This window comes from Anastrepha ludens, chromosome 4 (assembly GCF_028408465.1).
Source record: "Anastrepha ludens isolate Willacy chromosome 4, idAnaLude1.1, whole genome shotgun sequence".
NCBI lineage: Eukaryota > Metazoa > Arthropoda > Insecta > Diptera > Tephritidae > Anastrepha > Anastrepha ludens.
In genome coordinates this window covers 803938-1092295 of record NC_071500.1, presented here as the reverse complement: position 1 = coordinate 1092295, position 288358 = coordinate 803938, and the positions used below count along the sequence as shown (strand labels likewise).

Genomic DNA, 288358 nt, shown 5'->3' with positions numbered 1-288358 from the left:
CCATAACCGTAACCACAACAATCAGCATATTGTCATCACTGTAAATGATTACAGGTGCGGTACCTTAGCGCTGTAACCATAACCGTAGCCGTACGTATCTATTGAATTCTGTTTTTTCCCCGTGACCGTAAGCAGCTGTGATATACTTTACATTTGTTTTGATATTTCCGATACAAATTTTAATATTAGAAATGAACAACGAAAATTAATTGACTTGGTGGAAAATTGTCCGTGTTTTTGTGGCAAAATGCAAATGTTGTCATTAATTCCATTTCAATATTAGCTGCTTACGGTGACGGCATGACTAATCCACAAATGCTCCAATGTTTCGGCTATGGTTATGGCTATGGCGTTATGGCTATGGCACCACTAATTGCAGCTTAATTCTCTTTAATTCCAGGATAAATTCCGATCACTAGTTTTAATTTTCAAAATTCAAAGCTGTGTTATAGGGTACAAATAAATGTGTAATACGACAACACTTCAAGGTGTAAAAGCGAATTTGCAATGAAGAAGCCATAACGATATTTCTGCAGTGGAATATTTATGATCAAAATTTCTTGCTTTCCCCTCTCCTCATCCACGAAATATCTTTAAACTTTTTCAAGTACAGATTTGCGACCTTGACATCAAAGACAAACCCATGGCTTACAAGTTTTGAGTTTGAGAGAATTGTCAACTGTTTCCATTGCGAGTTTGATGGAAATCTTGTTTAACTATAATTCGTTTGTTTTCTTTTCTTCACTCTTGTCTATCAAATTGTCTCGTCTGTAACAAAAGAGAAAAAATCATGTAAATTAACGCTATTGCCACCATTCAATATTAAAATGCATGCAAACTTAATGCAAGTACGTTGCGAAAGAAGGGTTTTAAATGGGTTAGGATATTTGTATGGCATTTGACAAGTGTTTTAGCTGGTCTAACAGATCTAACAGCAGAATACACGATTTGACGTTTGAAACAATTACTTTCCTACATTCGTGTCTTCTTAGCTCAAGTTGCGAATTTTCCATTTCAATTGAGTCGAGGCGGTCCATCATTGTACTAAATCAATCATATATAGTTACATATATACATTCCAGCCGAGCTGAACGTTCATTCAGTTCATTCAAGTCAAGCTGTTAATAATGCAGAGAGAATCCCTCGATAGAAAAACTGTCGGCAAGTAGCAAAGGGCTCGCGATCGGGATTAAGATTTCGCTTCAATGATCAAAGCAGAAACAGCAACCGCCATTTCCAACACCAGTAGTGACGAAAAAACCATCCGATACAGCAAAATGCCGTTTGGGGAGAAAGTACACGCCTGTGGTTGCATGTGCGCATCGGCTGGTGAAGCTTATGTGAGTTCGTTATGATCTATTTCACTTTCTGCCAGGCTGTTTTGACGGATAAAAGAAAGGCTCGTCGACAAAGATGATAGAGATAAGCCTGTCATTGATCTCACCTCATATTGCGCTACGTACGCTCTGATCCATTTTCACCAACAATGCAACACACTCGACCCTTAATGCTTGTGAATATATCTACACATGTATGTTTGTACGCTATGTTAAACTCATCACTTGTATGTATTTGTATATGTGCAGGTATGTTGTAAGGATGATACACTTCACTTCGGCTTTGCTGGCCGGTGTGTCAATTGGGCGGACAACGACATTGTTATGGCTATTACATTTAGTCAGCTACCGACTTTACTGGTAGCAAAGATCACTTAGAATTGAAGAGAACAGAGGAAGTACCGCCGGCGAAATTGGTGCGCATCAGTACTTCTCTTTAATGTCGAAAAATACCGACGGAGGATTATCTTTTTATCGGGCCTAATCTCAAGTAGTTAATAAAGTGCCCTACTTTGTTCTTCAGCCGCAGCTCTTGATTGCTGTCACTGAATAATTGGCCACGGCCAGCGAACTGATGAATCATCTGATCACTCAGACCAAAATTAATTTGGTTGACAATGCAAATATGTACATATGTATTATGTATGGACATTCACACAACATATTTAATATGTACTTTCTAGTGAAATATACACACATACACGAATATTTACATATTTTAGAGATTGTCGAAAACGATTAATACTCTTCTTGTGTTCGCATAGCTACAAAGCTTTTCCGCCGTTTCTTCTCCTCGTGCTATCTAACACCTATTAGAAAACCAAATATGGACCATATTTCGTCACACTACGTTTTTGCCGCTATGTCACATTCAAAAGTCTATGAAATTTTTTCCGGAATACCCTAAATTCTGATGGAGTGTGATTACGATCAGTGATTAAGCGAGAATGGTTATGCCTCATAAAACTGGTATAACTCACTATTTGCAATGCTGCCCTCTCTATGTAGAGAGTTTCATTAGACCGCGTTCATACAGGGTTGTTGCTCCAACTTTGCGAATGCTCTTTTGGTATTGCTGTCGTGTTCGTACAACAAAACTCCGTTGCATGCAATGATTTAATTGTTGGTCCACCGTCAACAACAACATTGAGAGGAATGCGAATACAAAGCTTTTGGCAGAGCACGAGGGGCCAACTATTTGTGCAACTTGTGCACATGTTTGGAATCAAACTGTTCGGGAATGTTCTTTCCAATTCTGACGTAAACCGAGTTTAGCTAAAGCGGTTTCAATATTTGACATTTAATTGAGGGGTCTGAAGGCACCAAATAAGTTCACCGTGCGTAATTGACTACTGAACAGTTCAAATCTTCTACTGCAGTGGTCGCCAACCTTTTCAATGTGTTGAGCTACTTTCAAGATGTTGAAATAAACAGCGAGCTACTTGCATAAGCCAACATAAATTAAATAATACATAGTTATATTCGACATACAATACATTTATTTATTTTACTAATATCTATATATAATAAACTTATGACTTATAGTGCTTATACTTATGCATAACTACATCCATGTTCACACCTATCAATCGTAACAAAATTTTTTGCAGTCATAAATAAAATATGGGCAGGTAAAAAGAGCATATTTAATGAGAAGGTTGACATTCTAACTCATCGATAATTTTTTTAATATTTGCAGTATAATTTGATACAGTCATTCGAATACAGTTATCCAAATGTATATCTGTAAGCCGATTGCGGTATTTATTTTTAATAAATTTCATATTGGAAAAAGAAGATTCACACAAATAAGTTGAACTGAATAACGCTTTCACTTTCAACGCAACACGACATAAAACTGAAAACTTATCTTTACTTACTAAAGTCCATATACATTTTGTATTTGAACCTAAAGATTTTAAAGTCAAGTCTCTTTGAAAAGCAATCAGTTCCATTTCTGTCACAGCAAAGTCTTCGCCAAAGTTGTTCATAACACAAGTTGCAAACTGTTGTATATCAATGTCCATGAAGGGTGAAACAACAAATTGCGTCACTAAAGCAATTTTGCTGAAATCCTTAAAACGATTTTTCAAGTTTTCCTTCAAGTTAGAAACTATTTCCATATGATATTTACTGTCATAGGGCTCTAATAGATTTTTGGATATCTTTTCGGAAAGAATAGGAAAATGCGGTTTTTTAGGTTTTGTTCCCAAAATTCAAGTTTTGTAATAAATGCATTTATATCAGAAATCATTTCCGCTAATTCTTTATCCCTGCCTTGAAGCTGCAAGTTAAGCTCATTTAATTTCTCTGTAATGTCTACAAGAAAACCAAAATCTCTGAGCCAAGTCGAATCTTCCAGTTCAGGAATCGGTTCATCACGTTCTTTGAAAAATTGGAGTATAGCAGCATAGCACTCGTCCTCTGCTTAACCATCGCACTTCAGAGTGAAGAAGTAGCTCTCCGTATTGACAGTCAATTTCATCAGCCAAGGTTATGACATAGCGCCACGAGCCCCTTATCACAACCCACCATAGATGGAGCACCGTCAGTTGTCAGGCCTACCATTTTTGATATTGGAATTTTCTCAGAAGAGATGAGATTTTTTAAATGAGAAAACAGCTCTAGCCCAGTAGTATGCCTTTTGAGTGGAATAAACTTCAAAAGATCTTCTTTAATTGTAAAATCACTAAAAGCCATCCTGACAAATATGGCCATCTGTGAGGTGTCAACTACATCTGTTGATTCATCCAGTTGCAGTGAAAAATAAACACAGTTATCTAAGTCACTTCTTAACTGTAAAAAAATATCATTGCTCATTACTTCTACTCGCCTCATCACTGTATATTATAAAGCCAAAAAATTCTCGAACACGCTAATCGGTTCCAGCCGATCCTAGAACGGAGACGCGACTTCGCGTCGTGTTTGTCGGCGCGAAATCGCTTACCGCAGTGTTGCCGCTGTTTATCTATTTATTATGAAAATTTCTGAAATTTGCTAATACAGGTATGATTTTCAGACTTTTGGATTTTTTGCAACGTGAGCAGCGCGAGCTACCAGAATTGCCTTTGCGAGCTACCGGTAGCTCGCGATCGACGGGTTGGCGACCACTGTTCTACTGCGTATATTTATCTCAATAATGAGTGGGAACCTAGTGCTCTGGCGAATGCCATTTGGATAAGATTAAGTAGCTGTTTTACTGGATAAATTGCAGAGAATCAGTCACCGAATGGATTAGAAACTGCGCGCAGTATGTGACATCGAAAAGTCCAAAAGAGAGAAGTAATGGAAGATTGCAGCAATACAACCTTTTCATTGAGTGACCATGGACGTTTCGAATTCATTTTCAACTAGTTACTCCGGCAACAAATATGCACCCATTGTTATGGACTACTTCAGTAATTGGCTAGAAGTGCGCGTTCTACATTACTTGGCTTGGAGTACCTGTACCTGTACATGTACAACGCCATTGGATCCACAATGAGATGGAATCATGAATACTCACGAAACGTCTGGCAACAATGCCCAATTAATGAAAAACTAGAACAAAACATGGTGGCAAAAAAGAAGTTGGCAAAAAATACGGTTGTGTTCTAGGTGTGGCACCTAGAATTTGCGATAGTTTTAAGCATAGATACTCGTATATAAGAAGAGGTGCATACGCACTAGATAATCAAAGTGATATAAATTGTTTAATTTTAGCAGTAAATAAAGGACTTTTTAAATCGTTTGTCCGAATATCTTTTTAAGAAGAATTTATGGGTAGTGTTTTCACATCTCTTAGGAAAAGGAAAAATAGTAGTAACAGGTTTCCGCAACCTTACTGAGCAAATAATTGGGGACGTTTGCACGATTTTCGCTTTGGATAATACCACCCGGTAAGCAGTGCTTCAGGAGCTGATATCAGCTTCTTCACAAGGTTTCTTGAACATGTCTTGCTTGCTAGTTTTAATAGCTGTTTTTAACGACATTTTCAGTCAAATCGGGTTTCGCTGTACTGCGCTTCGTCCTACGTCTAGCGCGGAAGCATTTTGATCTCAGTAGCTTGATGTTTAAGTTATCCCGTCCTATGGAGTAGAGAGCTTTTCTTTTATTTCTACGCTGACTGCCTTATTCCATAACCCAGGCCTAGAAGTCAGCCGCTGTGTGTAAGGACGATTTCCCACTAACCTCTACAATGTTTTGAAGAAGCTGCTCGTTCTACACTAGTGTTAGACTGGGGCTTACATAGCAACCGACGAAGTTGGTTCCATTTATTTTGGATCGCACGAACCTTGGGCCGGCACTATGTTCCTCTTAGAAAGGGAGTCCTGCACAAAGCCAAATTCCATTTTTAACGCAACATTTCATACAAACTCCATTTTTCAAATTCCGATTTTGTAGTAGGTCTTAGATATGGCAAAACAAGAAGACGTCTTCATCACTATGGCCCTGGTCGCTTATTCTTTTACAATAGTAATAATAATAATGATACCATTTAATCAGTTCACTGATGATGGGTTTAGTCTTTTAGAATTTTAGCTGCTCTATTGCTATTTTTACTCGCCAACGGTCGGTGATAAGACTTCGACTCAGATGATAACTTCCACTACAATGTCAGTACGCTCTAGACGTCAGCCACCTGACCGCTATTCTTATTCTTGCAGGAAATCTGTTGAACTTCGTTTTGGAAGAGTCTTCGATGGTTTTCTTTTCGAATACGCCATATCCCCTCCTTCTAGAACTTCCAGTAGTGCTCGTCTTGTGCTCAACCGCGGCTTGAAACTTTTTCTGTTTTTATATTGTTTGTACGTGTGGCGTGTTTTTATAAAAACATAAATCTTGTGCACACTCTCTTAAAAGTTGCATCCCTTAAAAGTTGGCATAAAATCGATATTTACGGCAAAAGCGCACCACTTGCTGACCTACGAAAGCAGACGGTTGAACAGCGATGAATTTTGACGCCATACACGCCTCTGACTCTGAAACCATGTATGTACATATTATATATGAAACCTATTAATCGCCTGACTCAGGTTTGCATTGTTCTATCATATGTACGTATGTATGTACATACATAGTTTTAAGCTGTGAAAACGTTGCGCCTGTTTTATAAAAATTATTTTTATTTTTTATTTTTAATAGCTTACATGATAATAAAATTATAAGTAGACTCAAGCAAACTCAGCGCTAGCAGCAGAGGCTTTTGGCAGGTTATAAAAATTAATATCTTTGCTTCACACCAGTACACGTGTATACGCGACTGCATTTTACTCGAGTGTGAACAGAAACGACTTTCCATGAAAATAAACAACGACCACTTGGAGCGCTGCTCTTGACGCGTTAGGGTCGCGAGGTCGCGATGGGGCCTCCACTAACTGACAGAAGTTAATCCTCTTCACAGGGGCCCGATAAAAGGTAGTCTGTAGCAGCAGGTTCCAGCTCAAGAAGCTTGAGGATTTCGTGGATTTCTTCTGATCGAAAAACTCGAAACCAGATATATCGTTTTGTGATGGAGGAAGCCAAACAAAAATGTTTTAATAATAAAGATGATCTGAAAGCCTAACTTGAAAAAGGATTGGGGCGATCCCAAATAACAATGCTTCGACCAGGAGTACCATACTGCCGCAGAAAGAGAAGCGCCAAGCTGTGACTCCACGCAACGAGTGCTATGTGTGCTGGGACGTTACCAGGAGTTGAGAATTCACTGTATTATTCGAATGAAGAAAGGACAGATCAAAATCAAAAGTGCGCAGAGCTTGGGATGCTGGTCGATAGACCAGAAAGACCTGTGCGATGTTTTGTAAGAATAAACCCGCAGGCCGATGGTATGCTTAAATTCAGGAGGGAATATTCGCCTTACTGAAAGGTGGCAGCAACGTTAACCCCAGAACAGATTAAAACGTCGGCCTTAACACCTACACATAGTAAGTTCGCTGTGTTCTGTTTAATCCACATAAATGTAAAGCCTGCAAAAATTGCCCGTTATTGCTGAATCGGTCTTCTTAATATTGCATATAAGGGCCAACCGAGCGTACTCCGAAGAAGGCAAACAAAATCAGAACATTTTTACTCGTCCAATACCAATTGGTTAAGCTAAATTGTATGTGTGGACACACCAAATCCAATGACGCTTAATTGCTTAAGCTAATTGACCTGTTTAAACTTATACAGTTGTTAAAACTTTGGTGACTTTAATTATCTCCTTCATACAATATTAGTTGCGAATAATATATTCGTTTGTCATTCCAACTTCAAAATATCGGAAATGGTTAGAAATAAAAACCCTTTTGTGTCTAGCAGAAATATCGGAATGAGTCTACGGTTCGATATAGAAATAGAAACTTTTAGATGAATAGGAGGAACCGACTTATAAGTGCTCGAGCTGAAAATTTCATAAATAAGGCGTGCATGGCCAGAAAGGAACAACGCCGACATAATGTGATTGCGAGATATTGGAATATTGAATCAATAATATTTTTCTTAACATTTTTCCTACCTTACCTACCGCCGTAGCCGAATGGGTTGGTGCGCGACTACCATTCGGAATTCACAGAGAGAACGTTGGTTCAAATCTCGCTGAAACACCAAAATTAAGAAAAACATTTTTCTAATAGCGGTCTCCCCTTTGTATTTCTGCCGCGAAAAAGCTCCTCATAAAAATATCAGCCGTTCGGAGTCGGCTTGAAACTGTAGGTCCCTTCATTTGTGGAATAACATCAAGACGCACACCACAAATAGGAGGAGCTCGGCCAAACACACAAATTATATATAAATATATAATGGGTGTCATGGGTCTAGTAGTGTCGGTCTACTAGTGAAGTAAACTTGCATCTGTATATGTATAAGTATGTTTAAATATCTTTACATTGCTAAAACAGCCCGATTTCTGTGAAAATTCAATCTAGGTTTTCCGAATTCACTTCAATAGTTCTAAATTAATTACAAATGCTTTCTAAAAGCAGGATTCTTTCCTGCATTCAGTGCGTGCAGGAGAGGTCTTAATCTACATATGTACATACATATACTACATGCAACTCGTCTCCTGCAAAACTTACAAACATATGCACATACATATGTATGTATGTGAATTATTCTGGGTTCGTATGGAAAATTTTGAATTGTTTATTCTCTTTATTTCCCAAGTTTGGAGTTATGCCTTTCTTAAAGCGACCGCGTACAGTGTACATATGTATGTACAAGCATGCATATACATAGATAATTATAAATAACCATTCATATGTATGTATGTATATGCACGAGGGCATGCGCATTGATTTGTAGACTGCGCTGGTGGCGCCTGTGTGTGGCATGCTTGCCAAACAGCGCTTGCGCTCCGACGAAAGTACGCTTTTTACATACATACGTGTATACATTTGTCGGACATACCTACCACCAGCGAGAAATAACAATAAAAAGGTGAAGAATCAACTTGGCTGGATGATTTGGCGCCAGGTCAACTTTATCGCACTCTTAATGAAATTTCTTTTCCTCTTCGACATTTGTTTTAGTGTTCGAGAACATGTTTCTGTTCCTGCAATTGTTGTGTTGTAGTTGCCTTTTAGACAGTAGCCCTTTGGCGATGCGGGTAAATTGTTGCTGTTCGACTTTCGTAAACCACATACGTTTTGGAGCAATCGTTTTCGATTTGAGGCTGCAACCGTAAAAATGCTGTTGGCACTAACGAGCCTTTTGACAGGTTGATTCATAGGTTTTGAGGCTGTGAGGGCCAAAGCCTTATATCATGTCCGAGCGGTATTCAGCGGAGATGGCGAGACAGCGCGCTGGAAGCTGCAACATCGTCACCACCGCCCATTTATCCAGACAATATTTTTCTTTCTTGCTTGCTTGTGTTTTTGTTGTTGTTTAAGTGATGCAACATTATTAATAATGATATGTTATTGTGTTGAAAGTGGGAATATGTTTACGATGGCCGGCCAGTAGGCACTAGAAATTACCAATTCAATTGCCCGTGAAATTCAATGCTAATTTGTCGCGATCCATGCGTGGACTGCTTCGTTCTTCCTTTATGGCTGCGAATGCAACTACTGGAACTTACGACGAGTACTTGCAATTCGCTCTATATTATATGTATCAACGAAAACGATATAAAAGCTGAACTATTTGAGCTGATAAGGATTAGCGACGTGCAATGAAAAGGCAAAACCGGAAAATATCGCTTTGTTTGGCTCTATGGGCAAAAGACCGGAGCAGGGCGATAAGTCATGCGCATTTAACGCTCAGCATTTCATGGCATTTCACAGCTTAACGCGATCGCATAATAGGCGCATAGACGGTGACCATTTGTTGTGTCAACAATTTTCTTAATGTTTTCATGGAATTCCATCTCAATTCAATTGAATTAATTCACGCCTCACGAATTGCTGTCTCGGAGTTGCCGGCGATCGCCTAACAGTCAAATGTTATGTAGTTTCAGTAAACCAGCAGTTCCATAGTTGTTTTTTCTTTTTATTAGTGTGTACTACGGAAAAAGCTCGAATATAAAAGCAACAACATGAAGCAGTTGGTTAAACATTTAGGTATGGGTATACTATACATTGTATGTCAAGCAAGGTGTTAAAATGAATTTACATAATAATTTATGTTTTCATTTTATTTTAGTTCACTTTCGTATTCTTAATAGTATTTTCAGTTTGAGCAGTTATGGAAAGTTTGATGGCTGGGTGAAAAATTTTACACCATCTCGTCGTCACCGTTCTGGTCGAGGTCAGCTGCTAGAATGGATAGGTAAACAATTCAGAATAAATACACACAATCTGGCGCAAAATTAATCATCCTATCGAAATATTTATAATTTGCAAATTGCGTCATAGGTCAATAATATTTGGCAATTTGTAAATTTTTAAATAAAATACGTTCTTCCTTTTGATTGGCCCGACAATCGCTTACGTGATTTTGTCCAAGTTGAGCAAAGCGGGCGTGCTAACCGGCGACAGTTCGAAACACTAAGGGAAGCCAAGTCCTTCTCCACCTAATCTTTCTAACGTGGAGGGGACCTTCCTCTTCCTCTATTACTAAACCCCTAGAACCTTTCTCTCAATCACTCCAAAGGACGCCTCATCGGATGTTGTCATCGTCCAAGCTTCTGCGCCATACAATAGGAAGGGTGTGATAAGAGCCTTATAAAAGGTTAGTTTTGTTCGTCGAGAGAGGACTTTATTACTCAATCGCCTACCTAGTCCAAAGTAGCACTTGTTGGCAAGAGAGATTCTCCGTTGGATTTCAAGCTTGACATTTTTGCCGGTTTTAATGCTGGTACCTAAATAAACGAAGTTTCTTACCACCTCGAAATCATAACGGTCAACAGTGACGTAGGTGCCGATACGTGAGTGCGCCGACTTTTGGTTTGATGACAGTTTTGTCCTCGTCCACCACCAGACCTGAAACCTCGTTTGGTATCAAACGGGTCGGAGAGGTTGTTCCTATTCCGACGGCGGTGTTGGGATTTAGCAACGTTACATTGCACAGCCGTTTCAATTTTACGGGTATAGCAAATTCATACGTCGCGGCATACAGGTAACTCCTTTCCGTACTGTCGAATGCAGCTTTAATATCGATAAAAAGATGGTGTGTGTCGATTCTCCCTTCATGGGTATTTTCCACGACTTGGCGTGTTGTGAATATTTGGCCGATTGTAGATTTGCCAGTTCTAAAGCCACATTGATAAGGTCCAATCAGTTGGTTGGTGGTGGGCTTCAGCCATTCATACAATATGCTCTCAAGAACCTTATAGGCGATATTTAGAAGACTAATCCCGTGGTAACTGACACAGATTGCAGGATTCTCCTTCTTATGAATTGGACAAAGCACCCTTAAATTCCAATCGGCACGTATGTCTTCATCCGACCATATTTTGCATTCGACATGGTCGGGTAGCGGAACGACATTTCCGTCGCCAACGGTTGGGGTATCGGGATTTGCATATTCTCTGTGCCATGCGCAGCTGTCACTGTTTAAAAAGTTCGAGAAGTGTTCCTTCCATAATTTAAGCACGCCATGATGTCATTCACCAGAGGGCCGTCTGTGTTCTTACTGGTTAGCGCCCCGGTCTTGAAACCTTCTGCAAACCGTCGAACTTTCTGACAGAGTTTTCGAGGGTTTTTTCTATTGGCCAGCATCTCAATTACCTCGCAATCACGTATTTAGGCCTCTCGTTTCTTTCTTGTGATAATACGTTTATCCTCCTTTTTCAGCTGCCGATAGCGATCCCTCATAGCTCTCGCTGCGCCCGGTCTCAGCGTGGTCCTATAGGCATCATCCTTTCTTTCCTCTGCAGCATGACATTCTTCGCCATACCAATTGGTTTTTCTGGCTCCCCGAAATCAGAATTTTTCTTTGGCGAGAAATCTTGTTCCATTGTTCGTACCTGCCCGATTGTGGGCAGTACTCTCTGAGAGTCGAGTGGTGAATCTTCTCGCTGTATATTGCGATTGCAGGTTTCTAATGTCGAACATTCTTTGTGTAGTTAGAAGTAGGTACGTTATTTGCTGCACAGAGGCGTGTGCGAATTCTGGCTGCAATAAGGTCGACATTGGCTCCTCGGATCGTACCCACATCTAAAACACTAAAAGCGTGTCTTTCATTTATCGCAACATGATCGATCTAGTTTCGTGTTTTCCAATTAAGAGACAACCACTAAGCTTTGTGAATTTTTTTATGCTGGAATCTGGTGCTACAGACTAGCATGTTTCGAGCCCCGGCGCAGTCGATCAGCCTCTGTTCGTTACCGGATGAGTCATTGTGCCTGCTGCATTTGCCGACTGTGGGACCAAAAATTCCCTCCTTGCCCACCCTGGCATTGAAGTCGCCAAGAATGATTTTTATGGTGTGGTGGGGGTAGCACTTATATGAATGTTCCAGGCACTCATAGAAGCAATCTTCGGTTGCATCGTCCTTCTCTTCCATCGGGCGTGGGCGCAAATGAGTGAAATGCTGAAAAATTTCGCTTTGATGCGTATTATTGCGAGACGCTCGTCCACCGAAGTGAACGAAAATACTTGGCGACGAAGTCTCTCTCCCATTATAAATGCAACACCGAATTTGCACTCCTTTACCTAGCAGCTGTAATAGACCTCGCAGGTCCAAAGCAGAAAATGCTTTGGTGCCACTAATTATGGGCATTCATTAAAATATCAGCAAACTACTTGCTCTAACCACTATTAATTGCACGCCTACCATTTTTTCTTGTATTCATATTTCAAACCCTTCTTTATAAATACTAAAGCATAAAGTACATCCGTATTTTGATAGAAAATTTGTACTCGGAGTGAGTGGAAATAAGTAATAAAAAACATATTTAAAAAATCTTTAAAGGTTGGATTGTGTAAAAAGTTATTAGCTACAAGCTTTCGGCATCTCCATTAACCGCTCATTTAATTCGGTGCAAATTTAATTCAAATTCAATTCATCTTACAAATTTATTAAGCTGAACAAGAAATACAAAACAAAATGTACATAGCAACATAGAATATACTTTTTTTGCATGTCTGAAGGAGGAGTACAATTGAAGTATTTCAGTCACATCTCGTCTGGTTAATGAGAACAGGGGCATCTGGAAGAATGCACTTCTCTAAATGCGCTTACTTTTAGGGGCTGCCAAAAATGCGAATTTCATAACAACATACTGAGAAAAAATGCGTCCAAGTGCGTCAGCTGGGACAACAGACCACCGACCGCACATTACCAATAATAAGAAAATCCCAGTGCAGTTAAAATTAAATCCATATTCAGTTAGTGCTCATCGAGCCCATATTCATTCGTACGCTCTTCTGTCAAACAGTCGGTGTTCAGTAGCCAGACGGAGAAGTGGCCAGCTTGTAGTGCTGCGATTAAAAATGCACATTATTAATTAGCTGTTATAATTGCATTTAAAGATCCATTAATATTTATAGAATTCATAATAAATAATGAGCTGACCAATTCGTTCACGTCTTTTCGCGTTCTTCCACAGCCAAGGCAAAAAGCGCGTTGAGGCGGCACAATGTTCAAGTTCGAAAATGTTTCGTGCGCATGATCGCATGTGCGTATGTATGTGTTTTCGGCCGTTTATCAATGTGCTTATATGTGGCATACTTAAAATGCTCACCGAAAAACTCTGCTTTGACAAATTTCTTAAAAATGCGTATTTGCTAATGTTTTTTTACGTGTTTCTTTATATACTTGGCAAACTTAATTCTCTGACGCTCGGTTGTGGCCAATAATTGTATTATTGAATTAATATGGCAATGCTGTCGCCACCGCATAGCAAAGAAATATAATTACACTTAATTACCGATGAGTATAAGGCGCATTCGAGCTAATTAATACATATTAAATGCCACGAAAAATTCCAAAATACAAAAATGCACTTTTGCAACTCACCACAGTGGTGAGGCAAGTATTCTTCTGATTTGGTACTGGGTTTTATTTGCCCTTCTCGACCTTTGATGCATGTTTATATACATACATACTCGTACATACATATATTGTAGTATATGTGTTTACCAAACGTACAGGGGTGCATTCATATATATTTACTTATTATTTTAAGATGTAGGTATTCATGGGAAGATGAACGTAGTAAATAATAATAAGCATTAAAAGGGTGAATATTGTCGGCGCCATTGCGCCCCCTGCTGCTGTTATCCGCTTTTAGTATCTTTTCAGTTACTCTCCTCGTATTCATCATCTAAGATGTGTATTCTATCCAAGCAATAGAATGCGATTGCATGAAATGAATTGAATAGAACAACACTAAAATATATGAAATGGGGAGAAATGGCAGCTTTGCTTGAAGCGCTTGGAATACTGCGAAGCTTCAAATAGTTCAATGTTCCATTTGACAGCGCTTTTAGCAATACGGCTTGAACACCCGGCTCGTTCATTTTTTTTATTTGGTGAATTTTAAACAGATCTGAGCGATTGTTTATTTACATTTACTTTTCAAGAAAGAAAATTTAATAAACGCCACTGAAAAGCAAAGAGGTATGTATACTCGTACAAGTATATCATTCTTGAATTGTTCTCGTATCTTGCAGGCTTGCGCAAAGCGGAAAGTGCCCATGCTTTTGTCAATCTAAATATAATTCGCGGACCCAAAACTTTCGTCGTTGGAGTGATTGGCGTCTTATCTTGCAGATTTTTACTATTAAATGAAAAAATCGCAGTATGTTTTCACAACTTCTAGTTAACATCTTCATTAAATATGCATTATGTGTTATTGGATATGGCTAACATTTCTGTTTGCTTTTTCCTTTTACGAATCATCTGATTGTTATGACAGCGCGCGGTCATGCAAGCCAAGCAAAGCCAGCCTGCATTGCGCGCCCGCCAAACAAAGTCAGCCTGCATGTGAAACTTCAAAAAAAGTATTACCGTTTTGTACCTCAAGTTGGAAATGCACAACATGAAAGCTTAAAAAAAAAAATAAAAATAAAAAAAATTTTACCTCTTCCATAACATCCAAAAATTTAAGCAAAATGAGGTGAAATAACTTACCCTAATCTCTCTAATCAAGCCTCAAAACTATATGAAAAATTCCTGATTCCTTGGATTCTGTTTTCTAACGTATCTGTTAGAACTCATTTGCATCCAATCGAAAAAAGGGCTTGCAGGAGTTGTAGGGGTATGGTGAATGAATCAGCAGCTATAGAGCAAAGAGATAGTTTAACAACAAACTCAGCAATTAAGCTTTGGGAACTTAGTTAGCTATAACAAAAGTTTGAAAAGAAGGTCTGCTCTTGTAAATCCCGTCGAAGTTTGAAGCCATTAGCACGTGTGGCTTGTGCTTTTGAAAAATAATTTATTTAGTAACTTAAAGCACCGATATAGGTCTGGAATTTTTTTATTTCCTAAGATGTCTCAAGTGAACGAGACATGCAGGCAGTCAAGGAGGCAGTAACCGTTGATCTGATCAGGTTATCACCGGAGGATTACTTCCAATTATTGAGTAGGTGACAAATTCTGGAAACAAACTTATAAGTGGTTCATAAGAATATATTTTTCGGCTGAATAGAAAAATAATCATATGGACGCACTAAATTTATGGAATACATCATACGATTTCTTCTTTATAATCTATGATAATCTTAATTGATTATTTTCAAATGACATAAAACTGGCGACCATTTCTGCTTACTTAACGCAAATGGGCGATATGATATCAGCAATATTTCTACTATATGTAAATAGTCGTTAGTGTTGCGTTTTTCTTTCAGAGCTGATCATTTGCAATAAGAAAAGGAGCAATGGCGAAATGTGCAGATTTAACAAACGTTGTTGCTCTCACATAGGAAATGCTCTTACAAAGGAGGTCCATTGCCTGCCGTGAGGCGACAGCTATTAGAAAAAACTTCTTCTGGGGTTTCCAGCCCAGGCACTACCGAATGGTAGTCATGCAAAAAACTTCTTCGGTTATGGCTACGGCGCCCTTTCAACGGTTGCCTACCTTGCCGCGGTGAAAGAGCTTAAGTAGGGTCAATGAGCCAAGTAGCTACGTCATCTCAGGTTCAACCATGTTGGATAGGACTTTGGAGGGACCCCGAAAACTAAAATGCAACCAATTCGCAAGTCAAGGTGTGCTTGGAGTAACTGTGGCGGTACTGCGGTATGGGAAGGACCCCATTATTTCCCCTTTATAATCGTAGGCTATGGAGCTTGACGGAGGTCAGGCAAAACAACCGTAAGAACCAGATGATGTCGACTAATAATAAAAAAATAAGTAAATTCGTGACGCACTGCGACATAATACCCTCTTCTGAAGAGGATAGCCTGCTGGCTTCTAGCCACGATACGGCTGAGACGGTAAAGAGTAAAGGCAGTGCCAGCCATAGCACTCCTTTACCAAACGAAGAACAACAACAAACTCAAACAAGAACATTACATAAGCCATTAGACGACACTCAGAAGGAGAGCCAGACCGCGAAAAAACCCAAGTCAGAGGGTCTTATATGAAGGCTCGGTTCATTCTAGCTGAAGCAGCTGATGAGTGCGACGCGGCCGGCAAAGCTAAATATCAACAGGTGGTAAAGGAATGTGAAGAATTCATATCAAAAACGCTGGAAAAAGACAACAACAAAAAAAGTGATGCGACGTAAAGAAACAAATCACAGAACGGGATTGATCAGGCACCGAAGAGACCTAAGGTGTCCCATAACATCGATGAATCAACGAAGCAACGACCATTTAGCGAGGTTGTTAAGGATAATCTTCTGTTTGCACTGATCGATGACATCACCAACAGCGGAAGAGTAGTCCTGCAGAAGTGAGGGCAGGTGGAGGCCAAACTGTCCATGATCGTGCTAGACAAGCACATAGTTTTAGCACAGGGCGGTGCTCTCTCTTCCTTTGACTTTGCAGAAATACTTAGAGGTTGTAGGGTGATCGAATGCGATGACGATTGGTCTAGGGTTGTCCTCGAAAAATGCGTAGCTGAGATCAGCAACACACTGGAAGGCTTAAAGCTTAAGCTTATTCCGGCAAAATACGTACCTTGCCCTTCTCGTACTCGCATTTGTGTACCGTCTCCAAAGTTCCCTGTCTAGCCAGCTCATCAGCCCAGCAGTTTCCCTCTATGCCGCTGTGAGCGGGAACCCAAATGAGCCTCATGACGAAGTATTCGGATGCAATCGAGAGAGAAGCCAGATATTCCCCGACCAATCTCGAAAGCACAAACAGCAAGCCCAAGGCCCTAATTGCCGATTGGCTATCGGAGTCAATATTTACTTCCTTAATGGTAATTACCGAAGTAAGCAACCACTCCACCGCTTCCTTAATTGCGGATACCTCCGCTTGGAAAACACTACAGTGGTCCGGGAGCCTAAATTTAAGTTTGATGGGAGGCTCCTTACAGAATACTCCCCCACCAACCCTTCCGTCCAATTACGAGCCATCCGTGGACATATTTGCCATGCCGTGCCGCCAAATGTTGCACCCCGCCAACTCATCCCTTGAGGGAATGCGAATAGAAAAAGGTCCGCTCGGACCGAGCGTGGGTGTAAAGTGATCCAGCACCATGGGGATGAACTCAAAGTTTTTAAGAATGTAGAGTGTCCGTAACTTAAGTCTAGCCTATGGCCCGAACACCTTAGTCTGATTGCGACGCGTGCAGCGGTAGTTTTTCCTACAATGCCCACGGGTGCCACATTCAGCATAGCGTTAAGCGCTAGAGTAGGAGTGGTACGGAGCGCCCCACTGATTCCAATGGGGCAGACCTTTGTACCCTCTCCAGCTTCTTAACTGATACCATCCTTTCTAGCGAGTTCCACCAAACAAGGACTCCGTATAGCAATATTGGTTTTATAATCGTATTATAAAGCCAAAAAGTGACTTAAGCGAGAGGTTCCATATTTTGCCGATAGCGCCCCTGCAACCATACAAGGCGACTGTTGCCTTCCTAGGTTAGGTTAGGTTAGGTGAAGTGGCTGTCCTACGACGCACCTAGGCCAGTTAGAGGCCCCTTGTGATACCACCAGAACTGTCCTATCCTACTCAACTTGGTCCTCTCTAAACCATTGTGTGGCCTTTAAAAAGCTAGCTATACTAGATAGTTTGAGATTTGCAACATCTGCAATGCTGTCCAGAAAAGCGAAACCGAGCAATCTCCACCGCCTTCTACACAGAGCCATGCACCCGCATAGAAGGTGTTCGATTGTCTCTACCTCCTCTATATCTTGACAGCTTCTACAGTAGTCATTAGATGGTGCCCCTAATCTACTGGCATGTCTTCCTATTAGACAGTGCCCAGATAGGACACCTACTACAATCCTTAGATCCCTCCTGCCTAACTTAAGTAGACTCTTAGTGCGACCCATGTTCCATTCGGGCCACGCTAGCCTACTTATAGCGCAGGTGTTTAACTGCCTCCAGTTGGAGTTAGCAGCACTAATGGTGTATCTGTCTATCAAAAGTTTACATGTTGCCAAGGGCATAGGTATGTCAAGCCTGTCCTGACTAATTTGGAGCGAGGAGCCTAATCTAGCTAACTCATCTGCCTTACAGTTACCTATAATGTTACTGTGTCCTGGCACCCAGAGCAGATTAATAGAAAAGTACTGTGCAAGTGTTGTTAATAATTTGTAACACTCCTTTACTGTCTTAGACGAGTGTTTGCTTGATAGAAGCGATTTCAGAGCTGCCTGACTATCGGAATAAATGAAGATATCTCTAACAGTGACTACGCTTTTATTTAGCATTAAAAGGCTTTCTGAGATTGCCAGGATTTCGGACTGGAATACGCTACAATGATCAGGTAAGCGAAAGGATAAATTGGCGAAAATAGTTTCCGAATATACACCACCTCCCACTTGATCATTGAGTTTTGAGCCGTCCGTATATATACTAACCCCGTTTTCGTTGTTTGTTAACCCATTCACCCATTCCTCTCTGGATGGAAAATGGACTGTATAAGGCCTGTCTAGGTATGTATTCACCGAGTCACAAAAGTCGGTGGTATTAGGAATACCTGGAAACATCCCAAGTATGCGCGAGTGTCCCCATTTGTTTGTCTTGAGCATCGATGATTCCCTCAATCTTAGAGCCGCTTTGGCGGCCAGTTGTCTACAATATAGGTCAATTGGTAATAGATGCAACATAACGCTTAGAGCCGAAGTTGGCGTTGTTTTGAGCGCCCCAGTAATACTGAGGCTTGCCGCCCTCTGAATACTATCTAGTTTCTTAATGGAAGTTTTCTTATCAAGGGATGGCCACCAGACCAGGACTCCGTAGGTCATAATTGGTCTGACAATGGCCGTATATAGCCAGTGCACTATTTTGGGGGCTAATCCCCATTTTAAGCCTACAGTTCTCTTACAGGAATAAAGCGCCGTAGCAGCCTTCTTTATTCTTTCCTGAACATTCAGCTTCCATGAAAGTTTCCTGTCAAGGGTTAAACCTAAGTACCTGGCCTTTTCACCGACCAGCAAAAGAGTTCCGTTGAGTGTCAGAGGCCGACAGTCGGGAATTTTATATTTCCTTGTAAACAACACTAGTTCCGTTTTGGCCGCATTCAGGCTCAAACCACATGTTTTGGCCCAAGTATCCACATATTTTAAGGTTCTATGCATTAGACTGCAGAGGGTGTCTGGAAACTTCCCCCTTATTAATATAGCTACATCGTCCGCGTAGGCCACAACCTTAATTCTCCTCTCCTCCAGATCCAACAACAACTTGTTCATTGCTAGATTCCACAGAAGAGGAGAAAGTACCCCGCCTTGAGGAGTACCTCTACAGACAGATCTGCGCATCACCGAAGAGCCCAACGTCGAGTTCACGAACCTGCTCGTAAGCAACTGCTCAATGAAATTCACAAAGGTTCCGGAAATGCGCAGGTCTGACAGCGTGTTCGTTATGACCTTAGGCAGGATATTGTTAAAAGCTCCTTCGATATCTAAAAAGGCTGCCAGTGTATAATCTTTAACTTCAAATGAGTTTTCAATTGATGTGACCAGTGAGTTTAGGGCCGTCTCTGTAGATTTTCCTTTACAGTAGGCATGTTGCGATTTGGACAGACGTGAGTGGGGTATGCTGTTCCTGATAACCGAGTCAATCAGCTTTTCTAATGTTTTCAGTAGAAAAGATGATAGACTAATCGGTCTGAAGTCCTTAGGTTTGGTATGCGAGCTTCTACCTGCCTTCGGGATAAAAATGACCTTAACCTCCCTCCATGCTGAGGGAGTGTGATTTAACTGAATAGTACTTTTGAAAATGGTTACTAACCACCTTGTGATATGAGCCAGAGGCTGCTGAAGTTGTGCCGGTATTATCCCATCAGGGCCTGGCGATTTATACGGCTTAAAATTTCCTATAGCCCAAGTAATATTAGTTCCATTGATTATGTCTGAGATATCTGAGCTAATCACAAATTCTGATACTCTGGGGTTGCAAGTTCGGGTAGGACCCGAGTTATAGACTTCAGAGCTCCCCGGAAAGTGGGTATCTAATAGTAAACTTAGCGACTCCTTGGTAGAAGTCGTCCAGCCGTTGTCTGGCTTCTGTAAAAAGCCAATAGATGTCGTTGATCTAGCCAAGACCTTTCTTAAGCGAGAAGCTTCCGCTGTAGTTTCTATATCCTCACAGAACGACCTCCATGAAGATCTTTTTGCTTTCCTCAACTCTTTTTTATAGACTTTGAGTTGCTCATAATAGAAGTCCCAATCGTCTTCCAAATTAGAGTATTTCGCCTTATTAAATAGTGTTCTACATACACTCTTATGAAGGCTAAGTTCTGAGGACCACCATGGGGGTTTTGTCTTCCCCTTGTGCCTGACAAGAGGGCAAGACTTATTTAGCGCTTTACAACATGTTCCGGTAAACAAATTGACTAGCTTATCTAATTCTTCCTCGTTTTCTGGATAATAAGGGGGAATTTCGGGAAGATTTCTCTCCAACTCGTAATTATACACCTGCCAGTTGGTCCTCCTGTAATTCCTAAAACTAGTTGGTTGAGGGATTTCTTCTTCTAATATTAATTCAATATAGCGATGGTCTGAGAAGGAGTGCTTCTCTAATACTCTCCATTGAACCACCTTATCTATTAAACAATCTGAGACTAGGGTGATGTCAAGAACTTCCTGACGATTCCTGATTATAAAAGTAGGATCGTTCCCACGATTACATAACAGCAATTTAGTACATAAAATGTAATTGAAAAGTAACTCACCACGTTCGTTGATATCCGAACTTCCCCATACAGAGTGGTGTGCATTCACGTCACCACCCAGTATTAATCTGCATTTGGAGGCTTCGCTGTCCGATATTAAATCCACCAACAGTTGTGGTGGAACGGGTTCTTCGTGGGCCAAGTACATCGATGCCATACGAAATTCGATGTCAACTGCTTCCCAGCTTACCGTCGTGAAGTCTTCATTGCTATATTTTGGGATTAAGAAAACGTTAAGTTTAGATTTAGCTAATACGCATGTCCTACTTTTACCTGCACTGCTGGCAGCGTAAAGCTTATAGTGCGGAGCCCTCAATCCGCATATGCGTCCTTGTCTCACCCATGGCTCCTGAATGAGGACAATATCAGGATTTTCTGCCGCCATTAGTTCAACAAGGGCTGCTGTAGCTGCTTTACTGTGGTGCAGATTTATTTGAAGGAGCCTCATTGGTTACAACTGCGTCTACCTCACCCAGGAGCTCTTTCTCCGATAATAGGTTGGCAAAGTCTTCTGTCAAATCCGCCCCAGAAGAAGCGTGTTCAATACTGTCGACATCGCCTATAGACTCTTTTTCGTGCACGTCCATCTCGCTAGACAAATCTTCATCATCAGCAAGCTGGCCTAACGTGTCGCTTCTGTATGTCCTGATTTTAATCTTACAGAAGCCATAATTGACTTCGCCATCGCTCTTCGCCAATGGCTCTAGTGAGTCCTCAGTCAGCAGTAACATGACTTGCATAGTGGCTCTTTTCGACTCCACCTCGGTGGTTGACTTCTCCTCAAAAGACTTGACAAATTTCCATTTGTCAGCTGGAAGATTAGGATTGCATGCTCTTAACAGCTGCATGATATCCTCAGGCTCTGATGGAGTAGTTGGTAACCAAACTCTTGCTCTTGGACGAGACGGAATTTCCTTCTTCTCGACCACCGCCAGCTTGGCACCGGGATATACTTCGCCAACTTTAGAGATGGCAATCTTGTAAAGCTGCACCGACCTTTCGTCGTCGCAAGCAACTATCTTTATTTGACCCTGATACCACCCTGCATCTGTACAGGAAGGAGGGGGCCCAGGGTTGCTGGTCATAACCTCCATCGCTACTTTCGTCAGCGCAGCATTCACCCATTTCCACTGGTTCTTGGGGATTTTTCCTTCAGGGTCGTTTTCGTCTACAACGCCTATTATGATGCGGTTTTTTGCAACCTCCGCAAAAGACTTGTGTGGCGTGACATTGTGCAACCTTATTTTCTTTGCCTGCGAGCTGTCCCCCTCGGCTGACCTCTGACGCTTAGATATGTCCGGATGCACCGGACGCTCAATTTGGAAATTGGGTAGTACCGCCTTCGCCCACTCGATCGCCTCTTGCAACTCCTTAGTGAGTTCTTCCCCAGCTGGTGGCGTTGAGTGTATCCTAGTGAGTAACCTGGCCGCATTGCGCCTTTCCTGGTACCCAGCTTTTGACGGGTCGGAAATTTTTATTGTAGGCCATTTCTGGACCTGAGAACTGCTTTTAGCGCTGACTGAGGTCGCAGTCACCTCAGCTTGACGACCAACTTTCGGTTGTCGCAACAGTTGCTTGTTTGGCTGGACCAAATTACCAGCCGTAGATTTATTAGCCACCAAATTTTGACTAGGCTTGGCCTCAGTCGCAACTGGGGCTGAAGAGAGGCTCGTCAAGGACGCTGCCCTTTTTGCAGAGCTGGAAGCTCCTTCCGGTCCTTTAGCGGAGGAACCGGTCTCCATAGAGTTTTTATTTTTAATTTTGCCAATATTCATTTTGGACCCACGAGTGTTGGAGAAGGAGAAGTCCGCCTACGCATAGCTCCAGGTACGTAGGTAAGGCTAGCTATTACGGAGGGCGCCAGGTATCCGTAAGCTCCGTTTACGACTGAGTTATTTTTGAAAAGGGCCCCCAGCCTGACAGATCCTCGGCACGGGTCGCATTACACCTTGATCCAGCCCTTTACCCCTCGACCATGCTAAAGATACTCCGAATGATGTTGTACTATTGAGGAGTAGCGAACACCAAACTTTGTATATTTAGCTTAGCTAGGTACCTCCTATTTCAGGACTACTGTGGTACCTATTACCAGCCGGCACCCTCTGGGCGGGTTCAGTGGAGGATTTTTGCCAGCCGTTGCCTTCCTAATTCTCTCCTCAATGTTTGGCCACCACGTAAGACCTCTGTCAAGGCTAGGTTGCTATCATCATTCAACAACACAGACAGACTGTTGATGAGTAGCGACGCAAATGCCAGAAATGAGCTTTGAGGCATTTCGGAGACGAATGATAGAAGTGTCACTGTTCGATTTTATTTTAAACACCAACCTTAACATATGTAGCGTAGGCACCACTCCAACCTTAAATGTTCCGAGTTCGGAAAACTTTCCAGGTTGGGAAGAGGTCTTAAATATTACTCTGTGCGCAAACAATAGCTCCCATATATTTAAAAATTGGAGGGTATCCGACCTTTTCGGACCACAATTGGATTCTCTTTGATATCAAATGCTTATAGAAATCCAAGAAGAAAAAACTGTTACATATTCAAGAAAGTAGCCAGGTCTAAGCATCAACACATCAATAAAACCATTACTTCAAGTAGAGACTTAGATGAGAAAGTAATAGCTTTCGAAGTTTCGTTGGCGAAAGGATTTGAAGCTTCATGACCTGTTACGTACGGCAAAAGCACTTATCCCGCCTGATGGAATGAAGATTTAAGTCAGCTTAGAAAAATTACAAGAGAAATCTTCAACATCTGCTATAAATATAAGTACTCTAAACCTTGCAAAAACTGTCTTAGGGAATAGAAAAAAGCAATCAGAGAAGCTCAGACAGAAGCTTCGAAAGATTTCTGTAGTTTCATAAAATCAACCAAAGATACGGCCAGACTTAGTAAGCTTTTATCCAAAGAACACTCCTGTCTTGGAAAGATAACGGAGAATGGACAAAATCCGCGGCCGATACATTAGACTATCTCATAAACACACATTTCCCAGGCAACACAGAATATATTAAGAACAATATTAATAGTGTTCAAACGTCCAACTTGTCATCCAATACAATCAACCACATCGTATCCTAAGATAGAGTTCTATGGGTGATGAAAAACTTTGAACCATACAAAGCAGCCAGCCCAGAATACTGCCATGCTGTGGAATAATCGAGAAACGACGATTTCGTGGCTGGAGGTCTTATTCTAGGGCATTTTCCAAAAAGCTGGAGGAGGGTTTCGGTGATTTTTATCCCCAAAGCTGGTAAGCGAGATTACAAACACAACAATTTCATCATTCATTTCATCTATTACCATTAGACTTACATATAAAAACAATCGCTACTTGCAGCGCTGGGCAACAAGATCGTACGGTCACAGCAAAATCCTCCTACAGGGACCCTCAAAAACAAATAAGACTACACAGTCCGACCTTAACTTGAAGAAAGACTTTATGGTACGTTTTCCACCGAGAACCGTATATGGGAAAAGAAAAGTTATTGGTACATTGAAACCTACACTAATGGTTCTAAGATGAACTGTGTTGTTGGGGCTGGCCTCTGTTTGGAGCCACTCAACATATCCAAATCAATCACTTCTTAACTATGCCACCGTGTTCCCGGCCGAACTACTAGCAATCAGAGAAGCATGCGAATCACTGAAATACTACAAAAAATTGGTGCAAGATTAGCTATCTTTTCAGACTGTTAAGCAGCTATTAAGGCATTAGATTCCAATTCCATTCCATCCAAGTTAGTTTTACAGTGCAGAAAGGAACTATAGCTGCTTCGACATTGACTTCAAATTCCTCTGATATGGGTTCCCGGTCATACCAACATAGAGGGTAATGAGATTTCAGATGAGCTTGTAAGAAAAGGTTCGGCACTAGACAATACAGAGGCGGTGGTGGTCGCTACCCCTTTTAACACAATAAAAGCACCCATTGCTTCGCACTACTATGCCTTAGCCGAAAGAAGATGAAGGAAAATACATAAATACGTGTAGTACTACAAGAGAAACATGGCCGTCGTACAACATCCAGAGGACGAATTACCTGTTAGGATGCTCTCGGCCAAACATTTCACGTATAACTGCAACCCTTCAGGCCACTGGAAAGTAGGGGATCACGCAGCCAGACTTAACCTCCCTTTCAATTCCATCTGCAGAAGCTGTGAAGCACAAGGGGTGAAAGAAAGTCTCTCCCACTATTTATGCGAATGTCCAGATCTAGCTAGAGCAAGACTTCGCTCCTTCGGCAAACCCTTCTTACAGCAAATTAATGAAGTCTCAGACATAGAGATAAAAAGTTTGCTGTTAAATCTAACGAAATGGATCTGACTTAAAAAAAAGAAAAAAAGACATCATCACACGAGAACAGTGGTAGTAAAATGGCGCTAGTCGCTAATTACGAATATTTCAGCAAGAATACTCAACCATACAGCAACAACAACAACAACGGCTATGACTAATATCAATGCACATATTACAACTTCTAGGCTTATAATTATATGTACCTACATACCTATAGTATATCCAACATATGTATTTCGGCGTGCATATTAATAAATGACCTTCATTCAATGAGTAGATTGGTACGCCGACGTAGAGCTAATGGAATATTTGCTAGATTTGAGAACAAAATATATACATATAAACATTTTCGTTCAGCTATGCCGCAACCCAACGCATATATCCCATTTATAAATATCCGCTAGTATCGATTGCAAAACACGTAAGCTGATCTGAAGATCTGAAGAGACAATGAAATTAAGTAATCGATATTTAAGTGAGCGTAAACCTTGCAAATGTGAATAAGTGAAAGGTCATCAGAGATAATGCTTGGAGAACGTAAGGTTTCAAATTGCTTACATTGTTTCTAAATAGGTACATTGCGAATCGGACTTGATTGCAATTCAAATTTAAAGTAAAAATATTTAATCGGCCCATCTCAAAAGAGCAATAAAAACCATCTGCTGCTCTGCAGAGCCACAAATGGCAACAAACACCTAGCTAAGGATGTATGCATATAAAGGGTCTTTCGAAATAGAGACGCTTAGATGTCAGTAGTGAATAATTCCTAGACGGAAACCATTGTCATTTCTCTTTATTATAATAATATTGGTATGGCTCAATTACGTATAGAACAAAATATCGGCCAACTGGCCGCCGCGGCCTCGGCGGCACACCTCCATCCGATGGTCCAAATTTTCGATGACGCTGAGGCATAATTGAGGTTCTATGCCGTTAATGTGCCGAATTATCTCATCCTTTAGCTCTTGAATTGTTGCTGGCTTATCGACGTACACCTTTTCTTTCAAATAACCCCAAAGAAAGAAGTCCAACGGTGTCAAATCACATGATCTTGGCGGCCAATTGACACCGCCGCGACGTTAGATTATTCGGCTATAAAATTTTTCGCGCAAAAGAGCCATTGTTTCGTTAGCTGTGTGACAAGTGGCACCATCCTGTTGAAACCACATATCGTCCACATCCATATCTTCCAATTCGGGCCATAAAAAGTTCGTTATCATCTCTGCCTGACCGGACTCATGTTGGAAAAAATACGGCCCAATGACGCCGCCGGCCCATAAACCTGTTTGCTGCGGTCCCTCTTTGTGGGTGCATTGGTTTTGCGGCAATCACTCTTGGCCCAAATGCGGCAATTCTGCTTATTGACGAATCCACTGAGGTGAAAATGTGCCTCATCACTGAAGATGATTTTCTTTTGATTTCAACGCCCTTTTTCATAATAAGCCTGAATAACTTTAATGCGTTGCTCGATTGTGTATTTTTCCATGGTTCAAATTGAGCTAGTCTGAAATTGAAAAATGTCAAATGAAATGCAGAAAAACACTTGAGGTTTAGGTGTGGTTCACATTTACATCGACCCTTTATATGCACACATAATCTTTTATCTTGGCTCTGTAGCGAGCACGCGCAAACAAGGGAGGAGTTTTGGGGTTCAATCCCACCCGAAATTTCGATACCAATAAATTACAATAGCACCACAAAAAACTTAAATATGCTCTTAAAGATATAAAATTGTACTAGCGAAAACATGCAAATTATGTAGTTTGCCTTTGGATTTTACACCAACGACACGGGGCAAACTGAAATTAATGGTTTTATTTAAAAAACTCAGGCTTACGATTTCTGAGACACTAAGAGTTGAAGCTCATTATCTTATATCACTGTATGAGATCATTATACTAATTTATTCGCAATCTAAAAGACAAATATTTAAAACACAAAGACATATCTACCCCTTCAAAAACTTTTTCCTGATAATACCTCCAGCCTTGACAACAATGCTATTCCAATTTGAAAAAAATTCAATTTTTTATAGTGATGAAGAATAAGATTTCGAGGAAGTTTAGATAAAATTCAATCTTTGATATAAATAAAATAAATTGCAGTATGAAGTCCGATTAATAATTGATTACTTTTTACAGCAGTTCTTCACACAACAATCTGTGAGAATGAAAGAAAAAGTATTTGGGAAAAAATAATTTAAGACAAAATTTCTTTAAACTAGTTTGATAGCTCTGGTGCAGGGCGAAATGAATGCGACATTATTGGGAGAAAAGCCCTCGAAATAGCTTATAGAATTAACATCAATAATGGATCTCACAGATCTCTCATACAACTCTAAGATATACATATGTACTTATATGTATACAGACATAAGTATTCAAAGATGATAGACTTACTTAATAGCTATGGTGAAAAAAAATGTGAGGGGGCTTTGGCTGTCACTTGGGAGAGGCGAAAATGAACACAAAATACATAACAAAAAGTGCAAAGTTTGGTTAGTTGAATACAAAACAAAAAGCAAACATGGTTAGCAAATTGTGAACCCTTCTGCGGTTCGTTTCAATGACAAATCTGTGTAGCGGAAAATATCAACTATATCACCCTTATTTTCAAAAATGGCAAAAATAATGATATGGTATGTGCAAGTATAGGCCGATCTCGAAGTTTTCTATTAAATATATCTAAACTTTTTGAAGGAATTGTAAAAGAAAAGATATACTAAGAGCTTAATCTCGCCCAATCAGCATGGATTTATCTCGGGAAGGTCTGCAGTTTCCAACCTAGCTGCTTTTGGTGATTGTCGAGTCGTGTTTACACGGACTTTTCTAAAGCATTTGATAGAGTTTATCACACAATTCTATTACGTAAATTAGCCTCGCTTGGTTTCCATTCTGTTTTTTTTTTCGATGGTTGAAGTCTTATTTATCCGATAGGCAATGTGTTGTACCGATTGAGGGTGAATGTTCAGAACCTTTCATCGCATCTTCAAGGGTGCCACAAGGCAGTATTTTAGGAAGTCTTCTCTTCGTTCCATTTATTAATGATATTAGTACCTTTTTTTGTTTGCCAGCTTCCCTCTGTATGCTGATGATTTGAAAATACTTTCTGCAATTAGAAAAAATGGGGATGTTTTCCTATGTTGCAAACGGAAATTAATGCGCTCGTTCGCTGGTGCAGTAACTCTGGCATCTCTCTAAGTACTATGAAATGTTTTCATGCCACTTTCGCCAAAACTCAAAATGTTTTCTAGCCATTTAATAGCATTGATAATCAGTCTGTTCATGAATTCACAGATCAAGGTGTGATCTTTGTCTCCCATTTTTCTTTCAATAGCAACATTAACTTTATTGTATCCATTTCTTACTCAATCTTAGGTTATATATCACGTAATAGCTCGATGTTCTCGGAATCTTACACTTTCAAATTACTTTTTACTTCCTTCCAAAATCTCCCTCTGATTAAATAGTTGCTGTTATTGCAATCTATTCAATTTATTATTTTTATTTTATTATTTTTGAGATTTTGGAGTCAAAGTTTTCGTATTTGTGCTTTATTCGAGTAGACTATTTTTCATTTCGGAGTCTGGTTTTATTGGGTGTAGTTACACTTGCAAGTTAGCAAACTTAGTTAGTGAACTTTATTAAGTAAATAAAATAAAATGCTCCGTAAGTCAGAAAATCAGAAAAGAGTTTCGAGAAATAAAATAAGAAATGTATCGTGATGATAAGAAATGTATATGATTCATTTCAGCCTGCTATTAACTTATACTCGTAGTAGTTCCGCCACTATTTGAATTAGTCAGTTGTGGTTCGTTGACATTGCGTTCTCGTATTGTGGTGCTAAACAATTCACGGCAGAAATTACATCCCGTGGACCACAAAAAATTATTTTAAAAAACTGTTTGATGGTATTTCCTCTTCGAATACCTCAATCAAAAACAGTTCGAAAATGTAATTCTTCTCTAGCAAAGGTGAGTTTAGAAACTAACCAGGACGAGACAGTTTTACGTGGAGTGTACCAGAATTTCTTAAATCACTTGGTAACGGAAATATGCCAATTTTTCGTCAATTTGGAAAAGACATTATGGATTACTTTTTGAATTCCCTAACCGCTTGCTTATTACCTCCACATAAATTGACACAAAATCAAAACTGCTTGTGTTTCTCATACGCAATCTAAATGCAGACTCCGTTTTGGTGCATGGGGTCGCAGGCGTGTGAGACAAATGCATAGAAACACCTTATGTAGTGAAGTTCTGAGTGGAATTTCATGTGTCCCGCGAGTTGTAATATGCTTGGGCTCTTGAACCTTCACCGAACTGAATGGTCTTAAAATCGTAGTTCGGTCCTTCTCTACTATTAACTGTAAATCAAAGTTGAAATCATGAAGCAGCAGCACTTTAACCTCTCGAAGAAGTTATAAGTCGTTCTTAGTGGACACTCAACCTATTATGGATTGACAATAAAACAACAAGCAAAAAAAGGTTATTTTTCCTTAGCACAGCTAGAAACTTAATTAGTAGGTATGTTCTTACGCTTGTATATGTAACCATATTATGTGCATATATTAATAGATGTGCTTGATGAAATGATGCTTGGGAGAATTCTGATAATGGTCATGACAGGTAACGACTTAGTATCCGATTTTTGTGTTCCTATTAAATTATTCAATTCTTAAAATTACACGTTTTTTATGCACCTAATCAAGAAATCAACACTCTCCAACCCACGAAACGTCTGATTCGTAACAACATTTACTCACAAAAGCAGACAGCCACTAGCAGGCAATAACAATATGAAAAACGATGCAACACACTTCAAATACTAATAAGAATCTTTAAGCTTCCGAAAACCTTCACTCGTATCGTCAAAATCTGTCTATGTGTACAGACGTACACACATTCACACATACATTCTTGCATTCTTCATACCGCCTTTACCTTCTTTACGAAAGAAATAGTAGCTGCAATAATAGTAGTCACTTCCAAGACCGAAAATCATCGATCATTTTGACCAAGAGAAAAATGCATAAGAGCATCAGGCGAAAGCATTCAAGAAAATTAAATCATCGTCCAAAACGTAAGCGACACGACGCCACATTTAAGAGTTGTTGTTACTGCAGTCATATTTGATGCTTACTCCATTCCTCCACCAGCAACTAAAATGATAATAGGCTCTCCAGTATCAAGGTGAACAAACAGCAGCAACAACAACAACAGCGTCACAATCAACAGCCGTAATGCCAGTGTTAAGCGCATCAGTGGTCCCGTCATCTGCTCATTTTGGTTTATGACGGTTTTTTGGGTATTTAATGATCTTAAGCGCACTTTACTTCCAACCAAACCAACACTCGCTCACGCATCTTATGTTGCATCCCTCTGTCCGCCTCCAGATCTTTATCGATAAATTTAACTCGTTTAGCATTTAGTCGGAGGCGCCTGTATCCCAAGCCAAGTTATCGAAAGAAATCTTTATGCCCAAACACATGTACATATGTATATGCAATACGTTGTGCGAAAGAAACTTACTTGCGAATGCACCCTGTAGGAAAATCTTAACAAGTTCGAAAGCAACAAGATTTGTATTACTTTAACCCTCTTGCGGATAAGAACTCGGTTTATTCTAACTGAAATAGCGGTGGACTTGAAGTGCTATATTGTACGATAGAAAATTTCAAAGCACAAAAACATGTACTACTTATTTTAACTAAATATTATATGTATTTCTATGCGTGCGAAGCAAAACAGATGATATGCGAGTACGTGAACTGAAGAACCTGCGTGGAAGTTTCTTCCAGTAGCAGAATTTAAGAAAGGTTGACAACTATTGACAATTAATGAAAACACTATAAAATCTAGCGTATAAGTGATGCCAGATTTTTTTCAAAAACCGATGATTAAAAAAAAATTTGGTTTTCGACCAAGAACCTGTAACCTCTAAAACGAAAAGAATATTTAGAAAATTAAAGCTTTAATATGAAAAATTAACAGCTCTTCAGTCATGTTGAACAGTCTTGACAGAAACAGTCTTTATAAACTGGAATATTTATTTATTCATTTAATAATCTAAAAAATGTAAATCATATTAAATTCAGTTGTATTATTTTTCGTAAGTTGCGTTGTTAATTTTTTATTTTGTACATTTGATTCCACACCTCAAACTTAATACAATCTGACGCATTTTTTAAGAAATCTGCTGAATCGAAGATAATTCGAGGCTAACAAAACTGACGTGGCATAACCCACGCCACTTGGCATGAACTGCCTGCAATACTTCATTGCTTAATAGCTTTGCTAAACGACAAGGAATGAAAGATATTTTAATTTATTCGTGGACATATGCAATTTTCGAAAGACTGTAATTTAAAGAAACTGTAATTTATAGTTAAAACTGCGAATCTGGCAGTATTGAACGCAAAATTCCTTTTTTTAATGATATGAGAAAAATCGTTTCGTTCTGTTAAATTTCGTTGTGCATCGCACTTCTATGTAAATAAAATCCTTGTTACCTACTCATTTCAGCAGTTTTGGTAAATAATATAATAGTTGGTGCTGATGAAATGCATATGAAATTCTGATCCCGAATATCTGAACCTAAATTTTTTGTTTCCGCAGTTCGTCTTTTAACATCTTATCTCTGAGGATCAGAAGTATCAACAACACATTGCAAATCAAAAAAGAACTACTGTGTTACTTTGATAAATGAATTTCGGTATGTGTCATTTGTCTATATTTTATTTAAATAGTTTCGTTTTATCAACCTTATTATCCCTTCCTTACTAGCGTCAAAACTTATTTCCTACGACAATATCTTTTAACTTTTAAAACTATAAATAAAACTCATAGCTGTTGTGCTTGACGCCTCAAATAAATAAATAAATGAAATAATTTTGAACGTTCTTTTTAGCTTGCATATATTCGTTACTCAGCTGACACTGAAATATGTACATACAACTAACTCAAATGCGATATGCTTTTGACAGCGAAAAAAATTAAAAATTTAATGCTGATCGGGCAGATATAAATTGTATATGCAATAATAAGAAAGTATCGCAAGATCAAAATACTCGGCTAAAAACTACTGCGTAACGAGTAACTAATACCAAGCCATTCACTGAAAAGAACTTTTACACACAAAGGTAGGTCGGAAGTATTCTTCGTAGCTGGACTTATATTTCTACTTTATGCGCTATAAGGAATTGAGAAAGCAAGAACAAGAAATGTTTGTTTGCTCTTTTTCTCTTCCTCTACATAAATTAATTGTCAACCGACGACAACCAGCGCGAAAGTCCCATTTGTCTTAGAGTATTTTAAAAGTTCTCGAAGAGGGAGAGATGAGTGGTTGATCAGTACCCCTACTAATTTGGGATAGGACGCGACACGCCCCGTCCTTTACGCCTCTGTAATTAACAATCCTGTAACCTATTTTAAAAAGAGAAAGAACTTGAACTACTCCTGGTGAGTTCTATCTCACTTGAATGAGTGGTATTTCCTACAAGGTGTATATTGGTATTTGTCCTTCTATCCCCGTTTTCGTCTATCCTGACATAATAAAAAACATGGCGCGATAGGTGGCTGGATTTGATAAGTTGCCTGTGAGGCCGAGCATTTTATTATGATTTCTTAGTACTTCCATCGTGTTAGAGATCGTGCAGAGAATCGTACGTACGGACATACGAACGCCTAAATAGTATTTGCTGTGGCAGGTGACAACTGTTGGATGTTTACTTTTGCAGAGTTCAGGAAAATAAAACAATAATTGTCCATAATTTTGATGACAACATATTTTGAAGTTACAAGAGTTATTTTGCATCGTAAATGTTCAAAATTACAAGACATTTTTATTCATAAATTTGTCGAAATTACTTGCAAGCCGTAAAAATAGCTTAAACGATCCCAAATATTGGCATAAGGCACGTATGTAAGTTTATAAGTGGCGTTGCGATAGTAGTTTGAATGATAAAAAGAAAGAAAATATGAAGGGCTGCTCTTCGCTAGACAATGGCAAGTCTTGGGATCCATTCCGGCTATGAAAAAGCATCTGCTTCAGCATAAATACCTCTGTTATAGAAATATTTCAAAACGCTTAGCGCGTCTAAGTTCATTCCCTCATTTATTTTGGATATGATCTTGTTGAAATCGATGAAAGCGTTTTAATGACCCTTATTATGAGCAACATTCGATCTTCGACTATAGTCGAAAGTGCTGATCGAACGAATTTTCATTTGGTATTATGGTGCTCATTCGTTGAAGAATAGGACTATTGTGAATTTCGATCGCTCGATGCATTTACAATAGATAATTTTTCTCAGCTGATACAGCAAATCAAAATAAAAGAAAAACCGATTGTGTTGAAATTCTTTGCTAACAACAATTTTAAAAGTTAAAAAAAAGTATTTTTTGTGAAAATGGAGTACAACGGAGTTGTGGTTCGACGATTCAACGCTCGATGAAAGATTAGTGGAACTAGCTAGATGTAGAAAACAGCTGAGGGGCGCATCCAACCCCCTTGAAATGGCTTCCACTGAGTAAGTTTAGTATTTTCAAAATGTGTTGACGTACATAATATTACAGAAATTTCCTTACAGTTTTTTAAAGAACTTTAGATTATCTAAAGAGCCGTTTATGAACCTACTGTCCAGTACAAAAAACCAGTTGCAGCAGTGCACCCGAGCCAAGAGCTCTTCACTATTCTCCAAAAAAAGCAAAACAAATTATTAATGTGTGTGCAGCTTTGCACAACATTTGCTTGTTTTATAATGTTCAACTTCCGGATGAAGAGTTATCCGATGAGACCCTCAACGATGATGCTGAAGATATTGAAGTGGAGCCAAATAACGGAGAAGCAGAAAACATAAGAAATGAAATTCTTAGAATATTATAGAAAAATCTATATTAAAAAGTATTAAATAGAAACCTTTACGCCACAGTTTCTGTTTTATTTTTGTTATAAATTTTCTTTATTCAATTATTCGTCATTCGAAAAAAATATGTATTTCAGTTCCTCTACGTATTTCAGCCCATACCTGCCAAGGGAAAATAATAAAAAAATAAAAATGTATTTCTATAAACATCACAAAAAAAACATTATTAACCTTAATCCATTTTGCTGCCGTTCTAACTGGTGGTCCCAAGCAATTCAGCTCCGTTGTAAATTCCTCGCAAAATATTAACATATTCCTGCATAATATTAACAAAATTAGTATATATTTATTATTTGGTTACTATAAAACAATAAATAATCGCAAACAACTTACATTTTAACAAGTTTTCCCACTATACGCTACACGATCGAAAGCAAAATTGCATTCGACTCTAAATTCGGTATACAACGAAAATTTCGACAGCGTTGCACCGCTCATAATACCAAATTGACATTCGATTTTCGATCTTCGACAACCAACGAATATCGAAGATCGAATGCAACTCATAATAGGGGCCAATATCTGTATTCATCAATTACGATCGGTTTTATATTGCAAACCCGGAAGAGACATATAAAGACCAAGGAATCTTAAATTAAAAGCATTTTCCTGATGTAAGACTTAAATCAGGTCGATATCCCCAGCTGCCTATTGCCTTACTCTTGTAATATAATTATTTATACTTATATTTCATATACATAAATAAATGAAATAAACTATTATTATTATTAGTTGTCATCGCGTCGTCTTTGGGCGCATAGTGCCGAAACAAATGCCTTCCAATGTTGTCTACTTCTCGCTTTCGTCTAAATTTGATCTCATTCGTCTCTCATGGACCGAAATAAAAATAATTTCCAATTTTGCAAGATAGAACAACGCGTTAAAATTATTGAAACTTATAATGAAAATAGCCGATCTTTAAGAACAACATATCGCAAAATTCGAAATATTTTTGGTGGAAATTATCGTTTGAATGAGTTGACAATTCAAAGGTTGGTGAAAAAATTTTAAGAAACTGGAAAACTGGTTCCATATAAAAGGGTTAATTATCATTTCCGCCATTTCTCCACAATTGCTAGACTGTTGTTCAATCTGTGACATATAGGCGTCACCAACACTGGAAATTCTGTGATAATATTGCTGCAGTGGCGCAAAGTCTTGCTGAACAACCTTCAAAGCCGACATCTCGACGTTCTCAGCAACTAGGCATTCATGAATCGACTGTTGAGCGGATTTTATTTGATTTTTTAAATGATGTAATTTTTCGCATAAAATTGTTAAGAGCCATATTTTGAATAAACATCGTGAAACCGAACGGAAGACTGCTTGGCTAATACCAGTGATAATAACCAGTGTTACTCATTGCAGACACTTTCCTCCTTTAAAATCAATTGAATGGATTAAATTAAATTCTCGGACAACATGCGAACGGTAATACTTACGATCGGCAAAGGATACAAAGAGTACAAGTTTAGTATACTGATGAATCTATACTCTAAGAGAGAGAAAAATTCCAGGATAGTCTGGCAATAGGTACATATCCAACAGTAATCCATGCAGGAGTTACATTAACGAATGTTCTCGCATAATAAGGGAGCATTGTGGGCATGATATATTATTTAATCATGACGGAAACGCATTTGACTCGAGAAAACAACATGGACATGCCGTCAACGACTGAAAAACTCGTTTGCACCAATTTAAAGCCCGAAAGAAGGTAACGTTGTAACGGCCTCAGAAGCAAGTAGGGTTGAAGGCATTAAAGGGACTGACTGATTCCGAAATCGGGAGCAAATCGGCAACTGCATGGTAAGGAGATTTTATTCAGAACCATGTGAATGTCCACGTCACTTGGTAAGACGCGATATCCCCACCACCTCGCCTAAAGAGATCGAAGTTATGAACTCAATTAAAGCCCTAAAGGCCAATAAAGCGCCAGGACCAGACAACATCAATCCTGAACTACTTAAGGCTGACCCTCAGGTGAGCGCTCGAAGGCTACTCCCTCTATTGCAAAACATTTGGATGTCCGGGAAGATCCCGAATGACATTAAGGAGGGTGTCATCACGCTCATACCGAAAAAGGGCAACTTATCCGATTGCAAGAATTGGAGAGGCATAACACTATTAAGCATGGTCAATAAAGTAATAGCGCATATAATTAATAAAAGGCTTTCCGACGCACTGCAAAGTGGCCTACGGAATGAACAAGCGGGATTCCGACCACGCTTGCGTCGATCAAATCAACACCCTGAGAGTGATTGTCGAGCAATCGGTCGAGTGGCGTTCGCCACTTTATCTCTGCTTCATCGACTTTGAAAAAGCTTTTGATACTCTTAACCACGAGGCAATCTGGAGAGCACTTTACTGCAAAGGAGTACCTGAAAAAATCATTTCACTTGTCAAAGAACTGTACAGTGAAGCAAGCTGCCGTGTGAGACATGAGGGCATCCTGAGCAACGCTATTCGAGTTCGAACAGGAGTAAGACAGGGATGCGAGCTATCTCCGCTCTTATTTAATCTGGTACTGGACTTAGTGATGCGACAAGCCTCAGCGGCGAACAGAGGCATATCCTGGGGCCTGAGCGGCAACCTTGAGGACTTAGACTACGCTGACGATATTTGCCTGCTATCACACAAACACTCACATATGCAAGCAAAAATAGAGGCGGTGAGCGAATTCGCAGCGAGGGCTGGACTGAAAATAAACATTGCGAAGACAAAGATAATGCGCATCAACACCACCGATTCACATATCTTTCAGATACGCGGCACTAACATCGAAGCTGTAGATGAATTCTGCTACCTAGGCAGTGTAATAAATAAAAACGGCGGTTCAGCGGCTGACATACGTAACCGGATATCGAAAGCTCGCGTAGTGTTTGGCATGCTTGATAAAGTTTGGAGAGCAACGCATATAACGAGGCGCACGAAACTGAGAATCTTCGAGTCCAATGTGAAATCTGTCCTCTTGTATGCATGCGAAACGTGGAACGCGTCAACACGCGACATACAAGCAATGCAAGTATTCATCAACCGCAGCCTTCGCAAGATCACGCACATTTTTTGGCCTAACGTCATATCAAACTCCGATCTGTGGACTATAACGAAACAGATACCAGTCTATCTCGAAATTCGACGCCGCAAATGGAAATGGATCGGTCACACACTTCGAAAGCCATATGGTGATATCACTAGAGCAGCCCTGGATTGGAACCCCCAAGGCAGCCGCAGACCTGGCAGACCATCTAACACGTGGAGGCGACTAGTAGAAACAGAAGTGCAACAAGCAGGCCGCTCCTGGCGGCAAATAAAATTCCTAGCTTCTAATAGATTTAACTTTAACTTGTTTATTGAGGCCCTTTGTTCCACCTAGGAACCACGGGAAAATATATATATCTCAAGAATACACTGCAGAACTATTAACAAAATATTTTTAAGTGTCCAAGGGCTCTTACCAGTCAGCCGGCAGGTAATTACAAGTTAAGATACCATTCTGATAAAATAGGGCTTTCTGAAGAAGCAGAGTGTATATTTTGTGGGCTGATGTAGGACACCTCTGAATACATCCAATGTGATTTCCCACGCATTATATGTATCAGACTCCTACAAGTTGAAGAGCGACTAACGACTGCATCTAAAACTTGCAAAATGGCACCCTCTTAATATTTTAAGGCGAAGTGTTTTTTATTAAGAGTTAGCTCAACTTCTCCTATTAGGTCACAGCGCGAGTATGCATTATATAAAATAGATAATAATAAAAAGGTCTAGGTTTGATCAGTATGACACAAACAAAGGTGCGGTTCGAACACCCCAAAAGCTTAGAGTTACGGGGGAGTCTATTTAGCCAAAAAGCTGTAACCTGAGAATATTTAAATTCGAAGAGCCATTCAATACAAATTTTACATATAAGGCCTGTGTCAAACATTAGAAAAGTTCCATGGTGGATACTCTTTCATTGTAGTGAGAAAATGTTACATATCTGTTGTTCTGTTTTACATAAGAGTTGCTGTGATGCAGAAGAAGAGGAGCGAGTTAGGCAATTGAAAAGTTTTGCAATTATTCGGATGGAGAATAAGTTCGTAGCGTTTTTTTCGAGATGCGGAAGGACCTCCCATTCGAGCTCTTGGAGTGCGGCTTTGACTAATTGTGCAACATGGGAAGAAGTATGGTTTGTCCATGCCGATCAGGTCATTTCAGTCGAATAGCCTCATTCACGCGGTGGAGCTGGTCATAGTACATATCCTTGTTGACCGTGACATTTTTTCGAGCATTTTCCAGTGCTCAATGCCCTCCCAGTCCCATCAAACACATACCATGACCTTCTTTGGATGAAGATCCGGCTTGTCTTTCCCCTTTGGTGTACCTCCTGCAGCCAACCACTTCTTTCTTTGCTTCATATTGATGTATAGGCACCACCCATGACGATTAGGTACAAAAAGTTCTGTTTATGACCGCGTGTTGCTCGAAGGCGACTTTCTTTGTTTTTTTCGTTGAGCTCGTGAGGCACTCAGGCTCCCAATTTTTCTGTAAATCCCATTGAATGAAGGATATTGAGAATCGTTTTATGATCCCAGTTAATTTTTTCCGTCGATTCACAATTGGTTGGGGACCGTTCTCCTTCAAAAGTAATTTGAGACGTTCGTCATCAATTTATAATGCCTTCTGCTGCAGGACGTGCCATCGACGTCAAAGTCGCCATCTTTGAACTTTGAAAACCATTTCCGTGCTATAGACTCGCCTATGACACCTTCTCCATATACGCCGCAAAAGTCCCGTGCTGCTTCGGTAGCTTTTTGACCTCGATGAAAAGCAAAGAAAAGCAGGTGTCGAAAATTTTGAGTTTTGCCTTGTGGGTATTCCATTCCTAAGCCTCGAAACTAATAAAAAATTAAATAACTCAAAAATACAAATAACATAGCTTTGTAGAGCAGAAGGAGTTCTATGGAATGAATACCTACCCTTGGCCAAAAAGCAAGCAAATCGTTGTAAAATAAAAGAAAATATAAAAACGCTATGAACTTATTCCCCAACCCGATATATAGAATGAGAAGTCCAAAATAAACAAGACTGGCGTCATAAAAATGTTTTTGATGGCGCCATCTTTTTAATGAGTTAGTTCGTTGGAAGTTACATCCCTAGCTGACTTCCAGTGAAAGCTTGGTGACATTCGGTTCAGTGGAAGCGACTAAGTGAGTGATTGTGTCTAAAGTGTCAGTATATTTGTGTCATCGGTACAAAAATGAGTTTCGAACAAAGAGCTAATATCAAATTTTGTTTTAAAATCGATAAAACGTTTACCGAAATATTTGAATTGATGAAAAAAGTTTATGGCGATGATTGTCTATCTCGCGCCAGAGTTCATGAGTGCGAAGACATAAATGACAATTAACAAACGGGCCGCCCAAAATCAGTAGTCACCGAAAACTCCATCGAAATTGTTCGTAAATTTATCAAAAATGAACCGAAATCACCGTTCGAATTCATGGAATCGGAGTTGAATATCTCCAAAACATCGATTTATCGCATTTTAACTGATGATTTGGGCTTACGAAAGGTCTGTGCACGTTTCATTCCGCACAAGTTAACTGAGGACCAAAATTTGTTCAGAATTCAACATTCGAAAGACTTCATTAAAGAGGCGAGAAAAGGCGACAACTTCCTTTACAACATTGTAACTGGTAATTAAACGAGGTGTTTCCAACATTAACCTCAAACTAAGCGTCAAAGAGCCCTCAGACGAGCCACCACCCAAAAAATCGTGTTTGAAGAAGTTAAAAATCAAGTCGATGCTTTTTACATCGCGCAAAACAGTGTATCAGGGCCAAAGGGTATATTTTGAATAAATAAACTCGAAGTTATCAGAACAATACTCCTGTCGTTTGTTTGTCGTTATGTGTATATAAGACATGCACATTTTATCGACTTTAGCGATCACGAGATTTTTGGGATCTAGTGCCAAGATTTAGAAATTCTTTATTTTGCCCCAATTTAGCTCGAAAAAAAGTGCATCAGTTTTGTTTGATAAGCTCTCCCACCATATAATAATATAATATTTCAGCGTGAACTTATCTGATAGAGTAGCTTAAGGTTTAACGAAAACGTTCTATGCACCAAAAAAACAAAGAAAATTAAAAAGTAAATGAATATTTTGTGGTTATTCATTGTAGTTCATATGTTTTTTAAATTCTGCTTAAATAAGCAATAGACTTTATACACATTCGTTTATTTTAAAATAAGAAATTAATTAAATCAATTTAATAGAGACATACATAAATATATGTACATATGTTTTTATATTAAAAAGTAAGCAAAAACAAAAACGTTCAAACATATCCATTTGCTAATTAAGCACAAGTTGCTTTTAGTAACTCAATTAACAAAAAAAATATTAGTCACAATTTTTGTTTATAACTTTATTTTGTATTCTGTCTATATTTATAATCCATAGAAGACCTTTTACAAGTATTTGAATTCATTTAAAAAGTAACATTGATTTAAGTATTAAAGGAATATTTCCTGTAAAACATCTTTTCTAGTAAACAAATTTAACATTTTATAAGTAGCTCTTAGATAAGCGGGATCGGTGTTTTCCTTATCAATCTTAAAAAGACACGCCACTAGGGGCCAGTTCATTTGGTTGTGACTGAAGACGATCACGGTGTTTGCTGGTTTCACAAGTAAATCACAAATATTTAGTCTTACTTAGTCTTAGTGTACAGCCCTTCGTGATCGAATTGAAAGATTAATACATAGTAAATTATTGACAATTAAAAACCCCGACCTCATTACCTTTATTTATTTTTAAGAAATTTATAGATACGTACCAGCGTCCAATTTCGCATAGATGTAATCTGTATCGCTTTGAAGTTAACCCGAAAGCCGACTTAACATTTTGTCGCTTCGACTGTAAAAGCAGCTTTAAGTTGTTAACTCCATTTAAGGATTGATTTTTGTTCACCTCATAGCTTTCAAAAATTTACAATCCAGAGTACTCTTCCATCAATTGGCACATGTATGTATATGTATATAAGTATGCAACAAATATTATAAAGGGTTTTCAGGTGTTAGGTATTAAACAAGAGAGATGATTAACGATTTTTTATGGCTGGAATTGGATGGTATTGATCTGGACAACGTTTATTTTCAACAAGACGGCGCTACGTTCCACACAAGCAACGCAACCCATTGATCTTTTACGGGAAAAGTTTCCGGACCGTGTTATCTCTCGAAGAGGTGATCAAAATTGTCCACCGATATCTTGTGATTTAACATCTTGTGACTTTTTTCTTTGGGGCCACGTGAAAGAAAAGGTCTACGCCAACAGCCCAGGGTCGATTCAAGACCTCAAAGATGGAATCCGTGAGCCTATCGGGGTTATAGGTTAGCCACTTTACAATTCGGTTATGGAAAATTTCATGAAAAGGATATTGTCCTCTAAGCGTGGGCGTGGGGGTCATTTGCCTGATGTTATTTTCCACTATTAACGGCATACCTTCCTCTTTATAATGAAATAGACAACCGAACGTTTATATTAAAAAATAGCATTTTCTTCGAATATCAAAATAACACCTCTTATTGCAAAACCCTTTATTATAAATAAATGATGAAGATACTTAAGCTTAACATTAGAATGTTACTCGAAAAGCTATCGCAGATAATGAAATCCAAGTTTGATCACTCTTAACCTGTAGAAGTGATTCCCTCAGTCCGCAATTGGTATGTATTCTAGTGTGGTTCAGTAATCCACATTTGTGTACATATTTTAATTTCAGGCTTGAGATAGATATCAATGGTCTGTAAAGACTCAATTCTCGATGGTTTCACTAAAATATCAATTTGCTCTGAAAGCGGAATGACATGCGTCTGCTGGCGCCACTGCTGCAAATGTGGCGTTCAAATTTCCGCCCAGAAATACTCAAAGCAACAAACTTCTCGCGTACTTGCTTTCTCAAACAGTTAAATCCATGGCCATGCAGAGCTAAGACGATGCTCACTCGAGCGTCAAGCGAGTGTACTTCTGTAACTCTGCGAACAAATTGTAACGCTTCGTGCTTTACCTTTCGGAAATGGACCGAGACAGGGGCGGACATAATCTATGAAAACTGAAAAATTTATGGCATCGTGTCGTCGTTTGGTCAGTAGTGACCTTCATATGATTGGACTACTTGCTGCTGGGTAACACTTTCGCATACAATTACACATTCATGTGCAAGAATTCAAATGTATGTACGAACATATGCACTTACCACATTCACTATACTCGAATATGTCATAGATGAACAATACGAACTGTATACATACGTACTTACATATACATATGTGTGATATTCGCAGGTTGCTGCCCAAGCATAAAATATTACGTCACTCGTTGCTGCAAAGGACAAAGAACACACGACAAGCAACAAGATGTGATCCCTCGACCCTTTAGTAGTGTTTGAGATTCTACTTGTATATGTACATATGTATGTATGTGTGTGCATAGATACGCTGCTATGTAAGTGTTTAGTGCATTGTAGTGCTTATTGCGGTAATGTCACAGAGTGTGAATTTTGAAAAGGCGGTGTTTTTAATATCTGCTTAGAGAATCGCATTAGTTGGGTCTTACCTGTAATGACTGAACACACATGCGAACATAGCTACTTGCCTACATCCAGATATTTTCATCTGGTTTGTATTTGACCAAATGTGCGTCGCCAAGTGAGGTAATAATTTAAAAGACTGGCAATAAAATTGGAGACGAAGATCAAGCGGCGCACAAGCAGCAGCCGTTACAAGTGCGCAATGTACGAGTATAGAATGCGCGCAGCAAGTTGTTCGCATGCAACGTATCCTCAAGTGGCATGAATGCTTGCGATGGATCTGCCCACATTTGGTTTGCTATTGTTGTCGTCGTCTAACCAGCCGATACTTTGTCCATCGGTGGCGCCACACTTGTGCGCAGGCGAGGCAGCCCACAAACTCGTAAAATACTGCTACATATGTATGTATGCATGTGGCGAATCTACAAACACGCTCCGTGAAATTTTAGTCGAACCATAGCTCGTCTGCCTCTTATCTCTGGCTGCGGATCTCTCTTTCATGTGGCAGCCACCATTGCCTTCTGAGGACCTTCGCACAGTAGCTGTGACATGTGTTCCATTGCGATAAGAATAAATTTAAGTTTAATGCAAAGTAATTTGTTAAGCAGCTTCCGTTTTTTGTCAGATTCATTCATACATATGCACATACAAATGCTTTTTCTGAGCGTACAAGTAAATGTAGACGTGTGCTTTATGTGAATCAGTATGAACTACGTTTACAGGTGCACTGAGGTGAAAATGACAGAGCTCAGATTTGGGCAAAGAACATTTTTTATTGAAAATGCGACGAAAGCAGGGTTATTTTCTTTTTTGCAAATATTGGGGTTCGCACCGGCGATCGCGCACGCTTTCAGGGTTTTAGAAGTGCGTGCGATCTGAGAACTCAAAGCTCCACACACGCCTCTGTGCATCAAAATGCGTGCGCCTAATAAAAACAGGTTTTTATCGAAATATTTAAATTAAATAATATTTAATAAAAAATTTAAAATTTAAAAGTAGTTTGAATAATATGAAATGAAAAATCCTGACCCTCCGTTGAACACCTTTTTTAAAACCTTCGGGTGGGCACCTGGGTCTGGTCGTTTTCTCGTTCTGCTCCAGTTTCGAGGATCCGTTTTAAAAGGATCGATAGAAAATTAAATTTTAGGAAGCCACTTGGAAGCGCAAGTCGTTAGCTTTAATAGAAACATATGAAATTCACGTCCAAAGTCGAAAGAAAAATACTTAAGAACTACGACAAACCATGATTCAATTATAGAAGGTTAGGTAAGTAGTGACAAGGGCGCTTTGACACTCCCTTATTTTAGGGCTGCATTTACGAAGGATGGGAAAAAGGGAAAAATGTTTTCCCCTTCTTGCCTAAAGGTAGTAAAAAAGTACGTAAAGAAACTAATTAGTCCTGTACTAAGAGAAAAACAAGTATATTGGTTATTTAATCTACATTAAAACAAAACGACAGAAAAATTATAGTTTTTTCTTTAAACTAATGTAATATTTTTTTAGAATATTTTCGATGTTTATCTAACACAAGAGCACGCAGAACTATGTGATGTTACTTATGTATGTGTTTTTTTTCTGCCGTTCGGAGTCGGCTTGAAACAGTAGGCCCCTCCATTTGTGGAATAACATCAAGACGCACACCACAAATAGGAGGAAGAGCTCGGCCAAACACCTAAAAAGGGTGTACGCGCCAATTACATATATATATATATGTTTATATATATAATCTTGCAAATAGATTTGAGTATATTTTGTGAAAGAGAACAAAAAATAGTCATAATAAAGGAATTTGATGTGTTTAATTTACTACAATAGTGCAAGTCTTTTAATACACCAAAGGTCAAAATATACTTAATCGACAGGAATGAGATGAAACAGAAAGTTTAATTTTTTTTTTCTTATTTCGTGCATAACAATACATGTAGACACATGTAGTATGTTACCGTAAAGACATTGCGAAAGCAGAAGTTCAGTCGATCATTTCTAAATATAAGAAAAAAATTGAAATTAGAAGAGTTAAAATAGTTTGCAATAAAAATTACAAATTTACTAGTTTATAGTTTAAAATTTGTCTACCTTAATATACTTTGAGTCCCTAATATTAATAGGAAAATGTATTAATATAGACTAAAACTAATACATCGAAAAATTTTAGATATTGGTAATATAATCCACTTTTAGATTTTCAACGAATAATAACAAAGCAAAGCGTCAAAGTGGAAACGGTGTTGCCGACCAAATAATTTGCACCAAAAGTTTAGTTTTTACTACAATTCAAAAATTTTTTTGTGAAATAGGTACTTTTTTTTGTAAAGAAGCAACACGTTTTCAAATAAGGGAGCCGATATGTCAAGAGGGAGCGAGAAAGCTGCTTACTTACCTAACCTTCTATAATTGAATCATGCGACAAACAACAAGTATTTAAAGTATTAAAATATATTTTTCAAAAGAAAACCCACAATGAGCACAGCAGTACCACCTTTTTTTTTTAAATGAAGAAGCCTATTGCTGTGGATGAAAATGATGCAGTACTTACAAAGGCAGTACCAAAGTTTGATTTATTTCTAGAAGAGCAGCATCTTATTTCAAAATGTTGGAAACAAAAAAACAATGACAATTTCTGAAACTTGTGGTGGCCTAATTATAATTTATCAAATGGACTTTCTCAAGTCTATTAATGTTATCAATATAGAACTACTAAAACATTGTAAATTAGCTTGTAAACGGGGAGTAGATGGATCTGGCAGCCATGACCAATTTAAAATGGTTGCAGTAGATCTGATGTTTGGATTATTTAAAGGGCACATCTTCCAATTAACCCTCCGATGTTCGGTGCCTTATGATGCGGTAAGTGCATCATAAGGGTCTGCCCAGACCCATACAAATAATGTAAGAAATACGGTTTTAAAAATAATTTTATTTATTTATTTGAACGGATTAGTATTAATTACGAAGAGCAATTGGGTTTACAACTATATAGTTGAATGGAATGTTCATTAAGACATATGGGACGATTACATTTGCTGCAGTTATAATGAGTTTTACGTCGCTTTTTCGAAGAAGAAGCAGCACAATGGTAGCACGATGACCGTGTTGAAGCAACTTGAGCATATGATTGTTGCTGTGCTGCATCTGATGTCGGTGGACAAGATTCCGGTACCTAAAAGTAGCGAAATAATTTATTTTAAATTAGTAAATATGAATACATGCATACACATATCTTTATACGCGGAGATATATGTAGGTGTGTACATAATTCATACTCACCTTGATATTGAAAAGATTTATTGCTTGTCTTATATGAGCAAACCTCCATTCTAATGGGTTAGTCGCCCGTTTCGTCATATGTGGGATAACTAGCTGCCGTGCCAATTCAATGATAAATGAGCGCCTCTTATCACTCTGCTTTGCCGGATTCAGCTCGTCATAGATGATGAATTGGGCCAAACCGGCAATATCAAGCATATTATAAAACATTGCCAGTGACCAACGGTTTGTCGAGCGTTTGCACGAATAGCCAGTCAACATTTGATCCATTGTATCTACCCCCGCTTTAAATGTATTGTAGTCCAAAATTTGATCTGGCTTGAATCCTTTCAACGGATCGGTGCTTTGACGTTAATGAGCAGCGGATAACATAATTAATGGCTTTTTCGGCTTTGCCATATACGAGCACAGAGCGATATTATTTTTGTGATAACAAAATAAAGTGATTTTAACATCACGCTTCGGGTTAAGCAATTCATGCGGAATGAAGGTCTTATTTTTTCTTACGGTACCGACGAAAGCCACTCTACGATCCATCAACATTTCTGCCAAGTTGTATCTGGAAAAAAAATTGTCAGCATAAACAGTCCTACCGCTGTCCATATAATTTTCCATCAATTTCATGACGACCCGTTCACTTTGATTCGTTTCTCGCTGGCCACCGGTATAAATTATACCTTTCAAAGGGTAGTTTGAAACAGAGTCACAAATCCACCACACTTTCATGCCATATTTTGCCGGCTTACTCGGAATATATTGGCATGAGCTATACATCGTCCAGGGCAGTAGATTTGCTTTGCTTCAACCTCTCAGCACGAGTACCACTGTTATCGAAACGGATGAAAGTAGTTAAGCTCTTGAACCGATTCAATGACATAGTGGCCTTATAAATTGGCATATTGTAACTGGCCCACAATTCTTTCGCTGGCTGAGAATTCGAGTGGAATACACCAGCAATAAGTAGCATCCCAAAAAAAACATCATTTCGTCTTCGTTAGTCATTGCCCAAGAACGCTGTTTATTACTTGGATGCTTTTCATTCCATAGACGAAACGCTTCAACGGCTTTTCTGTTGGTTTCCCGCACAATGATACTTACGATTTCAGGAGACAGCAATAGCTTGAAAAGAGCTTTATGACTCGGTGACGCTCCTCGTAGTGGCCCTTTACAAGTAAAAGTTGTAACATTGTGACAACGAGGCCTTCCAGGTGGTGGAGGATTTGAATTCCACATCTTACCATCTTTCGACCTGTATATAAGGCCCTGGGTAATAGATGTGCTGCATGATTCCATTGTGGTTGAAACCTGAAGGGCGATAGCTTCCCTATACAAATCCTCAATATCATCATGGTTTTCATCCAGAACAGCCTCTAACTCGATTTCCTGTTCTATATCTGATGCTTCACCGAAGTCATCTTCATCTGGAAAATATTCATCATCTTCTACGTCGCCACTTGTTTCAAATGGATCGGACTCCTGTCCCATAATTTCTTCAATTTGTGCCTGAAGTCGCTGACGTTCTTCCGGACTCACATTTGCTGCACTTAGCTTACGAAGCAAACGCGTCATCACATCAACTTCATCCATACTTACTTGTTCCAATTAATTAATAAAACACTTCCCACTAATTAAAAAACACGTGTTCCCTTTAATTTTCAAATGTCAACTAAAAAATTATCTCTACCGCTGCCTCCGCTAACAGTTTAGTTGTTTACACCTAACGGTCAACCAATTTACATGAGAAGCTTATATGGGTCTGCACAGACCCATGTGAGCTTAATTAACGAAATTAGTTTAAAATTATTATTTTTACAACAAATATAGCAAACGTCTTAATTTTGCTACTTCATTGTGTTTAGCACACTACATTTTAGGAAGTCATGGACTAAGAAGCCTCAGATATTAAAAATAAAGGATCTACATACATTTAAAGATCGAATGGGTCTGGCCAGACCCATATGAACATCGGAGGGTTAAATTAATATGTGAAGAAGCAAATAGTTGTCTAATTGTTCTATGGCACAATCCGAAAACACCTTCCCCTAGATTTTGTTGACCAATTAGAATCCAATTAATGATGTTTTCAGGACTGAAGATCGTCTTCTTTATTGGCGCAAAAATCGCTTACGCGATTTTGGCAAAACACGCCAAACATTTCTGTTTTGTGCTAACCGGCGCCAGTTGGACACACCAAGGGAAATCAAGTCCATCTCCACTTGATGTTTTCAACGAAGAAGAGAACTTCCTATGCTACCACCAGAGTCGGAGCGTTTGTATCCATCTCGACGGCATGGCCCAGCCAACGAAGTCGCTGGATCTTTATTCCCTGCGCTTGTCTATGGCGTCGTAAAGCTCATTCTTACGTCGTCTGCAATACACGTTGTCACTAACGTGCAAAGGTCCAAAAATCTTCCCCAGAATCTTTTTCTCAAACACTCCAAGGCACACTTCATCGGATTTTGTCATCGTCCAAACTTCGGCGACACACGTTAAGGCGGACATGATGAGAGGCTTGAAGAGTGTTAGCTTTGTTCGTCGACGGAGGACTTTACTGCTCAGTTGCCTACTCAGTCCAAAGTAGCATTTGTTGGCAAAAGAGATTCTACGTTGGATTTCAAGGCTGACATGGTTATGGGTGTTAATGCTGGTTCCTAAATAAACGAAATCATAACGGTCAACAGTGACATAGGTGCCGATTCGCGAGTGCGCCGACTGTTTGTTTGATGACAGGAGGATATCAATATGATCGGCATACTCCAACAATTGTACGCTCTTATTAAAATTTGTGGCTGAGCGATTAAGTCACGCGGCTCGCCCGACCCGAGCTACTAGTGTATGTAAATTTTAAGTGTGTTCTGCCGAATCCACAATAAGGATGATTCGGCATATTGCATACAAGAATCTATCAGGCGTATTGCGCAAAAGGCTGAAACCCAACATCACCCAATTGATTGGACCTTGTAAGTAAGACTGCCGTCGCCGAATGGGTTGGTGCATGACTACCATTCGAGAGTGCGTAGATTCGAATCTCCGTGCATGAAACAGCAAAATGATAGAAACAGTTTTTCTAATAGTGGTCGTCTCTCGACAGGCAATATCAAACCTCCGAGTGTATTTCTGCCATAAAAAAGCTCCTCTTAAAAAACCCATTAGCCGTTCGGAGTCGGCTTAAAACTGTAGATCCGTCCTTTTGTGGAACAACAGCAAGACGAACGCCAAAAATAGGAAGAGGAGATCGGACAAACACCTAACAGAAGTGTTCGCTTCAATTATTTATGTATTTAGTTTTATTTAGTAGGTGAAGCTTCCGACACGGAAAATTATTTATCGAGCAGAGAGTGAGCCCCCATCGTGTAACTTATTTAATCTGTTTAATCTTAGTGACAGAATTTAATTGCTAAGCGCGTGTAATTGCTGGCTTACTATAAACGGCACGTGATATTGAGATCATCCAAAAATGGTAAAATAGTCGAGCAAGACTGCACCTTCCTGGGTCCGTGACGTCAGTACAGAAAATACATACAAATATAGGAAGAATAAGCGAAATTATGCGTACTCACACACACCATTATATATTTTTTGCACTGCTTATTGAGTAAGCGATATTTGCCAAGTGCTAAAGTATTTAAATAAAACTTTATTGAATTACATATTGTAAAAGATACATACTTATGTCCTACTGGCAAGGTTTTGATAATAGCTTTCCGTAAAGTGTTTCGTGTAAATTACGATCGAGCTTAAGTAAAATGGCTTATCTGTCGTATCTGTCGTCAGGGTTCTACCCACTTTCTTGTCACGGCGTCATCGGCAGGTAAAGTAAAAAACTCTATTTGGAGGTTTAGTTATTATTCTTGCTTTACAATTTAAAGCGCGGCACTTCATTTTTATAATTTTTTTATTTAAAAATAATAAATCTTAAAATCAAAATATTCATCAAGGCTTTCACTGAGTATTGACAACCAAGTAACTTATAAACAATGGCTTGTTTTTTTTCCGTACTGATGTCATTCAATTCTCACATTCGCCAAAAATTAGGTAACGGATTCGGAAGGCGCCACCATCTGTATTCTTTACATCGTGGATATCATCGACCTTAACAGCCGTGAATTCTGTAATTTCCAATGAAGCGAAGCGAGGAGACCTCTTGGTGAACGAATACAAGATGAAATACATATGTCCTCTCCTCAACGAAGCAGTTAGTGCACTCGCGTACCGGCAACAGCTTCGCTGCTTACAGTTATAGTTTTGAAGTAGGGACTTTGTTTATTTGGGAAGCAGTATTAACACCGATAGTAATATCAGTTTTGAAATTCAACGGTTAATCTCTCTTCCCAACAAGTGTTATTTTGGACTGAGTAGACGATTGAGTAGTTAATACCTCTCTCGACGAACAAAACTCAGACTTTATAAGTCTCTCATCTTGCCTGTCCTATTGTATGGCGCAGAAGCTTGGTCGATGACAACATCCGATGAGGCGGTCCTCGGAGTGCTTGAGAGTAAGATTATGCCGATATTTTTGAACCTTCGCATGTTGGCGAATTTCGCAAACAATGAAACAAGAATCTTTGTCAGCATTCCGAAGACATGCACATATTGCAGTGAATAAGGATCCAGCAGCTTCGCTGGCTAGGTCATGTCGTCCGAACTTTTACAAACACTTCAGCTCTGCAAGTATCCGATGCCTACTTGCTGTTGGTAGCAGAGGTAGAGGAAAGCCTCCTTCGGGTTGGAAAGAACAGGTGGAAAATTAGGGTTAGCACAAAGAATTAATGAATAATGCAATCAGTTAAGTTCTGCCAAATCCGCTTAGGCGGCTACCGTGCCAATCAAAAAAAAGCAGAAGTGCGTAATCGGAGCGAACGCAATTTTTTGGTTTCGACTTAATTGGCGGCTACCTATTGGCGCGATGGCGCTTGATCTCCGCTTCAAAGTTTTATTATCATGAAAGAAGTTTCCATGCCAAATGCCATTTCTTGGAGCAATAAAAATATTTGTAGATATTTCGACCCCAGTGCCAAATAGCGCCACCATTTCAAACTTATAACTCGCATACTTATAGTTCGAAGAATACTGTCTGAACTTTTGAGTTCAATCAGGTGCATGGCCCACAATTTTTGATAGCATTTACTAAAGTTATTGTATTTAATGATTTATGATATTTCTTGCAGTAAAGGCGCTTTAGTTTCAAAAGCTCTCCGTATCCAAAATTATAGGCCAGTGTGTGCATTTACGGGCATCGCGCTAAGTAGGCATTTTCAGGAAAAGTTAATTTTCGTGTTGGATGACTTTGTTAAGAGCACAGTGCCGATAACCAGGTAAAGGCATGAAAATCCTTACCATCACACAAATAAAATGCGGAAAATGTATGCTCACCTGTCGTCATAAGCAGCAATCGTTGTGCAACATTCCAGACGTTCAATCGAGCCAGTCAAGCCGCCATTCTAAACACCTTGAAACATTTAAGCATCTATACGGAAAACAAACTTTGGTATGTATGGTGTGTATGTGAACAAATAATTACATACTGTAGACGCTAACGCGCTTCAGATAAAATATTCGTAAGAATTCTGCTTATTTTCGTGCGACTACAAATAATTCATGTAATGAAAAGGCAAACAGCTGCCTGCATACCGATGCACACGTACATATATAAACATATTTATGTACGGTGCACACTTGCGGATAGACTACATACATATGTATATGTATTTGTATGGAGTACAAATGCAGCGACACCATCTAAAGAAATAGTTAATGAATAACAAAATAAAAAAGGAAATCTAAATCTATGCAGTGTTCTCAAATGCATACATACATACGTACATATATTTAACTATACACATAAAAAAGATTGTATGCATAGGAGCAAATGTCCGTACATAAATGTTTGTACACTGCGTCACCTTCGGTGGGAGGCGTGAGACGGTGCTAATGCAGACAAGCAGATGTACCAATAACTCGACAAATGGAAAAGAGCATTTAAGAATTTCCTTATTACACAGTCATTGCGCTGTTGAAAATCTCACTTTGGATCTATTCCAATAAAAACCTATGTGCATATGTATATGATAAACATACAAAACGATTACAGCAGTAAATTGTGAAGGCAACACTCACCACTGTCAAGTAGGAGGAGCTAACAAGAATGAGAACGCAGTGCACTTCCTCCCATATATTTTTTTCTTGTAGATTCTAGTGTTGTTAAGTCAACAGAGTAAACAATGGGCAATTAGTTATTGTCGGATTTTCCAAAATGGAGACCAGCCTCGGTAGCAAGTAAGCAGAGGCTAAATAGAAGCAAAGTTGCGTCGTAACATAGCTCTTGAAGCCGAAGACCAATCAGGTATCGTGCTACGGAGAACACGAAAATATGTGAGAGGAGGCAAACAAAGAGAGATAACAAGTGCAGAGCAGTAAAGGAAGATGATCGTAGATCGACGGAGTCTACAAAAACAGGTTTCAACCTTTGGTGGCGGTCTAGTGCGAAAATATTTTGAAAGTGAACATGAAAGTGAGCATGCATTGTTGCTCCGAAGATCGGATCGGTAAACTGAAGCCGATAAAGGTAGAATAAGTATAGGGAGAAGTCAGTTTCGAAGTGAACGTGATCGTATAAACAACATAGTGCGGCCGCTAAATATTTGAAACATTTGAATTAAAAGACTTTGCAGAGTGGTGGTGTGTGTTACCAGATAATAAGAAAGTACTCTAAATAGTAAAATTGCGTTCTAAAATATACAAGTGTTAATAAATTATGTTGAGCATGAACGACCTGGTTGATTTGCAATTCCAGCAACATCTGTACCGACAGCAGATTATGCAGCGTATACCCGGTAAGTCTATTCAACGTGGATGGGCAAACTTTGCCGTCGGCATTTTTCGCCACGGGTAAACAGAAAATTATTTAGGGATTTGTAATACTTTTGCAGATCCCTTTCCTCCCATGCTGCCATTCCATATGTCACATCATATAATTGTTCCTCAACGCCCTACTTTGCCCGGTGTGGAGGCCAAATTGGAAAACAACGAACTCTGGACACAGTTCCACAAAATTGGCACGGAAATGATCATTACAAAGAGCGGAAGGTGAGGAAATTAGTAGAATTGTAGTTGTGCATACATACATATGTATATGCATATTTTAAACAGGAACAATTGTAAATAGACTTGCATTTTCTTTGCAACCTTTCACATCCACAAAAATATGAATGGAAATGCGAAATTCAATTAAAAATATTAAGACTAAATGTGATTAGGAAATTAAAACCGATAATTTAAATATTTTGAGCACCACTGTGGATGACATAAAACATAATTTCATACATAATTATGCATTAAAAGTGCTTGTTTAAATATCCTCGTTCACACTGCATTCTTTCGTTAGCGCCTCCGATGATCAAAACGTGGAAGCATAAGTCGAAAGATATCAAAATTTACCATTGTCTTAAGCAAATCTCGTGCGCACTCATACTAGAGGACACAAAGCGAACACCAGCGCCAGGGGAGGTACTGGCGCCAGTGCGATCATAAAAGTGCACACAGCCGTCACATTTTTGTCGGCGACAAAAGCACTAACGGTCATGGAAGCGGCATCTCCCCAAATCTTTCTTACAATTCCCTTTACCCTTTGTTCGTTTGATTTACACTTGTTCTTTCCCGTATTGTCTGCTCTACTGGCCTTTGACAAGTGCGCTCACCTACCTGCCTGTGATTTCACACTTTACAACAATAGATTATGTGAACAATATCTTTCGGAAATTGTAACTCCAGCGGCAATCACCACATCTGCGCAGGGTGCCTTGTTATATTAACGTAATTATGAATTTTTATTACAAATTTTTATCTGGAAATTGGAAATGCACTGGATCACATGTGGACGTTTAAAGTGAGGCTGCGCAGGCAGAGAACACATTCGTGTGAGGAGAGTTTAAGGCAGCCATTGATTTCTCGGAAGCCCCATCCAATCCATTTGCATATATTTAAATACATTTGGATATCTATGCACCTAGAGATGTACGTGAATATGTATGACGTATTGGGTGCTAACGACAGAATAATAACCAATTGGATCAACAGCATCTTCGGATGCTGCGGTCATGCGGTTCTACTCGTAGGCGATCGCCACGAGCTGACCCAATATTGGCCTCATTGCAAAATCATTAATTCACTCGTAACGCATCCGTCGCAACAAGTCAAAATCAATTAATCATGTGCTGTTTGTTTTGGTAACAAACTGCTCCACACTCGCGCACAGTAATCGTGGCTGGTCGCCGTGCATCCTAAGCGCATATGTATGCATGTGTGTATGTACACATGCACATGCCTCAACGCGTTGCTCTCTCGTTTCTTTGGTGCACGTACGATTTAAATGAAATTTCACGGCGCCAATTTGTTGTACTCCCTGCTGTTCTACGTTATGTTGCACAGTGCCCTTGCCGCTTGCTGATTCTAATTTAGAACTTTTGTTTCATGGAAGGTTTGTTTTTGTTGTCGGGCGGCCTGTCTTCTGGCATGTCATAATTACACACTTGTTAACCTGTCTGAACCACTCGTCCGCAGTTAGCGGAGATGCGACGTCGTCGTGTGGGTATAAAACCACAAATCACACACGCTACGCCTACATTGTGTGGCTTATTTGAGTGCTGATAGTTGAATTTGATTTATCGCTTTCCCCCTTACTCACTACGAGTCCTTGTCATATGAATTCCACATGCTAGAGATATGTTCATATATATGTATATATGTATAAGTATGTAGATGTACCTATGTTGATTTTTAATTCTGCGAGTGTTTCTTCTAATTTCTCTAATTCATTATCTAGAAGGATATATTAAAATTAATTCATTATTCATTTCAGGCGAATGTTCCCATCAATGCGCATTTCGGTGTCTGGGCTTGAGGATGATTCTAATTATTGTGTTTTGCTCGAGATGGTTCCCATCGGCGACTGTCGGTACAAGTTTTCTGGCTCTCATTGGATTCCCGCTGGTGGAGCTGAACCGCAGAGCCCCCAGCGAATGTTTCTGCATCCAGATAGTCCAGCCACTGGTGCTCATTGGCAGTCGCAGGCTATCATTTTCAACAAAGTCAAACTCACCAACAATACACTGGACAATAACGGACATGTAAGTTATTTACCACACTTCTTCCCACATTGGAGCAAACACATCCTAACTCTATTTTCTTTGCTACACAGATTGTGCTCGCCAGTATGCATAAGTATCAGTCCCGGTTACACATCATTCGCACTTCGGACCTTACACAGCTACCATGGGCCCCGCAGCAGGCTTTTGTTTTTCCAGAAACGGAATTCGTGGCAGTAACCGCTTACCAGGTTCGTGTCGCTTCTACATTCGATTTTATTATCTGCTTTATAAAGTGTTTCATTCAAAATCATACGAAAGACAAAGGCACAGGAGGGAAGGCACAGTAATGATCTCATTAATCTCACACTTTTTAACGCAAGAAACAGAAAATGTTAATTCTTCACGGCTCTATATTCTTCAGTTTCACATAATTGTGCTGTACTATCTTACTACTGACTCTGGCTCTACTTGAAAGCGGTAAGCCATTGACGATTGATTAGACCTCTAGCTGCGTATTGAGCCGGCATACTTGGCGCCATCTCAATGCTTACAAATTGGTTTACCTTCAGTTAGAGAATGTGCCTATGTGCGGACAAGTTACAGGCATTTGCGGTAGTCAGACGCTATCATCAAGCCTGGCCTTAGGCGGGCGACACAATTTGCCTACCTCTCAATGGCGCCAGTCGGCTTCAAATTTCTGTCAATGTCAGAACTTCTTGTCACTTGTTCATTGTTTTTCGCATTTATTGACACATCCAGACATACGCACATACATTGACCCTTGTTAGCCAACAACATATTTTTGTATTTCTAAATATTGCACGCATATGTACGTTCTGAGTTGGTTAAATATTCCGATAAATCACCTTTTTTACTTTCTAGAATGACCGCATTACAAAGCTGAAAATTGACAACAACCCCTTTGCAAAGGGATTTCGTGAAACTGGTCAATCGCGCTGCAAACGTAAGCTAAGCCCATTGAACGACGAGGAGCAGGATACCTTCGATAATCCTCCTAGTCCTAGTAAGAGCTCTCTTGTATCCAACGAAGATGACCGTATCAGCATAGTAAGTGGACTAATGGATTCGCTACCAGCAAAACGTGTTCACTCGAATGGCTCATGTGATGACGAAAGTAACATGCATTCGATTAGCTCTCGCATATGTGGAAGTCTCTCGCCGTACTATGATGAACCTATGTACTCGGCCATGGTAATGTACCAGCACGAGCACCTACAACCGCAGCTTTTAAGCCCTTCGCCATTAGATATAGCGGCGGCCACATATTTCGCAACCACAGCGAATATTAGTCCCCCCGTATCACCAGAAAGTGGAATGCAACCATTGCTGATGCAGCTACCACTGCATCGACTTCCACAAAGGCATTTGCCGCCTTCGCAATTGCCACCGCACCTGCATCGTCAGCTAGCCACTACGTCTCCAGCCAATACAACGGGGGCACCTAAGGCTGTTCTGCCGCCTTTCGTTGAAGAGCAAAGTGTCGTTGATTCAGCTGCAATTGTTTCCGAAATCGCCAGACCACTCAACGAAACTGAAGCGGAACCCAAACCTGCGAAACGCAATAATTTTAGTATTTCAGCAATTTTGGCTTTCTGAATAAATGTGGTCTTCTCCTAGTTATCGAAGCGCTACCGTGTGATTTTTCCTTAACATATAATGTAATACCATTAATTATCCTTAAGTGCTGTTTATATTTATATGTAAATATTATATGTATTTATGTACATAAGTAGAAAGTAAGTTTTCCTTTTGCTTTCTTAAGTAGCTTAAAGTTTACAGTTTAGTAATTAATATGCGCTTTCTTGTATGATTAAATGTAAATATATACGAGTATCTAATATTAATATATGTGTGTATGAATTGGTAATGAGATCCAAGGGTGTTCCGAAGGTGTTACATTCCCAAAGTTTCTTCGCAGTCGCCATTTTCATCTTATAAGTCAACGATAACGGTAAAATCGCTATCGGCTGAGAATAAAAAGTTTAGAATTTTTAATCTAAATTTACCCCCATAATCATGCCTATTCGGGTATTCGACAGATATCATTCGTTCGAATAATTGCGGCAGTGTTATCACGTTCTGTCACATAATTTCTGCAACGAACACACCCACGGCTACTACCCTCGCCCGGATGAGTCTGTTGCATCCGTTGTCGCAACGCGTTCGCCTGTCAGATCATACAAAACGCAGAATTTAAATATTTGTTGCCCCCGTGCTCTAATGAGCAATGATAGGGATCCGGAAAAAAATTGGCGCAAACGAAACAATAGCGATGTGATCCTTAGAAAGATCTGGCTCTATTTATGGACCGTTCTGTTCGTTTTGTTTTTCGACATCAGTTGAAGTTTCATTTATTTAAGAAATGAGGTTGTATCTGTAAGTTTTATGAAGTAAATCAAAAACGCTTTCCTTTCTTACATACATATGTACATTTTGTGTTGAATATTATTATTGATTGGCTGTTTGTGCACTGCGACCTGAAGAGATCTATTGTGTTGAATAAAGTTTTTTACAAAAAATATTTATGCGATGCCAATACATTTGAATTGTTAGCTTTTGATGTATGTAATTCAGTGTTCTAGAACTCGTTTCAATAGCGTAAAACCGGCTTAAAATGAAGCCGCTGTGAAAGATGTCATGAAAATACAAAAACTTTAAGTATATACATACATATACATATATATGTATATATAATTGGCGCGTACACCCTTTTTGTGTGTTTGGCCGAGCTCCTCCACAAATGGAGGGACCTACAGTTTCAAGCCGACTCCGAACGGCAGATATTTTTATGAGGAGCTTTTTCATGGCAGAAATACAAAGGGGCGACCGCTATTAGAAAAATGTTTTTCTTAATTTTTGGTGTTTCATCGAGATTCGAACTAACGTTCTCTCTGTGAGTTCCGAATGGTAGTTACGCTTTGGAGCTTTAAGTACTGTTACATTGTTAATGGCATAAGCTAACTAAGTATCGCCACCTAAATACATGCATTTAACAAGTGTTTTTGATACAATCGAGCCATAAGTCAAATTTTAATTGATTTGTTAATTTGTATTGGATGGGCAAATGCTTCATATTCATTACAATTTTCACACTCAATTTTAAACCGGAAGAGGTTTTACATTATTGAACGAATTATAGGACACTGAATTACATACAAATGTATAGGCCTGCTCATGAAGCAAATAATTTGTAACAATTGTTAGCAAGTTTTGGTGTTCATGTGAGAGAGCAAAATGGCATTTCATTTTGAGGGGAAATTGCTAGTTTTTACTGCATAAATTTTTATTTGTAAGAATTTGCAAGTTAGAAAAACAGCTGATCGCAAAGTAAAAATACACACGAATTAAAATTTTCGACTTGCAATTGATAATGAGATGTTCTTCCTCTGACAGCGAAGAAATTATTGGTGACAAAATATAATCATGATATGCTAATACCGGCATAACGAGCGGCAAGAATGTGACACCAACTAATAGAGACTATGGAATTATCGAAGTCCAGTTTGCATCACATTTCACTTATTTTATAATCTGAGTTCTATACGTTTAAAAGTGTATCTGGAGTTAACAATAATATAATCTTTTGCTTTAGCGTTGCAATTTTGATAATGTCAATATTGAAATTATTGCTTTAGACTAGACTTCTGATTCGCTTATATCAATGTTGATACATATTTCGAAGTTAAATAAAACTCAAACAATTTGTATGAAATATATGCCATTCATTGCAAAAAAGTGTTAGAGAATTCCTTGGTTTGATAGGGAATTGAAGAGGCTAAAGAATTTGAGGAAAAACTTCTAAGAAAGGCTCGGATTATCTATCTCCGAACAGGGACTTTCCAGTATCAGTAAAATTTAGTAAATATAATTTTTTACTGATATTACAATTTAGTTTGCATTATTACTGAAAAAAAATGCGTAAAAATATTTTTGAAAATATTGCTGATTACTGAAAAATTTGATAACCACCAGTGAAGTGAAATATTTACTGTTTATTGGTAGTCAACATGTAATGCACTATCATCAGGGAAATTAAATAATTTACGTGCCCAATAAATATTCTTAGTTATGGCTCATCTTCTTTTTCTCAAAAAACGAAAAGGAACATATGGCACACTCAGCAAAGATTCAAATAAAAAAGATGTGAAGATATGTTTACTATTATCAACGGATTGAGATCATCAACATCGAAAGTCCATTAATCGTGTGGTGAAGATGATAGGCGACACAAACAAACAAAAGATAGTGTATACCATCACTGACAACGGACCCAGCTTCGTTAAGGCATTTAAAGAATTTGGAGTGGAATTAAGGAAGTGATATAGTATATCAGAAATACGCATGTTTCCCAATAAATATATTCAATTATTGATTTTCAATGATTTAGGTGACCGCCGTAGCCGAATCAGTTGGAACGTGCCTACCATTGGTGCGCTTATGTTCGAATCTTCGTGCATAAAACACCAAAATGATAGACACAGTTTTTTTTTAAAGCGGTCGCCCCTCGGTTTGCATTCAGATGACTCGACAATTGCTTCAGGCCCCCAATTTCGATCTGCACCTCCGAGTCTGCCGAAACATTTTGCTTGTGCGAGGCAGACTCTAAATCTTTTGGGCCCAACCTATTTCAACAGAATTATGAATTCTTCAGGTCAGGATGTAAAAGATATTCACAAAAGATCTTTCGCAGGTAAAAACTATTTGTGTTGTGCATATATTTACTTAAATAGGTATTCGCATATAGTGTGGTTCCACTGACTTGGAAAATTATCTTCAGAAAATACAATATTTTAATACCTGGCCGAATGAGATGAAAAAACAAGTGGTCCAAATAAACATCAGGCTGTTAAAAATATTTTTGTAAAATATAATACCCCATTACCGTCATCTGCAGCTGTAGAACGCTTGGTTTCATTCGCTGGTATTGTAAATCAGTCCAGAAGGCAATAACTCAGCGATGCAAATTTTGAAATGCGTGTTTTAAGAAAGCGAGTAAAAAGATTAAATTATATGTTTAAAAAGAATTGCGTTTTTTTAAATAATTCATTGAATCTAGTGGTTGGGTATTGATTTGTCAATATTTTCAATATCAGCCAATATTTTCAACAAAAAGAAAATATATTACTGATAATGCAAATCAAATTATATTATCAGTATTTTTAGTGCAACTTCTTTCAGTACAAACAAAAATATCTTTACTGGATTTTTTCCTCCATGCAGTGTGGTCCTCCATGACAGCGATAAATATCTCCACTACCGCAAAGAGTTTAAATATTTGAGTAGAGACCTACAGCGAAAAAATATTCGATAATTTGAACGTTTTGTTCCATCCAAAGAAATTTGCTCAAGCATTCCCTCTGAAGTCTATTACAATGGAAATCATGCATGTTTTTTACCGGAGGCTGTCAATCTTTTTGCTTTAGATCTAAGTGCACTCCGTCGTCTGAACCTCTTGAAAATTTTGTTGGTGGTGCCACTTTTCCAATTCATTTTGAATAGATTTCTTTATCGTTTGATCGTTTATCGCTTTTGTTTATCCCTTCTCATTACTTTTTAATAGACCTTTGGAAGACTACCTTTAGTACCCCTATTTTCAAAAAAGGCTAACTACATGTCTAAATTGCCGACTGTATACATAGTCAAGGAGGGGCTGTATTTTGCAGTCAAGCTCCTAATCTATAACACACCGCATGGCCTCATTACTGGTAGGCACAGTCACTAATGTTGCTGTTTTTCTGAGTTTTTGTACGTTTGCATTTAATGATCTTCGAAGACATTTGACAAAGTTAGTCACTCAATTTGGTGTCCAAATTAGCTAGTCTGGGTTTGTATTCAATTTTGTCATCTTGGATAAAATCGTATCTCCCCCTTCGTAACTGTGCAGTGGTTGTCGGTAATATTTTCTCATATTCTTTTATAGCTTCCTCTGGTGTTCCTCAAAGTAGAGCTTTAAGCCCCTTGCTCTTTGTTATTTTCATAAATGGCAATTGCAAATTCCAATTATCTTTTATTTGCGGCCGACTTAAAAATCTATACCATCATTCGTGGTCCGTCTGATTCAATTGAGATCGAAACCAATATTAATAACCTTACTTTGTGGCGTCATAAAAACTGTCTACATCTTGATATAAACAAATGTTTCCTTGTATCTTTGTCCATTGGCAGCTTCGTCTCTGTACTTTGAATAAGATCTCTGACATGAGTATTATTTTTGATTCAAAGTTCTCATTCCTAAGTCACATCAATTAGGCCATTGCAAAACCCTATTCAATACCAGCTTTCATTCGCCATTTTAACTCTGATTTTAATAATCAGTGTACCCTGAAACTCTTGTATACGGCTCGAGTTCTATCCAAACTTGAATATGTCTTCTTCATTTGGAGACCTTATTTTGCTTGTCATGTTGAAAGACTTGAGCGTATCAAAAACGTGGAATTTGTGGACCTATCACCCGTATCGAATTTGGTCAGCTATAACTGCATTGTAAGCATAAAAATGAGTAGTTGCCTTACCTTTGTAGAGCAATGGAATTCACTTATGTATATATAATTGCTATGAGAGGGAAAAAGATATTAACTCACAATGCAAGTAGAAAGTACCAGTTTTTCCCGAGACTAGAGCAAAAATTAGTAGTTCGCTAAGCACTTCGTAATAAGTATACTATAAGCACTTATTTGATACCCAGCTGTCTTGCAGTTTATTTACGCCCATATTTGGAAGCTGCGGACATTCGTCATTCAAAAATTCACAATTCACCAAATGTTGGCATATTGACAATTAATTATAAATTATAAGGAATATTGCCATGGTGATTTTTGTTTTTTGGAATTTAGTGCGCTAATTTTATGACTGAACGTTTTTTGCTTTTAGAAATATGAGCTTGAACTTATGACTGAATTGGTTTTTGTATACAGTAGGTTCTGTTTTTATGCGGTAGATACGTTCCGCAAGAAACAGCATAAAAAAAGCTACTAGTTCTATAGTAAAACTATAGATACGTTTCAAAAGTGTTAAAACCGCATAAATCTGAAATAATGTAATAAAATCGCATAAAAAAGGGCACTAGTCCCATATTATAACTATAGATACGTTCCATAGACCGCATGAATCTGAAATAATTAAATAAAATCGCATAAACAAAATATTGTATTTTTGAAAATTATATCTTTATTTAAGAAACGTCAGAATCGAAAAATAAATTTAAGTCAGAAATACAATCAGACAATACCCACATGTTGCGCGTTCGTTTAGGATTTGGCGTAAAATCACTTTCGTCACTTGAGGAAATGTACACGTCTGATCTAGATGGTTATGCAGGCGGTTCCATACTTGTAGGGTTAGCATTTCTGTGATGAGTTTTTGCTTAGCTGGTTTAGAATCTTGTTTATATGTACAATTGCCGATAGGTCGACATGCATTTTGTAATTAAAAAAAAACCGCACTATTTCAAAACCGCATAAAAAAAAGCCGCATAAAAACAGAACCTACTGTATTTTATATTTTAGCCTAAAATAGGTGTCCGCCCCACTAGCCAAAAGTTATGCAAAACCCGGATAAAAAGTGGGTTTCGTAAACTTCAAACAGTGGATAACAAAGAGGCTATATTTCTGAAAGCGCTGTACAGGTTGTACTCAGTTTTATGTGTCTGGATTCCAAACGCCGGCGCTCATAGTAACGCAGTTAGACCCAGCAATGCACTTGAGGAACCTCGGCTTAAGTACCGGAAAATACAACTATTGTTTTAGTACAATAATAAATAAAGTTAAAAATATTGTAAAAATTGTACGATGTAGTTGAGTTCTGGTTTAAAAGGCAGATGGCAAAGTTGTCTATCCCAAGATCCGGGATCCTACGTCTTCTAATGCCTTCCAATTTTCTCTCAAGAAACGATGTACTTCCTTGCTTTTGTTTTGCATCAATTCAAGTCTCCGAACAACTGTTTTGACGAACTTTTCAACATAGATATATTAAAATCAGCTGGAAAACACTCACCCTCACTTTTTGTACAGGGTAGAAAATGCTGCATATTTGACTAGTCAGAGTACAACAGTTTGAGATGCATGTTGTTCTTTCATGTTGTTTATGAATATGCTGATACCACGAAAATTTGTGAGTATTACGCATGGCTACTGAATACAACATTACTCCCAGAAAATAAGACGCCATAAGTTCCACATTAGGTGTGATAGGATTGCCCCTTGTGACAATTTTTTTTTTTCTGTTCTTAAGGGGTTATACGCAGTTATGACTTAAAAAAAAATCGATTTTTTTTATTGCATTTTTGTAATGTACATATATTCAAAAGTATACGCACGAAATTTGAAGTAGATCTAAGCAATACTTTCGGAGTTATACCTAAATATGTAGAGATGCCTCGGTACGTTTTAAGGTAGGTATTGAAACTTTAAACGTGTTTTTTTTCAAAACGGAATCTTTCAAGTCGGTGTACACGATATCTCGAAAACGGCTTGTTTGATCGGTCAACCGTTTTAACTCAATCTTTAAAGATACATTTTCTAGTAATTAATCGTTCCTTTTGTAAATCTGATACTTATTTTCCATTTTATAATCAATTTACGGCCAAATTTTAGCGTAAAAATCGAAATCATTTCTTTTAAAAGCTGCCATTTTGTGAAAATTCACTATTTTGATTAGCCGAACGATTAATTACTAGACAATCTAATATATTAACAAAATTTGTTTGGTTTTTTGATTTCAGATAATCCAATCCTGAGTTACGATGTACACCGTAAATCGTCTTTTTTTAAAGGAGGTTCCAGAAATCGCCTGCAGCGCGCTCTATAATCAACATTTTCATAAATAAAAAATTTTGTTACGTTCTTGAAGGATGCTTTTATAACCGCGAAAATTTTCAAATTAAAATATTCTGAAGTTGCTTCAGGATAAATCCTTGACAGCCCGTCTTTTGTTTGCTTCATAACTGCGTATAACCCCTTAATCGCTCTGTCCGCTAGTGAGGTTCCAGCTATCAAAGTGCGGTATTCTATCCGTCAACCGATAGGTCGTTGTATGTTCTTTTAATGCTCCCCACACACCTCAGTGTGAGACATGAATCTTCCCTGTATGCATGCTGATTAGCTTGGAGACGCGCTAGACGCAGCCAACTACCTTCTTTATGTTAGACTAATTGGCTTAGAGGACTATGTAAGGGAGTAGTTTTTGGATATAAAACTACCTGAGCCCTTCTCCGCACTATTGGAATGTAGGCTGACGCAAATTTATCTCCCATTAACCGTAGAATATGTGACTAAATTATTTCACAGCTCTGCCGTAATAGCTCTGGGTGAACGCAGTCTTGGAGTATTGTATCGATCAAAGAATTTCCGGGCCCGAACAAATCCGATTTAAGAACTCTGAAAAGCAGAAATAGTTAATATTATTAGTGCTTAGATTATGCACGCTCTGGGTTTCACCTTCGAGCAAAGCCACATTAGCTTGTTGTTATTCCTCCTAAGGTCCCAGAGGCGAACCGATGCGTATAACAACCGAAGCCACTATTGCGTGATCGCAAGTTGCTTCACTTCTCCCGTTGAGTTCAAGCATCCTCAGGTCGAGTCCCTTCATCAGCTCCGGGAATGTAAGTATCTTCAGTTACTTGTTTGGATTTTGCCTCAGAAGTGAGTTGGCTGGCGGAGGCAATAACTTTTTTTCTTTTTTCATTGATTACGTAACTTGAGTTAAAACCACCCCCTCGGAAATTTTCTGCGCACGGGCCTGGTCGAATACCTTTCAGGCAATCCGAGTAGTTTAGATGATAGTCACTTGTATCCCCTGCGGTGGGATCGTTAGAGAAGAACGGTAAAATTGCATTTCTGACAGAAATTTTTACTTATAGTTTAAGATGTAAGCTTATAAATTGCACACTCTTCAAAGTAGAAGAATAATGTCGTCGGCTACATTTATCTATGGCATTCTTACTAGTAACATTGATTGCCCTCTATTGTTGAAATTGATACAATTTTAACCACCTGTAAAAAACCTTCGCCGGTACTATACATTTTCTGTTGACGCTTTTCAACCCAATTGTGCCTTCAATGAATCTATCACTAGATCGTTATGTAACTGAATTGAATGTCATAGAAAGGAATAGCTGTAATGATTTTTCTTTAGTCCGTTTCGGTTTTAAAAATATATTGTTTTCTTGTTTTAAGTACTAATTAATTTTAATTCGGTGAACACCATCCTTTGTCTATCGTCAGTGGAGCTACTCCATGCGGCAGGGCTGGCAGAGTTTAACCCTGAACCAAAGGCATATTTCAGCTGCGTTTAACAAAGGACTCCACCCCAACTCGACTTCTGATAGAGGCAACCAGTGAATCGGGTGGTATCATCTTAATACCTGTTCATACTTTAGGTCACATATGGAGTCGACTATACTGTTTGTGGCCACATGTTGCTCTCTCTATCACCTCTATCTCTCTTAACCCTCCGTTGGACACTTTTTTTAACGCAAATCGATATTGAGTTAAATAAAAGCGTGACAAATAACGATGCGCTCTAATTGTCTCCGTGCGTGAAATGTAAAAAAACTGCGTATTTGGCATGTAGCCACAGTATTTCCTTGTTTGAATTTGCCCTATATTCTGTAATTTCCGGGTGCAGGGCTCTGATTCTTTGAAAATGCCTTATTTTGTGTCTGCACTACGTTGTCTTTCGTCAGTCCGCAAAATGCAAAACGGAACTGAAAGAACTGGTCTAATACATTATAGCTCTGCTGGTTTTGTTTTGCTTTACTTTGAAAGCTTCTATGGCCAAATGGCGACTTTGAACGCTATCAGTAAAATAATAATAAATAAAAAACTCTAATTTAAGAGTAAGTAAATTATATTAACCCTTTCGCTATATCTTTTTATTCCGCCATCCAAAAAATCCAAATTTTTGTCTGAGTATTTATTTTAGGACCAATAACAATACAAATAAATTTTTTTTTTATTTTTTTTTTGTTAAGTGCTTTTTTTTAATGTTGCCATATGGCAACAAATGTTTTGTATTGGTTTCAATCGCAAATAAACTTCTTCTGCAATCTAATGCAAGTTAACACCTTACGAGAAATTTGTTGCCATATGGCAACAAGCTTAGTTTTAAAAATTAGCACAGCTTTTAAAGCTGCGAGCGAAAAAATATTTATATGCCAAATGACAGATTGAACATTTTTCTATATACTTTATTCAAAAATTGTTGAAAACATTTGCCCAAAATGCCTCAAAAATCTAAAAATGCAAAATACAAATTTCAGAGTGATATATGCCAGAAGGCTTTCTTTAAAAATATTGTATTACCGATATATAATGGGCGCTTATTATTTATTTTATTTCTGTTTAACCATTAATCTTCAATTTTTGAAAATATGTAACAAAAAAGTTAATATTTTTTACAAGAGAGTGTTGACGGCCTTTTAAAGTTTACTGTTGCCATATGGCAACAATATCGCGGAGGGATTAATGAATTAGTTTACTTAAAATTTACGATTACTGTTGGAAATGGCAAATACAAGTGAAAACATTCATAACAACGCGAGAAATTGAAATGCTAATGTTCGGCGATTTGCTGTCAAATAGAACTTTGAAGCATATTAAGAGCGATCAAGCTCCAATTTGTCCAACTTTCATACATTTCTATTAATTTTTGACAATGCAAAACTCTACTTGTTTTCTATTTAATTTTTTTTATTTGACTCTATAAACTGGACACTTATTTAATTTAGAGATAGTCTGGTATGTCAAATCTATACAGCTAGATGCTCTATTTTGATGGGCTGAATACGAACGGGTGAAGGTACCAAAAATCTTCATTTGTCGCCTGTGGACAGATCTCCTTAGCTGCTGGTAATTTTTGACAATTCCTCTTGTAATTCAATTGTATCGATTGCTTCCTTCGCGGCTGAAGTGCTAGTTGAAGCAGACGCATTAGAGGTAGGTCTGGCGCAGGTCTTTTTGTGCATGAACCAGTGTAAACGCTGACACTCTCGATCGCAATATTTTACTTGTTTGCACTTTGAGCATTTCTTGTCGGGTTTTTCATTTCCACATGAGCTGCAATATGATGTCTCATCCTAGACATATAAGGGAAAAATTTACTTTTAATATAGTAAATATGGTGTTTTTTAATCATATGAATTACCCCAAAGCCGCGATGACCGTTAATAGCATTGCGAAATACCAGTAATGCCGGTTGAGGATCCTTGGCTGCCAGTTGAGAAACAACTTGCCGAAACACAGTACATTCCCTGAAAGGAAATTCTCTCACACATTCGCGTAGAGTAAACTCTAAGTAGTCCAATTGTCCAATTTTATTTTCTTTTAGAACTCGTTTTATAAATAATTCCACAAAGTCGTGTTTTCCAGCATCACCTTCAGAAGATTTTTCCTTACGTTGTGCTTTACACTGTTCGTCACAGCGCATTAATTCTGACACAATCCAACGCAGATAGTGAAACTTAAAAGCCATCAGTTCATTCACGTCATTGGACTTCTTCATCTCCTTTTCGCACATGTATTCTAATGCTTTCTTTAATCCCGGCAAGCTTTTGAGCAGACCTAATGACTGTAAATTAAGTGCAATACGTACTGGATGTAAATTAATTTCTATAACAAAATGATGAAATGCATCCAACAGCCCAGGGGGTATTAGCGGTTCTTTATGTTGGCCTTGTGGTCGTGTGTAGTACTCTAGAGTTTTGCGTGGAACATAATTGTTGATAGTCTCCACGCAAGAATGATTGCCAACAAAAGCTGCCATCTGTGATGCCGTTCGTGAGACGCTGTTCAAACTGCTTGGGTTTATGCCAGCATCTAGAATAAGGCGGCATACTTCCATGCTGCCTGATAGAGCCGCGAAATGTAGTGGCGTGTAGTCAGCGCCGTGTTTATTAAAATTTATATCAGCTCCCTAAAACATAAAGAGGTTAGCACGTGCTGCATTTGTAACCTATTGGACTTACCATATCTAATAGTGTCTGTACAGCCTCTTTATTACCTTTGCAACAAGCATGCTGAAGAGGAGTCATTCCATCACCATCCACAAAATCCACACATCCCTTCAGTTGGGTTATCAGCTGCTGGAAACCATCAACATCGTTTTTGGAGATTCTATCAAATATCTGCCGCTGCACATCGTCCAACTGATTTTTATTCTCTTGCTCCATCGTTTCTTCTCGACACAAATACCAATTCTTATAAACTTTTAGATCTCGAAAAGTGGAAACGATACAATTATATGTATATTTGGAAGGACCTCCAGCAAATAGTAAAATGCGAAAATCAAAGATAATAGAGGCGGAATAAAGGAAACCTTTAAAGACAATTGTCAAAACTGCGGCGAAAGCTGATATCTTCTTCTTCTGTTCGCTGTTGAAACGAACGTATTAAAAATACGCGTTAGCATACAACCCTGGTAAATTTCGTATGTTCGAATTCGGCGCATTTCATTAGTTAATTTTTTGCGGCGGACCGACTGGGTTGATTAATTGAATATTATTTTATGAGCGGTTAGAATTTTGCATGATCTGTTCTGAAAAATATACAGAAATACAAAAGTGAATGCGGATATAAAATATGTGTATATGACATAAGTATGCACAATGCCACTATGTAGAGAATGTATTCTATCATTGGCACAATGCAAGATAACGAGTTTTAATCAATGTGCAACAAAGGGAATGTAAAGAAGGGAAAAGAGTAGTGGTGTGATGTATTGATAAAGAGACCCAGAGGGAATGAAATTGTTTACGATACCACGGAAAAATTGCAAAATTGCAGCAATGCTATAAATTCAAGTTGGAAAGCGAAATTAAGTAATGAAACGATATTAATCACCAGAATTTCTATTTGTTGTCCATTCCCTCCTGTAGGGGAATAGCAAGGGAAAAGAAAATAGGGAATAAACTACGGAAAAATCAAAGCGAAAAACGTGCAAAAGATAAAAGTGCATTGAAGTGGGAAAATATTTAAGTGACGATATCTTGACGAGAACTATTGAATTAAAAATAAAAACGGTGACTATAAATTAATTCAAATCATTCAGATGGAAGAAGTGGCTTACAGTATGTCTCTACCTTGATAATATTGTACGTTTCGTTGTGTGTGATTCATCCGGGATGACAGCAAGCTGGCAGCTATAACTCGCAATTCCCTTTACATGTGTAGACTTATGTGTATTTATAATAAAATACATTTTTAACATGAGGCGTAAAAGATTGTAGATAAAAAGTTTGAGCCATCACATTTAAGCCTGGGTCTTCCTACATACATAGGTAGATAAATGTGCATTCTATATATGAAGACATGACAGTACATTCGTAATAATTCTATATAAAAGATATTGCGCCCCCCACGTAATTCATTCCATTTTCTTTTTATTCAGTTTCGTTGTATTTTCTGTTTTCTTCTCCTATGCCTTTGCTCATACGGCAGATACATTATGTATGTGTAGAGGAGGACATCCCGCCTAACAAGAAAATAATCGGGAAACATTAGGATATTTTATGTGCAAATGCTCATACGGTAAAGTGTGGAAAGAATAACCACCTATGGGATCATCGCTAACAATGCTTGGAAGATGCCTTAGATGTAATTTTTTGCATAAGCTACACCTTTACCCAAATAATACAAGTTATTATCATTGACTAAATATTATAGTTATGGCTTTAATTCCATTGTATTAAATTCACATACATATGCCAGTCAAATACTCTCCCTAACTGATATTAATTTGTACGAAAACGATTTCTTCTCAATTACACTCCGTTGCAAAATTATTCAACTATTTTTTTTTTTTAATAATAAAAACATTGTTCATACTAAAACAAAAACTATATAACGCTAAGTTCCAAACTTTGTAATTTTTTTTATTTCATGAAAACTTTCAGCTTTATAAGAAGGATCTTTTTGGGTATGTAGTTTTATAACCCATTGAATTTTAGTATGACAAAGTGCAAGTTTCAAGAGATTACAAAATTCCATTGATTTTTTAAATTATGCCCGAATCGTTTATGGATGCCAAGTTGTACCCTGAGATAAAGGAGATAATAATATAGGGAGTGAAAGATGCCTCTGAAATGGGTGTATATGCAAGACAGCGACTCAAAGCAGACCAACAAGTTGGCAAGGAATTGGTTCGTTTTAAAGGGGTTGAGGTCATGAGCTAACCGAGTCAGGCACCGGACCTTAGTCCCATATAAAAATTTTGGGCACTTGTCAAAGAAGTTGCAAAGCGAATCGCAGAGCTCTGGAAGACAATAAGAAAAGCGTGAACGGTCATGCCCGTCGAGAGGTGTAGGCGTTTCATGGACTCTATGTATCGTAGGTGCGGTGCGCAGTAGTACTCGCCAACAAGGGTCATTTGACGAAATATTAATTATTTAAGATTAATTTCGTGTTATATAGTATAATGAATTGATTGTTTTAATATTTATTTTTGAAGTAATTCGCCGCCTACTGCAATTTTTAATCAAAATCAAAATGTTTCTTTTCACTCATGATAATTTCTATAAAATATGGAGTACTGTATTTTTCGTTGATAATTGTTTTTCTTATAAACTTAAACACTATCAAACAAAACAAATAAACATCTTGTTCTGAGATATTTTTTCATCGATAGAAATTTCGACTATGTGCCCCTGCTATAATATTATTTCGTACTAAATTTTCTACTTTCAACGTCGATTACACAAACCATTAAATACTTTCATACAGTTATGCTTGCTTAAATGTATATGATTCGAGTAATTACATATATACACACATATATGTATGTATTTCTTCTAATGATTAAACGTTGAATTTGTGAATATTCTATTTTATGCAGCGGAGTGGAACCTAAGCAGATAAACCCAAAAATAAATGAATAAAATAAAATTTTATTACGCAGTATTAGAGAAATAAGTGAATTAGAATAAAACAAAAGAAAAAAACGGTAAACGGAAAACGGTAACAGAAGTATCTGCTTCGATACAGAAAAAAGTCGTAGCAGTTAATTCTCAACGAAAAATGGGAAAGTTATTGAGTTTATTGGCACGCGATGATTCAAACTGTTGCGCAGCTAAATCCTACGATGTGTTTTTAGACTTTGAAAACGCGGCGCCGACAGATACTGAGCGTGAGATATTCGACGAAGTGGAGCGTGTTCTGAAGGAATCAGAGATCGTACTGGAGGAAATTCAAGTGTATAAGGTAAGCTTGCAAACATGTATACACTCAATATTTATTCGTAAATGTAATCCCTTGATTAGAACCTATGTTTGGAAATACATACATACATATGTATGTCATATACTCTTATGCACACACATACAACTGTGTATGCACATATAGCTGAGTGGAGTCATCAATTCTCTCGCTCCATGCAGAATAGCGATTAATCAGAAAATATTTAATTAAACAACATAATGGGCTTCGGAAAACGAATGACGTCAGCTGGCACGCATTGATAGTCTCAGTCGATTGCCCTAGCTAGAATGGATACAAACAAGTTATGCATTTAACCCTAAAAGTCTACGGTGTACAGAATACATAAGTGGGTCACATAAGTATTTTGCATGCGAGGGGATTAAGTAAATCTATTTTTTTTACTTCTTTATTTCTTTATACATTACTTTACAAGTTATTAAAATGAAAGGTTAATACTACATAAATAATTCAACGAAATCAGAATTAACTCCTCACAAAAGTATATTGCTTTTGATTGTTGGTGTATGAATATGTTCAAGCTTTTTTATATTTCGAATGATAACTTTATTTTTGGAAGCAGCATCCAAGCGTCTTGTCAGAGGTTCTATCCCCCATTCTTGGATAGGAATAGCCGAATAATAGTAATCGGATGAGATGGCGCGTAGGGGTTGTTGGTGCCCTAAGTCCCGCTAGAGATTCACGGAAACAATGATGATGAATAGCCTATACAATCGATAGCGTTAATCGGGATTACCGGCACAATTAATTCTGAAAGTTTTAGTGTGACTGACGGTTGTTACGGTGATTAGTGAACAATTTATTTGTTTATTGGATAATTTTGTCAGTAAAAGATGGACCGCACTGATGCTAAAAAATAAAAATAACTATTATAAAAAAAACTTAAATTGTAGTTTCTCAAACTGCTTGGACATATCATAGCAGTTAATGTATTTCCAACGTTTTAGTGCAAACTTGCTTTGCATCCAGTCTTTCTTGGCCTTCTCTTTAAAAGTTTGATTATTTTTCCTCTATTGGTTAACTGTTATTTTTCGGCAATGCTGCCATCCACCACCCGTTTAACGCCACTACTGTCTAGGCTATAAGGTTACTTTTTGATAAAATTTTGTGTTCCCGCACTTTACCCTCGAAGTAGCTCCAAAGATTTTTATGGGTTTATATCAGAACTTTGAGGGTGTTTGCAAATGTTTTGTGTTGTGTATCTACATGAGCGGCATTCACCACAATTACAAACGAAAATAATTCAAATATTACAAATATTAATAATAAAACACACTCGTGGCCCTCAGTTTACCTTAATAATAAATAAACTAAACTTGATCGAGTAAATGTCTCAAAAATAAACAAAATTCTTCTGTGAGTACAGAATCTCGTTTCGATGCAGGTTTTTGTTATAATTATCTAACTTTCCAATATTTGCGTTTGCTGACAACATTTAAAATAAAAAATAAAAATCCTATTCTTAATACATCTGAACCACTGCGTATTCTATCATTCTTTTTAAAAGCTTAATCTATGTCGTTCTACGTGTACTCCGAAGAAAACTTGCTATCTCTTTCGCACGTATCATCCTTTTGCCACGTCCTCCCGAACCAACTCAGAAGTATATTTTAAATAATATAGTTAGAAACAAAAACTAGTTACATACGTTCGAAATAAAATATTGAAACAATCAAACGATTTGATTATTACACCTAGACTTTAGGTGGTTGGGCTTTATGACGGCAGAAATATGATCGGGGGTTCCGGGGTTAATTTCTTAGGTACGGTGTTGCCAGAAGTGAAGATTCATTTTGAAAATTAAGTTTTTTTTTTTTTTTTTAATTTTCAAAGCGGATGAATTAAACGCAGATGCGCGTTTAAACATAAGCAAAGTAATTAAACCGATTTCTGGCTTTGTATGGCAAATTAGGGAACAAAATATGTCTATTATTAAATAAAATCTACATTACTTGAAATGAAGAGTTAAATAAAGTGCAACAGTTGTGGAAAAGAAAACACCCTAAATAAATATAGCAGAAATGAAAAGGAAAGCAAACAACTCGTTGGCCACAAAAGTTTACCCACCGTTTAAGAATGATTTCATTTCTCAGGTGACAAACGAACATATTTGTTATAATTGTCGTCATCTCTTACGTATTTAATATGCACAATCGCATCGGGTCCATATAGGTCCCAGGACACAGGGGTTTAACTCGGAACAAAGTAGTGGATATATCACCTGGAGAGGCTACGGCCGCGTTTTTAATAAGACCCGAACCCTTTCTTCCTTTGAGATAAAACACCATCAAGGCAAAGTTTAGAAGTGAGGAGCTAAGGCTAAGATACGAGGGCTGGCACCAAATTAGGAGGCTACGCCATGCAAACCTCATTTTCATTTATTCACGCATATAATCTTAATGGCGCATTTATATTTTTGATATTATGCATTTAGTTCAAACCGCTCTTTGATGTTAAGTCACTTTAAAGTCTATAAAATTACCTTCATTACAAAGCGCGCCAGTTATTTCTAAAGTCATGCTAACCAGCGCCAGTTGGACACACCAAGTGAAGCCAAATCGTTCTCCACATGATGTCAATACCAGAGTAAACCAGCAATTGTACGCCCTTATAATAAAAGGTTTTCCAATAAGAGGTGGATGTTTGATATTCAAAGAAAAATGCTATTTTTTAATAGAAATATAATTTTAATATAAATGATCGGATGTTTATTTCATTATAAAGAGGAAGGTATGCCGTTAATAGTGGAAAATAATATCTGGCAAATGACCATCACGACCACGCTTACAGGACAATATCCTTTTCATGAAAATTTCCATAACCGAATTGCAAAGTGGCTGCCCTATGTCCTCGATAGCCTCACGAATTCCATCTTTGAGGTCTTGAATCGACCATGGGCTGTTTGCGTAGACCTTCTCTTTCACGTGGCCCCAAAGAAAAAGTCACAAGGTGTTAAATCAAAAATAACATCTGTTATTGGAAAACCCTTTAGATGGTGCTTGAGCGATTTAGTTTTGCGGGAAACCAAATTCAGGCATCGCAAAATATAGGCAACTCATTTGCGTGCTGACGAATGCGGCTTTAAAATCGACGAAAAGACGGTGTGTGTCGATTCTCCTTGGGTCTTCATGGATCTATCAGGCCCATAGCCGCACTGATAAGGTCTAATCAGTTGGTTGCTGGTCGGCTTCAGTTTTTCGCAAACAACGCTCGTTAGAACCTTAAACGTGATATTTAGAAGACTAATTCTCTGGTACTTGGCACAGATTGCAGAATAACCCTTATGGATTAGGCAGAGCACATTTAAGGGAACAGATACCTGTAAAAATTAGAAAAAAAATTTTTTTTTTTTCATAAAATGTTAATATCATCATTTAAGAATGTGGCAAAAAATTTTAGAACGTTAAAGTATTTCTTATATTATGGATAGTCAACCGTGACGTCTCTATTCTTTGCGTTCGAGCGCTGGGAGAGGTATAGTTTTGTGTTTATAATTCATTTAGAAATTATGACTTTAATAAACAAAAAAATTGTTGGTTTTTTGTATTCAGGTCACTGACGCCGATGCTACAATGCCCGCCAATTGAGAAGCCCCACTGCGACCTTCCTGGAAGAATTGAGTGTACATCCGCCATTTTAAATTATTAAAATAAAAAAAGAAATTTTATATTATTTTAATGTATAATTAAACTGTATGCCAATTTTGAAAAAAATATATTGACTTCCTCATTTTAAATACTTTTAATGAAAATCAGGGAAAATATGGCCATTTACATATATCTGTCCCCTTAAATACTAATCAACCAGCATGTATTCATCCTTCCATACGTCATCATCCTTCTTACGCCTCGTAAGGTGCTCCAACTAATACTTTTATAGTGGAATATATGTAGTGAAAATCCCACTTTTAAACAGTTAATAATAAAACTGTTTGCTCTCTCCATGGGCCAAATAACTATAGTTTGGCTAGCTGTTCGAAATTCGTTATGAATGGATGGTCGATTTGAATTTTTGTTTGTGGAATAAAATTACATTTTCCTATAGCAACCGTGATTAAAATCGAGGTTTTCTTTACACCTTGTCTCAAGTTTTTGTAAATTACGGTCTTATTAAAATGCTGATATATGTTTATTTTAAATTATTTTTTTAATGTAATAAACCAAATGAAAGTGTTAAAAAGCTCAAAGTTTTTTAAGTATCGTTTACAACGCAGACCTCGTGGTTTCGTTTTGTCCGACCCTGTACGCTGTGCAAATCAATTCGAAGAATTGTAAATTTGAGACCAGTGTACATCGCGAGTTAATTTTCACTTACCTACCAAAGTAGAGAAAAGGCAAGCACTTAAATATTTTAGTACTTCAGTAGTGTGCTTGTCATGCGTAGTTGCTATTTCAGTTTTAAGAAATGGCAACAGCAATGTGAATATTTTAAGTACGCGAATATGTAAGTATGAAAATTTTGGCGTTTAGAATACAATCGCACTCAGAACGTTTTGTCATACGAGCGTTATTTGATGCTTCATGAGATTGACTGGCTATACATTAAAAATAGCATGGGTACGTGATGGGTCGTGGAGGGCCGTCAAATTTTATGCCGCCTCTGAACCGGAGTTTTTTTTTTATGAAGAGCTTTTTCATGGCAGGTGTGCACTCGAAGGCCTGCCATTATCTGTCGAGGAGCGGCCGTTATTAGAAAAACCAACCCATTCAGCTACGCCGGCCGCAATCCACTTTCGATTACTCGTATAAATATTCTATTTTATTTGTATATCTCAAAACTTGTAACTTAACCCCCGTATTATTTTAGCAAAACTCGTGTGCCAGACAAGTTGAGAGCATTTTGATTTTAAATTATTTCACATGCCTTGTTTTATATATGCGTACTTACATTCAAATAAAAGCTTTTACAGTGAGAAATAGAAGTAATCAGTTTTGACTATCGTTATAATCACAGTCTGTCAAAAATTCAATCCGAGAGCTAATCTGACTTGTTGTTTGAAATAATGCTTCCTAATGGTAAACTGCAGTTAGTTTTGAGTTAAGCACTCCGCAAAGTACTCAGCTCATCAGTTTCAGCCCGTAGAATTTTCAAAAATCCCCAAAACGCTGATTTATAGAGTTCCATTCCCCATTTTCTCAAAATTCTAACGCAACAATTCTATGAAAAACTACTTGCCAATATCCAACAACAGGCACAAATGCAGGCTTGTGCCATCGAAGACGTGCTGTTCCAGAAAAATTCAGGATATTAAGAAATGAATTTTTTTCTAGCATATAAGTTAAAATCTATAATAAGGGGTATTAAAATTTCTTATAAAAAAAGTGGAAATATCGGGTGAACTATGGTTTGGTAGCTGAGAATGGTAAACTGTATTGACATTTCTGTGCAGTAAGGTTTGGCAAGTCTCATGAATCGTTTAACGCCTAATAACTCTTCCAAATTGTGGAAAAAATAAATCTGTTCCCGAAGTTCATAAAGCACTGGTTCATACGAACGGTCTTTTTTTTGGAAATGAGGAAGGAGCTGCCGTTACGACGAAGGGCGATCGCTATAGAGCTATGCTTACTGAGTTCTTGTTTCTAAAAATTAAGCATCGACGACATTTGGTTCCGACAATCGACTTATTACAATATTCAGTCTAAATGGGGTCAAGGCCAGAGTAATTGGAAAAACTAGTAAAAAATTGGACTGATCGAATGAACTATGTAAATTTTAGCCGCAGCGGACATATGCCGCATGCCATATTGAAAAAATGAATGACATGAAATTATCTGGAGGAAGCAAGCTCCTAAAAAACACGCGATTTTAGAAATGCAACGCGGCTGTAAACGCAAACAAGGTATGGAAAATTCGCTGAACTTGAAATGATCATCTTAAAATCATTATTGCTATAAGAAGACAACGGCCGAAAACCGAAAAATTGGACACGTCCTTTAAAAGGTAAAAAAAGTGATCAGTATTGCAAGCCACAGTAAATATATATATATACATACAATACATACCTTCTGCTCAAATATGAACGAGACGTTATCAATAAAACGGTCCGCGGATGACATATGGCAAAAATAATTTTTTTGTTTTTTTGGTAGGACTGTTATAAGCTTACATGGCAAATTTCAGCGTGATATGTCACATAGTTTGTTTTCTGTGCTACTGTAAACAAGTCAAGCTCGAGTGTGTTCTTCGAATTCTCTTTTATGACTTCAATTGTCTCAAAATGTTTTCCACGGAGCGGCAACTTGAGCTTGGGAAACAGGAAAAAGTCACATACACGGAGCCATATCAGGCGAATACGGTGCTTGCGGAACGATATTAACATTATTTTTGTTCAAATAATCGCGAACAAGACGTGATGTGTGAGCTGGTGCATTATCGTGATGCAAGAACCATGACTTGTTGTCCCACAATTCCTTCCTTTTAAGACGAATGTTCTCGCGCAAACGCTTTAAAACGTCTAAATAATATTCAGCGTTAACCGATTTTGCGATTTGTGCGGTTTTCAAGCACAATTTCCTTTACTTTTCCGATGTTTTCGTCGTTTACTGATGTTGCTGGACGACGTTCATGAGGCAAGTTTTCAACCGATGTACGGCCCTCTTTGAACGATTTGTACCACTGGAAAACACGTGCACGCGATAGAGCAGAGTACCCATAGGTTGTTTGCAACATTTTTAAGGCGTCTGAAGCCGAAATTTTGTTGGAATAACAAAATTTCAAACAAATTCTTTGTTCAACTTGAATTTCCATCGTTAAATTCGAAGAACACACTCCAGTTTGACTTGTTTATAGTAGCACAGAAAACAAACTATGTGACATATCACGCTGAAATTTGCCATATAAGCTTATAACAGTCCTACCAAAAAAACAAAAAAATTATTTTTGCCATATGTCATCCGCGGACCGTTTTATTGATAACGTCTCGTTCATATTTGAGCAGAAGGTATGTACATATGTATGAGGTATATAAACAGCGTACAGAAATAATAAATAAAAAACTGTGCGACACACAAGTAATAAGTAATTTTTATCTAAATTTGGTCAGTATTTAAGATTTTCCAACTTGCTGCTTGTTTCTTTTCTGTTTGGCCATGTCGGCAGTGTCCAAGTTTTCGTTTGCGTGTCTGTTGGTTTCCGAATATTTAGTGCGGTAAATATGGTGAAATGAATTCCAATTCTATCGAGCACGAGTACCGTTTACAATTGACACTTGCTTCGCTCGAGTGCCTTTCCCTAATATGAATGACCACATCCGGTGGTCATTGTGTAATTTCAGTCAATCATGATTTTAAAATTTGGTTGCTGTTTACATGCATACGTACATATATTAAATACTAAGTCGCAACAAGTAAAAATTTGTCCCCATTTAGCTCAAAATACGCGTAAGAGAAATTGAGAGGGGTCGGGGTGAGAAGCTTGTAGTTAATATAAATTTTGCCATGCGACGACAATTTTTTTCAAATGTCATGTCTTAAGATACACATATAGTACATATGCACCTACATATAACTATGTCATTATTATTAGGCGGTACAATACTTACAACTTCAACGTTGAAAATTTAGTTTATAACATTGATCAATTTATAGCCAAATAAATTATAGAAGTTTAATATACGTTATCTCCTTTTTAAGCCCTTTTTGGGAGAATATAAATAAGTTTTAAAATTATGCCAAAGACATTCCAAATAATAATGATAACCTAGTTTATAACATTGATCAATTTATAGCCAAATAAATTATAGAAGTTTAATATACGTTATCTCCTTTTTAAGCCCTTTTTGGGAGAATATAAATAAGTTTTAAAATTATGCCAAAGACATTCCAAATAATAATGATAACCTATTGTATAATCAAAAGAAAAATAAGTTTTAAACTCCTAGATAAATACAAATGTATGTTAGGATAATGCTAAATAATCTAATTTTATCATAACTTTGTAAACTCCTATGTTAAAATGATTTTGGGCAATAAATGAAATGAAATGAAATGTCATTATGTTAAGTGTTTTTGCCAGTTTTGAATGTATAACTTCATTGAAAACTAGGAATAGAAATAAATATAATGGAAAAATTAAGATTCACCATAGCTTAAAATATATTCCCTATGCTCCAAATTCATTAGTCGCTTGCCACTTAGTAGTCAGTCCCTGATAGGTTATTATCGATGCAAATAATGTGGACACCTTTTTGCCAAGTATTATATTTGAGATGTGTACTGGTAATGTGCCATATACAGGGAGTCGGATGCCACAGTCCACTGGATTTGTGCGTAAGCACCATTCGGTTGGCCCGGACTCGAAGCCCAAAAGCTTTTTTTTAATAATAAAGATTGTATGCACATATACCTGTGTTCACAATAAGAGCAGTGTGACCTATTGCAAATTCTCGCCTATTTATTTAAATTTTATAAAAACTATATAAAAATTTCAAACTTTTTAGTGAGGATTTTTAGAAATTTTCCGGGTGTACTTTAAATTTTGTTGAAAGTTTGAAACCTTGAAAAGAAGCATAAACGATTACGCATTTCCTTTGACCTTTATTTTACCATGACGCCACATTTGACTTTTTGCTTGGTTCTGATTGGTTGAAGGCAATCAAAAACAAATGTTTACAAACATTCTTGCCGTTCTCTGTCATTCGTGAAAAACAAATATATTGTATAAAATATAAATTATGGCAAGCTGTTGGAGAAAAATAAACCAAAGTTTGTGAATGCCTCAGTTTTTCTTAATTGATTTTAGCAATAAAAACCTCACCAAAAAGCACCCCAACCTAACATTGCAAAACTTCAAAAAATAAGAAATCTCAAAAATAATTATGAATAATTGGTGAAACCAGGCACTAAAGTTTCGTAAAAAAAGTGTTCATCAAAGTTTTAAACTTTTTAAACAGTTAGAAAAATTTGAGGTATACATTGGTCGGCTTACTGACTATGCATTTAAATTTATTCATCCTTTACTTTGCCAATGTATAGTTTTGGTTTTCACTAATTTTAGAGGGATGTATGTATACCTGTGCTGTGTATGTTTGTGCTACCAGGGCTGCTATGTATATTTTGGGCCTTACACTTTTCCATTCGTTTGATCCGATTTGCGAATCATTTTGTCTAGTGGCGTTTCCAGGCAGTTTTTCAAATTGTGTGTGGTCCAAAATGAACACACCTTTTTTACAACAACGCATTGATACTCGTCATACTGATCAAGGATGCCTCAATCTCACGGTATGTGAAATGACGATCTCGCTCATTCATTTTGAGCACAGTACCGCTGTTAAAAGTACCTGTCGTTCTTTAATTATAATAATTATAATAATCTTATAAATTGTAAAACTCTACTTCATCAACTCGGCTCTGTATATTCCGAGTTTTTGAAAAAAATTGTATACACCCATCTTATATTCCATCTCGTAGCAAACGGAGGCCTGTCTGAAAATCAATTCAGATTTAGAAAGGGGAAGCCAACGTTAGATGAAGTCTCTTCAGGAATCCTGCTTGCAACGAATACAATCAGCGGTAACCGTTGGCTAAACGGGACCAAAGAGTACTGCTTGATTGTAATCACCCTAGACGTCAGAAATGCACTTAACTCCGCAAACTGGGAAATAATTTTAGACGCGCTACAACGAAATTGGTGTATCCACATACCTGAGGAGAATTCGATGGTACAGTACATCAAAGAGACGAAAAAAGGTCGAATGAACGGGTGGCTTCGCCGGCTGATGTTAAACGTACGAGGACCAAAGCAAAACCGCCGTCAGTTTAAGGCTAATGTCGTGATAAGCCAACTTTTGTATGGTGCACCAATCTGGGCGAACAAAACGTTTCATATATCATACTTTCGAGGACTACAGTCTACCTACCGGTTGTGCGCTCCACATGCGCATTTAAAACTTAACCCAATTATTGAGTGGACATGGCTGCTTCAAAGCATATTTGTACAGGTTCAATCACTACGATAATCCCTACAGCGAAAACATATTCTTCATATATTCGTTGCCGATCAAAAGAAAAACTCCATAGAGCTTTTGGAGAACCTCTTTCGCCGGAAACATTCGTGCATATGCTACATATGCTGCGCTCGAAGGAAAAGTGGAATGCGACATGCGTCTTGGTGGTCGACACTATGAAAGAGATGAGGCGCTTGGAAAGACTGAGACACAGCATTGGGGCTAATTGCATTCTCTCTCCACGAAGTAATACTTGACGGTAGTCCCGCGGCGAGAGAGGCTGGAAATAAACAGGCTCAGTCCGGTTTTAGAAGGCCACTTGAGAATAGAGGGGTACCCCAACGACTATAAAAAACAAAAACACCTAGTAGCTTGGAGTCTTTATATACTGCTCATATAAATAATATTATTAAGCTATATGAAAATAACGAAAGCAGTGAATTCCGCATCTTAGCCGATTTCAACCTCAATAAACTTGTTTGGTCTAATTTTCTTGATAATGGGTTTCTTACTCCAACTAATGTTAATGCCTCTAACGGAATTAACTTTTTAACTAAGTTAGTTAGATCGTCTTTTAAGTAATAATTTTATTCATATTAGCTCACTTCCCAATCTGTAGATCGGAGAGCAGGTGCCTCTATCGTTTTCTCTAGAGTTGTTTTTTTTATTTGAAATCGGTATTTAAAAATAATAGCAGAACTTTCGTAAACTTTAGGAGCGCAAACTTCGACTCTTTAAACTCTAAAACCTTGGAAATATATTGGAATTCAATCTTTTGTGATGCTCTAGAATTCTTAAGATGAATTTGCTTTTGAGTTAGCTGACACATCCATCAGTGAATATAAACATTTTTGAAATACCATTCGTTTTAGTTATTTCCTGTACTATCTTCGTTAGTTTGTTGCTAATAATTGTGAACGAGTTTATCATTTCAGTGAGCTATGCTACACAGTATGACTTGCTCATAGTTAAAATTTAATGGATTGAATTTTATTTTGTGAAAACTGCAATTTTCTGTAAAGTCAATTTGCAAAATCCAACATCCCTTTTTCGTGTTTTGTCGTGTTCTCAAAAAAAAAAGTTTTAAAGGCCATAATAGAGATCTTAATTCAAACCCCGGGCACGAAACACCAATTAAAAGAGAAAGTGTTTTCTAATAGCGGTCACCCCTCGGCAGGCAATACCAAACTTCCGAATGTATTTCTGCCATGAAAGACCTCCTCATAAAAAACCACCTGCCGTTCGGAGGCGGCGTAAAAATGTAGGCCATTGCATTTGTGGAAAGCACTAAGACGCACTCCACAAATAGGAGGAGGAGATCGGCCTAGCATCTAAAAGAAGTGTACGCGCCAATTATTTATTTATTTTTTATAACTACTTTTAAGTCCTATCTTTAAGTATTATCTTAATTTTGTATGTACCTCTAGTCTGTAAGGTTCTGAAACCATAGATTAAAAAAAAGAAATGAAATGCGTGCTATGCGGATAGTCTTGCATATTTCAGTATAGGGTTTTTGCATTTCATGCTATTCCGCAATCGTGCTAGACATACAGAATCCCCTATATATACTTTTTAACATTCACATTATCGCATAATTTCAGACTGACTACAAAAACTAAGATTAAATAGGATTTGGTTTCTTATCACTACCCTCATTCATTTAATCATTTAAAAAGCTTTAAAGAGAATTTGAAAGTTCCAACAAAACAAAACCAAACCAAATTTGAAACGGTCAATAAAAGATCTGGGCAATATGCGGCGTTTAGAGAAGTAACCATGTCTGTTTGTGCGAGAACTCAACTTATCTGGTTCCACAACTACCGGACTGACCAACTGATTGACTTGTTTCTCTTGCCAAAACTCAAATTACCATTTCGTAGCGTCCGTAGTCAGTCGATAGAGGAAATGAAATAGGATTCGAAATAAACAGCAAACTACATATGTATATAATAACTATTTTATAATAAAAAGTAAATGTCAGTAATTTTTTAGTGTACAAACTTACTTTACCATAAGTAAATCTAATTAAGTAATCTAAATAATAAGCAAAGTAGATTAGCAACTTAAGTTACAACTTACCATTTCAAGTAATTTACTTCATTTATTATTAGGGAACGATAATTTAATTTGTTTATTAGTCAATAGACAATAATATGCATGAGATTTTTTAAGGGGACAGATGCACGTAAAATTTCGGAAAAAAACTTTTTTTTTTCATAAAATGTTAATATAATCCTTTAAGAATATGTCAAAAAAATTTTAGATGCACGTAAAATTTCGGAAAAAAACTTTTTTTTTTTCATAAAATGTTAATATAATCCTTTAAGAATATGTCAAAAAAATTTTAGAACGTAAATTTAAGTATTTCTTATATTATAGATCGTCAACCGTGACGACTCTGTTCTTTGCGTTCGAGCGCTGGGAAAGGCATAGTTACGTTGTATTCAAACTTTAGACGCGTTTTTCACAAAACTATATCTTTCGAATTGGCGTACACAATAAACTCGAAAAGTTATTGACCGATCTCCCTGAAATTTTGCACACATCTTTTTTATGATATTACTTTCTATCTGAATTTACAAGTTTTTGAAAATTTTGCAAAAAAATAATTTTTTTCGAAGCTAAAATAGTAGGTTCATATAATTTCATGGCATTTATTTTTTGGATATGATTACCGGCTACCAGTTACATGATCCATTCGATCAGTCCAATTTTTGACAACTTTTTCCAATAAATTTGACCGTATGGCGTCAATGGTGGCGTGAATATTGTAATAAATCGATTGTTAAGCTCGCTCTATGACAAGTTGCGCCGTCTTGTTGGAACCAAATCGATGGGTCGTCGATGTTTAGCTCACTATTTTTGGAAACCAAAATTCTGTTAGTATGACTCGATAGCGCCCGCCAGCTCCTTCCTCATTTCGAGAGAAATAAAGACCGATGATGCCGTTAGTTCTGTAGGAACAGATTTATTTTTTCAAAGTAAACTTCCACAATTTGGAAGCGTTGTTCTGGCGTTAAACGATTCATGATGACTTGCCAAACCTTACTAACCATAAATGTCAACATAGTTTGCCATTCTCAGCTTTAAACTTGTGTTTAGTGTATATTTTAATATTTTGTAGGACAAGCATGCATTTTTATTTTTTTAAAGTTACGCGTCAGGGCGTGATCGACTCTGATGACGAGTTTTATTGACGATGATCGTACCACGCATGAACGCGTGGTGAAATAAAATTAACAAAATACAAGAAGACATTAAAATAAAATAAATGTAAATAAATATTCTGCAAAAAACCAATGAAATACTAATAATAATTACAGAAATGGTACGATAAACGAGTAAAATGCTTATTCAACTAAATCGACAAGTGAGCAGATAAACAAAAATCCTCATGTCTATAAAAAAAACTAAATGAAACTATTAAAGGAAACAAATGATATTTATTCATTATAGGTAAATTTTTTTCACACTGTAAACAGTAACCAGGATTTCCAGAGCACACAACGCACAGCAGATCGATCTTTTGCAATTTTTACGTTGTCTTCTCGTTATCCTTCCTGCTTTCTTCTCTTTTCGTATTTTGAAAATATGTTCCCCGATAGCCTTTCCGGAAGTAGGCTTAAAAGGCAATAAACCTTTTATAACAGACAAGAAAAAGTCATAAATTGGGATACGTTTGTTGGAAAATGTATTAAAATGTTGATATAATTTATAATTAAAAGCTTTATGATGTGGACAAAAATTGTAGAGGGATAACTGATCGGTTTTTGTTTCAGACGAGATGGCAGATATATACTTGTTATAATTTCTAATAGGCAGCGTTTTAAATCCAGATCCATTATAATTTCTTCTGATTATAATTGTCACCATATCATTTTTATATTCATTTAAGATATACTAGACGTCTTGTTTTTTTCAACTTCCCTACCATAACATCCTTTCAATATCTTACTACTGTTTTGTCTTTTTTTAATTTTTATCTCTAACTGGTTTGGAAATTATTTTCTGTTAGATCTCATTGTTTCTCTGCAGTTAGTTTGTTTGTCAGCAAGAGATTTTGCCAATTCGAAAGAGTTGTCGTAATTATCCCATCCCTAACAGCCCGTTCAGTAATTTTAAAATAACTTTTTTCAAAACAAACAAACTACGCCCACAATTACGGGTTGCGTTTACAGCTCATCCGTACTCCCATGGGATATAGAGCAATATTTCTCAAAAGTGTGTGAGGTTTTCTTTTATTTTACTCGAGAAGCCGCGTCATCCTAGTTGTTGCGTACTCATGTCAAGGTAATGGAAGTGTACGTTTGATGTTACTAATTGGCACCAGCTTGTATGCGGAAGGAAGAAAAAGAAAAGAATTGAAAAAGTTCTTTCTGCGATTGGTATTTTTTCAGCACCTAAATATTTTTTATTTGATTTTAAATTATAAAGCAAATGCCTATTGAGTAAAGCCATGTCAAGTGATCCTCGAAAATTTTAGGGCAAGATGTCTCGTTGTGTAGTCAAAGTCATGTTAACGCTATTCTATAAATATTTCGCGCAAATTCCAATTTTAGCAATTGTTATTAACAATCAAAGTTTTAAGCAAGATTAAATTGAAAAATTAATTACTCCAAAACTACAATAGATAATGACGTGAAATTTTGCATACCATTCAAGTATTGTCTGTACTATTTTTCAAGTGTTAATAACTCTTTTTTTTGTGACAAATAGATAAATAAATAATAACTTTTTGTACTCAGTTGCATTTTTTCATGTTTTCTTCACGCTGTTAAACAATCGGACTTACGCATAATTGTGCGGAAAACGCTTACCTTCAATAATCTGAAAATAGAATTTTGTACTTTTACTCCATTTCCGAGATATTGACTGTTTTGTGACTTGATGCGCTCGACGGTGGCATTGCTGCCATCGGCTGATCGGTCGCGCGGCGGCTTGAGGGACCGCGCAAACTGAAGCAGCGTGCACGTTTGAACATGCTCGCACAGGATTTATTGCCTATTGACTGAATTCGCCACTGCTTTGTGTCAGTTCGATTTAAGTGGTGACAAAGCATATTTGCATATTTCAATATTATTATAATTATGGTTCGACCGAGCGAATGCTGTAATCCGTTTATGAAAAAAGGCCATAATTGTGTCCGACGCAATTTATTCTTGGTGACATCTAAGTGGAATGATAAATTTGAAAAATATATTGGTCAATATGTTTGTAAAATGTGTCGCAAAGAATTATATCAGGGTGCGAAAACTACTGTGATCGCACTAGGTGAACATTGTCAGAACACGAGGTGAGCTGTAATATTTATTCAATATTCTTCGAGTAATTATTTAATTACTATCGCCGACATTATCACATTGGAAATTAATATGTCACATACTGTAAATAAACTATTGTAGTCTGCTGTTGCAAACAAGATTTGAATTTCGATTGAAAATTATTTCTTTTCAGAGTGAATGGATGTTTGCTTGTATAATGTGCATTTCGTTAGATATTTACATACTTTCCAAATTTTTTTTCTTTTATTGCTATTTTTAACCTCAAAGGACTATTGAATGAATTTATAACGATAACTTATGAATAAAAACACTTAAATTTTTAATGTGAAAGTTAATAAAACATTTAAAATTGCTGACTCCGCTAGAGTAAATCGCCACGTTTCTTTTTTCAGTCGTACTCTAAGTGCAGAAAATGGGACGTCGGGTAGCTTTATAGATTCTTTTGACGATTCGGAGGATGAAAATTTCGAAATAAAGAACATTGATCATTCTTTCAAATTCGATAAAGTGAACAAAATTCTGTAAGACCTAGGCGAACCACCAATTAAAAAAAAAGGTATTCTGATTTATGCGATAAGGAACTCAAAGAAATTGTTGCAGTTGTTGTTCATTAATTCCGGAAAAGGAACAGAAAATGCAGAATTAAAAAATCAGAAAAAAACAGAAAATCCATACTCAGCTTTTGTGAAAAATATTAAAACAATCGATTTTGATTTTTGCTCTCAACTTGAGCATGATGCTCATGAAAAAAAATATCAAAACCACATCAAAGGAGCTGTAGCGATAAAAAATACGCGGCAATATCACCAGTTTCAACCTACGAAATTGGAAAAAAAATTCAAAGTCGAATTTTTTCAAAAGACGATTCTTTGTTTGAAAATACTATCAGCAAATAAAAGTAAGAAAAGTAAATACAACTGTCATATTATTGTAAAAATGTGCTATAGTTGGAATCTTTCGGACTTTTAATACAATATAATTTTTTAATGAAATTAGTAGTACGCTGCTTCAGTTTGCGCGGTCCCTCAAGCCGCCGCGCGACCGATCAGCCGATGGCAGCAATGCCACCATCGAGCGCATCAAGTTACAAAACAGTCAATATCTCGGAAATGGAGTAAAAGTACAAAATTCTATTTTCAGATTATTGAAGGTAAGCGTTTTCCGCACAATTATGCGTAAGTCCGATTGTTTAACAGCGTGAAGAAAACATGAAAAAATGCAACTGAGTACAAAAAGTTATTATTTATTTATCTATTTGTCACAAAAAAAAGAGTTATTAACACTTGAAAAATAGTACAGACAATACTTGAATGGTATGCAAAATTTCACGTCATTATCTATTGTAGTTTTGGAGTAATTAATTTTTCAATTTAATCTTGCTTAAAACTTTGATTGTTAATAACAATTGCTAAAATTGGAATTTGCGCGAAATATTTATAGAATAGCGTTAACATGACTTTGACTACACAACGAGACATCTTGCCCTAAAATCCGTGACTTAGTGAAATTTTCGGGGATCACTTGACATGGCTTTACTCTATTTTATGTTTCAAAGTTGAATTGTACCTTTGCTATAAGTAATTGAAGTACTTTTTTAGGGTGCTGGTAAAGAAATTCGTGAAGCCATTGCTGATCCTTCACCAAAATGTCAGGAAAAAGCTTGGGATGCAGTTTTGCCTTTGGTGAAGAAGCTGAAACGATGCTACGAGCATTCTCTGGAATTGGAAAAGATTGTCCCAAAATTGCTGGGTCAATTAGTTGGTGGCAAGCTGAATCCCACACAACATCTGGAGACGCAACAAGCACTGGTCAAACAACTAGCCGAAATTCTGGAGTTTGTCTTAAAATTCGATGAATATAAGGTAATTTTTGTATGTAAAAAATGAGAATATTCGTACCATAGAGATAGTAAATTCTAAAACTACTTAGCATTCTACGCCAGTGAAAATTCGACTACTTCTAACTAAAACGTATTTATACCGACGTCACTGAAATAATTATTTTTGTATCCTCTACTTTTCACCTTGTACCCCCCTTTTTGCCACTTAGAGTATGTATACCATATCTACACTTATGTCTATTCTACTCTTTTACTCAATCCCTACTTCTATCACTACTTTTAACTCTATTCTCTAATACTTCTTCTACCACTTCTGCTATTTATTAATTTAAAGTTCAATTGTTACTTTGAAACAAATGTAAGGCCAAACATTGTAAAAATAGCTTATGGTTGCTTGACTAAAGAAATAAATAAATAACTCAGTCAGTTTTAGAGCTATTCTGCTAAAATTTTGCCAATGAGAGCTCTAATCTGCTCAGCAGAAATTTTCAAATACCGTTATCTCTAAAACGAGCCAAACTGGCCAAACGGAGAGTGCCATCAAATTTAGAGGGGCCCAGTTAAGTGAGATGTACCACCAAAACCTTTGCCACAAAAAAAATGGAAATTGGTCAGCGAAATTCATGGGGTTTTTTGGCAACTCGCTTTCAGCGTTTTCACATTTTCGTATTTTTATTCAAGTGCACTTTGGACTCGCGCTCAACGGACGAATGGCCGAAATAAATTGTCCGCCTAAACATGCAAGCAAAGCCGCAAAAGTCTTCATGTAAACGTGAGAAGATTTTCAAAGACTTCATTAAAAGAAAATGTGCAAAAAATCCAGGATGAAAAGTTATCGTTTAAATTGGCTCTATGTATTGAAGTAAGAGGGTATAATTTATATAGTGAAGTTGCCTCCAGCAGAAATCCATATGTCGTATTCGGTCCCCTTTGGGTCAAATGTTTTGTAGATATACTTGGAATATTAATTTGAATGATAGATTACCAGGTTTAGCCTTCGGCAGCCACTCGTCCAATCAGTCGGTGTTCAGGCGGCAACGAAGCAACATAATCGTAGGCCAAGGATAATAGAATACCAGGAGGTGCCTTCCGAATTCGCTGAATAAACAAACAAAGAGTGAGAGTAGGCGAAGCCAATGGAAACAACCAAACACAAGAAAGTACATATAGGCGCACATACACACTCGCCACGGCTTCTTCCGCATAAAAACACAAAAAACTGCACTTGAAGGCATTATATTAATTGGCGATTTCACAATTTAACACGAGCTACTTCGTGTTATTAGTTTGTTTAGTTTAAATCTCACAAATTCCAATATCACCAAGCCATTCACTGAATTTTCACAAAAATGTATGTTTTCTCCTCCATTTGTTTGTTTGTTCGTGTAGTTTGTATTGCGAAGGGAGCTGCCGTCAGGCAAACCGCTGGAATAACCCCGGTTACGTCAGCCAATCAACTGATTCTTTCCGATTCGCCGAGAGCCGGTTAACGGTCTTATATTGGCCACACCTTCTGATTTTTTTCATCGTGATTTATACCTATTGGTGTCCATTGAGACTCCAAATCAAGATCCTTGTTTATAACATACTATGAGTTTATTCTTTAAAAAGACTATCACCTCTTTCCTCCTTCATTATATTAATATCATGAGAATATGAATTCCTTTGATGATGGATGAACAAAAACGGGAAAACAAATATTCCACCTTATTCTTCAATTTCAGATGAAGACACCTGCGATACAGAATGATTTCAGCTACTATCGGCGCATAGTTAGTCGACAACGCATCGACCAGACCAATAGCATGTTGGTTAGCACGGAATTGGCTAATCGTATGTCCCTCTTCTACGCACATGCTACACCCATGCTTAAGGTGCTCAGCGAGGCGACGTCCAAATTTGTCAACGACAATGCTGACGATGTGGAGAACACGACAGAAACACTTGGCACAATGGCCAAAGTATGCTTGCGAATGCTTGAAAATCCGTATGTACATACACAAGTATTTCAACACCAATTCATTGCATTATCCATTTTGTCCTTTATAGTAAATTACTTCAGCAGATCGAGCGAGAGGAAACACATCTGCTGGTGCTACGAGTAATGGTTGGCCTTGTTATTTTGTACGATCATGTACATCCGGTAGGAGCATTCGCACGTGGCTCACATGTAGACGTTAAAGGTTGTGTACGCTTGCTCCAGGCGCAACCAGCCATCAAGGCGGAGCCGTTGCTAAATGCGTTGCGTTACACGACAAAACACCTAAACGAGGACAACACACCGAAGAATATACGCAATCTATTAGCAGCATAATAGTGAAGGCAGTGGCGCCGATAGCGCAGGAGCAAACCGCCATTAACACTGCTATTATCTTTTCTCAACCACAGTCACTACCGTCATGGAATATGTGTATCACTAGCAAAAGAAAAACAATAATCTTAATAACAAATTGAGCGAAAAATGCATGGAATCGTGGTTTTACATTTTTACATATTCACATACAAACTTATTCTAAGTAACTAAAATTCTGTAATGTTAATGAAGACAAGTAGAATTGCCACAAGAAAAACACAAGATTAGGACAGAAGAATATCTGTAGCTATAGAAAAGGGGTAAAGCCTGGGCTTTTTTAACATTTATAATATGAACTTATGGCTTTTAGTGTGCTTTTTTGATATGCTTTCACAATTTTTAATAAATTTGATTCGAGTAAGAAATTTGCATTGTACATCCTGATAAAAGCGATGAGCTCATAGTCAGTCCTATTGTTAACGTTTTATATTTTATAACAGTAATATAAGAGTAGGGATGGTGCAGAGACAACATATCTATTTTGCAAAGGAACCATAAATGAACCGCATATATTTGGTGCAAAATCTTGAGTTGTACACGTATCATAAATGAATGCGATGAAAGTTAGTTAATGAATGAAAAATATTGTATTGTGAAACTAATTTAATTATTTAGATATAAGTTATTAAATGCTTATCAGATAAACTTTAAGTATTTTTCATTTTACTGTAGTCGTTCAAATATTATGAAGTGCAAGAGCAAAGAAAACCACATAAAACCTGTAAATTTATTTATCTTTACAAGTAATTACAAATTGGGAATGGCAGTTAGTTTAAAGTTAAAAGAAAAGCATTCCTTAATGGTTTGTATAGAACTTGTACCCTTCATTAGTTTCTTTAGCCATCCATTGTTGTACAGCCCTATGCATAGTATTGCGAATATTGCGGATCAGGTTGAGAGTTTAAAAATATGAATTTACAATAGTCGCCCGGTGGTATAGACACTCAAATATAATATATGAAAACTTAAAAGAGCGAACAGCAAAAATATACGAAATAAATCCATTATAAATTGGTGAACATTAGTTGTGCTCGTTAACACAGAAGTTTGTAATTGTTAGGTATAATGCAACTAGGTGTTACTTAACGCCATAAAATTATACATCACTCAAAAACTAAGAGAGCAAAGTGACAGTTCGACGCAAGAGAGATGCTCATTTTGTGTTGTAGAAATTTTAACCAGCAAAATGGAAGAACCTAAGTATTTAGAGTATTTATATTTATGGTAATTTATTTTCATAACGTAAAAATGTGTCTTCATGTAGCAGTTTTCGTAAGTGATGTGTAATTTTCCGCTCCTTAATTTTTGCCTTTTTATTTCCTTTAGGAGAGAATTTTCAGTTTCACTCTATATGGATTGATGGCTAATTTGCCATCGAACACAACTACATTACAACTATGATCTTTGTGTAGTTTTTTGTTGGTGTTCTGCTTTACTGTTGTAATTATTATTATGAAAAAGGGAATTTCGTTGCAAGGCAAGACAGTCGGGTCTACGTTATCGTATCGTTAACGCGACCTCCAAAACTTCATGGAGACTTTTTGTAGACTGTTACAATAATGACACCAGCCTTGACAATATTATAATTTAGCTTGCTTGTTCTACCCCGGCAGTAAATAAAATTAAACGTAATATTTTAAATTTGGAGCACAAAATATGAAAGTGTCGCGCAATTAGCGAGGAGGATGTTAAAAATGAAGGCATAGGAATCAAACGTGAAATTCAGAGGTAAAAGCTTACACTTTTGGCTGCGTAAAAAAAATATTATTGTAAAAATAATATGCCGCTGATTCGCAAGTGCAGAGGACACATTACAAAACTAAATAGAAAAAATCATATAATATGAAACAAAAAAAAATAAAAAAAAGATTAACAATCTAATTAAACTTTCCATAGACATTGGTTTTACTATTTTAGCGTGAATTTGACCTATTTCGTTTCCCCGTAAATCAACTGCAATAATGAAATTCAGTACTTCATTTACATATCTGATAAAATAATAGTTAACAATTATATAAAATTTACCGCATATAAAGTCAATCTCCGACTAATAATATGGGCAATTCACTGAAGTGATCAGGGCATGTTTGCATTAATTCATGTAAGCGAACGGCTACTGTATTATGTTTTTGTGGTTTTCTGATATAGAATTGAAACAAGTTCATACACATATAAACTACCAAATTAATAAACTGCATTTATAATTTAATGTATATAAAACTAAATATGTATGTATTACATAATACGCGATAACACTTAAATGTCCCTGCATGCATACGTGTGTGCATATGTATGTATACTCCGTGTGAAAATAATATGAATATCCAAATTTAATATATATTTTAATTTTTATAAAATACATGAAACGTAACTAAATTATGATAGCTAAAATCAATACTATTTGTACCAAAAAACAATATTTGTTATATAGAAAAAATATGAAGGTGTAATGAAATAAGATGCAAAATTAAACCATAAAATTGTTTTTATGCCTTGCCAACATTTCTGTCTCTAAAGTATTACGTTACTCAAACTGTTTCTCTATATATAAAACTATCGGAATCAACTATTTTTCCTTTTACGAGTTTACTTATTTTCATGTTCCAGATGTGCATTGTGTGAAATAATTTCCGTGGATGCTAAGCCAGAGGTGTCCCTTTTTAATTCACATTTCAGATTATGAAGTAATGAATCAAAAAAGCAGCGCGATTAGTGTACAATTTTTATTTTTATTTAACTAAATTTATACCAGAACTTCAACGCAACACATTAAAAAATAAATTCATACATAAGAATAAAACAAAATTTAAGATGGATATTATCACGCCCATCTGAACCGTCCATTTAACCCTTTCTGGGCAATCACAATTAGTAAAAAAAGCTTATTTTATATTAATTTTGATATAAAATCGTATGCCAACATACTGCGTTTGATAAACCTGAATTCATTAATTAATAGATCAGTTCAACAAGTTAGAATTGGTATGTACATACATATATTCAAATATTTTTACAAATACAGCCAAATCTGCTTTTACACGGTAGATACGTTCCTTAGAAAAGCGTGCAAAACAAAAATAATAAAAGAGTAAAAGAATGCATGCGACATATGGCAACTTTAAAAAATCGTGTAAGATGAGAAAACTCTAAATGTCTTTCCAAAAAACCGTGCAAAAAAGTAATAATGAAATCCATATTACATAACAAATTTATTAAAAAAAGAAATTGTGCATATGGAAAATTCAATCCATAAATATAGAAATTCAAAATGAAATTAGGAACAAAAATCAGTTTTGCAACTATTCATCGCTACTTGATTACAGGCGTGCACGTTTATTGCGGACGGGGCCAAAAATGCTAACTATACTCGTCCTTTGTCGGGTTTTGTTCAAATTATTGACGGCTTCTGTTGGTTTTTTCGTTGTAACAAAGTCTGTTATTAGCGACTGCTTTTTGCTTTCTCGAGTTGCTTATACAAAGTGACGCAAAATTAATCACCCTATCATATTTGACACTTGTGAACTAGAAAGACTGCAGTGCACAAACAGACGAGCAATGGAGCGCGTAAAGATCAAAATAAAGATTACCATCACTCAAAATATCTTTTTTCAATCAAAAAAATTATTAAAAATCAAATCGGATGTTTGATTTTGCGCCACCTTATACAAGCTACAACATACTTGGTATCCAGCTGTACGCGACCTAAAGATTACGTAGAATTTTTAATGCAGTTAGCTGCTGGAGAGCAAATGCATGAGTGTGTCGCCATAGCCTTAAACATATCACATATAAACATGAAATTAAACTATTTTACTGAATTATACATGCCTTGGAAATATTTATTGTTTTGTTTGTTGTGGTGATAACACAAAAAAAATTAAATTTCCGTTGATAAAATCCGAGTTTCAAGGCTTTCGTAAGCTAACAGGATTGCAGTACATAATAAGTTACTATGCGGCGTAAGTGCTCCATTTTATATTCTATTAGATAATCCAAGTATTTTGCATTTTGATTTTTTTATAATAAATTATATACTTGCTCCTATATGACTGAAATAAAAAATATTTGGATTCTTTAAATTGAGTTCCACCCTCTTTAACGTATGGCAGACTACAGGCAACACACCGTTTCACTTACTAATTCTCTTATTAATTATTTTTTACGACTATAGCGTGTCGCCTATAATTCGTTCTTTGAATCAAGTATATGTTATACGGAATATCTAAAAAATATTTAGCCGCAATTCTTATATTTTGCTTATATAATTTTCTTCCTTGAACTAATAACTGTGAGGCTGAACCCAGAAGACGATCTATTACAATATTGGCAACAAAAACGACAAACTTTCCACGACAGTCGGTTCTACGATACCGAAACGACCCGGATTTATATCCGGCCAAGGACTGTCACTCCAGCAGCGTTCCCCGTATGTAAGTATGGGGAATGTTTATGCTGCTACAACAACAACAACAACAACAAACTTTTCCATTTTTACGTAAATTGGCTCATATTTCCCATATTTCTATTGAAACTAAATACTTTATAACTTATTGAGGTGCATAATAAAAATCAACAATCTCATACCAAACGATTTATTTTATTTCACAAAGCTTTTTTGTAAATGTTTCTTGCAAAGATAAGCTTAAAATACAACTTATAATCTAAATTACAAGACAACGATTTTTTTCCTTTAGAAGAAAATTATATTAGGCAACGTAACAAAAAAAAACAAAAATATGGGCAAGGAAAAAAAATATTCTTGAGAGCAGCTCTTAGTTAAAAACGGAAAAAATAAAATTTTTTAATCCCGAAAAATTAAATAACAGTTATAATTAGTCTCTGAAATGTATTGTATTTTTTGATATTTTCTCGGTACTTTTGTATGAGGTGGTAGAGCTTGTGCCTTGTAGGCTACTTTATGGGAAAATGGGAAATATGTTGCAACCACCTCAAATATGCAAATTTGTTATTTTGTTTTAGGATGGCTCACCGACGAGATTGGCTGCACATTCGGCAAATGGAGATGTCCTCGATTTTGATGACGATAGTTTAGTTGATAGTGAGTTTGACCGGTGTTTTGGAGAGTTTAATGAAGAGTCGAATTTTATATGGATGGTTTAGTAGACTTGTTGAACGACGACGATCGCTATTCCAACCCTGAGGCATAGCCGACCCCGTCTAGTTCTGACATTTCAAACGTATATCTGATTCTGCCTAACAGGTTGACCAACCGTTTTGGAGCTTCTGTTTCAATAACAACATACATTATTAGTCTTTCTCTCAGCCACCCCTGCGCTGAAAGGATCTTCAAAATTCATCCAGTCGTGGATGTCTTTATCGAAACATACGCCGAAGTTCCATTTGAAATAAGACTTTGTGTAGATGAGCAAGAGTGCTCTACAAAAGCGCGAAACAAGCCTAAAGATATAACCCCAAGAAACCTCTTAAGTGGGGATACAAATTATTTACGACAAAAGATGAAACTGTCAAAGATAGTGTTGTAGGCAAACAAAAGTATCTTCCAACGTTATAGTAAGATCATCGCGTAAATTTCAAAGTTTACTGGTTTCACTCATACGGCATGTGAATAATAAATAAATAATTTCAAAATTATATAAAAAAAACGCATTTTTGTATTGATAAATCTATCCGATTTCATTAAAAATATTTCATTTCAAAGTTTTGAGTTATAGAGTGTTTAGCTTAATTTTGAAATACGTGAATATAGACCTTATTACTGCATAGCTCACAGTCAAATAATGTATGTAGCTTAACTTAAAAATATCAAAATATACGGTAGTACGTACGAGCAAGCGTCTCTGAATATTCCTTATAATTAACAGGTAATGGTACTTCATAAACACTATCTAAAATTAACGAGGCGACATTTAATGTTACAGCACACGCCTCCAGGTGTAAATTGGATACATTGGTTTTTCAGATTCCCTGAACGGAGGATTCCAAAAGCAGGAACGCTTTCCTTAACATTTGTCTATAACATAAAAGCGGTAAAGCAGTGTTGTTGTGGCCTTATATGCTCATTCAGCTGTGTCGCAAGTTAAATGTTTACCTTGCATCAGTGTGTGCTTAGGTTAACGTCCGTTGCCGTCCAAATTATTGTTGGGTCGAGGTTTTAGAATAAGCTTCCCCGTATCGTCGCAACTCATGTTGAAATCACTAAGTACGGTGCGCATCCGAGTAGCGATAATTTTTGGTGCAAATACCAATCTGTGAATTCCCAAAACAAATAGAATAACTGAAATTAAAAAAATTAATTGGCATAAACGAATTGAATCCACACATATTTAATCATATGTATTTACCTAGTGTGAGCGTGGCAAACGTGAATATTGGGTGCAACAGCAAAGACTCCATTAGAGGCACTATAGAGGTGCGAGGATCTCGAAGCCAGTAATAGGCACCTATGGCTGTGCATATGGAAATAATGGCAAGAACTACTGCAAATATATTAATAACAAGCTTTGCAATAACCATATACACGTTCTACATCTCTGCAATCTACTTACTTCGCCATCGTATTGTCGATGGTCCATACGATGATACAACTTCAGTGAGTCTCCGTTCAAATGCTTTTAAATCTGAAAATTAAACTATAATTTTAGAAGCACAGTAAATAGACAAAATTAAAATAAGCTACGGTAAATCGTTTTAAATATTAGACTCAAATCTCTTTCAGAGTTTAGTTTTTAGTACCGTAAATACCTTCACAGGCCGACGGTTCCATAATCGCGATTTCGAGGATGACTATGCGATGTTATTCCCCTATTCCCGGTCTGATTGTATAAAATTGTTTTTATATTCAAAATCAGAACTTTTTACAAAACGATGTGCATTTTCACTTAAACTTTTTTAGATCTCTATTGGCTGCAATTTTCCAAACCTTTAAATTTACATGGATTTTGCACTCCCTTACTCAAAGTTCTTTTTTTTCTCCCTTTTTCTGACAATCACAGCTGTGCCGCTATAAGCATAGATAATGCTATAAGTACATCACTCAAAAGAAAACCTCAAAATCAGGGTTGCATGAATTTACCCATATGCTATTCGTTGACAGATGTTGATTGTTTTTGCCGCCACTAATTTTATTTTTCTAATGTCTTCATACTGCAAAATTGTCTGAATTGTCTTTTAAAATATTATTATTGATTATTTATGAAAAATGAGTTCAACAAAAGTTCCATTAGAATGGAAGCGACGTGTTAAAACGGAATACATGAAAATTAGGCAACAAAAGCGCTATAAGCGAGCCGACGAAATTAAGGAAGCTTGGATTAAAAATTGGTACGTATTATAGGAACAATGTTTTCCTTGAATTATTTTTAATACTCGTTATTTAGGGAAGAGCATAACTACAATGTACAAGACCTCTATTGCGAACCTAAAGTGTGGCATGCGCAGCCTTATGATCCGCCACATTTAGATTGTATAAAACGAGCCGAGGTGTCCGGCTACAACGGCGCTGGTCCGCAGCGAGTGCCAATTTGTGTAATAAATGCTGTTACACCAATACCCACAATGTACACCTGGGCTCCGACTCAGCAAAATTTCATGGTGGAAGATGAAACAGTTTTGCACAATATTCCGTACATGGGGGATGAAGTACTGGACAAGGATGGAAAATTCATTGAGGAGCTAATAAAAAATTATGATGGCAAAGTGCACGGAGACAAAGACCCTTCTTTTATGGACGACGCAATCTTTGTTGAACTGGTGCACGCTTTAATGCGGAACTATACTAAAGAGGAAGAAATATCATCCTGTGTTGCTGGAGGGGGGCAAATAAAATCGGAAACAATAAAGGGGGACACGGTTACTAAAGACGATAAAGACAAAGACAAACTTAAGGATTCAACTATCAATGTGAAGAATCTGAAAACAGAGGAAGATACTAATATCCAGAAGAAGGAAGATATGGAGGTAAAGGAGAAGCTTCCGTTTCCTGCTCCAATTATTTTTCAAGCCATTAGCTCCAACTTCCCAGATAAAGGGACGCCACAGGAATTAAAGGAAAAGTATGTTTATCTTTTGCTCAATTTAAGACTACAATATTTATGTGTTTTAACATAACAGATATATTGAGCTCACTGAACACCAGGACCCAGAGAGACCACAAGAATGTACTCCTAATATTGATGGGGAAAAGGCCGAAAGTGTGTCTCGAGAGCGGACTATGCATTCATTTCACACATTATTCTGCCGACGGTGTTTTAAATATGACTGCTTTCTACACCGTAAGTATTATTCTTTATGTCTTTAGCAAAAGTGAAACATTCATTTAGAATTTTGGAACAAGTATAATGTTGATTTTAATTGTTAATACCAATATTAAGAAGAAGGTGAATTCAGCAGATCGAATAAGTTTTGGTTTAAACCATATTTTTTCCTTTTTCTTTTTCGTGCAACATACGTTTGCCCATTATTACCCAAATGAAACCTTTAAAAATGCTAATGAAACTTCAAATTGAAACCGAAAATTTGATACTGAAATCGAACTGCAACTTAGGTCACCAAGCGAACGGTGAGTTGTAGTTAATAGTGCATATGTATTTATAAGTGTCATTTTAAATTAATCGGAATCGTCAACCATTTCTCACATAACCAATCAGCATCACCACCACTGCAGATAACTACTAGCTCGAAAATATCGCTTCATTCGTTCTTCCTAAGACTTTTTAAATTCTTTCAAATATTTGAAGTGGAAACTACACAGCTAAAACTATTTGCTAACTTCGGCAGCAACTCTATATGTATACCAAGTATATATGTATGTATATTGCAATAATGCTACCGATCACCCAGGCATTCTGTTTATTTAATTTAATATTAAACAGTGATGGTGTAAGTTACCATTTGCTAAATGATATATTGGCTTAATAGATTTAAATTAAAAATTATATAAGAGTATCTTGTGTTCCTAAGTGTATTATTTTTGTGCCCGATGTATTAGTACGTGCATAATTTGAAATATGAAAAGCATTCCAGAAAATGTTGGGAATGAGCACAAAATAGAGCAGCGGTGGGCACCGTCATCTTTTGCGTTGATTCCATGTCACCCTCATAGAAGATACATATGTGTATTTATGTATATAACTATAAATAAGTGTGTGTGTATGTGCAACTTGTTAGGATAAGTACTGAGGAAAACAGTAATTTAAATGAATCGAACAACTATACCACCCATTTTATTGGAATTTAACAAGAACATTTTCTCACCATCCTCATTTACCATTTTACTACACAATGCATCCACTCTTCGCATCACCGCATTTTCAGATGTCTAACCTTCAATGTTAGTGCATTAAAATCGGTGAAGCTAAAATGTGCTCACTAATGATGTGAAATATTATTTAATTGATTGAATTAATGAATTTTCGATTTGGGATAGGTCTTCAGGTCGGCCATGCTGGGCCGAATTTACAAAAGCGTCGTTTTCCTGAGCTAAAACCATTTACGGATCCCTGTAGCAATGCCTGCTATATGTTGCTGGTAAGTAGCTTGAGTTATACTTTTATAACTTCAAGTAGTATGGTATTTTTTGGTAGGACGGCATGAAGGAAAAATTGGCTGCTGATAGTAAAACACCTCCAATAGATTCGTGCAACGAAGCTAGCTCTGAAGACAGTAATGATAGTAACAGCCAATTTAGCAATAAAGATTTCAATGCAGAGAATGGCAAAGAAAATAGCATTGCTGTGAACAGTGCTGTATCCGCAGAAATAAGTTCTATAATGGGTAAAAATTAAATTACCGTTGTTTGAAATTGACGATGTTTAAGGTAGAATTGCTTATTTCAGCTGGGATGATGAATACAACAAACACAAAGTGTGACTGGACCGGCGCTGATCAGTCCCTATTTCGGACATTACACAAAGTATTTTTGAAAAACTACTGCGCTATTGCTCAAACTATGCTTACGAAAACATGTCAACAAGTATGTAAAAAATTTGAGTGGTTTCTTTTTCCTATGACGAGCTTTCTTTAATCATTTCTAAGGTGTACGAGTTTGCTCAAAAAGAGGAGGCTGAATTTTGTATTGAAGAGTTGCGTCAAGATTATACACCACCAAGAAAGAAGAAGAAGAAGCAACGATTGTGGTCGCTCCATTGCCGCAAAATACAATTGAAAAAGGATTCGTCGTCGAATCATGTGTATAATTACACGCCGTGCGATCATGCCGGCCCATGCGATATGAATTGCTCTTGCATACAGACACAGAACTTTTGTGAAAAATTCTGTAACTGCAGTAGTGACTGTCAAAATCGTTTTCCTGGTTGTCGTTGTAAGGCACAATGTAACACAAAACAATGCCCTTGCTATTTGGCGGTGCGTGAGTGTGACCCAGATTTATGCCAGGCCTGTGGGGCCGATCAGTTTAAGCTGACGAAAATCACTTGCAAAAATGTTTGCGTTCAGCGCGGATTGCGTAAGCAGATTCAACTTTTTACTTATTGTTTGTTGCTTATATCCGTTTATTTTAGACAAACACTTACTAATGGCACCCTCCGATATAGCCGGTTGGGGTATATTTCTCAAAGAAGGAGCTCAGAAAAATGAGTTTATCTCGGAGTATTGTGGCGAAATTATTTCACAGGATGAAGCCGATCGTCGAGGCAAAGTTTATGACAAGTATATGTGTTCATTTCTGTTCAACCTCAACAACGACTTTGTGGTAGATGCAACACGTAAGGGTAATAAAATACGGTTTGCTAACCATTCTATAAATCCGAATTGCTACGCCAAAGTAATGATGGTAACCGGCGATCATAGGATCGGAATATTTGCCAAGCGAGCGATTCAACCTGGAGAAGAGTTGTTCTTTGACTATAGATATGGACCCACAGAACAGCTAAAGTTCGTGGGCATAGAAAGAGAAATGGAAATTGTCTAAACTAAAAATACAAATATGTATTCATCATTTGAAATATCATTAAACATATTTTTAAATACAATGTTCTTATACTGAAGCAGCCACATTCGCAATGATTGGTTTTGGTCGCGATTTGAAGGTAAGTTTTTTGGTGCACAGAGCGCGAACTATATACTCGGTACATTGTCGGGATTTATTTTCTAAAGCAACTGTGCTATCGAGGACAGTACAATCGGCGGTCCTATTTAGCGTACTATTGGAATCGTATGTTGCAATCATTCCGCTCAACAATGGTCTTCGTTCATTGCTTTTAGATTTCTCGAGTACCGCAAATGGAGTTTCCAGCTTTTGCTCACGTCCTTGTAGTATGTGATGACCAATTATAAGTATCTGAAAAACGTGTAAGATTAGAGTTCAAAATTATTAATATTAGGTTTCTAAGTTTTACCGGCTGTCCATATTTATTGTAGTACAAATCGCCTATGAAGAGATCGTGTATGTTCTCCCCAGATCGTATTTCGAGATCACCCTGAAGCTCTACAATGGCATATTCCTCGAGGCCAGTTGGTGAAGGCCTACAAGATATAAATATAGAATACATATAGTTGCCGGGACAAAAAAAAATATGCTTTTCGTAAGCTCAAGATACTTCAAAAGTTACTGAAGTGGAACAACGTCATGGTGTCTTTTTAATTTTACCTAGGAACGTAGGGAAAATCCACCAGAAAAATTATATTATATATGGATACGAGGAATGAGATTATTAAACAAAATTGGGGGAAAAATATGCAAAGGCAATGTTGGGTAGGCACGTCCCAAAAAGAGCGAAATGAAACTTGTTTAATGTGTAATTAAATTTAATTTTTGATAAGAATATTTCCTTTAATACTTTTTCTGTTTCTGGGTAAGTGACCATTTGCATTTATTACTTTGTATACAGAAAATTATAATAATGACAAGAATACATAGCACCGGAACAAAATACCCATCCACAATCCTTCGGCGGCCGCCGTAGCCGAATGGATTGGTGCGTGATTACCATTCCGAATTCACAGAGAGAACGTTGGTTCGAATCTCGGTGAAAGCAAAATTAATAAAAATATTTTTCTAATAGCGGTCGCGCCTCGGCAGGCAATGGCAAATCTCCGAGTGTATTTCTGCCATGAAAAGGCTCTTCGTAAAAATATCTGCCGTTCGGAGTCAGCTTGAAACTGTAGGTCCCTCCATTTGACATCAAGACGCACACCACAAATAGGAGGAGGAGCTCGACCAAACACCCAGAAAGGGTGTACGCGTCAATTATATATATATATATATATATATATATATAATCCTTCGCACGACAATCGGTTCTACGTAACTGGAACGACCCGGATTTATATCCGGCCAAAGACTGTCACTTCAGCAGCATTCCCCGAATGTAAGTATGGGGAATGTTTATGCTGCTACAACAACATCCATCCACAATCGTTCGCACGACAGTCGGTAGATTCGGTGCCCAGCGTCGTCAAAACATCTGGGTTTATTTGCCTCACGAAATATGTTTTCATAAAACCGTCCGTGGGTTAAAATAAATTATTTAAAAAATTTGAAATTGCGTGGAAGCTTTAACTGTGATTGTATACAAGATAAAGTATGAATTTATGAACATTTAGCGCGACACAAGTACAACAATTGTGATGCTTACGTTTTTACCAAAATAGGCATTTTTCCACAAGTGAAATCAAAATATAGGGTTGTCTTTTATGTGGCAGTTTAAACGTTGTACTATCCCCGAAAATTTGCGCGCTTTATGAAATCAGCTGATTGTGACAACACTTTTCGCCGTACATTCGGCCTCTTGCACTGAACGTACTTCGGAAGACCGAGCATCTATTAATGAATTCGCCTTGCTTCTAAGTGTGTTTACAATTCCTTATAACAATCTTGCAAATACCTGAGTTTAAATATGTTGCGTTTTCCTCTTTTAACGCAAATTTATCGGTGCAGAAGTCGTTTCACAGAGGTAAATTACATAAAATTAGTCTGACAAAGATCCAGTGAAAAATTGCGGTATGCATTAGAGCTTATATAAACTGATGTTTGTCTGGCTACTTGCTTTACCATCTTTCTCTTGTCAGTAAATCGAATGCTGAATTACATACTATATATTTTACATATGTTAATAGATTTTGCTGCAAAACAATCCTTTAGTGACCACAGGCTCTGCTACTCTAGCAATAGGTTTGAAGAATTGGACACAGAGCGGGCATAAATATAGTACAACTCCAGCAGATGTGGTCAACAACCAACATGAGGGATCCGATGGCAACATATTGAAACGGGTCCTTAATAAAGTGGGATTTGCACCGAATACAAAAACCGTTAGTTCAATCTTTAATAGCTCTATTTTAAATAATAAAAAATTCTTTTTAGCGTCTGAGAGTGTCAAGTCATATGTTGTATGAAAGCGTGGCTGACAAAATCAATTATTTAAGTTTCTTTAAAGCTTTCGATATGCCGAACACTTTTAACTCCTGGTTCCTAGTAACTGAACTACACGTGTGGATGCTAATGGTTCGAGCTATGGCTGAGGGATCTGAATCTGGTGAAAACGGTCGCTTTCTTCGAAACTGCATTGTGGAGGTGATGTGGAGCGACGTAAATGCACGTGCCAAAAAGCTCGAAGTAAGACTCCTAAATTTTTCAGATATCTTTTTAAATACGAAATTTCTTTCTAGACTCATAATCCGTCAAAAACACGGCAGCAAATTGAGATTCTTTCAGAGCAGTTTCAGGCAGCACTAATTGCATACGATGAAGGCATTATGTCCGACGATCGTGTATTAGCGGGAGCCTTATGGCGCCGCTTCTTCGCTATGAATTGTGACGACATTATAAAAATTGAACGTTTGGTGAAGTATGTACGAGATCAAGTAGTTCTATTAGATCAACTACAACGCGAGAACTTTCTACAAAAACCAAAAATAATTTGGTCAAATTTAGACAAGATAACGGTTTAGGTGCTTGTGTGATAAGAAATTTGTAGACACTTCATAAAATACATGAACATATTTTTATTTCTAGTTTTTGGGACATATATATAAGTATTAAAATTTTAGGTACATAAAGTAAGACCACAAAAAACATGGTATAGTAATTTTAGACCGTGCAAATTGTTTTTTAGATTGTCAGGTCAGTTATTCCCTCACCTACTAGTGCTCTTAATTGGCATTTGCACAGGTAAGCCATTATACGACGTTCAATTTCTATTTTACTCTCGTTGCGAATGTTGTTTAATAACTCCGCCATTTGTTCGAAGTTTGTCAAACGCTCTTGAACCAATTCGTCTGGGCCTGACAATGCAGCACTTTCCTCATTTTCGAAAATCTCATTTGCTAGTTCTTCAAATTCAACAAAGCCTTCATTATGCGGAAGGCTATCATTTGTTACCCCCTCGCACATTATTTCCTCATCTGCATCTAAATGTTTCAAGTGGACACATTTGTGTTCGCGTTTATTAGTTCGGAAAGGTTTATCAGGCTTGTTGAAACGTATAGTTCCCTCGAGAAAGCGCAATCTATCCAGATAAGGCCATGTTGATCCACGAATAATACCTTCTTTAGGACATAGCTCGTGACAGTGGCGAAGTTCGCGTTGAAAATGATTTCTCAAATTGTTCCAACGGCTGAGGCAGAAGTTAGCTGTAAATTAATTTAAGTCAAGGAATCTAATTCCTCTACATTTATCTACTTACGACTGGCTTCCATTTCTGTGGCAATTTGATTCCATATACGATTTTTCTCCTTCAAGCACTCAAAAGTTGAAAGCCCACCCCAATGTCGATGATAGAGCACTGGATGTGGTTCTACCAGAGATATTAATTTAAAATCAAATGGACGGTTTTTTTTATAACTCGTTCTGTTCATCCTTCCTCAAAGTAATAATAATATTTAATATAGACCAGAATAAGTTCGTTGTATGCGTCTTATTCAAGATAATTAAAAACAAAACCAGAGAACATTGACTATACTGCGACGAAAAATAGTGCGAATTGTCAAAAATCAGCAAAACATAGTTGGAAGAACGAAGAAAGTGGAGAATAAAGGAGGCTATAGACGAGCTACATGCTCGCAGTGTTTGCCACTGACAGCGAGCGCCACGCCTGTGATTTTGTGGTTATAGCGTAAAGAAGGGTAGAAAGAAAGAAAACGTGGATGATGCGATTGTTATTTATGCCTGTTTAAAAAGAAAGAGGGAAATGGAGCAAAAACAAAAGTAAGGGGGAAATGATTTGCTAATAGAAGAAGGGAGATAACATGGGATGCTATTAAATTGTCTTGAATTGTTTGATATTAGTATAGAATTTTTTTACGCACGAACGTGGAGACTTATAACTGCATTTTCGAATTGGTAACGCTTGCAATCATTAAAAATATACATTAATGCAAAACGCGATTGCGCCAAATGAGAGATTATCTGCTACGAGGACTTGAAATCCTTGACAAATATTTCACTGCAACCCCTATGCTAAATAGTAGTAGAAAAATGTTGAGGAATTATTTCTAAACTAAAGGCATTTAATCCCATGATTCAATTATTAAAGGTTTGCTCACTAGTGACATTCGATTTTTGACACTCCCTTACAAAAGGTTGTATTTAAGAAGGGGAATAAAGGGGAACAAATTAAATACTTTTTGGTAAAAATGGTAGCAAAATAGTATTTTTTTACTTTAATGGAAGCAAACAACGAACGGTTTAAAAAATAAATTTTAATTAATATTTGAATTTACATAATGGTACAAATAGAAGCCATTAGCGAAAATTTCCAAATCTGATATTAAAAAAAGAAATTATTTCACTGAATCCAAGATTTTATTTTGTGAATTAATTTTTAAATTTAAAACCGATCGCGAAGTTGTAAAGTTTCACCAATATGAAACTATTTCGTTAAAAATAAATAAATAATTGGCGGGTTCAATTCTGTCAGGGGTTTTCCCGAGATCCTCCTCCTATTTGTGACATGCGTCTTGATGTTGCTCCACAAATGGAGAGACTTACAGTTTTAAGCTGAATCCGAACGGCAGATATTTTTATGAGAAGCTTTTCCATGCTGGTACTGTACTACGCTAAGCCTTTTCTGGACACTTCATCCATCCATTGAAAACAAGTTCCGTCAATATCAACTTTCTTATAATCAGGTCTGTAATGTTATCGATCGCGTTGGGACTATCCAATTATTCTCCCTGTCGTAGCTCTTTGGGAAATGCTCTTTTCAAAACATGAATTCCTTCTAAATCACCACATAATAAGAAATAAAGCTTTTTAAATTCTCCTTTTATGTATTCCATGTCATACTACCATAGTCCTTGACATAACGATAAAAACTCTTTAGCGGGTTGTTGCTTGTAAGCAGACCATTTTGAAAATGAAATGTTTTTCCTATAAATTTTACTTTTCCTCCACTTTTACTAAACATTTCTAAAGCTAGCAACTCAGTGTCTTGCTAAGGGAGCCGATTTGTCAAGAGGGAACGAGATGCTGCTTACTGAGCAAACCTTTTATTATTGAATCATGATTTATTCCTATCACATCATCACTCAATTAACTGCATTAATTATTTCTGGCTGAAGCCTTATTTTTTCCGCCGATGTGCACTCTTCAAGCATCAACACAAAATGAGTCAGTTGCTTTTATTTTCAATGTAATATTCGCGCAGCACACCACAAACGATGTATGTACATGTGAGCGAGCCGCTCGCTGAAAATCGAATTTTTTTTACCATATTCGTCGCCTGTAGCCTACTTAAATCAAATCCATGCCCCATACATGTATGAGGAGTGCTGCTGGAGTGCAAGTCCTTTTTCCGGATATATAGTAAATCCGGGTCGTCCCGGTAACGTAGAACCAACTGTTTATTCATGGGCACTGACGATACAGCGAATTCAGCAACAGTTAAAAACCTTAAAATTTATAATGAAACTTCAATCATTCCTCAACAAACAAGTTTCATTTCCAAGTTGAAAAAACGGATAAATAATCAATAAATCGAGGATAACGCGCTTCGAAAAATTTGCAAATTAGAGCAATTTTGTATTGCGCAAATATTTCTCGACGGTGTTTTTTATTATGTCAAATTAAATACAAAAAAATAAATGGAATTTAAATTAATAGAGTCAATTCAAATGCACACTTATTTCTTCGACAAAAGCTAGAAAGAGTATAGAAAAGGCCAAGCTTATCCATTTTGTTCTGAAAAATAAATGTGCGTCCCGATCTCGAAGTTATGGTTTAAGCCACCGTCTACGACTACCATAAATTGATATACGGTTCACTAGACAGGGCTAGTATACTGGGGCGGCAGCCCTTGGTCGGGAAAAACCCGAGTCATTCCGGTAACGTAGAACCGGCTGCCATGGGAATGAATGAGACCGTCACCACCTTCATGAACTCCCGTCCTGTGAATGCCGTAATCAGAGTCCAACCACCACCTATTGCAGACGAAGAGCTCCAGCTTCCCCATGAGACTCGTGTAACACTGGCACAACTACGTTCTGGATACTGTAGCAGGTTAAACTCCTACATATCCAGAATCGACCCCGACATTCCAAACACATGTCCGGCATGTGAAGGTACCCCGCACGATACTAACCACCTCTTCACATGCCCCCTAAAACCGACTCATCTAACACCCCTCTCCCTCTGGACCCAACCTGTCGAAACAGCATGTTTCCTGGGCTAGACGAAGATGACCGGTGATATGCCCTACACTGACAGGGCTACCATTACTATTAAAACAACAACAACAACTACCATAAATTCTTTTGAATCCTTATTTCGCGGTTCTACGTTACTGAAACGACCGGGATTTACTATACATTCGGCCAATGACTGTCACTTTAGCAACGCTCCCCGTATATGTATGGGAATGTTTATGCTGTTAGAACAACAACAACCTAATACATATCACAACGAACAAAAATCTGTTACCCACAACGAAATATAATATTTGCTTACAAGATCATCTGTTTTTTTTTGTTTATATGCGGCAATACTTCCATTGCGGCTCCACGGTACATTTTACACGTCACGTCGGTCAAATTTGTTGTGCATGATTTAGCTGCAATGCATTATTTTCGTTTTGACAAGCTGTTATGTACGCAATAGTATTGCTTTTCAAAGTGTCCGGGCTGAAAGTATGCAAAATGGTTTGATTCCGCCATACAATAACCAGAATACAAGCGTCCTGATCCGCACCCCATGCCGCCGAAACCGCTATTCAATTCTGTTGCTTTACAAATATAATAAAAATATATTCCTACTTACACTTGTCGCTTGTGAGCTAAGGCTATAAAAGCCGTCTTCGATTCGCCCCCAAAAGTTATGAATCATCGCAACAATATTGGCTGAGCTTGCCCAATTTCAGCCCACTAGTGGATACTATCGTTGGCGTAAAGTCTCCATGCACCCACAGGAGCGGAACCTGAACGCAGTAACCTAATGTGTCAATAGACAAAAACGCGGCTCCACCTGAAGAAATGCTAACGCGGTTCTAGCCGAGGAGGAGGAATATTATAGTGTTAGTGGGAGCAAGCTCCACATACCATTGGTGTGACGTCACCTTTGATAATGTTTCTGACATTTTGATTTCAACCTGCTTACCAAAAACAAAAATTATACCAGTTTTATTAAGTACATATAACCGCACTCGCTAGTGACGAATCCTGCTCGATAACTTTGTTGTTGCTTTCACATACAAATTTTTCGTCAAGCGGGCAGAGCCCAAATATGGCGAACATAGAAGTTGAGAATCGAATACGACCAAACAAAGCAGTTTGATTATTTCTAAATTGTTCTGGCTTTAACATACAAAAGTGAAATGTCAGAGTACTCTGAGTCAAAAAATTGTTTACAAGCTCTTCACAGAAGCACAAACACATCAACAACCGATGAATATGTTAAGAAAGGGGGAAAAATTGTTATGGAGAATCGTCGAATCACAATAAGAGAAGTTGCTGGGGATATCGGCATATCGGTTGGCTCATGCCATGCAATAGTTTTGGAAATTTTGGACATCGTGTGGCAGCAAAGTTCGTTCCAAAATAGCTGAATTTTGACCAAAAACCACGTCGCATGAGCATCGCTCAGGAATTGTTGAATGACGTCAACGGTGATCCAGATGTGCTTAAAAGGCTCATAACTAGTGACGAATAATGGGTATATGGTTATGACATCGAAACCAAAGCCAAATCGTCACAATGGAAGAGTCTAGGAGAGCCAAGAGTCGATAGCAGAAAATCGCTAAAAACATATCTTCGAGACGAGTGTACCAACATAAAAATAATAATAGTCGCAAGTCGATTCCTTTTGTTGCCTCGTATATCCTTTTGTTGACGAAATCAGTTTTCAGTGGTTTAAAAAGTCAAAAGAGATATCAATTTGATTGCATGTATATACATAACTCATTTCTGTTTTATTAATTTTTTCCATATTATTTTATTTATTTGTGTGTGTGTTTGCTTTCAAAATTTCACAGTTCACAACCTTACAAATTGAAAATTGATGGATGATATAAGACCAACAACAACAAGTGGGAATAAAATTATTTATTGTTTTATGTTTTATTCATTATTTGCAAACGTTCGTTCTCAATGGAAGTCTGACTCGAGAATTGTGTCCCGGTTGCAATTCAGTTTCATGAATTTCGAGCTTTGCATACTTCGATCAATCGATCCCTTAATAGTTGCTACTGACTTTGATATACATACATACATATGCATGTCTTTAATTTTCCTCTCCCCTAATAGGAGCTTATAATTCAGCAATATTTATCCAAATATTTATATATTATGTAGATTTGTGCTTCCTTTTTGTTTTAAATAAGCGCAAATAAGGAAAAGTGAGGAGTTGAACGAAAAATGTAAGCAAACGAAATACGACTTTTCTGAAGTACTTTTCAAAACATAAATTCTCATAAAAAATACACAACTATTTAATAATAAAAAATAAATAAATAATAAAATTTCCATTTTTAGAAAATTAGGGCAAAGAAATAAGGAGCGGGACGGTAAGAAAAGAATATTACATATAAATGTGAATTGAAAAGTTTTACAATTTGGCACACTTTACGCTCTAAAATTTATTTATTTTTAAATTCATGTTTTTCATATGTTTGCATTATCTTATTAAAATTTTGAGCAAATATTTTTGCTTCTGCATCTTTTTTGTGCTAACATTTTTAAATGTTTACGTAATTTTCACAAATCTATGATATTTTAAATAATTTATTTGTTTACCTTTTCTTTTACCTTTTTCATTTAGACTTTTTCTGATTATTGAATTTGTCAGCAAAATTTGCACATTTTCACTAAAAAATATTTCCATTCATGTTGTTTAAATTTTTTTGATCAATATTTTCGGGTTTTAATTCTATTGGTAAGTTTACGAGTATTATATTCCTATTCCTTTGTATTCTTTTTCTTGGTCATTGAATTGAGTTCTTGTTATATTTTTACTACTTGTAATGTTTTTTATTTTTATTGTGTTTTAAAACTTTTTGTAACCTACGTAATTTAATTTGAGATTTTTAGGCATTTTGCTGCTTGCATAATTGCGGTGAGTAGAAGAGGAGGTTCGGAAACTGTTTGCTTTCTTGTTATTAGGATCTTTGGGTTTGACATGGAGCTCTTGAAAGTGAGCCAAATTTTTTAGAGCTGGGGGCTTTGTTGAGAGAGATGAATTGCCTTTTAAGCTCTAATTGTTTTTATCGTATTTTTTGGGCTTACAGGGATATAAATAAAAGAAGTGAAGAAATTGGATTGTGAAAAATCTCTGCAGCAGCCATAAAAAACCATGTGTTCTAATAGATGAAGTGAGGGGACAGCACTCATTTATGCTTCCAAGGTGCTGAGTGGGGAGTCGAATTCATCGCGAACCTGACATGGTATAGTTACTGATGTGCACACGAGTCTAAAATTGAAAACATTCTGCTTTCACATGTTACTATTTTTTTAAGTTTCTGTATATGTATCTTTATATTACCACTAACACACTTCCCTTTTATTTTTTAATAATTTTTTTAACATTTTTCTTTATTTCTTATTCAATTAAAAGCTACAAGTAATTTGGCAATTGATGGATTTGATTACACTTTTCACTCCTACGTAGTCATAACATACTACTCGCTTTTTTAATTAACTTTTGTTTTTTCTTTTATCTCTAATCTACTTAATGCACAAATCAATTGAAACGAAAATTTTGCGAACTCTTTCACATTCGACAGTATTTAGACAGTTGATTATTTAATTGTAAAATTTTAAAAAGTAAATACTAAAGTAAACGTACTACAAACTAAAATTAGAGCATATTTTCTCATTAAGACATTAAACTTTGGCTTCGAGTAAAGTAATTTATAAACACAGAATAATATTATATAATATATTAATGAGTTTGGAGCTAATCGACTTCTAAAAGAGCTACAAAAGCCGATTTGGTGTGATTAGTTTATTTGATGGCATTTGGATTTATCCACATATGTATATAAATGTCATTTTACTCCACACTTAACTGTAATAATCTGTATAATAATGTTCGCGAGTTTTAAGTGATTCATAAATACTTCAAGTGGTATTTTTCTGACACTTGTACATTGTTTTTGTTTCATATTTGGTTTTTATAAATTGCTCAACTCTTAAAAATATACTTGTACAAATTCCTAATTTCTATTACATATTGATTCATGTATACTTTCACATCATAAGTAAAACAAATATTTTATGGAAGTTTTTATAATCTATTATGCGTATATTTTCTTGCTACTTGTGCTTCTAATTTGTTCGCGTGTGTTTTGTTTTGCAGGCTTCGGTTTTGTTTAAAATATGTTTGTGTGTACGTGTAGTTTGTGTCATTTATCAGCAATTTTAGTTGCAGCGCGACAGATTCATACTCAAACACTACCGTATGCAAAAATTCATAAAAAATTTGATTTTCATAGAACAGATCGTATAGACTCTAGTTTTACATACACATATCGTAAGTCATATTTGAAGGATACTACTACATGATAAATTTAAATATTCTTTATATGACATAATTTGAGCAAAATTCATTTCACTTTTAGTGCCCCCTTGAGTGACGTACAGGAAGTTTTCGTTATTTCTTATATAGTGCGAGAGCAAAGCTAATACGCCGCACTGTAAAATACAATTGTTTTGCGCCCTCGAATTTGTTTTACAAAACTCTACTTTTTATATTAAAAACAAAAAGTTAATTTTTGATTACTCACAATTTGAGTTATTTTAGCTGCATTCGTAAATACTTGGAGAATTGTTTAAAACACCCTTTTTGTGGTCTTCAAACTGCTCCGTTGGGTTTTTATTATTTATTTTGAAGCGACTATAAGATACTATAACACATCTCCTAATTATTTAAATGAGGGTACGAAACAAGAAGTGTGTGGATATTTGGAAAACTGAATTCTCCTTAAATTCGGGGTATATTGGAAGCGTTTTTTTCACTTGTAACTCTTTTGTATTTACTTCATATTTAAATACAAAACCGTTTCCTTTTCATCAATGTTTAATAACTTTGAATACGATCTAGAAAAGAAAAAAATTAATTTGACAATAAAAGAGTATAGTTATTATTTTCTTCTTTTAGGGATATGTCTACGTGTCAATTTCTTATCGCATTAAGTATAGTTTCTTGATTACTGATTAATTCATGTAAAATAGCCTTTTTCTTTTGAATAAAGCAATTTATTGAAATGCTTATAAGCTGCCGATGGAAACAATTAAGAAGTCTATCTTCTATATCGTTCAACTAAATAAGCGATTAAGTAACTTTTAAAATGCGAATGGGGATTTAAAAACCATAAAATTATGTCAAAGATTATGCTCTTTGAAGTAAAAGTTTGTCTAAGATATTAAAAAAACATTATATTATAATGACTCACAGTTAACGAAGTATAAATTGAATGAGTATTCCTCTTAAGAATTTTTAGTTTATGAATGATGATTATTTTGATTTTTAAATTCGAGCATGCAGCCCGCAACAAGATGATAGCACCTCAACATTTTAACCAATTTTAACTATTTGTTTTAATGTTCATTATTGGTATTTTTTTATAAAAGTATAGCTTTTTGTTTAACAAAGCCATGTAATATATTATATTTATGTAATACTTTGAAAAATTTTTTATATCGGAGGAAGTGCGTAACATTGTCAGCTAAACAAATTATAAAAAACAAGGGGATTGCTTAGTAGGTTTAAGCTTGCACCTTATTATAATTAAAAATTTTGTAATCTGTAAAATTGCATACCAAACATTTTTCTAGAAATTCTAATTAAAAACCAGGGAATTTAAAGGGATTAAAAATTTGTGGAATTTTACTAGTTTTCGCATACAATTCTAATTTGGGTTTCTACGGTTTTTGTTAGACAATGAGCTAAACTTTTATAAAAAATAACGAACAAAAAACAAAAGAGAAATTGTTAAAACTGATTAAAATGTCGAGGTGCCATCGCTTTTTCGCGGACTGCACCTATGATGCGGCAATTTGAGAGATTTATTGGGAAACTTGCTTGGTTTATACTTTTTACAAACCTTTTCTTCACAAGTAAAGTGCCGCGAACCCACATACTCGTATTTGCGTCGTCGTTTTCTCGGTGTACAGTGCTTTATTGTGCACATACATTTTATCTTTATATTTGAGTATTCGCTTTATGCATAAAATATTTGATGAGTAACCAGAACGAAAACCAATTGAAGATAAACGATTAAAATGACACAGCTTCTGCTCATATACAAATTATCCATGAAAGATAATACAGGAGGTGTTGATGTTGATTTCAATGACAAAATTTCAATTGGAAGTTCATTATTCACCAGTAAATGACTGCGATGGTAATCAGCTAAAATTTTTAATTGGATCTGCGGCTTTACTTTAACCGCTTACAGAGATTCGTCTGCATTTGAATTTGGACTCATCTCCTTGTTTTTGGTTTATATCTTCTATTCTATTATACTAATAAATATATGTATTTATCATAATTTGAAATATTGGTTGGACGACATTTAATTTAACAACTACGGATTTGTTCTGTTAAATTTTTTCATTGATTAAGTTACTTATGTTTTTTATTTTGTTTTGTTTTTTTTCTTCTTTTTTCATTGCATTTTCCTTTTATGCAAGTATGTTTGTATGTATATGTGTTAGATAAACTTCAACTTATGTTTTATTTTGTAATCTTTGCTTTGCTATACTTTGAATATTTGATTTTAATCTCATCGTATTTACGCTTGGCTTGAGTATTTTTTGGTTGCTTCATTAAAAATTGCATTGTTTCTTGAGCATTTGAGCATTTCAAGGATTTCATGTTTCTCTTAGCTTAACATTACATCTTTAGCCTTATATAATAAATTTTAATTTGGTTCCATGTGATGTGTAAAACATTGTGTGAGCGCGTTCGCAAGTGTTGAGCACAGCTGCGTGGAGATATAAGGGTCTCTGGACAGCAAAAGCCTGGTGCTCCATGCTTTATCCGGGTATCTTAAATTAATATGGCGCGAATCGATTGAATCCACCTCGATACATTGTTGCCTAGGAACAAATAAAAGAAAATAAGTACGTATTAGAAAATCAATTCTAGGCACATATTCGTGAACACAAATCATCAGTTATAGTTTGTTTTTGCATCAATAGATTTTTTCATTACATTTATAGTAGGGCGCTAGCCTGAAAAGGACAACTGACCATTTTGCCACGATGAATGTAAATTCCAAATACTTTCAAGATGTCTTTCTTGGCAGAAAGTTCAAGTTCACAAAATCGTATGATGAAAAATATACGAATATTCTGATACAAAAGTAAACCCTAAATAACTTCTGATATTTAAAAATGCTCACCCCATAGCCGGGTACTGGTCCGATTCCATGTCCCAAATAGGGATCTCCGTACTCCCTTGCAGCGTAACTGTGTTTTTAGAAAATCAGAACAGCAGCGGCGGCAAGATTGCAAAACAGAATGAACACAAATTATGGATATTAAAAACACTTAACTGTTATAGATTATTAATGATTAGTTGATTGTAGATGGAAATGTTAATGATTCAAAAAAGTTCTTTGCTATATTATATTTCACTGGTTAATATGTTCACCGACTGATTGATGGATTGTTGAAGCGAGATTGGCTTGCAGAATCAGTGGCTTTATTTGACGTTAGCAAAAATTATTTAGTTTTGTTAACACTTTGCACACATTAATTAGGGTAAATTCTAAATTAGTTGAGTTTTCGAGGTTTCTTCTCTTTACTTTGCTACAAAAAGAAAAATCAAAAATCAATGCGAAAAAATAAATATTGATTGGTTAAGAGATTTGTAAAAATTAAGCAAATAATCAATTAAAAGTTGGAACCATATGGACTTTATAGTGCAATGCGCATACAAAGTTGCATGGTAAAGTTTTTGCATATCCCAGAGATTCTTTCAGACTTAAAACTAACTCAATTTACTAATAATGGTGGAAGCAAAGACCTTTACGCAAAATTCACCAGAATATGGACTAAAGTTCCTCAACAATGCGGAATCTGACTGATTTAACTTATTTTGTACTGAAGCGATATTTTCGGTACTCCGATCGGTGTGTTGTCACATGTGAACAGAACCATTCATGTAATACAACTTACGACTTAAAATTGCGACCATTTATGCGGCAGCTAGTTTGAATTATTTCGACATCTTGGTGGGCCGTGAACTTCCCATGATACAAATTAAAACCTTGTGCCTCATTTTATTGACAATGTTTCAGCATTGAAAAACGTTCAATCAACGGAAAGGGAAAATGTTTGAGTTCTTTCCTTTATAATAAGTGGAAAACCCGAACGAATAAATACAGTGGAGACTCTGCATCTTGTGGTTCACGGGACCAACAACAAATTACGAGTTATCGCGTTTTTCACTTAGAGAGATTGTGATCGAGGAAAATAAAAAATACAAATTATAGGCATTACGAATTATTATGGGAGGCTAAATAAAAAATCCGAGTTATCGAGATTCTTTGTACTGTAATTGCGCAATTTCATTTATAAAAAAGTTAATTATGCACTTTAATGCGGCTTTTGTTTCACACAAAGTATAAACAAAGTTTTCTAGTTAAAAATGTCGTCGAAAACACTACCATCGACATCTGATGAATTGTTAATTACGAGTTGTAGAAAATTAAATATTAACCTACGAGTTGTAGGATGTTTTCGAGGGAACCAAATATTACGGAACCAAAAGCTCGGATTCGATTGAATTTGCTTGAATGAATCGAATCCTACCAATTATAAAGAAATTATATTAAAACGCCAAGAAGAAATTATTGAAATCCTACTGCATAGAAACTCAAAAGCTCAACTTATCTAATTTCGTTTACGACTTTCGCAAGAAATTTAAATTTTACTCATACAGACGCGGGCCGAGTATACTTGTTAGTGAAGATGTTATTAGTGGATTAGTAGGGGAAGATGTGAGTATGTGCGTATATATAGAATATGAACAGTCCCAAAGGCACTTACCCCGCGACAGTAGCGTAACCGGCCAGCGTCGGCTGCGCAGCGGCGGCAGCTGCGCCATATGCCGCTCTAGCAGCCACCGCTGTGTAGGTGGTGGCGGCCGTGGCGTACGCCTGCTGTGCTTGTGACAGCGGAGTCTTTAGCAGCGGAGCTGTGGCCTGCAATGGTCGGATATAAAGATAGGTTAAAGTAGTACTTATAACGGAAATGCCAATCGAAGACTGACAAAGGATCAAAGGAGGCGATGAGGTATGATATACGTTACGAACAAACGAACGGACTATGAGTGAGCATCTGCATGTGACTAAAGGTATAAATTAATTAAGGGTGCAGTAAGAACTAGAAGAATGAGTACACATGTTTATAAATTTTAGTAAATAATCTACTAAATTGTTTGGTGGGGATAGGTTGGGATGGTTAGCGGGCGCTCTGCAATACTTCAGTATTGGTACAATGAGGAAATGGATATTACAGAGATAGGGTTATATCTATTAAAAAAGGAAATAATTATTATTAATATGTACTTATAATTATAGTAATAAAATAGTCCAATGTACATGCTTAACTTATCAACTTAATAATAAAGAATTTGGGTATAATAATGTGCGGTAAAGTGTGGATTTGTCCCATACAGCAACACCTGGAAAGTCAAGCCAAGCCAACCATTAACCAATATAAAACTATTTACTTATGAATAAAAGGTTCTGAATTGAAGCGAGGTAAACAGAAATGAAAAGCACAGTGAAAACAGTATAACCTGGAAAGCATAGTAGAAAATAAGTGCCAACCAAAAGATAGGCATGCCTGCAATAACTAATACACTAAAAATATAAGCAATGAATGTGTGTACACATATTCAATGATATAAAATACATAAAATTAGTAACCGAAAATAAGGCATCATAGTTAAAAAAATCATAAAGATTCATACATTTCTGGTAAAACGTTAAAAGATTACTAACAGCAGATGCAAACAACAAAACTTCATTCAACACATAAGAAATCTTCGAACCGAATTCAATAGTTAACAATAAAAACAATATGCAACTTGTAGGTTTTTTGAACAAATTTTGCATTTTTCGTTTACCAAAACGTTTTGTGGTACCGGAATGCGGTTGATCGTATGTGGGGTACTGTTTAGCGTTGTCACAGTGCGGCGCTGTAAGTTTTCAAGTAGATTATATGATAGATTGTTTTTGTTGTATTACGGTAACTCAGTATAACTGATTGTATTACAATACATAAAGGAACAACATTAAAATTAGGCCAAGAAATGGATATGCTAGTAGATAACGGCCTAAGCGATTAGTAATATAAAAGTCAATAGCAATATGTACAAAAACATAAAAGCACCAATGCGTTATGCCTGTAAAGCTATGCATAGCTATTAGCTGGTAACAAAAACATACTCGTATATCGTAAGTGCATAAATGCAGTTATAACTAAGTATTAAATAAAATTTAAAACACTCAAAAAAAGAAAAAAATAGTTTCAGCTAAAACGCCACTTGCTATGTTGCGATGTTCACTATCCTGAAGTGGACTATATTTTTAGGCGCAACTATAATGCAAGTAAGTTATACATGAAATGTGCTCGGAATATTATCTTGGAATGCGAACCGCACATACATATTAACATAAAATAAAAATTATTATTTTCGACTTTCTAACCCAGTTCGGTCGTACCTCATAAACCAGTTTTATAATTGATTCAGTTGCCACGATTCATTTATCCGATAATTTTTTGTTTTTAAAACAAGCAAACAAATTATTACAAACTATATATTTATTATTACACATAGGAAGTGAACTCGAATTCGTGGCAGAGTTTTGCGAAAATTTTACTCAGTAAGGAGATGAAATGAATACGAAAACAAAAATGTACCAATGAAGTGAAGCTGTTACTATTTATCGAGCTGATAATAGTAACAGGTACATTCTTTAAGACTTCCATGAACGCTTTTGGAAGTTTTAGTCACAGCGGCTGGCTCATTTCCTTGCACGTTTACTGCTTTATGTTGACATTTCGCGCTTTCATAGCACTCTTGAGCAAATTATAATTAAATGATAGGGCGAAAATAACCTCACGCAGAATAGCGAATATTGGCGAAATTGTATTTTTTTAAACAAAATATCTTTTAATTGTGATGAGTATAAATTTCTGAAACGGAAACGGAAACGAAAACTGGATAATTTTATACTGCAAGTAAAAATAATAATTTATAGACATTTTTACCGAGAAAGCGGCAAACTTTATCTGATATAGAGCTCCCTTGCCGCATTGAACAATTACTACTAGCCACACTCGTCGGTGGAGCGGATAGGTGTTTTAAGGGCACTTTTTTAATAGAAAACATTGGCTTCGACGCACGTATTCCAGAAATATTAAGTTTGTATAGATGGGAATGTTCACCATTTGTGACCGCAGCCCAACTAAACTTTTGAGGCGGAAGCCGGCTTCTAACACGAAAATTTGAGTGCGAATATATGTACATGTATAGTGGTCTGAACATCTCTAGAAACTGGATTTTAGGAAATTCTAAATATACGTATACAAAAATAGTAAATAAGATACATTTCATCGTGCCGATTTTATAAAGGACTTATCATGTACATTAGGGCGAGTATATTTATTCTTAGAAAATTTAGCCGACTTTGTTTCGGCAGCTGAAGTTTTCTACTGGCAATACTGAACAAAAAAGTCCATGGGGGCATAGCTTTTAAATGTATGTACAGTGGAACTCCTCATAAAAGCAGTGTTTTTCTCCGGTTAAGTCGCCCGCTTATGATTTCTTCATTACATTCTTCTTCTGAATCACTTATGTCTACAATATCGCTTTGCTTTTCAAAATGGATATCTATATTGTCGTCTTCAGTGCAGACGTTTTGATCCATTTCGAGAAAATCGAGTCTTTTCTGACATTCCACTGGCAATTTAATTCGTCTGCCAAAAATTCGGAAAAATCCTGTTCAACGCAAGCAGTTTTGGATTGTTGTTGCTTCTACTTTATTCCAAGATAAAAATAAATAAATAATTGGCACGTATACCTTTTTGGGTGTTTGGCCGAGCTCCTCCTCCTATTTGTGGTGTGCGTCTTGATGTTGTTCCACAAATGAAGTGACCTACAGTTTCAAGCCGACTCCGGACGGCAAATATTTTTCATGAGTAGCTTTTTCATGGCAGAAATACACTCGGAGGTTCGCCATTGCCTGCCGAGGGGCGACCGCTATTAGAAAAATGTTTTTCTTAATTTTGGTGTTTCAGCGAGATTCGAACAAACGTTCTCTCTCTGAATTCCGAATGGTACTCACGCACAAACCCATTCGGCTACGGCGGCCCCAAGATGTTTCGATGAAATACATATATAATTGGCACTTACACTCGTTTGGCCGAGCTCTTCCTCCCATTTGTGGTGTGCGTCCTGTCGTTGTTCCACAAATGGAACAACAGGTGAAACACATAGCTTCAATCATATTATTAGATTTCGACAGCCCGGAGGCTAAGCGTGTTATTAATTAATTTTAGATATGTTTAATTCCCTTAGTAAGCTGCTGCATTATCCTAAAATAAGAGAACTTTTCTTGCTTGCTGAGGACTTTTTGAGCAAAATGGTTTGAATGTAGCCCCCGTGTCTGGTCATTAGAGTTTCCGGTTATTGGGACGATATTTGTTTGGAAAAGTGAATGAAAAACCTTTGTGACTTTCTCCGATTGTAGAGACTGTTCGCAAGGAGGAATTTTATTCTATGTGGTTTTTGGGTACAATAAATTAAATGTTTTATTTTTGACTATTTCTAAAGGAAGAAACCAATATTCCCTACTTTTAAATAAGAAAACCATTTATTGCGATTATAAAACAATTTGATCGTAAAATAAAATTCGGATGTCAACTCTAACTCAACTCGTCGATGCGTGTACATTTGTTTTTACCCCCTCTACCATCTACCAGCCATTGCCAGAATCTTGTCTTTTTTGTGTCGTTCAGTTGAAAAGACCATTGCACTGATTGTTGTGTCTTCCACATGAGCTGCCTTTCTGTCATCTATTTAAATGATACACTCGAAAAATAGAAAAGTCCGTAAAAACTTCTGTTGCCGAAACAAAGTAGAATAAAATTAGGCCCGACCTAATGCACATACATAAATATGTAGTATGTTTATACGTACACTGATAAATGTGTATTAATACCGAATTAGTAACATAGAACAAATCAATAATACAGTTAGCTTAAAGTTAGATATATGTAAATATTGAAAACTATGATTTAAGTATTTGAAAATTACAAATTAGGAGAAAAAACTAAAATGAAATTGGAAGCAGAACTGGGTTTTACGAAACGTGAGATAAATATTGACAAATAGAACTATTAGTACTGAAGCAATCAAGAATTGGGAAATTACATTTAGAATGGCTGCTGGCTGTGCGGCTGGAACTTCTGCGACCGGTTTGGCTGCCTGTAAAATTCGTATTATGATGTCAAATAGTTAAGTTACACACGCACTTTAGATAAGGCTCCAATTATTTAAAAAGTCCGTATTTACATACATATACATGTATGACTAACGGAATAAATACATACAATAAATATGTAAATAGTTCTTTATTCTAAAATTAAAGATACTCCTCCCAATAGCTGCAAATCCTAAGGACTCACATATTTTCCATATTAAAATATTAATTTTGCACATTTGGAAATTTACCTGGAATCTCAAATTCGGATCAGCAGAGGCTGCAGCGGCTGCTAAGAAGGGATCATAGTAAACGCTGTAGGAAATATATAATAAAATATTACGTTATTATTCAAAAGTAAGTATGTGGTTAGTGTACTGAATTTGATAATGAGAAGGGATACTTAAAAGCAAAATTCAATAATTCCACTGGTTTGTTCGATTTAATATGCATTATTTTTTCCGTAGGAGACTTTTCGACTTTGTTCATTCAGTTTGGTGCGCAGTTGTACTTATAGCGCAAGATTCATACCAGTGTCATACTTATTCACAGTTTTTCATTACTAAATAATTTAGGTAACACAAATTTCTAATGGTGTGTACTTGTACATGAAGGTCTTGGTTTTAGGGCATTTATAAAAATATCGAATACTCGATTATTGATTCAGAGCGTTTCATTATCAGGGACTTTCAAAACGGAGTCTTACTGAATAGAAAAGAAGATCTAGGCTCATCCTATCTCCCTTAGTATCTATAAAAAACAAAAAATCCTCTGATGAACAGGAAATAATTGTACACTCTTTTCTGAATTATAAATTTACATTCATTGTTCTTCTATGCTATTCCTTGACCTTTCATCTAATTTTTTTCGATGCTTGAATAACATCGATGCTTCAACAGGTGGAATAACTAAATGATTTTCAAAATATTTTGCTAAAGTTTTGGCATGCGGCTAAGTTTAAAATTGAGCAAACGGCGGACATATCCTGAGCTAAATGCATGTAAAGAAGTACAAATGCAAACTGAAGAACATGCAGTTATGATATAAAAGCATTAACAGTTTGATAAAAAGTGACATAAGCTGATTTTCTATAGAGAAAACTTATCGCTCCTGTGTTCAGAATTGTGTTGCCATATATTCTTTGAGAACGGTGAGAGAAGGCATTTGCCGACCGACAAGCAGGCAAGCTAGGATTTTAGTACGTGCTTTCTTAAATCATTAGGGCATTCGTGTTATGTTAGGACAATATCTCTTATTTATATACCGATTTAAAAATATTTACCGGCTTAGGAAAAATATAATAGATCAAATGAAAAATACAAACTTTCAGCTCCAGACGCTCACACCTCATTCAATATGTAAAAAATTAAAAAGGCTCAACATTTTTACACTACCGAGCTGTAATGCTACAAAAAACATTGCAATAATTACATACATACATTTGAATATACGTACGTACAATACTCATACAATAGAAGGTTACAAACACAGGAAGTTCATTATAGGAAAAGGATGAATTCATGCTTGAGTGGGATCAGGCGAAAAATGCATGCACTGCTTGCCGTATACTCTATAAAAACTCACAAAAAACATATCTGTTCAACAAATATAATAGCTTTGCTTACATAATATAAAAGCATAGTTTTAGACTAATGTTTTTACTATAATAACTACATCTACCACGATAACAGATCCAACAAGAAACAAATATCTAAAGCTCTATTCACATAAGAATATCCTAAAAGTATTTAGAAACAAAATGTTGTGGTTAAGAGGTCTTCCTTAAATTACTGCTATGCTTACGTACGTACAATAATAAGGCATACACATACAATCGTATAAAAGTGAGCGGAAAAAGAAGAAAATCACTGTTACTTACGGTGTGAATCCGTGCAATGCGGTGCCGGCTGCATTGGCTGCCGCTGCAGCATTAGCCGCTGCGGCTATGGATGCAGCAGCAGCGGCGGATGGCGATGGAGCCGCCGCTCCGGTGGCGCTCAAACGTGCTGCATACGCAGCTGCAGCCGCATTGGCCGCCTGCGGTGTACTTGCTGCAGCGGCTGCCGCTGATTGGGCCAGTGAGTGGAGTTGATGTTGGGCGGCGCTCGTCTGTATCGCGGCTGCGGCTGCAGCGGCGTGGGCCTGATTTGTGGCGTTAGCTGACTGCACTTGCAGCGCTTGCTGCAACCCCAATTGATGGTGTGCCGATTGCTGGGCATGATGCGGATGGTGGTGTGCCTGGTGGTGGTGGTGATGTTGCTGCTGCTGGGCGGCTACAGCGACAGCCGCCAGAGCAGGATTGAATGGCGCACCTACAACCCCCATGTGCCCGCGTTGTATGGCGACGCCACGCATGGCGGCAGCGGCAGCTACGGTAGCTGAGGAAATGGCGGATCCAGGAGATGCGACGGGCAGTCCAGCGCGTGTTTCGTGTGTTTAGTTCGTTGTTGCATGCCCCGTATTCGAAATCAATATCAAATAGCGATTGAATACAACAATCAAACAGTTTGTGAATAATTGTGAGTGCGAGTGTGTGTGCATGGGTGTTACAGTACGTACGTTTTTATTAATGTTTGTCGTAAACGCAGTATTTGTGGCGACAGGTTTCGTTTAATGTTCGTGCGTGTGTGTTTTCGAATATATTTGTTGTCGTTTTTTTGTTCGATGATTTGTTGTTTCATTTGTGTATGATTTGCAAAAAGAAGAAAAAGGAAAAGAAAAGAACAAAAAACGCATGCGGTTAGTTTCGCTTATCACGGTTTTCTTGCTTCTCATATACATATGTACATAAGTGTTGAATATCTCTGATTTGGAAATTTTAATTAAATCAAATTGTGTGAATCTGAGTAATCGGAAGATATATATTAGAATATACAATACATACATTTAACCATACAAAAAATAGCGGCTTCAAATGACGCACAAACACACTGTTCAAAACTGTATAAGTACTGAATTGTACGATTAAATTTAAGAATGTATGTATAAGTATGTAAGTAGCAACATGTTATGAATATTTTACAAATAAGTATTAAAAGACTGCATATACGTACATACACTTGTAATTTTATAAAAGTTGTAGTTACATGTTGCAATAATTAATTGATTAACCACTACATTAACAGACTCACATTGCCCACACAACCAATAATAAAGTCTTGGATAATAAAACATTTCACGTTGCGATGTTTATTGTTAAACTTGCAACGACTTCTACGAGTACGAGTACGGCACACGAAGAAGCAAGCGGCCAACAACGATATTTAACGGTTTAAATTCGGTTAATGAAACAAGAACTGTGATATGTATTGATAAACTCTTGTATTTATATATGTATAACATTTACTATGTATGCGAACAGGACTTTAATCACTATTAATCGACAACGACAATTAAACTAATTCCACTTGTGAAAAAGAAAACGAATATTCATTGCAAAACTTAAAATTTTTGAAGACAGTTTGCGCTTTCAATGCTTGATGAGGGAAATAGCCAAAGCCATAGCTTCCGAGTTTGCTTAAAGAAACCAGCGGAAAGCAAAATGGAGCAGCAGGCAGTGAAAACTCAAACTCAAAAAACTCAGTAAAAATTCCAGTACCTGAACAGAGAATTTAGTAACTACTTATAGTTTCGTAACCATTTGGTAGTATTATTTACAAAATTACCAATTTAATTGTTAAATTAATTTTTTAATAATTCATCAGTAAGTTTTATATATTTTTTTCTAACTCACACAAAGTCGTTATTTGTATTTTTATCTTGCTAAAATTGGTCAGCAATTTACCTTGGGCCATCAAAGCGACGGAGTTACTAATTGTCAGCTCTAGATAGATGAAGATGGTCTTCGCCACTCAAAGTTTTTTTCGTGGAACTATCTCTGAGAAAGTTTTCACATTTTTTAGTAAATGTTGCCAATTTCAGTTCGCAAATGGACAGATATAAAAATTGTAAACGAAACACCTCCACACATAGACAAATATTTATGTGTGAGAATATTAGTTTCGTGTTCTAAGAAAAAATTTAAAAAAATTGAAGAAACTGATATTTGATACCATATTGGATATGGTTTTTGTGTATTTTATACAATAAATAACTGAGTGATGAAGAACATTGAGAAAATAGTAAAGCAAATAGTATCTACTTAAATAAAGAAATATTATACTTAAATTATGTGGCTTCCTTCAAAGCTTAAGTGAACCAATTAACATCTTATACTGGAGAAACTTGCATGCAAAGATATTGTTCTGATTTCAAAGCATAAAAATTCGATTGGCTCGGAAAGATAACTTAACACAGCTATATGCAAATTAGTGAAGATCGGAAGGTACTGCATACCATCAAGTATTAATTTATTGTATCTACATATGTAGGTATAATTTGTAAGGATTTTATAATGTCAGTTGGGAGCTCTGGACGAGCATATGTATATGTGTGTACGACTACGAGTAAGAATATTACTTTGCGCAAATACGTACACAAAGTGCGCACAATCGGCTCTTTTCGGGCGAAGCATTTTCTACTGGACAGTAATGCAACTAGTTGCTGTTTGTGTGTCAGGAAAATCTAATTGAATAATCTATAATTGTGTCAACTGGTTTTTGATACCTAATTTATGTGTATTATGTTTTACTATGCATGTTGATGCTTACGGTAACTTCGCATTGGACGCTAGGACGGCACATAGTCAAAAGCAGTGCATATACGTGCAGAACTAAATGAAACTGCAATTCAACTTAACTACAAACTAGGTATATTTACATATGATTTATAGGATACGCTCGCAAACACATACCAACACTTCAAGAAAAGAAAAAGGAAAACCATTCATACAAACGACAATGGCAACACAATCACAGTTATTGTATTATAGTCCGCAATCGCTTCATTTCCGTTTCTGAATTTGTTCTTTTGCTATTTTTACACTCTTAACTCCCATCGGAAAGAAAGACATTCAGTAATAAAATATGAAAAATGCACAAAAACCAATATGAAAAAAATTTAAAATTGATATGTATTTATAAGACACAACAGACAAAAATTAATCAAATCAATACTCATTTTAGTGAAATAATAAGATGGGACACATTACAGCCGAGGTTCACATTACTATATTATTTTCTTTTCGGGCACATGAAAACAAACATCGACTATCAAAGGAAAAAGTAAGCAAAAAACCGCATTTAAAGAGTCAAATTAACTATCGTAGAACAAAGAGGCTGCAGTTAATGATACGCAACAAGTATAAAATTAATGTATCTGTTATTGAATTCTGCTTTTAAGTGGCGAGGCCAAACTTCATCATCACCAAAGTCATCGTTTTTGTGATAACTACTGCGTGTAGTACCTTCTTCTTTGTGCTGATGGTCGTGGTGTGAGTACAATAGGCGTTGCGGCAGGCGCAATGGGTGTGGCCGCGGGTGTAGCTCCGGCGGGTATCGGTGCAACCGGCGACGCTCCCAAGGGTGCACCCAGAAAAGGCCAAGTGACTGGTAACCGGTATCCTTTTAATACAGTTAATACATTTCGTTTTTGTTTTGATAATTTCTTAGTTCAATGCAACTTTTCATAATTTATTAATGAACTTACATAAATGCATAAATATCTAAGTTTTGGATTGCGTATAAATAAATGTATAAATTAAACATTTTTCGATTTAAAAACTCATTGCTAATGCCGACAAAATATCGTTGGACCTCACTTTGTGCAGAAAGGGAATTGCATAAATTTACCATAATTTTTATAAATTTAAAAACTAATATCAAAGGTTATTTACTTCCTTTGATGTGTGCATTCTGTGGGCATTAATTTTGAAAAGATAACATTTTAAAGATTCAAGTGATATTTTGTTCCAAATCTTATGATTCCTGAAATGTTGTTGTTCTACTTATGTAGTTTATGTAGTTTAGACATAATTATTATAAGAGTAAAGAATAAAAGGCAATCACTAATTATTAAAGTATGACACAAAAAAATTTGATTCACCGTTAACTACTATTTTGAGACAGAAATTATACCTACAAGTCTTTGCATAATAACTATCAGCGAGATACATTTTCTTCTAGTCTATTTCTACAAGTCTTCAAAAGCTTTTATTTTGAATCTGAAAATACAAAAATCTGAAATTACAAATCTACACGATTGACCTTGTTTTGTTAAATACCGTTAGTTTAGAATGCCGAATTCTAGTGGTTAGAGTGAGTCTCGTGAGAGGTTATAGTAAACTTTAGAAAAAAAATATAAAACAGAGACAAAAATTTAAATTTTAAAAATAAAACGGGCCGTAAACTAAACATTGTGTGTGTTAATTTTTCTTTTATGACGGTGTTCAATATATTAGCGAATGTAAGACAAGTAAAATTATCCATTGTAAACAAAAAAATATTATTATTTTAAACTTTTTCGGAAATTCCGGTGATTTTGTAAATCTCAACCATCAAATAATTTTTATTCTCGGTCTCTGGCTGAGACCATTCCACTGAGAACTTCACTGTAGCTAAGCGCACTCTGGAGTTTCAGAAATATAAAATAACGGCTACAGTTGGTATCTTGTAAAAAATGTTAACTAGTAAACTTGAGTTAACTCCGTTTTGAGTTCAAGGGATTTCACACAATAAGAACTTGACAGCAATTTACTCATTTAAATTCGATATAGAACTGTAGTTAAGTATTAACTTTAGTTAAGACTCGGTGCAAATGCCGTACATAATATGTATACCTAAGCACTATTTACAAATATTTTGTGGAACTTTGTCAAAAATGTATGTGTGGGTGTTTGCATTAAGACACACAACTAGGCAAATGAAATATACAAAATAATGGAGCTGCGAGTCATAGCACGCATTAGTGTGGTAAAATTAAAGTTGGTTTTTTTTAGTATTTTTCGATAAACTTATCACTCAATTAACATCACAATTAGAAAGGTACAAAAAGTATTACTGATAATAAATTCAAAGTAAATGCATTAATGTCGGGCCTAGCAATGCACAGAAACAACGATAAATATGTTGCAAGGGAAATAAAAAAGTATAGTATCAAAATAATATACATATGCACATACATACATACAGGTGTATACCTATACGTTTCGGGTAAGCACTTGCATATGTATGCCACGGAACAAGCAAGACTTTTATCATTTTGACGTTCTCCAATTCTACTTATACAAAAACATATGTCCGCAGAACAACTTGAATTTTGTTAGCCTTAAATAAAATATATTCCCCTTTATTTTCCATTATTCTTAATTTTAAAGATTCCTACGCAGTAACTCCAAGGGGCATAGTTGAACTTAAAGGGCTGCGTGCAAAATATTCATAAGTACATAGATAAGTATGTACAAGTGTGAACAAATACAGGACTACTAAGAGTAGATAGATACGTATGCATGAATGTGTTATGCACAACTCACAGTAAGCCAAGAAAATTATGCGAGTATGTATGCATGTAGGTAAACTTAATCAAGTGTTTATTAATTCTTCGCTTATGCTTCAATGCCATATCATGGAAATTATTACTTTTAACTAACAAGCAAGTTGAGTTAATAACAAATCAGTTCCAGTTATTATTTTTTTAATTCCATTTCTGCCAGCAGTGATCAAAAAGTACTTATGAATACATATACTCGTATAAATATATCAATGTGTAAATAAATTGTAAACTTAAAAAATCAGCAATCAATTTTCAATAGATACAGGTGCAATTATTAGTACCATCCGTTAAAAAATTATAATAATAAAAATTACTGCCAAAAATGCTCTATTGTAGGACTCTCCTTCATTCGTAATTTAATAAATAAATTCACAGTACACTCAGTGAGCTTGCGAGTACGCTTTTTATTCACTTTTCTATAGTTAGTATCGGAAAAAGTCCATATTCAGATAAAATGTTGCCTTTTTATTATTGTACATTTTTATTGTTGTGTAGTATTCGACATTTTAAAAAAGCTGAGTTAGCTGTTAACCCTTACTTAAAAATGACTAGAAAACTACTACTAATTCTAATTTATAATAAATTGCAACAGAAGCTCGGGCGTTATCATTCTCGTTAAAGTAGGTTATCGAGAGTAGATATTTAAGCGAGTTGTGCTTATTATTTCGTTTGCCTGTAAAGACGCAACTTGCCCCACTCAATCAGTTTATGAATTAGTTAATTGAAAACTCACACTCTTGCATATTACAATCATGCGCATGTAATATGTAGAGTTTTTAGGCCGCAAGAGGTAAGAACATCTTCTGAATCACTGGTAGTTAGTTGCACCATAAGGGTGCTAACAAAGCATATGAGCTCATCGAGACGCCCTGTTCGGCAATCCGCTGGTTTTGAAACAATGCGGAGCTGATCGTAGACTACTCCCGGCGGAGCCTTACCTGAGCTATCAAGCTAAAATAAACAAGTTTCGAACGCTTAGCGCTCAGTAAATAAACTCGTAAAATTCATTCTTACGCACATTTAACGCTAACTCCTCATCTCGTCTCCCTACAACTAGCCCCCCACTTCCCAAAACTGCTCGATACAGAATATTATAATGGTATACACTACTCGCTTTTTTTCATTTTCTCTCGCTGTTGATGTTTCTTTGGGTATTCTACTGCGTGACCAGAAATTACTATTTATGTAGTTATTTACTTGCATTGCTGCTGAGTGGATGTTTGAAATCGATTGTATCTCATGTGCAGAATTGTAACCATTATCAGCTGAGTAAAAATAAAGTATTTACTTGGATGCACAAAAAACCAAAAATGTTTTACTGCAAACGTTTTGACTTGCGCTGAGTACAAATTTTTTAAATTGCAATAAATGCTTTGTAAATCTAATATATTATTTATGCATATATACAAATACATATCTATGTATTGTTGTAAGTATGAATGTGTGTATGTGAGTTATAATTGCTTCCGTAATTAAATCCTTCAAGGCAGTACCGAAACTATTTCACCAATAAATTAACAGTAAATATATATAAATATATGTATAAGTATGTTTGTAATTATTAATTGACTGGGCAATTGACAAAATGACAAAGAACTAAAATGCACAACGGAAACATTGAACAAAAACTATAAGTAGATCGGACGAGTAGCAGAGGTTCTGAAACGAACTATTGACTTGTGTGTAGATATATGTATATTTAAATGTTATTTAGACTACTTTTAAAATTAAATAAGTTTGTATGTATGCATGTAAGTATAACAACGAAATAGAAAACTAATGAATCACTAATAATTTTTCTGAAACCTTTCGAAAAATAATTAAATTCTTAAAAAATTCTTCATCAATAAATTCTCAATTATTTCTATTCAATATGTTAGCATAAAAATAAGTAAGCTAGCTTAGATGAAATCAGGCACTTCCTATTTAACACATGTCATGGAATGGGCTCTATATCGCATCCTCGACTCGAATTTTTTTTATTCGAAAGACAGAAGAAACAATTTTCAAAACCAAAAATGAAAAGTGAATCATTGTAACAGACATCTGTTTGTTTTACCTCTAGTTCAATTTTATCGCTCTTCATAGGATAATCAACATCTCGCGTTCAATTGCATAGATGTTTTTCAATATTAGAAAATTTAGTAATTTTTGATTTGGATTAAGTGTAAAAGTATCTTTCACTAAATGACTATTATTTAATAAATCAAAGAACATTTTCTTGTATTTAGAAAAAATGAAAATTATGAGTAATTAAAAATATGAACATCGAAGTAGATCAAACGTAACACATCTGCTCCGACGTTCGCCTTTGCTATCAATAGAGGGCATACTCGTATATGAGTTTGTACTTATGCAGCAGCATACTGAAGTCTACTTGGTTTTAAACATTGAGTGGCCATCACAATTGGTGTGGGCAAAATTATTTGGCCATTAATCTTGGCAACCTCTTGATGAGGTTCGCTCTTTTAGAGGTCTTCTTTGAACGATTTAAAACAGTTGTAGAAACGTTGATAACAGTTTCTGACGATTTAGTTGAAATCAACCCTAGTTTTACTACCTCAATCCAATAACTTACCGATTTTTTATCTCCATACGTTATATACCTAAATCAATTTCAAGCCCACCAAACATTAATAACTCATGTAAAGTTCTTTAAATTCAATTGTTTTAAATATCGAATTATCTCATCGAAGTGTGCCAATATTTTCAAAACTCGTATGGGGTTTTTTGTTTAGCATTATTCCCTCTGTGGCGAATTAGCCACTGCCCTAGCGTATAAATTGATAAGATTTCCAAACAAACGGAAAACAGCGTTTACTTACCTTCTGGCCATTGCACACATACTGCCAAATCAGGTGAGGCAAGTCAACGAGTAAAGTGATAGAATATGCAGTTGCAGTCGATGATTTTTAGTAATCAGGAGCGAGTCGATGAGCAGAGAGTGTGTAGCATCACATGGAAGGAAGAAAGAAAGAAAGATATTTTCAAATAAAAGATTTATATAAACCAAAGTTCAAGTTCGTCTCATGTACGAATACGTATGCAAGTATATGTGTATGAGTGTAAGTATGCCTACAAGGTAAATTTCGACTTTTCAATCTGGAGTAATAAATCAGTCTATTACAGAAATATGTTCACAAGTATGTACACAAACTTATCATATAGATAGGCGTGTGAGCATACCATTAAACAACAGATCTTTTGTTTTACTGTTATTAGATTTTGATTCACTATTCTTTTTAGGATAACAATTCCCAGGTGGTGGCATACCAACAAGAAGCAAGCGTGGAAGGTTAATTCATTATATGCAAACACCTTTGTGCATTTCAACACTAAACTATAAATAATTTCTAATGTTAATACAAGACTTCAGAATATTCAGCAATATTGTCATGCGTACAATAGTCAAGTGTACAATAGAAATTCCAATAGGTATGTCTTGGATCTACACTTAAGTTCATTTACGTTCATTTGCCTATTTACACAAATTAATTTGGACTATACGGGGTTGTTCGTTTTATCATTTGAAAAATTTCTATAGAACAACTAAACTTTTAGCGAAACGAAGCTGTTGCCGAATAAAGTTTATGACGATGGATTTTTATATCGCGGCCACTCATGAGGTAACGGCTTACGAGTGTAACTAAAAATCCGCACCAATTGAAAATTTCAACACATATTACATGCATTGCTACCTTTTATCAGATGTACATATATTCTTCCGTTTAATTACATTTTCAAAATGTGCTCCTTTGTCAGCATCTCGTTGTAGTTTCGTGGCAGTTCCTAAAGGCATTTTCGGGTACTGTTTCACTTTTAGCGCCTTTCTGCCATTCTTGTAAGAAGACTGAATTGGCCGGCATTGTGATAGTTAGCGGGATTCTGTGTTTGAGCAAAAAGTTGATGTTTTAGGGGACAAGGTGCTCCAACGTAGCTCCTGCATAATGCGAATTATTCAAAAATTGGAATTATTCAAAAATTGTTCAGAATTCACCATTGGAAGGACTTCAAGAACGGGGCTTGTCGATTGGTGCAGGAATGTGGTGAAATGCAATAAAACATAGCTAATATACAGCTGAAGCAAAAGTCTACTTTCGAAGTATTCGACCAGAATATTGCCACTCGTAGCCGATGAACGCACAAGTCACCCAACTGTACCGACAGAACAAAATCTCTTTCACAGACATTATGAAACTCGAGCTTATCGGTGTTTTGATAAAATAAATCCCAGAAAATTATTTTTCGATTTCATTCAAATTAATACATATTAATAAAGTCCTTTCGAATTCCCCTTACTTGAATTTTCATAACACAATTTATTTTCTTTTATACGAGTAGCTTTGAAAATAATAACATCATTTATGCGCAAGTTAGAGCCACTCTCTGTGGTGGTGTGGCTTGGGTTCTTATATGTTGTCAGTGATTTCTACCACCTTGTGGCGAATATGAAAAGTTTGCGGTGCTCATACAGCCGCCATCAACACACATAGACACCTTCCCTAGAGCACACTGTTACGCGATAAAGCCCCAATTGTTATCAATATATTGCACGCATTTATAAAGGTAAGGAGGAATGAGAAGGCCTTTATGGGAAGATAAACAGAATGTGCAAATGGAAGCCGAAACTGCGATCGCAAGTAGTGGAGTTGCAGCCACTGTAACGCAACAAATTATATTTTTAAAATGCTAAGCAGTAAAAACAATATCGAATGAAAAACTTTGACGCTTCGAGGGAGAGGTTGCGAATTCTGAACCAACGCTAAAATCAACTCAATGCTTATGGCTCAAAAGTAAAATAGGGCAGAAGAGTAGAATACTAAGGGTGGGAATAATACGGACTTATGGCCTTTGGTAAAATGTGGATGCAATCGGAACCTTACTGGACAGGCTGCTATTGAACGATGCTGGATGCATTTCCTTTTGTGAAGCGAGTCCTATACAAACTAAACACTTGCTTTTCACGCCAGCCAGAAGAAAACTGAGTAACAAAAGGAATGCACCAACAAAAGCGGGGGAGGAGTTCAATCACAAACGTGTATAAATAATTTTGTAATTATAATTTTGATTCTTGATCGGTCTCAATGGAAATATTACGACGTTGTGGAGCGTATCTGAATTAGAGGCTAGATTTTTACCAATTCAGTCACAGCCGGAAGCGAATCATGGTGGTGGGCGAAAGTTACAAATTTCGATTTGGCGTTCATTTTCGTTTCCATCCGAAAATGGGACGAAAATTGCGAACATAATACTTAAGATAAAGGAATATTACAAATTTATAGCTGGAATTGCAAGGCGTAAGTATGTATTTAGCGGAAAAAATTCCCAGGCACATATCTGCAAATGCATATATATTCTATTTGTATACTTATATTTCTTGTTTAGTGAAAATAATTAATTGTAGTTGCGAAATTACTTTAAACTAAATACAAATATTTCGAATGTTGGCACCGGCTATTGGCTATTTGAATGAATAGTCATGCTCTGTTATAATTAAGTAGAACGAATACGTTTAGCGTTGAAAGAAATAACACTTTTGTAGACTGAAACACATTCATGTAGTAAATAATTGTTCACTTGCTTCATTTAAGGCTTACTAAGGGATCAGCGTACACCCTATATTAAGAAATGCAAACTATTTAGGAAAAATTTACATAAATACATTTTGTTTTACCAACTGCATTCTTACTGATATTTTTTCTTCATTTCGGAATAGCAACGTTTAACATGCAACACGCAATATGCAACATGCAACATGCCAAATGCAAAAAATCCCCAACAAGGTAGTCTTACTACACACATACATTCAAGTGTTACTTGTTTATTAGAGTTTTCCTTTACTTTTTTATTTACTTGTGCAAGAAATTTCGGTATTTTAAGTTAACCACAAAACATTCCGTATATTAGTTAACTCAGTAAAAAAATTCTGCTCACCTAGAGCTGGAGCCGGTATAGCACCGTCTTTTGTCAGTACAACTGTGTATGATTCAGAAACAAGAATATTAAATATAAAATTCAGTTCAGCTCAAAATTGTATGTAACTATAAATAAGTTAGTACACAAGCATATACAGCCATTAATTTTTGATTAACTTATCGATAATAAATAAACTAAAAGCTTATAAAAAAACATAAAATCGGCAAAACATGATTTTTCCTATCAATTATTCGATTATGTATGTATGTAGGTGCGTTTGTTTTTGATAACACGTAATACGTAAAGTATGGCTCCCTGCATTCACAAATGGCAGCACAGTCTCTTCAGCGGATGCGATGCATTTCTATACCTTTATACTCCTAGTTATCCGTATGCCCCTATGTATGCTGAATACACCAGCAACTAATCTTCAATCGGATTTCTCTACCAGCGGTACCCTCTTTCATTGCATATTTTAACCATTATTGCTATTGTTGTTAAAAAGTAGTTCTGCCTATTGGGATGAAAGCTTCGGTTAGGTCTAAATTTGCCAAGACCCGTTTCAGAATTCAGGACTAATTATATTTGAATATTTTTCAATAGTATCACCTTCTGATTTAAAATTAATAAGGTAAATGAGTTTCGATTCGATCAGAAGCTAAATTTTTTGGACAAATAAGTATAAAGTATTACAAAGTGTGGCTGGCTGTACTGTAACATTAACCGATATCTACAATATTCTCATCTGTAATACTACTGTACTTTGGTGTTATATGCATCGGGTGTTTTTTAGCTGAATGAGAACTATTGTTATCGATAACTATTGTTTGACAGTTGAGAATGGAAAACTGTGTTGACATTTCTGTTCACTAAGGTTTGGCAAGTCATCATGAATCACTTAAAGACAGAACAACACTTCCAAATGTCGATTCCTCGTCCTTCTCAACTTCTTAAAACCAAATGGCCATCGTTTGAGTCGCATTTTTGCAGATTGGGCTCATTTAGATTTATTGAAAAAAAGAAATAAAAAATAAATAATTGGCGCGTACACTTCTGCTACGTATTTCACCTCCTATTTGTGGTGTGCTCCTTGATGTTGTTCCACGAATGGAGGGGCCTACGGTTTTAAGCCGACTGTGAACGGCAAATAGTTTTTTATGGAGAGCTTTTTCATGACAGAAATACACGCGGAGGTTTGCCATTGCCTGCCGAGGGGCCACCGCTATTAGAACAACATTTTTCTATAATTTTGCTGTTTCATGGTCGGAGATTCGCGCCTACGCACTTCCGAATGGTACTAACGCGCACCAATTCTTTCGGCTACGGCGGCCGCCTTTTATTTATTGGGAATAGTAATCATATAACTCGTATTCGCGGTGGACATGTGCCGCATATCATATTAAAAAAAATGCTATAAAATTATCTACCAGATTATAATGAATAAAAGTCTATTCCGTATGTGGTAATAGAACATAAACCACTGTAAGCATTTTTGGCTTTTTCTTTTATTTTTTTCTTTTTTACTATCATTAATGGTTCGCAAATGGAAAACAAAAATTTCATAATCAACTTACCATTTGGAACAGCTGTTACTTTTTTGGTTTGCACACGAGCTGTGGCGTTGTTGACCTTTGATGTTGAATTTCAATTCATCGGTAAAGGGTTCCCACATAAGTTTGTAGAAAAATAAGTTGGATGTGTGGAAATCGATAAATAAAATATTAATGTAATTAATGTATTGCCTTGACATATAAACATGAAAACGTTGTCTGTATATTGTAATTGTAATACTTTATACTGCATAAAATAATATTTTTATTTTTTTTTTTACTTATTTTACTTCAATACCAAGTATGAATACTTTAGTGACGTTGTTATTTATGAACAGCAAACGAATACGGTACTTTAAATTAAAATTTGCTTACTCTGAGGAACGTTTCAATGTTTAACAAAATGTACACAGCCCAGTTGGTGGCGTCCAGTATTCGACGGTGCATACAGTATACTCAATAGTTATTTTTCCCGGGCATAGCTGAAATTTTGTATTTATTTTCAAAACATTCTTTTTGTTTCGTTCGTTTTTCAGTGGGCAAGAGAGGCCTCTGCAGGCAAATATTCAATTATTTAATGAAAAACAGCGGCAGTCACACTCACACACACGCACACACACAATCAAAAGTACACACTATTAGAATTTGCGGAGCAATTATGCACAAAAAACCTATTTTGATAAACGTTCCAATATTATTATGCTGCAGCTAACAAGTTTATATGCACATGCGCTCAAACACGTTGATATCTGATGTAAACGCGTACGTGGCTAAAATAGACGTGCACACACAAATAATTGAGCAGGAGAACTGGACAAAGCAAAAACAAAAAATAAACTCAGTATTAACAGCAAATATCCCATGCCTGGGTCTCATTCGGCCAGCTACAGTATAGGAAATGAAATTCTGCTATAATCGATTTATCTTTAGTTGGTAACACCATCAGAAGCAGAAACATGCAAAGCAATAAAATAAAATGATTTAATTTCAAAATCGTTGCGCTCACGCACCCTGGCCAAGGGAACGCCGTATGCCAAATTTAGCTACAATTTAAACGTAAAAGCAACAAATTCGACAAATCGTTGCCTATACATAGATAACCCAACAATAAACCATGCCTGACACCAATGGCCACGCACCACAACACCACGGGTCGGTTGGTTGCACTTAATAACATACCACAGAACGTGCCTTTCCATACTGTAATGCAATTAATAAAGTTTTCGTATATGTACATATAGCAACAACATTCTCTTCTAAATTAATTACAATGGATAAATCAAATTTCTAGATCTGATGACATCCGTAAGATGTAAATTTACGTTTGCTTAAGATTTTTTTTAATTTGAACCAAAGTAGTTGACAAATATAACTTGGTAAGAATAGGCTACCGTAGCCGAATAGGCTGGTTCGTGACTACCATTCGAGAGTGCGTAGGTTCGAATCTCCGCGCTTGAAAAACAAAAATAATAGAACGTTTTTTCTAAAAGCGGTGGCCCCTCGGCAGGTAATGGCAAACTCCGAGTGTATTTTTGGCATGAAGAAGTTCCCCATAAAAAACTATTTGCCGTTCGGAGCCGGTTTAAAATTGTAGGTCCCTCCATTTGTAGAACAACATGAAGACACATGCCACGAATAGGAGGTCGGCCAAATACCAAAAGGGGAGTTAAACTTTATCGTAAATATTTTCAAACTGTCACCTTCTAACCCGGCCGAAACGAACAACAATAAAAACTCTTTAATGATGAACATCATAGTTGCAATACCTACATACATACGAGTTGGGGGTTCCATAATTGTATCCCACAACACGGTCTCAGTTTTATCTTAAACAAATCGCCCCCGCATCACCTGATTGCTTCGCCAATAGCTGAGAGCCTGTTAACGGTCTAATGTTGGCCACAACTGCTGAATATTTTTCACAATGGATTGATCAGCCTGGTTATGGGAAGATTTATTTACGTGAGAGCTTGCCCTAGGTATTCCGTTAAGTCATGCCACATGCTTCTGAGCTCAAGCGAAAGAAGCTATTGCCGACAGCCTTCTCAATCCGTGGTAAAGTCTATGTGCGAATGAAGCCCAATGAAGAGCCTAAATTGGTGCATACCAAAGACTTTTATAAGCATTACCAATAAATAAATAATGAGATATGTAGGTCAAAGCAACGATGCGCATTCGTTTTACTCCTCTTACAGGTTTTTTTTAACTTAGTTTAGAACTTAAGTTAGGCTTGATTTGTTTTATCTGTTATCTTATTTCCTATACTCTCCTACCTTTTACTATATTTGTTTGCCTGCATTCCTTATTCATATTTTTTCTCTTTTATTTATCTTCCTATTGCCAATTTGTATATATAACTGTTTTTAATTTAATCTCCAGCTCTAACGATTTAAATTAGAAAACTGGTTTTCCAATCTGCCATTGTAATGGGCAAACTTTGTTTGAGCCTATGTTTCAGCAAACTTTACTATATAAATTATATTTTTGAGATGATTGATGCTCTTTGTGGACAGAAACTTTCTTTCAAAATTATTATAATGATAGTTCTTACAATTTATGTGACTTTTCTGGGAATGATAAGCATCACCACTAAAGATGTGGCGATTTATTACAAGTAGACTATGCAGTGTGAAATATGGATACATCAGTAAGAGAAAACAGTAGTGTCGTTATTTTGGAAAGCGTACAACTTTTGCTAAAAAAGAGTTATTTCCAAAGACAGCTAAACATCAATCATCCGCCAAAAGTGTTGTGGAATAATTTGAGACTTACTGAATCCGAACTGTGGAGTTATATTTTTTTCAATAAAATCTAACGCGGCGGGTGAGACAAAACGAGATTTGAAATTTTTAAGCATATTGCCTTACAATTGAAATTTTTCCATTGACTTCGCTACCTGCCTTAAAAATTAATTCAGTGCTGCCCGTCGACTTTCGGTTAATTGGTATTCTGCAATCCTTATCAAAATCTGTTATTGAATCGAATGGTTAAGTACTTGACACACAAAGGTCTCATTACAGAATATAAATACGAATACCGGCGTGGGCATAGCTGTTCTACTGCTATGCTCACAGTCAAAGCCTCTGATAAAGGCGATTTGCATTAACGCTTTTAGATTTTTTAAAGCTTTCTTATCAAAAAACTGGGTTCATGTTTCGAATTATTTCGGAACAAATAGACAACGGTGGGTTGTTTCTAAGACTAATTGATCTCGATTAATGTGGTATACCCCAGAATGCTGTAGAAATGTATCTATTCATCTCTATGCGCAAATATACCTTTCGGCACCCTAGGTCTTGTTGAGGACTTAATTTTTAGAACAATCAAATACCTGGAACCAATTTTTCTATGGTCAGACACAAATACACTCAATTTCAATATGCCCAAACGCAAGCTATTGCGTTGTCCTATTTTCCGTGCGACTTTGATACTTTTTCTCCTCTTATTTTAAATGTTGCTAGAAATAAGAAATTTTTTAAAACTTTTGGCTTTAAACTAAACAAAACTCGCACATGTGTCGATCATTTAACCCAACAGTCAATAAAATGTACTTTGTGCTGAGACATGTATGGAAAACTACTTTTAATATTCCCCAAGACATTAAACTCAAGCTAGTTAAAACAAAGCCAAAGCCTTGATGAAGAAATCGCAGTCATTAAGCAACAATGCTGCTAGATGTAGCAACAGAAATACTCTCGGAGATTTGTCATTACCAAAATGCCAGTCTATCCGCACAATTGGGTTTTTAAGCACGCATTCCTACTTATGGGTTTTTTTGTATCTTTACTTATGAGTAAATATGTGTAAAAATATTAGGATTGGTGCATCTTAAATCATTCGACTATGGACAAAGCTTCTGTGAAATTGATCGTTTTGGTCAAATAGGGGTCAAACGAACATGTTTGTACATCTATTCCACTATGCCCACCAGCACCTTGCAATTCAAGCCATTTCACTCTTAAAATTTGCGGCCCCTGCTGGGCTTTATTTAAACAGAGTTGCATGAAAATGACATCGCATGGCGCAAATTCTCTGTTGATGACATAGTGATGATATTTTACAAAACTCAGCAATGGTTTCGGTAAGCCTTTTCTCCATCCTTCATTCATTCTGGGCATACCTTGTGTGCTACGACCTACTAGCTAATTCCACTGGTTGAGTGTCAACAGCATCCGCTGTCTTATTATCGCAACCGCTGTTGTTTCTATTTTCATTTTCACACATTTTGTTTTGGTTAGTATCCAACGTTGTCGCGCCACTGGACTCACACTTGCACTCGCCTAGCACCGCTTATGCGTGCGTTTGTGTTTCGGGTTTTGAGTGCTAGTGCGCCAAAAAGCATGCTTGTCTTTTACAAGCACACTTCACACCAATGTAGGTTATGTCACTGTTGTTAGCTGCGAGGCCGTTGCTTTGCCATTGTTATTGCTGTATTGCTGCTATTTTTATTTCTATTCTTCATTGTAGATGGCGGCAGCAACAGAGGCCGCACTGCTAACAACAGCAAATTTTCAATTAAAGTCAAATTCTATTTACAACAGCGCCCCTCTCCTCCTCAATCACTCTAGTTTTCCTTCCAACACATTATAAATACAATTCTGCAAATGTTTACACTTTCATGGCGAAAGTATTTCAAATACTTTCATTACAAGTATATTTCCAAGGAATTTAGTAAGGCTAAGAAGCATATTAAGACATATTAAATACGCAGGATAAGTTTTTAGCATGCATACGAGGTATGCAAATTAAGTTCCAAGAATTTAGTTATAACTGGAGGACTAGCAAACTGCTAGTCAGTATAGAAAAATGAGAGGAGGAGGAGGACCTCGGCAAAACTCCAAAAAAGGGTGTAAGCGCATACATATGCCATTTGTTTGTGTTTTATTGACAGATTCTCGGTACTTTTCAAATAGAGAAACCAAAAGTGTGACAAAGAAGGTGATGGAAATACAGGCATATTTTTTATTGGTGTTTTCTTTTGACATCCATAGCATTTAGCTGATACAGGTCAGTACATCTGCACAGAAGGAAGTGAATACATATGAATATATATATATATATGAAATAAGTGAACATATCTGTCGCACCTGAAAGTCAAGAAGCCAGAAGGCATGGATTTTGGTGTAGTGACATTCATTTCTTTTAAGTTCGATTTGACCACGTGGTACCTTTTTCTGGGACATTAATAATTTGGAGTTTGGTAATTTCTGTTTGTTTTTGACACCTCGACAGTATTTGCACTTCTTTCTGTCTTGCATTTAGCCGATTGAGAAAGTATTGACAGGCTATTTTGGTTTTTTTTTCACTGCCGAAAACTTCTTTGGTGCTTTGGAAGCATGAACGGCTGCGTCGTAGTCATGCTCGAAAATCCTTTCGTCAGAAAAAAGTAAAAGATACTTTGTTTAGAAGTTCTATATACCTGACATTATTCATTTTTGTGGATATGAAACATACGAGGCGTGTTCAAAAAGTATCCCGAATTTTGTGTTTTTTGAAAAATTATTTATTTATTCATTAATATCTACTTATTTTGTCCCCTTCAAAGCAATCCCCATGAGATATTATACACTTGTGCCAACGTTTTTTTAATTTTCGAAGCACTTGAAAAAATCATTTTTTTTATCTTGTTATCCTCCTTCGATGCCGTCCTTATCTCGTCAATCGTAGCTTAGAGTCGTCCTTTCGGGAACAAGAAAAAGTCACAGGGGGCCAGATCTGGGGAATACGGTGGCTGTGGCATCATTAGAGTGTTTTTTGGCCAAAAAGTCGCGCACAACCAACGCTGTGTGATGATCGTGATGCAAGAGCCACTTTTTGTTCTTCCACAAATCCGTGCGTTTCTGGCAGATTGCTTCGTGCAAATCGCGCATAACATGCAGGTAATATTCCTTATTGACCGTTTTACCCTGTGGCAAGAACTCATGATGCACAACGCCCCTGCAATCGAAGAAAACTGTAAGCAAAACTTTTACATTCGACCGAACTTGGCGCGCTTTTTATGGTCGTGGTTGGTGCGGCAGCTTCCATTGAGATGATTGAGCTTTGGTTTCCACGTCATAACCATAAACCCACGATTCGTCACCAGTTATGACCCTCTGGAGCAAATTTGGGTCGTCGCGGACAGAGTCCAACATCTCATTACCAATGTTCATGCGATACTGCTTTTGGTCGAAATTGGCAGTTTTGGTAAGAATGTTGCGGCGACCCGTCTCATGCCCAAATCATTGAAAAAAAATCGAATGGCACGAGCCACTCGACATGTCTAGGTCCTCAGCAACTTCTTTAACGATGATTCGATGATTGGCCATACCATTTTCATCAATTTTTTCGTCTTTTGTTGAAGTGCTCGGTCGTCCGGCACGCTTTTCGTCGTTCACATCTTCTCGGCCTTCTGATAATATTTTGCTTTGCCGATAAACATTGCTTTGGTCTAAAGTAGCTTCTCCGTATGACACAGTCAACATTCGGAATGCATCCGCGCACTTAATTTCGTTTGTCACACAAAATTTTGATACAGGTTCTTTGATCCATATTTTTGAATAGGTAAAAATCGAATACGAGCCGAAACACATGCAAGCAAAGCAGCTGTCAAGCTGCGAAAATTCAAAATGTGCGATACTTTTTGAACACACCTCGTATAGGCGTTTTGGCTTTGACATTAAGGGCTGCCCAAACCCTGCTCAAAATTACCATTCCATACCAAATAGCCATTCTCTCCTCTTTTTTCTTCCGTTTAACATTGAAAAATTACTCTTTTCCACTCATCTTCCCAAATTTGGTACTTTTCTGCAAATGTCAATCTGGGCTGTTTGAGTCGTGTGATTAGGTTTAGGTACACGTTTTACATAGTCTAGACTAGAACCCGCGTGCAAAATTTGTTATACACGATGGGTAGTAACTTCCAAAGGAAGAATGTTTTTAATTTCAGCCAGAAATGACGCCCACCGCCCATTTTTATTTATATTTTAACAAAAAATGAGGAAGAACTTCTCAAAGTTGGCGTAGGTTAGCGGTTCTTAAAAACATCATAAGCAAGGGCCAGGTATATAACTACATAGGAACATATAAAGTTAAGATTAAGCTAAAGCTGCAATTTGTGGAGCCGTACCTTAGCCATAACCGTAACAATAGCAGCCTGCTGTTCTGATCACACATATGAGCATCTCTGTAAACGATTATAGGTGCTGCTCTACAACGCCGTAACCATAACCGTAGCCGTATGTTTGTATTGAATTTTGGTTTTCCTCCGTAACCGTACTTTACATTTATTTTAATATTTGCGATAAAAATTTGAATATTATAAATGAACGATGAAAAATTTATTGGCTTGTTAGAAAATTATCCGTATTTTTATGACGAAATGCAAATGTTGTCATTAATTCTACTTCAATATCAGCTGTTTATGCTTACGGCATGACTAATCGACAAATGCTGTAATGTTGCTACTATGTTATGGTATGGCTACGCCACCACTAATTGCAGCTTAACCCTTCACTAGTTTTGAATAAGATTGACACCTAATACCTAACAAAAAAATAATATTAAAAGCAAGGCAAAATACTACAGTATAGAAGAAAAGTGACTCAAAATCTCTTCAAAAATCATTTTCAGCTGCATATAATTAATATTTACGATTTAATTTATATTAGAATTTAGTGGTGCATAAAGTATATTTAAAAAATAATTATTATAAGTTTACAAGTGCGGCGAAAAAATTAAAATATAACGCATATTTGTGAAAAAATATCAACATTATTCTAATATAACTTTAAAGCAATATTTTCAGTGAATTTGTTTTATAGTAATTATTAATTATTTTATCCTTAAGCCGTTATATTAATATATAAGGTGATGTTTAAGAATGTAATAGTTGCCAGCATAGCGACACTGGTAGGCATTTTCATGAATTCATCTTTAACTTCACATTTATAATTGCTACAAATACAAAATTACATTTTCTTAATTTTTTAATTTTATATTTTATAAATTTTTTCGTATTATGACGTTTTCAGTAAGCACCCACTTACGAAAAAAATGATAATTTGGGAATAGCCAAGCATTTTTTCATCAAATTGGTGCAAGTAATAGAATTGCAAAAAATTATTGTATAATTGTTGAATAAATACAAAAGAGAAAACCAAAAATATGGTCCCCAACTAGCTTTGCATAGCTCAGTTTAGTGAAATTCAGAAAATAATTCAGTAGTAAAAGTATAATATATGCATATGTATAAGTATCATATATCCAATGTGAATGAACAACTGCTGTTGTTGCAGACCCTAATTATGATTTATAAATGCATACATGGATAAGTAAAAGTATTTACACAGCGAAAATAGGACTATTCTTTTTTACTTTCTGTCGGATTGAGCGGAATTGATTCTGTTTAATTGAAATATCACAATTTTCACCTGCGATTGACAATGACTTCCGCATAATTGCAATTTGCGCAAATAAAAACATACAAAATACATATGTATATACGTATATTTATAGTATAAGTAAATACGAGTACTTACACTCATCAAAACACAGGCAAACGAACAGGTAATGAAAAAATGTTAAAAGCTTTTTCGGCAGGCAGGCATACCTTTCATTACATTGGATGTAATTAAAACCGAGATTTTGACTTTAATATTCATTCAATATTCAATATTAAGTTTATTTTTATTATTACTACTTTTTTCAAAAAAAAGGAACACAAATTTACTACCGAAAGAAAAAATACCTTAGATACATCTGCTACAGGAAGCAATAAAACAATAAAAACATAAACTGTATTTGTTATAATGCATAATCAATTGCTAGTTTTGATTTTGCCTAGAAACAAGTCGACATTGCATTGCGGTTTTTCAATTCGTGTACATTTGGGACTTTTGATAAAGAGTTAAATTTTAATTTAACATTCAAACTCCTAGAAATATTATATTTTAGGGCATGCGACTTTTTTTTAAGTTTGGCGAATTTGTGTGGACTTCTCATTTCAGTTGTTTAATTTTATCGAAGTCGCAAAATCAGCCATACACGCCAATGCCCACCGACATATTCGTATGCACACAATTGTGGAAGCTCGAAACCAACCGGAGAATTTGTACAAATTAGGTTCATCACCATAAATAAGAATGTTTAACGAGCCAAGAATTTGAAAATATTAATACTGTTCCATATGCTTATGTATGTATCTATGCACTCGTATGTATGTATGATCGAATGTACACATTTTTTGTCATAGCCCCGCAGCTAGGCTGTTTATTTTCTTCTTTCGCTTTCCAGTTACCACTTTGAGCCTCCAAGGGCAACTTGTCAGTTTGGATGGGATTTCAAAAGGATTCGTTTATCCTGTTGAGCGAGTAAATTGACAGCGTTTTGAAATCGTGGGGGATCTGCCAAAGCACAAGTGGCGGCGCAGAGGAATATAGCAGCGAACTGGTAACGGAAACATTAATGAAAGGCGATAGCATTGGAATGCCCGCACACTCTATCCTCACCAGTCGTTGATGCTGTCGCCGGCTTGTTTTTGCTTTTACTGATGTTCCATCTTTGTGCGAATATTCGCGTCACTTGCAAGTTCTGGCTGATATACGCAATATTGCTTAAGAGCTTTTGCAGCAATAGAATTCTACGACTTGTGTTTTGTCTTGAAATGAAATCTGCAAAGCTTGTATTCGTTGCACAGATTTAAATTTATGCATCAAAGGATACCGGGAAGCAGGAAAAACTTAGCGCTTTATGGTAATTTTAATTAGAATTATCAACGAAAAAGGTTGCCAGGTTTATACCCAGGTGGCCGTTTATATTTTCCATATTTGCAACAAAACGTGTGATGAGGTGCAATTCGATATTTGTATGGAGGAGTTTGGTATTTTTTGCATAAACTTACATGTAATGTTTTCACTTACGACCTTTATTAGTTCTTTTCTCAGTGATCTGAAAAATAAATCTCGCTGAAAAGATGGAATTAACTCGTAAACTTTTTGTGCGATGATTTGTTACGATTTTCGACGTGGATTATCGAGACGGGAGAGCATTGATCAACCTACTTCGACTTTCGATGTTGAAGCACCACGCTTAGCCACTATGAAACGCTGGTACAAAGAGTTCCAACGTCGTAATAAAGAACGAATCCTGGATCTATGCATATGAGCTGGAAGCAAAACAGCTATCGACAGTATGGCTGTAGCAAAGCGAGCTTAATCCAACAAAAGTTATGTGCGGAACACGCAGCCCAAAGCTGGTCGTCTGTTTCTTCAGAAAAATCTGTTCATGCCGCAATTGTACCACTAGAAAAACTTAAAACAGTCAATTCTGAGTGCTACAAATCCATTTGTTTGACAGAAGTTTTCGGCCGAAGAGGAATCATCCTTCACCAATACAATGCGAGCTCTTATGTATCGACTCACATAAGAGTTTTTGAGCACTCAAAAGATCGAATTAATGGTCCATACAGTTTACAGCCCTGATTTGGGACTTAGTGGTTTCTTTTTGCTTCCGAATATCAAAAAGTGCAAAGTGGCAAAGTGCTTTGAAAATTAGTTCAAGCGAATGCAGAAATTAATTGACTTCGTTATTATTTTACAATTTTCAATACTGAGCGCAAAATATAAATAGCCACCCACATATTTTGAGGTAGAAGAAAAGAAAAGTATGTTTGATATACAGGAATAAATATTTCATACATAATATTGAAAGGAAAGATAAGAAATATTATTCCACCAGAGGTATTGATTTTCAATTGTACATAATTTTATATGATGAAGATGATTTAGCACCAAAAATAGCCCGATCTATTTTCAAAAGCTCAGCTATGGAAGCACGTAGTATGCATTCTGCCTAAAAATATCGGAAAATGTTCATTTAAAAAGCGCGCGTTACACATACGTCTAAACTTTTTTGCTGGAATGTTGGTACATCTGTGTGTGATCTACCAATTAGCTTATTTTTGGCATTTAATTAATTTAATTATATCAGTCAACCGCAGGTGTGCTCTGCGATTTTCGCTATGGATAAAAATATCTAACAAAGAATTCGTCTTAAATGTTGCGTTTTGAACGGGATTTCGTGTGTCGAACCGTGGAAAATGTTGCAGAAAGCCTATGGCGAGTGTGCTTTATCAAAAACACGGGTCTACGAGTGGTAAACGACTTTTGAAGAGGGCCGAGAAGTCGTGGAAGATTTGACCCAGTCTGGTCACCCATCAACGTCTTCAACGGATGAAAACGTCGACAAAGTCAAGGAAATGGTGCTGGAAAACAATCATTTAAGTTTAAGGGAGGTAGCTCGTGACCTTAGTGTGACTCACGAATCAATTCCCAACATTTTACATCATCAATTGGGCTTGTCACGCGTGGTTGGATTTTATTTATCGCAGTGCGGTTGTGATGCTCTTTGCTAATCTAAGTCAAAAGACAGTCAAACAGAAAAATACCTACAGTAAAAGAATTTGGCACTAAACTGCTCAATAAGAACAGATACGTACATATACAATATAATTATTTTTTTAGTGTACCCAAGCTCTGATTGCTCGACTCGTTCCAAGAGAGTTGAATTTCTTTCAAAAAATTCATCGGAAGAAGGTGGCTGAGCAAGAGCAACTGAATTCGGACTCAACGGTGATGAGACGTGGGTATAAGAGTTTGATATGCAAACCAATCAACAGGCGTCTGAAAGTGAAAGTCATGCTACTCGTTTTCTTTGATTATCATGGTATTGTGCACTCGGAATTCGTTGCAAATGGTTCTACAGTAAATAAAGAATATTACTTGAAAGTTAAGCGACGCTGTGCATAGGTAACGGCCCAATTTGTGGAAAGAAAACTCACGGATCTCGCACCATGATAACGCACCGTCTCACAAGGCTCATATTGTGCACACTGTTTTGACTAATAACTCGACAAATATCATCGAACCAGCGTATTCGCGGATTTAGCCCCCTGTGACTTTTTCCTTTTCACCAAAACTTAAATTGCCACTCCGTGGACGCCGCTTTGAGTCGATAGAGGCCATTAAGGAGAATACGCTGAAGGAGCTGAATATGATCTCTTCAACGCGTGACTGGACTAATCCAGTGTGTGGCATATGTGTATTGCTTCGAATGGAGCCTATTTTGAAGGCGACAAAATAAATTTTGATGTTTAAACAATTATTTTGCGTTTTATTGTACAATTCCTGGTACTGTTTAACATAATGTATAACAAGTAATGTGTTTTTAGTCTCTGAACGTGCAAAATTTTCTTTTGTGTGTACGGTGTGCATGGGGACCGGTTCAATCTCTAGGACTAGTTAAAATAAACAAAAATATCCGCTTATTTGATTTTGAGCCATAGAATTCAAATTTTAGTATGTTAGCATCTTCTTTATCATCTCCATGTATAATAATCTAGAATTGTGTAGCTTGGACAATTCTCCGACTTCTCTCATCTTTCCTAATATGACTAACTTCATCTCACTGGTAAAAGTACAATAAGTTCCGATATAACATTACGATTACTCGTATTCTCTGAAAAAATTGGCATTTTTTCTTAGTTGTTGTAAGTTAGATATGTATGATATCTGATGCGTTAAACTTTCTTGACATTCCATACCAGAAGCTTTGACACATCCATTACGAAAACATTAAGAAACGCCATGCCTGCATGTTTTATAGGTATTTTATGGGTGTCATATTTAGCACTTCAATTAGTGTGCCAGGGTGGTATGGTCTCAAATCTTATGAGCATACCAAATGTTAGAGCTTTTTTATACCAAAGTAGAGGATTTCTACAAAATACAGTTGATTCTAATGAATTGCACAGAATGCCACCTCAAAGTAAGCAAATTATTATTATTTTTCGATTTGCATTCCATTATTAAATTCTATTTGTGAATATGATCCATAATACTGTGTTTTCATACTGATAAAATAAGCATACATGGTATTTATATAAGTACATACGAAAATGCAATAAATCGGTATAAATGCAAATCTAGTATACAAGTACATACATATGAAGTAAATATAGTACGAATAAAATACTACGTATTCAATTGATTGTTAATGAATAGTTAAGATAATCGTACAACATGCACCCACCTCGATTTTGCGTCCCTCAACCACAGTGCCGTGAAGACGTTCGCGTGCCCGTTCAGCGTCGTTGCTATTTGCGAACGTTACAAAGCCAAAGCCCTGCAAGATGACACATGGAACACCACACATGTCACATTGCAGGCAAAAGGCCATTGTGCGCATTGGGTATTTTACAGCATCGCATTATCAACACATCACCAGCAAATTGTAATCGCAATCGCATGCAATCGGACAAGAAATATACATAAAAAAAGAAAAATAATATATTTCAGAATTGCGATCATTCAAATGGATTAAGGGTAATAAGAACGAATTCCATAAAACCATTAATTAAATATTTATTAATAGTTAATAGTTAACGTACAACTAAGGGGGGGTGGGATAAGGCATGCAGCAATAAGGATCATTCATAAATATTCATTTTTCTTCTACTGACTACTTTAACATGTTTTTCATAATTTCGGATTCCCTCTTACAGACTATACTAAGTGACTAAATATAAATTTCGTGTTTTCTTCAACTATTTTCAATTTCGACAATAACACACACCAAGCCTGTCAAACTATTATTTTTTCTGTATTCGTTGTATTGTAAAAAAACTAGAACAAACAGAAACGGTGGGAAAGATACAAATAAATAAGGATATAAATCAATTTACAGAGTACACGTTTTCCGTCCTGTTATTCGTTTACTTTTATGTTGTGTATCAACTATTCACCCGGTTTGCAAAAATACGCGGCTATAAATGAAATGCTTAGATGGTGTAAACATTTTCCAACTCGTCCTAACAGAAAAACAAAAATAGGCCTAGGCAAGGTGACACAAGAGGATTTTATATTAACTGCCTGAAGATTTGTAAAAACTGTTCCATAAATGTCAGTTATTTTCCTTTCATGCAGAAATTAAATTATTGGCACTTTTTGTTTAGGTTTAGATTGTCAGGAGTACACGAAATGCAAAAAGTTTTAAAAATTTAATGAAAATGTTATAGAAAAGTTTCAAGCGAACAAAGGAAAAACATTTCTCCTAAGTTTAAGGAAACTAAAACTTGAACTCAACTCAGCGGTTCACTGCTTCTACCAACGGAGGGAGGTGAGCTTTCGACACATTGAATACTGGCCAAGAATATTTCTAATAAATTATGGTAAGAAGCGTTCATGTTGTGGTCCTCCCCAAATGAAATAGGATTGGATATCTTTCGGATTTTATGGAAAAAAGCCAATACTTTGGAAAAAAGCCAATACTGACTAACCTCAGTCTAAAGCGTACTAGCGCTGAAATTGGTGCGATAAGTTCAAATTCAAATTCTTGAGTGGAGATGTTGGAACTGAGAGCCACTATATTTAACTGCATTTGACATGAAAGATTTTGAGTCTCTTATAATGCAAACAAAGATGCATTTTATAATAATGAAAATAAATTGGGACAATGGGAAATTTTAAATAAGTCTGTTACTTAAAGAAACGGTTAACTCAACTAGAAGAAGAAAGAAGATCCTTAATCAGATACCTGAAAGTTTGGTGCCTATCTTCTTTACTTTCGACTGTAAATAGAATACCCCTGCGACCAAACATAAAAAAAATTATTCAAGTCAACAGTAAATCTATGTAAATGCTTTTGGTTAAAAGAAAAACCGCCACAAACATTACAAGGCGACTAAGCGCCAGTAGTGCAAGGAAATAAGTTTCCATTTACATGTTGCAGCTTTAGACACATCAGGGGATATCGCCTGAAGAATTCCACAAATGTCTCAAAACCACCGTGACTTCACAGTGGTTTTTCAAAGAGCAGTTTGTATTTGTGTTCGGATGTGAATTTTTTGATTTTGGCTTCTTTGCTTTCAATGCATGAGATCCCATGTGTGTATGTATGTGTTAAGAAGTATCGGTACAAAAGTTTGTCGGTTGTTAGGTTGTAAACCACAAAACATATTGTGTTCAACTGTGGTGACTGCTGCATGCTGCATGGTGTGGCATCCTTTTGCAGCCAGCGTCCACTTGAACAGCAGCAGCTGCTAAGACAGGTGCAAGAGCGAATTCAATCTAGAAACGTTGTGGCAAAGAAGCTAGAAAGTTGAGCCAATCATTTCACATACAATGCAACTGGTAATTCTATTTCATGAACAAGAAATACTTTATCGCAGTGCGGTTGTGATGCTTTTTGCTAATCTAAGTCAAAAGACAGTCAAACAGAAAAATACCTACGGTAAAAGAATTTGGCACTAAACTGCTCAATAAGAACAGATACGTACATATACAATATAATTATTTTTTTAGTGTACCCGAACTCTGATTGGAAGGGAAATATAGGAAACGACCAGTATTTAAATAAATTTTAAATGGTATATTTCATGAATTGAGCGATTTTACTGCAAGAACTTATTTTGCATTTGCCACGCGAGGGTATTTTAATATATTACAATGAAAAACTCTTTGCATACACACATTGCCCTTTTATTTTTGAGAGAGGAATGCAAGGAATAGGCGAGGAATGCAATTTTGTAGGCTTATAATATACACATATACTCTTACATATTTCAAGGAACTAAAATGAAAACCTTTACTTACCTTGCTGCCGCGCTCATTGAAAATGATTTCTACATCCAAGATGGTGCCAAATTGCTGTTGGAGACAAAGTAACCGTTCATCCAGAAATATCGGGGCATTGTGAATATATCGTCAAAATATGAAGGAAGGAGCAAAGAATTATTTAAAGTAAAAAATCATTATTCACAACAGGCTAGAAACATAATTCATTAAACCATATAAGTAGTTGATACGGTTGGGCATCATTTGCTGACTCAACTCACCCCAAACATGGCGCGAAGGTCGGGATCACGGAATCGAAATGGTATATTTGAAACGTGCAAACGCTTTGGTTGATTTTTGGCATCGATGATAGCTTGCTGTTGCTGCTGTTGATGTAGTGGGACTAGAGCCGAGGTGAGGCTAGTAGCTACGGGTGTGGATGGCACGGCAGAGGTCATGATGCCACCACCGGCACTGACGCCGGCAGCGTTGAGGCAGGCTATGACCTGTGAAGTGCTTGCGCCACTCACTAACGGTGCCACAATTGATCCTGAGTCAACTGAGCCAGCCACTGACTGCGATGTGGACATAATTGTTGGTAACAAGCCAGTGCTAGGGACGCTAGTTGCAGTGCTAGTCGCGGCCAGGGTGTCAGTCGCAGCTGAAGTGGCGGTAATGGAGGTGGCGACAGCGCCAATCGTTGCTTGATCGCCTCCTAAGCCAGCAATAACTTGTTGTTGATGTGAGGTGGCGAGCAAATCTCCTCCGTTGCCGGGTGTGACGGTGGTTGTGATGGCGGTAACGCCGTTTGCGGTGGCAGTATTACTGTCGACCGACGAGACTGCAGCAGCAGTTGCGCCGCTTCCGTTTACAGATTGACTTTGACTAGTTATACAGCTGCTAGTGTTGGTGTTAGTTGTGGCTACGGCTACTGGGGCGCCTGAGCCGCAGGTTGCTGTCATTGATGTGATGGTGCTGCCACCACCTCCCGAGCCACCGCCAGAGCTATTGGAAATACTTTGTTGCTGCTGCTGTTGTTGCTGTTGCTGCTGCTGTTGTTGGGCGGCATTGACCTCTGACTCACTCTTAATCAATACTGAGGACTAGGGGGGGAAACGGAAGAGAAACGAACAATTTATAAATAATTTAAAGTACCGTTTTTACAAAGCGTAAATTGAAATGTTGGCGGCGTGTTGGAATTGGTACAATAAACTATCTACGAGCATCGAAATATGTTTCTTTCTAATTTGCATGCGTTTTGCACAAACATTTAAGATAACCTAATAAAATGAAGTATATTTAGTGCGCCATATCGTAATTATGCAGATTTAATGGCTGAGTTGCTTTCACAAGTAAAATACATACATACATGTTTACAAATAATACAAGTATACATAAATTCCAAATACTATTAAATGCTATTTAGGTACGCAGGACCTATTTTTGTTGTTAATATATATGAATTACAGTATGTGTTGTTTACTTCCCATGGTTGCCCATGCGAAGACCCATTTGGACGAATATGCAAAATTTCGTCCGTTGTGATACCATTGCGAGAATAAAAGAGAGAAAGACAGAACGAAAGGATAGACGAGAGGGAGTTATGCTTGGATGTTATAGAGAAGAAAACCGAATGCTGACTACCTACAGTTATGTTACCTCGCTTCATACTACGGACGAAATTCGCTAGGTATGTGATACTAAACCTGCTGCAAATAATATATAAAAAGTGAAAGCCCGCATATCTGAAACTCAGTCGGAGAGAGCAGGGCAGTTGAAGAGAAGGTGCTGACATGATTCCTACTCATCCTCTAGACAGTTGCTACAGCAAGGACTCACTAATACTAAGTCTCACAGAGTGGATACCTATAGGAAAATGTCCAGAAATAATGCCCGCGAAATTCGAGAACTGTGGCTTGCTAGTTTTAGAGGTTCTCTCGGGCGCCCCCGATAGAGCTGTGGCCAAAGAATCTGGCGACTTTGAATTTCATCTTGATGGGGCGGTCCTCGCAAAAACTCCTTCCCCAACCTTTCCGTTCAACTTCGAGCCCCTACCAGGCCCTGTCTTTAAATTTCACACCCCGTCCACTATTTCCTTGAGAAAATACTCTTTTTCGTGATGCTTGGTTGAGAGGATATCGACGTTTTCATACAATTATTTTCAGGCGCTATTATTAAAAGGGTTGACATATATTTTTTAAATGAAATTTAAAACAATATCATAAGTTCAGCGCTCTCATTAAAGCTTTTTTTGTTAAATTCACCGCTGAGCTTTTATACCCGTTTCGCAAATATCCGAAGAAGTGACGACTTTATGGATAGTCCTAACCAAACCATGATGTATGCTAGATGACGACCGCTCTGAACCCTTGGTAGAGTATATTTCTCTTCTTGCACAAACTTTTTCACGTTATTTGCTAAAACTTCTGCCATCGTAAAAATAATATTTTCCTAGGTCTTGCTGACGTGCCACTGCAAAACCTTCTTGCACCTTTACAATCATATATGTTTTAATCGCGGAGTAAACAGATGGAGAGTTCGCCTGCGAAAGGCTTTCATGTGGAGATCATCATAGATTAATCGAGACACGGATCTGGAAAACGTACCCAGTTCCTCAACCATGATTTTCTGCTTCCTCAAGGATTTTCCTTGAATTCACTTCCGCACAACTTTAAGGCTCTACTCGTCTGAACAATACACGGACGTCCGTTTTGATCCCGTCCTTCACATTAGATAGTTCTCAAAAGGGGTCAAGGTATGAAACACAAGCAGTCTGGCAAGCATGACAAATTTTTTAGCAACCTTGATACGATTTTACTTGTCACCTTACTCCACGTTAATCAAGTGAAATTTTAAACTAAACTGAATTGAATTTTGGGATTAAATATTTTTTCCAAAAAAAAAAAGAGTAACGTAAGCATTCAATTTGAAACCTAGAAACTTACTGCTTTGAAAATAATGTAACAGAACTTATTGCATCACTATGCAATAATTTTACAGAGCGGTTTGGAACCCGATACCTAACAAATGCTAGATACGCATAAGCGATTCGGCTACGGCGGTCGCCACTGCACTGGTAAAGTTGGTTTAACTAAATAGTTGCGCCGAAGGAGTTGCAGCAGAAATTGAAGCAAAATTTGCATATCAGCAATATTTGAATATCAGAAATAAATATTACAATCAGCTGCAAAACGCAATGACAGTTGTGCGTCATTCAGAAATCAAACGGCACATGCTTTGGAATTTTTGTTTTATCCTAAGAGTGGTGTCTGGTGTTTCACTTGACTAAATAATGTGACACATCGACAGAGATGTTAGGGCAATGATTGAGAGGTTCCTTGCAACCAGGTCCCTCGCATGAATGGGTTACTTATACACCAAGGCGTTCCGAAAAGCCCTGATATCGAAACGAATTATATAATATTTCCGTGAGATTTTCGCCAACTGATATGAGAAGAGGAAGCAACAACCAGTTGCCTTATTATTGCCAATTTGCAACATTTACATTTACATTTGTCATGTTCGTCATGCTCGTCGTCGGCCAATGAGAATTTGTGTGCGAAGTGGCAAAATAATAAACATCATGAAACTTCGCATCAGCAACGACGACAGCTTACCCCAGGGCACGTACATACATGCGTTTGATACATACATATGTAGCATATTTTTCCTGCTAAACGTCTGGCATTACGCCCACCAAGCAACGCTCGCCCACTCAGCGTAGGACCCCTTCCCATAGCGCCTTGTTGCAATGACACTCCCAATACCGCTGATGTTAATGTTGTTTAACACTTGTCGAATTTATCATTTCAGTTGAAGCTCTTGTTTCTGTTTTTGTGGCTGTTGTGCACATTCAATTTTTCGTTGCCATTTTGAGGTTGACAAGTAAGAAAATCCATTAAAACGATGGGGAACGCAAACAGGGCATCCTGACAAGCAAGGCAAGTAGGCAAAAGCCAAAGGCGTCAAATGGAAAACAAACAATGGTTGACAAGGCAACCAGGAGGAGAATTGACGGTACAGAGTAAGCAGTTCGGCGTTGTTAGCAAGAAAATACAAGAAGAGCACTTTCCGCAGCGCAATGGAAGAAATGGAATTATTGTCTATGTGCATGTGCCACATGAGCGCGTGCAACAACAATGAGCACTGAAATATTAAAAAAAAAAACACACACACATACGCACACAAACACTATTATACCACAGCCGGCAGGCTGACAAGCTCATACAGCAACTAATTTTATTTTGTATTTTTGTTGCTAGACTTCTCGCCTCTGCTTGGAATTTGCTGTGCAGCACTTTGCTAGGGACTTGGGGATGAGCCAGCTTTCCAACACTTCTGTAATTTAAGTCTGAGATACGTTTTGTTTTTATACCAGCGCGCACTTGTGCACAAGAGAATTATAATTTTGTTCACACAACCAGGATGAAGGAATCGAAATAGTGGATATAGACATATAAGTATATGCACCAAAACGAAACATACAGGGTTTCCGGTGGCTGAATTAGGTTTTAAATTAAAGTTGTTCGTGCCGGTTATTAGTCACGATATCACAGAGTAAGGGTGAACAAATTAGCTCAAAAGTAAAGACTACGCAACAAACCCAGCGAGCAACTCAGCACTAAAAGAAAATCTCGCTCGCGGGGTTAATGGCATTCCGCCATCACATCTTCAGCGAGTGGCACGGAGTTCGAAGACCAGATTCCAATAACTCATCCGACGTAAAAAAGAAATCCGCCCTTGTTTGCTTTGCAATAGTCATTGAAAAAAACTTTTATCATTCGTCTTTATTTTTTAATTAAGCTTTTAATCCCCAATTCTGCCATCGGACACCCTGTACATATTTTTTTTTTGCCTAAGGTCGGTTAGCATTGAAAATGTGCAAAATCGGTTAATAACCACGCTCACCTCCCACATAACGGTAATTTCCAAAACACAAACGTAATATCTCTATTATAAATGAAGAAAAATCGCTCAAATTTGTTAACAGTGATAAGCCCCTAAAAGGGAACGGGATGAAAGAAAAATTGGGGAAAATGAGCGTCGCTACAACCATTTTTGAGTAAATGCGTGCCTCTCGATAACGACTCAATAACTCTGCCAAACTCACCTGGAACGCGAAATGCACCCCAACTCATTTAGATCCAGATTAAATGTGGTTGTCAACATACATTTTCAGTGGTATCTGAATAATGAAGTGGATGCGATTTCTAAAAATACAGGGTTTGATTGAAAAGTAATGAGCCTTATTTTTTTTAAGCAGTTTTATTAAACCTTTTGGCTTATACAACTAATATTCTTAAAATTTTTTAAACTCATCCGCCGGAATCGCGTTCAATTCGGCTGTCACAGTTTTTGGATCGCCTCGATGAAGTCGAAACGCCTCCCCTTCAGCTTTCTTTTCTGCGCGGGAACAAGAAGAAGTCCGGAGGGGACAGGTCTGGGCTGTAGGGAGGGTGGAGAAGCACCGGAACCCCCATCTTGGCCAATCCAGAGGTGCAGAGGAAGGCGGTGTGCGCCGGCGCATTGTCGTGATGAAGGGTCCAATTGTTGACGAGGTCGGGCCGAACCCGGGCGACGCGGTTTTTCAGCAGAAGGAGCACTTCTTTGTAAAATGCAGCGTTTACAGTGCTTCCTGGAGGTACAAACTGTTTAGCTTTACGCAAAATTTGATCGAGTAACGTTGCTCCAATGAGCGATGTTGACTGCACCGCTGTTGCCAGCGAACTGGGACCGGTTTCTAGTGGAAGGGGAAGGTCCAACGATCATTTTCCCCCACCAGCCGATTCGAAAAACCACTGCTATAACGAGGCCATAGAAAAAATGTGCTGCATACATAGCCACGCTACGATCAGGCGCACCGCGAATCGCATGGTATACGATTCTGTACAGTATTTTGGGTCAAATGCTTAAGATTACCTTTACAAACTAATTGTATTCTGATAAGATTCGGTAAATATAATATATCGTTGGCTCTAGAAAAAAGAATTAAGACATCACATCTTTGTCGATTATAAAGTCACTCTTTAGAGATCTGAAAATATTTTGTAACGCAGATGCTTGAATTTGGTGTATTCTCAACGACTATTCGCCCTAAAGGTACATTCCACATAACCCCCAACTCCGTCCAAATTGGGACCCCCTTTTGCGTGGCTGCTTTAATTTCATGCAACAAAAGGTCTTTCAAGCCTCAGAAACCAAACTCAAACGTTTATTTGGTTTAGAATATTAAAAAAGAGCGCCAAAAGAATTAAGTTAACGAACTATCAGAACACCAGATAAATAAGAAAAATTATGAATGTTGCAAAGTTTTAATTATAATTCATATTTTTGGCCGCCAGCAGCTTTTCCGCGAACTGAAGATTTACCGAATCGCCTTTGTGCAATTTCGTAATTAAAATGCAATCCTGTGTGCCATCCAGAGCGGAACTGCAGAACCGAATAAGGCAAACGCTCGCTAAGCCAAGGAAGTCAAATTGTTCCTCTTATTTTTCATAATTACAATTTTTCCCAATTAACTATTGTCAATATGCCACGCAACCAGCTCAATGGCGCCACAGTTCAAAATAAATGACGAGTGTAAAACTGCAAGCGGCTGCAATACGAGTACGCAAATGGTAAGTCTTTTGATACGGTGAAGTAGTGAATCGTTGACTGAGAAGATATGATTATCGTAAGACCATTGAATTCATTTACAATTCGCTAGTTAAAATGCAACAATGTGTTGCAAAGTTCACTTCAGTTGCTAGAATTTAAAAGCCACATTTTCCACACCTACACGGCTACGTTACTTTTGGTCCCTCTTTTGAACTGTCATAGTTTTTGCAAAGACTAAAAGGCACTTTTTTGTATTTTGAAGAGCTCAGCTCAGTGGAAAACATATGCCAACGGTTTATTTTGCTAAGGGTCCTCTATCCTTTCAGTGTCTGAACAGTGGTGAATCTAGTCACATCACTTTGAATGCCATTTGCCATTCATTCATTGCTATTACTCTTCTGCTCTACCCTGACATGCTTCGTCAGCATCTCTATCCCCTCCCACTCCTTCGTTTATTCGTTCCTATACATTTGAAATAAGCAGCAACATAATTGTCTTTTGCAAATAAACGTAGAGCAACACATTGTACAGAACTGTCGCATCAGCAGTAGTAACAATCGTCCATAGTCAGCCACATTTAGGAGGGGGCGTTTCCCGGGGTCCATGTTACTGCACGTGAACAAGCAATAAAAATGTATTCAACTCAAATTGGGAGTTACCAGAATATCTTGTCTAACTGGTCTAGAGAAATAACAACAGTAAATATTGTTGCGCAACATTCCAGCTGCACACTTTTTGACCTGAGCAAAACTATAGAGCTGCTATTCGCTTTTGTCATTGTTGTTGCTATGACTGCTGCTTAGCAAAAGTTATTTACTTTTTCACTTGGTTTCTGCATTCTACTTCCCTCAGTGTACTTTGTTGCTCATTTCATATTTTCGCTTTGTTAGACAACTTAGTTTGGTACTTTGGACGTTTCAACTGCTGCATTTAACTCCGCTGCTCGGTTGACTCCACATCGTGTACAAGCTGCTTCAAACGCGGGAGAGAAATATCCTCTTGCTCATGGATACATTAAAGGGAAAGTGGAGATTTTTGTTTTATTGTTTGGTATTTTGTACAAAGTTGTTCGGTTTGCAGACAAGTGAGCATCTTTGGTAGCTGCATATACCGTTTTACTAGAAGGAAAGAAGATCCCTGGGTCTCGATTATAAATGTCGTACTTGGGTAAGGCTTTCTCAAGTGGGCATCAAAATTACCAAAGTGAATATTTTGCGATGAAATTCAGCCAGGACTGAGTTCTATCATCCAGAAGCACACTCAATTTTGTTGTAAAATTCTAAATAGTTTTTTTTTTATTAACTATCGAAGTTTTTTGCAGCGCTTGAATAATTATCACATTTCTCGTAAAGTAAGTATCCGATTACAACGATTTTTCAACTGCAGACTGATAAAGGATGATATTTTCCAAAAACGTTATTTTTGTTCCGAAACTTGATGTTTTGTTTTTGTAAAAAATTTTTTTTAATAAACAATTAAAAATTTAACTAATTTCTGCGCCTCTGGGATGAAAATTTTTTAAGGATATTAACGTAATAAACATCTGTGCATTTATGTATGAAAAAAAATGCGTGCAATTCGAAAAGGATTAATTATAATTATTTTTTTGTGCCAGAATGCGCGCTTCGACTTACGCGGACGCGCACGAACACACAAACGGCGACTCGCGGGCGGCTTGCGAAAAACCGTTTTAGAAACGTCTCAACGCGATATGCTTCCGTAAGATCAGTTTTGCCGACTTTTCCATTACTGGTGTTTACTTGTTTTTAAAGATTGGCCATATAAATAATTTACGTATAACAGAATTTGCGCTTTGACTCTCGCGGAAATGCGTAATGATAATTAAATCAAATGTATTCAAAGGAATGTATAAGCTGTCATGCAAGGTTTCATATATACTTCTTTATTACTAACGTTTATGTTTACATATCAGATCTATACCTACATTGTAAGTTCAGTCAGCAAATGCCCTTAAAATTTCTCGTTGAAAAACAACAACAATTCACGGACGGACACAAAAAGTGAAAAAATATAGAAAGTTATACAGATATCGCATATTCATTTGTTATTTCGAGAAAAAATGAAAATAATTCACGCTTTTTACACTTTTCATGTAGTTTGATTTACATAATGGCTATAATTTTAGATTGATCGTGGGCTGAAAATATTTTGCACTCGATGGAATTTTTAACTTTTGGAATAAAATATTTTCAGCCCACGATTAATCTAAAATTATATATATTTTAATTATATTATATAATTATAAATTCCGCGAGAGTCAAAGCGCAAATTCTGTTATACGTAAATTATTTATATGGCCAATCTTTAAAAACAAGTAAACACCAGTAATGGAAAAGTCGGCAAAACTGATCTTACGGAAGCATATCGCGTTGAGACGTTTCTAAAACGGTTTTACGCAAGCCGCCCGCGAGTCGCCGTTTGTGTGTTCGTGCGCGTCCGCGTAAGTCGAAGCGCGCATTCTGGCACAAAAAAATTAATTATAATTAATCCTTTTCGAATTGCACGCATTTTTTTTCATACATAAATGCACAGATGTTTATTACGTTAATATCCTTAAAAAATTTTCATCCCAGAGGCGCAGAAATTAGTTAAATTTTTAATTGTTTATTAAAAAAAATTTTTTACAAAAACAAAACATCAAGTTTCGGAACAAAAATAACGTTTTTGGAAAATATCATCCTTTATCAGTCTGCAGTTGAAAAATCGTTGTAATCGGATACTTACTTTACGAGAAATGTGATAATTATTCAAGCGCTGCAAAAAACTTCGATAGTTAATAAAAAAAAAACTATTTAGAATTTTACAACAAAATTTTCTGAGTGTGCTTCTGGATGATAGAACTCAGTCCTGGCTGAATTTCATCGCAAAATATTCACTTTGGTAATTTTGATGCCCACTTGAGAAAGCCTTACCCACTTCTTAAAAGAACGTAAATTGAAATTGCGTGGCCTTGTTTCGCAAATCGACAGGACCTTTTCCGTCAATTTGAGACTGTGGATGAAGCATAAATCTACTAATACTTTCTGTAGTAGAAGCATGGGTATGCTGAATAGTGTGTTGCAAGCATTTTTGGGGATGCGCACGGAATAATTGGAAACAATTAACCGGAGAAAGGAAAAATCGTGCTGGTAACAGCTGCGTTACGGGAATGGTGAATAAAACACGGCCACATATGGCTAAAGAGCACTTGGAGAGATTCCTCCAAGGGAAAAAGTTCACATCAAAGTTTGACAAATATTTTCTGCTAACAGGTGTCAAAATGTTGGGAGTCTGCTGGGTTGAGTCCATAGCTTTGAATGGAGACTATGCCCAAGAATAAAAATTATATTTTCCTATTCAGTATAGGGACTTTACATTCCGTATGGCACTCTGACTTTTTTCACTAGTTGAAGAGTCAGCGATAAGTTCCCTCCGCCGCTGTAAAATAATGTTGAGGCTCATATCTTGAACGTAGATTCTTGTTGTTGTTGTTGGCTGTTGTTATAAGAAATTAATCGAGGTGTTTACTTTTTCGGAACTAGTTTTCAGACTGTTCGGAGAAACAAAATTTGGTGACACCAAGTTTTCATAAATAAAATCACGAAAAAGGGACTAAGTCAGCTTTTACAATACAAAATAAAGAAAAAGCGATAAATAGGTGTATTTCAACAATCAATATATCAAATTAAACCAATATTGGCATCACTTTCAGGCATTCTTTTAAAATACAACGCCTGCAAAAGTTCCACACACATACATACATATAAAAGGATACGAATTTGAAACTTGCTATTTCGACTAGAAATGTTGTATATGTAAAAACGTTTGAGGGTGTAGGGCAGATCGCCTCCGCGTGGTGCACCCTGGGTAGCGCTAAATGATCTGCGGCCTCAACGGCCTCCTGAACGATGACGACCCCCCCCCCTCGCTTTTTCGGATTTGGACAAATTCTTTTTCACTACTTTTCGACTTTTTTCTGACCCCTGTGCTGGTAGTCGCGGCATTCTGTCACCTGAGTATGATGAGGTGAAACTCAGCAGAAATGGCTGATGGGATAATGACGTGACTGCCCCCGTCCCGTTAAAACCCTGGCAGGCCTCGGAGTACGTTCCAAATCCGTAGCCATTGGGTTGGCGGTGTAGGTGCGGTTGAGACGACTCCCGTCTTTGTGTCCGGTCTGGCTCTGAACGCATGCCCCATAAGGACATGCGTCAACCCTCGCATGGCCTCCCTGCTATGGCACAGACAACCATGGGACCATTTAAGGACGACTACACACTACGGGTTTGGATAGCGGCTTCGAGTGGGGACCCAACAACAACAACAATGAACAATAACAATAACAAAAACACAACAACAACAAACAATAACAACACAATAACCCTGCAGAAAGCTTCAGGGGGTAGCGGGAGTTCGGAACCGAACCCCAAAACCACCTCTCTCAGGACTGGAGGAGGGAAATCACCTCCCAAAAAACCTACGCCCCTGGGGGTAGTCTCTAGTGGGGGTAAGGCGTCGGAATCGACGTGTAGGGCAGTGACCAAGGGGGACACCGGGGGAAAGTCGGAACCGACTTTCTCCATAAATCCGGGGGTTAAAGGTGGGAACCCACCTTTAATAGGTAGCGGATCACAGACGGAACCGTCTGCGACTCCTAGAGCAGTGGCGCTGGATGGGGTAGCCAGCACCAGCAAAGGACTTTCACCTAGCTTTCCGGGGACTTCGGGGGTATCTCTTCGAGGACCCTCCGTTAAGCCTAAACGGCAGCCTGGCCAGAGTAAGCGGTCCTTCTCTGACCTTCGTATGGCTACCAGGATCCTGGAGCGCTACGGTGGCCAGAATGACCCTCAGTTATCTGAGAAGCATTCTCAGACGCTCGAGTGGGCCAGGAAGGTGGTCAGAGGAGCAGAGGAGGGCAGCGGAAAGGGAGTGGAAGCGAGTGCGCCACACCTGGGCTCGGGAGTAAAAAGGCAACGCTCCCAGGAGGAGGATGTGTCCCAAGAGAAGAGACCCAAGATTGGTGGTGGCCCACCAAAATCGTTTAGCGAAGTCGCTAAGCAGGCGGGCTCCATCATTCTCGGGGTGATGGACAGCGGTAGAGAAGACGGCGCTATCTCTAGGGAGGAGTGGAAGAGGGTAGCGTCCGCCATCTCTGCCGTATTCATGAAGGTGGAGAGGGAAAACCCTGGACCACCTCCAAGCTGTGAAAGTGCCGGATGGCACTACGGTTCCTACAAGAAAATCGTCTGCGCTGACGAACGGTCAGCCTCGATGTATAGGGCGGCAGTAGCCTTGGTGGGAGAGGTATGGGAGGGAGCCAAGCTGAAGGTAGTGGACAGAAGGGATCTACCTGTGCGTCCGCGAGCACGTGTCTGGCTCCTCTCCGAACCCTCTGCTTCGAAGGAGATGGAGGAAATCTTCCGCTACTGTAACCCCATACTTCCCACGCACAACTGGAGGGTGGTTAAGGTGGAGAAGACTGAGGGATCCTATCGGCAAGCGCTGATTCTGCTGAATGCAGAGTCTCTCAGTCCTCTTGCTGAAGCAAAGGGGGTCATCAACTATGGCTTCGAGAAAGTAGTCCTTAAGGTCTACCAAACCAAACCGAGAAGCAAGGGCCACAGTAGAGGAAGCTCCTGTGGACATGGAGGTAGATTCCGTCACGTCGGAGGGTGACAATGCTGATGACGTGCGCTCTTTACCGGGGTCCGTCATAAGCATCCGGTCGTTCTTCGACAGGGCGGAGGAGGAGAGGCTTCTGGCCTCGGAGAGTGAGGACGCCGTCCTGGAGGTGATGGAGAGGATCCTGGAGGATGAATATTCTTCAGATAAATCTTCAGCATTCTAAGGAGGCGTCCGCCAACCTACTTATCCACCTTGAGCAAGGTGGAGCTGATATAGTCCTGATTCAGGAGCCGTGGCTGAGCAGCAACGGCATTTCTGGGCTCAGGACGAAAAGCTACAAACTGGTGGCGTATAGCAGGACAGGTAAACCAAGATCCTGTATACTCATCAGGAGGGAACTTAACGCATTTATTTTGCCTAATTTCAGCAATGAAGACATTGTGACGATGAGTCTGGAGGGCCCGGCTGGAAAGCTATGGCTGATGTCCGTATATATGGCACACGATGACAAGGTGGAACCACCTCCGGCGCTGCTAAGGGAAACCCTGGCTGAATCAAAACGCAGGAAAATCGGCGTTATCATAGGCACTGACGCGAACTCCCACCACACCTGCTGGGGAAGTCCTAACATCAATGCACGAGGTGAGTCACTTTTTGATTATATTTTAAACGAGGACTTGTTTATATGTAACAGGGGTAAGGAGCCCACTTTTATTACCGCAGCCAGAGAAGAGGTGCTTGACCTTACTCTGGCTTCTTCCTCGCTGATAAACCGAATCTCCGATTGGAGGGTGCTAAACACTCATTCCTTCTCGGACCATAGGTACATTCAGTTCTCTCTCACTCAAACTCGTCCAATAAGATCCCCCTACAGGAACCTGAGGAGGACGGACTGGGATGCATATTATAGAAATTTGCTGAGCTTACTCCCCAAAGCACCGGGAGGAAATCTAGATCTATCGGAAGAAGCGATCGACGAACTGGTGGAAACTTTCACCTCAGCTTGCAACAAGGCCTTGGAAACCTCTTGTCCAATAACAGCTTTTCCCAGGAAGGAAAAACCGCCCTGGTGGACAACGGAGCTATCTGAGCTTAGGGCCTCATGCAGACGCCTTTTTAACAGGGCTAAAAGAATTAGGTCTCCCTCGGGATGGGAACTGTATAAAGCAGGGCTAGGAATATACAAGTCCGAAATTAGGAAGGCTAAGAAGGACTCCTGGAGAAGCTTCTGCGAAAGCGTAGAGGGCTGCCATGAGTCCTCCAGGTTTAGACGAGTACTCACGAAGAGTTCCGCTCCTTTGGGGTACCTAAGAGACGAATCGGGGCGTTGGGCGATGAGCGGCGAGGAGTCACTGAAGTCACTTCTCGACGCCCATTTTCCGATGAGCCCAGCACCTAGCAGCACCGGCCTGGATAGCATTTCAACTTGCATTCCGGACCGGGGCTGGTTGCTGGATAAGCGTCGCCTGGCTTGGACCATTGACTCCTTTAGGCCCTTCAAGTCTCCTGGTCCTGACGGCATCATTCCTGCCCAACTACAGAAATCTGTGGAGGTATCATGCCGTTGGTTGAGCCCCATCTATGCGAGCTGCGTAGCCAGGGGCTACATACCCAAATCATGGAGGGCCGTGAGGGTTGTCTGTATACCCAAGGCAGGTAAGAGCTCGCACGTCTCCCCTAAGGACTTCAGACCAATTAGTCTCTCATCTTTCTTACTGAAAACCCTTGAGAGACTGATTGACCTGCACATAAGAAGCGAAATTCCTCGGGGTCGACTGTCGCATACTCAACATGCTTATTGCAAGGGTAGATCGGTGGAATCTGGACTACATACAATCGTGGAAGAAATCGAAGAGTCTCTTCTTCAGAAGCAGTTTGCGGTAGGCGCCTTCCTCGACATTGAGGGGGCTTTTAACAACGTCCTTCCGGAGGCAATTACCAGGTCTCTAGGTAAACTAGGGGTCGAAACCGACCTTATAAGATTTATCCACAAAATGCTTAGCAACAGAACTGTCACGGCAGAGTGGGGCGGTATCTCCATCCACCGGCAGGTAGTAGAGGTACTCCGCAAGGTGGGGTTCTCTCACCATTCCTCTGGGTTGTTGTTCTAAATGATCTGTTGGAGGAGCTGGTGAAGGGGGGCTGCAGGGTAATTGCCTACGCGGATGACGTGGCACTAATTGTTAGAGGAAAATTTTTGGATACTCTGTACAACTTGATGCAGGGATATCTGAATGCAGTTGTTAGATGGGCAACGGATTGTGGCCTGTCGGTGAATCCTCTTAAGACGGAGCTCGTCCTATTTACGAGGAAATATAAAATACCCAGAGCTCAACTTCCCTCACTAGGGGGCGCTCCTCTGATGCTTTTTGACAAGGTGAAGTACCTAGGTATTATCCTTGACAGCAAGCTTACATGGAAGCCCAATATTGAGGAAAGGGTGGGGAAGGCAACAATCGCCTTGTATGGGTGCAAGGGCGCAATTGGCAAAAGATGGGGCCTCTCGCCTCGAGTTATTTTCTGGCTGTATAATACTATTGTAAAGCCTATCTTGTTATATGGAGTCATAGTCTGGTGGAACTCACTAGAGAAGACGACATTGGTGAAGAAGCTGGAAAGAGTTCAGAGGTCGGCACTCATTGGAATCAGTGGGGCGCTTCGAACGACTCCTACTCTGGCACTCAACGCAATGTTAAATGTGGTACCCGTAGATATCGCAGGCAGAATTGCCGCTACACGTACCGCAATCAGACTGAGGGGCTGGAGCTATAAGCTCAACCTCCCTTATGGGCACTCAAGCATCCTTAGAAACTTTGAGTTCATCTCTCTGTCAACAGACCAGTGTATTCCCTCATTTAGTCCAACCGGAACATTCTCCACTCACATCCCGTCAAGGGAAGAGTGGACGGGGGGCTACACTTGGGGGCAGGGCCTGGTGAACTTGTTCACGGATGGATCGAAGTTGGAAGGAAAGGTTGGCGGAGGAGTCTTTTGCGAAGGGCTCCCCATCAGACTAAAATTCAGGTTACCGGACCACTGCAGTGTGTTCCAGGCAGAGGTAGCCGCAATCAAGGAGGCAGCTGATTGGCTGCTCAAATGTGTACTAACAGTCAAGAAGGTAAATATTTACTCCGATAGCCAAGCGGCAATAAGGGCCCTCGGGTCTATGACGGTGCACTTGGAATTGGTCAAGGAATGCTTGACCTCACTTTCGACTGCGTCCGAATTCTTTGACATCAGCCTCATCTGGGTTCCCGGTCACAGCGACATTGCGGGAAACTGTGAGGCGGATGAGCTGGCCAGACAAGGGACATGTGAGGTGATTTCCCCGCGGAGGGAGAAAATTGGAATCCCCCTGACTACCTGCGGTCTGCTCCTGGAAAGATGGGCATCGCGCAAACTCAGCGAGCGCTGGGCAAATGCACAAACGTGCAAAGTCGCGAAATCCTTCTGGCCACGTGTGGACCGAAGGCGCTCGGGTGAGCTTCTGAGGCTGACAAAATATCAGCTCTCCAATCTAGTGGGTTCTCTCACAGGACACAATGCGCGAGGAATGCATGCTGTTAGACTTGGAATCACCTCGAGTCCTTTCTGTGCTGGATGTATGGAGGATGAGGTGGAATCATCTCAGCACCTTCTCCTTAGCTGCCCTGCCCTGGCGGGGCTAAGATTCAGGCATCTTGGCTCTTACTTCTTTGCCACGCCTGCTGAGATAGCTGGCGCTGACATTAAAAATCTGATGAGTTTCATCAGCAGCATTAAGCGGTTGACGCAAACATAGTCATCGTTCATAATCCGCACGCTCCTAACCTTCCCATCACCACCTCTCCCCGCCCTCTCCCTGCACCTCATCGGTCCTTCCCCTCTCCTCACTTCCTTGACAATGGTATCACAAAGGACGAATCTCTCTTCGTCCAAGTGTGCCCACTCCCTGGGCAACCATACTAACCTAAAACGTTTGAATGCCGAAAATGCAAATTGACTTGTACAGAAATGTCGCTACAAACGAGAGTGCAGTTTACACATTGGTTAAATTACTTGCCAAAAACGGCAGCCGAATGCGGACCTACCGAGTATCAGCGTCCTTGACCTCAGCCTTCGGTGGCGAAAAGATTGCGCTCTAGCGGAAGGGAGATTTCAAAAGTTAAGGGAAATCAAACACATAGGGAAATAAACACCAACCATTTATTTGTATGTGGGTGTATGCTAGTGCAAAGGTGTGAATGTAGAAATAACTAACCAAAGACATGCACAATGAAAAACTCCTTCAATACCCAAGGTTTATTGTTGCTTTTAAAAACGTTCCACAGCAAAGCAGGTCTCATTTCTCTCTAATCTAATGTAAGTGTTGCTTTTAGTGCACTGGGTTGATTTTTATTGCTGTTCTCCTAACGGTGAGGCTCGATTGCTTAATGGTGCACAAGAAATGCTGTGGCCTGAAGTTTGGTGCTGGTTAAAACATTCAAAGCAGCGCTGTGTGAAGGAAGAATGTTACATGTGGCACACATGTTGGTACCCACAGAAGCGAAAACAAATACAGTAGGTTCTGTTTTTATGCGGCTTTTTTTTATGCGGTTTTGAAATAGTGCGGTTTTTTTTTTAAATTACAAAATGCATGTCGACCTATCGGGAATTGTACATATAAACAAGATTCTAAACCAGCTAAGCAAAAACTCATCTCAGATTACATCAGAAAAGCTAACCCTACAAGTATGGAACCGCCTGCATAACCATCTAGATCAGACGTGTACATTTCCTCAAGTGACGAAAGTGATTTTACGCCAAATCCTAAACGAACGCGCAACATGTGGGTATTGTCTGATTCTATTTCTGACTTAAATTTATTTTTCGATTCTGACGTTTCTTAAATAAAGATATAATTTTCAAAAATACAATATTTTGTTTATGCGATTTTATTTAATTATTTCAGATTCATGCGGTTTTAGCACTTTTGAAACGTATCTATAGTTTTACTATAGAACTGGTAGCTTTTTTATGCTGTTTCTTGCGGAACGTATCTACCGCATAAAAACAGAACCTACTGTACACTACTGCAGAATGAGACAAAATCAACACAGCGTGTGAGTATAAACACATTTACATTTGTTTGAGGAATTTTTAGGTAATTCGATATAGAAGCAATTTCGAAATCGAAACAGAGAATTCGCTTCAGCAAAACTGATGACGCGCAAAAACCAACTACTATATAATAATAATGGCAGCATCAGCAACTTAAACATTACTAGGGCTCTAAGCCAGCAGTAACGGCAGCATCAGATAATAAATGAGTTGCTTGGCTGCTAACAAAATTCGTGTAGATAGCAAAACATCCTAATGGAAATAATACTCACAATACCAACACCACGGCTAAATGGAAAACATATATATTGGACCAGGAGGGAGGAAACGACGAAGGACCACAGAATAAAAACGGTCAACTACGTGAGATGAATGGAAAACATATAAGAAATATAAAAGTATTGTATTCGGCGACAGGGACACCGGCAGATAAACCAATCGACTGACTGGCTGTGGATAGTGTCTTCGTAAGGAAAATAATTGAGTTCGATAAAAAGCTGCAAAATTCTTAGTTAAGGCGAGAGAGAAAGAAGGGAGATGCTATTTTTCCAAAGGTTATGCAATAGATGAATCGTCAGGCGACGGTGTGGTGATGATGCACCTTAGTTATTTGAAGTCTTACCTACATTCATGTCTAACATTCTACAGACACGCACATTCATAAAACAAACACTAATCGAAAGGCAAATAAGCAGGAATACAAACTACAGCATAACAATGATGCAAATGTGTTTGCCCTCCTACAATCACAAGTATGAGATATACGAGCCTGCCCAGGTCGCATAAATTAAGTGCAGGCTACATTTGAGCTCCTACACTCAGAACTCCATACACAGAGTTTGTGTTTTCAACGTTGACAATGGGTAATTGGCTCACAACCAATGCTTGTTCCACCGAGTGGCCAAGAAGACAAGCAAAGGCGTTTTCATAAAACGGAAATTGTTGTATGCCGCAAAAAACCGGTACGCACATATAGTACATTTGCATGTCTATGCAAAAACTCGTATGTCTTTGAAAAGGAGTAAAGCAGAAGGCGAACCGTATGAATTCATTGCTAGTACCTGGAGATTGTTAAAGTTCCTTGAGATAATAGGACAATACTAACAAATAAGGTAGTTTTTCATCTCACCCAATAAAAGCGAGAAGAGCTTTTGATTCAAAAAATTATAACTGTTTTTAGAAACTTTACTAAAAGCTAGAACTTTAGAAAGCAACTGAAAAAACAAAGGCACTTTTCATAATCCTGTAAGCATTTGCAATTTTTCTCACCGGAGCAAAGTAAATATTCGGCCACTTCCCTTCGTTGACTAACGGTATAAAAGCCGAAATGGAGCGCGGCATTGTTTTTTTTATTTTTCCTACAATCTTTTCGATGAATATTTTCAAATAAATGAAAGCTCCACTGGCCAAAAATTACAACTGTCAACAGAGTTTTAAATTTTGGTATCCTCAGATTTCATAACCAAAATAGTAAAAAAGGAGCCGGCGAACAGAAATCGACATTGAATATTTATAACTACTTTCATATTTTTAAATTTTAAGATGCATATTTGTATTTCATATCAGTATGTTTGCTCATCTCACAAGTGTTCTTTTCACCCTGTTGGAAAACAAAGTTGGTGCATAAAGTCTTAAGGCAGGATTAGTTTGCCACAAGAAGCCACACTTCATGCTCTGCTCATAAACATATTTATGCGAAAGCTTTGCTACAAAAATTCGAATCTCCTTTTTATTTTCCTAGAATAATAGAATTAATATATACATATAATAAATTAGAGTTTTTGTTTGGAATTTGTCAGTTTTTTCAATTACTCAAGCTTTGAATATTTTAAAGTAATGAGGAAAATTTAAATGGCGAGCTCCCTGTGCCCTTCCATTCATTACACAGCTAATTGATTACCGGCAGCAACTAAATTCAATTACGTCTAATTGGCGCGAAAATACAAGCACACACATTTACAATATGCAATTATTGAATTGCGAGTTGTCCTAGAGGACGAGGACGGTTTAGAGCAAGTCCTCGCAGTGTAATTTCTATTAGCTCGATTGTAATTGCGATTATTTGATCGAGCTGCGAGTAATCACATTGACTAATTTGTGTAATATACTGGCACCTTGTAGCGTTCATTAGCTGCAAATGCGAACAGCGGATTAGTGTGGCGAGTGCTGCGGCGATTGACCATGCGCATCTGCCAAAAGTTACGGCAGTTACGCCACGAAGTGGAGAAAAATAAATACAGTAGATTCTGTTTTTATGCGGTAGATACGTTCCGCAAGAAACAGCATAAAAAAAGCTACTAGTTCTATAGTAAAATTATAGATACGTTTCAAAAGTGCTAAGAACCGCATAAATCTGAAATAATGTAATAAAATCGCATAAAAAAGGGCACTAGTCCCATATTATAACTATAGATACGTTCCATAGACCGCATGAATCTGAAATAATTAAATAAAATCGCATAAACAAAATATTGTATTTTTGAAAATTATATCTTTATTTAAGAAACGTCAGAATCGAAAAATAAATTTAAGTCAGAAATAGAATCAGACAATACCCACATGTTGCGCGTTCGTTTAGGATTTGGCGTAAAATCACTTTCGTCACTTGAGGAAATGTACACGTCTGATCTAGATGGTTATGCAGGCGGTTCCATACTTGTAGGGTTAGCTTTTCTGATGTAATCTGAGATGAGTTTTTGCTTAGCTGGTTTAGAATCTTGTTTATATGTACAATTCCCGATAGGTCGACATGCATTTTGTAATTTAAAAAAAAAACCGCACTATTTCAAAACCGCATAAAAACAGAACCTTTTTTTCCCACCACCGAAAAATATACACAGACGTACAATGTCCATACCTAGCTCTTATTTAGCTGGAATTGGTACAATGGGCAAATAAGCCTATTCTGCGACATATATATGTACATATATATATATATATTTATTTGCATGAAATAAATATTGTTTTTAATTATAGTGAGCCTAAGAACAGTTATTTTGCGTGACTCAATACGCAGGCTAGCATGATTTACTTTTGATCGAAACCGTATTGTATACATCAAAAGGATATACTTACGACAGACGACAAATTGTTTTCATTCACATAATACGTTATAACTTCTACAATTTTTCGTCGATTCAGACAAACTAAGGCTTAAAATGTAGGTGACAAAATTGTCTTTCAGAAAACCTATCTTATGTCGATATAAAACAATTTTTTGTTCCAGAAAAAATTTAATAAACTTTGATAATTTAGTAAAAAAGGTCAAAAATGCCTTTTTTTTAACTTTCAACAGCTGTTTTGCGAAAACTACGACTTCCATTGACACGAATTATATATTGCCATGTAGGTTACATGTGTGCCTTTCGAAATTTATGCTCTTCAAAGAAATAGCGCGCACTGTTTTCGAGATTGCAGGTAATAACTGCACTATTGCTAATATCTCGGAAACCGTTCTTTGAAAAAAATAAAATAAAATTCATTTTTGGTTTCAGCGACCTCAAATTAGTCTAAAAAACTCTTTTTGGTCGCGGACCATTTTTGAAAGTGAAAATTCGTAAACTAGTGTTATTATTGTTTTTTATGTTGGTACACTCGTCTCGAAGATATGTTAACGATTTTAGCAATATCAAGACAAGTGTTCGGCGATTTTCTGCTACACTTGAAATGTTGACAGTGGCTTACTGAGTCAAAAAAATGTTTACAAGTGATACAACGATGCTCACTCTGGATGCCCCAGCACATCAACAACCGATGAAAATGTTAGGAAAGTGAAGAAAATTGTTGTGGAGAATCATCGAATCACAATTAGAGAAGTTGCTGAGGATGACGGCATATCGGTTGGCTCATGCCAAGCAAAATTTTTGGAAATTTTAGGCATGGAACAGGTGGCAGCGAAGGTCGTCCAAAATTGCTGAATAGCAAAAACAACGTCGCATGAGCATTGCTCAGGAATTGTTGAATGACGTCAATGAGGATTCAGATTTGCTTCAAAGGGTCATAACTGGTGACAAATAATGGGCATATGGTTATGGCTTCGAAACCAAAGCCCAATCGTCCCCATGAAAGAGTCCAGGAGAGCCAAGAGTAGATAGCAGAAAATTGCCGAACACGCAAAGCACTCGTCTTATTTATGCCTCTCCCAAACAACCTAAACAAGCTATATTGCTAAAACCGTGAATACATCTTCGAGACGGGTGTACCAACACAAACAAAAAATAATAATCGAAAGCCCAATGTACGTAGCACGCGAAATTTGAAAATTCACCTTACTTTTTTAACAAACCTCGTATAGCCGCGCCAAAAAATGAGGAAACGCTGCCTTGGAAAAATTGTTCGGTTTGAAATTATAAAAGGGCTTTCGTTTATCGCTTTTTTATACCTTAGATGTTAATACTCCAAAATCAGAGTTGTTAGTCGCAATCGGATACCGTCTTTTTATACTGTTATTTTCCCATCTTTAAGTACCCGCTTACTTACATATGTATGTATATACATCGCTGCAGTGTGAACCCTTTGGAGGATCTTGCAGTATATTATAACAGCTTTCATGGTTGCTTTGTTATAGCATTGCCATTCTTACGAATCCAATTACTTGCTCAGCTAGCTATGTTTCGGAATTTCAAAGATGTGTAAATTTTTGCTTAGATTTCCACTCCGACAAACATAAATACTAATTTCCACACGTTGTTTAATTTTTGTTTACGATAATTGCGGACTGTCAAAGAGACAAAGCAACAGTCATAAAATCTAGGGCATACTCGCACACGCACAAAGACTCTTCACTTGGATTGCATACGTAGCAACTGGGCTTTGAAGTGTATCTACATTGAAGTTACAAATTACATAGTTATTGTGGCAATAGTGCGTGGTAGTTACTGTTATCGTTGCCGTGGATTTATGGTGCGGAAAATTTCCACATACATTCATTTCATTCGCCTCCAAAAAGTTGCTTATCGATTACGGTTTTGTGCTTGCTACTGATTTTTTATATCTGCCGTACCGAAAATGGGCACGCGTTTTTAACGGGCCTGTAAGTGGTGTGCAGTGCAAGCTTACCCGTTTTCACGCTTGTCTGCTCCCTACCATTAATTAGCGCCCTTTACTTCAAAGGACGGAGAAAGAGAAAGCGCAAAAGTTTAGATAAGCAAATTACAATGGAATAAAAATATTTTCTTTTTTAATCATGGGAAAGATACAAAAGTTCTGAAAAATTAAATGCAAAATACAAGTTTTAGAAATAAAAGGTGTTCAGTTACTTCAGCTTTTAGTTGTAGACGCTGAGTAAAAAAGTTTTACGTAGCTTTAAAAAAAAAAACAAAAATAAATAATTGGCGCGAACACTTCTGTTAGGTGTTTGGCCGAGCTCCTCCTCCTATTTGTGGTGTGCGTCTTGATGTTGTTCCACAAATGGAGGGACCTACAGTTTCAAGCCGACTCCGAACGGCAGATATTTTTATGAGGAGCTTTTTCATGGCAGAAATACACTCGGAGGTTTGCCATTGCCTGCCGAGGGGCGACCGCTATTAGAAAAATATTTTTTATTAATTTTGCTTTCACCGAGATTCGAACCAACGACCTCTCTGTGAATTCCGAATGGTAATCACGCACCAACCCATTCGGCTACGGCGGCCGCTTTACTGAGCAATAAATCGAAATCGACCAATTCTGAGGTAACCGCAATTCTTGACAAATTCAGAAAATTGTTTTGCGTGAGCTTACTTCGGTAAGAAAAAGGTGAAGAATATGAGAATTAAACATTGAGAGTAATTTTATCACCGCGGTATTTATCAGAAGGAGAATTCATCCAAATGTTAAACCTGCTTCAACCGAAGCTAGAAGTTGCAAGTCATTTCTATATCGGAATAAATGGGTATTCCATTCTGTAAAAAGCCAACTAACTAGTAAGAAATATATTTTTTCCAATGCACAGAAAGCTCACTATTACTCGTAAAGCAGTTAAGTAAACAAGTATGCTATGGACAGTCCAGCAATTGCGAGCGAGGATTGAATGAATGGCGCGATTTTTGTCTTTTTTGTTTTGACCGAACCAATCTAGAGCCTAGCAGCGCCAGTACAGTCAACGTTTACTGTGATTGTGTTTCGCGTTGTTCTTCCAAAAAAGCGGCGTTTGTAGTAAGTGAGCTAAGGCGAGACAAACAGATGTTGTTGTGATTCGCTTGAGCTACTGGGTGGGCCCCCTGATCTAGACAGCCGCCCCACTTGAAGCAAATCTATTGACGAGAGTGGACCCAATTTTAGGGCTCAATTTATTGCTATCAATGAATTGGTAAAATTTATTTGGATTTGGAATTTTCAAGGAATATTGCTACGAGTACCATTCGATCAGTCCAATTTTCAAATAAATTTTCCAATGTCGTCAATGATGGCTTGAATATTGCAATAAATCGATTGTTAAGCGCGCTATCTGGCAAGTTGCGCCGTCTTTTGTAACTAAATGTCGTCGATGTTGGCTAAACCATTCATTATGACTTGCCAAACCTTACTAAACAGAAATGCCAACACTTTCTCTGTAAATGTCTGGATTTGGCAGGTAAACGATTTAGGTCATTAGGTGCTCCTTTCTTCGACATCCTGAGGCAGTTCGCCAATCTAAATCCCATCAATCTTCTCCATTACATCAACAGCTCTGGCGGCTGTTGGAGGTATCATAATCGTAACAAAACGGCGCTTGAATGCTACTTGCGGAATGCCAGTGTGGCACTTGAACCATTTCACCTACTTACCTATGTCATATACTTTCTCAGTGTTCTCAACTATCTCAACATCTGAAATAATAACTCAGAACCCACGACAAGACACTGCGAATCACGCCGTGATCTGAACAAAGAAGTTCGTTAAAATATTGTACATGGCTACTATATGTGAAGGGGTTGTGTTTTGAAAATTCAACTGTTTTACTTGCTTTGTCGGTTAACTGATTCTCCAGATGTTAGAATTCCTTATGAGCTACCTTTCTTTAATTTAAACCCAGCAGCGACCAATTTTAGGTAGGAATTGGATGGTTTTATTCTTGGAATTTTTTGGCTTTATACGAGCACTAGCATATGGTAATTAAATACTCAGCACGCTACTTAAAGGGTAATCAACAGCACAATTAACATATTAAATATTTAAATTGACACTGACATTCTCTGTACGCGTATAGATAAAAATAAAAATTCAAAGGTAAAGGCGTAGTATGCAAAATTAATATTATTAAATATTCTTTATTACCCGATGGATGCCTCTGCTGACACTTCATGAATCCAGAGGAAAATCCTCTATATATTTCTCCGAAATGATAAATTTAGCTAGGTCGCTAGAGACCAATTGACTAAGTGGCTAATGAAATAATGAGAGGAAATGGAAATGTTCTTAACGAATAAGAGCAAACAACAAAAATGCTGCAGTTGCCGATTTCCATAAACGCGTAGACTTAACTTAATTAAGCAATAAAAGCGAGCGGTATTAACGAATTAGCAGTAGTCCGTTGTTTGATGCATGTAACCGGGTAAGTGTATGAGTGATGAAGGTGTGCGAAATACTGAAACCATTACAAACGCGTCGCTACTTAATCCAAATTTAAATAAATTTTTTGTTGCCTGCATTCTCTTTAACCTCGTTTCAGTGTAGTTCTGCACGCCAATGGAACGCCATTTCCGGTACGCTCTATTCGCAAATTGAGAAGAGCGCTAATCTTTCACTCATTTATTTGTTTGCATTTGTATGACTCTGGTAGTACAGCTTACTATCCACCCTCTACATACACTCGCATATGCACCTTTGCTAGTGTGTGCCAGGCCTTTAATTTGAAATTTTAATACTTCAAACAGAGTTGCTTGGAGTGAGCTCTCCAATGAGCACACAAACTTATACAAAGACACTTGATGATACTATCTCTAATTAGTTTGTTTATAATCATTAATGGCAATTATGGATTGCGCACAGACTCTCACACGTATTTTATTGCCATGGATATTGCGGCTGCTGCCAATAATATTCCTGCAATACATACATACCTATATGTACAATACATATTCCCATAAATACGCATATCCATGGTATATTTGCCGTTTGTTGGCGTTATTTTGTGGCTGCTGTGTTTTTGCCAATGGCATGCAATAATGCTGAGACTAATGTAACTTTATTAACTTCATTGACATCCTGGGGAATGTGCGCCCAGAGGTCGACGAGATACACTAAATGTGCTGACTGTTGGCATGGATGGTATCGCTTGCCATTGCTGCGGGCGATTCTGATAAGAGAAATGTACATAGTAAAAAGTTTAATGTAAGCCGAAAAGCGTGCATGCTTTGAGTTCTGATTTTAATTTTAATTTGAGAAATTCGTTGACTTATCAAAACATAAATGTCTGCAACAGTCTGAGCATATTTTTTGTGAAATCTAATTTAAGGGTCGAGGCAGAATCTCGACTAGAATATGAATAATATTTCCATTTGTTCGTGGTCCCCTGTTGTGAATAACAACTTATTGTACTGACCTAGCCGCGCAGCCTCTGGCCATAAACATTTATTGCCTCAAATGTAACTAAAACGGTGGCATTATTTGGGAGAGACAGCCGAGAAAAGTAAAAAAGCACACTAAAAAATGAGTAATTAAACAAGAAAACTAATCCTTCATACGTATTTCTCAGTTATTACCTTTGCATACGAGAATCCCCCATCTGTATCCCCCGTTTCTTAGAGTGTGCGTGTATGTGCTTGTGTTTACGAAAATTTCCAAACAAACATGTAGAAAATAATAAGTAAAATGTCGCAACAATAAGTGCTCCAGTTGAATCTATTGTTTCCCAAAGTCAAAGCAAATACAAAGCGAGTGGCAGCAGGCGAAAAGTTAGAAAATATAAAATTCAAAAAACTCAAAACTTATGGAAACACTACGGAAGTGGCTTTTGTGCCAGCAAATTGAAATAGAAAAGGTAAATGATTCACATAAAATAAGCAAGAAGACACACGGTAGGGCAACGTAGTAGCTTATTCCGTTGTTTGAACGACAGGCAGTCGCACACTGGCCCTGAACGCACTAATTGAAGATAAAATAAATGATTGACTGAAGGAGAATGAAGTAAAATGCCTAATGTATACAGCTATAGACAGAGAAATAGTGCCCTTATAGTGCCCCCTATACGACTACTTATTTCTTAGGAGATTAGCTGATATTTGCCCTTATTTTATGACTATGTAATGCTGCGAATTACTTTTCTCTAATATCGGACAAAAGGTGTCGTGAAATTTTTAATGCTACTTTTTGCCATGCCTTACTCGAAATACATATTATTGCATTGGACAACGAAATAGCGCAGCTCTATTTCAACCACTGGTTAAGATTATTAATTGAAAATATCTATAACTGTTTTTTTAAATCGTTGTTGGGCAAAAAATGGGAAGAGGGCCTGCTGCTTACTTAAAAAAAAAACATTATTCGGAACCCTTCCGAAAATGGTCCACGCATATAAAAATTCCAAAATAATGAGTTGTTTACCTAAAACGGCAAAAAAGTTCGAAAGAAAGAAAGTTTGACAGACGCTTGCGCGATAGCCTGCACTTCAGTAGGACAAGGCTTCGTTAAGAAAAGTAAGCTCCCAATTTTTAAGTCCTCTCGGGCGATAGCGCTGGAAATAAATGAGGAATATAGCCCGAATATATCAAGTAGACATGTGCGAAGTCGCATCAATAAAAATAAGGGCGTGTCAGCAGAAAGAATTCGCTACTGTTTAAAAAAAAATAACAAGGCACGTTTGTGTTTTGCAAATGCGCGTAGAGCAAAGACGTAAAATTCTGGAAAATAATACTCAAAGTTTGCGTTATTTGGCCTTTGTTGTAGTACGCACCGTGATAAAAATTAGTACAGTAAAATAGAACCGCTGAGAGACACTTTCAGCATTTTTGACATTAGCGAACTATTTAGTCTCACACTTCCATTTCCACTGTGTTTTGGTTTTACTTAGAAATCCATAATATTTTCATAATTCAATGTTTTTGGAAAGGGCATACATACATAGATTCAAAATCTATCTCAAGTAAAAATTTAAATGTTTGGTTTTACATGACGTTTGCATACTCTGCTGGCAAACTTCAAACAAACAAAAAAAAACATAATTGTTTGCTATGTTTTTATCACGGTGTGAACTATATTTTTATAAAAAAAAATAGGGTTTGCTTATAATTTTGCAATCTTGTAAAATGGTTATTCCTAATCTAGAGAAACTCATAAAGGGATTTTGTCTAACAAAAGAAACAAATGTTTAAAATCGCACTCTAAATGAAATTAATATGAAATTGCGGAATACTCGCCCGGTATTCTACCCCGAGAGCAGTGAAAAGAGAAATGTCACGTATCGAGGCTTTTTTAGGAAGCCATTCGCACGATGGGACGGCTATTAAGTTATTCCAGAAATTGGTTTAATCATAACTTTCTATTAAACTTTGCATAATTTCCATGCATAATTTTACGACGGAAGTGATCATCTGAAGGCATCTGGAAACTAAAACACACTTTAGTGGAGGCTTGGTTCTCAGAAAATCACGATATAAAGTTTTACAGAAAACCACTCTTAACCACTCTTTGCGGAAAACTGCTTCAAGAGCTGCTTTCCTAATCATTATACCCCTTGTATTGTACTTATTTACGACAAGGTGGACAATAGAGAAACGCGCAACTATGCGTACTGCTGGTAAAGCTCCTCGAGAAGTGCTGCAAATGGCCTAGACAGATTTTGAATAATGCTGAATAAATTAAATGCCACTGAAAAGTTGTTTAAAGCTATGGTACATTTAAATTGACTATGAACAAAAGCCATTCATTTGCAACCCATACAGACCACCACTAGAAGCAAGGATTTTTCGAGTCTTTTTTCAATTGTCCTTTTTCGAGTTAATGCGTTCATGCAAAACAAAAAAACTTAGCTATTGGCAACAAATAAATACTATTCATATGCAGCTAGGCATGGATATAGTTATAAATATATGTATGTATGTTTTTACAACAAAAATCCTGCACCATTTACTTACAACTAAAATATATTGCACGACTTCATAAAAAATTGTGTCTGTACATGTAATCTGCTTTGCTGCATGTCATTATGTATGTATGTGACCAGGCGAAACATCGATTTCGAAAACAAAACCTTAAACTTGCTGAAACTTAGCATATGAATATTCGTAAAATGATGAAATTAAATGGAAAAGCAAAGCTACAAATAATTCGGGCACAACAAATGAGTGCAACATCTTTTCATTATAACTTAAATATATCGTAATTTACAATTTTGTGTGACTACTGTAGTAATTTGATTATTGTTATCCTTATTGTTATTATATAATATATTTTTTATTCGAAAACACTAAAACTCAATTCACAAAATCCGCTCCAAATCGAAAATTTAAAAACCAAAACCCAAAATCAAAGTAGATGCATGACAGTCACCCTTAAAGTAGGCTATGCTTTATGCGGGTACAATTTCATATGCGTTATACAGTTATAATACAATTACAGTTACGAATACGAGTAATGAAAAAGTTATGCGGGGATGCAGTTGTTGTTGTTGCAGTGGCATAAATATATAGCCGCAGCAGCATTTCAGGCGCTAGTAAAAAGGACACAACATGAGTAATTCCATTCCATTTCATTCCATTTAATTCAATCAATTCAATTTAAATTCAACTGGATTTGGTATGTATATGTAGTAGTAGCTAAGTACGAATACGAATAATTTACATGAGCACGAGCGTGGATGCAAAGAGAATTTGCGTACTAGGTACTGTACGTGGTTATGTGATAGGTGACAGGTGTGGCATATGGCATGCGGCAAGTGGCAGACACTTGGCCAACGCACGCCCAGCAATGCCTTGTGCAATTCTTTGCTAACATAGCAACAACACTCACTAGAACAATACTTTGTGGTTGCGGCTGCGACGACGTTGACGTTAATGTTGGCGCCGGTGGCTGTGGCTGTGAAAGGGGCTGGGATTGTGCTGTTTGTTGTGTTTGCTGCAGGTGCATTTGGTGGTTGTGGTGGGGATGAGATCGGTGGTGCTGCAATAATTGCAGCTGCTGTTGTTGATGATGATGCTGATGATTGTGTTCGAGACCGTTAATGGTGGCTGATAGCCCGTTGCTGAGCGTGATCCCAAGGCCGCCATTGTGCTGCTGAGCTTGAACGCCACTTAGCAAAGAGGAATTCACGATGGGCGTTGTCGCCGTTGTTGCTGTTGGGGCTGCTGTGATCAAAGCGTTGCAGCCGTTGAACTGCGACGTTGCCGTTGGCAGATTTGTCTGCGAGAGAATTGGGTTTGAACGTTTATTCATTTTCAATTATTATGCGTTTATTACAGTTTTAAACATTTTACTACTATTTAAATATTTTACCTACTTCTTTATTTTACATTATTAGAATAAAAAATTTAAGTTTAAAAGTTTCTTCAAGCTAAACCAACACCAACACAATTCGTTATACCAAAGTTACATACATATTTTTCTTCGACTGTACAATTATACTTATACAACTGTAAATGTTCTGATGGGTGTGACATGCGTGGCGCTTTGCTTATCGCTAAACTGAGAGGACCCACTAAGCAACTAATCCATTCAGCATCGGCCAACAGCAGTGGAAAGCAATGCGGTGGAATGCAGCTTGCTCAGCTATCAGAAACGCCATTGTAATTTGCAATTGTTAAGGTTATCACGCGTGCCTGATCCGCAACGCATTGGGAGATAAACGAAAAGTGTAGAGTACAACGCCTTGTGGCATTCAAACTTGGAATGCAAATACGCGGGAATACTGAAATAACTGGTTGGTGGCAAGTTGATTTAGAAAACACCAAACTAACATACTCGTTTTTAGCCAGTTTCATTGCAAAAAAATTTATTTTATAATACAATACATACAGTTTTATTTGAAATATCCGAAAATATCTCAGCAGGGCGCTCAACACGCATCGCTCAAACTGTTAATTAAATCATTTGCTTTTCAAAGCGTCCCACCTGAAAGTATACGCCTCTCGCATTTGACTGTGAATATTTGCCCTGCCGTGAATTAAATATTATATGGACTTTCAACGTCGTAGGACGGGGGTTCGAATAGTGTAATATATTTGAGGACTTTTCATTCTAATGAACTGTTGCAATCAATGCGTGGAATTTTCCAAAAGCCTTTGTATTTATTAGCAAGGATGCTTAGCAGTGCTGCCTTGGAACGGGTCTCGTAGGTTTTATTCTGAACGATAAGGCAAATGACATTTGCTCTCATCATTGAGACTGCAGAAATTCAATTTTCCCCCTTACGGGGAATTAATATTTTAGGAAAAAAGTATTTGTGTAGATTTTAACGCGTGGTTAGCTGACTCGTGCTTTGGCTTGGGCTGGTTCCATAAGAACTAAATGTATTCCACTCGTAACTGGGCAAGCTGAGCAAAGCAGAATGAATTTACCACTGAATTCCACTTATAGAGTTTGAAAAAGGCGATAGAACGGAAAAGCAATAAAAGATTAATTTTAACTTATTTCAGATTTGTTTTTATTTTGTATATTCTTTCTTAATTTTTTAGACCTGTAAATTAGATATCGGTTATCGAAAGCAGTTAGCTTGGTATGCCAGGCGACGTTTCCACTGCTAGTTGGCTAATAAAAATCTTGCAAAGATGAGCATCACTTCAAACTAATTACAAATATAAAAATTCTTGAAGCAATGAGTTTTTCCTTCATCACATGTAATCAAAGATATTCGAGCGAGAGTTCACAATTATGTACATATTTATACTTGTCTGAAACAGCTTGATGCATTTTGCTAGTTGTTAACAAAACTTATTATGAAGTACAGTTTTCTTTTTGTAGAATATACTTTGAATAGGAAAAATGCAATAACAGTACAAATAATTTTGATGAATACAAGTTTTCGTTAAACGCATGCAAACTTTTAAAGCACTTTGACGATAGATATGTAAGAATTATGGTGATATCCACCTGTGCACTTGTAAGTGCGCACAGGTATGATGGTATGTGTACAATGTTTTGCGTATTAAACCGTAAGTAACTAAATTTTAGAAGGGAAAAATACGTAAATAGGTGGACTTTTTATTATGAGATAATATGAGAAATATATATGTACGTAATTATAAATATAATTTCGTCTTATTCTACGCAGTCATAAAGTCTGAATAATTTAAAAAGCTGGACAAGAAATTTCGAAAGTAAATAGTTTAGGTTTCCGATATGCCTCATAGAACGAATTCCATTGCATACGCAAACATAATGAAGAGTTCATTGTTTATCTCTTCTTTGACATCAATGTCCGGGAAGTAAATTCAAGTTGCTTCCGGAGGAGACTTGCAATATTTAAACAAGCACACAAAACGAGATATTTTTCTTCTGCCCAACTTTATTCATATCTCTTCACGTTTTAACATAAACTTAGGCGTTTTTATATATACAAACAATCACACCATTCACCCCTATTTTTGTTCGGCAAAAATATATATAAGTATATGTGTGAGTGCAAGGCGAGCAGAAGCAGTAGACGTTAGTTTTAAATTAAGGGCATGCAAAATTACAATAATAAAAACGCATAGCACTGCGTTGTTGCTGGTGTTGTAACACGTAGTGACACGTGTACGGGAGTGAATGAGTACAGTAATTAAATTGGTGCATATTTACAGGCGCGCAATTGTTCAACTCACTCAAGAGCGCTTTGGCCCACATTCACACATCTATACTGGCCAGGCCGCTATACGCTTACCTTCTTTTGTTGCATGTACAACTGCACGGCAGCGGCCGATGTGACTGCGTTTGCGGCACCCGAGACCTGCGTTCCACCTTCGGGCTTCATTTGAGAGACAGGCTCAGTTTTAATGGCGGCCACTGCCATGGAGAGGCTGTCCGGATTGGCGGCACCCACTTGTGCCCCGGCCGGCGGATAGCCAGCCGGAGCACCGGGAAATGGCCCAACACCGGCCTGTACCACGTGCTGCAAGAAACATGAAGATAGAGAAAGGGGGTCGTTAGTTATATTGCAAATCATTTGACGATAAAAATAAATTGAATATGGTAAATGCATAAAATCGCATCGGGCACGAAATTTAAGTTGCCGGTGGCCGGACCTCAATATCTACTAAAAAAAAAGAGGTTGTCTGTAAAGTCGGTTTACTGACGATAGTTTAACGTGATAACGTCATAAGAAAATACTGATTGAATGGTTGCATTTTTCAAAAGAAAATTTTAATTTTATTTGTTTGATAGATATTTTGTATGGATATAGAGAATGAGTTAACATTAACATAACATAATATACTTTAACATAACATAACATAACATAACATAACATAACATAACATAACATACCATGCTGTTCAAGCAAGGTAACGACGCATTTTTTGGTGCGTGCAGCCGGCTACATAGAATTATAAGACGTTATCACGTCAAAAAATAATAATAACATTAAAACAACAGGTATTATTAACAAACTTGGTTTTATTTTAAATTCTTCAAGTAAATCAAATTAATAATAATCAATAAGAAGGCATATGCAAATACAAATACGTGAATTTATATATGTACATATGCGCATATACATACACATATACGCTCACTTAAGTAGGAGAGAGCAAGATGTCGAACGTTGCCGTTCGTTTGCTTTGTTTGCTTTGTCGTTCGTTCCGTTCATTCAAGGTAACGACACATGAGCAAGGTAACGGCAATGAGCAAGGTAACGACAAATGAGCAAGGTAACACTAATGAGCAAGGTAACACTAAAGAGCAAGGTAACACTAAAGAGCAAGGTAACACTAATGAGCAAGGTAACTACATATGAGCAAGGTAACACTAATGAGCAAGGTAACGGCAATGAGCAAGGTAACACTAATGAACAAGGTAACGACACATTTTTTCGGGCGTGCAGCCTGTTAAATCGAATTATAAGACGTTATCACGTCAAAATGAAAAACGACAATTTAGCTTTAAATGCAGTTTTATTCAAAAATATATAAAATCAGAGAAAGGAAAACCCCCGAAATATGGTGTCAAACGGAAAAGTGGCGGACATCAAATTAAATGAAAGCCATCGTTCCACTTACTTTCGTTTATTTGCTACCCACACTTCACGCGCGAGACAGTCCTAAAGAAAGCGTCAGGGCCAGACGACCTGGGAAAATATCATTGAGCGGATGAGCATAACCAATGAATATATGAACTCGTGTTTTATCCATATCTGCGGGAGTCGATCTTTCAAATCATCTGGAACTTCATAAATCGCTCTTTCTTTTAAACGCTCCCAACTCTTCTTCTCTTGAAGGTTATTAACCAGTTCAGCGGAGTTATTTAAGCAACTTATTAAAATAAACTGATTAGACTTTGCAGACTACCGAGAATGAAGCAACTAATTTGAACGTAAGAAAGACTCACCAAAACAGCAAATACAATAAAGCAATAATAGCTGGACTTGTAGAACAACACGTATTATGGAATATTCCGTCTCAGTATCTCAGTAAGAAAAAAACAGTAAACAAAAGCGCCCTCATAGTCAAGTAAGTGGTGCGTGACTAAACTTATGCAAGCCTAGGTCCGAAGGCCACTGAGAAACAACAGCAAGACATCGTGCCTAATGCAGCTATGGACAGAGAAATAGTGCACTTATAGTGCGTCCTATACGAATTGTTATTTCTTAGAAGATTAACTGATAGGACAAATATTTTATGCCAATGTAATACTGCGAATTACTTGCTTACCAATAGCGCAGTTCTATTTCAATCACTGGTTAAAATTATTAAAGATAATTTTTTCGGGTGTTCTGGTTTTTTATAATTGAAAATTAAACTGTTTCTTTTAAAATCGTTGTTGGGCACAACATGGGAAGACGACCTACTGGGAAATGGTACAAAACATATAAAAACTGCAAAAAAATGAGTTGTTTACCTAAAACGGTATACAATATCCTCAAATGTATTACGACAGACAAAAAAGTTCGAAAGAAAGAAAGTTTGAGAGACGCCTGCGCGATAGCCTGCTCTTTAGTAGGATAAGGCTTCGTTAAGAAAAGTAAGCGTCACCCTTTTAAGTGAATATAGCCGGAATATATCAAGTAGACTGTGCGAAGACGCCTCCTTCGAGTCTATGCCAGCAAACTGGTTATTCATAGATGATAACGACTCCAAGCATACACCAAAAGTGGTGAAAAATTGGTTATCCAAAGAAAAACTTGCAGTTCACAAAGCATCGAAAATCTGTGGTGCGATGTTAAGACTAACGCTTGGCAAAAAAATTAAAAATGCCAATGAATTATGGCAAGGAATACAGGAAGCGAACTTTATTCCTTTGGAGATGCCAAAAGTTAATAGAAAGTTTACCTCATAGGTGTGAAGCAGAAATTATGGGTACTCAAGAAAATACTAATCAGCTATAAAAATGCAGGGCCCAGTTCAAAGTGTGATAAATTCCGTTTTTTCGAACTCCTTATAATTTTAGATGTTGAATTGTTATATATTGCCACTTTTGTTTTTGTTTTTGATTTTTTGTTGTGATAATACTGAGATAAAAGAAAAAAAATTGTGGAAAAATAACTGTTTTACTAGATCATCCCGTAAAAATAATCATCATTATATGTGAGTGTGGGAAGTGTATGAAGGTGTATTTAGATGGCGCTGGGATCGATATACACATTTATCCCCATATCCAAATAGAAAACACAGATTCAAGCGCAAGACTTAAAATCATGATGCCTTACACAACTAACTGGCTTTTAAATTAATTTACCTTGAAAGCATACCCAGTTGATCGAAAAATAAAGGATATTAATTTGACAAAAGCCTGCACAAAAAAAACAGAAAAAATTCTTTATTCTTCGCAAAATTTGGCAACACATTTTTCATAAATCATAGCTAAAATTTATTTAAACGTGTTGCAAGTAGGGCACAATTTAAGAAAATTTAGTATATCGGGCATAAAAAAATTAGTGGGTACATATGCATACAGATGTGCAAATGTCCGAAATTTAATCTGTTTACTTCCGAGTCACCAAAGCGTATTCATATCCTGGCACATCCATTTCTGCGCGTTCCCTGTTTTAGATCAGCTACCGCACTTTTGCTTGGCTGCAGTGCTGCGCGTACACTGTAAATTAATTATCGCACATTAATTATGGGAGCAGGCCAGAAGTCTACAGATCCAGCTACCACAAGTATGTGCGTAGAAGCACCTCCGTGACAACATACAAATTTTGGCATTATTTCACCAGGCAAACGAGATGTGTCCTTTGTGGCGGTCGGTTGCTTGCAGCACCAGCAAACAGTTTTCGCAATTATTTGACATTAAATTTTAGCATTCTAGTAGTTGTTGCTGCATTAGCCGTTTTCGTTGTGGTCAGCGATTGAAATACTTTAAGCTGTGTATTCCACATCCCAAGATCCCATTCAATTTTAAGATGGTCGCTTCGAAATCTTCTTCAGTTTTGACATTTTCAGCAATTTGCTCTTCTCTTAAGTAGATATTTCTCAGCAGGTAAACAACAGAGTTTAATTTACACATATCAGAGCAGGCTTGAGCGTTTTGATGAAAACCAGAGGTCTTAGATTTATGATTAAAAAATATGTACCTATGTTGAATGTCTGTTACAAGTAGAGCCTCTGTTGATTTGTATTACAGACGAAGTAAAAACCAATATTTGACTACTATTTAGCAATGACATAATTTTTTTAATTTGTAAAAAAGTAATTAAAAAATTAGCTCATTTACATAATTTGCGTAAGTTGTGCAGTTGAATGAGAAAGAGTTAGAGATAAACCTCTCCAACAAACGACATAGTTAGAAAATTTGGAAAAGGAAACAACAATTAAGTATTTACATATTTATGTACGTAGGTAGGTGTAAACATTTCGCAAGAGTTCCTTGCCTCACTAACGGAGGATTTGCCAAATGAATTTTCAGATAACCCTATTCTGTTATGCAATTTGGAGCAATTTCGGTGTCACTTTCAATTTCCTACGAAACTAGTTTTCGCAGCACAGTTCGCAAAGCATAGCAATTGCAACCTAAATTTTCAACCAAAAAGTACGTCTGAACAATATAAACAATGTTTAATTGCAATTGAACGCGCACCGAAACCGAATTAATTGAATTTATTTTGGCTGCAAATGGAATTACAAAATTTCGTACGAACCTAGAGCGTGGCACCGAAAAGACCATCAGTGGCGGCAGCAGCGATGCCAAGTGAGCGCTGTGCGTCTCCACGTTCGAGCCAACTCATAACATGTACGCGTTCCGAAATGGGTGTTGAGCGCTGAGGCGTAAAATATCTATTTCGCATTTCCACACGGCCAACTCGTTTTCGATTGACGTTGACTGCTCATTAGGCAGGCGCATCACGAGTTTGTTTATTCATTTATTTATATATTTTACTTTTTCGCGTTGCCGTTTGTCAACACGCAGTAGCGTTAAGTAATTATTTAATCTTTAGCGATTGTTGGATAAATTTGAAGTTCACTAGTACTGGCAATTTTGCATTCGGGGTGCACAGTGGGCCACTTTCTAAGCCCATAAATAAAAAAGGTGTTGTGAAAGGAGCCGTGGAGCTACTCAAAAGCTGACTATCGCCTCGAAGCAATCAGTGCCATAGATTCCCACTTGCATCCAGAAATAGCTATCAGAGATGTGTGAGGAAATCTCTGTTATATGAATTATGAAATTATTGCTTAAATTGTCTTTGCTTTCGCTTTTTTGGCATAAATCAATCAGTTATGGGGCGTTTGTTTATGAGTCGTGGCAAGTAATGACTAGTAACTCAAGTGTGTCACTTAGTGCGACACATTGATTTTATTGGACGGCGTTGATCAGAAATATTCATTGCTACTGCTGGTATTGCTATTGTTGACGATGGTCGTTGTTGTGGTCTGCAATGGTATCTGACGCACCGAAAACAAAAACAAACTCCTGCTGAGCGATCAAATCGAATTACTTAATTACATATGTAAATCTGTCATGCTTTTAACCGCGTTGGCCGCGAAAAGTACTTGTAGTTGCAGGTGATGTTAATCGACAAGTGGAATGTGTTGCCGATGGGTTTTCATACCTTACGTAAGGCAGTGAATTTTTCACGAGCCACGAAATTCAAGAGCTGCTACAGTTGAATGTGCTTATGCATGCAGGTCCGGGGTTTAAAACCGAATGCTAAAAATATTCCTTTCCAATGGAGGTTGCACCTCGTTGACCTCGGGAAAAACGACTCAAAAATATCACTCGCTAAGCCCGGCTTAACTAAATACACCGAAATTTTCTTATCATTGATTTGGGATGGATTATGGATGGGGTATTCAAAGATTAATCGCTTTTTTAAACAACTCACTCGTGCGCATAAACCATTACGAGACAACTGAAAGAACTACACTCGCATATCAGAATGACTTTTTGAATATTAGTTAACATCGAAAAAGTGGCAACTGTCAGGTGAGTGACAACGAACTAATCTAATCACGAACATTTGCCACATTTCGTAATGCTGGCTGCGACTTTTAAATTGCATTGTTAGAGGGTAGAAGGTGGTAGCGGGAAAATGAATTTGAATTGAAGACAAGCAACGATTCTTTCTGACAAGCATTGCACTTGCTAGTTGCATACCGCGCATTCCATTAACACACAAACAAACAAACCACACACACACACCATACGTATGAATGCGTGCTTGCGTCTACACTCCTTAGCTGGGCTTTAACACTCTGCCCCGATCTAGTTGTCAGCTAGTTTATTATCGCGTGAGCTAACAGCAACAACAATGGGACAGAATATATGTTTGTTTGGAAGTGTAAATGTAGTCGACATGTAGAAGAACAAGTGTATGTGGCAGCTGGCATGTTGCAATTATTCAACTCAACCGTTCGCCACTTGTGATCACAACTTGCCACTTGGCAAGCGTTGCAGACGTGGCAAGTTTTGTCGCCTGGTTAATCGCAGCCGTCAGCTCTCACCGACGACCGCGCGCTGCCAATGTGTAACATCATCGCCATCACATCCTCTGCCGCGCGACCATAATCTGTATATATTAAAAAAGCGCTACTGAAAAGCAACGCGAACACTGTGGTAAGGGTGGGCGATGTACTCATGCACGTCCTGCCAAAAATGTGCAACAACACAAATCTAAGAAAACTAGTTGCCGCGCCGCGCCACCAAAGCGCGAACAGCTGCGTCCGAAGAGCCCATACTTTGCGGCTGCCGCCCAAAACTGTCAACTTGGCAGCCAATGGAAATTTATTGTGAACGTGTGAATCGATGAAGATGCAACTGTTGTGGGGTTCAAATACTCTTACCATTGCCAACTAGCCGGCAACATAATTAATAAGTTTCACATATTTTTCCTTTTCGCCACCCAGTTGGCTGCCATTTGAGATTTGCTAATGGACGATTGGGGCGCGAATCGCCAATAAACAATTGCCAACTATTTAGGATGCTGCTATTTATGACTGTTTTAATTGTCGAAAATAATTCACGTTTAGCTCTGGGGTTTCCATTAATTATTGTCGGATGGAATCGCGTTGATGGCGGCATCACGCTTTATTGCCATCCCATCCGCAATCTATCTTCAACTGCGTCAAACTGAGGATCAATGTAATTTTAACCCTATAACGTATTGTACATGAGACATGATTTAAAAATTTGTTTCATTGGATAAATTCATTATGCTGATCAATTTATGGGTAAACCAGGTAAAATCGTGTTCAACCTTCAGTTTAGCTAGAATTTCTCACCGATCTACTTCTACAATCATGATGAAGGTACGACAAAAGTCCCCAAAAATTCCAATCAGTCGTAGTATAGACGGTAACGAAGCAACATGGGCGGGACTGTGTTGATTTTTTTGGTATGTCAGCCAATCAGCTGATTATTTCCAATTCGCTGAGCGCTGGCTAACGGTCTGATATTGGCTGCATCTTATTCATTTTGTGTACCATGCTCGTCTGGTATGAAGGCTACTTTCATAGTCCTCCACCGATTTGGTAGCCTGCGAACAGACACATTTGCAGATTTCCGGAGTTGCCTAGGTGTTATGCCGTCAGGCGTCTTGAAGAGCTACAGAGGGTTGAGTGGCTATGCTAGACGAAGCGTACATTCCAGGCAGACTTCTTACGAGGCTCGCCCAGCTGCTCTTACGCGGGTTCGATTATCGGAAAATGGGCGTCAAAAAGTACTGATCGGCATGCCGCTGCTCATCGTCTATAGGACGGTGGAGAATTTTTCGCTAACGGCAGAAGTTAGAACACAGACAAATTTTTGACCCCGTCCGTTGAACACTATAAACGTCCTATGACGAAGACGATTTCAAACCGGATTTTTTTAAGTAGGCTATACACCACTTTTATGTGCTTGAAATCCGGATTTCCGCGGGTGGAGCATTCCTTTTTAAACTCCCGACTGGCGCAGATAGTTTTCATTTGTGTGCTTGTTTAGTGTTTCTATTGTATTTGCTTCAGCGTAATCTCCTCATTTCAATTTAAACTTTTGCAATGAAAAAAGTAGAAAAAGCAACAACTAAAAACTAAAACTACCCAAAAAAACAAAAAACAAAAAAAAAAAAACATAGAAAAGGCTCGTACAGCAAGTATTGCATCACATTTATTAATTATATATTAATTCCGAGGTAAAGTAAAAACTTTTGTTGCCTGTTGATGGCTGCTGCCGCTTACAACACTGCAACAAAAGTTGCCATACTCTTCAACTTGCAGATGTGGCGCGCTTACACCCGCTAAAATGGCTGAAGAAGAAAGCAGTTGCGCAGCACAGGCAAAAACGTACCCGCCATTACAACTGTTCATCCCATTTACGCACACATGCTTCCGATACTTAAGGAAACATCATCGTAAAAAAGTAGCTTAAGTGCAAATGATGTTAACGGGAAAGCTTTTTCGCTGCTATTCTCGCCACTTCACCCCCTTTTCCACATCACTCTTTGCTACTATGAGTACTTTGAGCTGCTTTGCGAAAATAAATTATCGATTTTTGTTGCTCGATGAAAGTTGTATTTTTCGGAAAAACAGAACGACTCAAAAAATATATAGGCGACTTACATTTTCTTTCGAGAATACCCCCATCGTCAGCCTGGCTCAAATCGTTTCAAGAGGAAAATTCTTATCGTCCTAAGCTTAGTACGGTTTGCATAACACAGGCCAGGAAAATGTTCTGACTGCCGAAATACATTTGTACCGCCCTCTACAAGTTATATCTCACCAACTCATAATTAAAAAATGTGTATTTAGTTTTCTTTTCAAATTCAAATAATTTCAAACATTGGAATCGGAATTCATTGCCTATATATTTATTGTCATATTTAATAGAACGCCTATGTTTTTTAAATGATAAACGATTTTGCAAATGTCCCCTGCGCGTACCCTTACCTATGTTGATTTTCTCCGGCAAGCTCAGGCCACATATTATATTCCAAAGCTTCTATCTAAACTCTAGTTTTGAGATAACTCCAAAGCCAGCAGGGTTTTTTGCCTCCAAAATCGACTTGCACCAATCTCACGTTAATAGCTGATACTTTAATTAACGCTTTCGAAGAACGAGCCAAACTCGATGTTACTTATACAGATTTTTCCCAAGCCTTCGACAAAGTAAATCATGTTATTTCTATTTATAACCTCGCTGCCTTCGCTATTAAGGGTGAGGCATTACATTTTTCCACAGTTTTTAACAGAAAAAGGCTTCTTGTAAAAATATGCACCTTTAATTTGTCTGAAATAGTAACAATCGGACGTCGTAGCCGAATGGGTTGGTGCGTGACTACCATTCGGAGTTCACAGAGAGAACGTAGATTCGAATCTCGGTGAAAACACCAAAATTAAGAAAAACATTTTTCTTATAGCGGTCGCCCCTCGGCAGTCAATGGCAAGCCTCCGAGTATATTTCTCCAATGAAAAAGCTCCTCATAAAAAATATCTGCCGTTCGGAATCGGCTTAAAACTGTAGGTCCCTCCATTTGTGGAACAACATCAAGACGCACACCACTAATAAGAGGAGGAGCTCGGCTAAATACCCAAAAAAGGTGTGCGCGCCAATTATATATAATATATATATATATAGTAAAAGTCTCGTCTGACATACCCCAGGGTACACTTTGTGGGCCACTTTTGTTTGCCATTTGTATTAACGATTTACTAAATAAATTTTTTCAAGCGAAATGTCGCGGATGATGTAAAGTTATTGTCGAGAACCCGTAACATGTCTGATGGCTGCAGCAGTCTTCAAATAGATCTGGACAATTTCCATTCATAATTTATAGCCAAAAGTTCAAAAATGCTGTGCTTGGAATGGTAATGTGTGAAATCACTCCAATTATTTTGCCGGGAGTTGAAGGCGAACGCTGATAAAACAACTGTTAATTACGCAAAAACAAAATTCCCGGTTATTCGGTGCATTTAGTTTATCTATTTGAATAATTTCACTTTTTCAACACACATACAACAAATTAAACACACATACATACACTTGCACGAATTGATTAGATGCGCTTCCGCAGGCGGCGATTATTTCGAAACTTTATTTCATGATTTATTGGTAATTACACAGACATGCGGCATTGAGAACTACAAAATCAAATTTAAAAAAATTAACCCAAAAACATTTGCATATTTTGTGCAGCAGCATAATTAAAATAATTGCGTTTTATACGACTACAAATTTTCAAAGCATCATAGAATTTCCATTATTTTTCAGTAGTACTCCTGAATTAAGGAAAATAATATTTAGGCTTACCGAAAAATCTGTAGCATTTACAATACATAGTATGTGTGTAATATAACAGAAATTTACTAATATTATGACAGCAATAAATACGCGAATATATACTCATACATGTATGAATTTTGGTTAACGTCTGAGACACACAAAAACCTCCTTTCAACAAGCGGAATGGAGGAAGTGTTATTTATAGTCATGCCCAAATCAAATCATTTGCATTTGAAACCTCTGTTTCCAGCAGGCAACTTTATAAATTTTGCAACAAAAAATCATGACGAGATTAACTTAAAGCAATCTTTTTGAATCCAGATAAACATGTAGAAGAGCGCACAAAAACATTAAAAAAGAAAAAGAAAAATACATTTGTTGCTACTTCTAACCTTTCGAATCATCACATCAGTGAACGTACTACTCGTTACTGAAATATGAATATTTCGTTCTATGACATATGTGAGCGAGTGCTGAATATACTCGTTTGATCGAACTGTCATTCGAACACCGACAGCCGCCCATAAACGATCAAATTTAACAAAAGATGTAAGTAAATTGTAAAAATATGTAATTAAACATGGATGTTGTAATAAATTTATTATAGGACGAATTGTAATAAACTCAACTCCATCCAAAAAGATGTAATGGTGGAGTATATGGCCAACAAAGACTGCAATTAGAAGCCCTACGGAACAACTTAGGGCAATAAGTACCTGCAATTTTTTACCATTAATGAAGTATGTGATAAAAAAAACAATGAATGTGCATAAATATTAGCTTTTTATTTTATCTTAAATATGACACAAAGGCTTTCCATTTCACTTAAAAAATACTTTAAAAACTATTTAAAAGATTGCACATGGAGGTGTATATTTTCAATTTCGAGAATAATTTTATTGTTTGGCGGTTTGCAGACTCCTGAAAAGTTTATAAACGAGCCAGAATAACTAACTATTTACATATTAACGCTGTGCTTGGGAGTTCCAAAGGATTGCTCTTTTCTCTTAGCTGCCTCCACAGTATTTTCTCATCTCCATCACTTTCACTAGAATTCGTATATAAAACAAAGTCGGATTTATCGTTATATTTTTGTTGTATTCATTAAATTTGACTACAGTTTTGACAGTTGCATGTCATTGTGACCTAAAAATACGATCCAAAGCATTGTGGAACTAGAAAACTATTGTGAATTGAAAATAAGTTACGATCCGTTTGCATTCGTTGATTTGACTGCGATTCGGCTTATACGATTGGCGTATCACATAATTTTCTTTCGTTGTTGGTTGTTGATCGGTGCACGGATGTGATGATTCGACCCCCAACAAATAAATAGCGAAAAATTTTAACTTAATTTGCAATAATCCCGAAAAGTAAACTTCGCTTTAACTTTTATTACATTATTCCTTTTATTTCCTTTATCATTTGCTTAAGAGAATAAATTACTTAGTTTAGTTTTTAGTAAAATTATTTTTTTAAGAAGTGAAGAATTTCTCCCTTTATTATAAAAGAGAAATTCAAACAAAGGCTCCCTGTTCGTAGAGAATCGAGATTTGTGCAGCATGGAATGATCTTACTTCCCTCCGAAGGACCCAAAATCGAGTCTGGCTAAACATGACATGCAATGTTCTACTCATTTACACACATACATATGTACATCCATATGTCCGATGCAAAATTTTCAAATATTTAACAATCACGTCTTAAACTGCAACTTGTCAACTCAAATAATAAACTGAATATCTGGTAATAAATTGCACTTTGACAAGTTCGTTAGAGATAAAGAAGTTTTGCACTTTATGTATGTATGTATGCACATAGACACACAAATCTGATTGCAGAAGAAGATAAAGTGCAGCAATTTACGCAATTTGCATTGTTATTGCAATGGCCGATTATTTGATTGAGTAGTTGAACGGATGTACACTTGTCAATGATTGGTGATGGAGCTGCTTATTCGGCAAAGCAAATCCAATCGATGTGAACATCAATTGCCGCAATTGCGTACATATGTTTGTACGAATACAAACATACGTGCATTCGGTAACAACCAAATAGACCAGCACAATAGTCGAAGACCAATGCTCCAATAACTTCTTGCCCCGTCCACCACCATGTGCGTTGCACAAATATTTGGGTCTATGTCGGTTGTTGCGTTTCTTGTCCATTTTTGCCATTTACTTAATGGTCATAGCACCACCGCCGCAGATACGAGGGCCACTACTATTGTTAGTCACCAGATGACATTTTGATATTTAAAATATTTGACTTTACCTCACACACAGACCCTTCGTCCATTTGAAAGCGATTTCTGTTGTTCACAATTGAAAACTGTGGATCAAATGAAAATGAAATAAACTCTCGACATGTTTCGTGCAATATATTACGATATTCGCCGGGGACGTCCTTAACACAAGTACAAATTACGTGAAGGTCTTCTAAATTCAATTGTTGTTTGCTGTTATTAACACTTCAGCACCTAATTATGAAAGAAAGTTCCCCGGAATCGTTTAAAAGCGCTTCGGCAAAAGATTTTATATTTATTTATCATAGTTGTTTACATGAAATATAATTAAGGCAACTGGTTTTAGGGGCTATAGGTGGGGGATATATGTATGTATTATACATTACAAATAAAAATAATACAAACAAATTAAATCCTATTTCAAAATAAATTTTCAGTAATAAATTTTAAATAATTCGATACAAGCATCCATTTGTTACTGTGAAGAGTTTTTTAGACCATTCCGCCAAAGTGAGAGATGATAAATAAACATGAAACATGAAAATTATAAAAAATCATTATAATACTACTAAAGCAGGTGCTGACAGACTGGACCAACTAGTAGCAGTGTACAGATGTGAACGCTAAACAACGTTAGCCTAACTATAATGCTTCGGTATATGGACTGGACTGAGGTAAATCCTGAATGGAACGTGAACAAATATTTTAAACGCAAGCTTTTCTTGTTGGAATTGGTTGCTATGTTGGTAATTTCTCATAAATCGGACAATCCCCGACTATCACAAACCAAGGCAACCAAAAACTCTGCATCGCGCTTGGCAAAAATGCATACAAAATTCGAGTATTTAGCAAACACTCAGCAGTTTATATAAATGTAGAAATTCCATATGTAAGTAACACATTATGCAATTATTTATAAAAATTGTCAAAACAACTTTTTATTAACAAAAATTATGCATTCAGTTTTTTTGTTTGCCAAACTTATGAAATATAATCATGTTTGCCTTGATCTGCATACATTTTGCTATTGGCCCAACCAGACCCACAATTTGCTCTGTGGTGTTGGTTTTAAATTTGAAAAGAATAGTGAAAATCAGGTAACGTTTTGAGAGACTGAAGCGGCCTCGAGATGGTGAGTCTGTTGGTCTACAAAAATTTTGAACAAACATTAGTCAAGATGCTACAAAAGACATCTGTAGAATAGTTTAATGAATCCTTAAGTATTTTATTATTAGGCTCACGTTACAAATAGTGGCCCTAGTATTGTGAAAGCGAGCTGTTGCAGCACGCAACAAGTTATCCAAATGGGGTAGAGCAAAAGCAGTTGTTTCCATATGAAATCGACGGCAACGTGCCGCACATTCGAATGACCGAATTATGATCAGGTTTGTAAATATGCCAAGCCAGAGTATAACACCAGGGATGTCGGTCACTTTACTAAACGTAGTACAAAATTTTCCAATCGATTAAAAGGTAATTTGTTTCTATTATTATCGATACTTGGTAAAATGTTTGGAAAAATTAATTCTTTCGATTCTTCCCGAATTACATTTATAAGTTCATTTTTGACCGCTTTCAAAAGTAAAGTTTTTTACTACTCGTAAATAAATTTGTGCAGATTTCATTGTACTTGTAGACCTTTGTTGATAGGGTCTTTCAAAATCTCATTCTGTGAAACTGAAGTTCACATAAGATTGCCTCACAGTCTGACAAAATGCAGAGGCGATTCGAAAGCAGAAACAGCTTTCAATATCAGAGATTTCTGCGTCAAAGACTGAGGGATAAACGTCCACGGGTATTGGTATTTTAAATTTTGGCAAAACGACAGCCTCAACAGAGCTACCATCTGCAAGCTTCAAACCATATGTGTATGTGCATTTCCGAGTCAGATTCACTGTATGGGTAACCTGCCTCCCAGAATGACCGATCTAAACTAGTTTACTTGAAATTCCTAGAAATCGTACATAAACAGGATTGCTTTTTGCAATTTTTTTATGACCTGTGAATTTTCCGAAGTTTCAGATATATTAGCCGTGTTTTTACACGTTTGTCTATAACGTCTAAAAACATTTGGCAACACTATTCAAAAAATATCAAATCAATATTTATTGAAGTAAATTTCGTGCTGAAATATGCAATTAATTAATAAAAAAATGTGTATTGATACGTATATCTCAATTGTCTTCAGAATTCTAAAGTGTGTTGCGCGATATCAACGTACATTTCGTTTAATATTTACGGCCGATAAAGCAGATTGCATGGGAAGCACCGATGCGGATCAAGCAACTATTTCATAAGTCGCAGTGCTGCTAAAGCAGCCTCCTTCTATATCATGAAATATTTATATTCTCCTTTCACACAGTGCCCAAAGAACAAACGATTTTAAAAATTTTCCAGCCTATGGTCAGACTGAGCCGCACAAAATATTGACTGTTGCTAAGAAGACTTGCTCAGAATAAATGATTGATCGAATTATTGAGCAATTTAATGTTTTAGAATTATATTTTATTCCTAAGATTATTGTAGTTTTGTAAACTCTCTTCTTATTTCTTTGAACTCATGTTGCCAGGAATGGTAACAATTTTAAAAACTATATTTGAAAAACAAGTGGTAATAAAGCCAATTTTGATTCATTTGAACTGATAACGAAAACGGAACTAGCGAAAGAAATTTAATTTAGAAACTATTCGCAAACGGATTACGAGGATTAAAAGTAAATGGTGGGGAAGTTGCTACAGGGAAAATCAAATTTTTCCTGCTCCAAAATAATTGAAATTGGGAAATACAGAATACAGAAAATTAAAACTAATATTTTTTTTTTATAATTTGAGTTGATGTTCTTCCAAATGATGGAGATTTGTTTGTTTCTGGTTCAAGCCGACCCAGAGGTTTTGATTAAAAATGGAAATGTTGAAATGAATCAACATCGGACTGCCTTCAGTTAAGTTTTTGTAAAAATTCTTACTACAAAACAGCCACTAACAGAGTACTCTTTCGCAAGTCTCACGAACTTGACATTTAGTACTTGGCTCCTGCGAAAATATTTTCCGATTTAGCCTAGAAGAAACTAACTGTAAGTGTATGGACAACACTATCACATCGATGACATAACTTCAGACTTACAGACATCCTCCAGACATTGAACGCAGAAAAAGCAAATGCATAAATTCAGAACGGGAGTCTTTAAGGCACCGCTGTTGTCAGCTTTGCTTTCTCACCCGCAAAGCTGAAGCCCCTATCAGCCAAACAGAAGTTGTAAATTTATAAACAACAAATTCCAGTGGTGTATGTACATCAGGGTGGTTTTATAAATTCGATTTCGACTTTTGAAAGTGATCGCTTCTTAAAAATCTTATCTCAATATACATTTGCTTTCACATGTCTTCCAAACCGAACATTTTTGAAGAAGTTACTAAAAAATTTAATTTTCTAACTGCAGGGTTCTTTCGACAATGCAAAGTTCGATTGGGCTAAATTTTTTACAATTTATTTTTACATTCAATGACACATTTCTAGAAGTGAGCACATATAAATCTAAAGAAAAAATCTACCGCCATTCACTAAAACCGCCCTAATGTGAATATACCAAAACACAAATATGCATGTATGTGTGGTACATAGGTATCTATATTATTTATGTACATAAGGAAAAAATTAGAATCATGCTGATGTAAAAAACCAAAGAAAATCAGATGGCGCAATGAAGCATCTGACAGTTGCAAAATTGAAATTGGAAATCTCATATGCGCACAAATGTACACATCCACAAATTTATACAACATCAACTACAAATATTCGCATGTGTTGGCGCATTCATCTGGCAAACGGAAATGTATTTTTAAATAGGTTTTTGAGCTCGTCAAGCGATTGCCAACTGACTGGGCGAAACATAGAGAGGGGCGACAAGACAAAAACACAAGGAATATTCGATAGGGCAACTGAGTTTTTACACAAAAAGCGACTAAGAGAAGCAGTAAAAAAATAATTAAGTTACGGCAGTTTTTCTCATCACCAGCAAAGGGGCTTTTAAGGTACAAGCGACATTTAAAATAAAAATATATTAAGAGGAAACGTTTCAACAAATCAAACGCGTTTCCCGGCGGAACCATTTTGTTTACTCATAGACATATATTTACACCAAAATGGTCAGAATAAAAAAATTAAATGAATTCATTTAACTATGCATGTTCGCCCGTCCGTGCGCTCGACAACTCGATCACTGGCATTGAAAGTGGGTGAAAACGGTCAAGAGCCACGCCTACCTCCTATATAACGGTAAGTAAAACAAAACAACGTCGCATCTCTACTTTAAATGAAGCAACATTACTAAAACTTGGTAAAAAAAATACGACATAAGTAAAATGTGAAAAATAGGTGGTGCCACGCCCGCTTTTGAGTATATCTTGCAAACGGCTTAATAAAACTCGCCCTAACTTGGTGCATGTATTGCCCCCAGCGTCACTGAAATCCGAGATAGGATAAAAACCAAGCCCACTTTCCATACGTTAAAACTCAATTTCCGCCCGTCCATCTGATGTTACAACCTCCCACTCTCATTGTCTATGAGTGGATTGAATTCCAAAAATTAACAGCCAGCACAAACTACATTTTACTCAAATGCGCGCGGGTATGCAAAGTTCGGTTCAGACCGAAACCTTGCTTGTGGCAAATATGTTCGATTTGTTTTCGAATAGTTTCAGATAGATTTTTGGCGGTAACCAAACTCACAAATGAGTGAGCACCTGTTTCTAAGCGGATTCTCAAATTCGGCGACGTCTAACTTGTAAATAAATGCAAAAAAATACGAAACTCCTTGGATTAAAAAATCCTCCTCCGCCGTTTAAGAGGCGATTGGGTTAATGCCCTGATGGTATTAGGAAAAATATGAGGGTCTGAATACTTGTCGTGCGAGCTGAGTGGCGAAAGCGGGTACAATGCTATTAATTTGTGGGGCGGCGCACTGACGCGTTTAGTAGAAAAGTGTGAGCGTCGAGGTTGATGAAGACAAGCGGCGGACACATTTGACAGACAGCCGCGCTATAAATAACTCATAAGCGAGCACGTTCAGGTCGGAAATCCTCTTACGCCCACAACTACTGAAGCCATTCGAAAAATATTTCAAACATTAATAGCATAACAGACTCCAATAGGTAATACTATATGGGCCAACACGCACGCAAAACGTGCTAAGCATGTGCCCGTCATAGTTTGGTCACAAGTTTTTAATATTTTTTTGCTTCAACCAAGGACGGAAATATTCAATTTTCAGCAACAAAAATCATGCCTTTATCCAGTTCCGAATTTTCAGCAGAGATACTCAGAAGCAAAATCGAAAGGGAATATTAATTTTTGTGGAAAATATTTCAAATGTCAACTATATCATTAAGCATCACTATGTGTTCATACCCACATACATATGTACATACATATATGTTCATGTTGTGTCTATTGTAGTTGTATGAAAGGCGTCACACTGAATCATAGTCAGCAAGTATTTGATGCAAGATGTTAACTTGTTCCTGTTTTTACTATTATATGAAGAAAATAAACAAGTTTTAAGTTTTATTGATGCAACTGGTTATTTTGGCTACCGATTTACATATATTGCTCTTTATGAAAAAAAGTATTATATCACAAAACTTGTATGTTGACGAAAAATTAAGCTTTGCAGTTAGCTATAAATTATTTTCAGATCCGTCACATATTTTTCTGTTCTAAAGGTTTATCTTTTTCGAATCAAGTGTACTAGGTAAACTTAGAAGTTTCTATTTTCTGGTTATCCCTGTAATAGTTCATACTATTCATTTCTTTAAAGCACAAAACCAGTGCTTTAAAAATTAAAAATAAATTTTGTTAAATTTTTTTTTGGGAATGCGTATTTTTATACCGTTTCTCTATTTCATGTTTGGGTTACATTTGCGTTTAATTACAAGCTTTAACGATAGATATCTTTATATTGGCAATGGGGCTCAATGCTCGAAAGGCATCTATGTACATTTGTAGGTGGTTTTTGCACTGAAGTCAAAAAAATTAGCTATTCACTATTAGTTATCGGCTTGCGTTTCGTATTTTGTGTTTGTTGTTATTTTTCGCTTGCGACTGCCAAAATGTCAAGCAAGCCTTGTACAACCAAACAAAGCAGAGAGACAAAGAGACAGACAAACGAATTAATAGTGAAGATTTTTGCAAAAATAATATTTGTCACCATTTTCGATTTGTGCATCCGCACGCTGCACCCTCTTTGATTTAGCAATGGTGACTAAGCGGATCAGATCAGGCACCCAGGCAGTATTTGCATAACGTTGGACATTATTTGTATTTAAGGGGAGAAGGAAAATCGTTATGTTCTTTACCGAATAGGTACTAATAGTGATGCTATTTCCAAGACGAATCCGAATAAGGCGAATTCCGTTATAGCAGCTGATTTGTTTTTATCTTGACAGTTGCTGGCTGGAATGTCAAAGTGCCCCGCTTCTTGGGTGTTGCCTTATTTGTTTGTTTGAAATTTTGGTGATCCAACTTCCGAACTTTAAAACAAAATACATACAAATGTTGTTGCTCCTGCGAAGTCACCTTCTTTGAATACGCCTTGGCTATTGCCGTTCCTATTAATGTATGTGTGTTATATTATATATTTTGTTTGATCTAATGACATATGCACATACATACAATTTTCTATTTCACTACTCGACGAGATGCTATTCTCTTTTCGTTTTCTTGACTTACAGACTCGCTATCGCCATTGTTCTTCTTTGCTAACAATCGGAAGAGACAATTGCTAGGCAACGCAACAGCATTTTGACGCATCTACTTGCGCCACCTTGTATATCTGCACTGACAATTGCGTAAAATTTGGGTTTGTGTATTTTGATGTATGCAAACAAACTGACAATCAGTCAATCATTTGGCACATCAGTCAGTCATTCATTCAATGTTCCCATACAATCATAATTCTTCTGTGACTGTCAAAGATGCAAGTGAAACCTTAATATAAATATTTTCGGTAGGAAAATCAAAAAGATGCACTGATTGATTGTCATTAACGTATTTCATCAACGAAATTGTAAAATGTTGGGAAAGCAGTAGCAATCGAAATTGAATTGCCAACAATGTGAATTTTCATGTTGCAATACAAAATACAGACACGTACATATGCATATGTACAAATCAAAATGAGCTGTGATGTAAAACTCATTTTTTCCATCTTGCTCCGTCTGTTTTGGGCACGCCTTGACCGTTGCAGCAATACCGCCTCCTCCTAGGCGAACGTTCATCTACGTATGAAGTCAAGGCAGTCAATTGGCGATTGTCCATGCGTCGTATGTTTGTTTGTATACTTGTATTCGTTACGCACTGAATGCAATCGAGCTAAAAATATCAAATTACCCTTCCCAAAGCCATTCAGACAGACTTGGGCAATGACGACGAAACGCTTCATTCGCCACATTGTTCACCTTGGCTGCCCCCTCCCCACAGTCATCTCAACGCTGTTCGCTGATAACGCGAATTCAATTCTCTTCTATTGAACCATTTGAATTCAATTGGATTTTTGCAAAATTGTTTCTAAATCGTTGATCAAAAATTGCAAACAAGTGCAAGGCAACGAAGTAATAATGATGCCCGGGCGGTCAATACGTGGAATGGGTGGACATATACCCATTCACGATATACATATTGGGTGTACGAATCTACACACAAACAGGCATGTGCTGCACATCGCCAGCGCCAATAGCGTCAACAATAGCATGGTCAATGAGATGTCCGATCCTCTGACACTAACGCTTGAACCTATCTATCCGAAGCCAACAGCAACAGCTGCAAAAAGAACAAATTGGAAAAATGTGAAAATTCGAAAGTTCCCAATAGAAGCGTTCTCGTTGCGGTTGTGTGATGGTATTTGCTAGAAATCAGCACATACAAGGCGAGCCGGATGACTAGTGTAGGACGCTTTGAGAGAATGACTGACCACCGGAAATGGCACCTGTCAAAATGACAAATTTCTGTGGCAATGCTGTCGTTTGACGAATGTGATACGTCCGTTAGTTCGTGCAGCAATTCTTCTACTCTTATTTCGCTCTTCTATTCATCAGCCCCACGCCCCATGTCCATTCATTTTCCATTGTTGGCGGTATATCAAGACAATTCCAAATTGAATTGTTTTGTTGTTTTCTGCGCAGCTTTTTCTTTAATATTTTCCATTTTGTTGTTGTTGGTGGGTTTGTGAATGATAAATAGGAAATATGATCCCGCAGCTAAAACTGAGAGCATCGTTTAAAAATTGATGGAATGTTTATTGAACGCGCCACCATCGTCCATGAGAATAACTTAAGCCAGCAACAACAACTCCACATATAAAGAATAAAGATAGAAGAACGAGAAAAGAGGCGTATTATGTAGCCTTTTCACTGAATCCATCATATGAAAGCTGCCAATATGAATCTGAAATTTCCATGATTTCACACAGTTACAGGTTCCAATCGACGTATTTCGCGACCCGATTAAGTAGCTTTTATTTACGATTCACGATTTTTCATCTTTTGTTCGCCGGCATAAACCCGTCGGCGAAGTTTCGTACTACATACAGTCTACGATTTGGTTTACGAGGATAAGGTTTTTAAAACTGGCTACATGTCTTCTGAAGGATTTAGTTTAGGAGTGTTTGAATTTACACTGCGCCATACTAAATATATATAAACAAACCTATATTATACATGCGAGTATATGGTTTTGCACAATTGAAAAGGCAAGCTGGAGTTTATGCAATTTACTTGTGAGCCAACATCCAATCGATTGCCTCACCTAGAGTCACATTTTGTTGCATGAAGAACAACAGTCGCCAACTATATTATTGTGGCGTGTAATTCGCAATTATGGCTTGGCCACTTTTTGCGGCTCATTCGGAGGCTTCCACTGACCTCAAATGCCACAACGCAACATAACAAGTATCTCTGCAAAGCTTCACCAAAGATGAGCCACGTACTAGCTGCTCCTCTAGCTCTTCACAGCCTCCAGCATCTACACAAACATCCACATGTAGCGAATATATTATTCTGTGCCACATTCAACCTCTATGCTACTGCACCTTCTTGTGCTCAACTTTCTCATGAAAATGGTCGGCCGTTGCATAATCATTGGGGTTAAAGAAAAAATGAATAAATAGAAATAAGTGTAGGTTTTCGGATACTAGCTACCACCGTAGAGTTGCGAGGGCTCATCACTTTTTTTTTGGAATTTTAAGGAGTGACGCAAGAGTTATATATATAAAAAATCTTTAAAATACTTCCAAAATTACATTTAAAAAGAAAAATTTTCGACGTATAATTAGTTTAAAATCAAATATATTTTATTAGAGTTTGGAGGTAAATAAGAGTTTAAAATACATGGATTTTTATTAACTGAAAAAAATTATTCACTATGTCACTATCACTCAGGCTATTCGAAATTCCACCCATTCAACGGAGTTTAATCTTTAGTTAAGGTGGCGGCACAAGGTGCGCCATTTTCATCACAAATACCTCGGTGGCAATGATGAAGCCAGTATAGCCAAACCTTGTTTTAGCCTCTTCTCGTTATCGACTGACAACATAACAGCCGCAGTCGTGGTGGCAAAGGTGGCGAATCATCGTTATCGAAATTCTGCGCTAAGCTTCAATTGCAATTACTGTTGGACTGTTGTTGTTTTTACAACGTGAAAATTCAGCTGCAATTGATGCTCCAAAATGACATTTGGCTGAAATGGGCCATGAACAAAAGTGCGCTACCCCGCCTTACAAATGTACGTACCATACTCGTATATGGACAATTAGTCTCAGTTGAGCATAAATGTAAGTTAAATTTAATTCTGCTTTTGTATAAGTTCCCTAATCTTGTGCAATAAATATTGACTTAACTGCAAACAAAATTCCACATTTAGGAACGGGATTGTGTTCGAGTAGGTTTAATACGGGTATACTCGCTACTGTGATTATGATTTGGTCAGCTAGGCCACCATTCATTCACCCTTTTGGAAATGAAATAATGCCTCCAAAATAAAGAGGGCCAGCACTGTTTGATCCGTTATGCAACAGATTTCTGTAAACATCATCACCAGTACGAGTATATTTCCTCGAATGCACACGGTCCACAAGTTCATAAGTTTTGCAGTAAATAATTTCAATTTTCGGTTATTTACGTTGGCACAATGAATGTGTGGCAAAATGTTGGCACTCGCTCCGTGATGCCGTAAGGACCTCTGGCACGGTTAAAAACAACAAACGAAAGTAGAACAGCGGCCGTTGCCGTTGCCAAAAATATAATGCAAATTAATTTCATGCAGCGGAATAACAACGAAACGTCAAAGGCAACATTTCGAGATTTCGCTGATGGAAACTGTGTGTTGTGAGATAACAAAGCAAATAATGGGAATGCTAATTGAAATGTTTTTGTTGCTGTTGTAAAATGTTAAGCGACAAAAATGCATATTAATTGTGAAAATTGAAAATTGTGTTACAATACTTCATTGGCTTATTGCCCTTCCATGCTGTGCAAAATGTTTAAAACCCAGATGCAGTGGCTTTGACTGTGGGACAATATCTTTTTCCTAGAAATGTGGGCATTTTACCTTTCCACTTTTGCTTTCCGGTTTTGGCTCAACACGCACTGCATGCCCTGTGGTATGCCCACAGCTAGGATATCGATCCAACGCTCGTGAGCCAACTGCGTGAAACGGAAGGATATGGCGGCTTAAAATAAAAGGCCATTTCTGGTTTACAACTTCATCAATCACCCGAAACGGGGCGAAAACGAGACGGCTACTAAAGGTCGGTCTAGGCAAGAAGGCATGTATGCGTGATTATAGCCGCGACATAAGGAGGCGCGGATCTATCTTGAGCGAGTTGCCTTGTACATGTGAACGACGCCAAGTGCGAACATGTGGCCTCTCAAATGTGTTTGAATGTGCGAATGACTAAATACCGCATAAATCAGCGGAAATAATTACAAACGAGTGACCCACAGAGTCAAAGCAAAAACCGATTGCGGCAATAGCCAATGGAGGTGTAAAACGTCGCATAGTAGTGCTACCACTTTCGAGTCATAATCATTAAGCAGAATCCAGTGAAACGTTGTATCGAAAACCCTTATACACAATCCGCTGTTTGAATGCTATTCCGTGGTGTGGGTCCGATGCCTACTGTAGAAGTAAACAATTTTCTGTTGTGTTTTGATAACGGTCAGCTTGTAATTGCCTGATTCCCATAAACCCGTCTGCTGATTGGCATAAACAAACTAAAATTTGTCTCTCTATTTGTAGGTCAACATAAAAGCGCACACCACAAATGACGGCAAAAGCTCAACCGAACCCCTAATAAAGAATGCCTTCGCCAATTATATTCCTGTGGTATATATCTACATATCTATACATATGTACATGTACACAGGTCGCGTGTAGAGTTTATTTAGACCAAACGAAATACTGAGTAAGAGGAGGTTAAGGACTGAAGCAGCAAGTTGCAAGCCACAAGTGGTCTTCCTATTTTCAAACTATGACATTTTTTGGGTGCACTATGACCGACGCAACCACTGACAAGAAGAGCTGAATTAGTTGCGTGTGTAGAACAATTTCAATATCGCATTCCGTCTGAGCGCTTGCGTTTGTGTTTGCGCTCAACGCCATGTCAGCAATATGGCCATTGGCTTCTGCTTTCATTGCTCACTGTAACTGCTCGTTTACTGATTAAATGCATATAACACGGCTCAATAGTGGCTAAGCGGCTTGTCATAACCGTTAGCGGCCTTAACACCGCAGCCATTAAACGTCTTATGTTTCGTCGATTTGGTTTCTGTCAACGCTTGCCTGTTGCCTGTTGCCTGCTGCCTTCTTTACTTCTTTACTTACGTTGGCTTTATGTCAACCTTTCCTTTTAATTAGTTTTGCAATGAGCAACGTTCAGTGGGGCAACAGCAACTTAAAAGCACCTACATAGTTTAGTGCGAAGAAACTATAGAAGCGTGGGAAATACGCGCAAATTACGGAAACCATTCGAAGTGTGGGAAAGCAAGCAAAAACAAAACAGAAAGAAATGACGTGAAAGAATGAACTTAATAAGTGTGAAATGGCTTTGTGCCACGAAAGGTGCCAAGGGGAATTTTCAATAGCTCAATTGTTGTGCTTAGAAAAAATATAACCGCCAGGTAATTAAAAGATTTTTTAACACCGGAGCGGTTCCATGTCAAGTCACATTCCGTGTTTGCCAAAGCATTATATTTTTTTGTTCCAAAGATTTAGTAAGTATTTATTTTTGTTTTCTTATTCTAGAAAAAACCATCACATAAAATCTTTCTTCTAAAAATTAGACCTGAAAAATCTTTATCAAAACTTTCAACCTGAATAAATCCCGAGATTATTAATTAAAAAAAAAAAAATCAGTTTACTTCTTATTATACTTCAACCTACAAATAAACAAATTTTTAGAAGAATACTTGGATCTCTTGAGACACGGAATCGCGCACCAACGGAAAAAAGAAAATTACAAAATTCCCAAATATGGATTCTCGTTGGACAAAAAAATTTACGTATATCGGCGATTTGAAAGTTTACAGCTGAATTACAATATATTTTAGGGAAAGAGGGTTCAAGTTTTCACCCCTTTGCACACATCTTTTGTGAAAACAGGCAAACAAATACTTATAACAGAGAGATATAACGGGCTAAAATGCGCGAACAAGGTTCAAAATTCAAGCTACACACCAGAATAAAGTGTACGGTAGCTTATACAAACTATTGAAATATTACCAAGAACATTTTTCAATGCACACTAACATTTTTCAACTATTTGACGTTTCGGCAACCTAGAACCGACTGCCGTGGGAACGTTTGTTGCACAGTGTTATTACTTATTTACTGGATGACAGCTAAATCTTTTCCGGTTCATTGCTGTTTAAGTTTGTGATTTGTTGGCGTTGAAAGGAGACACTTGAAATTAGTGACTTCTTTCGTCTGTAACCGGCTTTCCTGTGGATCCATAGTTTTTTTTTTACTGATGGCGCTAACTAATAAAACTGCAATTTATTAGATAGCTCACTCTAAATTAATTTAGCTGCCAGGGGTAGGTTAAATTCATTTCCACAACAAGAGTTTAAAATGCTCAGAATATCTCACCAAGAGCTGTGTAGCGCAATTTAAATTTTGATTAGAAAGCCATATGAGCAACAATTTAAAACTTTAATGATTTCTGAACTTATCTCTAGCCATTACAGCACTCAAAATTCGTTGAAATCAACTCATGACCAATATCAGATCCACACAAAACCACAAAATGCAAGTAAATATGTACATATATACAAATTCACAACGCGCACGGAAGGACGGAGACGGAAGGGACACATTGAGTTGGCGCTTTAAATTGTTGGCCAAGTGCACTTCAGCATATTTACAACAGTTTAAAGTGGCACTTAAGCTGACTTACGCTATTACTCCAACAAATGCACACACACCGCAACTCAACATTCCAGCGCACCAAACCGAATGCCGATCCCCCGGCCCACTGCATCAATGAATAAGATAAGGGAGCAGAGGTTGGGGTGAAGACCACTAATAGACTTAACAAGATTATATGTACTCGAGCAAAGTGTAATTGTGAGTGCAGTGATGAGGCCGTCTCAGGTTCGGGTTCGGATGCGCGGATCGAGTGCAGCACTCGTATTTAAGTTAAACGCAAGGAAATAAAATAAAAACGGAACCAGTGAGGTGGAGGCAACATTGGCTCTACCACAGCAGCAACTATTGCGCACACACAAATAAACATATGACTGCTAAAAGTGACTTCCTGGAGCAATATATGCTCCGTTGTGCCTTAGTTTATATGGTGTTAAGCATGAGCCTGACACCATTAACGAGCAAATGCCCTAGCGTCTTGACAATTGATCCCGCCCAATATTAAGTGCATGCAATGGCCAGTAACTGAGGAAGCAAGTTTTAAGTTCACTTTCATGTGAAATGTCTTGTTTAAGAATTACGTGCAATTCCGTAGCAAAGAATGCCAGGTAACGCCACATTCTACTACACTGTCAAAATCAAAATCTATGGTGCATGTTTTCTTATCGCCAAGAATATGTAAAGCGTTTAATACGCGACATTTTAGTCACTGGTAAGCGTTTAATCCCCTTTGTGATAATTATCATCTGAAATGGCACTTGCACGCCGCTAGTCGATCATTAATGAGTTACTCCTCTTCACCATAAACCAGGTCTGGACTTTGTAGGAAGTACCGTCGTCGAAGAGTCTGTTAGTCTGCTAGTGTTGTGCTTGCTTTGGTTTTTGTGCTTATAATAAACCAGCCGACAATGTTGGAGTCGCAGAGCGTTAACATGCCGCAGTAGTCTGCAATCGGCATCGATATGTAGCTGGACCGATGGCCATCGGCCGTGGTTAATAGGTAGTTGCAACACTCTACACAGTCAGTGTTGCTTCACAATTGGTAAACTTGTTGTTGTCGCATTTGCTGTTGCAGGTTTGTCGTCGTCGTCAATGTCCATAAACCGGAAAATTGTGGTATGTACAATCGTAGTTGGGGAAACCTGCACAAAACGTGCGTTAGCGCAAACGAAGACGAAGACAGCGCAAAAGGAGGGATCGAAGGCCAACAATAATAAATAAACAAATAAAAATAGTTACTGCAATTTTAGCCAGATATTTTTAATTGTCGCTCGAAATAATAAACGTAATAACCAAACACACGGTGTCACAGTACTAAACTTGTGTGCAGTTTGCCGGGACTTGAAACGAAACTCCGTTTGGGCGCTTTTAATCAGGCGGTCATATGATACTTGATTACCGCACCTTTACTCTCCACATTTCTCTATATGTTAGACGGAAAATTTACCAACGGTTTCTGTTATATTCCAGAATACTTTCAAATATTTTAGCAATAAAAACCGATTGTAAACACACAAAGAGATATTGAAATTTTGTATATTTCATATATTTTCGTTCAGAAAGAGTTCCAAGGTACTAATAAACGGAACAAATAGAAACAAATTTATTATACAACTCTACCATTTGATGACAACCGGATGACTTTAATTCACTCTAAGACCAGACTGGAACCATCCGCATATACTGCACGTTAGCCGAAATTTTGTGATCGGTAAATTTTATTACCACACTTCTTGAAATCACAATTCTTGCCTCAGGTGGACACTCAACGTCGGTCAGCTTTTGCCCGCCCAGGTGAGGGCGATTTGCTTCCATTCCCAAGACTCCTTATAAGAAAAATGTTCGCCCAAGTGACAAGACTGTCCCTCTAATAAGGTGCCCTTCAAGAGAGGTTACCATCTACGTGTAAGACTTTGCATACACACAGTTTAATCTTTATTCGATAAAACAAATTTTCGATGTCACTCTTTGAGCTATTTGTGCTTTTGTTCTTGGTGACTTTTCTGACAACTGCATGCGTTCGACAATGGACGTTTTATTACGTTGAGAAACAGTTTCTGAAGACTTACACGATAGAATTTTTCAGCTGTAACGGAAACCGGTAACCGATTTTAGTGTGCCTAACCTCATCAGCAAAGCTTTTCAATGGGTGCGAGTATGAGTAGGAAATTTTAAATATTATTTGGATATAATTAAAGGAAACATATTAAAGTAGCCACAGTTACGAAGTGCGGCTGTGCGGCTGGGCGAGGCATAGTTCGAAGTCTTAAGTTTATATTCCGAAAGTCATGCCACTTGTCAAAGTCATAGAAGGATCATATCCAAAACTAAAAATGGGCGATCTCTCCCTTTGTAGGCGCAGATCCCGTTTGTGATCTAGACAAAGGTAACCTCTCCCCTCTTGTTCAGGAAGTACAGGGAACTCAAAGAAGATCATACTGGAACAAACTACCGAGTTTATCGAAATCAAAATCAGGGAGCTTTAACGTGAACCGATTTAAAGTTTATATGGCATAAAATAAGAATAATAGCGGAATAGATATTTCTGGTCGCAATGCTAAATTTCCTCATAATAATAATAATAATAATGAACTAAATGTAATTTGATCAGACCAAATGTGTATCTGAATATGAGATTGATTAGTACTCAAGTTGAATACCTGTCCTTGAAAATGGGCGGTGCAGCGTTTTATACAATTTTTCAATTATTCTAAACATTTCTTTGACATTCTAAAAAATTTTCGTCGTCTGGAAGCTCCCCTTGTACCCTTTTGGTATACACCAGTAGTCCAAACCCAATCAACTCGCAATGCTTTCAATGCGCATATTGAACATTTTCGCGTCCTACGAGTTTGGCCATCGCCACCGTTGCATTACGATGAAAATAGCAAAATACATGCAGGGGAGCAATTGTTGTTTTTGTTTTAACAGCAGGGGAGCAATCGCCACCTCTGCATCACACTCCGCCTTTCGCCAGTCCTAACTGTAAACCATCAAGAATGCAAAATAAACGTACTTAAGTTATAATCTATTATTATTATTTTATACACATACTTTCAGCAAGCTTCTTTCTTTTGCCGGTGCTATAAGAAGATCTATTGTTTACATTTTTGCTTAATTGTCCAGCTCATCAATCAGCTTCAAGATATATTTTTATTATTGGAATGTTTCAGCATCCACGGTGTCCACAAAATAACTGAAAAATGCCTCCATTTGCCTCCTGTCGTAAAAAACAAAACGGGGCTGTCACAGGGCAGACGAAATATAATGCAGAGAGGGCGATATACCCCTAGCACGTATTCTGCTATGTAACAAGTAATACTGGAAGGGTTCCTCTAATTTAAATACCACCTACATACCTTTTCCCGAGAGCAACAAGTGTACCCGTTATGTACATTTTCCGAATTTTTTTGTAATGTGAAAAACTATCTTTTATCTACTCTAAAAGGTGACAAAGGGCACTGGAATGACAGATGTAACGAATAAATGAATTTTATGTAATAGTTTTACTAAACTGCACTAAATACGGGGCCATATCGAAGACTAAAATCCTACTACCTTGGCAATGTTGCACTGATAGCCGTTACCACAGTGGCTTGCACTCACGCTTTTGCTATTTAATTATTCGTTTGTGGTTAGAATAACTTCTAACTTATGAACAAATACATGAAAGTTTCATTTTAACTTAGTAGCAGTTTTTAAAATAGTAGCGGACAGGCAGAGGCGCACTGTGGCACCGTGAAAGCGTGTCCACACAATGAACAACACCCTCAAGTGTATCCTTAGGTGCGAGTAGAACAATCGCACAAATCGAGTAAATAGCACATCCGCTTTTCCGACAGGCTGCTGTAGTGGATGGAGTCGGTTAAATGGTTGATAGTACCAACAACTACGTTGGAATGAGGTGAAACCTATAGATTTACAGGGTCCTCAAAGTTTGAGTATCTTTTCAATTCATATATTAAATTAAATATATATATTAAATTTCATTTCATAAGACATTCATTGTCTGTTTATTTTCCTACAGGGCCCATAATTTATAAATAGGATTCTATCCCAGGTTATTCACATAAACTTTAGGTAGGCGCAAAGAAACTAGTCCAAAAATGTTAAACGGGCGAGGTTGACAGCCAAATTACTGCAGAATATTGCGAAAATATTTTTTCAGTTTACAATTAATTGATTTTTTTGTTGCTGTTAGCTACGTCGCACTGCCTTGTATGGCTATGAACGCCGTCTCATCTTCAAGAATTTTCCTGTACACTACTACTACCACGTATAGTACATACACACTACTGCCATGCGTTTCATCGCGTCAGCAAGCTCTTCCTAGTGAGAGCGACTCTCAATAAATTTATCAAAAGGTGTTTAGCCGCAAACAAACCTTATATGCCATGAAGTTCAAGTAAATGCATTCCTTCAAAAGATCATACCGAAACTCAAATAATGCATTCCATACCAAAAGAGCGATTCTTTTCAAGCGCCCTTCGAGCTATCAAGCTCAAATAAATAAGCTTACTCAGACGCTCAATTACACTGCCACTGTCCTCTGTCCCTCACTCCCTCTAAGCTATCCAATTACGTACCAGCATTGTGGTATTTTTGAATATTATTCTGCTTTGTGTATTCGAAAAGAATTTAATTAGAACAAACTCACTTCTCTCCAACGAGACCGGAAGTGCCCAGATTTAGGTTAGGCGAATATTTTACTCAGCGTATTAGTTGGTAACGGCTGTTTCCACAAGGTAAATATTATGCCAGTTGGCAGAGAGTAACTTTCAAGAACCAAATGGAAAACTGCATTGTTTTATTCACAATCACTCTCAGACGAGCAACAGTAAATTATAATTCATATCTAAAGTAATGAAAATTATTCTTGTTTATATTAACAGATACATAAATTAATATATGCAAATACATACATGCAAATATGATTAAAATGTTCGAGATACAAAAACTGCGTAATCTGATCAAAATATTTTCAATAAATTATACTGACGACGACGTGGTTAGTCCGGTTCCTAAGTCATTTCTACGCAAATCAAACAAGGAAAAATTTATACAATGCATAAAAATATTTTAAATTCACAGAATAGGAATGAGAATATTATTTGGCGCCACAAACACACCGTCATACTCATCAATGATGAAACAATTACCATAACTAGTGGAAGTACGAATGAGGGGAAATGGCGTGATAGAATGGAATGCTAATGGAGATCAGATGGACAGCTGGGCAGACGTTAATGATTATTGGCGTTTCGCAAGCGTGAGCGCCTCGTTTGTGGGATATTTTTCTGAGCTTTCTCCAGTATATAATTCAGTTGTTGTTGTTGTGCGTGTACACTGAACGTTAATTTGGCATTTAAGGCGTATTTAGTGTGAATTGGTGGATATGCAAAACAACGTACTTATGCATTTGTATAATTTTTGTTCTAAAAGTTCTGATATATTATGGTAATTAATTGGAAAGTTGAAAATCACTTCTCACGAAGGCGTGTAACAAAGGAATACATACAGAATTACAGTCAAGTCGCGACATATACGACTTTTCGAACGGCCATTGCTAGCTAGCTAATAAGTCGAAAAATGTGCCCGCAGTAAACGAAAAGAAATAATTCCACCACACAGCTGCGTCACATATGTTGCCCAGTCATCGTCCCAGCGACTTAAAGATGGCTGAGGCAAAATCTTAAGTAGTGTTATCCGTTACCCCGAGAAACATTTATTCACAAACGCAATCATGTAATATTTGTAACGTTTGTATATGTTGGATGTGGCATTTAATTGAAAACGGTTATTTTAACGGACACGCGTTTTAGTACCAGCCTTTCTTCTCAAGTGCGTTTGTTGTTCAATCTGGATGCTGCAGTACTTCAAAGACTAATTATGCAATTTTTGAAGGATTTAACAAAGTCAAATCTTTTATGCTCCGGCCAAATGAGACTTGGTCCAATTCTTCATTCCTTTCAGTATTTGCATGAAATTTATTTTTAAATGCAATGGATTCTTCTCATTCTGATGTCTCAACTGCTACAATTTTTAAATTAATGGATACGAGCATTTTTCGTATTTGTTATAGAAAACAAACGGGAATAAGAAAAAATATGCATTAAAACATAAGCCAAAGAGTAGAAAAAATTCACAGAACAAAACGAGTGCAATACGTCTTGGGTCATAGTTCCGACAATTTTAAAATAGATTCGAACGTTTGCATGCAATGCTTTTTTTTCTTACTATAGGCCTCAGCGGCCACGCAAAAACAAAAACAAAAAGATATATCACTAAAGAGTAATTGACAACAACGATACAACTCAGCAAAACCAATTGCAGCAACCATATGCAACATGCGACCCGCGAGTGCTCAGCTTATTTTCAGTTCTGGCGGAGAAAAGAAAACCATTTCATGAGTGAAACGCAAATAGGCACCGCAACCGCCATTATAGTCAACATCTATTGCCGTCGGTTATTCGCTGCTACATATTCGAGTATCATTGTGTGCTGTGCTGTGCTGAACATGTGCGAGTCACGTCTCCAACAGCAGCAGACAAATTTAAACGCAAAGTAGTTGGAAGGAGCAAGCGACTGAGAAATTATAAATAAAGCGATAAAAGGCTTATTTGTATGTACTTGCAGAAGAAGGAGGAAAGTAAGAGTGACAGCCAAACGCCTGCAATGCGGAGCAAGTCTTCGCTGCAAGCAAAATATTTGTCTGCAACTCGAATGCTACTTCTTTTCGGGAGCTCTTGCTACGATTCGCCCTCCTACTTGCACTTGATTTTATTTCTGCTTTATTTTGTGTCTGCTTCTTCTTCTGTATTATTAGAAGGACCATGCTGCGATTCATTCTATACAAAAGCACAAAGGGGTACACATACAAACACTATCGTTGATGTGGCATGTTTGTCTGTTTCAGCTCTATTTTTTTCTTTTTGTGCTCTTCTGTTTTCCTTTATTTAAAGTGACTAAAGTTGCAATTTGTGCAATTCCTTTCTTCCATTTTTTCCTCTGCATTCCGAGCCACAATTGAAAGCTTTAATTAGGCTCTCGAGTTGTCTACTCCTAATTTTTCTTTCTTAAACAGCCATTTCTTATATTCTTAACTGATTTCCAAATGTAATGGCTTTGTTTCCTTTGCTCGCATTTCCTTCATTCCACTGTTTTAAAATCTCAAGCTGAAAAAACTGAATAATTTATCCATGACTATAGTATCGCAGTGGCGAATTTGATACTTATGTAGATATACTTGTAATAAAAATGTTGGAATAACCAGAAACATATAGGCTTTCCCCACTAGAGCCAAGTAAATAATCGCTGCTTAAAAATGGGATCCAAAATCAGATGCTTATAAAAAATAAATTATGAATGGTTTAGTACAACGGAGCTCCAGCGTTTGTTCACAACCTCACAACAGTTAATGTTGTGCATGTAAGTGCAGTTAAGTTAGATTTGCACAATGACGTGGTGGTGGATTTCAGAAATTTCAAATCACAATATCCATCCTCAGAAGAACGCTAACCGTGCTACCCCCATCTCCCATCACCATTTCGATACTATCGGCCTTCAGCGGAACGGCTATTTCCCTTCAACTCTCCATCTAAGCTGGCCACAACACTCCACCAATGGTTCGCCACAAAGACAAAGGCATCTCGTCTGAATCGTTGACGGCAACGAAATTCACAAGTTGCAGCCACAAACTCTTTTCCCATCGTCGGATAATGATGATCCCACTTAGCATATCCCTTGAGTAGAAGTTATTAATAAGGTTTTGCACATGGATTGGTGTCATCAAAGCCACTGCAGACTGTCGGCATTTGGATGTAATTGCAGTTGACATTACAGCGTTATTATTCATGCGATTGTTAGTTTTGGATGCCCTGTGCGTAGCTCATTTTAATGTGGACAATTTACGCGTAGAGCTGTGCTGTAGAGCTGTCAAGTTGTCAGAGGGGATGTCGCTGTTACATATTTTTACGTATACATGCAATTATTCGTGCTAGGAAATATTTACAGCTACTGCCAACTAATTAACTATGTCAAAGGCAGTTGTATGTCCGAAATACGGTTTCATATACATAGTGGGATTCTAGCCCGGAACCACCTATCGATTAGTACTAATACACAAGGTTACTCATTTCCAGAGCCCGCCTTATTTAGCGTTAGGTTAGGTTTTTGTGGCAGTCGGCTTAAGTAGCCACCTCAGACCATGAAAGTCCGTTGTGGTACCACTGTGTAACACGGGAACCTTACTGTTTATTTTTCATGCAATCAGTTACTCTCTAATGAAGCATAGGATAGGTTTTATCCCAACACCGGATAGTTCCGTGAGAGAGACAAAATGGCATTTTACTAACAACCTTGCTCTACTCATAGCTAAGGCTGGACAATTACAGAGGAAGTGTTCCACTGTTTCTTCTTTTCCTCGTCTCTACAACTTCTGCAGTATTCATGCGAAAACATTCCTAGTCTAGAAGAGTTCCTGCCGGACAGCCAACGACCGGTGACACAAGACGCGACCTTCAAGATGTTCTCTCTTGAGAGGTTAAACAATTTCCGTTAATTCAGAAAAGAATCTAGTTAATAGGCGACCACGTAATTAACGACGCCCAGTTGGGTTATTATTTACTATAAAATACCGCTAATTTTTGCTAAAAATTCTGCTATAATTAACGACCCATAACTTAATTGCGACATTAATTCAAAATTCAACGGTTGTGTAAAATTTGTAAGAAGAAAAACGCTAACCAGAGCTCAAAATTATGAAATAAAAAACAAGAAAATGGATTTCAAAAGGATTCCAAAGGATCTCTGTGAAAGAGCTGTATTTCCCCCAAAGAAAATCATATTTATAAACTAATTTGATGTCAATTAACAACTTTTATTGTATAGTTTGTAGAAAGGAGTGATTAAAATAAATGAGTGGGGAAATGTGGAATTATTATTGACACAAATTCCTTTACAGATACGTTACGAATATATTGGCCGGAGCTGTACACGTGTTTATGTGTCTGTATATCTCTATGCTTATACAGGGTGGTCCATCTAACATATACAATTTCAGCTAATTATTGTTTTCAATGTGTCAACTAATATATTTTGGAATTAATACAGAAAATTAGGCCAACATCTGCGGTTTGTGAAACGGGTCGATTTACGTTTGAAAAAGTTGGGAAATATTCTGAAATCGATATTATAATTTTTGGGGAGGCTTTAAAGATAAATGATACGCCAAATTGATGCAGCCATCGATGAAATACGGCTCCATTTAGTCGAAAAAGTGACGACAAACTGGGTTCTCTCTATTTCGAATAAAAAACTCCACATTGAAACAAAGCAAACCCTTCGATTCTTACTTCAAGTTATTTCAACTTTCAATCGTTAGATGAGCTACCCTGTAATAAATTCCGCACCTAATGCACCAAAGCCCGAATATAACCATACTTTCACAGCGGCATAGTACGCTTGGGCAAATATTTGAATTACATGTGTGCACTGAAACCATGCGTTGTTATGCAAATTGATTCATTATAATTAAAGGATGTCCTCATGCCCGTCACTACAGCTCAGATTTGGCTTGGATATATTTGTAGGTATGTTCGTTTACTTTGAATGCTTGCAGCCGGGTATAATCAATAAAGTATAAACGTTGATCCGGCAAGCAAGCGTTAGCTATCAAAATAGCCGAGAAGGGAAAGAAAGCTCAGCAGATAGCAGGAGACCGCTTTTATAAAATACACACTTGCTAATGTAAGTATGTTTGGACGTTTATGTTCAATTAATGCATACGCACATACTTCGTGGCGGCAAATCAACTGCCTGTCTGGCTCTAAAGGGATTCGAAACCGAAAAGTAAGGACACAGAGCTTTTCAGAACAAATACATACATGTGCGCATATGCATGTATATGACTATAAAGGATGCTGTTTCGATGCCGCCAGTTGCCGAATCAAATCATAACGAAATGGGGTTGTTTTGAAATCATCATTGAATCATTTGCACGATCTTCAAAACTTAATACTGAAAAAACTTTAAAAAATCTGATTCAGACGTTTGATGAAACTTCCCGATTTTTGAATGTACAAATTTGTGGGAAATACTTGTTAAAAGAGTGAATTACTACAACTACTGACATCGCCACACGAAAGGGCAATATGTAATTGAGAGATTCGTTAGTCCCAAACGGCGCCAGCAATGCTCTTTTATTTAAGACTTAATACTTAAGACGCATTGCATTACCGAAGGTTTATTATATCCAGCATTTCACAAGAGAAACCTTGAGATTCAAAGATATTATTATAGTTTTTAGTTTTTTCCTATTGGCTTTTGGAAAATTATTTGATTACACTGTTTATGACCTTGAATTTTTACAAAATTTCGGATTAGTAAATTCGAAGCTCTCCTTGTTCCCCTTATCAGAGAATAAAACAACTAAATCTCCAAACAAAAATGCCCCAAAAAACAGCTCTTTCATAATAGGTGGCTTTTTTTTTACCAGCAGTCATTAATTTACAAGTGCAATCCTATAAGAATAAATATTGAATTTTCAAGTGGCAATGGAAGGCATCAGCAGCAAATACGACAACGGTGCGTGCGACCTGATTTCAACAGAATTGAGCCGCCCAATTGCTATCGAGTACAGTCACAAAAAAATTTCGCTTCCGCAAGTGTTTTTCTCTTTAAAATTTTATGGCAACAAATGTAAAGAACGGTGAAAACATAGCTGCAAAAGCAACGGAAAGGGAAGAGACATACATAGTAGGAAGGAAGCAGCGTAACTTAAAAGGCAATAAAATAAATTGAACAAATATATGCGCCACACGATAAAAAGATAGCTGGGGCTCGGGTTGTAGGCACAAATCAAAGGAAAGTACATTGAAAAATTCCAAAGCCATTATGCGTTTTTTACGTTTTAAGTAACTCCCGTTCTACAGTGGTGGAGAATTATGTGACCCACTCAACGAACACAGCGCCATCACCACCATTATGCCTTTATTGTTGCGCAAGAGTATTGGTGGAGGGCGGTAGGCGCTTGGACCGCTTCTGTTCAACCCACTATGAGATGCCGGGTAGCCAGCAATAATTATTATTTTGTTTCTCTTTGCAATAAGCTTGCAGATGCCACTTGAACGTGAAAATATATTCGATAACATTTTCTGAATATTTCCTAACATTACAATATAATTTTTGTTGCTTCTTGTTGTTCATTTTAATTTTACAAGGAATTATCTTTCATTGCAATTGTTTTTTGTAAAGCTTTGTCGCTTGGTAGAGAGGAGTGGTGATGTGGAAAACGTTATTTTCACTTCAATTGTATGTATGTATGTATGTGCAGAGATGATAGCACTGCTCCCTATGCAACAGCAATACAAAGAAAAGTATAACAACGACGAGAGATGAAAAAAATCCATTAAATTAATTTGACCTCCAGTGTCAATTTAAACTGATTAAAATGAGTTGGACTGGACGAACGTCCAGAATTTGCATCAGCGAAAAAGTTGATAGAGCTGGTAGCTCAAATGGCAGCGCGGGAGAGGCATGTGGGTGGAGGTACAAGTATATATGTATGTATCCTACATACCTACATACTATAATTGTTCATTGATATTAGTGGCGTAGATGATAAGTTTAACGTTTCACGTAAGCAGCCAGCCAGGGATTTTACATAAAATTCTCTCAATATTCTAAATAAAAATGAATACTAAAACAAACAAAAAACATTTTCTTAAAGAAAGCAAATTAAATCCAAACCACAATGGAACAAATAAATACATTTAGTTACATTAAAAATATACATAATTTTCTCAGCAAACGTTTTTAAAATCTTTCCATCGTCGATAGATACACTTGACTAAGACCAAATATTTTCCTTTGATTTTTGTGTCAAATTTCTTTGCAGAGTTGTCAAAAAAATGTTAGTTGTAAATTAAAACCTATTTTACCTCGAAAATGTTGCAAAAAGGCGTTTTGTTTTTATTTATTTATTAAATCAACCTAAAAAACATATCTAAATTTATGTATGCTTGATTAAGCTCCTGCATGTAAATATTATATAATACAATAATAAACAACAGATACAGTTTGCATTTGATTTTAGACGGGAATAAAAATGAAGCCCAGCCGAATAAAATATTTCCCAACTTCTTTAAATGCCAATTGGACGAAAGCGTAATCGCAAATGTGTGTACTACAAGCACTTGCACATTCCACATCCAAATATGTCCGAATGTATGCACGTGTGTTGGCAGTGATGGTTCTTTTGTGATCGTCGGAACTGCATCCAATTAAAATAAAATGCTCATTGTTTTTTAACGTTCAAATAGCGTCATTTGGCATCACCCTTTTTAAGGTTGCCTCGGCCACGCTGATTTTTGCTTTCCCTGCTGTGTCAGCCTGTCAGTCAGCAAACCAAATTTTTCACACTTTTTTGTATTTAACTGGCAACCATTGTGTGTTGCATGCATCCAGGCATATTTCGGCAGATTATTGTTGCTGAAATTGATGTTAATTGAACAATTTGTCATGCAACAAACAAACACAAGCACAAAAAACGAATAAATACAAAATCGTTTCGCTTCAGCTAAACTTTTTGCGGGCAGGCACGTGCGGGGGTGTGTGTAATAGTTTTTGTTGTAGTAGGCGTTTTAGGCGAAGTTGTTACAGAAATTTTTATTTTTTTTAATACCTAAAATATCTAATATTTTGTAAACATTTTTTAATTTGTCTGCTATTGATTTAACTGGTCTGTTAGTGCAGCTGCTGCAATTTATGTTGCTAATTGAGAACTGCTTGACTTGTTAATTTAGCTAAAAGCTTTTTTGTGGCAAATAAATTGAGAAATGAAGACTAACAGCGTTGCGAGTCGATAGTTTGTATAAATTTATTTCACTGAATTATTTGTTGTTGTTGTTTATCTTGTATTGCTTAATGAATTTAGACACCGTCGGGGAACATTATGAAGTAGTCTGCAATTTGCTGTAAAATTAATTTTTTATTTGTTTTTTTGCTTATGGATAAATATGAAGTGCGAATGGTACGAATGGTTTGTGCGTGCTTACCATTCGTTAGAGCCCGGGTTTGAAACCCACTGTGGGCATGGACAGCCAAATCATAGAAAAGCTTTTCTAGCGGTCGCCACTCAATGGCAAGCCTCCGAGTGTATTTCCATAGAAAGGTTCTCATAAAAAACCGTCTACCATTCGGAGGCCCCTTAATTTGTCATTTGAACAACATCAAGACTCAAACTACAAATAGGAGGAGGAGTTCGGCCAAATTACCAACGAAGGGTGTCAGCGCGAATCGTATATACTTGTATATCTATGTATTTGTAAATATAATTGTTGCTTTTGATTATATTTCTGTAAAGTAGATTCGCCGTCGACAAAAAACTTATAAATTTAGCGAACAACATAAAATCACTTTCCTTGCAAAGCGGCTGAAAAGATGGTGAGACGGCTTAGAATAAGCGTACAACCTTTCCAACATATTCAGAAAACAAATAAATTAGTATTTTATGCTGGTCGCCAGCGCAACGCACTCGGAGCACACAAGCGCTCGCACACACATCCATATACATACACTTGACACGAACGCATATGGTCGCACAAGTCATCGTCAACTATAAATACATACTTATATGTACATATATACTTACATAAATAGTCAGTCAAAGAAAATAATCGCAAATGGAATGGGTGGGACCGAAGGCGATGGCGTAGGCACCCAGAATAGAGTAGAGCGGAATGGAATGGAATGGTGTAGAAGTAAAATTAGCAGCGGCAGCAGAACTTAACTTCATCGCCAACGCCAGGATGCGCGTGACACGCATCGCAAGCAGACAATTTCTCACTGTCAAAATATGGCAGCTACGTTGCCCGCCTGCGTCTCTCCCCCACCTTACGTCGAACGGCAACAGCGGCTAAAACTCACCAGTAATAGCATACAATGTGAGAGAAGAGAACAAAAGGTAGAATTTAGACGAAGTAGGCGGAGAAAGCGAGGTGCAAGAAGGATGACGGAAACTGACGAAGAATTTCGAGGAATGGACAAATGCCAAAGAAAAGTGAATACGAATATTTTTCTGTATGCACAAAGAAAAGCAACGGATTCAATTTTAAATAGCATAGACCAATTCCCAATCGATTTTCTTTGCTTTTACAGATCAATCGCTTGAAGACAGTGATTTGGGAAATGAAGACATACACCAAAAAGGCTTTGCAATTCACGAGGCCTCCATCATCGAAAGACTAATGAAAGGGGCAGGAGCTCATAAGAGTACAAGCAGTTTAACCATTCCCCATAAAAGTTTGCTAGAAAACAGATGAAAAGTGGTAAAGCAATAGTTAATGGACAGTGAATGCTTAGTTCCGACCGCTTCGAAACTGCATGCCAATGTCATCGCTCAATAAAGTACCAACGGTAAAGCGCAAAATGGGCTAATCTATAGGTCTTGAGTCAATCCGCTTGTCCCAGCAACCAAAAGAACCTGAATGCCCAAGAATTGTATGCGTATGGGTGTAGAGCGGGGCATAACTGCAATTGCCACTAGGTGCGCGTGGCTAAGTTCCTGTACAAATAAGATTCGTTTTAATTGCATTTACAAAATTGGAACAAAACCAGTTCATATACACACAAATAAATCGAACAACGACAGCAAAAGTAATATGGCACAACAAAATACAATACAATACTTGTTCGAATATTGCACCACAATTTACTCTCAACACTTGAGCAGGATGCACATGCAACACGTAAATAAGCCACAATCTGCAGATACTAACTACTCTCCGAGTTGCTGCCACACCAACAACAAGGACACGCACTGCGAAAGACCGACTTTCAATGCAATCAATTCAATTGCTTTTCGAGTGCAACAGAACAATCGAATTTGTAGATTTTCGCCCAGCAGCCGCCTGGCCACAATGGGAATAGAAATTGCGAAGCTTTGAAACAATTATTTATATTTTTTCGAAATTTCTAAAATTGCTGCCGGAATACAGTTAAGTAACGGTAAGTGAAATGCAACCAGAGGCGCTCGGTTATGTGACAAGTCATGCTGCACGTTGTGCATTTTGGGTTTTAGAGCAATTACATAACTGTACCTATATGTAAGTACATATTTGTTAAGCTCGTGCGTGAGTATTTGTGTGCATGTACTTATTTGTAGTGATTGTGGTATTTCGATTGTACTGCATTTTATTTTTAAATAAATATATGGCTCAACTAAAACGTCGATGGCAGTTTTCCATTTTCCCAAATAAATTCATTCCTTTGTAATAATTTTGCCTCATAGCAAAGAGCAGCAAATGATGAGGAAGCAAATTTTGGCAGGCAGAGAGCTCGTTTTATATGAGAAAGTAAAAATTTGGATTTATGAAATGACCAGAAAGTTAAATTGGTAAATTTGAATGTGGCACATGTTAATGACTGTTTTCTGCAGCAGTTGCAAAAAACACCAGTGAACCAGACCAGAATTATGAAAAAGCAATGCAGAAATCAGGAATCCTAGCAACAAATTCAGATATGTAATTCGAGACACAAATAGCTTTTATAAAAATTATTTCAAATACACATAAAAATATAGCAGTATCATAGGTTTTTTTTTTTTTATTATTATTTACATTGTAACAGTTAATAAATTATAAACTAATGAATAATTTGGATTTAATTTTGTACAACTAAATTTCATAATGCTCTGCCCAAGACTAGCAAAGAAGCGGGCTACTGCGTGAGTTGGTGCGGTTTTTTTCGTTTCAGCCTTTCTTTCCATTTACCGGGATCAATTAGGATCATAGTAATAAAAAAAATAATCTCATACATTGAAATTTGTATTTGTGTAAATTTACTAATATTATATATAGGCGGCCCCCGTAGTCGAATGGGTTGGTGCGTGACTACTATTCGGAATTCAGAGAGAAGGTAGGTTCGAATCTCGGTGAAAACACCAAAATTATATATATATAATATATAAACATTTATTTAATAAATGCTTTCAAAAGGAGATTTACTGCTTCTGCACGGGCATCAATACTCGGCAGGCGCAGAGCTCGGCAATCAGATATTAATATTTTAAAACAAGTTAGTTTTATGTTTGGATACACTTTCAAAGACTGAATGTTAGAGTCTGTTTTGTGTGTGGTCTGTGGCCGGAGAGGCTTCCATGTTCATACTTTTTGATGAAAAAGAACCACTTTATTCATCTGAAAAAATAAATCCTTTCTTTGGCAGTTTTCATTTTTTAACAGCAGTGCTCTTTTGATTGCGAGTGTGGCGACCATTGCATATGGACTTGTAAGCTTTGGTATGCGTTTATGCAGTTAAGATACTCTGCAAGCGAAATGGCGCAATAGGACTAGTGAAGAATATAAGAAGAATTTTCAAATACAAATAAAAAATTCGAAAATGCTTTCGAAATTGACGCCTAGAAGACAGTAGTGAATAATTACTAGACGAAACCTTTTTTATGTCAACTTTGACATTTGTTACACGATAGAACAACGCGTTAAAATTATTGAAATTTTTTATGAAAATGGGCGATTTTTAAGAAAAAAGGTCGAAATAGCCAAAAACTGGACGTTCTGTTGAGAATATTGCTGCTGTGGCGCAAAGAGTTGCTGAACAACCTTCTACATCGATATCTCGACGTTCTCCACAATTAGCATTCATGACTCGACTGTTTGGCGGATTTTGCCTGTATGTAGACGTGCGCAAGGTGGACATTAAAATGATATAATTTTGAACGCCATTTACAAGATTTAGGCGCGTATTTTGACAGATCTTTTAGTAAAATCAATGTAAAGTTTTAAAATTCGAGGGATAAAAGTAAAAGTGTTTGGACATATTGGTCGGAGCCTTGCAAAAAAAATGAAGAAAGGCCCCTGAGTCAGATAGTAAAGATCAATACGAAGGTTTAAATACCTGTGACATAGAAGAATATTAAAGCCGAACTGGCTGATAGGGGAAGAAAACGAATTGCAAAGGTTCATGTTTTCACATAAAATTAGCAAATTACTAACTTCAAGCTTCCATAGCATCTGCAAGCTGTTCCTCTTTGACAGACGACTCACGGTAAGAGTAAACGATTGCATTACAGAAGAATTTCCGATATCGGTTGATGTGCCCCAGAGAAGCGTTCTTGCTCCGACGTTATACCTTTTGTACACATCTAATATTCCTTTAAGTAGAAAGGCAGTAACTTAAATACTTGCGGATAATACCGCAGTTATTAAACGAAGCAAATGCTCAACAAACCATCAAAAGTCTTACGCTGGTAGAGGAGCGGCTGGGGAACTGGCGAATTAAAATGAATAAACAAAAATGCCAACTATTGACATTTTCGCCCAAGACAAACTCATGTCCAGCTGTTAAATGTAGATGTAGAGCCTTATTCTAATTGTTTTATTCTACTTTAAATTTGATTTTTCTCGCTCCGTTGTAAGTTAAATTTAGCGTAAACTCATTCACTATTCAAAGACACCATTTTATTCTATTTGCCATTTCTCGACTAAAGAAAGCTGAAAATTCTCATAAATTGCACTTCTACGATTAAAAATTTGCAATCTTGCCTATATAATAACATTTCTGACGAAAATTGTTTCCATAATTCAAAAATTGCTCACATTTTATACTGATTTGGAATCGACATGCAATGGCGGAATTAAAATGCATTTTGGAGGCATTTTAGACTCACAGATGCCCTATAGCAGCATTTTTGTTGGGTAAAGAGTCAAATATCAAAATATAATATAAAACAGTACCCGTACAACGAATTCATGTGCCCGTTGCGTGCTGTAGAGCGCACAAATTAACATTCATTAACTTTTTCTCACATGTGTTGGCAAAACGTTTCATCTGCCGACTGCCGACCGCTCCACCAGCTTAGGCCACGACCTTTTTCTCCTATGTGCAAGTATTTCGGAAGGGACTTGCGTGCTTGAACTGTATTAACTTTAATATAATTTGGATGGTTGTAGAACAAAAAATAACAGCAAATCACGAACAACAACAAGAGACCGAAAATTAATCTATGCGAGTTAAAACGTACCTGCGAAAAAAAGTTCCCCAATTTCATACGTTCGATTTGTTTTATTTGCCATAGTCACTGCAGTCATTCAAGTCATTGCTGCCTTCTTACAATTCCGGTGGCAACTGTTAAATATGTCCGTCTATAAAAACTTATACACTAATACACTTGCACATAAATACCTTGCCGGTATGTACGAGTATACCAACACATGTGTATGTTAGATGATTAACTTTAAGTGTCGGTTATCCTTTTTTATGAGCCATTATTGATTGCCATTGGCTTTTCCACGCTTACAGCGGGCTGAGAAGTAGTTGGATTTGTGGAAACGCAAGGTGGAGCGCTGCCATTAAAATGATATTCTTCCCTTTTTGCAACTTTCTGCTTCGATTGTATGCAACATGATTTTCTACTTAGCTCCCAGTTTTATTCCCAGCCGAGCTCGGTTGTCTGTAGAAAAATTTGCTCGAGTTTTTACAAACTTTGCAATTTCTGTTGATTGCTGCTGTAGACAAACGTGCGGATTATTCGGGGCTCTTGCAATCAGTGGACTTCAAATCGACTGAGTTGAGGTCGTCGCACTTGACTACCAAAAATATGATTCGCAATCGAGTCATGCAAATATTTGTGTAGTTCAACGGTACGACGCAGCCGACGCGCGATACGATGAAACAGGTAGGCAGGCAGTCAATGTGGTCTACACAATACTTATTCAGTGGCTGTAGAGCAAAATGTTACAAATGAGGAGGTGGCGGTGATGGTTTCATTGTGCGTGTTGCCGCAAATACTACAAGAGGAATTTCGCAAACAGGCACAAATCCTTCGTAGTCTCAGAAAGAGCGAACATTGAATCAGTACATACATACGCATATGATATACCAGCACCGCAAATCGCCCACGCTGTTTGGTCAAGTCCATCAACGGGCATAGTATTGGCATTTTCTTGTCACTCCTAAGCTCACGTCACATACAGGCGACATAAACCATATATGAAACGACACTGCTGGCAAAAAATATTTATTTCCGTAAACTAGGTGTTTGATGACACTAAACGAGGGTTGCATTATCACAGGATCATAGGGTTGCCCTTTTCACGGCTGTAATTCGATATTTTTATTGAAAAGTTTGGTATTTTTTTGAATAAACTTACATGTAACGTTTTCACTTACGACCTTTATTTGTTCTTTCATCAGTGAGTTGAAAACTCATCCAAAACATGAAACTACCGCGTGAAAGTTTTGTGCGACGATTTTTGACTGGATCATCAAGACGGGAGTGCATTGATCAACTTAGTTCGACTTCGTTGAAGCACCACATTTAGCCACTGTGTGACGACGACCAGCATGGTCGTCGATTCTTGCAGGATGAATATCGTGAAGTCCGTCCGAAACGGTTAAGCAACCGATGCTGTACGTCAATTGATAACCTAAAATATGCAATTCCGAGTGGTACACCACCATTTGTGTGACATAAGTTTTCGACCGAAGACGAATCACCCTTCACCAAAACAATGCGAGCTCTTACGTATCGACTCACATAAGAGTTTTTGAGCACTCAAAAGATCGAATTAATGGACCATACAGTTTACAGCCCTGATTTGGCACCCAATGGTTTGTTTTTGTTTCCGAATATCAAAACAAAATGCGAGCTCAACATTTTTCAACGCCTGAGGAAATACACTTCTGAGTGGCAAAGTGCTTTTCTAAATTGGTTCATGCAAATGCAGAAATGAATTGATTTCCAGGACGAATATTTTCAAAAAGGATGAAGTAATTTTCATTATTATTTTCCCACGATTTCATTATTTGGCGCACAATGTATAATAAAATACAACCGTCGAAACTAAATTATTCAATGTGCTGAAATACAAAAATAATAATAATCACAAAATAAAGAATTGCGTAAGCAAATTGAAAGAACATATTTAAGGAATAAAATATAATATCTTTCCTTTTATTAGCATGATAACAATTTCATCACAAAAATTATGAAAGAGTTGGAGTCGATCTAAGTGTTATCTACAAAAATTTTTATTTTGAGAAACTTTAAAACAGAAACAACCCTTTAGGAAACATAGTAACATAGTGGTAAAAGTAGCAAAGATTGAAGGAATGGAAAAAATAACACAAATAAATCTGCGGCAAAGTAGATCGGCTTTCAATAGGGCCAAATTGCGACTTTAGTTCCACATCACTGCCTTGCAGTATCGAGATTCCCGTGACCAAAAGCCGGTATATTTGCGCAACACTTATATACATATGCATACACATATACGACCACCTTCACATATACGAGGCCCCTCGAGGCGGCAATCCGCAAACAGTGTGAAGTGACAAACTGGATCCAACGGAGTCAGTGTTAATGCCACTAGCATTGTAGCCTGAAGCCCTGCTGGCGGCACAATTCTGCGCATCACTCCTGGTGAATGAATGAAATCCCATTGCGGCATAATTCTCTGTTGCCATCAATTAAGGCGTGCAAGAGGTTGCAGAAGCATCAACGACAATGTTTCTAGTGGGAAATTTAAATGCATTGTAAGTACAGAGAGAAAAAAAAGTTATAAACAACGAAGATTTTTCGCACCTCTTCTGTAATGCAAACGAACCGATTGAATATTAATCACTTTATAAGCAGCTGCATATATCAGATGCATCTCTCTTTAGATATCTCTCGATGCTCTCAACGCTTTCGACATTTCTTTCCAATGCACTCTGGCAAATTACAATCCTTTCGACTCCTTTACACTACTTTGTTGGGGTCCATATGTAGCAGATAAACCATCTATGATTGATGGTTTAGAATTCATTTAGCGAAAAATTAGGAAAAGGTGGTACACAATTGCACACCAAATGGTTTTCATAAGAAGCAGTTGAGGCATTCATATGATGGAAATTTTTTATAAACACTATTTGCTGGAATCAAATGGATAGAAACTCGGCTTCGATTGTGTCGAGGTATATATAACAACTGGCGGGCATTGTTGAACTCGGTTCAAATTGCTTACACTGTTACTCTGACGCTGTTACAACTGAATTGATTTTTTGTGTTTTATTTTAGGCGTTAGGGGTAGTCAGAGGCCCGAAAAAATGATGATTTTCAATAATTTTTTTTTGCTAGTCAATTGCTTTATTTTACAAAAATAAAAACATTGCATTAATACATCATGTTTTGACTTGACTTCAGCAAAAATAATAATAAAAAAAAAACAATAATACAATAATAATAATTGTAAAAGTTATCGCTGTTTGTGTGGAGCGCGTTTCTCCAGAAGTTCCTTGCGGTGATCATCACAAACAAGTCCTTGGAAATTCAAGCTTTTTTTTCAAAATTAACAATATGACGGCCTCAGGAAATACTTTTCAGATTTTCGAGAAAAAAACCGACACTAATTGATTAAAAATAAATCGAAATTTTTGAAAAAAAAAACAGCCCTTCGATCCGTCACTAGTTTTTTATATTTTTCAAAAGCAGTATAAATTTTATTGAAATCTACCAAGCGGTTTTTAAGTTACAGTGATCTCAGTTTAAAAAACATAGTTTTGAGAAAAACGCATTTAAATTTTTGCTATCGATTTATGTAGCGCCCGAGCGCCCTTTGTTAATTGTTGAATAACTCGAAGAGTATTTGTCGGATTCACTTCAAATTTTCACACAATATTTTTAAGATATTTTAGTTTAAGAAAATGCAAAAAAGAACAAGAATCAATTTTTTTGAAAATTCTGACTACCCCTAACCCCTTAAAGACATGTTGGGTTTACATACCATGGTACGAAATATATGTTGCATACGAGTATAAGTTTTTTTTTTATTATATTCCAGTCTTCAATTATAGGTATCATATCATTCTTTTGAGGAAAAGGAAAAGGAAAAGGGAGAGAGAATTCAGTGGGCACAACACGGATCCCTGCACCTGCAAAATACTGCTGTATATTTTTTTAAGAAATCTCTGCGCTATTATAATTTGTTCGTGGGAATATCTGAATCCTCCTTTGGCAATGATTATGTCAACACCTAATTTCAAGGACATTATGCAAAACCGGCGTTTGGCCGCAACACAAATCCAATGTTGCAACACTCACTGCCCCCGAGTGCGTCTAACGAATAGCTAACAACACAATTTCGCTTCTTCGGTAAACGAAATCGCATTAGTGCAAACATTAACATCATCAAGAACTGTCACAGCAGCATCAAAGGCAGCAACTTGCTCACTAATTTCACGAACTAATCAAAAAGTGAATGCGTTGGGTAACTTGCATTTGCGTGCAACGTCACTCATTTTAGCGAGAGCCTCACAAAAATCGAAAACCTTATTAGCAGTCAGTAAAAGAGGATTTTAGACGATTCGACGACAACGCGAGGACTCGAGTGGCTCGGGCGAATAAATGTAAATGCAGTTTGACACCAACAAGTTGAGTGGGTGTTGTCGGTTCATGACAAGCACACAATTGTCTCATGTCGTTCGTGATAATATGCCTGACGGACACACCGCGTAGATAGGCATTGCAATTATAACAACTAACCCAGCTTCCCCACGGCTGGAAAAGGGCAATGTGATGTGCTATTTGTTTTCAGAACCGATGATGTGAGGCTGATGTTGGGTGGATCGAATGGCCGCCATACCAACAATGATGAATGTGACACATGTGGTACTAAAACATGTGAACGAAAGGAGTGTGAGAAAAGTCCTGGCATATGAGGTACCGGATTCTTAAACTATGAACCTGATTTGGACTAGATTGCCGGTTCATTAATTTCGGCCGTTCCAGTTAGATAAAGAATTAAAGTAAAATTTACCAGATTTTTTATAAAAACATACATAGTTACCACACAACCCCCACTTTCTCCATGCTTCCACCTAACACAGGTCCCCACTGTTCGTACACACTTCCAAAAGCCAATTTTCCGCATGAATTTCCTTCCCAACTAGATTGACGATATCCATCGCAGCGAAATGGCAAGGGAGAGCGCTGCTAAAGAAAAGGTTAAGAATATCAAAAAACGGAAAAAACAACAAAAAAAAATGGATGCGAAAAATTGGCAACAATCCTTTCGCTTAACAAGCACCAAATTTACTTTTTATGTACAGTAATGGAAAACCATAATCACACAAGCTTTTTTTGTGTTTGTTTTTTTTGTTCGAGTAAAGCAAATATCAAATAGTTGGCACAGTCAACGAGCGTGTAAAGTTAAGACTTTGCGTGATCTGGAGGCGAATAGGACGGGTGGCAGATGAACGAGCTGAATAGGCACTTGGCGCACGAAATGCCCGCTGCATGCCTCTTTACTCACCCTCACCCCACTGTGCGATTAGAGCGAGATAAGCAGCTAGTAGGCGTTGGTCGGCGTAACTCACATTTTGATTTTTTAATTTTAACACGATTTCCAGCCTTTAAGGCGAACCTGTGCAGCTTTATTGCTTTTTAACCAAATTATTGGGTAGAATAAACATTTTCATGATGGAAATGCTAGCAGAATGTTGCAAGGCGTCGCCTGTAATTTTAGAAAGTATTATGTTTTGAATGCATTTTATAAACAGTATTTCTATTTTCTATTTGAAAATACAATACTTTTTGTATTCCTCGCTTATTTCTTCCAATCTTTGAATGCGGATCCAAATGTGGGTTATTAATGTAAATAAGTAGAAATGCATTTCTAGTAAAAGACTTTTTAATTGTGATACCACTAAGGTGGACTCAAGTTACCCCTAGTCTTCTGGTTAAACGACAAAATGCTTTAGATGGCTGCCGATTCCAAGAAGTAAAAGTACAGATAGTGACATCACATTCGGGCAAGAGCGGGACAGTGGCAGATGATTTCAATCGCCTATAATTTTCTAAATGATTCAGGTAAATACTAGCTGAAGCAAAAAGCTTTCCTAGAAAGATGACACATCTTACGATTTACACATTGCGTCGGCTCATACTACATAGTGATTAACAGGTGACAAGAGGCAGTTTAGTGTTTGGTGAAGGTAGTTATGTTCTCTAGTACGACTACGACTCACTACGAAAAATGTCCAATTGCCAAAGAAAAGTCAGAAAACTTTTCAGAAATATTTGCCTAAGACAATTGTAACGATGTTAATTTCATCGTCGAAAAAACATTGACCAGATTTTAATTTACCTAATATGGCGTCATCGGTCCATATGCCAGATTTATTGGACTGATCGAATGGACCATGTAACTTATCGCCGCGGATATCTTATTATTATTATATATAAATATATGCCATGAAACTATCTACCAGATTATAATGAAAAATATTCTTTCCAACCATATTTATGTTTTGTATTATAATTTTAAGTTGTCAAGCTCTTTAAAAACACTCGATATTATATTTTTATCAACAGAATTTAACGATTCTTGTACTTTCTAATTAAATACTATTTTGTTGTTGCAGCTCTGTTAAATTTGTGATCCGATTTGTCGCTATAAACTTCCAAGACACTACAGTACTTTTTCGATTTTGCTCAAACTAAGAATTGATATATGTACGAAGATATTTTTAATCCCATTCCAAGAATCTTTTATTTATATTGTGGCATTTTAAATTTACTGTACATGTATGTGCAAAGCTGGTGCCACAGCCGAACACCCCAAAACCAAAATGTAATAAACACAAAATGATTATATGAAAATATTATTTTTGTTAAAAATAAGTTTTTAAAAATAGAATGTTGAACCCGTTTTCTCGACTTCCAAGGAGTTGCGTACGTACCTGCAAAGAGGGATTAAAAAAAATCGTTAGTTTTCCATGAATTATCATATGGCATTGTACAAATTATTCAATACAAGCTAAGTTTTTCTCAACTAAAGGGTTTTCCAATAAGAGGTGTTATTTTGATATTAAAAAAAAAAATGCTATTTTTTAATATAAATGATCGGATGTTTATTTCATTATAAAGAGGTATTATTTAAGGGGTTATACGCAGTTATGAAGCAAATAAAAGACGGGTTGTCAAGGATTTATCCTGAAGAAATTTCAGAATATTTTAATTTGAAAATTTTTGGCGGTTATAAAAGCATCCTTCAAGAACGTAACAAAATTTTTTATTTATGAAAATGTTGATTATAGAGCGCGCTGCAGCCGATTTCTGGAACCTCCTTTAAAAAAAGACGATTTACGGTGTACATCGTAACTCAGGATTGGATTATCTGAAATCAAAAAACCAAACAAATTTTGTTAATATATTAGATTGTCTAGTAATTAATCGTTCGGCTAATCAAAATAGTGAATTTTCACAAAATGGCAGCTTTTAAAAGAAATGATTTCGATTTTTACGTTAAAATTTGGCCGTAAATTGATTATAAAATGGAAAATAAGTATCAGATTTACAAAAGGAACGATTAATTACTAGAAAATGTATCTTTAAAGATTGAGTTAAAACGGTTGACCGATCAAACAAGCCGTTTTCGAGATACCGGGTACACCGACTTGAAAAATGCCGTTTTGAAAAAAACACGTTTAAAGTTTCAATCCTACCTTAAAACGTGCCGAGGCATCTCTACATATTTAGGTATAACTCCGAAAGTATTGCTTAGATCTACTTCAAATTTCGTGCGTATACTTTTGAATATATGTACATTACAAAAATGCAATAAAAAAAATCGATTTTTTTGAAAGTCATAACTGCGTGTAACCCCTTAATAGAGGAAAATAACATCAGGCAAATGACCACCCCGACCACGCTTACAGGACAATATGCTTTTCATGGAATTGCAAAGTAGCTGCCCTATGTCCTCGATAGCCTCACGAATTCCATCTTTGAGGTCTTGAATCGACTCTGGGCTGTTGGCGTAGGCCTTCTCTTTCCCGTGGCCCCAAAGAAAAAAGTCACAAGATGTTAAATCACAAGATCTCGCTGGCCAATTGTGATCACCTCTTCGGGATATAACACGGTCCGGAAACTTTTCCCGTAAGAGATCAATGGTTTCGTTGCTTGTGTGGCACGTAGCGCCGTCTTGTTGAAAATAAACGTTGCCCAGATCAATTCCGGCCATAAAAAATCGTTAATCATCTTTCGATAGCGCAATCCTTTCACCTGTAACACCTGTTATTGGAAAACCCTTTATTACAGCTGGATGATTATTACAAAATAGGTATGGAAAATACATGTATTTATTATTATTGCTGGTATACCCATTGTGAACACCAAATAAAGTGCGTGAGATACGGTTCACTAGACAGGGCTAGTTTACTGCGTCGACTGCATCGCCTAGAGAGTCATGGAGAAGTAAGTCTTCAAGAAAAGATAGTGAGAAGAAAAAATAAACATTTTTAAGAGCTACCGCCATACATTTTTTAGATGACATAAAAGAAAAGCTGGCGGTAATGAGTGCAAATTAACGAACGATTTTTCTCCACTTTTGCAGCTCTTCATCTATTTTGGTAAGAATGTAGGAAAAGGTTTTTTAGTGGAGACACTGGCTGTATTCACAAATGCATATCTGTTAAGCTAGTGGAATAAGTAAAACCCAAGCATAGATTTAACAATAAATGAGTTTTTCATTGCCGCCACAAAAACTATTTGAAACGCACGGACAAAATCAAGATTAATAATCGCGCTTCGCTTAACTTTGGGCGGCGACAACTTCACAGAGCGCTAATGTTGTTTTTATTCTCGCTAAATGTTCGTCTTAACTCAAAAGCTATCATTTTGTGTTACGTAAGATGGCAGTAGCAGAAACGTAAATCAGCTCAAATCACAATGCGCTGACCTCACGCGAGCAGCCCACCTTGAGTTGTGGACCATAACGCATTGATCATAGCTTTTGTCGGTTTCTTCTTCATGCGTCTCATTGACCGAGTGGCCGGTTGAGTAAAATACAAACATAGCGATAAGTTGTAATTAAAAACAGCTGGCATAGCGAAGAGGTGGAAACAAAAACACCGAAGGCCGTAAATGCGCTGATTTGAAGCTGTTGTGCTCTTGAATATGGATTGGTGTCAACAATATGCTTCCTCAACACCAGCGCCAAGGATTTCCAAAGAATATGGCATATAATTACGTACAGGAATAATTGCAGTTGTAAACATGGTCGAGATAAAGCAAGCTAAGCTTATTGTTGTATTTATAATTTTCTAATAGTGGGCTAATCACAAAATTTTCCGGACGTTTAATAACCGCTTAAGTTTGCAATTTAGTTTAATATGCCACTGTATTATATTTTCAAAAAAAAAAAACTTCTAAGTGATCCAAAACAAAAAATTCTAAGTGATCTAATTTAGTATTCCGTTATAATTAAAATAAAGTTCACATTTATAGAACCTCGCAAAGAGGTCCTCAATGTGAGTGATCGAGAGCGAGAGAAGTAAGGAAAATTGAGCCACTTAGTGTTTAAATACTGTCACATAGATCGGTTCTGTTTCACGCTACCCACAGAAATACAACTAAGTGCGGGGTACACTTTGCAGGTGAGTGTAATTACTAACTCATTAATTTCGCATGCAGAAAACCGGCTAAAACAGTTGGTTTCCAATTTACTGGCACGCTCACACTCACCCAAACGAATTCATGCACATTTTCCACACAATCTGGATAAGCGTCGACGTGCTCGGAGAAGCTACCTGACGCTGCTGCGAAACTTTCGTAATTAACTTTTGTGGTTTCATGGGAAACTATTTTGAGGAACACGAGGTGCACGCACAACTTTCGCTTGCGTACAAGCAAACTGCAGATCTAGAGTGCGATCTGGTTGAAGCGAGGGAGGTGGATGCATCTGAAATTGCACCCTGCAAACAAAACAATGTTGCACGCTGTAAATGTCACTTAACTGCGCGCTTCCAATAACATAGCGCTCTCCACATTGTTGTCGACTAACCCAACCCTCGCATCCAGCAACCCCCATTGTCACTTCACACAATCAAGTAGCAAACTAAATCACTTACCACTTAAGTAAGGGGCAGCCAAGCAGCGGGGGTTGGCGGGTGTGGCGCGCTACCTAGCGAGCTGTCTTTGTGACACTTGATGTTGGTTGAGCTGTTGTTGTATCGAAAAGAAGTTGATTCAATTCAAGCAGAACTGGATGCTGCAAGAACACAAGTGTTCAAGTTGTCGGTTGGAAGGGACCAAATGCCACTCGTCCTCACCCACAGCAATACCTCAACACCCCATGAATGTCTATCCATGTTCCTGCATGCCACAACCACACCCTCAAAACTACGTATTTTTATTCATTCCAAAAATTGGGGAAACTTTCGTTGCGTTAGGAATAAGCATTTCTTTGTCTGTTAAAATGTGTGAGGGAGATAGAGCGACGCAAATAGGGTTTTTTGATTCACGGGAAAAGTTGCAAGTTAAATTAGGAAAAGCAATAAAAATTAAGCGAATAGTTAAGAAAACTTGAACACCCGTTGCCATTATAGGTTCAACTGCGAAGCCTCTCTAAGGCTGGAAGGTATCAGAAATCCAGAGACCTCTTGGAAACTGCCCTAAGCAAATATAATATGAATTTTTGAAACCTATAACAACCTATTATATTAGGTTGGGTGCGTTTTACCGAACGCTTATTGTTCAGAGCGCCATAGCATAATTCAGTGGCATCACCTACTACATTTTTTAGTTTTGCACACCGCAACCCTATGTCACATTTTACTTTACTTTGTATCAAAGCTGTAAAGCAGAATATACTTTGATTTTGGATATCATTCTGTGCACATCTGCACATCTGCGTATCATTTCTTGTTGTATTTGTTTTTTGCTATTCTTTGCTACTCAATCGAGCCCAAAAATTCTTGCGCGACGACAACATTTTTGGTGACCCCGACGTGATCACATAGGCACCGCTATTTGCCGATGTGAATTTGCTGTATATTGGACATAAGCACCGTACTGCTTGTACATAAGCACCGTACAAAAATCTCGCGACTCAACAGTTACCTGAGTTGTACAGTCGCATTTTTTCTTTCTTCGAGTTTGCCGTGCAAACAGTTGCCGCGTACAATTCATTTTGAATCAACATAAAATATTGGGAGTTTTTAATAGAGAAGCGGACTAACTTTTAAGAAATGTTGTTCTTAAAACGGAAAAGCGTAGCCTTACTACGCCAACTTAATTTGAATCAACCTAGTGTAGAGGAACTGCACGCCATGGATCATGCAGAGATATCAGTGAGATTAGAGCAGCTAGATCGTATTCAAGATCAATTCGAGTCAACGCAATCTCAACTGGAAGAGGAAGACCCTAATGAACTTGACGCCAACAATCGCGATGAATTTGCAGCCACGTTCATTAGGAGCAAGGCAGCATTTACCAGAGAATTAAACAAGGTGGATTACCAACCAATGTCGTCAACGAGGAATCCACCACTTCAGGAGCAGCCATCCGTCGTCATAGTGAAGCAGCCAAGGTCGCGCCTACCAGAATTACAGCTACCACAATTTGGTGGAGCATACACAGAATGGCCGAACTTTTTTGGCATGTTTCAAACGGTTGTTAACAATGACTCTGAACTGTCGAATCTGGAAAAATTCCAGCACCTGCGATCCTGCTTGAAGGGTGCAGCGCTGGACACCATTCAATCTCTTGAAATTCGTGATGAAAATTACATAACTGCATTGAACTTACTAGTTGAAAGATTTGATAACCGACGTTTAATTTTTCAGGCCCACATTCATGAGTTATTCAAGCTGCAAAGGGTGAGTGCTGATAGGCAATCAGGAGAATTACGGTCGCTTGTGGACAGAATTGTATCGCATGTTCGAGGTTTACAGTCGCTGGGCACAACCGAACAAATAGCCGACTGTTTACTCCAGCACATTACGGCACAGAAATTGGATGCGACCACGCATACGCTATGGGAAGAACGAGTATCCACTGACAGACTGCCCACTTGGACGGACATGGTTACTTTTTTGCAAAGGAGATGCCAAGCAATGGAAAATGTGGCCCACGCTATGGTAACGAAGACACCTAGCACTCAGGTGAGCAATGCAAAATATCGAAAAACCTCATTTGTCGTATCAAAGACTGCTCAAAAAATCTGTGCTGTCTGTAATAAGTACGATCACGTCGTCTACTCCTGTCCCGTGTTTGCCAGTATTAGCCCGAATGAACGCTGGAAAAAGGCAAAAAACGCTAAATTGTGTATTAATTGCCTTAAACCAGGCCATCAGGTGCAGCAGTGCAAATCATCTGCATGTCGCCGTTGCTCGTTGATGCACCACACTCTATTGCATTTTAATCAGACGGATCAGACGAATCTCAGACCACCCGAAGGATTACCTAGTCCAGCGCAGTCAGCACCACTCATAGCCATGACAGCCAGCAATTCGTCTCCAGCTCACCCAACTGCTAACTCAAATGAATGCGTGCTACTTGCTACTGTTGTTGTTTTAATTCGCAACTATGTCGGTTCTCTCGTGCCATGTCGTGCCATTCTTGATTCCGCTTCCCAGCTTAATTTTGTAACAACTAGACTCGCTAGTCAATTACAGCTTAAAAAATCTAAGTCATTAGTGACAGTTTCGGGCATTGGAGACTCAGAACTCGTTATCGACTCCAGCGTGAACATCTTCATTCAGTCATTACATAGCAACTTCACTGCGACTATAGATGCAGCAGTAACTCCAACAATCATCGATTGCCAACCAAATTATTCACTTGACATCACTCATTGGGATATTCCAGCGAACATAACTCTAGCAGATCCCGAATTTCACAAGCCGCAACGTGTGGACCTCCTGATCGGCGCAAGCATGTTCTTTGACCTGCTATGTATTGGTCAATTTCATTTAAGAAATAATAATCATATTTTGCAAAAAACTCGTTTTGGCTGGGTTGTGTCTGGCGGTCGTGGTATCTCGTCAAGGTTATCATCCTACATAACTACAGCAACAAATTCATTTGAGTCTGATGCAGTTCATCAAACTACCAACGATATGGTGCGTTCACTTTGGGAGGTAGAAAACAGTTTTGAGCCCATTCGAAAGGCTACAAAGGAGGAAATCGATTGCGAGGCTCATTTCAAGGCGCATTACAGTCGTATGGCGACAGGTGAATATTGGGTTCGCCTTCCTTTAAAGCCTAGCGTACATCAACTTGGAGATTCGTACCAACAGGCTTTGCGACGGTTTTTGGCTCTTGAAAGGCGTCTTCAGCGCAATCACGAAGTGAAAGCACAATATTCATTATTCATGAAGGAGTATATTGAGCTCAATCATATGTCTCCTATCTTAAAACTACCAACAACAGTACCTGTTTACTTCATGCCTCATCATTGCGTATTCAAGAATGACAGTTCAACAACCAAACTCAGAGTTGTGTTCGATGGCTCGGCGCTGACGACAACTGGGTATTCATTGAATGAGGTACTGATGACGGGTCCAACGATACAGGCAAAGCTAGTAGATACTCTCATTCGTTTTCGATCTCATTCGGTCGCACTGAGCGGCGACATTTGTAAGATGTATCGGTGCATTAAAGTCGCAGCCCCTGATAACTACTTGCAATGCATACTTTGGAGGGATGACCCTCAAGATGACATCCAAATGTTCAAACTCGATACAGTGACTTACGGCACAAAGTCCGCACCCTATTTAGCAGTTCGCACCATGCATCAGCTTGCTCAGATCATTTTGCGCGATTTCTACGTCGATGACTTAATCACCGGCGGCGATACCATTAATGACGTAACTCATATAATGTTACAAACATCTGAACTACTAGGTAAAGGTAATTTTAAAATTAGGAAATGGTGCTCGAATGTACCAAAAGTGCTCAGCAACGTACCAGACGCAGATAGAGAGAAACTCATCAAGTTTGATGATGGTAGTTACATCACAAAGACGCTTGGGCTCCAATGGGACCCTGATTCCGATCTGTTTCTATTTTCGTTTGTTGCACGCCAGGCAAATAAGAAAATAACTAAACGCTCAGTTTTGTCAACAATTGCCCAATTTTATGATCCACTAGGATTGATTGGACCCATCGTATGCAAAGCCAGAATATTTCTTCAACGCTTATGGATGGAAGGGCTCGATTGGGACGAAAGTCTACCATTATCGCATCAAACAGCTTGGCTTCAGCTGTATGGGGAATTCGGTACCCTAAAACAATTGAAATTTCCTCGATACGTGGCCAGCCCAAATGCTTGTCTGGAGTTACATGCATTCTGCGACGCTAGCCTCTCAGCGTACGGCGCTTGTGTCTATATTGTTGCCCGCCTACAGAGAAACGTTCGCACTACATTACTCTGCTCAAAGTCCAGGGTTGCACCACTGAAATCAATTACAGTTCCCAAGCTGGAGTTATGTGCAGCTACGCTTTTGGCGCAAGTAGTCCATGCCATTGACAAGTTACGCGTTTTCAATTGTTCGTTTTTCTGTTGGTCGGACTCCACAACGGTTTTATCATGGCTAAAGGAGGAACCGTCTAGTTTTAATGTTTTTGTCGCCAATCGCATTACAACCATACAACAGTCCACAAAAGATATGGAATGGCGCTATGTGCCAACGAGTCTCAACCCGGCAGACATTTTATCAAGAGGTGCTTCGCCAATCGAATTGGCAAGTTCATCGCTTTGGGCCAACGGGCCTCCATTTCTACACGAATCAGAAATAAATTGGCCCAAACATAGTATTAAACTTGAAACTTTACCTGAACGACGGAAAGTGGCGTTACTGTCCTCGTCTTCAGTAGTTGATGCCTCGCTGAATTGCAAATACATTAATTCCTTTGCAGCAATGCAGCGAATATATGGCTATGTGCATATGTTCATTAAGATGGACCGCTCAGGTAATCTCACCACAGCACACATTCAACACGGAACTTGGTATTTACTTCGTATGGTACAACGAGTTCAATTTTGTTCGGAATATAAGGCTCTGAAAAGGAATTTGCCCATAAGCTCATCAAGTAAACTAACATCTCTGACACCCTTTTTAGATTCTTTTGGACTCATTCGAGTTGGAGGTCGTTTAAGAAACTCGTTGCTTCATTTTCAGTCTCGCCATCCAATACTGTTGCCGAAGGGACATCCACTTACTAACTCTATAATAATGCATTTTCATCACCAGAATCTACATGCCGGACCTCAAGCATTAGTGGCAGCAATACGACAACAATACTGGCCCGTTGGTGGCAAAAAAGCCGTAAGTCACATCATAAACAAATGCGTGCGATGTTTTAGACTCAGACCCAAGATGTGTGAACAAATCATGGGCAATCTACCTGAGGGTCGCGTCCGACCCAGCCGACCATTTCTCACCACTGGTGTTGACTATTGCGGGCCTTTTCACTACCGATCTGAAATAAGAGGGAGACCACCAACCAAATGTTATATTTGTCTCTTCATATGTTTTACTACGAAGGCTGTTCATATGGAACTCGCCAAGGATCTGTCTACTGAGTCGTTTCTAGGCGCCTTGAGGCGATTTTATTCTATTCGCGGCAAACCGATGGTCATCTGGTCCGATAACGCCACAAATTTTGTTGGGGCGAAAAATGAGATGGCTGAATTACGACAACATTTCCTTAAGCAACAACACGTTGAAGAAGTTCACCGGCAATGTCTCATCGAAGGAATTGATTGGAAGTTCATACCACCAAGGTCTCCACATTTTGGAGGCCTTTGGGAGTCCTCAATCAAAATGGCGAAATTCTACTTCTGGCGAGTTGTTGGTTCAGCGTTGCTTACTTTTGATGAACTTAGGACTCTTATATGTCAAATTTCAGCGGTGATAAACTCTCGACCACTTTGTTCAATTTCAGAAAATCCTAACGACTTAGATGTCCTAACACCAGCGCATTTTTTGATAGGTGCTCCACTCACATCCATACCAGAACCAAACCTTTCGACACTTAACATCGGCCGACTTGGACACTGGCAGCGAATTCAGTTCATGCAGCAAGTATTTTGGAAAAGATGGAGTTCCGAATACTTATCACTTCTGCAACAACGCTCCCGTTGGAGATCGTCAAGAGACAATATCGCAGTCGGAACACTTGTCCTCATCAAGGATGAAGTATTGCCACCGCTGAAATGGCCGCTTGGTAGAATAACTCAGATTTTCAAGGGAGATGATGGCATGGTTCGAGTAGCTGAAGTTAAAACTGAAGGTGGCGTTTGTAAAAGAGCCATTGCCAAATTGTGCGCTCTTCCCATCGATGATAACGTGGTTGGCAGTATAATCTCCCAACGGGGGGAGAATGTTCAGAGCGCCATAGCATAATTCAGTGGCATCACCTACTACATTTTTTAGTTTTGCACACCGCAACCCTATGTCACATTTTACTTTACTTTGTATCAAAGCTGTAAAGCAGAATATACTTTGATTTTGGATATCATTCTGTGCACATCTGCACATCTGCGTATCATTTCTTGTTGTATTTGTTTTTTGCTATTCTTTGCTACTCAATCGAGCGCAAAAATTCTTGCGCGACGACAACACTTATATTTAAACAAAAAACAATAATTATATTATATAAATAAGTTAATCAATTATATATTCGCCGTAGCTGGGCAGGTACAACCAGTTTTTAGGGCGAAGATAAGGCCCTTCATATGGTTTGAGAGGGAGCGGAAAAGATGATAATCGGTCGGTGCAAGGTCCGGAGACTACAGCGTATGCTGAAGAACGTCCCATCCGAGCTCTTGGAGTGCGGCTTTGACGACTAAGTACCGAAAACCAGTTTTTTTTTTAACACAAAATTAAGATTTTGGAAGCAAACGGAAAATTTTAAACATTTGAGACAAAATATAGAAACACTCTCTGTCTCATCTACTACGAAATACAGAACTTACTATCAAAACGTGTAAGGAATACTGGCGAAGATTAAATAGTGAATAACCATCAAAATTTTTGCCAGATTGATGGGAATATTTCTAATACACTCACAGATGTAAAATCAGGCCAAAGGTGCTATTTGTGTCCTGCTACTTGAAAGCGAGTACTAATTTGGTGTTTTATATTTTGACCTAATTCTAATGAGTTAGCCTCCAACCCCTGCAGTATGACCCGTTCACTTTCAGAATCATGATTTGTGGGATTCCATATCGCTACGTCCTTCAGGTTATCAATTGCACGTTAATAATTCATCTTGCCATGGAATGAACTTCACTAAATTTATTTTCATTTGACATATCCCAAAAATTCCGAACGAATACATTTTTTTGCAATTAGATCCGACTAAGAATCAGGATGTATGTTACATAAGCGTACCAAGTGGCCTCTAATTCATATATAAAATGTTTAAAAAACACTCCTGCGTTCCAATTATTCCAAGTTATTTGCAAAGAACTTACTTTCACAGCGTTCGAAAAGGAGCTCTTTTATTTGAATACTTAAGCCCATTATTGGTTGGCTTCTGCAGTGCAATGTGGGAACCATTCACGGATACACCGACCTGAACGAAGTGTATACTACTGTCTCTTTAATTACGTATTAGTCCATAGTACTTCGCACTGCTTCATGTCAGCAGCGACTTTTTCATTACCTTAAAAAATGTTTTCATTAAAAGTCGGTTTGTTGCCCCTAAAACATAAATTTACTCGCGCTTCTTGTCAAATGGGGCTGTGAAATATAATATATTTAGCAGCATCCATCGAAGTCTTAATAAATATGACAGCTCCAGATTTGGGAATCAGGCGCCTCCAGTCCCAATTGCATTTGATTGCTTTTGTCAAAGGATTATAAAAAAATCTCTCTTTGGGTATTGCCTACCAAAAAGTCAAATATTTCAACATTTTCCTGCGTTCATTCCACATAAAGGCATCAGCACGCAGGCATTTACTATTGCTGAATTGAATCAGCAGAGTGCATATGATGCAAATTCGATTTTTGCTGTTTTAATTAAAATGCTACCGACTCGATTCAACGAACTCCTTGATGGGCGTCGTGTATTAGTGCTGCAAAACGTCCAGCCCTCTTTGGGTCGTCGCAACTAGGGTAAGCTGCAATTTGTGCCTTTGGCTGCCGACTTCTCTAACGATTTTGCAATTTGAAAAGTATTTACACTCTTCAGTGGCTCTCTAAGCCACTCGCAATCAAATGGAACTAACTTTGGAACGAGCGAACGAGCACACATACACAGGCTAACACGAGTGAGCTGTAGTAGACGTTTCTAAGGGTGAGAAGGATGAAAGCGGCACAAATGTTGCCCTGCCTCACCCGACATCCAAGTGTTAATTTTAATTATTCCCATTGCAGTTGTTTTTACTACAGAATAACAGTAGGTTGCCTCCGAGTGGTATTTGTTGATGATTCCTATAGCTCTTCAAATTCTCCATAGCTTCGAGTGTATTTAACGAACTGAAAGGACATGTCGACCAACATAGTCGACTTTGAATGGTGCATTAATGCAATTGAAATGAAAATTTTACCTTCATTTCTCGAATATCTTTTTCAATGTGAATATTTTTCTTTTATACGGCTTTGGCGAAAAGCTCGGATCAGTATACGCTTAGTACGGGCGACTGTCTCTTGCTGCATTGTCACTAATTTCATATGAAGCTCTTCCGCTTTACCGCGGCAATTTTCTAGCCGATTGTTGCCTGCTCAACACTCATCACTTATCTTATCCCGCGCGCGAAATGCACTTGCAACATTTGTCTTAATTTTTAATAACGGTGAATGTATTTCACGTTTATGTGGAGCATCGTCGTCGTTAATAGCAACAATGTTGGCGGATGCATCGGCTGCGAACACATCGTCGCCACCCTACACGTCTACACATTTAGCTACCTTTGCACACACAAACCACACCTGTGCACACTACCACACTTGCGCTGAGATTGTACGTCGCATTCGTGCAGATTTAATTTTCAAGCGAAACTGTAATAAAATTGCGTCACGACCACCGCGGCCACATTTCTGGTACACTTTCGGTTGCATTGCAGCAACAAGGCGAATTTCGGCTGTATCAGCATCCTTGCTGCCCCCTTTCATTAACTATTCGCCCACTTATTCTGCCCACCAGCATTGTCTCTTCGCAGCACAGAACGAATATTTATGTGGATTTTTTCTCCTTCGGGCGCGAGTTTTTCGTAGCGCATAGCCGCGTTTTGTATGCTTTGTGGCCACATATGCATATATGTATATAAGTATAGGTGTGCGCTAACCACATGACAGTGCAACGATGTAACGCCGACAGAAATTGTAATTTACAGCCATACAACCAGCCATCCTCACCCTGCTCATCCTGCTTTCGCCCCGTTGAAATGTGAAATGGTTATCTTCTGCAAGGGGGGCGCTTTGCAATACTCAGAAATAAGCCAACAACAGATTGTCAACCTCTTAGTCGCGCCCATTGATGATGAAATATTATATGCGACTACCATTTTGTTTGTGCAGCTTTTAACGACGTGGCACCTTAAACGCAGAAGTGTGCATTCAAAATGCCAGTGTGGCATCATACGGGTTTTGCTCGCTGCATGAAATTCTAATTTCAAACTTACTCTCGCACAAAACGTTGCTAAAGAGCTTTCAAAATGACGAACGACTTTTCTTATTAGTCGGGATTTGATCGCCCTGGCTACAGCCGTTGCATTCTCACTGGTTTGCACCAGCCTCGGAGGCAGGCCGTTGTTCCACGGTTTAGCAATTTAGAGGAACAAATTGCTATATTTGCCATTTGCAAACAGCCAAAAGTGAACAGCATTTGGAAGGATTGCAACCAATTCACATGACCTCGCGAAGAACGTGTATTCATCGCCGCAAATCAATTAGGCATCCACGTATTTTAGCGAACATTTTCTGTTTCTCGTTCCTTGTTAGAATTGTTGCCCAAACTATTGTCGAATAGTGTTGGTGAGTGAACGGCGGGCGGCGTGCAGTGGCATAACATAATTACAATTATTTACGCGAACGCGTAATCAAACATACCAAATATTCTGGGAAGATAAGTTAGTTGTATTGCGCCTTCAATGGCGTGAAGAGATAGCGGAGTCATCCGACAGAGCACACGAACGCGATTTAATGAATAATTAAGCAGAAATGCGTCATTAATACAACATCTAAATGCCATTAACCTAATACGAAATTGTAGTGTCAAACATATACAAGGTAATCTAACTGAAACACATGCAGGCAAATACAAAGCAGTCTATTCCCCGACATGGTCACAATCCTTCGATGCCGGACGCAACACCCAAATCACACTGTCAGCTGTCTACCTCGCGTCTCTCCGTTGCACTCGCCTTCTCGCGATGCAAGCGAAATGGGAAATTAAAGTTGACACAGATTTGTGTTAGTTGTGTTGTTTGGTCCCTGCGATTTCCTGATTTCTTGTTTGTTTTTTTCTGTTTCGTTTTTGGCAATGCTGAACTGCTTTATAAGGCGATTATGCAAATACACCCGCTGGTTGTACGTCACAGTCATTCATGACATGAGCATTGATTAATTTTGCATGTAACATTAGCCTGTCGCAGGGCTGTAACTAAATTACAAGTTACGTATACGCTCCGGTATACAACAATTAGAACACTCACCTACACATGTACATACCTAGCTAACTTATTCACTATTGCCTACAAATGACAAAGAATAACCTCTGCGAAACTTAGTACTATACTTCTGGTTAGCGGCTGGGGTGCTGTGGTTTTCGTGGTACTAGGAAAAGTTGGCTCATAGTTCAGTTGCTGATCCGGCCGAAATAAATAGTTTCGGGTCAATTATTTAGCGATTAATAATAGATATTTTGACGTACGCTGGTGAAGGGCTCTAAAAGTTCTTAAAGCCGCAGTGTGATAAGCTTAAATAGAGTGCTTTGCACCCACCTCGGCCCAATTTAGTGCTTATTATAGCGACACTCAATTAAATAAAGAAAAAAAGAAAAATAAATAGGAAATTTTTTCCGAGCACCCTCCACACTGCTACAACAATAAAATTCAATCTCATCTAAATATGGGACCAAACTGAATGTCAGTGCGACTGAAGAGTGATTGCGAGCGCCATGCCAGACTAGGAGGTTTTTATATGAAGGGAACTTAAAATGAAAGGCGTACGAAGCCCACACCGTCAACACGCTGACACGATCTGCTTTTTGGAGTGTGAACAGGCCAAGCGAAGCAGAAGGTGATTAATTGCCTCAGGTTGTGGCATAAATACACAAAATCGCACACCCACACACATGAAGAGGACCGCATCCCTTCCAGTGCGTTGATATGCTTCGCCGCCTCTCGCCACTGACATTGTAAAGAGACAAAAATAAAATTTAGAATACAAAATAATGTAAAACTACGTGTTTCTCTTCTTTTCAGTTTAGTGTATTGTCGCCCCAATGTTTGCTTCGCTTTCAAATCATGCATGCTTCCCTAGCCACATCTGAGAAAGGAGTGAGGACTCTTGCTGCCACGAAATCTTTTTATCTTTAGAATGTTCTCTGGGCGCGAGCACATTCTAATGGTCACCGGAAATGACACTTTCGTTGACCCCCTACTTTACAACCGTCTTCCGTTTACGTCTCATCCCCTAATTTGAACTTCTGCGTTTGATGGATTTCCTTGCCTGTTCACAGATGCAAAATAAGTACAAAAAATAACTATTGAAGATAAAACTGCCATCTCAAACCCTTAAAACAATTAAAAATCCTTTTCGTTGATATTTCTGACCTGCTGCTAGCGGGGTGTACATACCGTACATAGCTACAGACCTTTGACAAAGGTAAATGTGATATATATGAAAACTGAAAAAGCTCTACCCATTTCGGTAACCAAATTAATCACTGATCCAAGGGTGAGAGGTGAGTCAGGTGGAATGTCGGACGTAATGAACAGACTTCCATGATTGAATGGAATTACCATTAATGTTTTCAACCATAATAATAATGGTAATTTATGGTTTAAAATTTATGACGAACTTTACTTTAATGTGATAAGGGCGAGTGATTAAGATCTGGTCTATGGTTAAAGCATCACATCCAACACATTGGATTTTAAAGCACAAAACGAAAACTAAGAAAAACGACGGAGCCACAACTCTGACAAACTCTGAAAATCTGGTAGCAGCGTAATAACGAAAAACTTCTAAAACTAAAATCACGTATAGCTTAGTATAACGTTCAAGATCGTTCTCCAGAGTAGGGAAGCAGTCGAAAAGTTGGCAGCGAATTGTAAGCTAACATACATAAGGCCATAAGGGCATTGAAGGGAACGATATGTAGGCGGTATAGCGAAAAACTCTCTCTCTTTCTCAATCCAAACAAAGTCAATACGAATGTATTACAACGAGATAGACGAAATGCTAAGGTCATGTGTAAACTTGACGATCACAGTCGTTCTCGCTTTGTACTATCACTAACACAAAGAGATTGTTGAACTATGATAGGTGCGTTGACGAAACATAGCCCAGTAGCAGCGTATGCTTATAAGAAATCGGACAGCGAGTAATGCAGGACATGTAGGGAACAGGGCTTAAAGGAAACTGTAGAGAATCTACTATGTAGACGTCCGGCATTTTCACAACACGCTTAACCTGGGGCCACCACAGTTTGATGTATTGGATGTATATCTCAGCAGTGAGTTGGAATGTCTCCTTAAGGGGGAAGTCTACTGTGAATTTTTCAAAAAATCGATTTTTTTTTTATTAGCTTAAAAAATACTTTGAACCCTCTTAAATAAGGTACAATATGTGTTACAGCTGGCTAAATTTTTCTTCGTTGAAATTTCGACCTTTTCCCGAAGCGCTCCAAAGCGCGTACCTGCTATACTGAAACTTTAAACGCATTTTTCTCGAAACTAAGTTTTTGTATACGGTGTACACGATATCTCGAGTTCTGATAAATGAATCAGCTTAAAAATTTAATTATATATTCTCTGTAATAGTGTCTCTCGTCTGACATTTTTTGATATCGTTATTTGTTAAATTGTTATAAACAATAGTAACATCAATTTTAGGCAAAAAAAAAGAAAAAAATTTCAAGAATTTTTTTTTCAACGCCAAAATTTTTTATCGACATAATCCTACGTCAGACGAGAGTCAATACTATGTATATGATAACAATATTTTGTTTTTTTGTTTTAGATCACCGAAACGTAAGATTTCATGTACACCGTTTAGGCACCTAAGAAAAGCGGACCTGCGCTTGCAGAAGTGCCACAGCGGCCATTTTGAATATTTTGACTTAAAATTTTTTTTTCAAAAACTTAAATATATAATAAACATAAGAGTTTAAATAGATTTTATGTACGAGCAATATTTTGTTAGAAATAAAATCCGGAAAATAAGCCTGTTTTTTCCCTTGTCACAGTAGACTTCCCCCTTAAGTTCTCAATAGAAGCATACAACAGTCCACCCGCTATTTCAAAAAACACGAACACACTAATGAACCGAATCGGTCTATGCGTGACTGCAAGCCAACCAATTCAACTTATTCTAATATCAAATATACAAGCATCTCCTTGGCTAAAGTCAGAATGCTACATTATATGACAAAAAAATATATTTGTAGAGTGGCGAAAACTGGTATAAAAAGTTATGAGCATAGCAAGAACTGACGCTCGACGTAACAGATGATACATCTCATATTAAAAGCTTCTTCACCAATTGAAAAACTTTAATGTAAAGGAAAAATGGAGCACCACCGAAAATACTGTAAGTGGCGTGTACCTGGGAAGAGGGTGAGGCTAAGACAAACAGGCGAAAAACAGATGCATACTGGCGTTTTTAGAACCGAATTCAAAGTCAAGTAGAGGAAATAAAGCCACGCAGAGCTGCAATCTCACAGCAAAAGTTTATAAAAGCGATAGAAAATGCGAGATGAAAAGCAAATAAGAAGTGCCGAATACGCTGGCAGATACATTTTATGAAGAACAACTGTGGATGAAAGCAACTTCGTTTCGCGCGCAATCACAAGAATGGAGCCAAAAACAAAAAAAAACCCCACAAATATTGCTCTAATTTTCTAGTAGGATTACTATCTGCAGAACAAATACAACAAAAATAAAAAAAGAGCATGCTAAGTGGCTCACAGAGTGTTTTTGTTTTTAACTGGAAATCTTGACAGAAAGTTAGTATCATATCGCGGCGCACCGAAATAAATCGCTTTAAGACTGAACGACGCTTATTTCCCATATTGGAAACTTATTTCCGAAGTCAATGTTGTGTGACCCAAAGAAAAGAAACCAAATTCATATTTTCTAACGAAGCGTATTTGTATCTCGGCGGCTCTGTTAACAAGCAAAATTCACACATCTGGTGATCGCAAAATCTGCACGAGATCGTCGAGCAACCATTGTGTTCTCAGAGAGTAATTTTTTGGAGCGATGACATTATTGGAAATTCTGCTGAAAATGTCATTTCGGTCAACGGTGAGCGATACAGAGACATGATAAACGATTTTTTGTGGCCACAAATTGAAGACATGTACTTGAACTTAAACTTTTTCAGCAGGATAGCGCGCCATACCACAATTGATTTTTTTTTCATTGGGGCAGTGTAGAGTGCCGATGATTTGCGGCTAATCCATTAAGGATTCATGCCCTTAAGGCGAATATCGCGCAAACCACTCATGAGATACATTAAAACCCTTTTCTGTCCCTGGTCTCAGAAACGGGCGCTACTGCAGCCACATCAATGAAATTCTGTTTCACAAATAATGGGAACGTTCGCTCTTTTTCATAAACCAACAACATACCGAAAATAATGTTAAATACAAACGAACACCACGCAGACCACACAGACTATCTTGTACTTTCCTTTTAAGCCAACGTGGTTACCATAGACGCCCGGGATGGTGTTGGCGCAAAGCTGAAAAGGATTGATTTATAAGCTCCAAGATTCGATTCGAAGCGCATGGGGAGGCAGCATCAACACAAAAAAAATGTATTTCTGAAATGGCTGCGTGTGACTAAACGTGACCGCAAGAGCGACTTAAAGGCTTTTCGTTAGTACAGTCCACAAAATTCGAGCAAATAAACGAGACACATCAGCCGCAACAGCAGTAGTTTGGAGTCACAGTGGAAAGTAACCGCACTCAAAAATGAAGCTACAATGCAATTCGCGATTTTTTCGCAGCCACATTTAGCAGAGAGCTAAAAAACTGCGCTAAAAGGCCTGTGCAACATTCGAGGCGGAAATAGGGGCACTCCAGGATAGAATTTTTCCACTAATGTAAAGGGGGCAGTAGTAATCGTAATTAGAAAAAAAAGTTGTTTCTTCAAGATAACTGACATTTCGTAGCGAGAGAGAAAAATTCAATAAATTGGGAAATGCAAGTAAAAATCGAAAACGGGTAGCATACATTTGCTCATTTCATGCCACAGAACAGAACGGGGCATGAAGGCAAGGTAAATCTGGCATTCCACATTTCTACACGCGTATCTGGAAGCCTTCCAAACCTTAACGGGCCAACGCCACATTATGGGTTTCGACCGCACTTATCAGAGTGATCATCTTAACTCGCCTAATTGTTTTTATCAAACTTCACGAAATTGACTTTGTTTTGCGAGTGGTAGTTTTGAATAAAATTGAAAACTTTTTGAATTGAAAACTCCAACAACGTATAAAATATGATGCATAATTGAACGACCGGAGAAAAATTTGGGAAGAGGCACAAAAAGTGAACAGGAGTAACATGGCGCACAACAACAAAACGAAAATAACGACGGCAGCAATCAACTTTGATGAAATGCAAATGTTGCAACGCATAACGAAACACGTACACACACAGACGAACTCATTTACATACATATGCACATATTTGCATACACAACAGTACAATCAACAGAAATGGCATAAACAATTCGGCTGCAACGACAGCAACAATAATAATAAAAAAAACACAACCAGGATAACAATGGAGTGCTTCAAATATTTCAAATTAATTGATAACATTTCGTTTGCTTGCATATCAAAAACTTTTATTGTGAGGAGCCTCCAAACGATATTGTTTTGGCGCGGCCAAAATTAACTTCTCTACACACAGGTCACAAAGATGCTTTCAGTATTTCTGATCCTTGGTCGGAAGAAGTTCAGCTAATAGTCGGGATCCAAAATTATGATTTTTGTGAAAGAACAGTTCGAAATAAACCATTTGTTAGGCGTAAAATATGAAGTCCAAAGCGCAGTTTGGTTGTTTGTGCCCTCTACTCATCACAGTACCTCATCCAAGCCCAGTTCCCTTATTAAACTCAGGCTAGAGCTGGGTTGGATTGGGATCGGTCGCAGAAACGGCAAGAGTCTGTAGACCAAATGTCGATCATGTGCATATGAGGATGCCCGTGAGCATTCTCACACTATCCTTGGGGAGGGTTATGAGTTTTTTAAACCTTTTTTGGTAGTAAGGATTTCGCCTGGCGTACATCCATAGTTTGGTGCCAGCAAACCTCCTTTAGCCCCAGTTCTTCACTCCTGAAAATGACTTCGCAGTCTGCAGTGGCCTGTGACGATGCCCGTGAGCATTCCCAGACTATTCTTGGGGAGGTTTATGAGTTTTTTAAACCTGTTTTGGTTGTACCCTCCCAGTAAGGATTTCGCCTGGCGTAGACCCATAGTTTGGTGTCAGCAAACCTCCCTTAGCGCCAGCTCTTCACTCCTGAGCTTCTCCTTGATGGTGAGTTGTCCCATGGCAAGGAAGAGCTAGGGTTCTATTAAGGGCGAGGCCGCAGCCTCTCTCGCCAATGCGTCCGCTATTTCGTTCCCAGTTAAGCCCCTGTGTCCTGGGACCCAAATTAGTCGGATACAATTGTGAGTTCCTAGTAGATTAAGTTTCTCGATACTTGAGTGTATTGGAGTGAGGATTTAATCCCACAGGACGATAGGGCCATGAGTGCCGCCTGACTGTCATTCAGAATGGCAATTCGCCCATTCCTGCCTAAGTTTATCTCTGCACATAGACCAATGGCATACATCTCCGCTTGGAAAATGCTTGGAAACTGCCCACCGGCACAAACGGTTTGGTTTTTTTCAATTTCGTTTTTTTTGTACACGATGAACGTCATTAATCTGGTGCCAATCGTCGATTGTGGAGAGCTGTTTAGTAGGTAGGTGTAGTTGCGAGGCTACAATTAGTGTCTGTTGCTGTGCCGGTATAGCAGCCCTCATGAGAGTTTCCTCTTCATGGGCGTCATCTCGGAAAAAACCTGGTCGAGAACTGTAACCAAAGAACCTGCGAAGCACGATGGAGGTCACATTACGATTCAGTATTAAGAATTTGCAAATAAAGAATAAGATTAATTAACCATGGCTTATCTAGCGCAATCGTCCGATCTAATTGCAACTGAGAACTTATGGAGTATTCTTGGGCCAAATATAAGAAAACTCCACATGAGCAATCGGCAGGACTTACATACGGCGTTACAAGAGGATTGAGAGGAAATAAAACCCGAGAATGCCACCAAACGTGTCGACTTTATTCAGTCGGTGATATACGATACACTAGACAGGGCTAGTGTACTGGGGCGGCAGCCCTTGGTCGGGAATAAAAACCCGAGTCATTCCGGTAACGTAGAACCGGCTGCCATGGGAACCGCAGGTTTCACCCCTGCAGACACCTGCTTGAGCCTGAGCCGCCTCCCAGGCACGTCAGGAGACACCTCCTCGACTACGCTGACGAACTCCAGGACAAAACTGACCGAGACCTACTGGACCGGACAGTATTCAGACAGTCAATAAACGACATTCACCGGGAGTCCGTTACCACCTTCATGAACTCCCGTCCCGTGAATGCCGTAATCGGAGTCCAACCACCACCCATTGCAGAAGAAGAGCTCCAGCTTCCCCGTGAGACTCGTGTAACATTGGCACAATTACGTTCTGGATATTGTAGCAGGTTAAACTCCTACTTATCCAGAATTGACCCCGACATACCAAACACATGTCCGGCATGTGAAGGTACCCCGCACGACACTAACCACCTCTTCACATGCCCCCTTAATCAGACTCATCTAACCCCCCTCTCCCTCTGGACCCAACCCGTCGAAACAGCATGTTTCCTGGGCCTACCCCTAGATGAGCTAGACGAAGACGACAGATGATATACCCACACTGACAGGGCTAACTATGCTGTTAAAACAACAACAACAACTTTATTCAGTCCCTACAAATCTACAATTATTCACTAAAAATCTTCTTAAACATTTTGAGGTTTACATAAAAAAACACGAAATTAGTTGTGAAGACGTTGAAGCTGTATTTGTTTTTTTTTTTCTTTTTGTTGTCAATATTCTTCTTAAACTAAAACAGTTTTGAATGTATTTCTTGGTCTTCATAACTAACTTATTCATACATTTGTATCTTAGAATGCAGGTACATTTAAGTTTTTTGAAAATGTAACTTAAATAAAAAATGCCATACATTTTCTTTGAAATAAATGAGCACACAAAATAAGCTGTGCTCCACGTACGCAAGGCAAAAAATTGAAGCGAATGCAATTATAATGGACATCATTACCCTTACTTTCAGAAATAAAGGAAGAAAAGAAGAGAATATATGTATAGTAAAAAGTTAATAAGAGTCATGCGGTTGAGGAAGACCGTGAATGAAACAAGTACATTTCATCATTTAAGGAAGGAAGATAAACAAAAGGAACTGAAAAGTAGAAAACGTTAAAGAGAGAACTGCGAAATGAAAATCTGTAGAAAAAGCGCACCTGAATAATAATTCGCAAACAAATACCTACAAAAACCCAAATGCAATACTAAATGAATACGGCTAAATCAGGAAAGGAGGAAATGTCTTGCTCCGTCGGGTTAACGGAATACGAAGCACGTGAAACACCTATAAAATGTGGACCGTGTTGGGTAAACCGCACCAAGTGGCTGACTGTGGCTGCGGTGCCGACAAATCGAAGGGAGCAGCGCCGAGCGTTTGTCAAAATTTCATATAATATTTCTCGCCCCAAAGTATGCCTTGCCAAACGTTATATAAAGTATACCGGAAGCAGGAGGTATTTGTTGATTCCTCTTTAATTCAAACTTCTCCCTTGCCTTTTGCTTTTAGCCGCCCACCATTTTGCCCTTTCATCTACCCGTTGTGTTTGTTTTCCTGTTTCAATAAAAGAAAGTATGCAAAAAATTATTTGTGAAGTTGTGTTGAGAGCGAGGGTGGAAAGTAGATGACGCTGGCAGCTTGAAGGCGCACGGCGAACGTACGAGAATGACGGCATGATAAATACAAAAAGTATCGTTACTACGACGAAGGCAGCACATTACGTTGAAAAGGAGAATTAAAATAATTGCATTGCGGAAAATAAAAACTTGAAAACGCGCAAGCGACCTAGCGAACAAACAACCGATCGAATGAGTTATAGGAGCGAACACCTGAGTCGTATGGGACGGGCGCTTCGGTGATTTACTGAAGCTGCGGCGAATCGAGCGGAAGCGGGCGAATTTCAATGAGGCTTGAGATTTTACTTCAGTGCTGCAGTCAGCGAATATGCGAGTCTCGTCAATGAAGAATGTGTGCATTTATTTTTTGTTGTCATCCCCGCTTTTGGACGGAGTAGTAGGTATTTTAAATTTATGTCGAATTACGAGTGGGGAAGGGACACGATTTCGCTTTTTGTAATGATAATTTAAATTTATGCCAAAATTATTGCAGGCCGGGAGAAGAACAACAACAGTGCCCATTGTGTTGTTGTGGCTGCAATTATGGCATATTTTGCATACAAGAACAACGAAAGTCAAAGTTGCTATCTTTTACGTATATGAATTACAATTTAATTTAAATTATGCAAACATAAAGAGTGTTTTAAGGGGCGAAGCAGACATTATTGCATTCTCTTCAAGGTGCAAAGCTTTGACCCAAAACTTGGAAATGCCAGATGTCCTTAATACACATAAATTTAGAAGCCACGAAAACGACTCTAATGATCCTATGAAGGAAACCATGTGTACATAAATTTCGGTGTTATTGTAATGCCTTATTAAAGCTTCACTCTTCTCTTTCGTATTTTTACAGATTTCTGTATTGATGTGCTACAGCTATTTTTCTAATAAAATTTGCTATCATTTTAAATTTATATTTCTGTCTTTATATTTAACGCTCTTATTTTTCCACACCGATGGCTGGCTTTTGAACAAATCTTTGGTCAATAAATTATTTATTTATTAGAAACATAATTATTCATAATTATAAATAATTATTTTTACATTATTGTTACAGTCATATAATTATATCTCCGTATAATTATATTAGGTGTGCAACTAAGTTCCCGCTGTTTGTGAATGGATGCCGCCAGCAGTGTGTGTTAGGCGATTCTACCATAACCTAAACGTCATAAACCAATCTTAGACATATGGTAAACAAAGTGTTTCGACACATTAGTGATTTTCTTTTGGTATCATATACTTTTGGTTTTGTGAAAATGTCTCATTTTGTGCCGAATAATCGTCATTTGCGGGAGGTGTTGATTTTCCTCTTTCATTCGAAAAAAAAACGGCGGCTGAAGCGAAACAATCACTGGGGATCGGTATCGACTTCAATTGATGCGATGGAGCCGAGAACTGCGCGAGAAGCGCCCGCAATAGGCGGAGAGGCATGAAAAAGTGATTCTACAGCATGACAACGTTCGGCCTCACATTGCCAAACCCGTTAAAACCTACCCGGAAACACTGAAATGGGGAATCCTACACCACCCGCCATATTCTCCAGATATTGCGCCGTCCGATTATCACCTGCCCCGTTCCATTCATATGAAGACATCAAAAAATGGCTTGATCCGTGGATAGCCTCAAAAGATGAACAGTTTTACCGCGACGGTATACGAGATCTACCAGTAAGATGGGGAAAAGCCAGCGATGGGCAATACTTTCAATGATTCACTTGTAACCATTTTTTCAGAATAAAGTTGTATTTTCATAAAAAAAACAGAAAACAGAGAACTTAGTTGCGCACCTAATATTACATTACGAAAGGCACTAGTAGATAAGACTGTGGGCCTGCCTCAATAATGTTGTCATTTGTCCGCTCATGTGCACACTTCAAAATTTCAAAACAAATGAGAAAAATCATGAACTTCGGGTCACATATACGCAACCCATTGCAAAACCCGAATGGACAATCGTTAACTTCGCCACACTCACACAACCGATTGAGAGTTGAGACAATTTTTTGTCAATTTTTGGTCGGTTTGCTAACTGCGCCACACACGCGTTAATCTGTTGAAATTTCAACAGATTCTTTGGATTTCTTTTCTGTGTGTGCCCAGCATTAGGCGCAATTCTTCAAAATACATAATATTTGTTGAAATAATATTTAATTAATATTTTTTTTTTAAATGCTTTTTACTTTATTACTGCTGCATAGCGCCTGCCTTTGCATTGCCATTATTAAACCTCCAAAACGTTCAACAGGAATGGACTTCCATGGTGTCTTGGCCTCTTCAAAAAACTGATCCAATTTGTGATATTCTCCGTGCTGACTGCATTTTTTACGTTATTCCAAAAATGTTCTGTTGGATTTAAGTCGGCACTCGGAGATGCCCAATCCAGGTCAGTGATCGAATTGTCTTCGAAACACTTTTTTGTAACACGAAAATAACGCTTCGGATCATTGTCTAATAGAAATTTCCAAATCACTGGCAAATTATCTTCCGCATGAGGTTGAAATACCATGAATTGGCCCGACACCGTCCCCCAGAAAAGCACCCTCACACCATTATTGAACCTCCCACGCCTTTTATGATTGCTGAGATGAACTAAGAGTGGAATGCTGCACGTTTTCGCCACTGCACGTACTTTCAACTATCTGAACCAAATTTATTTATTTCCGTATCGTCGCTGAATGCAATATAACGCCACTGATTATGAGTCTGGGATATGCGCTCTCGAGCAAACTCGATTCGGGGTTGTCGTTGCGACGCTGTTACTAATGACTTTTCCCGTGCTAGTCGACCGCGAAGCCCCCATCTGCCAATCGAAGAAAAATTTCTCAATTGATGTTAGCAGCACTTTTCCTGGGATCCTATTTTGACAATCTGGCGATCATTCTATGAACCTGGCTATTGGTCTTTCGCGCTTTCTCTTTTCTGGAAGGGTTTTCTGCGTATTCGTATTATGCTCAGAAAAATATTTCGAAGTATTAAAAACCATTTTTTTTTTAACGTTTTATTGTGGTGAAGTAGTACTATAGGATAATCCGCTATTTTGCAACTCTAATATTTGGTAACAATAATTCAGCCATCATGGCTCGATAGCGCTCGCATTTCACCATAACGGCAGCTTCTTTCTTATTCCAAAAGAAATAGGGACCGATGATGCCGCCAGTGTTCTATGAACTTCGAGAACAAAATTATTTATTATTTTCTTTAAAGTTAATTTTCACAATTTGGTAGCGATGTTCTTGCGTTGAACTATTCGTGATGACTTCCTACACAGTTAACAACACAGCTAAAAAGAACACCCTATACATGCATTAATGTCAAAATATATAAGCTTTAACCAGCACAACAGTTCCGTTTCCGGCAGTGTTTTGGTATCTTTGTCGATAGACTTTGTCTTGCTATCCTCTTAAGCGGGTCGAGTTGTTGTACAAAATATAGGGATGCGGGCGGTATGAGAAATCGTGTGTGGTAAAAGTATGTAACGAACAAATAAACTTTTATTGTAAACGGAAACGTCATATGTAAATTATTTTTTGAAAGCGCAAATTGCATTTCTCTCCCATAAATTCTAGTTTAGTTTTCGTTTAGAAATTGGCTTAATCATGCAACATTTCTTTTCCACCGAACATCAGGGAAAATATCTTTGTTGAACATTTACTTATTTACCCAAATCCGGTTGCGCTCCAAGCGAATATTCACAAAAATGTTTACGTGCCATATATTTTGGGTGGAAACAGCTGCGGACTTATTCACTTTATAGTGACTTATTTATGAAAACCATATTCAAGGACATTTCAGACGATTGAAGGTTGGTAAGAAATTCGAAGCCTAAGTATTTTAGAAGCTTAAGAAGAACATCGAGTGCAGTTCGAACTCTATTTAAAAAAAGGTGCTAACAATTTTGATTTCTTTTTTTTCTATACGCTACGGGATTTAATATCCCTTCCTTGCGCTAACACACAACTTAGCAACAATGTCTACTTGAACTTCAAGTGACCGGCCACATTTGGCCAATGTGCGCAAACAATTGTATTTGCCTGATACGAGTACAAAGCCAACGATAATGTCACCAAATGCTAGTAGCAGGAACAATAGCGCCATTCAAAGCGCAATAAAAGACATGCAGAAAAAAGTTAAGCGGTGAAGCGGATATGTTAAGAACCTGGCAATTTGCTGATGAAAAGTAAACGGTCCGTAGGGCCAGAACAGCAAGCGGCATTATGGGGTAGAGAGCTCAGTATTAGCCAAATAACATAGAGAGAAAGACTCCCAAGTAAACGGGACCAGAGAGCTGGCTGGACAACATGCAACTAAACTACTCCACTGGCGGTAGAAGCCGGATAACAAAAGACGAAAAGGCGGACAAATGGACGGACGATAAACATAACAAAGCACGACAAAGGACGAGCAAGACATGAAAAGTTGACACTTTTATGAGACGCTTAAGTGATGGACACTGAGAGGCCGAGCCGCCGAGCAGGCAATGCAGAGCAAATTATTGCAATCCATAAAAGGATCAACAGTATATCATAATGTTGGTTTTATTACAATAATGAAAAGTGAAAGAGGAGAAGCAAACACAACTACTGAAATATATTAAGTGATTTGCATATACATATATACACATTGCATGTTTACCTTCTGATACGCTTGCACACCTCGAAGTGTCATCATCATTATGAGAAGCAATTCGAAGGGGATTGGCTTGGTAAAAAAGCAAACAGTTTATACCGAGCTTCAAAACGAAATTCGTGTTTTCACATTTTCTCTATTGCCCCATGTCCCAGCATCCGACAGATATTTTCTTTGTAAAGCTTCACAGTTAGTTCTGGCGCTCTTCCAACATGTGTATTAAGTTTAATGACTAGCAAAGTGCTCAATCACACACGGGCACAATCTCTTTAAGAAAATGCGGGCACAAATTCTTACTCACAAATTCACTTGAGTACTCAAAGCAAATTGGCTTTTAGCAAGTGCTTACTACTCAGCAAGTGACCGGGGGATGAAGGCGAATGTCAACGCGAAGTGAAATATTCCATATGTTGCAGTCACTAGGACAATATCTCGAACAGCGTTTACAGGGCAACTGGTTAATGTGTGAATATGGAAGGCTGAAATCAGCTGATGGTTTTAAATACATCTAAAAGTATTTACCAGTTACTGTTTGGGTGGCACGCTCACTTTTAAGGAACTGAAGCTGGCTGACTGCCGCTGCGCCAAAGTAGATGGTTTCAGGCTTAAATTGGGCTGTTTTTTTTAAACTATTACTGATTTTCAGAAAGTGTGTGAAACGTGTGAAGTATTCTACCGTCAGTTCACTTTTTGATCGAAGAGCGACTTTTCACTTGAGGTCTATTTCAAAACTTGTTTACGTCATCAAAAAAACTGTATCAGTATTTCTGAGATTTTGGTCCAAATATTTACTTAATAACTTTTTTTTAATAAGTTTTTTCCCCTTGAAGGTATTGATTGTGGTGTTTGCGAGTTCACTGAAGACTACTTACAGACCCACTCAAATTCAAATGGCTCGATAACGCAATCTTTCGTTCTATTCGGGAAGAGTCTTCGACGTGGGATTTTGGCAACATGTCTTCAATCCTTCGTCTCTGTTACTTTCAATATATCTACGAGCATGTGCTTGCTCGCTTTTCTGAACAGCTACGTAAGTTACTTATATAACCAGCCTAATTGATGTGTGCGCCTGCATGACGTCCATAATCAAGTTAATACAACAACATTATTGCAGTCAAACAACAGGACCCATGTAAACAAATTCAAATATACAGACAATTACAAAAGTACAAGGACAGGCGCACATTCTCATATAAGGTAATTAAATTTTTGCGCTTGGGCACTATGTGAGTTGTTGTTGCCACCACAGTGTTTACTTCATGTTTTCACGGCTGATGCGCGCTCCTCGTTTGCCGTTGCTTATGGTGTGTTGCATGCTACTAATGAGTACAGATAATAGAAAATCTTATTATGTAGCAATAAATACACTCGGCAACAAATTTAACAGTTAATCATATTATAAATGCCATTTGTTGCACAAAGCTGACCCAATTATGTTACTGAACTCATACAGGCACAAATTAAAAATATACGTACCTGCATGCACATAGATTTCCTCGAAAACGGAGACGGGGTTCTTAATATAATATGTGTGGAACTTTGATTAATGTAATATACTCGTATGCAAGTTTTAAATTTATGTATATATATACATACACACATATAATTGAAGCTTACAACCCTTTTTGGGGTTTTGGCTGCTGCTATTTGTGGTGCGTGTCTTGGTGTTTTTCCACAAATGAAGGGACCTACGTTTTAAGTTCACTCCGTACGGCAAACGGCACATTTTTTAATGAGTAGCTTTTACATGGCAGAAATACACTCGGAGGTTTGCCATTGTCTGCAGAGGAGCGTCCGGCATTAGAAAAATTTGTTCTAAGAATTGGAGTTTCGTGGCCGTGCACTACCGAATGGTAGTCACGCACCAACCCATTCTTAACACTCAATGTGATGTAGCAAGCAACATGAGCATAGAAATGTTGCAACAGTTCACTGCTACTGCAACTGCTACAACAATAACAAGCATAGATGAGTCATTATAAAATTCAGGTCCTTCATGGCCAAATAACTACTACAAAATATCTATTATACGCACATGTACATATATTAACAGAAATAGTTTTATAAAATTATGTAAATTTCTGGTGAACATCAGAAACTTTGATTTATGTAGCAAAAGTTCTTTTATAAGGCGCATCATAGAAAATATTCCATTTTACTTCAATGAAATCTGAAAATAGGCACTTAAGATTAGAAAAGTTGTCCAATCTAGTAGGAAAAAGCGAAGTGGTGTGGGACAAATGTCGTCGCCTACATTTCTCAACTACGAGCACCTCCAAATTTTTAGACCAGTTGAACTAACTGAAAGCAATAAAATTGTATTTAATTTTTATTACTATTAATGTTTAATATTACCGAAGCACTTTTAATCGATTTTTAATTGCTTCAACTTGACAACGGGTAATATATGAATAGTTCTTGGAGAGCAGCGAACAAAGTGAAAGAAACTAAATACATGCAAATATAGCAGTTGAGAAATGGCGAAGGTAAAGCAACTTTGAACAAAGAAGGGAGTGTTGAACTGAATCACTGCTCTCCGTTAGGTGGGTAGCTCAGAAAACATACCTTGCTGAAACGAGTACAACGCTTTGGCAATGCTTGCGATGGAGTTGCAGACATTCGTAGTTGATTTATTCAACATTATAGCACACAATGTCTCGTTTGTCAGTTTCGGACGTGTGTGTTAAACTGGAATTTATGTATGTTCGGCAGGAAAGCCTTGCTGGATTTCTCTAAAAATAGGTCACAAATGTATGCGTGCTCGTGTTCTGTGCAATCTCGTTGGAGGAGCACCGAGCGTGTGAGCCAAATCAAATCGAACAAACAATTGCCACTCGGCGAAGTTTATGCAGGGAAGTACCATTTATGATACAGTGCCGGGCAAAATATATTGCAAATAAAAATAAACAAAGCCCCTCGTTTCCACGACAGTCGGTTCTACGGAACCGAAAGGAGCTTTCTCAGTTTATCCTTGGGGAGTGTTAAGAGTGTTTAAACCTCTTTTGGTTGTACCAGCAAGGATTTCGCCTGGAATAGCCCTATAGTTTGGTGGCTGTTAACCTCCTCCTAGCAACGAAGAGCTAGGGTCCTATTAATGGCGAGGTCGCAGTCTCTCTCGCTAATGCGTCCACTATTTCGTTCCCAGTTATAGCCCTGTGTCCTGTGATTGAGCGCCCGACACTCGCTCAGAATTGCAATCCGCTCATCCCGGAAATTTCTGCCTGAGTTCATCTCTGCACATAGTTAGATGTGATGCATCTCCGCTTGGAAGATGCTTGGAAAACTACACATCGGCACAGAAGGCTTAGTTTTTTTATTTCTTTTATTTATTAGTTGAAGTAAAACATACAACCATGGGTTAGTTTTAATTCGAAATTAAAATTATATCGAGTGGTTGAAGTTGGAGAAAATAGTAGGTAGTAGTAGGAATAGGGATTAATTGGAATTGATTGAAATAATGATCAAGCATTTGAGTACATTCAGCAATATTCGGTATATATGGTTCTGGGATCATAAAGGGTGTTTTTTTTAGAGGTTAGGTTTTCAAGTTGGCACTACTTTTTTCGTAGACGGTCTTTTTGACAGCTGTCACTTGATTTATGCTCAGTTTGGTTTGCCATTTCATAATGAATAGACTTACACCTGAACAACGTTTGCAAATCGTGCAAATTTATTACGAAAATAATGGTTCGGTTCGCGCGACGCATCGCGCGCTGCGTCCAATATTCGGTCGACATAATCGTCCATCAGAGTCATTAATTCGATTAACCATGGATCGATTTCGCACCACGTTTGCTCTAGTGGATAATACGCATTCTCAGAGACGTCGTACAGTGCGCATCGAAGACGCTATTGCTGCTGTGGAGCAGAGTATCGAAGAAGACCCGAATGAGTCCATTAGCCATCGCGCGCAGCAATTGGAGATGTGCCCATCCACTTTATGGAAGATTTTGGGGAAGAATCTTGGTTTGCGGGCTTACAAAATCCAACTCGTGCAAGAATTGAAGCCGAACGACCATCAAGCGCGTCGCACGTTCGGTGAATCGGCCCAAAACGAGATGGCCACCGATCCCGATTTTCACAAGAAAATTTTGTTCAGCGATGAAGCTCACTTTTGGTTGAATGGGTATGTCAATAAGCAAAATTGTCGCATTTGGAGTGAACATAATCCACAAGCCATTGCTGAGACGCCGTTACATCCTCAAAAAGTCACTGTTTAGTGTGCTCTATGGGCAGAGGGAATCATTGGTCCATATTTCTTTAAAAATGAAGCCGGTCATAATGTTACAGTCAATGGAGAGCACTATAGAGCCATGATTAATGACTTTTTCGTGCCTGAATTGGACGATGTTGATGTGGACGACCTTTGGTTCCAACAAGACGGCGCTACATGCCATACAGCCAACGCAACAATCGATTTATTGAAGGAAACTTTTGGTGAGCGCATTATCTCGCACCGTGGACTATTTCTTGTGGAGCTATGTGAAGTCGCTTGTCTACGCAGATAAGCCCGAGACGATTGACGTCTTGGAAGAGAATATTCGGCGCGTTATTGCTGACATACGGCCCCAATTGCTGCAAAAAGTGGTCGAAAATTGGGCCTCTCGGCTGGAATTTATTCGAGCCAGCCGCGGCGGCCACTTGCCCGAAATCATTTGTAAAACATAATGGCAAACCCTTATCTTTATAATAAAGCTAAATTCTTGGCCATAACATTAAATTATATACGTTTTATTTCATCTTGAAAACCTAACCTCTAAAAAAAACACCCTTTATAATCCAGCCCCTATACCTTCTGGTGCTTTCGAACCATCTGTATGCCGGTGCAGGGTACACTCCTGGAGTTTCCTGCAGAGTGGGAGCTGCAGACTCAGTAATTCCATGTTTGATGAATAACTATATGAAGTGGTGTCAGCTCGTGATGCTCACGCATACTAAGCGCTGAAGCTCAGTTAGTGTAAACAGGAGCATAGACAGAGAGGGTATCAATATTCCTCCAGAAATCATTACAACCTTATAGATCCTATCTTTCTATGCATTGCTTGTCTCATTAAAAACACTGCTAGTGCTATAGAATATTAAATATGTGTATTTTATGTTGATTAGTATAGAATGTCCCAAAATAGCTATGCATTTCTGCTTAATTTTGAAATGATTTCTGACCGTCATTGTATAGTACTTACATATACATATAATAATGGAGCATAGATTTAGGAAACATGTTGTAAAATCTAATCGACTTTCGTTTATCGCAAGCATTAGTCTCCCTTTCGGTTGCAAAAAGAAAAAATATCTTATATTAAAAAGAAGAGCAATTTGGTAGACAATTTACTTAACAATTTACTTATTTGCCTTAAGACCTGCATTCTGTTCAAGGGTTTTTTGCTAACGTTCTGGTAGAATTTTCGACTTATCTGACTTTTGAAACTTCGTGATGGACAATTCGATATTATCTGGTCACTAATTCGAGTTATTTTTCATACACTGTTGCTAATTCTCTGCTATTTACCGTTATGCTGTTTACTGTTGCACCTGATTGCAAGAACCAGTAATACAGAGAGAGATACGAGTATAACCTCAGTATATAGTTGAAGACTGGCAACGAAATTTACATAAATGTTTGTACTTACGTCTTCTTACACCATGCAAAGGTTTTGATAGTTCATTTAACTTAATTGAGAGTCCTACTAAATCAATGCAATTCAAAAATTACAAAATATATAAGTGCATGCATGTGGTTATAAGTAAATTTGGTTAAATTTTAAACTTCTTTTAGCTAACTGCCTCAATTTTGGGGTTATTCTGCTAAAATATTGTGCTGGAAAGATTTTTCATATAGCTTCAGTTATTTCTAAAAACCATGAGGATCGGTCACTTTGACATATGATGAAAAGTTGTTTTTAAATGGGCTTTCGCATCAGCATTTTTTTTTTATTCGAAATGTCAATGCTTATAATCATAGAGCATTTGCAATACAATAAAGACCGTTCATGATTATTGAAATCTGTAAACTCTGCAATGTTTCAGTAAAGTAAATAACTGCGAAAAGTTTTTTCATATTTTCGTTTTTCTAAGTTCTCGTAGTACTTTGAATTTGCTCCAACAGTGCCAATGACCGTGGCTGCTCCTCCGTATTTTTTATCCTTTCATAGCTTAATTTTTATACCGAATATTTGATTGCTGCAGGATAGATACTGTCAAATCTGCATAAATCGTGTATCTATCAGTCCTGCCTTTATATGCAATCGAATTTACACCCATTTTCATTGGCGGTGAAAGCCGAAGGTCAAAATATTACGTTTCTTTTCAGTTGTGAATGTAAAATACGAAATCATAATGCCTTGTAAAAAAAATTTTTCATTGCACTCCATTTTTTTCCAATTCATCGCTCTTTGTATGAATGTATTGTAATTTTTCGTTCACTCGTTAGTTTCGCTTCTTTAATTTATTTTCTGCTTCGTACAAAGTAAATGCAAACTAATCCAATAAAGAAGTGAGATTATGAATTGAAATGCGATTTGCGCTTTTTGTCCATTAACAAAAGTTGTGAGCCCCAGCCACTCACATAATGAAAAATTTGCAAACTGCTGAATGTGGATGCTGACAGCAAATAGCAATAATGAGATTCTCTTTGAATTCTTCCAAATAGGGTTTGGTTGAATAGTTGTGCAAGGGAAAGTATTTTGTGTCCGGTCAGGAGCCTTGGAAAATACCCGGCTGCATGGTACTTAGGATGTTAACGTTTTTCGCATTCAACTTTTTCTCCGTTTTTGTGCCTTCCTTTTGCGACTCTTCCTACAAAAGTGCTCTTGAATCCAGCAAACAACGACTGTACCTTTACGCCGCGTCGGCATGTCGTGAAGAGCCACTCTTACAACAAGGTGCTTTTTCCATGTATACATTCCTGTAGCGAATTCATATTAATTTGTGCGTGTGCTACGCCAATGAGGTCGTGAAGTGTGTGTACCTTTTTGGCTCGAAGCAAAACGTTATTATTCCCTCTAACCTTATTTGTTGTTACCAGCAATCTAATGGCAATACATAAAGAATGTGTAAAATGCATTAAAGTGAGCAACATTGTTATACTTGGACTTATGACGAAGGCCAGTGTAAAGTTAATATATATTAGGCAAGTCAACACTCTCTCCCACACATGTATGGGGATGCTTCTGAATTGACAGTATTTAGCCGGACATATCTCCGAATCGTGCCGATAACGTAGAACGGACTGTGGTGGGAACGAGCTGAAGCTCTTTGACTGCTGTAGTGGTGGGCTCGAGGATCGGGATGTCTTATAACGTTCGATCCAGTAGTTACAGTCATGTCTGATCCTGGATCTCGCCATTGTAGTCGAAGGGATGTCTTCTACTGAGGCTCGTCTGCGATGGGTGGTGATTAGACTCCGATGACGGCATTCGGGACGGGTGCTTAGTAGGTGGTAAGATACTCTCGATGAACTACGTTCCATGCCTTTCTATATACTGTCTGGTCCAGTAGTTGTTTTCGGTCCTGAATTTCGTCAGCGTACTTAAAGAGACGCCGCTTGACTAACCTGAGAGGTGGCTCAGAGTTCAGCATATGCGTGCAGGGGTAGTTCTCAGCAACCCATCATTGCTTACTGAGCATCTTACTATACTCCTTGACCGGGAACACTTTATGTTGCAACAACACTAATATTCAGTCACTTCTCCGCTATAACGAATTTCACATTATCTCTAATTGGTATCACCCACAAATGCCTTCACATCGGTCAATCTAAACGCGACTTCCAGATGTGCCTGTGTTTAAACAGGATTGCCGGGTAAGTCGACCTCGATACTTTTACTTAGGTTGTATTATTTGGGTATGTGACATTGGACATTATATTAGCATCAACTTAACCGCCGTTTACGAGATATTCGATTTTAAAGATTATTTAAAAAAAAATTTAAATATAATAGGTTATTTATGAAATTATAAATTATGAATTCTAACAATGTAATTGAATCGAGTCAGCAGGTAGTCCAATATAACGAAACATCGATTCCAGGCACCGCCTGTTCACCACCAGGCAAAAAATGAGAATTTGTACGAGAAATAGGTCTCCTAACTATCTAGGACGACTTTCCTGGTAACCCTGTACATGCGGCGGTGAGAGAGTGTTTGTTTGTGGATGCATCTGTAAACTTTGTGCGAAAACATCAATAACGTGTTTTACACCTGCATTTTACACATTGCGTTCACGCAATTTGTTGCTTCTATTTAATTCCGACTCCCCTGCCAGAAAGCGCGTTTGGTAGCAAGCGGTGAATACACACTCTCACCATAGTGTGCGGCCTTTGAATCGGCAGTTAAAACGTATATATGGTAAATTTCTTGCATGTGTGTGTGTATATGGCTTGGTGTAAGATACGGATTTGAAATTGTTCCCTTGCGTGTCTATGGAATATTTTCCCAAATTCAATAAAAAGCCAGTGGGCCTGCTGTTCCGAACTCCCTTCCATTCCACTACTAATCGATGATCGAAAACACAGATAGGAACAGCCAATTTGTTTTACCTTGTCGACTACGAACATTCTTGCTTTTAAGTTGTTGCTGTAATTTATGTTACTTTCACGTACAACTTGCCACAGGCTTCGTTTTTCTGCTGTTGTTGCTATTCATGTTCACTAATGCGTTCTAACGCAGTTCAACAAGACACGCCTCGCCCCCTCTCCATCTCCCATTCTCAAAATACGCCTCTATATTCAATCAATTTTTGTTTTTGGCTCATGTTGATTGCTCAGGTAATTTATAGTCTATTATGCACGCGTAGCCTGATTCGCTCGCCAAATCAGCGAAAGGGAAAGGAAAGAAATCGAAGAAGCAAGTTAGGGGCGCAAACAGAACATGTGAGCAAACTTCGGTTGGCAACAGGTTGTTTGCCGTGTGATTTGAATTTCACTCATCCAACAACACATTTTGCTCTGGCACACAGCCCATTCCCCTTTAAGTTTTCTGTTTTTTAACTGAATGTGTTACCAAAGAGATGCAATTATTGTTTTTATTACAAATTGGTCTGCGGCGCTGCCCACTGCTGGCCTTGCGTGCCGAATCGCTTCTAAGGTCAGCTTAGCCAAGCAAATGCTACCGAGCTATGGACCCTGAGTCAGACACCTGAAGGCTGGCACACCAAAATACATAAGTATACGGCTTCAGGTCCTTCGCTTTCTTCACATCATTTACGGGGGACGTCAGCAGAATTGCAATAAAAAACTATATGCTAAAGAGCCACGGAAAGTGGCTACTTGTTGTACAAATGTATTTACATGCGTTGTACGGTTAAACACACACGTCGCTTATTTTCACTGTCGATTGATGAGCTGATCTGGCGTTCGAGTTTGGCGGTGCACTACGGCGTCCATTTGGCAACGGCACCCAAGTGCAGCAATCAGAGCGACCCTCAAAGCCACTTCCCGCCCTTTCGCGCTTGCCCATCGCTCTGTCCTTGAATGTGTGCAAGTGCGATTTCTTAGCTTTTTCTGCCGCTTACCGCTCCCTGCTTGCGCTACCTTATTACAACATGCGGTCATGGCGTGCTCATACGACTTAGAAATTGTCAAGGTCATCCTCAGATATGCTAGAGAATCACTGATAAATCGCTTGTAGTTTGTTTTATTGCCATGATTAAATTTAGCCATTGTAGTTTAAATTTATTTTTCTCAATAGTTTGAACGAACCGAGAGTATTGTAACGAATAAGTGCATTTCAATAAATAGTCGACGAATCATTTGGCAAATCAAACGCCAACAAGCAACTTCTTAACTTCCGGAGACATACTGTAGGTAAGCCCTCGTTGATTCTATGTAAAGGAGCTTCTGTTCCTCATTCTGACAATCCTTTTAGTACTTACGGCAAATTATTTTCATTGATATATAATTCGATTTATGTGCCGCCTCGGCAAATGGCTTTGCTCACACTTTTCTAATATTCAGTGGTTTTTTTTTGTAGTTTTGCATGTCTAGTTCCTGACTGAGTTGTTTACTGCATTTTCTTGCCTAGCCTTTTCATATTTTCATAAAGGAATAAAAGCGATGAGCAGATATGAAATAGTATTTTTGTTTGCTTATTTTGCTTTCAATGTGAAGCACAACGATTCCGATTCTTGTGACAGTCACTTGAAGGTAATAATACACAAATGTATGTGGCGTAATCTTTTATATTACGCACTATTAACTTCTTTAAACAATCAAATGAAAATATATGTGTATATGTGGCGGCCGCCGTAGCCGAATGGGCTGGTGCGTGACTACCATTCGGAATTCAGCGAGAACGTAGGTTCGAATCTCGAACCTAAAATGAAGAACAAGTTTTTTCTAATAGCGGTCGCCCCTCGACAGGCAATGGCAAACCTCCGGGTGTATTTCTGCCATGGAAAAACTCCTCATAAAAAATATCTGCCGTTCGGAGTCGGCTTGAAACTGTAGGTCCCTCCATTTGTGGAACAACATCAAGACGCACACCACAAATAGAAGGAGGGGATCGGACGGTGTACGCACCATTTATATATAATACTCATATTCCACTTGTGGCAGAAATGTACTTATGTTTCGTGACCGAACCAATCCAACAACTCTTGTGCTAATAGCCAAAATGCCTGGAAGAAACAAACTCGCATATGGCCAAAATGGTACACGGAATCATTACGAAATATAAGTAACATTTGCAAGCAGCTAATTAAAAATGAAATAACATGGCAATAAAGAGTACACCAGCCGTTAAGCTGGAAATCTCACGCCTTAACGGAATGGAACACTTTGAATAGCGTTCGCCACACTCAGGCAATTAAATGCCACATTTTGTTTTAACTTTTCAAGTTTTTGTGCCCGGTTGCGACTTCGCTCTTTTGGCTTTTACAGTGACCACAGGGAGAATACATTAAAAGGTTATAAACAATTGAGAAAAAACAAAAGAAACAATGAACGGCGGGAAAGTGAAATAAGCTACAGACCAAGTTTAATGCCAGCTGGACGGAAGAGGGTACTTAATGCTGTCAGACCAAGTGACATGACTAGACAATGTGCGAAGTGTTGTGAAAACTCTTCGAACAAGTACTCTTACGAGGATTTTATCTACACAAACGGCCGCAGACTTCTATGTTATGTTGCTCACCTTTGTGTGACTCATAAAGTTCCAAAGAACTAATTGCTACATTCGGCCGCTCGAACCACTGGGAAAGAATTTGCTGCGCAGCTAACCTGCTTAAAATTCAACGCTCCAGCCTCAGACTGTCGACCCAAGGCCACATAATTTATTGCACCGATGTAGAAGTTTCATTGCTGGAAGACGATTGCGAGCAGACTTGGAGATTAAATAGTGCAGCCGATGAGACAAGCGAACGTGTCTGCGTAGTGCAACAATAAAAACAAACTGTTAGACAAAAAATTATGATTTAAATTTACTGAAAGCGGCTAATGGGGCATTCCGGTTGGCAAAAGTAACAATAAATTTCTATGTGTATGTATATGTTTATGTTCTTGGTTATAGGTTGAAAGTTGTATTACACGACACCAGAGTAACTGCAACATATCCATCTGCATAATAGTAAAAAGGTCTAAAAGCCTTCTGTCAACGGCAAACTAATTACGACTCGAAGTCAGTGCATGAGTAGTAAATGAATTTTGATGACCCCCAATTAGGCTCGCATCTAATTTTAAAAACTATACAAAACAAAATAAACTTACCGGAAACAGCCAATGTTAATGATACGTTCGGAAAACTTACCTAGAATGATAGAGAGAAAAAATATAATATATTTCGTTAATAATATAAATCACGATATGCAAAAATAATAACAAATTTAATTCAAAACTGGCAGCTGCCACGACTGCAGTGGATAGACAGTGAAAAGGGCTAAGCCATGACAACCGAGACTGCAATCAATTGGAGAAGAAAAAATTTAGCCGCAAAACCAGGCTTCCCCATTTTTACACCTTTAGTCTCTTTGTACGTCTTCGATTAAAATTTCTAGGTGCTCGGAGCAGAGTTTCTGTGTCAAAACCACTTTAAAATCATCTCTGCCAATGCACTTCTCTTGGCGAATGATAGCAGACAGCACAGCGCAGCAAGGCAACTTTAGACGAAAGGATAGTGGTCCCGCGGTAGTTGAGTGTACAGTTTCTATTTGTGCTACCTCGCTTACATGCTTCAGTCACACAAACACAATGAATTTCGGTGTAGACGTGCTCACTCCCCATGACCTGAATCCATTTAATTCATTTTACTTTCAGTATCTTCAGTGCCATTGTCTCAATCGGGCCAGCTGCTTAGCAGCTTTATGCGGCAACCAGAGTGTCAAGTTGAAGTTTAAGGCTACAAAGCTGCATTTCAATAGAGTATAAAATGAATTTTCGAGACACACTCTTTCTTTCATGTGACAAGATGCTGCTGGCATGAAAATAACCAGAAAAAAAAACAAAATTTAATGATACATGGGATGTTTTTTTTATAACAAATCTTTCGAATAAATCTGGCCGTATGGCGCCAATGGTGGTTTGAATATTGCAATAAATCGATTGTTAAGTGCAGTATGGCAAGCTGCGTCGTATTGTTGGAACCAAATGTCATCGCCGTGTAGCTGATTATTTTTGGAAACAACAATTCAGTCAGCACGGCTCTATAATGCTCGCCATTCACCGTTAGGGCAGCTTCTTTCTCTCTTCGAAAGAAATGAGAAGCCAGTGCTCTGTGAACTTCGCGAACATATTTATTTTATTCAATGCAGATGTCCAGAAATTCGAAGTTTTGTTCTGGCGTTAAACGCTTTATGATGACTTGTCAAAACTTTCTTCTTCTTCTTGATCGGCGCATCCATGCTTGATATTCGCGATTGCATATAAACGTTATTTTAGTCTTAGCATACGGACAAGTCATATTATTAACGATGCCCTTAAATTTGTGCCTGTTTCTCACTGCCTCTGTTTGTTCACCAATTGTTCGATGTTGTCAAGTCAAGTCATTTACTTTTTCTGCCAATTCCTCTTCGTCCCAATTTTTCCTCGCTCAGCAGTTGCAAAATATCTAATTTGTTACCTTTTGTTATATTTTCGAAATGATCGATTTTTCTCATTTTAATGCCGTAAGAATGTGCCTTGAAGTTTGCATCCTATTTGGCACTATGTCATTTGATATTTTTTTGTCAGTCCAGCTTATTCTCATTTTCACATTTCAAAGGCTTCTCGTCCGTTTTTTGAAACCAAATTATGTCGTTCCAATAGCGGCCTCGCATTTCTGATATATTCTGTTATGAATGACTTTTAGACACATTTTTTTAGACTTATTATTATTAGCATTGTTTTGGACTGGTCCTTTTTGGTAGAAGAATAAAAGTAGATTTCAACCATGAGCTTGGATAATTCGCAGTTTTATGTAGTTAAACACTTTTTGATTTGATTCAAGATTTTGATGGTTTATCGGATTTTTTATGTCATTATTATTATAACCTGTTCATAGCATCGTAGCCGTTAATAGGTTATGATCGGACGGAATGTCTGCACCTGGAAGTGTTTTCGACTGTACCATAGATGATTTAATTCTTTTGGCAAATCAAGATGTAGTCAATTGGATTACGCTTTATGCTTCTCACGCTATTCTGTGGCGATTTCCATCAGTATAGCCGCTCTCTGGCATTTCGTAATGCGTGTTACCAATAATGAAGCCCCTACCTGTACATATGTACATATATTTGATTTGTTATGTTATTACAAATGTATCCAGTGTTATCAGCCATTTTGCATTTTCCGTTTACCTTTAACAGTTTTAGGGGTTAGACCTACTTTGGTGAGGTTGTCGATTTTGGATCAAAGGAGCCGTAGTTTTTGGCCAAAACCAACACAGTAATCATGCCCAGCTATCATCTTCAGTGGACTTGGGTCCCTTTTAACAAAACTGTAAAACCCCATAAAAGGATGGCGATTTGACGGTTGAGGCTCAATACAATACTTTGAATGGGACAAAATGGGTGTTCATCATCATCATCATGTAGCGATTACAGCTCAGGCTGAGCATTAGCTTCGTCCCCACTCTTCTTCTGAATCTTCACGGTTCATTGCAATAGACTTCCAGCTCCTAACTTATAGCATTTCCAGGTCGACTATGACTTGGTCAAGCCAGGTTGACCTTGGACGTCCATCGTTGTAGCGTTGCCAAACACTCTTTGGAACACTTTTCGCTCGAACATTCTTTAGCTCCTTTCGTCTTTGCTTGCCATTGTCCTCGCAGCCGTATGATAGCACCGGCAATATTATTGACTTCAGCAATTTTGTGTGGGCGTGATATGCTTTGTTTGCTATCAATATTCTGTCTTGCGTCGTGACTACTGTTGTCATTTTTTATTAACACTCCCAAAAATTTGAAGTGTTGAACTCCTTTAAAGGTAAAACAAAATGGGTATTACTGATTAAATAAATATTTTTCAATAAAAACCGAGTCTCCTTTTTTGCAGCACGTAGCATAAAAATTAGCAGCATAAATTTATTTGAATTAACAAGTGACTCACGCACTCCCTTCTCTCCTAACCGACTTGCTGACTCTCTCCCTCTTTCAATCGCTGAATGATTGCAAATAAGCAAAAAAGAGCAAAATGCCTTTCAAGACGGAAATGGAAACTTTAACATCTTGCCATACCTGTACTTCTAAGTTTATGCAACATGACTGGTCGTAAATTAAAGCGACAGGGAAAGTGGTGCGACTGACCAAGTCTGAAGAGAGCGTACGCCGTGGAATAGCGGTAATAAAACAGAAAGCAACGACATGCTAAATACAGCTGCGCACTGTCAGCAACGACACCGAAATACTTTATAACCGGCTGCTGGAAGCCGTCGTCAAGAGCATTGGAAAATGTAAACAACTCCAATCGTAGCGACGACGAAATTTGTATGTACTATCGATGTCGGACGGGGGACGTATGTTAGCAATAACGCATGCACCAACAGAGACAGCTAGATGGCATAAAGGATTGTGTTTCTTAAAGAAAATGGAGCGATAATGGAGGTTCCAGCATAAGTTTGTGAGTGCTGCTATCGCCACTGACTCCGCCAAAAGCAGACAAACAAGTGCACAACGGGCTGATTTAGGTAATTGGAAAAGTAGAAAGTGGACGGCTTACTAAAGCGAGTGAGCTGAGTGGAACAATCAACTAAATCGCGTCAAAATATGGAAGGACGGGACGTTCTATTCAAACTAAGCTCGAGTCTGAATTTGAATGGTTGTTGGTGCTGACGAATTTTCAATTTTTTGTTGTTGCTGTTTGTACAAGTATCAAAAAACTACACCCGAAGTGGATCCTTTAAGCTCATCGGCCAGTCAGCCACTTACTGAGGTCACGACAATTGAAGACAAAATAAAACGGAATGAAACGTGTTGTGTGCTAGTGCATTTTCGCTGCCTTCAACCACAATACAATACATAGTAGAAAGAAATGGATTTTGCATAAAATTACGTCGGCCTCTTTTGTGCGGCCAAGCTTGACCGGACAAAGTGAGTTGGAATTTTACGTCAACAACAAATGACGAAAATACTTCTCATTTAAACACTCACATACGAGCAGGAGCTTGAACTTGTATGTATTACGTGATTACATGCGCGGTAGAGACAAGGAGGTAGAATCGTAACATTGCTTACGGCAGTAATTTTATCCGAAGGGATACAATTTTTAAACGACCTCCAATACCCAATTTACCTAAATCTTTCCGTGAAGGCTCTAAGCGGTCTCGTAACTTTTATGGATGTGTGCAGCCAACAAAACTTTAAGCATTACTGGACACCACAATAAACACAAACCCGTAAGATATGAGAAAGGAGGTGGGACATACCACAAGGGCTTTGTGATTATCATATTAAAAATGTACATACATGACTTGACAAAGATAGACACACTGCAATACTTGAAAATCGTAAAAAGTTCCTTTCGTTGTCTAGTCTGTCAGCGTAATTTGTTAATGGATTTACATATTTTTTGCCAACTGCGACATTGGCGAAATTTTCCTTCCCTCGAACTACCAGAGGCTGCTTCCGCTCCTACGTAGATCTGCATCGAGAGCTTTTAGATATAAATTTGTGTAAGCAGACATTCCCATCACCATGCGTTCTTCTGTTGCAATTTATGTACGTATGTGTGTGTGTCTACGCATTTGTTTTAAAGCAGACATTCCTCGATGAAATGAAAGGCTCTGGCCAAGCCCAACTCGAGCTACCTATCTAGAACTGACGCCGACGTACTCAACATATGTCCAGCATGTGAAGGTACGCCGCGCAACACCCACCAACTCACCTAACACACCTCTCCCTTGGCTCCAACCCGCTGAAACAGCTGGTTCTCGGCCCCACCGTTAGATGAGATAGACGATGACTACACCGCGCCGGCAAGGCTTGATGAACAGCTACAGCTACAAAAATCACTACAAACACAACAAGGGCAAGCTTTCATTGATTAATAACGAAGTTTAGTATAACATAATATTACCAATTATTGGGCTTCAGTGGCGGTGTGCGAAAATAAAACCACTTTTTAGGTTGCGATATTATTTAGTATAATAGTAACAGGTGCGAAAAACAAAAAGTATCTCCCAAATTTTTGAGGAAAAAATATATACAAAATTTACCAATCAATTAAATGTGGTGAAACATATAAAATCTATACTTTTTACAAAAAATGCCGCAGTTAATTGATAGAGTTCTGCTGCAATGATCTGAGCAGCGAAGCGTTTGACCCAAACCTACATACTTCTGCACTGCTGCGGTTAAAGTGTAGAACAAGTGTAGCGTCAATTCACAATCACTTCACACAGTCTGACTTGATGGCAAAGCCTTTTCAAGGCCAAATCCAAGAGCGTCAATTTGACAACGCGTGCGCGGGGGTACAGGGAAGCAGAAAATATATCTTAAGCCCCATTAACAATCAAAAAGTGAGAGGCAAATGGCGTTAGATCAGAGGCGGCAGCTGGTGTTTTCGATTTCGGTATTGTCGAACGAGAAGAAAAACCTTCCAATTACTTCATTTTCAGAGATTTCTTGCAACGTCATCTAAATACAGCTCAACTGCTCAAGAGCGTGAAGTTTACACACACAACCTGGCTATGAAACGCGTAACACAGCTACTATATTCATAAAAAACCCTAAGTTTTATAACTAAACGAAACCATAGCAAAGAGGCAGAGATACTGCACAGTGGGATGAAACCAAAAATGTACTGATAAGAATTTTAAAACATATCTCTGATGTCACTGATCCAATAAAAACTATACAATCCTTTTACGTTTAAGCCGTTAAGGACATTTAAGAAGAAATTTTAAGCAAGATCATATAATAATTTCTCCTTGCGGACACCGTAGCCGAATGGGTTGATGCGTGACTACCATTCGAAGTACAATTTCCGTCAAACACCAAAATGAATAAAAGGAGCTTGGCCAAACAGCGAGCAGAAGTGTACCCGCCAATTATTATTTTTTTTTTTTAATTCTGATCACATTTCCTTGAGAAAATTATTGATATTTGTTTTCTTATGTCATTTCATTCATTATCTCACGACTTAATAAATTTTTGGTTTCAATTATATTTTAAATACTGTAGTTAATACACTGTAATTAATACTAAAGAATTCTTATCCCCAGTCTCTTTTTTTGTGCTCTCCGATAGGGGCGTTCTTTTCAGACTTCATAGCATGAATTCTCAATTAACACATCGGCTTGCTAGCTGCTCTGCGCCACATTGAGGTTACTGCTCGCCCTCTCAAGTGAACATCTTCTCTATGGAATGGTTACTGAAGACTGCGATAAACAATTTTCGACACCTAATTTAATGATTTATTATAGCACTTTTTGACATTTCTCTGCAACAGAAGAACACATACACAGTCACAGCAACTGCTGCTGTTGCTCGCTTTCTGGCCATCTGAGCGATGAGAATTTGATATCAATGTTGAAACAAAAATTACATTCTTCGTGAGAGTGTGTATGTACATATATACGAGGAATTACGTAATAAATCGCATTATTAACTACGTTTATTAATTGTTGCTCATTTGCCATGAATCATGTGAATGTTGGGATGGACGTGTGTACTTGCGGCGTTTCACAATCACATCCCCGAACTCAGCTCCTCTATTTCTACGTTGAGCACTTGATTACTTAAAACCATTTTTCTTCCAGGTAGTAAATATTGGGTGGAGTAAAATGTTCTGTATGTACATTAAAGCGGCTCATATGATATGGCAATTTACGGTGACGTTACGCTTAAAAAAAACCCGAGAATTTTGTGTTTGCGTTCCAAAATAAAGGTAACAAAAGAGAAAATTCCATTCATTCTACTTCATTCAGTACTAATACGACTTAAGTGAAAAGTCGAAGTAAGCGGCCGAAAAAACGGTGTGCCAACGGATCAAAACGGTGATCCCAGCAAACCCGATTCGGTATGCTTATCGTTTCGTCAAAAATATTGATATCATGGAAATCACGGAAAATAGGGTGTCGAACCGGCATATAAACACTTATTCAATTGCCTAGGAATTAAAGATTAGTCAGAAAACAGTTTGAAGCCATATCCATTAAAACAATTAAAAATATATGTTTCTTAATTTCATCGCCGAAATGAAGCCGAAAAAAGTTGAAAACTTTTTACATTGCCCAAAATACATACATATTTCTCGATTGGAAAGACAGCGAAACGATCGCTCAGAGCAATAATGGGTACATATTACATTTTGCGACGCATTAATTCTGTTAGTGTTTTTTCTGTAATTTCTATTTTGTTTCAAAAACATTTTTATTTAAATGGCATGGCTTTAATGTTTGAACAAAGGCTATCTGAAGCTATTGTTTACTCATAAATAGTGTAAAATTAATTTCATATTGAATTAAAATCTCATTGAATTATACAAACGGACTCGTCGAAATTCAGTCCGGTGAGTTGCGATGCCGCACATTAATCACTATATTATTTTTAAATTAATATTTTCAATTAATTAAATTTTTAACAATGGCATTACAACGCTTACAACCACTTGCAACAATATTACAAAAAGAAAAAAACACTGTTTACCAACAATGCAGAGTGGAAAAAAAACAGCAAATACAAGCCCAGTGCCGCGCACTTACATGAGTTTCAAGTGATATTGTGTGCCGTTGGAATACTGTGGAATACCGCAGTGGGCGCGGGGTGGCAGAAGAAAGCGGTGTGGGTGTTATTAAGCCGCTTCATCTATCAGCTATCAACTTTATGTTGAGTGTGCGTAAGAGGCTCATGTATGTACTAATTATTGTGCAATTTAGTTTCGTGGTTGCTCGACAAGCCATTGTCATGAGGGCCAAATGCAAATGTTAAAATAAAAATAAACTGCAAAGACGACAACAACGCCAGCAAAGCTAGCTGGCAGTGTCCTTATTTGAGTCAGGAGAAAATAGGAAATAGGCTTTCAATACTGGAGCCAATTGCCTTAATCTTAGAAATCTCATATTTATTCTCACCTTATTTCACCATATATGTAATTACAAAGCTAACGATAGTTTAATTTATCAATTTAACTGTACCATCAGCTTTACCTACCATATTAATTTTCCTTTTTCTTACACGTTTTCTAAAGAATATTTCCGTCTCAAACTTCGTTAATTTTTCTAATTTTCAATAAGAATACCTACAAATATTGAAAAACTAGTCCTGTCTGCCCTAATTAGCATAACTACATATTTTTATGGAAATACGAGACAGAAGACACCTTCGATTCGCCACTTCATAAAAGTGGTATAACTCACCTTTTTATAAACTCACTAGCGAAAACCCGCCCGTTCCGCTGGTCGTCTTTAAAAAAGAGGTTGTCTGTAAAGTCGGTTTACTGACGATAGTTTATAAGACGTTATCACGTCAAAAAATCTAGATTAATTAATTAAACGTGGTTTTCTCTGGAGAAAAAATACTCACTTGTTGTTTGCTTGAAAATGAGATCAGAAAGAAAGTTTGAGCGCGTCGTTGTTCCGTTCTGCATTTGCATAGATGCGCTCCCCTTTACACATAAACAACAACATCAATCGTATGATACATACACTTCGTCGTGTACGAAAAAGCGGAGAAGGAGAAGATAACTGTTCTATTCCACTCCGCTTTAACCCAGCTATGTGTTCAAGTGCAACTGGCTTTATTGCGTGAAGTCTGATATAAAATAAGTTCCAGTTACTCTTCTTAAATTTATATAAACTTTTCCAGGCGAAGTAAAAAAACTGACATATATTTGCTTCAACCGTCTATTTGTGAGTACACAGGTATTACGTAAATATGTGAATGATATAGGTAATATCTCATATTAGCATAACGTTTCTGCAAAAATTTAAGGAAACGATCACCAATCACGCCGGCAATGATACAATGAATTTTTCACTATAACTGACTTCAGATTAACGTTTATATAATAAGCGTATATGTAACATTTAAAAATTTTTTTAGAATTTTTTTTTTTTATTTTTAATAATAAGTGGTCTTCCTCTTCCTCTTCCTCCTCCTCCTCCTCCTCCTCCTCCTCTTCCTCTTCCTGTAGCTATTCCTTTTCCTCTTCCATCTCCAGCTCCATCTCCTTTCTTTATCTCGGAAACGGGCAGTAAAAATTACTTCACTTAAAAGCTTTCATCAACAGCTTCCATCTGATACCCATATTGTACAAACACAGCCAAGGGTACCTTGGTCCACCTTTTCGACTATATCTCGAGACTCTGGTCACTCAGAGATCTAAAAAATACTCTGTATTAAAGCACTCATCGGTAGCTTTGATTTGATGCCCACAATGTAAAAACACATCCTAGGGTTACCCGGGTCCTCGTTTTGGCCGTCAGCAGCGCCACCTGGTGGCGAGTGGAATCAATAAGCATATTATACTAACCTTCTCCGTGGAAATATATATATATATACTAAATTTCATAATAATCGGCCCAGACACACACGACCAAAATGTATTCAATTCTAATGAATGCTATGTGCGGTACAAAAAATACGTGCGGCAAATAGCAAAAACACACTCACTTAACCGACGCACCGCACACACACGCGTTATCGGATTTCAACCAAACTTCACAGAAACCTTTGCCAAAGCAACACCAACAATGTGTGAAACTTTTTCATTGTGTTCCTTACACGCGTTGCTGAGATTTCTGCGGACAAATGCACACTTTTTTTCGGCTTAATTTTTATATATATAGATGTAACTTTAGGTAGCTCTATTCCAGCGGTGCCCAGATATGTTTATTTATACCAGTTGTTTCATCTATTCGCTACTTGTTAACGCCTGGCGAAACAACGAGTCCTAAAATATATATTTAAAACTATTTCACAAATATTTCGCATTCAGTACATATTTGTGCCTTGATTAGCATTTGTACTGGAAGCACTTAATAAATATTAGTAAGAACGCCTTCATACAGGGAACATTTCTTGCTTCAACTCGTTACTTGTGATGCTCTGTCAACAACACCATTGGTGTTCTCGTTCATCTCAATGGCGGTTTTGACTGCAGGCCAAAAACTAAATAATTGCAAGCAACCAAGGATGATAGAATACCAGGTTGCGTCTTCCGAATTCGCTGTGTCGTCAGAACCCATGAATAAACAAATGAAAGGAATGGGAATTACTTCTTTGTGGAGAGGAAAAGTAGCCAAAAGCAATAGAAACCACCAAACACAAGAAGTTATACGGCGTCTCCCGCATAAAACGCAAAAACTGCATTTGGATCCATTATATTAATTTGTGTGTTCACAATTTAAAATGTGACACTTCGTTTTCATTAGTTTGCTTAGTTTAAATCGTTGGCGTCAGACTTGTCAACGTCGCAAAAAATTAAGTAACTGTTTTGGGAAGACGCCACCATCAATACTTCAATGGCCTTAGCAAGCAACAGAGTTGCCATGCGTAAACACGACGGTCAACACCAATCGAGGATTCGCAAAGTTGAAGCAACTAAAGTCCGTCTGTATGAACGCGGTCCAGCGCGAAATCGTGAAAGAGCGGTGACAGAATTGAAAACAATGAGTTATACCAGTTTTATGAGGTATAGGTAGGATTGGTCGTTTCTTTTGAAGATGATTTTACCCATACTAAATTAATTTTTTTAAGTTGGTATTCCCTTTTTAGTAAAGGTTTTGAACACTTAAAAATAATTCAGTGTTTTAGTCCAATGCAGCCGCTGTCCAATAAAACAAATAACTTGGGCTTGTTCGAGTCTCAATGAATCTGGCAATTTGCGAATCATCGTGTTCGATGCGCAAAATTGTTGCAACATCTTAATTCATTGTGATAAAAAATAGACAATAATTCATGGCTTTCATTGAATATAAAAAGTATTGGCATATGCAGTCTGTCTGATAGAAGCGTAACCGCGATTACTTAGAAACGATTTGCCAATTCGATTCCAACAATCTTATGAATTTAAAAGAATATTCAAAATTTTCAATAAAACCTGTGGATTCACCACCAAGTCAAAGTTATTTCCATTTCGCCACTTGATATGGAAAGCATGGATGCAATTGAATGAGTAAATTATTTAAATTTCAATGTTTTATTACGAACGCTCCATTTGTACTCGTTTAAAGTTACAACATCTGCTAAGATTTTTTACCATCTACTTTGAATGTCATATTTTAATTTGCTCACCTTTTTTAACTTCTTTCTGTGTAATTTTATTAAGCGCTCTTTAATTAGATTTTAATATTTCACCTTCTTTTTTTATTGTTCCTCTTTTATAATCTTCGCATTGTTCGCACTGTTTTCGCCTTCATCGACGCCAGTCTGGTGTAAACCAGTCATGGCCATTCTCACGCATTCATTGAATCGACAACATAGAACGTTTAACTGATGTATATTTCCACCCGTCCCCCTCATCGCCAGAATATTCTGCAGATGATGCGGAGGCTTTTGTTGACGAAAGATTGTAGCCTCTGTGTGATGGTGTTAGAGACCAGCCATGTTTCGCTTCCGTATAACAATACTGACTTTATACATGAGCCGAATATTCGGAGTTTAGCGCGCCTGGAGATTTGCGAGCTCCCCCATACTGTATGCATTCGCCCGAATGCCGCCCTTGCTTTGTTTAGACTGCAGTTGGCATCTTCATCTGCTCCACCATCTTTCAAAGAATTCCACCGGGCATCCGTCAACCAATATCTGCCTTGCGTTATTGTGGTTAACTCTCATAACCTTGGTCTTGGCGATGTTGACCTCCAGTCCGTCAGTGCGTGCCAGCGCGACTAGTTTGTCCGCCTTCGCTTGCGTGTCAGAGAGTTTGTGAGAGAGGAGGCAGATGTCATCGGTGAAGTCCAGGTCCTCCATCCAGGCCTTTTTTGTGCAGGGTCAGTTGGCTCACGACGTCATCAAGGACGATGGCGAAGAGAAGGGGCGACAGGGGACAACCTTGCATAAAAAAATTTTCCATAAAAAGTAGAAAAGAAAGTAGCTTCATTACTATTATTGTTGGATTATAGATTTTAGACATTTCTCCAATTGTAAACATTAAGCGTAGCTTTTCCACATTGAAATTTTTCGAAAAGGGAAGTTTTTCATCGAATATTTGGGTTTGAGAAATTGTAAAATTTGTTTACTAAAAATGGCAAATTGATTTGATCAATAAACAGATTTTAAAATTTTCCTAAAGAGCTTACAATATTGATGATGATTACAATACAGATGAAGAAATAAAATACAGGGTTGATACTTTTATTTATTAAAAGTAATGGCCAGCGAATTTTGCATGTAAAAACACAAAAATTAAACTACTTATAGTTTCCTCTAAGAATACACAAAATGAAAGTTTGGTATATTTTTAATCTATCTTTATAAATTTCTTAATTTTTGTATTGCACGAAGTTTACCGGCCTTTAATTTCACGTGAGACTTTGGTTAGCTCAGTACAAATATGAAAGTAGTAGTTTTTCTAATTAAAAAAATTAACAAAAATCAATTTTTTTTTTTAGCTCATCTGAAAGAGCAAACATTCCCAGTATTTATGAAATAGAATTTCTTTCATGTTTCTGACTGCCTCGGGTAGCAGTAGCGCATCCTGTTAACCGACTTTTCTAAGATATTGGTGACGGTTTTTCCGGTTCCCAGATGTGTCAGTTTTGCTTGTTAAAATAGCCGCCGAGGCGAAAATGCGCTGCCTCAGAAAAGAACGTTTTGACTTCTTTTCGATAATGTTGGGCAACATTGTTTCATTGTCAAAACTCAATTTCATTTCCTCTCATTTGATATTACTCGTATTAAGATTTTTCCTTTTTGTCCGAGTAATGGTAAATTGCAAATATATCTCTTGGCTGTGAGTTAAATATCCGGTTATTTCCACACAAACTAGTTTCAAAGAACACTGAATTTTCTTCTATTTTAGGATTTACTGCTCTCACATTTCATGTGGTATATCAATGGTGTTCCCAATTTTTATCCCCTGCAACCAAGAAGATATTTGAAATACCATATCCAAAGTATGCAACAGCGATTCAGGCTGTGAATTGCAGCATGGCAAATGCGGCTCCTTGCCAATTATTCATTTTATTATTTTATTGTAGCATTACGGCGTGAAATTTAGTACTTCCATACATTAAGGCAACAATGCCGTTTCGTACTGTAAAGCTACAATAAAATAACAGTAGAGTTTTTTGGCCTTTGATGCTACTGCATAATTATGCTTGACGTAGAGAATCCCTCTATTGTATGTATATTTCCAGCCTTACTCATTTTTTAACCAGTTTTATTTGGATATGTTTATATGTCAGCGCGTGGCCACCTTCATCTTTGGGCTGGTTTGCCATTAAACTATTCTTTTCAATGTTTTGTTAATGGCTTTTGATTGGCATCTAATGAAATTAAAAGCTCGAAAGCATTGTGGCATCAAATAAGATAACAACATAGAAGATTACCTTATTCGAAACCACGGTGGAGGGAGCGAAGGCAAGCACTAACAATCAAGATCACATAAGAATTAGCAACAACAAACGGGGGACGCTAGCTACTTTACTTGCCAAAAGCGAAGCGTTAGTATGCAAAAAACAACCCAATATAAAATAAACAACAATTGAAGAGGGGGATATATATATTTTTTTTTAAGGAAAGAGATGGCAATAAAACACACAAACAACAACTTTAAACGCTAACAATACCACCAGTACAATAGTATGATAACTAAAGATTCCTCGTGTTTGCACTAGCACATATTATACACACATACACACACACACACACGGTTGTAACTGCGTTATCGACGCCCTGTAATTGGTTGGCTGCTTGATGGGCTTATCTACTCTTATCTTATCTCAAATTTGTGACGGTTCATCACACCTCGCACCGTAGGCAAGCATCAGTTTAGTACGACAAACGACACACCCCCGAACACTTAAACAGAGATTCATACAATTGGGGCACATTTAAATATCTTACGAAATGGCTGGGATAGTAGTAGGCCTGTTACAAGGCAATGGCTGGAGGCCTCTACGGAAAAGGACAGAAGTACGATCGGGGAATAAACAGCTATGGACAGAGAAATAGTGCCTTCTATACGAATTATTACGTTTTAGAAGATTAACTGATATTCGTACATATTTTTAGGCCAATGTTATGCTATGAACCCTTCTCTCTAATATCGAACAATAAGTCTCGTGAACTTTTTAATGCTACTTTTTGCCATGTTTTACTCGAAATGCATATTATTGCATTGGACAACGAAATAGCGCAGTTCTATTTCAATCACTAGTTAAGCTTATTAAAACTAATTTTTTTAGTATATTCAAGTTTTTTTATTCGCAAATGTAATTGTTTCGCTCGAAATCGTTATTGGGGGCCTTTCCGAAAATGGTACAAAACAAACAAAAATTGCAGAAACAATAAGCTGTTTGCGTAAAATGGTACAATGCATTAAGTTTGCCTACTTTGATATTCTCAAAAATACGATTAAGACATTTTACTTCGAGCTTATGCCACTAAACTGGTTATTCATTCCAACCCCTTATAATTGTAGATATTGAATTGTTTTTGATAATGCTGAAATAAACGAATAGACTTGTGCAAAAGTAACTGTTCTACCAGATCGCCCAGTAAAAATAATCATGATTATATGTTATTGTGGGGAAGTGGCTATTTCCCTGTCCATAGCTGTATATGCATGTGGACCGAAATTCGCAGTATGTTGGGAGATCAAACATAAACACATTTAAGGCAAACACTTGCATGTGTATATACACACACACACACATAATTTGTGATGCTCAAGCGCAAATGTCAGATCAATTCATTAACAGCAACAATTAAGGCGGATATTAATTTTCGAATATTTTGATGCCACGCGCTCAACGACGATACAAGGCAGCAGTGCTTGGCAATTCAGGAACCGCAAATGCCGCAATTGACAGCCCAATTTTCGGATGAGCTAGTGACAGATGCGACCGAAGACGGTTTAGGCGTTACTCGCACCTCCATCGTTCCAAATAGAAATGGTGGCGACGAGCAGTTGTTTCAAACGACACAGTGGGCGAAATCATCGCAACTGCACAAACATTATTCCGGCTTATCAGAGGCAGGATTGGCAGCCGCACCCATCGGCAATTAGCCGCTGGCCGTCAGATTTAACGTCAACGCCAATGGGCGCGTCAGAATCGGCCAAATATTTGCCAGGCATTTTGTGCCTGCTAGCAAAAATGCGTTGCTGATAAATTAGGTTCGCGGTTGATTGGTAACCCATGCCGGCCTATTGATGCGAGGGCGGCCGATTGGCGGGAGTGTTGCACTCTTGTTTGAATTTGTTTATTAATGCAAATTGATGATTTGGCAAATATTTAACCAAGTCCACAGCTGCTGTGAAGTATGCATCGAAAGCAACAAGAAAATGACTATACCAAACTGCAATTGCAACAAGGCCAACATGGCTGGTCATCTAGGCAACGCTGCGC

General features: G+C 37.7%; 12 protein-coding genes across 24 annotated transcripts; 7 read left to right on the top strand and 5 right to left on the bottom strand.

Annotated features, from left to right (window-relative positions):
- Positions 1–52305: 52305 nt before the first annotated feature.
- LOC128860147 (T-box transcription factor TBX6-like) lies at positions 52306–57654 on the top strand. Of its 2 annotated transcripts, XM_054097429.1 has the most exons (5): positions 52306–52879; positions 52976–53132; positions 54904–55171; positions 55243–55380; positions 56015–57653. In XM_054097429.1, the coding sequence occupies exons 1-5, from the start codon at positions 52801–52803 to the stop codon at positions 56747–56749; spliced, it is 1377 nt and encodes a 458-aa protein (XP_053953404.1). In that variant the 5' UTR covers positions 52306–52800; the 3' UTR covers positions 56750–57653. The 2 variants fall into 2 exon arrangements, with proteins under 2 accessions (XP_053953404.1, XP_053953405.1); XM_054097430.1 differs by lacking the exon at positions 52976–53132 and having other exon boundaries at positions 52798–52879; positions 56015–57654.
- An 8478-nt stretch (positions 57655–66132) lies between these two features.
- Positions 66133–68489, bottom strand: LOC128861329 (ankyrin repeat and MYND domain-containing protein 2). Its single transcript, XM_054099381.1, has 3 exons — positions 68115–68489; positions 67295–68062; positions 66133–67226 (listed from the first exon to the last, which is right to left on the bottom strand). The coding sequence occupies exons 1-3, from the start codon at positions 68316–68318 to the stop codon at positions 66990–66992; spliced, it is 1209 nt and encodes a 402-aa protein (XP_053955356.1). The 5' UTR covers positions 68319–68489; the 3' UTR covers positions 66133–66989.
- A 94-nt stretch (positions 68490–68583) lies between these two features.
- On the top strand, positions 68584–93248 carry LOC128861330 (CYFIP-related Rac1 interactor B). Of its 8 annotated transcripts, none has more exons than XM_054099386.1 (5): positions 68584–68660; positions 70979–71343; positions 88182–88445; positions 90148–90410; positions 90473–93248. In XM_054099386.1, the coding sequence occupies exons 2-5, from the start codon at positions 71161–71163 to the stop codon at positions 90735–90737; spliced, it is 975 nt and encodes a 324-aa protein (XP_053955361.1). In that variant the 5' UTR covers positions 68584–68660; positions 70979–71160; the 3' UTR covers positions 90738–93248. The 8 variants fall into 8 exon arrangements, with proteins under 8 accessions (XP_053955361.1, XP_053955360.1, XP_053955357.1 ...); XM_054099385.1 differs by having other exon boundaries at positions 68596–68744; positions 71042–71343; XM_054099382.1 differs by having other exon boundaries at positions 68596–68744.
- Positions 93249–96386: 3138 nt separating this feature from the next.
- LOC128861334 (nuclear envelope phosphatase-regulatory subunit 1 homolog) lies at positions 96387–97777 on the bottom strand. Of its 4 annotated transcripts, none has more exons than XM_054099395.1 (4): positions 97491–97777; positions 97304–97375; positions 97100–97231; positions 96387–97032 (listed from the first exon to the last, which is right to left on the bottom strand). In XM_054099395.1, exons 1-4 carry the CDS (start codon positions 97519–97521, stop codon positions 96869–96871), a joined length of 399 nt encoding a protein of 132 aa, XP_053955370.1. In that variant the 5' UTR covers positions 97522–97777; the 3' UTR covers positions 96387–96868. The 4 variants fall into 4 exon arrangements, with proteins under 4 accessions (XP_053955370.1, XP_053955372.1, XP_053955369.1 ...); XM_054099397.1 differs by having other exon boundaries at positions 97500–97774; XM_054099394.1 differs by having other exon boundaries at positions 97100–97234; positions 97491–97773.
- A 65-nt stretch (positions 97778–97842) lies between these two features.
- LOC128861328 (histone-lysine N-methyltransferase E(z)) lies at positions 97843–101761 on the top strand. Of its 2 annotated transcripts, XM_054099378.1 has the most exons (9): positions 97843–98078; positions 98135–98809; positions 98868–99028; positions 99301–99315; positions 100183–100283; positions 100340–100529; positions 100592–100728; positions 100791–101220; positions 101276–101761. In XM_054099378.1, exons 1-9 carry the CDS (start codon positions 97957–97959, stop codon positions 101683–101685), a joined length of 2241 nt encoding a protein of 746 aa, XP_053955353.1. In that variant the 5' UTR covers positions 97843–97956; the 3' UTR covers positions 101686–101761. The 2 variants fall into 2 exon arrangements, with proteins under 2 accessions (XP_053955353.1, XP_053955354.1); XM_054099379.1 differs by lacking the exon at positions 99301–99315 and having other exon boundaries at positions 97844–98078.
- LOC128861333 (chromosome transmission fidelity protein 8 homolog) lies at positions 101678–103461 on the bottom strand. The gene is made up of 3 exons (XM_054099393.1): positions 103352–103461; positions 102113–102239; positions 101678–102054 (listed from the first exon to the last, which is right to left on the bottom strand). The coding sequence occupies exons 1-3, from the start codon at positions 103369–103371 to the stop codon at positions 101752–101754; spliced, it is 450 nt and encodes a 149-aa protein (XP_053955368.1). The 5' UTR covers positions 103372–103461; the 3' UTR covers positions 101678–101751.
- Positions 103462–103501: 40 nt separating this feature from the next.
- Positions 103502–104729, top strand: LOC128861331 (ubiquinol-cytochrome-c reductase complex assembly factor 1). The gene is made up of 4 exons (XM_054099391.1): positions 103502–103669; positions 103833–104027; positions 104080–104331; positions 104385–104729. Exons 1-4 carry the CDS (start codon positions 103613–103615, stop codon positions 104664–104666), a joined length of 786 nt encoding a protein of 261 aa, XP_053955366.1. The 5' UTR covers positions 103502–103612; the 3' UTR covers positions 104667–104729.
- Positions 104701–105708, bottom strand: LOC128861332 (uncharacterized). The gene is made up of 2 exons (XM_054099392.1): positions 105401–105708; positions 104701–105347 (listed from the first exon to the last, which is right to left on the bottom strand). Exons 1-2 carry the CDS (start codon positions 105570–105572, stop codon positions 104827–104829), a joined length of 693 nt encoding a protein of 230 aa, XP_053955367.1. The 5' UTR covers positions 105573–105708; the 3' UTR covers positions 104701–104826.
- Positions 105709–110232: 4524 nt separating this feature from the next.
- LOC128860688 (box A-binding factor) lies at positions 110233–196318 on the bottom strand. Its single transcript, XM_054098347.1, has 16 exons — positions 196181–196318; positions 184186–184413; positions 181338–181727; positions 152411–153232; positions 152169–152222; positions 149608–149700; positions 136564–136618; positions 135008–135049; positions 131899–131919; positions 123525–124023; positions 121897–121960; positions 121597–121650; positions 118285–118356; positions 117201–117355; positions 115550–115616; positions 110233–115244 (listed from the first exon to the last, which is right to left on the bottom strand). The coding sequence occupies exons 1-16, from the start codon at positions 196316–196318 to the stop codon at positions 115200–115202; spliced, it is 2799 nt and encodes a 932-aa protein (XP_053954322.1). The 3' UTR covers positions 110233–115199.
- Positions 196319–238837: 42519 nt separating this feature from the next.
- On the top strand, positions 238838–239448 carry LOC128860686 (uncharacterized). The gene is made up of 2 exons (XM_054098344.1): positions 238838–239363; positions 239435–239448. The coding sequence occupies exons 1-2, from the start codon at positions 238838–238840 to the stop codon at positions 239446–239448; spliced, it is 540 nt and encodes a 179-aa protein (XP_053954319.1).
- A 223-nt stretch (positions 239449–239671) lies between these two features.
- LOC128860676 (uncharacterized) lies at positions 239672–242121 on the top strand. The gene is made up of 3 exons (XM_054098333.1): positions 239672–239752; positions 239798–241502; positions 242000–242121. Exons 1-3 carry the CDS (start codon positions 239672–239674, stop codon positions 242119–242121), a joined length of 1908 nt encoding a protein of 635 aa, XP_053954308.1.
- LOC128860226 (uncharacterized) lies at positions 241956–244050 on the top strand. Its single transcript, XM_054097585.1, has one exon. The coding sequence runs from the start codon at positions 242261–242263 to the stop codon at positions 243998–244000; it is 1740 nt and encodes a 579-aa protein (XP_053953560.1). The 5' UTR covers positions 241956–242260; the 3' UTR covers positions 244001–244050.
- The last annotated feature ends 44308 nt before the right edge of the window (positions 244051–288358 follow it).

Bases quoted from the DNA above. Each gene is read 5' to 3' on its own strand.
- LOC128860147 (XM_054097429.1), top strand. From the start codon at position 52,801: ATGTTGAGCATGAACGACCTGGTTGATTTGCAATTCCAGCAACATCTG. The intron at 52,880-52,975 runs GTAAGTCTATTC...ATACTTTTGCAG, and splicing joins GATTATGCAGCGTATACCCG to ATCCCTTTCCTCCCATGCTG. The intron at 55,172-55,242 runs GTAAGTTATTTA...TTTGCTACACAG, and splicing joins CACTGGACAATAACGGACAT to ATTGTGCTCGCCAGTATGCA.
- LOC128861329 (XM_054099381.1), bottom strand. From the start codon at position 68,318: ATGGAGCAAGAGAATAAAAATCAGTTGGACGATGTGCAGCGGCAGATA. The intron at 68,063-68,114 runs GTAAGTCCAATA...TTTATGTTTTAG, and splicing joins TACAGACACTATTAGATATG to GGAGCTGATATAAATTTTAA. The intron at 67,227-67,294 runs GTAATTCATATG...TTATATGTCTAG, and splicing joins ACGGTCATCGCGGCTTTGGG to GATGAGACATCATATTGCAG.
- LOC128861330 (XM_054099386.1), top strand. From the start codon at position 71,161: ATGGGAAAGTTATTGAGTTTATTGGCACGCGATGATTCAAACTGTTGC. The intron at 71,344-88,181 runs GTAAGCTTGCAA...GTACTTTTTTAG, and splicing joins AGGAAATTCAAGTGTATAAG to GGTGCTGGTAAAGAAATTCG. The intron at 88,446-90,147 runs GTAATTTTTGTA...CTTCAATTTCAG, and splicing joins TAAAATTCGATGAATATAAG to ATGAAGACACCTGCGATACA.
- LOC128861334 (XM_054099394.1), bottom strand. From the start codon at position 97,521: ATGGAACCGTCGGCCTGTGAAGGTATTTACG. The intron at 97,376-97,490 runs GTACTAAAAACT...TTTAATTTTCAG, and splicing joins GGCCTGTGAAGGTATTTACG to ATTTAAAAGCATTTGAACGG. The intron at 97,235-97,303 runs GTAAGTAGATTG...ATATATTTGCAG, and splicing joins ATCGACAATACGATGGCGAA to TAGTTCTTGCCATTATTTCC.
- LOC128861328 (XM_054099378.1), top strand. From the start codon at position 97,957: ATGAGTTCAACAAAAGTTCCATTAGAATGGAAGCGACGTGTTAAAACG. The intron at 98,079-98,134 runs GTACGTATTATA...CTCGTTATTTAG, and splicing joins GAAGCTTGGATTAAAAATTG to GGAAGAGCATAACTACAATG. The intron at 98,810-98,867 runs GTATGTTTATCT...TTAACATAACAG, and splicing joins CCACAGGAATTAAAGGAAAA to ATATATTGAGCTCACTGAAC.
- LOC128861333 (XM_054099393.1), bottom strand. From the start codon at position 103,371: ATGCCTATTTTGGTAAAAAC. The intron at 102,240-103,351 runs GTAAGCATCACA...TATATCTTGTAG, and splicing joins ATGCCTATTTTGGTAAAAAC to GCCTTCACCAACTGGCCTCG. The intron at 102,055-102,112 runs GTAAAACTTAGA...CACGTTTTTCAG, and splicing joins ACAATAAATATGGACAGCCG to ATACTTATAATTGGTCATCA.
- LOC128861331 (XM_054099391.1), top strand. From the start codon at position 103,613: ATGTTGCGTTTTCCTCTTTTAACGCAAATTTATCGGTGCAGAAGTCGT. The intron at 103,670-103,832 runs GTAAATTACATA...ATATGTTAATAG, and splicing joins GCAGAAGTCGTTTCACAGAG to ATTTTGCTGCAAAACAATCC. The intron at 104,332-104,384 runs GTAAGACTCCTA...ATTTCTTTCTAG, and splicing joins CACGTGCCAAAAAGCTCGAA to ACTCATAATCCGTCAAAAAC.
- LOC128861332 (XM_054099392.1), bottom strand. From the start codon at position 105,572: ATGAACAGAACGAGTTATAAAAAAAACCGTCCATTTGATTTTAAATTA. The intron at 105,348-105,400 runs GTAAGTAGATAA...ATTAATTTACAG, and splicing joins CACAGAAATGGAAGCCAGTC to CTAACTTCTGCCTCAGCCGT.
- LOC128860688 (XM_054098347.1), bottom strand. From the start codon at position 196,318: ATGGACAAGAAACGCAACAACCGACATAGACCCAAATATTTGTGCAAC. The intron at 152,223-152,410 runs GTGAGTTGAGTC...TGTCTCCAACAG, and splicing joins ACCTTCGCGCCATGTTTGGG to CAATTTGGCACCATCTTGGA. The intron at 118,357-121,596 runs GTAATTTCCCAA...GAAAACTTACAG, and splicing joins AGCCAGCAGCCATTCTAAAT to CGCCGCACTGTGACAACGCT.
- LOC128860686 (XM_054098344.1), top strand. From the start codon at position 238,838: ATGTTGTTCTTAAAACGGAAAAGCGTAGCCTTACTACGCCAACTTAAT.
- LOC128860676 (XM_054098333.1), top strand. From the start codon at position 239,672: ATGGTTACTTTTTTGCAAAGGAGATGCCAAGCAATGGAAAATGTGGCC. The intron at 239,753-239,797 runs GTGAGCAATGCA...GTCGTATCAAAG, and splicing joins CGAAGACACCTAGCACTCAG to ACTGCTCAAAAAATCTGTGC. The intron at 241,503-241,999 runs GTAATTTTAAAA...GCCCGCCTACAG, and splicing joins ATCTGAACTACTAGGTAAAG to AGAAACGTTCGCACTACATT.
- LOC128860226 (XM_054097585.1), top strand. From the start codon at position 242,261: ATGGAATGGCGCTATGTGCCAACGAGTCTCAACCCGGCAGACATTTTA.